Raw genomic sequence first — 286,747 nt, 5'->3', positions numbered from 1 at the left:
ACTGAGTCCAATCCATTTTAAATCCGTAGATGACCAAGAAAAATCCCACGGTTTCAGCAAGACACGCCAGTCACACACAGGTTGTATACGAGCATGGGTTGGCACATGGGAAAATGTTTAAACTGCAATCCCTCCCCTAATATCCCTATTTGTGCAGTCACTCTCCCACCTGCTTTGGCTACTTTTTTTTGTTAAATGGTACTTAAGTGCTTACGAACTGCCGGGCACTGTTCTAAGCGGTGGGGTAGATACAAGGTAATCTTAACTCCTATTTTACTCAGATGAGGTGACTGAGGCATAGAGAAGTTAAGCTACATGCCCGAGGTCACACAGCAGACAAGTGGCGAGGCTGCGATTAAAGCCCAGGTCCTTCTGACTCCAAGGCTCGTGCTCTAACCATTAATAATAATAATAATAATGGCATTTATTAAGCGCTTACTATGTGCAAAGCACTGTTCTAAGCGCTGGGGGGATACAAGGTGATCAGGTTGTCCCACGGGGGGCTCACAGTCTTCATCCCCATTTTACAGATGAGGTAACTGAGGTGCAGAGAAGTGAAGTGACTTTTTTTTTTTTAATGGCATTTATTAAGCGCTTACTATGTGCAAAGCACTGTTCTAAGCGCTGGGGGGATACAAAGTGATCAGGTTGTCCCACGGGGGGCTCACAGTCTCAATCCCCATTTTACAGATGAGGGAACTGAGGCCCAGAGAAGTGAAGTGACTTGCCCAACGTCACCCAGCTGACAATTAGAGGAGCCGGGATTTGAACCCGTGAGCTCTGACTCCAAAGCCCGGGCTCTTTCCACTGAGCCACGCTGCTTCCCACCAGTGGTACTAAAAAGTCTGGGCAGAAGTGACAGCAATGGGTTCTAGCGGCACCAGACCAGCGAGGTATGGCCGGAACTTTAGCTGGACACTAACGGCCTACAACAAGTACCAGAAATCCCTGAAACTTGCTAGGCCAGTCTGCCTGGTAAGCCAGCCCCCAGGACGGTTGACGGTTGCCACTTGGGCTTGTGTCAGCAGGGCTCATATGATTTCTAGGACCTCTTGTGTGGCCGCTACTAATCAATCACATCTATTCCTCTATTCTACTCCTCAAAAATCTCCAGTGGCTACCAATCAACCTACGCATCAGGCAGAAACTCCTCACCCTGGGCTTCCAGGCTGTCCATCCCCTCGCCCCCTCCTACCTCACCTCCTTTCTTTCCTTCTCCAGCCCAGCCCGCACCCTCCGCTCTTCTGCCGCTCACCTCCTCACCGTGCCTCATTCTCGCCTGTCCCGCCGTCGACCCCCGGCCCACGTCCTCCCCCTAGCCTGGAATGCCCTTCCTCCACACATCTGCCAAGCTAGCTCTCTTCCTCACTTCAAGGCCCTACTGAGAGTTCACCTCCTCCAGGAGGCCTTCCCACACTCAGCTCCCTCCTCCCCCTCTCCATCCCCCGCCGCCTTACCTCCTTCCCTTCCCCACAGCACCTGTATATATGTTTGTACATATTTATTACTCTATTTATTTATTTTACTTGTACATATTTATTCTACGTATTTTATTCTGTTAATATGTTTTGTTTTGTTGTCTGTCTCCCCCTTCTAGACTGTGAACCCACTGTTGGGTAGGGACCGTCTCTATATGTTGCCAACTTGTACTTCCCAAGTGCTTAGTACAGTGCTCTGCATACAGTAAGCGTTCAATAAATACAACTGAATGAATCTATAATAATAATAATAATGGCATTTGTTAAGCGCTTACTATGTGCAAAGCACTGTTCTAAGCGCTTGGGGGGGGTGGATACAAGGTGATCAGGTTGTCCCGCATGGGGCTCACAGTCATAATCCCCATTTTACAGATGAGGTAACTGAGGTTCAGAGAAGTTAAGTGACTTGCCCAAGGTCACACAGCAGACATGTGGCGGAGCGTTATTCGAACCCATGACCTCTGACTCCAAAGCCCGGGCTCTTTCCACTGAGCCACGCTGTTTCTCTATGAGCACTTACTATGTGCAGAGCACTGTACTGCGTGCTTGGGAGAGTACGACTTAACAGATTTGGTAGACATGTTCCCTGCTCACAAGTACCTTACAGTCTAGAGGAAGCAGCGTGGCTCAGTGGAAAGAGCCTGGGCTTTGGAGTCAGAGTTCATGGGTTCGAATCCCGGCTCCACCGACTGTCAGCTGTGTGACTTTGGGCAAGTCACTTCACTTCTCTGGGCCTCAGTTACCTCATCTGTAAAATGGGGATTAAGATTGTGAGCCCCTCCCGTGGGACAACCTGATCACCTTGTAACCTCCCCAGGGCTTAGAACAGTGCTTTGCACATTGTAAGTGCTTAATAGATGCCATTATCATCATCATTATTATTATTAGAGGGTCTTCACCATCCAAGTTCTCTGATCCCATCTTCAATTCTCTCCCCATTTCTTCCAAATTCTCTCCTCATTTTCCCCTGGTCAGGAGAGACATCCAATAAAGCTAGTCACCTTTAACTTCCCTTTGCCATTAAATCTCTTGTTCCTTGGAGCGGCCGCCTTCGACATTTCTAACACTTAGTCTCTCTGACATAAAGCTTCGTTATCACCGCTATATGTCCACTCTGTGCAATGTGCTCTGAAGTCACTCCTTCCCCTAGAAATGGCCTAGTGAAAATAGTGCAGAACTGGGAGTTGGAGGCTGTAGGTTCCAATCCTGGCTCTGCCGCTTGCCTGCTGTGTGACTTTGGGCAAGTCTCCTAACTTCTCTGGGCCTCATTTGTAAAATGGAGATTAGCCAACTGTACTCCCTCCCCGTTATGCTGTGAGTCCCCTGTGGAACAGGGACTGCGTCTGACCAGATTATCTTGTAGTAATAATAATAATTATGGTATTTAAGCGCTTACTGTGTGCCAAGCACTGTTCTAAGCGCTATGGCAGATACAAGGTAATCAGATTGTCCCACATGGGGCTCACGGTCTTAATCCCCATTTTACAGATGAGGGAATTGAGGCACAGAGAAGCTAAGTGGCTGCCCAAGGTCACACAGCAGACAAGTGGCGGGACCGGGATTAGAACTCACGTCCTCTCAAGCCCATGCTCCTTCAACTAAGCCATGCTTGTACCTAGCCCAGTGCTTAGCACCTAGTAGACACTTTACATGTGAAACAATTATAATTATGTTGGCAACATTCTCTCTCCAACACATTTCAACTGATAATAGCGCCATTTATTCAGCATCCCCTTTCCAGAAATAAAAATGTTTTACCACTATGTATGGAGGTGGTAATGGTATCTAAGGATTATTTACCTCATTTTACAGGGGGAAAAACTGCAAAATCACTTGCCCATTGTCAGGCAGAGGAACTCAAGCTTCCTGGTCTCCCAACAGTCCACAGCCTTTTCCGATGCCTTAAACACTGCAATTCCAAACTCCCTCATCTATATTTTCCTATTCTGAATTGTTAATCCCGGCTCCGCCACTTATCAGCTGTGTGATTTGGGGCAAGTCACTTAACTTCTCCGTGCCTCCATTGCCTCATCTGTAAAATGGGGATTAAGACTGTGAGCCCCACGTGGGACAACCTGATTACCTTATATCTCCCCCAGTGCTTAGAACAGTGCTTGGCACATAGTAAGCACTTAACAAATACCATCATAATTATTATTATCACCCCATGGGTGGCATTTATTGAGCACCTCTGGTGTTTAGAGCACTGAATTATGTGCTTGAGAACAAAAGCGAAAGAGACATGATCCCTGTCCTGGAGTAACTAATATACTTAACTTCTTTCCTCTGATGAGCAGGCCAGATTTTATGCCTTTGTCTTCCCTCTGAGAAGAGGCTTAAACTCAGAATTTTTTTCCTGAAGATTAGGTACCTTTTTCCCTCACTGTGGGCAGGGAATGTGTCTGTTTATTGTTATATTATCTTGTAATTATCTTATTATAATAATTATTATATTATTAATCATTGTAGTGTTATAATTTATTATTAAAATATTATTATTATATTACTACAATTATTGATAATTGATAATCAATTATTATAATAATGATAGCATTTGTTAAGCGCTTACTACGTGCAAGGCACTGTTCTAAGCACTGGGGGGATACAAGGTGATCAGGCTGTCCCACGTGGGGCTCACCGTCTTAATCCTCATTTTACAGATGATGTAACTGAGGCTCAGAGAAGTTAGGTGACTTGCCCAAGGTCACACAGCAGACATGTGGCGGAGCCAGGATTCAAACCCATGACCTCTAACTTCAAAGCCCGGGGTCTTTCCAGTCTTTTAGACTGTGAGCCCACTGTTGGGTAGGGACTGTCTCTATATGTTGCCAATTTGTACTTCCCAAGCGCTTAGTACAGTGCTCTGCACATAGTAAGCGCTCAATAAATACGATTGATTGATTGATTGATTTTCACTGAGCCATGGTGCTGTCCCACGTGATTAGCACATTACTCTGCACACAGTAAGAGCTCAATAAATACAATGGACTGACTGTAAACTCACTGTGAACAGGGGTTAGTCTACCAAATCTACTGTACTATACCCTCCTGAGCACTTAGTAAAGTACTCTGATGATGGTATTTGTTAAGCACTTACTACGCGCCAAGCACTGTTCTAAGTGTTGGGGTAAACAAAAGATAATCATGTTGGACGTGGTCCCTGTCTCCTCAACCCCCTCCAGTCTGGCTTCCGTCCCCTTCCGTCCCCTTCATTCCACGGAAACTGCCCTCTCAAAGGTCACCAATGACCTCCTGCTTGCCAAATCCAACGGCTCATACTCTGTCCTAATCCTCCTCGACCTCTCAGCTGCCTTTGACACTGTGGACCACCCCCTTCTCCTCAACACGCTATCTGACCTTGGCTTCACAGACTCCGTCCTCTCCTGGTTCTCCTCTTATCTCTCCGGTCGTTCTTTCTCAGTCTCTTTTGCAGGCTCCTCCTCCCCCTCCCATCCTCTTACTGTGGGGGTACCCCAAGGTTCAGTGCTTGGTGCCCTTCTGTTCTCGATCTACACGCACTCCCTTGGTGACCTCATTCGCTCCCACGGCTTCAACTATCATCTCTACGCTGATGACACCCAGATCTCCATCTCTGCCCCTGCTCTCTCCCCCTCCCTCCAGGCTCGCATCTCCTCCTGCCTTCAGGACATCTCCATCTGGATGTCCGCCCGCCACCTAAAGCTCAACATGTCGAAGACTGAGCTCCTTGTCTTCCCTCCCAAACCTTGTCCTCTCCCTGACTTTCCCATCTCTGTTGACGGCACTACCATCCTTCCCGTCTCACAAGCCCGCAACCTTGGTGTCATCCTCGACTCCGCTCTCTCATTCACCCCTCACATCCAAGCCGTAACCAAAACCTGCCGGTCTCAGCTCCGCAACATTGCCAAGATCCGCCCTTTCCTCTCCATCCAAACCGCTACCCTGCTAATCTGGACTACTGCACTAGCCTTCTCTCTGATCTCCCATCCTCGTGTCTCTCTCCACTTCAATCCATACTTCATGCTGCTGCCCGGATTATCTTTGTCCAGAAACGCTCTGGACATATTACTCCCCTCCTCAAAAACCTCCAATGGCTACCGATCAATCTGCGCATCAAGCAGAAACTCCTCACCCTGGGCTTCAAGGCTGTCCATCCCCTCGCCCCCTCCTACCTCACCTCCCTTCTCTCCTTCTACTGCCCAGCCCGCACCCTCCGCTCCTCCACCGCTAATCTCCTCACTGTACCTCGCTGTCTCCTGTCCCGCCATCGACCCCCGGCCCACGTCATCCCCCGGGCCTGGAATGCCCTCCCTCTGCCCATGCGCCAAGCTAGCTCTCTTCCTCCCTTCAAGGCCCTGCTGAGAGCTCACCTCCTCCAGGAGGCCTTCCCAGACTGAGCCCCATCTTTCCTCTCCCCCTCGTCCCCCTCTCCATCCCCCCGTCTTACCTCCTTCCCTTCCCCACAGCACCTGTATATATGTATATATGGTTGTACATATTTATTACTCTATTTATTTATTTATTTATTTATTTATTTTACTTGTACATTTCTATCCTACTTATTTTATTTTGTTGGTATGTTTGGTTCTGTTCTCTGTCTCCCCCTTTTAGACTGTGAGCCCACTGTTGGGTAGGGACTGTCTCTATGTGATGCCAATTTGTACTTCCCAAGCGCTTAGTACAGTGCTCTGCACATAGTAAGCGCTCAATAAATACGATTGATTGATTGATTGATTGATTGGGCCTCACTGTTCAAAAAGCCGGGAGGCCTGGTACTGAATCCCCATTTTACAGAAAACAAAACTGAGGCTGAATTTTTTTGTTTTTTTTTCCAATGGTATTTTGTTAATAATAATAATAATAATGATGATGGTATTTAAGCGCTTACTAGGTGCAAAGCACTGTTCTAAACGCTGGGGGATACAAGGTGATCAGGCTGTCCCACGTGGGGTTCACAATCTTAATCCCCATTTTACAGATGAGGGAACCGAGGCACAGAGAAGTTAAGTGACTTGCCCAAAGTCACACAGCCGATAGATGGCAGGGTCAGGATTAGAACCCATGACCTCCGACTCCCAAGCCTATGCTCTTTCCACTGAGCCACGCTCCTTCTCTAAGCTAAGTGTTTACTATGTGCCGGGCACTGTACTAAGTGCTGGACATAGGATAATCAGGTTGGAGACAGTCCCTGTCCCACATGGGGCTCACAATCTAAACGGGATTTAATCCCCAAAACTGAGGCACAGAGAAGCTGAGTGACTTGCCCATGGTCACACAGCAGACAAATGGCGGGGACGGGATTAGAACCCAGGCCCTCTGGCTCGCAGGCCGGTGCTCTTTCCACAGAGTCACAGTGAAATTAAGGGACTCACCCAAGGTCAAAGAGCATGCTAGTGTAGATTTGAGACCCCCACACAATGAGTGCTCAATAAATTCCTTTGATTCACTCAAGAAGCATCGTGGCTTAGTGGAAAGATCCCGGGCTCGGGAGTCAGAAGGTCATGGGCTCTAATCCCGGCTCCCCCACAGCTGCTATGTGACCTTGGGCAACTCACTTCACGTCTCTGGGCCTCAGTTACCTCATCTGTAAAAGGGGGATTAATGACTGTGAGCCCCACGTGGGGCAACCTGATTACCTTGTATCAACACCAGTGCTTGGCACATAGTAAGAGCTTAACAAGTACCATCATTATTATTCAACCGTATTAACTGAGTGCTTACTGTGTGCAAAGCACTGTGCTAAGAGAAGCAGCGAAGCAGAGAAGCAGCGTGGCTTAATGGAAAGAGCCCGGGTTTGGGAGTCAGAGGTCGTGGGTTCTAATCCCGGCTTCGTCACTTGTCAGCTGTGTGATTTTGGGCAAGTCACTTCACTCCTTTGGGCCTCAGTTCCCTCACCTGGAAAATGGGGATGAAGACTGTGAGCCCCACATGGGACAACCCGATTACCTTGCATCTCCCCCAGCGCTTAGAACAGTGCTTGGCACATACTTAGCGCTTATCAAATGCCATCATCACCATCAACCCCTTCCTCTACGGCCCGGCCTCAGCCCTCGCCCTCCTTTCATTCATTCAATCGTATTTATTGAGCGCTTACTGTGTGCACAGCACTGGGCTAAGTGCTTGGGAAGTACAAATCGGCAACATATAGAGGTAGATACAAGGTAATCAGGTTGTCCCATGTGGGGCTCACAGTCTTAATCCCCATATCCAACCTGATTATTTTGTATCTACCCCCAGTGCTTAGTACAGTGCCTGGGTCGTAGTAAGGGCTTAACAAATATTCATTCATTCATTCAAGTCGTATTTATTGAGCACTTACAGCTTGCAGAGCACTGTACTAAGCACTTGGGAAGTAAAAGTCGGCAACATATAGAAACGGTCCCTACCCTACAACGGGCTCACAGTCTAGAAGTGGGGAGACAGACAACAAAACAAGTAGACGGGCGTCAGTACCATCAGAATAAATAGTCCAGTGGTCTGCACACAGCAAGCGCTCAATAAATACGATTGAATGAAACAGAATTATTGCTATTGACATTCAATCCTATTTATTGAGTGCTTACTGTTTTCAGAGAACTGGACTAAGCGCTTGGGAAGTTCAAGTCGGCAACATCTAGAGATGGTCCCTACCCAACAACGGGCTCACAGCCTAGAAGGGGGAGACGGACAACAAAACAAGTAGGCAGGTGTCAATACATCAGAGTAGATACATACAATTTTAGATATATACTCATCGTTAATAGAGTGATAAATATGTACAAATATACACAAGTGCTGTGGGGAGAGGAGGGGGTAGGGCGGGGGGGGATGGGGAGGAGGAGAGGAAAAGGGGGGGGCTCAGTCTTGGAAGGCCTCCTGGAAGAGGTGAGCTCTCATTCATTCATTCAATTATATTTATTGAGAACTTACTGTGTGCAGAGCACTGTACTAAGCGCTTGGGAAGGACAAGTTGGCAACGTGGAGAGACGGTCCCTACCCAACAACAGGCTTGTGAGGTTAATGGTGGCAGAGGAGCGGAGGGTGCGGGCTGGGCTGGAGATGGACAGAAGGGAGGGGAGGGAGGAGGGGGCGAGGGGATGTACAGCCTGGAAGCAGCGTGGCTCAGTGGAAAGAGCCCGGGCTCTGGAGTCAGAGGTTGTGGGTTCAAATCCGGACTCTGCCACTTGTCAGCTGTGTGACTTTGGGCATGTCACTTCACTTCTCTGAGCTCAGTGACCTCATCTGTAAAATGGGGATGAAGACTGTGAGCCCCCCGTGGGACAACCTGATCACCTTATAACCTCCCCAGCGCTTAGAACAGTGCTTTGCACTTAGTAAGCGCTTAACAAATACCATCATCATTACTATTATTGTTATTGGGGCAAGTCACTTCATTCATATTTATTGAGCGCTTACTGTGTGCAAAGCACTGTACTGAGCGCTTGGGAAGTACAAGTTGGCAACATAGAGAGACGGTCCCTACCCAACAGTGGGCTCACAGTCTAGAAGGGGGAGACAGACAAACAAAACATATTAACAAAATAAAATAAATGGAATAAATATGTACAAGTAAATAGAATAATAAATATGTACAAACATATACACATATATACGGGTGCTGTGGGGAGGGGAAGGAAGTAAGGCGGGGGGAGGGGGAGGAGGCGGAGAGGAAGGAGGGGGCTCAGTCTGGGAAGGCCTCCTGAAGGAGGTGAATTTCACTTCTCTGGGCCTCAGTTCCCTTATCAGGAAAATGGGGAATAACAATAACAATGATAACATTTATTAAGCGCTTACTATGTGCAAAGCACTGTTCTAAGCACTGGGGAGATACAGGGTGATCAGGTTGTCCCATGTGGGGCTCACAGTCAATCAATCAATCGTATTTATTGAGTGCTTACTATGTGCAGAGCACTGTACTAAGCGCTTGGGAAGTACAAATTGGCATCACATAGAGACAGTCCCTACCCAACAGTGGGCTCACAGTCTAAAAGGGGGAGACAGAGAACAGAACCAAACATACCAACAAAATAAAATAAATTATTTTATTTATTAAAATAAATCTTTTAATAAATAAAAAGAAAGTCTTAATCCCCATTTTCCAGATGAGGGAACTAAGGCCCAGAGAAGTGAAGTGACTTGCCCAAAGTCACACAGCTGACAAGTGGCAGAGCTGGAATTTGAACCCATGACCTCTGACTCCAAAGCCCGGGCTCTTAGAAGAGAGCGCTCTTATAGAGAAGCAGCGTGGCTCAGTGGAAAGAGCCCGGGCTTGGGGGCCAGAGGTCGTGGATTCTAATCCCGGCCCCGCCACTTGTCAGCTTTGTGACCTCGGGCAAGTCACTTCACTTCTCTGGGCCTCAGTTACCTCATCTGAAAAATGGGGATTCAGACTGTGAGCCCCATGTGGGACAACTTGATCACGTTGTATCCCCCCCCACCAGAGCTTAGAACAGTGCTCTGCACATAGTAAGCGCTTAACAAATGCCATCATCATTATTATTATTATTAAGTCTGTGTGCCCCCCGTGGGACAATTTGATTACGCTATATCCACCCCAGCGCTTAGAACAGTGCTTTGCAGGTGGTAAGCGCTAAATAAATGTCATTCTTATTCTAAGAGAAGCAGCATGGCTCAGTGGAAAGAGCACGGGCTTTGGAGTCAGAGGTCATGGGTTCAAATCCCAGCTCCGCAAACTGTCAGCTGTGTGATTTTGGGCAAGTCACTTCACTTCTCTGGGCCTCAGTTACCTCATCTGTAAAATGGGGATTAAGACTGTGAGCCCCACATGGGACAACTTGATCACCTTGTAACCTCCCCCACCCCCAGGCGCTTAGAACAGTGCTCTGCACATAGTAAGCGCTTAACAAATGCCATCATTATTATTCATTCATCAATCTTATTTATTCATTCATTCAATCGTATTTATTGAGCACTTACTGTGTGCAGAGCACTGTACTAAGCACTTGGGAAGTACAAATTGGCAACATTCATTCATTCAATAGTATTTATTGAGCGCTTACTATGTGCAGAGCACTGTACTAAGCGCTTGGGAAGTACAAGTTGGCAACATATAGAGACGGTCCCTACCCAACAGTGGGCTCACAGTCTAGATGTCTATAGGCTTCTATAGTCTATAATAATAATTATTATTAAGTCTGTGTGCCCCCCATGGGACAACTTGATTACCCTGTATCTAGCCCAGAGCTTAGAAAAGTGCTTTGCACATGGTAAGCGCTTATAGTCTATAGTCAGTCTATAATCATAATAATTATTGTTATTATTATATAATTATATTGTATAATTATTATTGTTATTATTATAAGTCTGTGCTTTGCACATGGTAAGCTCTTATAGTCTACAGTCACAGTTTATAATAATACTAATTATTGTTATCATATTATATAATAATAATTATTATTATTATCATTATAAGTCTGTGCTTTGCACATGGTAAGTGCTTATAGTCTAGTCACAGCCCACCATAATTATTGTTAATATTATAAGTCTGTGTGCCCCCCATGGGACAACTTGATTACCCTGTATCTACCCCAGCACTTAGAACAATGCTTTGCACATGATAAGTGCTTATAGTCTGTAGTCACAGGCTATAATAATAATTACTGTTATTGTTATAAGTCTGTGCTTTGCACATTGTAAGCGCTTACAGTCTATAGTCACAGTCTATAATAATAATTATTATTGTTATTATAAGTCTGTGCTTTGCGCATGGTAAGCACTTATAGTCTATAGTCACAGTTTATAATAATAATTATTATTGTTATTTTTATATTATATATATAATAATCATTGTTATTATTATAAGTCTGTGCTTTGCACATGGTAAGCGCTTATAGTCTACAGTCACAGTCTATCATAATTATTGTTATTATTACAAGTCTGTGTGCCCCCCGTGGGACAACTTGATTACCCTGTATCCACCCCAGCACTTAGAACAGTGCTTTGCACATAGTAAGCGCATATAGTCTAGTCACAGTCTATAATAATAATTATTGTTATTATTATATAATCATATCATATATTTATAATAATAATTATTGTTGTTATTATATAATCATCTTATATAATTATAATTATTATTATTATTATAAGTCTGTGCTTTGCACATGGTAAGCGCTTATAGTCTGTAGTCACAGTTTATAATAATAATTATTGTTATTATTATATAATTATATTATATAATTATAATAATAATTTATATTATTATAAGTCTGTGCTTTGCATATGGTAAGCGCTTATAGTCTACAGTCACAGTCTATCATAATTATTGTTATTATTATAAGTCTGTGTGCCCCCGTGGGACAAGTTGATTACCCTGTATCCACCCCAGCGCTTAGAACAGTGCTTTGCACATGGTAAGCCTGTATAGTCTATAGCCACAGTCTATAATAATAATAATTATTATTGTTATAGGTCTGTGCTTTGCACATGGTAAGCGCTTATAGTCTATAGTTACAGTCTATAATAATAATTATTGTTATTATTATATAATCATATATAATTATAATAATTATTATTGTTATTATTATAAGTCTGTGCTTTGCACATGGTAAGCGGTTATAGTGTATAGTCACAGTCTATAATAATTATTATTGTTATTATTATATAATCACATAAAATTATTATAATTACTATTGTTATTATAATAATTGTTATTATTATAACTGTGCTTTGCACATGTTGAGTGCTTATAGTCTATAGTTACAGCTTATAATAATGATTGTTATTGTTATTATTATGTAATTATATTATATAATAATTATTATTGTTATTATTAAATAATTATATTATTTGATAATTATTGTTATTATTATAAGTATGTGCTTTGCACATGATAAGCGCTCATAGTCTAGTCACAGCCTATCATAATTATTGTTATTATCGTGGGACAACTTGATTACCCTGTATCCACCCCAGCGCTTAGAACAGTGCTTTGCACATGGTAAGCGCTTATAGTGTATAGTCACAGTCTCTAATAATGATAATTATTGTTATTATTATAAGTCTGTGCGCCCCCCGTGGGACAACTTGATTACCCTGTATCCACCCTAGCGCTTAGAACAGTGCTTTGCACATGGTAACAGCTTAAAGTCTATAGCCACAGTCTATACTAATAATTATTATTGTTATTGTTATAAGTCTGTGCTTTGCACATGGCAAGCGCTTACAGCCTATAGCCACAGTCCATAGTAATAATAATTGTTGTTATTATATTATTATATTGTACAATTATAATAATTATTACCGTTATTATTATAAGCCTGTGCTTTGCACATGGTAAGCGCTTATAGTCTATAGTCACAGTTTATAATAATAATTATTATTGTTATTATTATAAGTCTGTGTGCCTCCCGTGAGACAACTTGATTACCCTGTATCCACCCTAGCACTTAGAACAGTGCTTTGCACATGGTAACAGCTTAAAGTCTATAGCCACAGTCTATACTAATAATCATTATTGTTATTGCTATAAGTCTGTGCTTTGCACATGGCAAGCGCTTAGTCTATAGCCACAGTCCATAGTAATAATAATTGTTGTTATTATCATATAATTATATTGTACAACTATAACAATTATTACTGTTATTATTATAAGTCTGTGCTTTGCACATGGTAAGCACTTATAGTCTATAGTCACAGTTTATAATAATAATTATTATTGTTATTATTATATGTCTGGGTGCCCCCCGTGGGACAACTTGATTACCCTGTATCCACCCCAGCGCTTAGAACAGTGCTTTGCACATGGTAACAGCTTAAAGTCTATAGCCACAGTCTCTACTAATAATTATTATTGTTATTGTTATAAGTCTGTGCTTTGCACATGGCAAGCGCTTATAGTCTCAGTCTATAATAATAATTCGTATTACTATATAATTATAATTATGTTGTATAATAACAATTATTATTGTTATTACTACAAGTCTGCTTTGCACATGGTAAGCGTTTACAGTCTATATTCACAGTTTATAATAATTATTATTGTTATTATATAACCATATTATATAATAACTGCTATTATTATAAGTCTGTGCGTTTATAGTCTATATTCACAGTTTATAATAATTATTATTGTTATTATTGTATAATCATATTATATAATAACTGCTGTTATTATAAGTCTGTGCTTTGCACATGGTAAGCGCTTATAGTCTATAGTCACAGTCTTTCATAATTATTGTTATTATTGTAAGTCTGCGCGCCCCCCGTGGGACAACTTGATTACCCTGTATCCACCCCAGCGCTTAGAACAGTGCCCCGCACATGGTAACAGCTTAAAGTCTACAGCCACAGTCTCTACTAATAATTATTATTATTGTTATTGTTATAAGTCTGTGCTTTGCACATGGCAGCGCTTATAGTCTATAGTCACAGTCTATAATAATAATAATTGGTATTACTATATAATTATAATTATGTTGTATAATAATGATTATTGTTATTACTACAAGTCTGCTTTGCACATGGTAAGCATTTATAGTCTATATTCACAGTTTATAATAATTATTATTGTTATTGTATAACCATATTATATAATAATAACTGCTATTATTATAAGTCTGTGCGTTTATAGTCTATATTCACAGTTTATAATTATTATTGTTATTATATAATCACATTATATAATAATAACTGCTGTTATTATAAGTCTGTGCTTTGCACATGGTAAGCACTTATAGTCTATAGTCAGTCTTTCATAATTATTGTTATTATTATAAGTCTGCGTGGCCCCCGTGGGACAACTTGAATACCCTGTATCCACCCCAGCGCTTAGAACAGTGCTTTGCACATGGTAACAGCTTAAAGTCTATAGCCACAGTCTATACTAATAATTATTACTGTTATTGTTATAAGTCTGTGCTTTGCACATGGCAAGCGCTTACAGTCTATGGTCACAGTCTATAATAATAATTGGTATTACTATACAATTATAATTATGTTGTATAATAATGATTATTATTGTTATTACTACAAGTCTGCTTTGCACATGGTAAGCGTTTATAGTCTATATTCACAGTTTATAATAATTATTATTGTTATTGTTATAAGTCTGTGCTTTGCACATGGCAAGCACTTATAGTCTATAGTCACAGTCTATAATAATAATAATTGGTATTACTATATAATTAGAATTATGTTGTATAATAATAATTATTATTGTTATTACTACAAGTCTGCTTTGCACATGGTAAGCGTTTACAGTCTATATTCACAGTTTATAATTATTATTGCTATTATGTAACCATATTATATAATAACTGCTATTATTATAAGTCTGTGCGTTTATAGTCTATATTCACAGTTTATAATAATTATTGTTATTATTATATAATCATATTATATCATAATAACTGCTATTATTATAAGTCTGTGCGTTTATAGTCTATATTCAGTTCATAATAATTATTATTGTTATTATTATATAATCATATTATATAATAACTGCTGTTATTATAAGTCTGTGCGTTTATAGTCTATATTCACAGTTTATAATAATTATTGTTATTATTATATAATCATATTATATCATAATAACTGCTATTATTATAAGTCTGTGCGTTTATAGTCTATATTCAGTTCATAATAATTATTATTGTTATTATTATATAATCATATTATATAATAACCGCTGTTATTATAAGTCTGTGCTTTGCACATGATAAGCGCTTATAATCTATAGTCACAGCCTTTCATAATTATTGTTATTATTATAAGTCTGTGTGCCCCCCGTGAGACAACTTGATTACCCTGTATCCACCCCAGCGCTTAGAACAGTGCCCCGCACATGGTAACAGCTTAAAGTCTATAGCCACAGTCTATACTAATAATTATCATTGTTATTGTTATAAGTCTGTGCTTTGCACATGGCAAGCGCTTATAGTCTATAGTCACAGTCTATAATAATAATGATTGGTATTACTATATAATTATAATTATGTTGTATAATAATTATTATTACTGTTATTACTACAAGTCTGCTTTGCACATGGTAAGCGTTTATAGTCTATATTCACAGTTTATAACTATTATTGTTATTATATAACCATATTATATAATAACTGCTATTATTATAAGCCTGTGCGTTTATAGTCTATATTCACAGTTTATAATAATTATTGTTATTATTATATAATCATAATATATAATAATAACTGCTGTTATTATAAGTCTGTGCGTTTATAGTCTATATTCAGTTTATAATAATTATTATTGTTATTATTATATAATCATATTATATAATAACTGCTGTTATTATAAGTCTGTGCGTTTATAGTCTATATTCACAGTTTATAATAATTATTGCTGCTATTATTATATAATCATATTCTATAATAATAACTGCTGTTATTATAAGTCTGTGCGTTTAGTCTATATTCACAGTTTATAATTATTATTGTTATTATTATATAATCATGTTATATAATAATAACTGCTGTTATTATAAGCCTGTGCGTTTATAGTCTATATTCACAGTTTATAATAATTATTATTGTTATTATTATATAATCATATAATAATAACCGCTGTTATTATAAGTCTGTGCGTTTACAGTCTATATTCAGTTTATAATTATTATTGTTATTATTATACAATCATATTATATAATAATAACCGCTGTTATTATAAGTCTGTGCGTTTATAGTCTATATTCACAGTTTATAATAATTATTGTTATTATTATATAATCATATTATATAATAATAACCGCTGTTATAAGTCTGTGCGTTTATAGTCTATATTCACAGTTTATAATAATTATTGCTGCTATTATTATAGAATCATATTCTATAATAATAACTGCTGTTATTATAAGTCTGTGCGTTTAGTCTATATTCACAGTTTATAATTATTATTGTTATTATTATATAATCATATTATATAATAATAACTGCTGTTATTATAAGCCTGTGCGTTTATAGTCTATATTCACAGTTTATAATAATTATTATTGTTATTATTATATAATCATATAATAATAACCGCTGTTATTATAAGTCTGTGCGTTTACAGTCTATATTCAGTTTATAATTATTATTGTTATTATTATACAATCATATTATATAATAATAACCGCTGTTATTATAAGTCTGTGCGTTTATAGTCTATATTCACAGTTTATAATAATTATTGTTATTATTATATAATCATATTATATAATAATAACCGCTGTTATTATAAGTCTGTGCGTTTATAGTCTATATTCACAGTTTATAATAATTATTGTTATTATTATATAATCATATTATATAATAATAACCGCTGTTATAAGTCTGTGCGTTTATAGTCTATATTCACAGTTTATAATAATAATTATTATATAATCATATTATATAATAATAACTGCTATTATTATAAGTCTGTGCTTTGCACATGGTAAGCGCTTATAGTCTCTAGTCACAGTCTTTCATAATTACTGCTATTATTATAAGTCTGCGTGCCCCCCGTGGGACAATTTGATTACCCTGTATCCACCCCAGCGCTTAGAACAGTGCACCGCACATGGTAAGCGCTTAATAAATGTCATTATTCTTATTATCATTGAAGCTGGGCTCCTCACCCTGGCCACGAGGGAGGCCGCCATGTCCTCCCGCCCGCCCTCGGGGAGGCCACTTCCGGCTTTCTGAGGCGAAGGGGGCGGGACCGGAAGCGGCGCCCCCGCCGTGCGTGCACCGGAAGTCGCCGTGCGCGTGACGTCACCCCGCCGCGAGGGGAAGGGCGGGGCTCTTTTGGCGAGAGCGGTTCGCGCGCTCGGGGCCTAGTGGGGACGCGCCGTCGCCGCCATATTCCCGGTAACGGGGCCTCGCGGGTGTTGGGGGGGTCCCGGCGGGTCGGGGGGGGCATCCGGGGGGTGCCGACCCCTCCTGGGCGCGGGGGAAGTCGGGCGGGGGGGGCCGAGGTGGGCCACGGTTGGCCAAGGTTGGTCAGGGTTGGCCAAAATCGGGGGGGGCTTGGGCGGAAGTTAGGCCGCAGCCCTGAGGCCTCGCATCCCTCCACCTCAGCCGGCCCCGATGGGTGCGGGGTGATGGGGGAGACACCCCCCCCTCCATCCTATCTATTTATTTTGTTAGTATGTTTGGTTTTGTTCCCTGTCTCCCCCTTCTAGACCGTGAGCCCACTGTTGGCTAGGGGCCGTCCCTCGATGTTGCCCATTTGTACCTCCCAAGCGCTCAGTACAGCGCTCTGCACACAGTAAGCGCTCAGTAAATACGATTGATGATGATGAGGGGGACGGCACCAACGAGGCCTAGCCGGACGTGGAAGCCCAACCGCCCGGGGCCATGGCGGAGGACGCCCTTTTCTCCCAGCCCGTCATCCATCCGTCCAATCGTATTTACTGAGCGCTTAACGTGTGCACGGCGCTGTACTAAGCGCGTGGGGACAAGTCGGCAACAATATAGAAACGGGCCCACAATCGGTGCCCCCCCCCCCACCCTTTCTTTCCTTCTTATTTTTCAATCTCCACCGGCATCCGAATTGGGATAGCCCCGAAACTGGTTGAGGCCCATCCTCTATTTAGTGAGCGCTTTTAAACTGCAGAGCACTGTACTAACTACTTGGGAAGGACAAGTCGGCAACAGTATAGAGACAGGCCCACAATCGGTGCCCCCCCCCCCCCTTTCTCTCTTTCTTTCTTATTTTTCAATCTTTTAAAAATTTCTACCGGCATCCGAACCGGGGCAGCCCCGAAACAGGTTGGGGCCCAATCTCTATTTATTGAGCGCTTTTTTTTTTCCTCCAGAACACTGTACTAACCACTTGGAAAGGACAAGTCGGCAACAGTATAGAGACGGGCCCACAATCGGTGCCCCCCCCCCCCTTTCTTTCTTTCTTATCTTTTAATCTTTTAAAAATTTCCACTGGCATCCGAATTGGGGTAGCCCCGAAACAGGTTGGGACCCATCCTCTATTTATTGAGCGCTTTTTATCTGCAGAGCACTGTACTAACTACTTGGAAAGGACAAGTCGGCAACAGTATAGAGACGGGCCCACAATCGGTGCCCCCTCACACACACTTTTCTTTCTTCCTTATTTTCCAATCTTTTAAAAATCTCTACCGGCGTCCGAACCGGGGCAGCCCCGAAACAGGTTGGGGCCCAACCTCTATTTATTGAGCGCTTTTTATCTGTAGAGTACTGTACTAACTACTTGGAAAGGACAAGCCGGCAACAGTATAGAGTCGGGCCCACAATCGGGGCCCCCCCCCCCCCCCCATTCTTTCCTTCTTACTTTTCAATCTTTTAAAAATCTCCACCGGCATCCGAATCGGGGCAGCCCCGAAACAGGTTGGGGCCCAACCTCTATTTATTGAGCGCTTTTTATCTGCAGAGCACTGTACTAACTACTTGGGAAGGACAAGTCGGCAACAGTATAGAGACAGGCCCACAATCGGTGCCCCCCCCGCCCCCAACCACCTTTCTTTCCTTCTTATTTTTCAATCTTTTAAAAATCTCCACCGGCGTCCGAACCGGGGCAGCCCCGAAACAGGTTGGGGCCCAATCTCTATTTATTGAGCGCTTTTTTTCCTCCAGAGCACTGTACTAACTACTTGGGAAGGACAAGTCGGCAACAGTATAGAGACGGGCCCACAATCGGTGCCCCCCCCCCCCCCCAACCACCTTTCCTTCTTATTTTTCAATCTTTTAAAAATCTCCACCGGCATCCGAACCGGGGCAGCCCCGAAACAGGTTGGGACCCAATCTCTATTTATTGAGCGCTTTTTTTCCTCCAGAGCACTGTACTAACCACTTGGAAAGGACAAGTCGGCAACAGTATAGAGACGGGCCCACAATCGGTGCCCCCCCACCCCCCCATATTCTTTCCTTCTTATTTTTCAATCTTTTAAAAATCTCCACCGGCGTCCGAACCGGGGCAGCCCCGAAACAGGTTGGGGCCCAACCTCTATTTATTGAGCGCTTTTTATCTGTAGAGTACTGTACTAACTACTTGGAAAGGACAAGCCGGCAACAGTATAGAGTCGGGCCCACAATCGGTGCCCCCCCCCCCCCCCATTCTTTCCTTCTTACTTTTCAATCTTTTAAAAATCTCCACCGGCATCCGAACCGGGGCAGCCCCGAAACAGGTTGGGGCCCAACCTCTATTTATTGAGCGCTTTTTATCTGCAGAGCACTGTACTAACTACTTGGAAAGGACAAGCCGGCAACAGTATAGAGATGGCCCCTACCCAACGGGCCCACAATCGGTGCCCCCCCCCCCCCTTTACTTATTAGTTTTCAATTTTTAAAAAATCTCCACCGGCATCCGAACCGAAACAGGTTGGGGCCCAACTTCCGTTCATTCAGTCGTATTTATTGAGCGCTTACTGTGTGTGCAGAGCACTGGACTAAGCGCTTGGGAAGGACAAGTCGACAACATCTAGAGACGGTTCGTACCCAACGGCGGGCTCACAGTAGGTGCCCGCGTGGCCCCCCTCCCCCCCCCCCCCAACTTCTTTTCTTCTTATTATTTTTCAATTTTTTAAAAATCTCCACCGGCATCCGAACCGGGGCAGCCCCGAAACAGGTTGGGGCCCAACTTGCATTCATTCAGTCGTATTTATTGAGCGCTTACAGTGTTCGCAGCGCTGGACTAAGCGCTTGGGAAGGACAGGTCGGCAACATCTAGAGACGGTTCCTACCCAACAACGGGCCCACAGTCGATGCCCGCGTGGCCCCCCCTCCCCCCACCCCACCCCCCACTTTTCTTCTTTTTTTTCAATTTTTAAAAAATTTCCACCGGCATCCGAACCGGGACAACCCCGGAACAGGTTGGGGCCCAACTTCCATTCATTCAGTCGTATTTATTGAGCGCTTACTGTGTGTGCAGAGCACTGGACTGAGCGCTTGGGAAGGACAAGTCGGCAACTTCTAGAGACGGTCCCTACCCAACAGTGGGTTCACCGTCATTCATTCATTCAGTCGTATTTATTGAGCGCTTACAGTGTGCACGGCACTGTACTAAGCGCTTGGGAAGGACAAGTCGGCAACATCTAGAGACGGTTCCTACCCAACAACGGGCCCACAGTCGAAGCCCACGTGGCCTTCCCCTCCCTCCCCCACTTCTTTTCTTTTTATTTTTCAATTTTTTAAAAATCTCCACCGGCATCCAGTCGAAGCCCACGTGGCCTTCCCCTCCCCCCCCCCCCCCCCCCCCCCCCCCCCCCCCACTTCTTTTCTTTTTGTTTTTCAATTTTTTAAAAATCTCCACCGGCATCCGAACCGGGGCAGCCCCGAAACAGGTTGGGGCCCAACCTCCATTCATTCATTCAGTCGTATTTATTGAGCGCCTACTGTGTGTGCAGAGCACGGTACTAAGCGCTTGGGAAGTACAAGTCGGCGACAATATAGAGACGGTCCCTGCCCAACAACGGGCTCACAGTCGGTGCCCGCGGGGCCTCCCCACCTCCCGCTCCTTCTTTCATTCTTATTTTTCAATTTTTTTTAAATCTCCACAGTCATCTGAACCGGGCAGCCCCGGAACAGGTTGGGGCCCAACTTCCATTCATTCAGTCGTATTTATTGAGCGCTTACAGTGTGCAGAGCACTGTACTAAGCGCTTGGGAAGGGCAAGTCGGCAACAATATAGAGACGGTCCCTACCCAATAACCGGCTCACAGTTGGTGCCCGCAGGGCCTCCTCCTCCCCCCCCCAACCCCCCCATTTTCTTACCTTCCCCTCCTTATTTTTCAATTTTTAAAAAATCTCCACCGGGGCAGCCCCGAAACAGGTTGGGGCCCAACCTCCATTCATTTACTGAGCGCTTACAGTGTGCAGAGCACTGTACTAAGCGCTTGGGAAGTACAAGTAGGCAACAATATAAAGACAACCCCTACCCAACTCTCTCCCTCCCACCTTCTTACCTTCTCCTTATTTTTCAATTTTTTAAAAATCTCCACCGGCATCTGAATCGGGGCAGCCCCGAAACAGGTAGGGGCCCAACCTCCGTTCATTCAGTTGTATTTATTGATCGATTACAGTGTGCAGAGCACTGTACTAAGCGCTTGGGAAGTACAAGTTGGCAACATCTAGAGACGGTCCCTACCCAACAACGGGCTCACAGTTGGTGCCCCCGGGGCCTCCTCCTCTCCCCACCCCACCTTCTTACCTTATCCTTATTTTTCAATTTTTTTAAGATCTCCAGCGGCGTCCGAACCGGGGCAGCCCCGAAAAAGGTTGGGGCCCAACCTTCATTCATCCATTCATTCATTCAGTCGTATTTATTGAGCGCTTACCGTGTGCAGAGCACTGGACTAAGCGCTTGGGAAGGACATGTCGGCAACATCTAGAGACGGTCCCTACCCAACGACGGGCTCACAGGCTAGAAGGGGGAGACAGACAACTAAACAAAACATATTAACAAAATAAAATAAGTAGAATAGTAAATTTGTATAATATGTCCATTCCTCCCCATTGCTTAGAACAGTGCTTTGCCCATTCATTCATTCGATTGAATGATGTATTCACATTCATTTAGTCATTCGTTCATCTAATCGTATGTATTGATCACATTCATCTGATCGTATTCATTCATCCAATCATATTGATCGAGCCCGCTGTTGGGTAGGCACATTCATTTAGTCATTCACTCATCTAGTCATATGTATTGATCACATTCATCCAGTAGTATTGATTGAGTGAGCCCACTGTTGGGTAGGGACCGTCTCTAGATGTTTGCCAACTTGTACTTCCCAAGCGCTTAGTACAGAACTCTGCACACAGTAAGCGCTCAATAAATACGATGGAATGAATGAATGAATTGAGCACTTACTGTGTGCAGAGCACTGGACTAAGCACTTGGGAAGTACAAATCGGCAGCATACTCATTCATATTTATTGAGCACTTACCGTGTGCTGAGCACTGGACTAAGCACTTGGGAAGTCCAAATCGGCAACAGAGATGGTCCCTACCCAACAGTGCTTTGCACATTCATTCATTCGATTGAATGATTTATTCACATTCATTCATTCAACCAAATTTATTCATTCATCCAATCATGTTTATTGAGCACTTAACTGTGTGCAGAGCATTGGATTATTCATTCATTCACTCAATCGTATTTATTGAGCGCTTGGATTAAGCACTTGGGAAGTACAAGTCGGCAACATATTCAGTGTCGTATTTATTGAGCGCTTTCTGTGTGCAGAGTACTGGTTTAAGCACTTGGGAAGTACAAACGACAACGTATCGATTCAGTCGTATTTATTGAGCACTTACCATGTGCAGAGCACTGGACTAAGTGCTTGGGAAGTACAAGTTGACAACAGATAGAGACGGTCCCTACCCAACATTCATTCAACTGAATGTTTTATTCACATTCATCCATCCAGTCGTTATTTATTGAGCACCTACTGTGTGCACAACACTGGACCAAGCGCTTGGGAAGAACAAATTGCCAACATATTTATTGAGCACTTACTGTGCAGAGTAATATGTTTTGTTGCCGATTTGTACTTCCCAAGCGCTCAGTCCAGTGCTCTGCACACAGTGAGCACTCAATAAATACGATTGAATGAATTAATATAATAATGATGATGGTATTTGGTAAGCGCTCACTATGTGCCAAGCGCCATTCTAAACTTTTTTGTCAGGCAGAGGCGCCTCAGCCTCCACAGGGGAGGTCGGGCACCCCGGAATGAGGGATAATCCACCCTCGTTGCAGCATTTCTTCTAACTTCTGCCCCATTTTTGAACCACAGGACCACCTTCTCTCTTCCCGCTCTCATTCCTCGGGGTCGTCATCCCGCGCCCGGAGTCATGTCAGAGGGAGTGGATTTGATCGATATTTACGCCGACGAGGAGTTCAACCAGGTGAGGAATGAGAAACACCGCGTACCCTTTCCCAGCAGATGAGCAGAACCTCCTTCCCCGTTATTTTTTTTCATTTTTATCCCTCCCCGAGGTTAAGATTCTCTTAGTCGGGTGAGAATCTCGCGGCCCGCAGTGGCTTTGCCAAGTTTACGCACCATTCAGCCGAACGTTAACGGGGCCACCGTTTGAAATTAAAAGGCGGTAGATTTAAGAGCAAATAAAACGGGGTTTTATGTAACAGCTAACCGAGTTGTGGGACTTGCTGCCGCGGGAGGCCGAGCTGGGCGAGATTTTCCCCCAAAGGATTGACCGCACCTATAAATCTGAACTGCGTCTGCAGCGACGGTCACAAGAGTATTAAACGCCTTACGGTCACCAGGGTATTAAATACCCTACATTTCAGGCCCCAGTGCTTACGGTGACCCCCAACCGGAGATGACCGCTTTTCCCCTTCGGGCAGAGGGATTAATTAGGGTCTCCCTGTGTAACCCCCGTGAGCAGTTAAGATGAATTGTTTTGTAATTTCATTTCAAGGAAATTTTGTTTTCCTTGATTTTTCAGCCCAGGGCTGAGAAGATGAAGGAAGATGCCCCAGAATGCCCCAGACCTTCTGAATCAAAGTTGGAAAAGGGATGGGGAGCAAATGTGCAAGTGGGTACTAGTCCTAAATTGTAGGCTTATTTCCTCCCTCTTTTTTTTCCTCTCTCTCTTTCCTCGTTTTCCTTGATTTTTCAGCCCAGGGCTGAGAATAATAATAGTAAATAATAATAATAATGATGGTATTTGTTAAGTGCTTACTGTGTGCCAAGCACTTTTCTAAGCGCCGGGGTAGGTACAGGGTAATCAGGGTACGTGGGCTCATGCTTTTAATCCCCGTTTTACAGGTGAGGTAAGTGAGGCACAGAAAAGTTAAGTGACTTGCTGGAGATGCCCCCAGAATGTCCCAGACCTTCTGAATCAAAGTTGGAAAAGGGATGGGGAACAAGTTTGCAAATGGGTACTAGTTCTAAATTGTAGGCTTGATTCGTCCCTCTTCCCCCCTCTTTCTCCTCCCCGCTTTCGCGCCCCCTGACCCCGAAGCATTGCTTGGAACTATGGGGTTTTGCCGTTCTTTAAATCAGCCCTTTTCCTCTGCAGTCATAATAATAATGCTGGTATTTGTTGAGTGCTTACTATGTGCAAATCACTGTTCTAAGCCCTGGGGGGATACAAGGTGATCAGGTTGTCCCATGTGGGGTTTGCAATTCTTAATCCCCCTTTTACAGATGAGGTAACCGAGGCCCAGAGAAGTGAAGTGACTTGCTCAAAGTCACACAGCCGATAAGTGGGGGGGCCAGGATTAGAACCCACGACCTCCCCAGCCCGTGCTCTTTCCACTGAGCCTTGATCTCTTAGGTCTTGAGATTCCCCAGATTTGAAGTTCATAACCTGATGTACCGTGGAATCCCAACCACGGTCAGGGATTTGGACGATGGGAATTTTTCTTCTCGTTGCCCTCTGCCAAACTCTAGCCTGGAGTTAGTGCAAGGTGGGGAGTCAGATCGACCCGACCTTGGTCCGTGTTGGGTGCTGAAAGATCTTTGAGTAAAGTGAGATAGCCCCTCAGTGACACCTCAGTGGGCGGAGATGGGGTAAATATTAGTCCAAATGATTTGGGATCCGCGTTTGCATTCAAAAGCCATGTTTTGGGGTTTTTTCTCCCCATCATGGGTGTGCTTTGTGAGCTGAAGAGTAACTGGAGCTAGTTCCATATTACTATATTTTAGGGGTTTTTTTTCCAAAATAAATGAAAACAACCATTTCTCTTCCTTGTTAATGCCTCAGACAGTTAAGCAACTCAACATAATTATTTTTAAAAAAAATACAAGGATGGAGGGGAAAAAGGGAAAGAGCAATGGAGATTCTAAAGTAAAATGCATTTTAGAAGGAAAGCATCCCAGAGTCCTGGCAAGCTATAACTTCTAAGTGTCCCTCACGTACCTAATTGTGTTTCTTTTGTCTCCATCCTCATAAAGTAGGATTTCTTAGGGTAGAAGAAAAGGACCAGGATTCTGTAAATTTTTGGAAATTGTATTCAATTTCCAGTGCTCGGTGCCAGGATCCTTTTGATTCGAGGGACTCGTGGGGATGTTATAAGCACAGGAGGCAGAGGCCTCGACAAATCTGACTCCATACGTTGTTCAGAAACGAGACGTTACAATGGCCTGCCCTCCAAGCAGTTTTGAATTGAGAATACAAACTTCTAATCCGAGTGTGCGCCATGAACCAAATCTTTTCTGTTTGAAATGGCGTTATCTCATCTTGGGGTTAAAATGTGTGATGAATCCTTGTGAATAAGGGAGCAAAAAAAAACCATATTTCACTCTACTATAACTCCAGTATTTTGCCTGAGGAGTGGGTGGAATACTACAGTAAATATGTGAACATGTGGAGTGACATGTTTTGCCTGAGGGATTATTTATTTTCCCAGCCGATTGAAATTTAGGACTTTATGAAAGGGATCCAGAAGTGTCCACCTTATCAGGTGAGGAAATTGGTTTATTCCCATTACAGCTTCTGTGAGCGGGAAAATCGTGTAGCTCCCCTACCTCCCACCCCAGGACTCTAGTTAAAAAGTGTGAGGCATATAAAGGAGGGGTCATATTGCAGGGCATCTATTGGGGTGCTTTAATCAATCAATCATATTTATTGAGCGCTTACTGTGTGCAGAGCACTGTACTAAGCGCTTGAGAAGTACAAGTTGGCAACATATAGAGACGGTCCCTACCCAACAGTGGGCTGGGATTTGGCAAAGGAGAGAGCTCCGATTGCTTACATCTAACTCTAGGTCCCAGGGTTACTTGGAGATCACTTACTTGGCCAAGTTTTTTGATCCTGCTTCTGAGAAGAACAAAATTTGTCAATCTTAGGCCTCAGAAAAACCATGGGGCTGACTTTGGTGCCTTCAACAGGACAGTGGCCTGTTAGAGCCCTGTCACCAGTCAGCTCGAGCCCCAAAAGACCATCGTCGTCTGAAGAGATTTTTTTTTTAAATCAGAAATTTCTTCATATTCGATCTGTTGTATTTTCCGATGAGACCTGGACTCAGCAACCTCCAGCTGGCTTTCATCGGTGCTTGGGAGTCCCCTACTTTTATCAATGTAGGAATTTCCTGTTTTACCATGGCTTCAGTCGCCATATAGTTGAATCCACTTTCTTTGGGCCGAAATATGGACTAAAGCTGTCACCAACTCATCTCCCTGATAGTGGTAATTGAGCACTTACTGTATGCAAAGCACTATAAAGTTCACTTCCTTGGTTTTTCAAATCTCTGTGAGTTGCAGAGGGGTCACTGGTCTGGAAATTAAAAGAACTGGGGTCAGATCGGTCTTCTACCAGTGATGACTCTGTAACTTTACAGCCTGTTAATTTCCAGGAGCCAGGCTGGTTTGGGATTAAACCAAGCTCAAACTGGTGTAGGTATCCTGCAGTCCTTCTGAGTCAGACAAGGGGAAGAGTGGTGGCTGTAACAAACGGGGAGGTGCCCGGGAACTCATCTGGGCTATTTTCTATTTGGCCCCAAGCACTTAATGATCCATACTGCAACAGTTGGGTCTATACCCAGAATTGACAGGAGCTGGGGCAGACGGTGCCTTGAGTTTTTCCCCCATTCCAGGCTCTATCCCAACTTTTGGGATCGAATAACACTTACCTCTTAATTCTTAGGTGGGCTAGGAGGGTTAGGGACATTAGGCAGCCGAAGTTCTTGAAGGAGGACTTAACTACAGGATATAACTGCCAACCCTAGCCAACTTCACAGGCCTCGTTTCTCCTTTCATTAACCTTGTTCTCTCCAGCGTCAGCTTCTCCCCAATTCCTTTATACGTATCCTCGTTGGTGCGAGATCTTTATCCACAGAGCTGCCGCTTCCCATTCTTGTCGGCCTTATTGTCATTTTGTCTGGTCGCAAGCCTCTGCTGGAAACCCATCCCCGTGCGTCTTTCTCTTTGGTTTTTCTCTCCCTCATCTGCTGGCCCCACCTGAACTCTTTCTGATAAGTATTTTGGTGTCCCGGGAATGAAGCAGTTAGTCGTTGTAGGGTTTAGGAGAAGCCGCATGGCCTAGTGGAAAGAGCACGGCTCTGAAAAGTCCAAAGGACCTGGATCCTAATCCCGCCCCCGCCATTTGTCTGCTGTGTGACCTTGGGCAAGTCACTTAACTTCTGTGCCTCAGTTACCTTATCTGTAAAATTCATTCATTCGATCATATTTATTGTGCGCTTACTGTGTGCGGAGCACTGTACTAAGCGCTTGGAAAGTACAATTCAGTAACAGACAATCCCTGCCCACAATGGGTTCACAGTCTAGAAGGGGAGAGGCAGACGTCAAAACAAGTAAACGGGCATCAATATAAATAAATAGAATTATAGATCTATACACATCATTAAAATAAATAGAATTATAAATATGTGCATATATACAAGTGCTGTGGGGCGGGGAGGGGAAGCAGAGGAAAGATGGGGGTCAAGACTGTGAGCCTCATGTGGGCCCTATGTCCAATCTGATTAGCTTGTATCTACCCCAGCAGTTAATTCAGTTGCCTGGCACATAGTAAAGGTTTAACCAATTTAAAAAAAAGATGCTTTTACCCAGCCACATGAAAGCATGTAAAGATGTGTTTATATAATGTACAGAACGCCAAGGAACCTGAGAGCTTTGTGCTCGCTCGAACCGAAGTACAAGCGTCCACCACCCTGGAACGTTGTTTTACAGTTTGGTCCCATCATATTCTTGTTGTATATTTAAAGAAACATAGTGGCTGCAAGGGATCTCCAGAGGGTTGGTAATGGAAGTGGGGAAATGAAATTGTGGGCTGGGATCTCAGTAAAGTCGACCTCCACCCAGAGCCACTGTGAGCGGTACTGAAGTTGGAGGTAGGAGGTCCTAGAAGATGTCTTCTCTCTCTTTGTTCTTGACTCTCCTGCTCCCGACCCAGAGTTACCCCCTTTCCTGTTGCCTGGAATCTCCTCCCTCTTCCAGTCTGATCACAGTGGCCTTCCCCACCTTCAGTGATAATAATAGTAATAATTTTGGTGTAAGCACTCACTATGTGCCAAGCACCGTTTTAAGAACTGGGGGAGATATAAGGTAATCAGGTGTCCCACGTGGGGCTCCGTCTTAATCCCCACTTTACAGAGGAGGGAACCGAGGCACAGAGACATGAAGTGGTTTGCCCAAGGTCACACAGCAGACAAGTGGTGGAGCTGGGATTAGAACCCACGTCCTCTGATTCCCAAGCCCGGGCTCTTTCCACTAAGCCTCGCTGCTGCTCATGAGAAGTTGAGGCACCGCTGAGATTCGAAACCCGGGATCTCCTGGTTATTAGGCGCTTTAACCAATTTAGCCAAAGCGCCAAACCCTCCTGAAACCTCACCTCCTCAAAGGAGCATATTCCCTGATGAATCCCCACAACCCCAGGTCCTGCTCCCCACTAAGCACCCTTAGCTCTTATCAACTGACCTTTCCACCTTCTTGCTATTCTCTTCCCTTGTTGTTATTGCATTTCGGTTCTTCCTGCCGTCGGTTTTTGTCAATAATCTGCCTGATTTCCCACTAGATTATAAGTTCCTGAGGAGGTAAGATCTGAGTCTTTGACTTCCCTTGTATTCTCGTGGGTGTTTAGTTCAGTGCTTTACATAGAGTGTAGGTACTCAGTAAAATACTGTGGGTTGAATACTCAGACTGGGGGAATTGACCGTTCAGAAGTCAGTCAGTCAGTCGTATTTATTGAGCGCTTATTGTGTGCAGAGCATTGTACTAAGTACTTGGAAAGAACAGTTCAACATCAGAGACAGTCCCTACCCAACAACAGGCTCACAGTCTAGAAGGGGGAGACAACAAAAGAGAATAAGTGGACAGGCATCAGTCTCTTCAAAATAGATAAATACGATTATAGATACATACACGTCTTTAATAAAATTAATAGAGTAGCAAATATATAATGTGAGCTTCAACTGTAAAATAGAAATATGATGAACAGGACATGCCTGAAACACTTTGAGCGTCTTAGGCCGGGTGACCGAAGTGCCGTTCACAGCCTCGGCCAAATTGGCAAGGCTTTTCTTTCCACTGGGCAGCGTCCAATTATTTTTGTAGGATTTCGTGTCTCTCTGACCCTGAACAGAAACCAGAAATTGACCTCCCTCTAACTGCCTAAGAGAACGGTGTTGCAAAACTGGGAATTTTTATTATGCCATTTTTGGTGGTTAATGTAATGGTCTCCTCAGAAGTATCTGTAGAAATTAATGGAAGGAGCCAATTTTGTTGATGGTCTGAAGAGAGGAGCTGAGTGGGGATACTTGGTAGAAGTCTTCAGGCCCACCCCCAATACCCATTCTTCTTAAACTGCCTGGTCCATCTGACCTTGGCTCAGAGCACTTACACCAGAAGTTCAAAACATTCTCATTATTAGAGGATTATTAGAGTAGCCCCCAACTCTCCCCCTCCCCACCACCCCAAATTCAAATTTCTTAGTCCATTTCAGAAAGATAGGAGAGCATTGTGGCTTCCCAAGCCTTCCCTGCAGTTCCTCCACCCCACTGACTTTTCCTGACTAAAGTCAAAGGGACCTTGTGGTGGGGAGGTAAGGACAGTCACAGAGCAAGTCCAGGGCGATTGATGTACCTTTAGAAGAGGCCCCTCTTTCTCCTTGTGCCCAGGGCAGGGGGCAGATCTCTTGGGCCTGCATCCAAGTGAGTGGAAATGTGTTTTAACTGTGTGTGCCCCCCCCGCTTCCGAGCGGAGGTGGGAGCAGCCAACCATCGCTTGGCCTCTGCTGGCCCAGGGTCTCTGGTCACCCTCCCCTTGAGGGCTTAGGTCGCCCTGGGGGGTGGGGGTGGGGTCGAGCTTATGGCAGTCCCCTCCCATTTGTCAGGACTCGGAGTTCAGCAATGCAGATCAGATCGACCTATATGATGATGTGCTGGCGGCCAGCGCCCAGCCTTCTGATGATCAGAGTGCCAGCGCTGAGCCGCCGCCTCCCATTCGTCAGGAGCAGTCTCCCAAGCCCAACAGCAAGTCTCCTGCCATCCTGTACACCTACAGCGGACTGCGCAATAAGCGGGCGGCCGTCTACGTGGGCAGCTTCTCCTGGGTAAGTGAGTGGCCGAGTGAGGCCCGGGCTGGGGTGGGGCCGACCCTTGGGAACGGGTCAGGGATGGTGGGGTTTCAGAGTCTCCGATTATGTAGTTTCTACGCGTCCACTCAGCAAGGTCAGACCACATCTAGGCAACTTCCCCAGCCCAGGAGGCTGTGACTTATGGGGGCGGGACTTTTCTTCTGTGTTGACACCAAGATGCCCGTGAATTCCACGAAACTTTCGGGGGTCACCAGATGCTCTGCCGTCTGGGTTTATGTGGGGTCTTTAGTGCTCTAGTTTGGGTCGGGGCTCTCCCGAGGACTGGAAATGCTGAGCTCCGACAGAAGGCATCTTTACAACTAATATCATCATCATCAATCGTATTTATTGAGCGCTTACTGTGTGCAGAGCACTGTACTCAGCGCTTGGGAAGTACAAATTGGCAACATATGGAGACAGTCCCTACCCAGCAGTGGGCTCACAGTCTAAAAGGGGGAGACAGAGAACAAAACCAAACATACTAACAAAATAAAATAAATAGAATAGATATGTACAAGTAAAATAAATAGAGTAATAAATGTGTACATATATACAGGTGCTGTGGGAAAGGGAAGGAGGTAAGATGGGGGGGATGGAGGGGGGACGAGGGAGGGGCTTAGTCTGGGAAGGCCTCCTGGAGGAGGTGAGCTCTCAGTAGGGCCTTGAAGGGAGGAAGAGAGCTAGCTTGGCAGACGGTCCACCTCCCTTTGGATGCTAAAGACACCGAAGGGGGAAAGTATCCCTCACCTACCAGAGGCAAGCCGGGAGACCATGGACAGTGACGGGGTATCCCCGTCCTCGTGGGTCTCCCAGAACTGGTCTTCAGGGTGACTGGAGGTGTGGGATTGGGATGGCGGGCTGTTGGAGAATTCTTTTCGGAGGCTTCCAATAGTTGATGTTTCTCTCTCCTTCTTGGGCCTCAGTGGACCACCGACCAGCAGCTGATCCAGATTATTCGCTCTGTGGGAGTCTACGACGTGGTGGAGCTGAAGTTCGCCGAGAACCGAGCCAACGGGCAGTCAAAAGGGTAAGGGCCGGATGGGGAGGGACCTGTAAAGCTTAACGAGGAACCAGCCTTGTAGAGATTCCCTCCAATCCTCGGTTCATCTGGGGCTTTTAGGTGTTGGGGCAGTAAGCTCCCCTTGTCCCGAGCGTTTGTCCCATTGTTGGTTCGGAGGCCGCTGCTCCCGAGGGAGACACGAGATCATTCGTTCATTCAGTCGTATTTATTGAGCGCTCACTGTGTGCAGAGCACTGTACTAAGCGCTTGGGAAGTCCAAGTTGGCAACGTATAGAGACGGTCCCAACCCAACAGTGGGCTCACAGTCTAGACCCTTTAGCTCCCGGGAAGCCTGGGCTCCCGGTCAGTTCTTTCAGAGGAAGTTACTAATGTGTTCCAGACCGGATAAGGCCCTTCCCCAGATCCGGCGCTTAATGAACGCCGTCATTATCCTCCTTCCTCAGTGTCGTTTTCCAGCTTCCCCGGGTGTGCCTGCGGCTCCCTCACTTGGCTCTCCCTCTCTCCCCAGGTACGCTGAGGTGGTGGTGGCCTCTGAGAATTCCGTCCACAAACTCCTGGAGCTCTTGCCTGGCAAGATCCTCAATGGGGAGAAAGTGGACGTGAGGCTGGCCACCCGGCAGAACCTGTCACAGTTTGAGGCGCAGGCTCGGAAACGTGAGTGCGTCCGAGTTCCAAGAGGGGGTAAATAGACATTTGTATGGAGGGGGGGGAGGAAGGAGGGGTCTTTTGCCATGTAGGACTAGCCTGCAGGGTCTGGGGATGTTCGGGGGGGAGGGGGAGGGGATGCCCAAGCGCAGTCTGTGGTCTAGTGGAGCAGCATGGGGCTGGGTGCTCATCCCAGCTCTGCCACTGGCCTGTCGTATAACCATGGGCAAGTTGTTTAACTTCTTTGTGCTTTAGTTTCATCGTTCTGTATAACGGGGATCATAATACCTGCCTCTCCCTACCTCACAGGGATGTTGTGAGGATAAAATGAGATCATTGTTGTGAAAGCGCTTTGGACGAATAAAAGCGCTATACAAATACAAGGTATTATTAATATGTGTTTCCTATCACTGCTTAGGTCCTCCTTGCAAAATCCCGCCCTGCTTTGGGCCTCAGCTGCCAGGTAAAATTCCTGGCCCCCTCACTTACACAGAAAACATTTTCTCACTCCTCCTCCTCCTCCTCCGGTCAGTCTTAGAGCCCCAGGTGGGCTAGGCTGGGATTCCCGTTGGCCCCGGGGCACAGTTGCACCCTCCTCTTCTCCAGTTCTGGCCCCCGAATCCCTTCGATTAGCTGCGTCTTTTCTGTGGTTTCATCATCTGGTTGTTATTTCCATTTTTACCGTTTAAAACATCCCCCTCGTGACCTGCCTAAGACGGATTACATTGTGGCCCCATGGGGGGAAAAAGAGCTGCTCCGGGGTGGGAGGGGGCCGGGGGGAGGTGGGGGTGACTGCTTAGACGTTCGGGGTCACCGAGTGGTGTTTTCTGTTCTGCTGCCTCCGCGGGGTTGGGCTCAAGTCTCTGTTTCTCAGCACGGGTCGGTGGGGTCCACACGGAATAAGACTCGGTCGCTGCTTTTGGAACTTAGGGTTTGAACACCAAATGAGTCGAGAGCGCGGAAGGAATGCTAGCCGCGAGTGCGATTTAACCCCAGAGGGGGTGGTTACCGAATTTCCTTTCCTTTGGTACTAGGGGGGAGGGAGGGAGAGGGTGGGGAGGATTTCCTCGACCTGGAAAAGGAAGTCTTAGAGGGGTTGAGGTGAGTGAAAGTACCTGCCCTCCCCCCCCCCGAGTCAGTGGCAGTGGGCCAGGAAGCAAGAGGAACCAAGAGAGGCGCGTCAGCTGGGAAGCGGGGGACGATCGACAACACAGATGAGAAAAAAGTCCGACTGTAATCCAGTTTATTCCCCAGGAGTACTCTTCCCTCTACCTCCATTCCCATCTTCCTTGCTAGGGACCGCTCTCCCACCGTCCTCCCACCGGTCGGGTGGTTCCGCTGAGTCCCGGTCCCAAACTGGCGAGCGAGCCGTATGGGAAGGGGGGCGGGGGGCGGGGTGGGGGCGGGGGGCGGAGATGGGGGGGGGGGCGTTCCGTGGTACCGCCGCAAAATCGGGAAGGAGCTCACGGCGGAAACTCGGATCCTAGCCCCCGGCCCCAGCCGACAAGCATCTTAGTCTCTTTGCTCCTCGGTTTCGTCGTTTGTGAGATGGAGATGATAATGCCGGCCCCCGCGCGCCCGGCAGAGCCGCTGCCGGGAGGCTTAGTGAGTGAGCTGCACGCGGCGCCCCCGGAACGGTTCAGGAGACGGGTCCCGGGCGAATCCGAGGTCGCGGCGTTCCAGTCTCTCGGGGGAGCGTTTGCCTTGCGCCGGCCCCGGGGCGACGCCGCGGGCCGGGGGTCCGCTCTCTCCCCGGAGGCGGGGGCCGCCGGCGGTCCGCCCGGCCTCCCCGCCGGCGGGGGCCGTTGAGGCCTGTGCCCCGCGCAAGCCGGTTCTCCCTCCCCCTCGAGGAAGGAGGTGTGAGGGTGAGGTGTAGCCCCTAGGGTATGCCCTGTACTTTTACACTAGTTCCATTTTGTTTCACAGGAGTGCCGCCGCGGGCCCATTCCCGAGATTCCAGCGACTGCGCTGATGGACGGGCCACACCCACTGAGAGCCTTGTGCCCCCACCTCCCCGTGTGCTGCCCTACTTCAACCGCCCCCCTTCAGCTCTCCCCCTAATGGGGCTGCCCCCACCCCCCATCCCCCCCCCCGCCGCCTCTCTCCTCGGGCTTTGGGGTCCCGCCTCCCCCTCCTGGAATCCACTACCAGCATCTCCTGCCCCCTCCCCCCCGACTGCCTCCCCACCTGGCCGTGCCTCCCCCCGGGGCCATCCCCCCTGCTCTCCACCTCAACCCGGCCTTCTTCCCCCCACCGAACGCCGCACTGGGTCCCCCGCCGGATGCTTATATCAAGGCGTCCGCGCCCTATAACCACCACGGCAGGTAAGGACCTTCCCATTCCTCTCAGGGAGAGCCGGGTTGGGTGTCGGAGTAGCCGCGAGAGAACCCGGATCCTCCCCGACGCTCCGCTCCCGGGACAGGTCGCGGTCGAGTCTCGCCGCTCACTCCGTCGACGAGCCTGCGGGCCCGCGTGGGAGCGCCGAGCTCCAGGGACCCGACCTTAGCTAGGTGCCCCCCCGGCCGTCGAGCCGCCTCGGGCTCTGTCCCGGCCCCCCGCCCCGGTCCGGGCTCAGTGGGTTGTGGTTGTCTCCATGTAGCCGAGAGCTGGGCCCTCCGCCCTCTACTGTGAGTGAAGCTGAGTTTGAGGAGATCATGAACCGAAACAGAGCCATCTCCAGCAGCGCCATTTCCAAAGCGGTGTCTGGAGCCAGTGCAGGTAACCAGTCCTCCTTCCCTCATCTTTTTGTCTCTCTCTCTCTCTCTTTCTTCCTCTCTTCTCTCTCTCTCTCTCTCCATCCCTCCATCTCATTCTCCGCTCTGCCTATTAGCACTGCCTCTGCCAGGTAGATTGAGTACCGCTTGGGATCAGAAGCGATGAAGCTCTGAAACACACCTTCCTCAGCACCAGAAAGAATGTCCTCGCTGAAGAGGCCTCCCCAACCGCAGAAGAGGATTCTTCTGAATTCTCTGGTTGCTCTGGTCGCCGACAGCTCTTGTCTCCAGTTAGGCAGCCGGGGCGGGGCGGGTAGCGTCCTTCCTTCGGAGCATCTCCTTGAGAATCCTTGGTTTAGAGAGTTTTCTTGACCCCGGCGACCGGCGGTTCCCCGTCTTGCCCCACACTTCCCGGTATCGTGGTAACGCGGATGATAAATACCTGCTTCACCTTATCGCATCTCACCTGCAAGAGTCTTCTGAATTAACGGCCGTGAAGGCGCTTTGAGCTCTTAGGAGGAAAAGCGTTCTCTAGCTACGAGGTAGAACCAGAAAATATCCTATCAGTGATAGTCGTGTTTTCCATTTTTATTAAAATTCTTACTTGCCCGCAGTCTGATTTCTTTTAGCTTGTGCACTTACCTGACTGGACTGGACGGTTGCGGCGTGCGTGTGCGCGTGCGTGTGCGTGTGTGTGGGGGGGACCACACTCCGAGGCGAGGAGGGGGTAAGCCCCGGCTACCCGCCCCACAGAGCACATCAGCGGGACCGCCGTCTCGGTTGCCGGCCCTGATTTTAAAGTTAAAATCTAGGCGCCCCGGCCAGCTCCCGCGATCAACTACCGAAACTTGAGGGGCGGCGGGCGGGAGAACTCCGGCCCCCGGGAGGGATGCGGAGCCCAAGCGGATGACACTCCGGGACCTACGGCCGGAGGTCAGGAGACCCGACTCCTATTCCCGGAGTCGTGTTAGAGCCCGGTTGTGGCTCCGCCGTGGGTGGTGGCTAAGGACGATGGCATTTATCGAGCGCTTACTGTGCGCAAAGTGCTGTTCTAAGCGCTGATTGGTCCCGATGAGTCCCACCCTCCTGTCAGCTTGAAATCGAAAATGGGTCGTGAGAGAGTTAAAACCTAGGGACGTTCTTGTGCTTTGTGGGGGAGCAGCTTCGGCGTGGACCGCGGCCTGGGTTTCTCAGGGCGGCTCAGTTTCCCACCTGAAAAACAAAGGCGGTGACTTGGCTGCCGGGGACGTTTTCAAAAATCTGTAAGCTGGTGGCTGGAAGGTGTGGTGTGAATGCTGGAGAAGAAAGTAAATCAAATACACTCATGCATCGCCTTCCTCCCGAGCCTTCCCTTCACATCAGAGGGACTGGGGATTGCGTGACTGCCCAACAGTGGACATTTTAGCGGTAACTAGCTGGCAGGGCGAGAGAGATCCGAGGGCAGATACTCCTTTTAGTGACTAGGCCGTTTCCACCACCCCATTAGGCATCTAGCTAGAAGAATCGTTAGCCCCTCGCAGTCTCTTTCCCAGTTGGTTCCCCATCATTTCTTTGCCCTCCTACTAAGTTCAGGCGGCCCCCCCACCCACCCCCTTTCCCCTTTCCCCCCCAAGGTGCAGCAGACCTTGCCGTTTTCCCCGCAGGACATCCTCCCTAGCCCTTAATGTCTCTGCAGTCCCGTTCCCGGCACCAGCGCGACCCCTCTATAACAAAGCAAACAAATGGCGTCCACTGAGTGGAGACCAGCAGCCTGCCAAGCTCGGGTCCGTTCTCTGAACGGCCGAGGGAGGAGCGGATGACGGGACGGCGAGGGGGTCGCCTGCCCCTGACCCGTGGCAAGCCCTAAACCCTCCAGTTGTCTTCATAGGTAGGGCTGCAGTGAAGTCGCATCCTCCATTTCGGTCATTCCCGGCCGACGCCGAGATCCCCGGGGCCTCCTGCGTCCCTCCCTTCTAGCCCAGTTGGCCCGAACATCCCTACTCATCCTCGGCCTTTCCTGCTTCTCGCACCTCTCCCCCTCACCCCAACCCAGGGGATTACAGCGACGCCATTGAGACTCTGCTCACAGCCATCGCCGTCATCAAACAGTCCCGTGTCGCCAATGACGAGCGCTGTCGGGTCCTCGTCTCCTCCCTCAAGGACTGTCTTCATGGCATCGAAGCCAAGTCCTACAGCGTGGGCGCCGGGGGGAGTTCTTCCAGGTGAGTGGGGTCCCCCCCGTCCCGGCCCTGCGCCCGCTTCGGTGGGTGTGGTCCGCCTTATCGCCGTCCTTGATGATGGTATTTATTGAGCGCTTATTGTGTGTGGAGCACTGTACTGAGCTCCTGGGAGAGCCTTCCTGGGCCGGCTTCCACCTCCCATACGGGACCTGTGGGACCACTGACCCGTTGGACAGGAAGGGGCAGCCCTCGCGGGTTCTCCTTAGTGGTCATTAGAGTCGTCATCACATTAATGGACGTCCTGGGGTATCCAGTGTGGCCTGACTCTAGAAAAGGCACTGGTCGCTTCCTTCATGGAGCCCGCGTTTTCGTCAAGCGCCGGAATAGACGATTACGAAAGAAGGGTTTGGGTGGGAAAAGCGGTTAATCCCTTAAGGGGGAGACCTTGAAGGCGGAACCTTTCCCAACAGGAAGAGACACCGGTCTCGCGAGCGGTCACCCAGTCGGTCCCGTGAGAGCAGCCGGAGGCACCGGGACCTGCTCCACAATGAGGATCGGCACGAGGATTATTTCCAAGAAAGGAACCGGGAGCACGAGAGGCACCGGGACAGAGAAAGGGACCGGCACCACTGAGGAAGGTGAGGGGGTCGGGGTGGGGGCGGCGGTGGCGCAGGGACAGCCTCGCTCGTCACCTCGGAGCTGCCCCTCGTCGGCCGGCTCCGGCCTCCTCTTTGCCCGACTTTCCGTCCGGACATTTTCACGGTTGAGAGAGAGTCGAGGGAAACCCGCGTACGCGTTCTCGGGGTAGCCGTCCCCTCGCTTAAGGTGGACCAGCGGAGAGCTTCGATGACTGGGGGGTTGGTGAATAGGGCCTGGAAGAAAAGGTGAGAGAAATTGGTGTTAGGAGAATGGAGAAAAGAAGGCTGGGGGCCGACCGCTTTAGCGATGGATATCGCGTGGAGGGGAAATATATATATACACACATATGTGTGTGTGTGTGTGTATATATGTGTGTGTGTGTGTGTGTATATGTGTATATATATGTGTGTGTATATATATATATGTGTGTGTGTGTATATATATGTGTGTGTATATATATATGTGTGTGTATATATGTGTATATATGTTTGTACATATTTATTACTCTATTTATTTTACTTGTACATATCTATTGTATTTATTTTACTTGGTATGTTTGGTTTTGTCCTCCGTCTCCCCCTTTTAGACTGTGAGCCCACTGTTGGGTAGGGACTGTGTCTCTATGTTGCCAATTTGTACTTCCCAAGCGCTCAGTCCAGTGCTCTGCCCATAGTAAGCGCTCAATAAATACGATCGATGATGATGAGACTGGAAGAAGGGAGGTGGTCACTCACCGTTTTGCCGACGAAGAAGAAAAACGTGTCCTGAAATTTCAGTCGATGGCGACTGTGCCGGACTGGCCATCTAGGAGGGCGACCAGGGCCTCTGGTTGTGCCTGTCGGTTGCCGGGCCTTGCTGACGTTCTTATGATAGCGGGGGAAGGTGTGGGGTGACCGAACTAACCTGCAGGTCGTCTCCCGGTTGCACGGTAGCACCCCGTAAAGGGGTGATGCTTATGGTTGTACATATTTATTATGGTTGTACATATTTATTACTCTATTTATTTTGCTTGTACATTTCTATCCTATTTATTTTATTTTGTTGGTATGTTTGGTTTTGTTCTCTGTCTCCCCCTTTTAGACTGTGAGCCCACTGTTGGATAGGGACTGTCTCTATGTGTTGCCAATTTGTACTTCCCAAGCGCTTAGTACAGTGCTCTGCACATAGTAAGCGCTCAATAAATATGATTGATTGATTTGGACCGGGAGAGACGCCCCCCCTGAGTCCTGGGTCACGTGACACAGCCCCCCCGTCCCCTCGGCGGCTCCGCTCCCGGGCCCGCACGCCGTGCGCTTCGGCGCTCTGATCGGCGAGACGTTTAAGTGGGTTTTTGGAGGGAGAGATGAGGAAAGACTCATCCTCCCTGGGGGGTCGGAGATCGAATTCTGGCCCCGTGAGGCACTTTCTTTCCGTCCTTAGGCGCTTGCCAGAGGTGGTCTTCGGTAGTGGTCCCTGGCTCCTCTGGCGCGCAAGGTGCTATACGCGTGGGAAAGGACTTGGGAGGAGTTCATACTTTCTGGCTCCTGGCCCAGTCGCTGCCTTGTGAGAAGCAGCGTGGCTCAGTGGAAAAGAGCATGGGCTTTGGAGTCAGAGGTCATGGGTTCAAATCCCGGCTCCGCCAATTGTCCGCCAATTTACAAGGCCCTGCTGAGAGCTCACCTCCTCCAGGAGGCCTTCCCAGACTGAGCCCCTTCCTTCCTCTCCCTCTCGTCCCCCTCTCCATCCCCCCATCTTACCTCCTTCCCTTCCCCACAGCACCTGTATATATGTATATATGGTTGTACGTATTTATTACTTTATTTATTTATTTTACTTGTACATTTCTATCCTATTTATTTTATTTTGTTGGTATGTTTGGCTCTGTTCTCCGTCTCCCCCTTTTAGACTGTGAGCCCACTGTTGGGTAGGGACTGTCTCTATGTGTTGCCAATTTGTACTTCCCAAGCGCTGAGTACAGTGCTCTGCACATAGTAAGTGCTCAATAAATACGATTGATTGATTGATTGATTGATTGTCAGCTGGGTGACTTTGGGCAAGTCACTTAACTTCTCTGCACCTCAGTTACCTCATCTGTAAAATGGGGGTTAAGACTGTGAGCCCCCCGTGGGACAGCTCGATCACCTTGTAACCCCCCCAGCGCTTAGAACAGTGCTTTGCACATAGTAAGCGCTTAATAAATGCCATTATTGCTATTATTATTATTCTGAAAACTGCTTCCTTCTGAAGCCCCACTTGGGATTGCCACCTTGTTCATTCATTCATTCATTCAATCGTATTTATCGAGCACTTACTGTGTGCAGAGCACTGGACTAAGCGCTTGGGAAGGACAAGCTGGCAACAGATAGAGACGATCCCTGCCCAACAGCGGGAACGGGCAGCTCTCCCACATATTCGCTGCCACTTTCTGAGCTTGGGGAGACAAGATATTTTAAACCTGTTGGGGCTGGTGGGTGTCTAATCTGTATCTCTGGGCTGGATGAGACACAATTTTTTCAGGCCCAGCTTCGTTCTGTAAGAAAAAAACGGGATCCAAATCACGTTAATAAACCTCCGTCCCCGAGGGCAAACGGGCCGTGAGCACATTTTGTATTTCAGCGGGTTCAGCGGCCTCCGACCGGCCCGGAAAGGTTTTTCACCCCTTCTCTACTCTGCGTTTCCCTTGAATAACCTGTACCTTTGCCCCCTTCTTAACCCTTGCTGGCGGCTACAAAGCTTTTCGCTGAGGCGTGGAGCGGGGTTCGCGCGTGGCTTCAGGGATCTGGGAATCGGAACTCCTTCCTTGGCTCCTTCTTTTCTGCCTCCTTGGCAAAGCTTCACCTGGCAGAACGGTCCTGGTCCGGGCCCAGGTGGAGAGGGGGAATCGGGGGACTGGGGCTTCCACGGTTTGGGCCCGTTCCCCGCTTCACTTTGCCTTCATCGGAGGCGGGTCCCCTGACCAGTGGGTGCCCAGCCTTCCCATCTGGGGAGGGGAGACTAGAGGTTTCACCGCCTCCTAACATTTGTCTTTGAGGAGTGCCCTTTTGGCTTTGTTTTTGGAGGAAAACGCCCACCGCCCCTGCCGTGGGCACCGTTAGAGCCCATCCACAAATAGCTAACGAAGACAGAGCTTGACGAGGCCTGCTAGCCGTGTCTCACGGCGACCCACCCCGAGTGTGGACGTCTCCGCCCATCCGATCCCCGCATTGCCAAAACAAACGGCGTGGCAGGATGCCATCCCTTTTCCTTTCCTCTTCCCAACAAAAACCCACCCGTAAAGCCCCGGCTAGACTCTACGGCAGATGGGTGTCGACCTCTTATGTATTAAAAAGACCGCAGTGCCCTTCGGAGCCAACCAGGGTCCGAATGGGTAGGGCGTGCTTGTTTTCACGAGCATGCTGTGGAAGTAACTGCCTTCCCACGACACTCACACATGGCGAGAATACAGCCAGCGTCTTTGAACTGAAAAGGTAGCTACAGTATCATCCTGTGGCTTTGAGCAGCTTGCCCCAGTCACCTCTTCCTAGTTGGCGGCTCTGTGCTCTCCGGCATTTGCTGTACGGCGGGGGCCCGGGTAGGTGCCATTCTTAGCCGTGGCCCAATTAGTCCGTGGTATTTTTGAGCGCTTACTGTGCGCAGAGCACTGGACTACGTGCCACTTGGAGGAAGGGTTTCGAATCTTCCGGCATTATAACCGTAAAATGTCTCAGCAGAGCCTGTTGGGGGGGGAGAAGTCACAGTCTGATTCGTGCCACTCGTGGTCCATTTTGCGTGTTTTGAATTTTTTTAGCGGGGGGATGGTTGGGAGACTTTCCCTGGAAAATCCCCGTTCATCCGTAGGCCCAGGTCCACACTTGTTGCCTTACTAATACTCCTCCCTCCCACCCCCACTTCTTTCTCCGTCTCCATTCCTTTCTGGAAAGACAAGCCTGCTCAGGAAGCCGTGTTTCAGCTGTCCGGATCTGACTGGCTCCCTTCACCCCGAGAGCTGCCACGGAGCTGTTCCCGTTATTATTTTCAGACCGCACGTTTTCCTCGGTTAGGCTGTTTAGCCGAGGGAGTCTGGTTGTCCCATTCTTCCCCCGCCCAGCTCTGTAGCCATTTTTTTTAATCTTCCCATTTTAAGGCTTGTTCCCCGTTGTCTCCAAACCGTTCCTATTCCTTTCTGCTTTCCTTAATTCCCGACACAAGCTCCCGTCCATCCTCCACAGCGGCATCTACCAGCTCCCAGGATATACGGGGTTCCTCGCGCCGAGAGAACTCTTCAGCGATCAAATCGAAACCCCTAACTTGCGTTTTCCCCTCTGCTGTTCTCATTGCAGGAGTCCGATTGGAAGGAAATTTTTTTTTAACGGACTTGCATCTCCTCACCTCGATCAGGACTAAAGGACGGAGGCCGCCCCACCCTCTCCCCCTTCCCCAAGCCCCCGACTCCCTCCAGCCACCCCGGGAATGAACGCCCGCTGCCCTCCGAGACCGAAGAGGGCCCGGCTGCCCTCCTTAACCCGTCCGGGGCCCCGGCGCTGCCCCCGCTTGCCTGAGGGAAGACCAATAGACAGGGTGGAGCTGGCAGGAACGGGGAAGCAGCAGGTTGGGAACGTCTGGGCCCCGACGAGAAATGGTGCTCTGTCCACAGAAGTCTGTGGGTCTCTGACTCTCCCGGGCGGCCGAGAGAAAGCCGATGTTCCTAGGGAGGGGTCCGGAGAGGGGCACCAGACTCGCGGGGGCCAACAATGTGTGTGTGAGTGATTGTGTGGGTGAGTGTGCGCGTGTCCCAACTCTCCCCTTACTGCACTTCTCTGACCAAGCCTTCGGCCTCCCATCCCTCCGCGGAGGGGCCGTGCAAGAGCCTGCTTCCTTCCAGCTGCTCCCGCCCCACTGTCCCGCGTCGACGGTTCATTTCCCCAGATCTTCCCGAGTGACTCGTGACCCCCGCCTGCCCCCGTTGCCCTGGCGCTGCCCAGCCCCCTGCGTGCGCGTCTCCCCCCCGGCCCCCGAAGAGCCTGTCTGGCCTCGGCGAGCTTGCCGCCGTCCCCCTCCAAAACCCCGCAACACATTAAAGGTTCAGGAGGGCTCAGCAAAGTACCGCTTCCCCCGATCGTTCCAATGCTTTGGCTGCTTGTCAATCAGTGCCCCCGCGCAAATGGACATTCCCTTTCTCCCAAGCTTCCGCCCGGCACCCCCCCGAGTCCTTTCCCCAACAGGGACCGCTTCCTTGTCGGGCGGGCCAAGGTTCCTCGGCCTCGGCAGTGGCGGCGAACGGTTTGACGTCCCGCCAGCGGGAAAGGCGCTTGGGATGCGGGCGGGAAGTGGAGTGGACGGGGGCCGGAGGGAGAGGATGGAGAGGAGACAGCGACTTTTCTCAGAGGTGTGAGGGAGCATGTGCCTCCCTCTTCCTTTCCCAAAGCGTCACCCTTTTCAGAGTCCATCAGACTTCCCGCCCTTGGAGCGTGAGCCCTCTAAGGCCGGGGATCCTCTCAGATCGGCACATTCTTACCCCGGCGAAAGGGTGAGGGAGAAACCGGGCCCCAACCTCTTATCTCCGCCGCAACTCGGAACGGCGGAGAGGCCCGCTCGGCACGTGGGCATCTGAATTGGCACGCGGGTGTTGCCAAGTAGAGAGGCTTTGGCCGACACATTGGGTTTCGTTAGGAGAGAGAAGGCGGGACGCTGGGTCTCGGCAGCGGGGGCCCAGAGAGCCAAAGGGAACGAGGGAGGCCGGATTAGATCGCGCCATCCTCCACCACACGTAAATATATTTCCGAAACCGGCCTTGGCTTGGCACTGAATGAATTTTCCTCCCGGGTCAGGGAGACACATTCCCTTGGGGCAGAGGGGAAGGGATGGCGGCTTTCCCCCCTCACCCTCCTCCCATTCCCACCCCAACCTCCATTTCCGGCCGAGTGTTAAGTGGCGTGTTTATCCGGGAGAGCAGCTCCGGGTGTCTTTTTAAAATGTACAGAAAAACCAAGTGAGGTGACAGTTATTCGAGGAAAAAAAAAAAATGTAAAATAACCAGAAACCTGTTGGCCCGGAGAAAGTCTGTGTTTTCTTTATCCGTCTGTTTTGTTTTTTACTTGATGACACTTTTTTTAGTTTTATTTCCAGATAGTGGAAGAAGAAAAAATTTAAAAAAGCCCTAAAAAAAAAAAGCAGAAGGCCAAGGCCCCGTCCCCCTGTTGTCGGTGATTTGATTTGTTTGTCTCTTTCTGATAGGTTGGAAATTGTGTAATAAACTTGATGACGCTGTCAATCTTTTATACCGCATTGTATGTTTTTTTTTTCTTTTGTAACAAAATATTTTAAATAATAAACGGGGTGCGAGCTGTTTTACGGAATGCGCATGGACAGATTTGTATCGGAGTGGCGGGAGGGAAGGAAGAGGGGTCACCCTGGGGCCAGGAGGCTCCTGAGAATGCGGCCTTTGAGATGACCGGAAGAAATCGGGCCAGAGGCTGCCGTCTTGGCGGGGATTTGGGCCTTTTAGTCGGCACCTTAAGCTTCGGTCGCGGTAAGTGTCAGGCCCGGAACCCACCGCCCTTGCTCAATATGGTGTTCCTAGGAGAAAACTGCAGTTCCCTTCTGAAGCAACCAAGACCGGAGAGAGAAAAGGACCCTCTCTTAGCGGAATCGGATTGTCCGCTTCCCCTGCAAGCGCCGTAGCTCCGGGCTCCGCGGTTGGAAGGTGAGGAGGTGGACGGCAATCAAAAGCCCCTTGGTTGAGGAGAGGTTCCCCAAGGCCAGAGCCAGGGAAGAGGTGCATTTATCGGATGACATCCGAGCACATCTCAGTACAGTGCTCTGCACACGGTAAGCGCTCAATAAATACGATTGAACGAACATCAGTCCCAACAAATTACTCTCTACTGTTCAGCTGGCCCAGCTGGAGTGGGAAAAATGGTCTCTTCAGGCTGAGTGAGCACTGATGTCTCAGATTGGGTCCACGTGCCCAACATCACATCCCTGCCACCCCACACCTTCTCCCCAGAACGCGTGGTGTCGATAGAAGGGCTTAGTACAGTGCTCTGCACGGGAAATGCTCAACAAATACCTTGGATGATGAAGGGAAGGTAGAGCGAGGCTATCAAAAGTAAAGGGCTTCTCTCCGGGTGCAGTTCTAGAAGGTTGCCGAAGGTGAAAAACCTTTAAGAGGCTTTTTTATCTTCCGCCACCCCCTCGTCTCAAGCTTTCTGGGAGCTGAGATTTGGGACGTGGCCTTCGTACTTGGCGTGTTGGACGCTGCGAGGGGAACCCGTTCGCCCCACCTAAACGTCGGTTTCTTGTCAACCACGGATTTTTAAATTTGCCAGTTCTAACCCCGGGTGAAGGGAAAAGCATGCCAGAGACGGGGTACTCACCCGTCCTGAGGCTGGGCAGGCGCAGGCCTGTGCGCAGACCGTTCCTTCCGACACGGAGGCGGGGGAAGTGGGGGGAAGGTGGCACATCCAAATGGGCTGGTGGGGTGGATCGGTGGGCCTTAATTCTCTACTGGTGTTCCAGTCAAAACGGGGAGTGAAAACACACATTAGGGCTAAACTGAGTGTCCTCAGGGTTTCCGGGTCACCTTCACTGGAAGCGGTATTCCCAAGTTGGCCTCAGTCTTCTTCTCACCCATCCTCGGCCACGATACGGCAACCGTTTCCCCGTTTTTCCTTCGTGCGCGCTAGCCAAATCGCGTAATGAAAACGCCCGTTCTGGCAGACGTGACTCCTGGACTTGCCTGAACAGAGGTAGGCCAAAATCCGCCTCTCTGACCAGCCCAATCCATCTTCTAGACTGAGCCTTCTAGACTGTGAGCCCACTGTTGGGTAGGGACCGTCTCTATATGTTGCCAACTTGTACTTCCCAAGCGCTTAGTCCAGTGCTCTGCACACGGTAAGCGCTCAATAAATACGATTGAATGAATGAATGAATTTGGAAAGTGGCCGGCTCCGCTCAGAAGACCATCTTCCCACCCTCCTGCTCTCTCTCAGCCCTGTGGAGGCTTGCTCCGGGGAAAGTAGCCAAAGAGAGGGCCTCTGTGGTGGAGACGGCTTTGCTGACGGCAAGCCCCGGGGCCTCGGCTGCTGTTTATGGACAGAGACGGCGGCAGAAATAATAATAATAATGGCATTTGTTAAGCGCTTACTATGTGCAAAGCACTGTTCTAAGCGCTGGGGGGGATACAAGTTGATCAGGATGTCCCATGTAGGGCTCACAATCTTAATCCCCATTTTACAGATGAGGGAACTGAGGCTCGGAGAATTTAAGTGATGGCTGACGGTGGGTGGCCTGGGGTCGGCGGCCTTTTAGCTAGATGGACCTACTGGACCGTCGTGGCTTCTGGTACGACCAGACCGTCCCGGCGCACCCTAAATGGAAAACCCTTTTAGACTGCGAGCCCACTGTTGGGTAGGGACTGTCTCTATATGTTGCCAACTTGTACTTCCCAAGCGCTTAGTACAGTGCTCTGCACACAGTAAGCGCTCAATAAATACGTTTGATGATGATGAAAACGGAAATCCCGACAGCCGTTTGCCAGGAGGGGATGAAGGCGACCTCTCTGCTGGTTTAGCTATTTCTCGGGCCTCCAGTAAACAAGGCTATTTACGGTAACGTTTGTTTACTTCCTCAAGAGCTGTTTTTCATTCTCTGGTCCAGGGTCTCTCAGCCCTCCTCTCCCCCACCCTCAGATTACACCCCATGGCACACGTCCTCCTCCGAAATAAAAAAAAAAATCCCGGTATTCCCAGCAGGATGAGAGGGGACGTGCCAAGCAAGAAGCGGAGAGGCCGGTGAACCCTGGCCAAACGGCTCCCAGGCTGCTGCCAGGAGGGGCAGGGCCCGGGACTGACCGCGGAGCCCCCGGGCTGGGCTCGGTGAGCACCGAGCCGTTCCCGGTTGGTTTAGACCCAGTTGACTCCCCCAGAAACCCCCTTCCCCCAAGCCCCCCCTTGCCATTTCCCCCCACCTCCTCCCCAAAGCCGCACAAGCGTGTAGTAGTGACCACGGAGGAGAAACTAGCTCGAATTCCAATTTGACCCAGCCCCGTGTTTGATTTGGTTTTCTTCCCCCATCCCTCCACCCTCCCAACCCCCCTCCAGCTATGGCCCCATCTTCCTGCCACCATTCGTATCCAACTTGTACTTCCCAAGCGCTTAGTACAGTGCTCTGCACACAGTAAGCGCTCAATAAACACGATTGAATGGATGAACGGGAAGCCGGAGTCCGTGGCCGGGGGAGAGATGGGGGCTGGAACTGGGTCGGTTTGACCCTTCTGGCCACTTTTCCCTGCTGACCAGAGTCCGGCAGCTAGGGCCTCTGGGGCTCTTGAGCCTTCACGGAGGAGGCCGTCTCCTGGCCTCCTCCTCCTCCTGACTCAGTTTCCCCTCTACGATTGAACTGGCTTACCTTTGTGAATAAACTGGCTAGTTCAGGAGTGTCACCATTGGCGCCATCGGCCATACTCTCCCTTACCCCTGGGGATAATAATAATAATAATAATAATAATAATAATGGTATTTATTCCCCCTTTTAGACTGTAAGCCCACTGTTGGGTAGGGACTGTCTCCATATGTTGCCATCTTGTACGTCCCAAGTGCTTAGTACAGTGCTCTTCACACAGTAAGCTCTCAATAAATATGATTGATTGATTGATTCAGCGCTTACTATGTGCCAAGCACTGTTCTAAGTGCTGGAGAGGTTACAAGGTGATCAGGTTGGCCCACGGGGGGGCTCACAGTTTTAATCCCCATTTTCCAGATGAGGTCACTGAGGCCCAGAGAAGTGAAGTGACTTACCCAAAGTCACACAGCTGACAGTTGGCGGAGCCGGGACTTGAACCCATGACCTCTGACTCCAAAGCCCGGGCTCTTTCCACTGAGCCACGCTGCTTCTCCAGGATCCTGGCCCTTAATCGAAAAAGACTTTGGACCGTAGTGTGGGAGGGATGCTGGGCTTTCCAATCAATCAATCAATCAATCGTATTTATTGAGCGCTTACTGTGTGCAGAGCACTGTACTAAGCGCTGTGAAAGGCCCTGGCTGCTTTCTCCGTCGCTGAAAGCGCCCTTCACGGAGGAGGCCGTCTTCGTTGGCTCCTGGCCTCCTCCTCCTCCGCCTCCTGACTCAGTTTCCCCTCTGCGATTGAACTGGCTTACCTTTGTGAATAAACTGGCTAGTTCAGGAGTGTCACCATTGGCGCCATCCTCAGTTAATTCTGATTGAGCAGCCAGAGAGGGAACGGCACCGCACTAGTCCTCAGCTCTGGTGGAAAGAAAACAAGAGGAACATGCCCTGTTCCTAATCAGCCTGTTATTGTGCAGCAGCGGCAGCACAGCACTTGCTGAGCACCTCCTGCGGGCGGGAACACTGTACTAGGCGCTCGGGAACACACAGCGCAAGTAATAGCAGGGGTCTCTGCCCTCAACCAACTCACAATCTGAGCACTTAAAGTACCCACCACCTTCGGTGGCGCTTACTGACGTCTTTTTTTTAATCTTCCATTATTTCCTCCTCTCTGAGTGTCTGCCTGCGGTCCCCCACCAAATAAGCACACACAAATACACACACATACACACAAACTCACATCCCCCTGACTCTCCCTAGATTGTAAACTCCTTCGGGTAAGGATCAGGTCTTCTAATTTTACTGTAGATTCCCAAGCCCTTAGTCCGGGGCCCTACACAGAAGGCACTCAATAAATACTTAAAATCGACAGTCAAATCGGCATAGAGCCAAATGACAAAAAGAAAAGTGAGCAATTAGATGAAAAAAATACACAGATCTTATATGCGTGCTAAGATAGCAGACGGGGGGGAGGAATCAGGGAATGCCTCACGGAAGAGGTGCTGTTTTGGGAGGGAATTCCATGCAAGGGGCAAGGCCTGAGCAGTGGGTTAGAGACAGGAGGGTTGCGAGAAGCGACAGAAAATGGAAGCAAAGCGTGTGAGCTCGGTGTAGCCTGAGAGGAGAGTGGATCGGTGAGAGGGAAACAGCTGGCCAATAGTTATGAGTTTTTATTTATAATAATAATAACGATGGCATTTGTTAAGCGCTTACTATGTGCACTGTTCTAAGCGCTGGGGAGGATACAAGGTGATCAGGTTGTCCCACATGGGGCTCACAGTCTTAATCCCCATTTTCCAGATGAGGGCACTGAGGCCCAGAGAAGTGAAGTGACTTGCCCGAGGTCACACAGCTGACAATTGGCAGGGGCGGGATTTGAACCCATGCCCTCTGACTCCCAAGCCCTTGCTCTTTCCGTTGAGCCACGCTGCTTCTCCGCTTTATGTGATGAGAAATGCGTAGCAACTAGAGGTTTTAGAGGTGAGCGATGAGTTCCCAATAGTTGAAGTTAGGAGGGAGGGACAGACAGAGAGAGACAGACAGACTGGAGGAAAGGAGGTCAATAAAAATATAATAATAATAATAATGGCATTTATTAAGCGCTTACTATGTGCAAAGCACCGTTCTAATAATAATAATAATGGCATTTATTAAGCGCTTACTATGTGCAAACCACTGTTCTAAGCGCTGGGGAGGTTACAAGGTGGTCAGGTTGTCCCACAGGGGGCTCACAGTCTTCATCCCCATTTTACAGATGAGGGAACGGAGGCCCAGAGAAGTGACTTGCCCAAAGTCACACAGCTGACAATTGGGGGAGCCGGGATTTGAACCCATGACCTCTGACTCCAAAGCCCATGCTCTTTCCACTCAGCCACGCTGCTTCTCCAGCGGTACTCTAGCTGGGAGGTTGAGAGGGAGAGGAAAGACGAAGGACTTCAAGGTCAAAGAGGAAAAGGGGAGTCAAAGATGATATCAGCGTTGGGGCCTCTAGGTCAGAGAGGATGGTGGGGTGGCTGACAATGATGGGAAAAGTAAGAGGAGCATGTTTGAGGGAAAAGATAAAGGGTTCTTTTTTTTCATTGAAGAAATTTAAGGTGTTGGTGGCTAACCCGGTTGCGGGGCGGCACGGAGGTCTGGGGGCAGGAAGAGATAATAATAATAATAATAATAATAATAATAGCATTTATTAAGCACTTACTATGTGCAAAGCACTATTCTAAGTGCTGGGGAGGTTACAAGGTGATCAGGTTGTCCCACGGGGGGGCTCACAGTCTTCATCCCCATTTACAGATGAGGGAACTGAGGCCCAGAGAAGTGAAGCGACTTGCCCAAAGTCCCACAGCTGACAATTGGCGGAGCCGGAATTTGAACCCATGACCTCTGACTCCAAAGCCCGGGCTCTTTCCACTGAGCCACGCTGCTTCTCTATAATCAATCAATCAATGGTATTGAGCGCTATCCGGGGCAGAGCGCTCTACTAAGCACTCGGGAAAGCACAACAGCAGCAGAGCTGATAGATGCAACAGATACGGGATTGTAAAAAGAGCAGAGGAGAGGGCGGGATTGGTGAGAGAAATCTGCATAGAGGTGATAACTGAAATCATGTGAATGGACGGGCTTCCCAGAAAATCAATCACTCGTGTGGACTTCTTGGCTGATTTAGACTGACATCCATCTTCTAGACTGTGAGCCCACTGTTGGGTAGGGACCATCTCTATATGTTGCCAACTTGTACTCCCCAAGCACTTAGTACAGTGCTCTGCACACAGTAAGCGCTCAATAAATACCATTGAAGGAATGAATCCATCCACCCTGATAAACGCGTATCTGCACCAACGCTTGCCACAAAGTAAGCACTGAGTACTGACTCTCTGCTCCTGCAAAGACACCGGCAAAAACTGAGAAGTAGAGAGGCATTAAGAGACCTAAGAGAGTAGGTGGTCAGTAAAGCCCAGGCCGGAAGGTTTCTAAATCACGAAAGTTGTGATATTTGTTGAACACTTTATGTCTACCCCAGGGTAGACGTAAGGTTATCAGGTTGGAAAGAGTCCCTCTCCCACATAAGGGTCTCCCCCTTTTAGACTGTGAGCCCACTGTTGGGTAGGGACTGTCTCTATATGTTGCCAATTTGTACTTCCCAAGCGCTTAGTACAGTGCTCTGCACATAGTAAGCGCTCAATAAATACGATTGATGATGATGATGATGGTAAGGGTCACAATAGAACAGGTTCCGAATCACCATTTTCATAGGAGGAAATCGAGGCACAGGGAAGTTGTGATAGCAGGCAGGTGGCAGAGCCAGCACTAGAACCCAGGCCCCCTGATTCCCAGTCCCGTGCTCTCTCCGCTAGGCCTCACTGCTTTTTAAGAGGAGGAAATAATAATAATAATAATAATAATGGCATTTATTAAGCGCTTACTATGTGCAAAGCACTGTTCTAAGCGCTGGGGAGGTGACAAGGTGATCAGGTTGTCCCACGGGGGGCTCACAGTCTTAATCCCCATTTACAGATGAGGGAACTGAGGCACAGAGAAGTTAAGTGACACGGGGCGCTCACAGTCTTAATCCCCATTTTCCAGATGAGGGAACTGAGGCCCAGAGAAGTGAAGTGACTTGCCCAAAGTCACACAGCTGACAATTGGCAGAGCTGGGATTTGAACCCATAACCTCTGACTCCAAAGCCCGGGCTCTTTCCACTGAGCCACACTGTTTCTCCATGGTCAAATGGTCAACTGCTTTGGGGCTTGGGGGTTAAGAGAATTAGGGAAACATAGAGCCCGCTAGATTTAGCCAGTTGGGAGCATCACTCTAAGTGTAACCTATTAATCAATCAATCAATCGTATTTATTGAGCGCTTACTGTGTGCAGAGCACTGTACTAAGCGCTTGGGAAGTACAAGTTGGCAACTTATAGAGACGGTCCCTACCCAACAGTAGGCTCACAGTCTATTAAATGAAAGTTAGTTAGTGAAGAGGGCAGGGAGCGTTTGTGTGTACGTGTGGATCTAGTTCTCCCGCTCTATGAGGGGAATACACCCATTCTCTGAGGGGGAGGTTGTGAACTGTTAAGGAAAAGTTGTGCTGCAGCTGGACACGGACTCCCCTCACACGCACCGCATTTGTGACTGCGGCCTGCTGAGCCCAAACGAGCTCGAGCTCTTTCCAATACACGCTGGAAAACACACACGAGAGTGTGTGTGAACGTGCGTAGTTGTCGATAATACTTGGAAAAGCCGCGACCGTCGGTGAGGTTCACCTGAGGGCGGAGAGGTCCGACTTGTTATTGTGTTGGAGTGAAAAAGGCCCGGGATTTCCGGGAAGGGGGCCGGACGGCAACCGGACGAGCGAGCAACACCGAAGCCACCATTTTGGGTGATTTTTAGACTGTGAGCCCACTGTTGGGTAGGGACCGTCTCTATATGTTGCCAACTTGGACTTCCCAAGCGCTTAGTACAGTGCTCTGCACACAGTAAGCGCTCAATAAATACGATTGATTGATTGATTTCAGCCCCGAGGTCCTGTAGGAAAGCCGGGGTGTGCGAGGTCGTTCATCCGCGGCCCTCAGGGGGAGGACTCTGTGCCACAGGCACTCGTGGGGTCGAAGAGGCTAACGCCACGGCACACGCCATTATTATTTTATTTTATATTATTTTGTTAATATGTTTTGTTTTGTTCTCTGTCTAGACTGTGAGCCCGCTGTTGGGTAGGGACCATCTCTAGATGTTGCCAACTTGTACTCCCCAAGTGCTTAGTACAGTGCTCTGCACACAGTAAGCGCTCAATAAATACGACTGAACGAACGAACACGGCCGAGGACCGTCCTCCGTCCCCCTGCCACGTCGTGTTTGTGCTTCCCAGAGGCCGGTGCTGTTTTCGCTTTAGCCTCCCGGTCTCACGATCCGGCCCGTGGAAGGACTCCAGTTAGGAATGAATATAATAATGATGGCATTTATTAAGCGCTTACTATGTGCAAAGCACTGTTCTAAGCGCTGGGGAGATCAGATTGTCCCACTGGGGGGGCTCACCGTCTTAATCCCCATTTTACAGATGAGGGAACTGAGGCACAGAGAAGTGATTTGCCCAAAGTCACACAGCTGACAATTGGCGGAGCTGGGATTTGAACCTCATCATCATCATCAATCATATTTATTGAGCGCTTACTGTGTGCAGAGCACTGTACTAAGCGCTTGGGAAGTACAAGTTGGCAACATATACAGTCCCTACCCAACAGTGGGCTCACAGTCTAAAAGCCCGGGCTCTTTCCACTGAGCCACGCTGCTTCACCATAAATTCGTTCAATCGTATTTATTGAGCGCTTACTGTGTGCAGAGCACTGTACTAAGCGCTTGGGAAGTACAAGTTGGATATGAATGGTGGCAGGAAGATGGGGCCATAGCCGGAGGGGGGTGGGAGGGTGGAGGGATGGGGGACATTTGACTGGTTCAGTGGAAAGAGCCCGGGCTTTGGAGTCAGAGGTCATGGGTTCAAATCCCAGCTCCGCCACTTGTCAGCTGTGTGGCTTCGGGCAAGTCACTTAACTTCTCTGTGCCTCAGTTCCCTCATCTGTAAAATGGGGATGAAGACTGTGAGCCCCATGTGGGACAACCTGATCACCTTGTAACCTCCCCAGCGCTTAGAACAGTGCTTTGCACATAGTAAGCGCTTAATAAATGCCATCATCATCATCATCATCATCATTAAAGGCCTGGAGGAGACCGAGAGGTTAAAGACAGTGGTCAGAGAGGGGAGGAGGGCAGCAGCAAGTTGGGCAGGTGACTTCCCCCACCACCAGGCTTCAGAGTTCTCTCCTTACGCGTACACATTCATTCATTCAATCGTATTTATTGAGCGCTTACTGTGTGCAGAGCACTGTACTAAGCGCTTGGGAAGTACAAGTCGGCAACATCTAGAGACGGTCCCTACCCGACAACAGGCTCACAGTCTAGAAGGGGGAGACAGACAACCAGAGAAAACAAGTGGACAGGTGTTGTCAGAACAAATAGAATTAAAGCTAAAGGCACATATCATCATCATCATCAATCGTATTTATGGAGCGCTTACTAAGTGCAGAGCACTGTACTAAGCACTTGGGAAGTACAAGTTGGCAACATATAGAGACAGTCCGTACCCAACAGTGGGCTCACATATGAAAGGATGACTGAAAAGTTGGATTCAACTCAACACTTCTCTCCCCGTTTTCCAGCCCGGACCAGGGCCAGGTTGGAGGAGAACCTGTGTATATATATATATATATATATGTATATGTGTATATATGTCTGTATATATGTATATATGTCTGTACATATTTAGTACTCTATTTATTTATTTTACTTGTACATATCTATTCTATTTATTTTACTTTGTTAGTATGTTTGGTTTTGTTCTCTGTCTCCCCCTTTTAGACTGTGAGCCCACTGTTGGGTAGGGACTGTCTCTATATGTTGCCATCTTGTACTTCCCAAGCGCTTAGTACAGTGCTCTGCACACAGTAAGTGCTCAATAAATACGATTGATTGATTGATTGATTGATTGAGAAGCCCCCGGGATGGGAGTTCCCTGCTGGGGTTCGACTTTCTTTGGGTGTTTGCAGTCCATCTCCAGAAACCTTTGCCAGGCATACAGTCTTCTAGACTGTGAGCCCGCTGTTGGGTAGGGACCGTCTCTATATGTTGCCAACTTGGACTTCCCAAGCGCTTAGTACAGTGCTCTGCACACAGTAAGCGCTCAATAAATACAATTGAATGAATGAATGAGGGGAGCCAGAAGAGGCGGAGGCATGGGACCAGGGCACACGGAGTTCCCCTCAGAGAAAACAGGCATCAGTCCCAGCGCTTAGCACAATGCTGAACCCAGAGTAAGCGCTTCACGTAGGATAGTTATGAAGGGAGAGTCAAGCAGGCCTGGTGTGATGGCCGCTGGGAAGCTTTGTCTTGGAATAAATTCCTTGCTGACACTGGATCTTTTTTGCTTGTGCAGTGTTGGGTTTTGGGTTTTTTTTTTTTCACTTTGATTTGGGGAACTTGAGGGTGAAAGGCACTGAGGAGATGTGGATGGAAGGACGGGAGCCTCGAGAACCGAAACCGCCCTGAGGTGCTCTTGTTACTTAGCCTCTGGGCCTTTTCCCCGCCCCGGATAACCTGAGGTTGATGCTACTGCCAACACGCCTGGGCAGAGGCCCGACAAAAACCCACGGTGGGTCACGAAGCTTCCGAACACTGGGCAGGAGAAGCGGAAAGGAGCGGATGGGCTCGATCAGAGGGTTTTCTATCCCCCCCTTCCCAAAGCCCCCAATGTGGTGGCGACAGCAGCAGCAGCAGCAGCAGAGAGGATTTGCTTGAAGGGTCCCAAGCCAAAGAGGGGAGACCTCCCCGCTCCGCCCCCCACCTCACTCACACATACACGCAAAAACACACGTGCACGCACACGCACGCAGAACACACGCGAGGGCAGCGGGCCTCAAAGCGGGGAATTCTCACCACCTGTCCCAGCGGACGGCTTCGCCCGAGGCGGGAGAACCCAGGGACCCCAACCCTCTCCCCACCATCCCGACGGTCTGCTGCAAAACTAATTCCCCATCTGGGGAGAGGGTAAAGACCCAGGGAGGTGGTGGGGGTTCAGGCTGGGGAGAAGACGGGGGATCGTGAGCCTCGGTGACTCACGCTGGGATCTGACAGTCGATCGTATTTACTGAGCGCTTTCCGGGGGCAGAGCTCTGTAATACGCGCTTGGGAGAGTGCCATATAGCAGACATGGAGGAGGTCCTCGGAAGAGGCGGGCTGGGGGTGGGGAGAGGAGAGGCTCTCTTCAGGACGAGGAGCCGAGAGTGGAGGAACAGCGAAGGAAAAGAAGCACAGGATGTGGGATGGAAGAGGAGGGAAGCCCTTTGGGACGAACGCTGAAATACGTGATGCTTGGCAGGCAGGAACTTCCCCTTTTAGAGGAACCCAGGCCCCACTGCCAAGCCGGGCTCATTTCCCAGGTCGGACACCTTCGCGAGGCTCTGATTCCTGGGCCCTGCAGCCCACCCTGGGCTCCACTCATTCATTCGATCGTATTTATTGAGCGCTCACGGGGGCGGGGGGGGTCAAAGCACCGTACTAAGCGCCACAGTTACCAACAGGCTGCAGGACCTCGTCTACGTTTTTGGTAGGGCCCCCCGCCTTCCGGGGAGGAGGTGGGGGAAGGGGTGTTAGTGCCACGAGGAAAAAAGTTACAGCCCCAATAGCGGAAAATAAATATTTATTGTAAAATAGTGCTTGTTGCGAGACAGAGTAGAAAAATAACACCGTGAGCTAGTGATCAAGGGAAGGAGGAGTTGGGTCTCTTCTCGCTCCCACCCTTTGGGAGGCCAGGGAGCTGGCGGGGCGGGGGGTGAACGTACCCAACTGTGGGGGGCTATGTGTGTGTTTGTGTGTAAGAGAAGCTGCTCACGGTGAGCCCACGTGTGGTACTTCACCCCGTCTGCATCACGGGAGCTCTGGGGAGGAAAGGAGGCTGAGCAATGCTGCAGCCGGGATCCAGAGGGGGGGTTTAGGGTCCCCTAGCCCTGCCCGAGGCTCGGCTCCCCTAGGGCGAGGGGCGGCGTGCCCCCCTGCCCCTAAACACGCTAGTCTAGAAGAACGGAGCACGGCGGCCCTGTCCTCAGGCTGCAGCCCAAAGGCCATGGCTGGCAGAGACGGCGGAGGCGGGCCTGGCCCGCCCCACCCCGAGAGGCTGGGGCTGATCTTTCAGTCCCTCAATGAAGCCGGCTCCTCCTCTGGTACTTCAATATATATTCACACTACAGACGTGAAGAGACCCAAAGGCTTCGTTAAAGAGCGGCCACCGGTCTCGGCCGTCCGCCTCGGAAACCCGCCTGACCCCAGAGAGGCCAAGCGCCTCGACCCCCGGGCTTCCGCCTTCCAGCCGCCCCTTCTCCTTTCCCCCCGCCGCCCTCTAGGCCCGCCGCCGGCCCCGGGAGAGGCCAGGGAGGAGGATCGGCCCCCGGGTGGGTGGGGGGGCGGCGATACCTGGAGAAGGTGACCAGGGTGAGCACTTGGAGGAGCATCTCGGAGCCATAGAAGAGCAGCTGGATGGCGTTCGTGACGGCCTCGAGGCGCAGCACGTAGGTCTGCAGCAGCAGGTAATACGAGGCCATCATGGCCGCTGGGAAGGTCAGGGCCAAGCTGATGCCCAGCGGCAGCATCCTCTGGCAGAGGTTCCCCTTCGACCCTGTCACACACGGGCCCCGGAATCACCTCCGAGTGGGGCCCCGAATCCCGGCCCCCCGGCGCTCCCTGCCTGGCTGGGAATGGGGGTGGGGGGGTAGGGGGTGCAGCCGGAGGCACCCGCGAGCCCCGGGGCCTGCGACTGAGAAACTGAAATTTGGAGCCTTCGACTCGGGTAATGGAGTCGTTAGCCACCGGTCAATAATAATGATAACAGGGGTATTTGTTAAGCGGTTAGGGCCAGGCACCGTACTAAGCGCTGGGGTGGCTACAAGCCAATCGGATTGGACACAGCCCCCGTTCCATGTGGGGCTCACCGTCTCAATCCCCATTTTCCAGATGAGGTAACTGAGGCCCAGGGAAGTGAAGTGACATGTCCAAGGTCACACGGCAGACAAGCGGTGGAGCTGGGATTAGAACTCCAGACTTTCTGATTCCCAGGCCACTGCTCTATCCGCTATGCCATGCGGCTTCGAGCAATCAAAGGTATTTATTGAGCACTTACTCTGTGTGGAGCCCACTGTATAAGGCTTACCCTGTGCACAGCGTCGGACTGAGCGCTACCAACAGGGTTGGGGCTTACTCTGCGCACAGCACTGTTCTAAGCGCTTGGGAAAATCCACTCCAAATAGGGTTGGGAGGCATGATCCCTGCCCCCAAGGAGCTTCCGCTCTAACCTCCAATCTAAGAGAAAGTCAGGCGGTAGGAGTGGATTTAGGGCCCACTGCTCGTGGGAATTGGAGAGGGCCCGGGGTCAACGGGGGAGGGAGTCCTCAGCCCTGGTCCTGATGGGTGAAGGTTGATGGCAACTCCGTTTGCAGAACTGAGCCTGTATTCGGCATCTAAATCCAAGAATTTGAAATGTTTCTTGCCCCCTGTGTGGGCTGGGAGGACAGTCCTGATGTCTCCCCTCTATCTAGTGGCTCCTGTTGGGCAGCAGAGAGTGGTTGCAGGTTGGAGGGAACTTTGAACCTGGGGGAGCGTGGAGAGGAGAAGGCAAGAGAAGCAGCTGGATGCATTGCCCGATGCAGAATGAGAAGGACCAGATTTTACACCACGCCTGATCCCACTGACTCTGGAATCGACCTGCCTCGTACGGTACGTCCCGTGAATATCTCACTCACCAAAAAAAATCCTGATGACTTCGATTCCGAGATACAGGAAGAGCATCATCACATCCAGGATGAGGTTGGCCACGGGGTAAGGTAACAAGAGACCTGTCACGACCAAAGGTTTCAGGAAACTAAAGCAATTCAGAAAGTCCCCAGGCCCTTCTTATTACCGCCCAGTTGAAAATCATTAATGATACGGTCACAACAGCTGCCGAACCACTTCAGAGAAATACCACCGGGTAATAATAACTGTGGTATTTGTTAAGCGCTTACTTTGTACTAAACACTGAGGGGGAGGGGAATACGAGCAAATAGTGTTGTCCCATGTGGGCCCACAGTCTCAAACCCCCTTCTATAGATGGGGCCCAGAGAATAATAATAATAATAATGTTGGCATTTGTTAAGCGCTTACTATGTGCAAAGCACTGTTCTAAGCGCTGGGGGGATACAAAGTGATCAGGTTGTCCCACTTGGAGCTCACAGTCTTAATCCCCATTTTACAGATGAGGTAACTGAGGCTCAGAGAAGTGAAATGCCTTGCCCAAGGTCACGCAGGAGACAAGTGGCAGGGCTGGGATTCGAACCTGTGACCTGGTGGTGGGATCTGTTGGGAAAAAGAGATAGAGAAGCAGCGTGGCTCAGTGGAAAAGAGCCCGGGCTTGGGAGTCAGAGGTCATGGGTTCTAATCCCAGCTCCGCCACATGTCTGCTGTGTGACCCTGGGCAAGTCACTTAACTTCTCTGAACCTGTTACCTCATCTGTAAAATGGGGATTAAGACCATGAACCCTATGTGGGACAACGTGTTCACCTTGTATCCCCCCCAGCGCTTAGAACAGTGCTTTGCACATAGTAAGCGCTTAACAAATGCCATCATTATTATCATTATTATTATAAGGAAAGAAAAGGGGACTGGTGGTGGGATCTGTTGGGAAAAAGAGATAAGGAAAGACAAGGGGAGAGAGAGAGAGAGCTCTCCATCTTCCCGAATGGAACGAAAGGTGGCCAAGAGGATGCTCTCCATCCAAACGAACAGGCCCCTGAGCGGAAGGACGATGCAGAGGAGGTGGGCGGATAATTCGGCTCCCTGGCCTTCATTCCCGGGGCCCCTTCGGGTTCCCCTGGGCTGGCTGAGGCGGGCCCAAACCACTGGACTCACCTTTATACAGAAATACGAAGAGCTCGAGCAGGAAATAGGTGGCGGAGTACCATCCATGGAGAAAGAGCAAGATCTCCAGGGGGGTGGAGGCCAGTCGTTGACCTGGGGGGAGGACAAAACAGATCAACTGTAGGTAGGGGAAGGGGTCGAGGGTGGGGGGGCAACACCACCTAAGGACTGGGTGTCCTTCGGGTCCCATCACACACACACCCAGAGGCAGCCCTCTGTTGCCTTCCACTGAGCAGCGTGGCTCAGTGGAAAAGAGCCCGGGCTTTGGAGTCAGAGGTCATGGGTTCAAATCCCGGCTCCGCCACTTGTCAGCTGTGTGACTTTGGGCAAGTCACTTCACTTCTTTGTGCCTCAGTTCCCTCACCTGCAAAATGGGGATGAAGACTGTGAGCCCCACGTGGGACAACCTCATGACCTTGTATCCCCCCAGCGCTTAGAACAGTGCTTTGCACATAGTAAGCGCTTAACAAATGCCAATTATTATTATTATTACCTTAGGTGAGAAAGAAGGCCCTGGCCCAAGGCAAGTGGGGGTTGCTACTGTCTCCAGCTCCTTCCCCCCCTCCATCCCCCCAATTTGGCTCGGGGGCCACACTTCCCAGGATGCCTTTCGGCCAGCATTGTTGGCATGAGGCTTGGGAGTGGTTAGGCCCTGTTGGCTCTAAAGGGGGCGAGGGGGAGTCTGAGGTGACAAAGATACCCATGGGCGACGACGGAAAGTTGGGCAGCACTTGGGGGGGTCCCCAGGACTGGCTCTCTTAGAGGGGCGGCCCAGGCGGAAGGATCCGTCAGCAGGGGGAGGCGCCGCGTCCAACAGCCACAGGCGGAGGGATCCGCGGAGGGATCCCCCCCGCCCCTCCCTCGGGGAGCTCACCTCGCGCCGGCGCCATCTTTGGTTTCCATGGAAACGGAAAACCACCGTCGTTGCGGGCGACGGGGAGGCCGGAAGTGCGCCTCTCTACCCGCCGCCGGCCGCGACTCTATGATCCCCCGCCTTCTCCGGCGGCCATGACGTGAGGCGTCGTCGTGGCCTCAGGCCGCCATTAAGTGAAGGCTGAGGGGACGGGAATCCTGGCACCGTCGTCCCTTCCACATTCCCAATAATAATACCACTAATAATAATAATAATAATGGTATTTGTTAAGTACTTATTCCTGGTTAAATCCCGGCCCCGCTGGGTGACTTTGGGCAAGTCACTTCACTGGGCCTCAGTTTCCTCATCTGTCAGATGAAGTAACTGAGGAAGCAGCGTGGCTCAGTGGAAAGAGCATGGGCTTGAGAGTCAGAGGTCGTGGGTTCGAATCCCAGCTCTGCCACTTGTCAGCTGGGTGGCCTTGGGCAAGTCACTTCACTGGGCCTCAGTTCCCTCATCTGGAAAATGGGGATGAAGACTGTGAGCCCCTCATCATCATCAATCGTATTTATTGAGCGCTTACTGTGTGCAGAGCACTGTACTAAGCGCTTGGGAAGTACAAGTTGGCAACATAGAGAGACGGTCCCGACCCAACAGTGGGCTCGTGGGACAACCTGATTACTTTGTATCTAGGACAGTGCTTGGCACATTTTATTTTGAGAAGCAGCGTGGCTCAGTGGAAGAGAGCCCGGGCTTGGGAGTCAGAGGTCATGGGTTCAAATCCCAGCTCTGCCAACTGTCAGCTGTGTGACTTTGGGCAAGTCACTTCACTTCTCTGGGCCTCGGTTCCCTCATCTGTAAAATGGGGATTGACTGTGAGCCCCCTGTGGGACAACCTGGTCACCTTGGATCCCCCCAGCGCTTAGAACGGTGCTTTGCACATAGTAAGCGCTTAATAAATGCCATCATTATTATTATTAAATTATTATTATTAAATTAAATTATTATTAAATGGGGATTAAGCCCCACGTGGGACAACCTGATCACCTTGTAACCTCCCCAGCGCTTAAAACAGTGCTTTGCACATAGTAAGTGTTTAATAAATGCCGTTATTGTTATTATTCTCTGGGCCTCAGTTACCTCATCTGTCAAATGGGGCTGAAGACTGTGAGCCCCCCGTGGGACAACCTGATCACCTTGGAATCTCCCCAGCACTTAGAACAATGCCTTGCACATAGTAAGCACTTAATAAATGCCATTATTATTATTATTATTATTATTCTCTGGGCCTCAGTTACCTCATCTGTCAAATGGGGATGAAGACCGTGAGCCCCAAGTGGGACAACCTGACCACCTTGGAATCTCCCCAGCGCTTAGAACAGTGCTCTGCACATAGTAAGTACTTAATAAATGCCATTATTATTATTATTCTCTGGGCCTCAGTTACCTCATCTGTCAAATGGGGGTGAAGACTGTGAGCCCCCCGTGGGACAACCTGATCACCTTGGAATCTCCCCAGCACTTAGAACAGTGCTTTGCACATAGTAAATGCTTAATAAATGCCATTATTATTATTATTCTCTGGGCCTCAGTTACCTCATCTGTCAAATGGGGATGAAGACTGAGCCCCAAGTTGGACAACCTGATAATAATAATAATGATGGCATTTGTAAAGTGCTTACTATGTGCAAAGCACTGTTCTAAGCGCTGGGGAGGTTACAAGGTGTTCAGGGTTGTCCCGCGTGGGGCTCACCATCTTAATCCCCATTTTACAGGTGAGGGAACTGAGGCACAGAGAAGTTAAGTGACTCGCCCAAAGTCACACAGCTAAGTGGAGGAGCCGGGATTAGAACCCATGACCTCTGACTCCCAAGCCCGGGCTCTTTCCACTGAGCCACGCTGTTCTACCCACTATGCAGGCTGCTTCTCTAAACGTGGCAGCAAGTGGCATTGGTCAGCTAACTTGTACTTCCCAAGCGCTTAGTACAGTGCTCTGCACACAGTAAGTGCTCAATAAATACGATTGATTGATTGATTGATCAGGCCCCGTGAACAGTCGATCGATGACATCTCTCCCTGCGTGGCACCTACCTTCTTAACACTGATGCTTTTACAACTTGGGCGGCTGCTTTTGGCATCCCCAAATTTCATTTAGAACACATCCCTTCCCTCATCGGAAAGCTCCAGCAGCAACCCACTATTTTCCTCACATCGATCGTATTTGAGCTCTTATTCTGTGCGGAGCACTGCACTAAGTACTTGGGAAAGTGCAATGGAGTTAACCGAGCTGATCCCTGCCCTCGAGGAGCTTATTATGATCTATGATCTCTATTTATTTTACTTGTACTACATATTTACTATTCTATTTATTTTGTTAATGATGTGCCTGTAGCTTTAATTCTATTTGTTCTGACAATTTTGACCCCTGTCTCCATGTTTTGTTTTGTTGTCCGTCTCCCCCTTCTATTCCGTTGTTGGGTAGGGACCGTCTCTAGATGTTGCCGACTTGCGCTTCCCAAGCGCTTAGTACAGTGCTCTGCACACAGTAAGCGCTCAATACGACTGGATGAATGAATAATGGACAAAAACTCCCCATCCGTTGCCTTCGAAGACCTCCACTAGCTGTCTCCGTCTTACCTGTCCAGCCTCTTCTCCCACGACACCCCAGGTCACTCTCTTCTCTCAATTCAACTTCCAAATGTATCTTGCTCGCAATCCTCCCTTTAGAGAAGCAGCGTGGCTCAGTGGAAAGAGCCCGGGCTTTGGAGTCAGAGGTCACGGGTTCAAATCCCAGCCCTGCCACTTGTCAGCTGGGTGACTTTGGGGCAAGTCGCTTCACTTCTCTGGGCCTCAGTGATCTCATCTGCCAAATGGGGATGAAGACTGTGAGCCGACCGTGGGACAACCTGATCACCTTGTAACCTCCCCAGTGCTTAGAACAGTGCTTTGCATGTAGTAAGTGCTCAATAAATGCCATTATTATTATTATTCTCCAACTCATTGCTTCCACCTCTCCCCCTGCTCCTCTCCTCAAATCTGCTAAACCTCATCACGGCCCACTCTCCCAGCCCTTCTAATTAGACATTTCCGCGAGGCATTCTCTGAAACTATAATACCTCCTTGTTCATGTCTCTCCACCAACCACTACAGCACTCACTCGTGTTGATAGCTATTCCCTAACAGTTCATTTCGTCCCTGCTCTTACTCTTTGACATAGCGTATATTTAGTCATTTGCCCTCCTAAAATCACATCTTCTCCAAGAGACCTATGCAGACGAAGCCCTCTATTTCCCCTAGCCACCCTCCTTTCTGCATTGGTTGTGAACTTGGCTGTGTACCCCCTGAACACTTTGATATTCGCCCCAGCCCTACAATACTTTTGAAAATACGTTTACACTCTTACTATTTCCCCTCTCTGAAATCTATTTTAATGTCTGTCTCCCCGCTGTAGACCGTGGGCAGGGATCGTGTCTACCAACTCTGGTGTATTGTTCTGTCCCAAGCACTTATAACAGTGGTCTGCATAGAGTAAGCTGCTCAATAAATACCATCGATGGGTTCACTATGTTCACCTGTGGTGTGGTGAACAGATCCCTCTGCGTGGACTCATAGAAAGAGCACACACCTGGAAGTCAAGAGGATCTGGGTTACAATTTTGGCTGCTCACCTGCTTTGAGACTCACAAAAGTCTTTTAATTTATCTGTGCCCATTTCCTTATTTGTAAAATGGGGAATTCAGTGCCTGTTTTCTCTCCGTCGTCGACTGTGAGCTCCCTATGGGGCAAATACTGTGTCCGATCTGCTGATACTGTATCTACCCCGGCGCTTAGTATGGTGCTTGTGGCGTATACTAAGCGCATAACAAATACAACAATTATTATTACCCGTTTCCCTCAATCCTCGATAGTAGACCTTTACCTTCTGTTATATATTCTAAGTCTCTGGTATGCTCTGCCACAGAAATCATGATAACAATAATAATAATCATTATGGTATTCTGTGCTTAATACGTGTTGCAAAGCACTGTACTAGAAGCTAGGGAAGATATGAAATGATCAGGTCACGGCCTATATAGGAGGGAGAACGGGTACTGGATCTCCATTTTACAGATGAGGAAGCTGAGGAACAGAGAAATTAAACAACTTGCCCCAAGTCATGCAGCACTGAAGTGGCAAACGGTAGGTAACGGCACCACTGATGATTATTAAAATCCAAGGACAGATTCAATTATGGCCTTCGCTTCCCCTCTTCAGTTTACCCATCTCTAAGGAGGGGATCATTTATGCTATAAAAGCCACAAACCTGTGAGCCAGATCAACTTCTTGCTGCCTTTTCCCAGCGTTTCCTTCCCAAACAGCGCTAAAGTCCCAGGTTCGGATTAAAAAGCCCCAGTTTTGCAACGACAAGGGACCTTGAAAATCCACCCTGCCCGGCCTTCCACTGCCTGCCCTATAAACAAGTTAGAGCAACACCACAGAGATGCAGGCTGCTTAGCAATCAATCAATCAATCAATCGTATTTATTGAGCGCTTACTATGTGCAGAGCACTGTACTAAGCGCTTGGGAAGTACAAATTGGCAACACATAGAGACAGTCCCTACCCAACAGTGGGCTCACAGTCTAAAAGGGGGAAATCCCAGCACACCGATAACGTGTTTCTGACCCCCAATTACTGCCCTGTGTGGCTGTCCCAAAGGAGGCGGCCCAGGGGTGAAGGGGGCTGGAAATGGAGACCTGGGTCCCTCTTGGGGACGCAGTCTGGGGCAGAACTAGCCCCTCCAGTGAGGAGCGGCTTCATGGAGAGAGCCAGTCCAAGGGAACTTTGGGATGGAGAAGCAGTGGACCAGAGGAAACTGGTCAGGGAACCTGGCTCTGCCACTTGCCTCCCCTGTGACCTTGGGCAAATATGACTAATTGTGGTATTTGTTAAGCGCTTACTATGTGCCAGGCACTGGACTAAACTCTGGAGAGGGGACAGACAAATCACTCCATTTCTCCGGGCCTCAGTTTCCTCATCTAACGGGGATTCAATCGCCGTTCTCCCTCCGTCTTAGACGGTAAGTGCCGTGTGGGGCGCGGCGTCTTGGGGTGGAGAGGCAGGAGGACCAGTACGAGAGCTGATTGGGGACCTCATTGGTGCTGGGGTTCACTCCCCGCGGCTGGCTTTCCTTCCCCCTGTCCGCCTCCCCCGCCTCACCTCAGGCCACCGGGGAAATCCAGTTATCCTTCTAGATTCCTTAAGCTCATTAAGGCGGGGAACGTGTCCGCTAATTCTGTTGTACTGTACCCTCCCAGGAGCTTCGTACAGAGCTCCGCCCGGGGTAAGCGCTCGATAAATATCACTGATTGATCCATTTGGAGAGCGTCCCTGTATCCCCAGAAATTCTCCTGCTCCAACGGACCGCCAGAGCTGGCCTCCGCTTCTCCGTACTCCAGCGCCTCACAGCTAGGGAAGCGTTTCCTGCCAGGGGGTGTGGGTCGGAGGATGAAGAACGAGATAGCATCCCAAAGGACACGAGACTGACAGATTAGGTACCTTTTTGGAACCCGAATGGCTTGGTTCTTTAAAACTTTTCGCTCTGCGAGCGGCTATCTGGTTTCCTCCTGAGGTTGATAAGGCTTCTTGCTGAGAGCCAACACCCCAGGCGGACACAAAGGAGGGTCCCGAGTTCCTCTGATTACCTTTCGCAAGCAGGTTAAGCTGTCGAAAGTCAGGTCGGGCTACCGTCCTCTCACTTGCCGGGGATCCTACTCACTGTGGCCGGCCCTCTTCCGGGAGCGGCTGGAGGGATTCCGAGCCACAGTTCGGTGCTGCGTTTTGCCCACCTAATTCTGGGGGACTCTTTCGGGTGGACCCAGATCGTTCACCTCGGTCTAGAAGGAAAGGGGGAAACGGCTGAGAGATTCAGAAGGGAGAACTGAAACAACGCGCTTGAGGACTTGGCCAGCTTTAGCGGCAAAAAGTCTCTTTAAAGCACGGAGGCCCAAGAGTTCCCTGAAGTAGATTATCCTCCTCCCACCTTCTTAAGCCAACAGTTCAGCGGGGGGAGGCGTTTGGCGAGCCTTGGGCCGAGTGTCACCTACACGTGCTGTGAAACACTGCAGATGGAAAAGTGCTGAAACAGTGAAGGCAAGTGTTTAGAGGAAGAGTTCAGGGTTTGGATTACTTCCACTGGCTCTTTCCAGGCTTCTAAGGAAAAGCAACCGATCCCTAAGGCCCCCAACAGCGAGTTTGTTGTGGGCCGGGAACGTGTCTGTTTACTCTTATAGTGTACTCTCCCAAGTGCTTAGTACAGTGCTTTGCACACAGTAAGCGCTCAATAAATCAGATTGAATGAATGAATGACACAGACCCCAAGACAGATTTCTGCAAAAAAGGAATACAGTTTATTGTCTATTATAAAAAAATATATATATATATATATATATATATATATAAAAAAGGTGTGAAACACAAGAATCACCTAAGTCCCCAGATAAGGGTGGGTGGGGGCTTGGGGTCACTGTCTGCACCCACATAACCCAAATGTGAGAGACAGGATCTGTTTGGGAGAAGCTGGGATCGCTCCCCAGGCCCTCGCCTCTGGGAAAAGGACATCAGTAAAGGGAGGAGCAGAATGGAAGTAATGGTGGGGAGTGGGGAGAGCAAAGAGGAAGATGGGAGGGAGAAAAGTTGGCGAGTGAGTGTGTGTTAGAAGGGAAGCCAAAGAAGATGGTGGAGTAGAGGGGTGATCTTATTTTTCCCACAGTCTCCTCTCTTGAACTCCAATTCCACAACTGGCCGGAGTCCTGGGTACAGACTCCCTGGTCTGCCTTTAGAGTCAGCCTCTAATTAATAATAATAATAATGATGGCATTTATTAAGCGCTTACTATGTGCCGAGCACTGTTCTAAGCACTGGGGAGGTTACAAGGTGATCGGGTTGTCCCACAGGGGGCTCAATGTCTTAATCCCCATTTTACAGATGAGGGAACTGAGGCCCAGAGAAGTGACTTGCTCAAAGTCACACAGCTGACAATTGGCAGAGCCGGGATTCAAACGCATGACCTCCGACTCCCAAGCCCGTGCTCTTTCCCCTGAGCCACGCTGCTTCTCTAATTATAACCACTGTGGTGTTAATTAAGCGCTTACTGTATGCCAAGCACTCAAGTGGCGGGGTAGGTGTGGCACTATGAGAGCGGACACCGTCCCAGCTCCCCGAGGGGCTCGCAGTCGAAGGGGAGGGAGGACAAGGACTGAGTCCCCACTTTACAGATGAGGAAACCGAGGCCCAGAGAAGTGAAGCGACTTGCCCCCAGTCACCCAGCAGGGAAGTGGCGGAGTCGGGATTAGAAGCCAGGTCTCCCGTGCTCTTTTGGCTAGGCCACGCTTCTTCCCTAGGGTAGGGCGAGGGGCCCGAGGGAGGAGGAAAGAGGGGAGGCTCCTACGTTAAGGTCCAGGCCGGCCGATCGCTCTTGGGAGGCTGTGGCTGGGCAGGAAGTCCACCTGTCCGGAGGGAGAGGGCTCAGCCGCGGACCTGTGTGAACTCCTTGCGTAGCCACAGAGAGTCCTGGTAGAAGCGGGGGTCGCCCAGGCGCACAGCTGTCCTTTTGTAGAAGTAGTAGTACAGTACAGCTGCTGGGGACGACAAGGGACAGAAGAGGCGCAGAGTTTCAGTCAGTTTGGGGGAGGACCGCTCCGTCTCTTCCTCTCGTATTCCTTTCCTCTTCACATTCACTTCCTCTGCGGGAAATCCCTGTTTCTGGGGCAGGCCGGGGTCCCCGTGACCCCCGAAGCGGGAGGAAGAACGACTGAACTCCCGTGGCTCGGGTCCGTCTCCCAGGGACGCGGGGGACTCTTCTCATCAGACTAGGTGGGAGGTAAGTGAGACTCTAATGTCGAGCTCGCCGCTCATGCCCACGTCCTACGTCTGGCCTGAAACTCATTCCTGACAGACCACCACTCTTGCCCGCCTTCGAAGCCCTCCCAAAATCACATCTCCAAGAGGCCTTTCCTGCCTAAACCCTCGTTTCCCCGACTCCCTCTGCCTTCTGTCACTCTGCCGGCTCCGCCACTTGTCAGCTGGGTGACTTTGGGCAGGTCATTTAACTTCTCTGTGCCTCAGTTCCCTCATCTGTAAGACGGGGATGAGGACTGTGAGCCCCCCTTGGGACAACCTGATCTCCTTGTAACCTCCCCAGCGCTTAGAACAGTCCTTTGCACATAATAAGCGCTTAATAAATGCCATCATTATTATTATGCGTCGCCTGTGTGCTTGGATCAGTGACCCTTTTAAAAGCACCTGGTATTCACTCCACCCGCATCCCTGTAGCGCTGACAGGCAGAGCCGCAATTTATTTTAATGTCTGTCTCCCCCTCTAGACTACAAGCTCCTTGTGGGCAGGGAATGTGTCTATTAACTCTGCTGTATTGTAATAATAATGGCATTTATTAAGCGCTTACTATGTGCAAAGCACCGTTCTAAGCGCTGGGGGGGTTACAAGGTGCTCAGGTTATCCCATGTAATAATAATAATAATAATAATGGCATTTATTAAGCACTTACTATGTGCAAAGCACTATTCTAAGCGCTGGGGGGGGGGTTACAAGCTGCTCAGGTTATCCCACGTGGGGCTCACGGTCTTAATCCCCATTTTACAGATGAGGTAACTGAGGCACAGAGAAGTGAAGTGACTTGCCCAAGTCACACAGCTGACAAGTGGCGGAGCCGGAATTTGAACCCATGACGTCTGACTCCAAAGCCCGGGCTCTTTCCACAGAGCCACGCCGCTTCTCTGTACTGTACTTTCCCAAGCGCTTAAGCCAGTGTTCTGTGCGTAGTAAGTGCTCAATAAATATCTCTGATTGATTGATGGAGAAGAGTCACTTCCAGGCTTCATTCATTCATTCAATCGTATTTATTGAGCGCTTACTGTGTGCAGAGCACTGTACTAAGCGCTTGGGAAGTACAAGATTGCAACATATAGAGATGGTCCCTACCCAACAGCGGGCTCACATTCATTCAATCGTATTTATTGAGCGCTTACTGTGTGCAGAGCACTGGACTAAGCGCTTGGGAAGTACAAGTTGGCACCATTCATTCATTCATTCAGTCGTATTTATTGAGGGCTTAGTGTGTGCAGAGCACTGGACTAAGCGCTCGGGAAGTACAAGTTGGCAACATTCATTCATTCAGTCGTATTTATTGAGCGCTTCCTGTGTGCAGAGCACTGGGCTAAGCGCTTGGGAAGTACAAGTTGGCACCATTCATTCATTCATTCAATTGTATTTATTGAGCGCTTAGTGTGTGCAGAGCACTGGACTAAGCGCTAGGGAAGTACAAGTTGGCAACATTCATTCATTCAGTCGTATTTATTGAGCGCATCCTGTGTGCAGAGCACTGGACTAAGCGCCTGGGAAGTCCAAGTCTAGAACAGTCTAGAAGGGAAGGCTTCACGGCCTCATGTTACAAAGCAGGGAGCTCAGGGACTTTCTGGCTAACAGGCTGGTCCCAAAGATCAGTCCCTTTTTATTTTATTTTACATTTTTATAGCACTGACGAGGCTGCTCTGTTCTAAGCGCCGTGGTGGGTCCAAGGTAATCAGGTTGGACGCAATCCCTGTCCCACGTGGGGCTCCCAGTCCATTTTACAGAGGAGGCAACCGAGGCCCAGAGAAGTGAAGTGCCTTGCCCAAGGTCACACAGCAGACAAGTGGCAGAGGCAGGACTAGAACCCAGGTCCTTCTGAATCCGAGGACCCCGCTCGATCCAGTAGGCCACGGCGCTGCTTCTTACCCAGTCTCTGGAACACAAACAGGGCTTGGAGTCCATCGGTCCAAATGAAACGATTGGAGTTTTTCCAGCGCAAATTCTGCAGGAGACACAGGGGGTCGGAGAAAAGTCAAACAATCCCGTTCCCGGTCCTGCCACAGCCCTGGTCTTCCTGTGCCCCTGGTCTCTGGGGGTGGTGCCCGTATATCCCCCAACTTGTACTTCCCAAGCGCTTAGTCCAGTGCTCAGCACACAGTAAGCGCTCAATAAATACGATTGAATGAATTAATGAATCCCCCGCCTAGGTGAAGAACTGTGGCAGCTATCTGAGTCTCTCTCACTTCTCACCGAGCTTCTCACTCATTCGTTCATTCCATCGTTATTTATGATTATTATTATTAATAATAATAGCATTTATTAAGCGCCTACTGTGTGCAAAGCACTGTTCTAAGCGCTGGGGAGGTTCCAAGGTGATCAGGTGGTCCCATGGGAGGCTCACAGTCTTCATCCCCATTTTACAGATGAGGGAACTAAGGCCCAGAGAAGTGAAGTGACTGGCCCAAAGTCACACAGCTGGCAATTGGCGGAGCCGGGATTTGAACCCCTGACCTCGGACTCCAAAGCCCGGGCTCTTTCCACTGAGCCACACTGAGCGCTTACTGTATGCACAGCACTGTACTAAGCGCTTGGAAAGGACAAATCGGCAACATATAGAGACGGTCCCTACCCAACAACGGGCTCACAGTCTAGAAGGGGGAGATAAACAACAAAACAAGTAGACGGGTGTCAACACCATCAGAATAGATAAATAGAATTATAGCTTCATACACATCATTAATAAAATGGAATGCTAGAGAAGCAGCGTGGCTCAGTGGGAAAGAGCCTGGGCTTGAGAGTCAGAGGTCATGGGTTCGAATCCCAGCTCTGCCACATGTCTGCTGTGTGACCTCAGGCAAGTCACTTCGCTGAGCCTGTTACCTCATCTGTAAAATGGGGATTAGGATTGTGAGCCCCACGTGGGACAACCTGATCACCTTGTAACCCCCCCAGCGCTTAAAACAGTGCTTTGCACATAGTAAGCGCTTAACAAATGCCATCATTATTATTATTATTATAAATGTGTACAAATATAAACAAGTGCTGTGGGGAGGAGGAGGTGGCAGGGCAGAAGGAGGGAATGGGGGCAATGGGGAGGAAAGAGTCTCGCCTGGGACTTCCTTTTCTGCGAAGGCCTTCCTACTGCAGTCTTTTAGACTGTGAGCCCACTGTTGGGTAGGGACTGTCTCTATATGTTGCCAATTTCTTCCCAAGCACTTAGTACAGTGCTCTGCACACAGTAAGCGCTCAATAAATACGATTGATGATACTGCAGGTGTCCATCCCTCCTCCCCCCCCCCCCCCGCCCCTTCTTTCTTAAACCCTTTTTTTCCTGCCCCTGGCAGGGAGAGGGTCTCAGGTGCACGTAGAGGTTAATGTGCTCAACGGCTTAACATGGAAAGCCGGGGCCTATTCCGGTTTCAGGACTCAGATCCCGGAAAAATCTTCTTACACGTCCAGCGGGCAGCGGGAGCCCGGCTCAGGACCTTGCTTCTCAAAAAGGACCCTGTCCTGGCCGCTCCTCCTCCTCCTGTGGGCTCCATCTCCTCCTGCTAAAAGGGAGGGGGCTGCTCCCTTTCCAAGCCCAGAGAAGCTTAGGGCTTGGAAGGCTCCAAATTCATTCATTCAATCATATTTATTGAGCGCTTACTGTGTGCAGAGTACTGTACTAAGCCCTTGGGAGGGGCATATTACTCCCCTCCTCAAAAATCTCCAGTGGCTACCAATCAATCTGTGCATCAGGCAGAAACTCCTCACCCTGGGCTTCAAGGCTCTCCATCCCCTCGCCCCCTCCTACCTCACCTCCCTTCTGTCCTTCTCCAGCCCAGCCCGCACCCTCCACCGCTAATCTCCTCACCGTACCTCGTTCTCGCCTGTCCCGCCATCGACCCCCGGCCCACGTCATCCCCCTGGCCCGGAATTCCCTCCCTCCGCCCATCCGCCAAGGTAGCTCTCTTCCTCCCTTCAAGGCCCTACTGAGAGCTCACCTCCTCCAGGAGGCCTTCCCAGACTGAGCCCCTTCCTTCCTCTCCGCCTCATCCCCCTCTCCATCCCCCGCATCTTACCTCCTTCCCTTCCCCACAGCACCTGTATATATGTATATATGTTTGTACATATTTATTACTCTATTTATTTATTTATTTTACTTGTACATATCTATTCTATTTATTTTATTTTGTTAATATGTTTGGTTTTGTTCTTTGTCTCCCCCTTTTAGACTGTGAGCCCACTGTTGGGTAGGGACTGTCTCTATATGTTGCCAATTTGTACTTCCCAAGCGCTTAGTACAGTGCTCTGCACATAGTAAGCGCTCAATAAATACGATTGATGATGATGATGATATAGAGATGGTTCCTACCCAGCAATGGGCTTACAGTCCAAATCAGACCAGCCAGAGCCGGTGAGGGGAAAAAAAGGGACGGAGAAGAGCAAGCAGAAGAAAGATCCGCACTTTGGGCTCCTAACTTATCTTCAGTTTGGATCGGAGGTCCAAGGAGACAGCTTGGAGGGGACCCTTCACAAACGTGGGTGATAAGGACTAGAATCCAGATCGGGAGGAGGGTGGCAGGCACTGAGCTGAAGTCTGGCCTTTGCTCTCCATAACATCACCATCAATCGTATTTATTGAGCGCTTACTGTGTGCAGAGCACTGTACTAAGCGCTTGGGAAGTACAAGTTGGCAACATACAGAGACAGTCCCTACCCAACAGTGGGCTCACAGTCTAAAAGGGGAAAACATCAATAGTTTTGGTTGTCTGGGTGTTTGCTATTAAGCATTCATCTCAAGGAGTGTCCCGTGTCATTAGTAATAACAATAATGATGGTATTTGTAAGAGCCAGCAGAAGAAAGATCCGCACTTTGGGCTCCTAACTTATCTTCAGTTTGGATCGGAGGTCCAAGGAGACAGCTTGGAGGGGATCCTTCACCAACGTGGGTGATAAGGACTAGAATCCACATCGGGAGGAGGGTGGCGGGCACTGAGCTGAAGTCTGGCCTTTTCTCTCCACAACATCATCATCAATCGTATTTATTGAGCGCTTACTGTGTGCAGAGCACTGTACTAAGCGCTTGGGAAGTACAAGTTGGCAACATATAGAGACGGTTCCTACCCAGCAATGCGCTTACAGTCCAAATCAGATCAGCCAGAGCCGGTGAGGGGGAAAAAAAGGGACGGAGAAGAGCAAGCAGAAGAAAGATCCGCACTTTGGGCTCCTAACTTATCTTCAGTTTGGATCGGCGGTCCAAGGAGACAGCTTGGAGGGGACCCTTCACAAACGTGGGTGATAAGGACTAGAATCCACATCGGGAGGAGGGTGGTGGGCACTGAGCTGAAGTCTGGCCTTTTCTCTCCATAACATCATCATCAATCATATTTATTGAGCGCTTACTGTGTGCAGAGCACTGTACTAAGCGCTTGGGAAGTAAAAGTTGGCAACATATAGAGACGGTCCCTACCCAACAGTGGGCTCACCGTCTAAAAGGGGAAAACATCAATAGTTTTGGTTGTCTGGGTGTTTGCTATTAAGCATTCATCTCAAGGAATGTCCCGTGTCATTAGTAGAATAACAATAATGATGGTATTCGTAAGAGCAAGCCGAAGAAAGATCCACACTTTGGGCTCCTAACTTATCTTCAGTTTGGATCGGAAGTCCAAGGAGACAGCTTGGAGGGGACCCTTCACAAACGTGGGTGATAAGGACTACAATCCACATCGGGAGGAGGGTGGCGGGCACTGAGCTGAAGTCTGGCCTCTTCTCTCCATCACATCAATAGCTTTGGTTGTCTGGGTGTTTGCTATTAAGCATTCATCTCAAGGAGTGTCCCGTGTCATTAGTAATAACAATAATGATGGTACTTGTAAGAGCAAGCAGAAGAAAGATCCGCACTTTGGGCTCCTAACTTATCTTCAGTTTGGATCGGAGGTCCAAGGAGACAGCTTGGAGGGGACCCTTCACCAACGTGGGTGATAAGGACTACAATCCACATCGGGAGGAGGGTGGCGGGCACTGAGCTGAAGTCTGGCCTCTTCTCTCCGTCACATCAATAGTTTTGGTTGTCTGGGTGTTTGCTATTAAGCATTCATCTCAAGGAATGTCCCATGTCATTAGTAATAACAATAATGATGGTATTTGTCAAGCGCTTATTACGTGCCGAGCACTGTTCTAAGCGCTGGGGGACACACAAGGTGATCGGGTTGTCCCAGGTGGGGCTCATAGTCTTCATCCCCATTTTACAGATAAGGTCACTGAGGCCCAGAGAAATTAAGTGACCCGCCCAAAGTCACCCAGCTGACAAGTGGGGCAGCCGGGATTAGAACCCACGACCTCTGGCTCCCAAGCCCGGGCTCTCTATTATTGTATTGGTTAATACAGTAACAATAACGAGAAGCAGTGTGGCTCAGTGGAAAGAGCCCGGGCTTGGGAGTCAGAGGTCATGGGTTCAAATCCCGGCTCTGCCAATTGCCAGCTGGGTGACTTTGGGCAAGTCACTTCACTTCTCTGGGCCTCAGTGACCTCATCTGTAAAATGGGGATGAAGACTATGAGCCCCACGTGGGACAACCTGATCACCCTGTAACCTCCCCAGTGCTTAGAACAGTGCTTTGCACATAGTAAGCGCTTAATAAGTGCCATTATTATTATTATTATTATTTTGGGCCTGGGAGTCAGAAGGACCTGGGTTCTAATCGCGGCTCCGCCGCTTGCTTGCTGTGTGACCCCGGGCAAGTCACTTCGCTTCTCTGTGCCTCAGTGACCTCATCTGTAAAACAGGGACTAAGAGTGTGAGCCCCATGGGGGACAGGGATTGCGTCCAACCTGAGTCGCTTATACCTCCCCCAATGCTTAGAACAGTGCCTGCCACATAGTAAGCACTTAAGAAATACTACAAAAAATAAATATCAAATTAGTAATCCTATAAACACCCAGTTATTCCATTTGGGGGGGAAGACGAGTCCCGGAAGAAACCGGATCAGGGCCCCAAATGACCAAAATTGCCTTTTTGGTCAGTCCTAGAAGCACGGGCTAGGAGACAGACTCGAAATGTGACCCAAGTGGTGGTTGGGAACCTGACATAAGGAGGTGAGATCAGTTCAGGGCAGAGCGCTTACTACGTGCCAGGCACTGTACTAAGCGCTGGGGTGGATACAAGATAATCAGGTAGGACCCAGTCCATGTCCCTCCTACGGCTCCCAGTCTTAATCCCCATTTTAAAGATGAGGGAACTGAGGCGCAGAGAAGGGAAGACACTTGCCCGAGGTCATACTGCTGGAGAAGCAGCGTGGCTCAGTGGAAACAGTACGGGCTTTGGAGTCAGAGATCATGGGTTCGAATCCCAACTCCGCCACATATCTGCTGTGTGACCTTGGGCAAGTCAACTTCTCTGAGCCTCAGTTACCTCACCTGTAAAATGGGGATTAAGATTGTGAGCCCCACATGGGACAACTTGATCACCTTGTATCTCTTCCCCTCGTTACCCCCTCCATCTTACCTCCTTCCCTTCCCCACAGCACCTGTATATATGTACATATGTTTGTACATATTTATCACTCTATTTATTTTACTTGTACATATCTCTTCTATTTATTTTATTTTGTTAATATGTTTGGTTTTGTTCTCCGTCTCCCCCTTCTAGACCGTGAGCCCACCGTTGGGTAGGGACTGTCTCTATAAGTTGCCAACTTGTACTTCCCAAGCGCTTAGTCCAGTGCTCTGCACACAGTAAGCGCTCAATAAATGATTGATTGATTGATTGTATCCCCCCCAGGGCTTAGAACAGTGCTCTGCACATAGTAAGCGCTTAACAAATGCCATCATTATTATTATTTTATTATTAGGTGGCAGGGCAGGTCCTTTTGATGCCCAGACCCGGGCTCTTTCCACTGCTTCTCTAATCTAATCTCAAATTCGCCCTTCAGAAGCACCCCTCCACCACTGTCTGCATGACTTCCTCCCAGCTAGGTCGTGGTGGCTGCTATCATTTCAGCTTTTCAGCTGTCCTCTCAGGGAAAAGGAGAGGAAGACGTCTTTGGGTTCAGCCGAAACCCTGAAAACCCTGAAACGCGCTCTAGACGGTAAGCTTGTTGTGAACAGGGAACGCGTCAACCCGCTCTGTTCCCCCGTCACCTCCCAAGCACTTAGTCCAGTGCTCCGCACACAATAAGAGGTCAATAACTACCGCTGATTGATTGCTTCAGGCCCCCTCCCGGGTTCGGGTCCTTACCATGACCCAGACGTGGAAGGAGATGCTCAGAGCTAGGTATGTGGCCGCCAAGACGATGGTCCCCTTGAATTTACGAAAGAGGAGACTGACCAGGCCGGCCTGGAAGACGAAGGTATTGAAGAACATGAGGAAAAGGATGATGACGTTGAAGAGGGTGGCGATATCTTGGATGCTGCGGGGACACAAATCAGATTGGGGCTTGGATGCAAATCTCACAGCCGCACTGAGAAGCCCCCCACCTTTGCCTCTAAACCCCAGACCATTCTCACAGCTCGGTGGGTGACCTGAATCCTACTCCATGGTGAGAATAATAATGACAATTATTATGGTGATGATGGTTTTCGTTACGCACTTACTCTGTGTCAAGCGCTGTTCTAAGCACTGGGGTAGATACGAGTTAATCAGTTTGGACCCCAACCCCGTCCAACGTGGGGCTCGCTGTCTAAGCAGAAGGGAGAACGCATTTTTTTTATGGTACTTCCCAAGAGCTTAGTACAGTGCTCTGCACACAGTAAGCGTGCAATAAATATGACTGAATGGATGAATGGTATTCGTTAAGCGCTTTTTATATATGTCAGGCACTGTACTAGATACAAACTAATCAGGCTGGACGCAGTCCTTGTCCCACATAATAATAATAATGGCATTTATTAAGCGCTTACTATGTGCAAAGCACTGTTCTAAGCGCTGGGGAGGTTACAAGGACATGGGACTCTCAGTCTTAATCCCCATCCTGCAGATGAGAGAACTAAGATGCAGTGACTTGCCCAAGGTCACACGGCAGACAAGTGGCACAGCCGGGATTAGAATCCAAGTCCCCTGACTTCCAGACTCGTGTTCTATAATAATAATAATGATGGTATTTGTTAAGCGCTTACTATGTGCCAAGCATTGTTCTAAGTACTGGAGGAATAATAATAATGACGGTATTTGTTAAGCGCTTACCATGTGCCGAGCCCTGTTCTAAGCGCTGGGGTAGATACGAGGTGATCACGTTGTCCCACATGGGGCTCACAGTCTTAGTCCCCATTTTACAGATGAGGTAACTGAGGCACCGAGAAGTGAAGTGACTTGCCTAAAGTCACACAGCTGACAAGTGTCAGAGTCAGGATTCAAACCCACGACCCCTGACTGCCGAGCCCATGGTCTTTCCACTAAGCCCCGCTGCTTTCATCCACCAGCCTCGGTGCCGCAACCACTCGGGAAACATTCATTCAATCGTATTTATTGAGCGCTCACTGTGTGCAGAACACTGTACTAAGCGCTTGGGAAGTACAAGTTGGCAACATATAGAGACGGTCCCTACCCGACAACACAGTCTAGAAGGGGGAGACAGACAACAAAACACGTGGACAGGTGTCAGGTCCTCAGAGCAAATAGAAATAAAGCGAATCATTAACAAAATAAATGGAATAGCAAATTTGTACAAGTAAAATAAATAGAGCTGAGGGAATACAAAAGATGAGCAGATAAGCAGCGTGGCTCAGTGGAAAGAGCCCGGGCTTGGGAGTGGGAGGTCGTGGGTTCTAATCCCCGCTCTGTCACTTAGCTACGTGATTTTGGGCAAGTCATTTAACTTCTCGGGTCTTTCCATGCTGGTGTCACAGAGCTGACGGGTAAAAACCCGCGCTGCCTTCAAAAACGCAGCGGCTCTCAGACCGTTGGCACCTCGCACCCAGCAGGACCAGCCAAGGCGGGCAGGTGACTCCCGTGGCCCGGTGAACAGACCACGGGCCTGGGATTCAAAATAATAATAATAATAATGGCATTTGTTAAGCGCTTACTATGTGCAAAGCACTGTTCTAAGCGCTGGGGAGGATTACAAGGTGATCAGGTTGTCCCACTGGGGGCTCCCAGTCTCCATCCCCGTTTTACAGATGAGGGAACTGAGGCCCAGAGAAGTGAAGTGACTTGTCCAAGGCCACACAGCTAAGTGGCAGAGCTGGGATTCGAACCCACGACCTCTGACTCCCAAGCCCGGGCTCTTTCCACTGAGCCACGCTGCTTCTCTAAAAGGACCTGGGTTCTAATCCCAGCTCCATCACTTGTCTGCTGTGGTCAAGTCACTTCTCTATGCCTCAAGTTACGCCACTGTAAAATTAGGACTGTGAGTCCCGTGTGGGACTGTGAGCCCACTGTTGGGTAGGGACTGTCTCTATATGTTGCCAACTTGTACTTCCCAAGCGCTTAGTACAGTGCTCTGCACACAATAAGCGCTCAATAAATACGAATGATTGATTGATTGACAATTACCTCATCTGTAAAATCTGGATTAATACCGCGCGCCCCATGTGGGTCATGAACTGGAGCCAACCTGATTATCTTGTATCTGCCCCAGCACTCAGTACAGTGCCTGGCACAGAATAAGCCAATAAGAAATACCACCCACAAGTTTTGCTCTACACTCGGGAAGTGCTTACTGATTGCAATTATTAGTACAGCGATGATACTTAGCGCTTAGTACAGTGCTCTGCACACAGTAAGCGCTCAATAAATACGATTGAATGAATGATGATAAATAGGTTTCTAGACTGTGAGCCCATTGTTGGGTAGGGACTGTCTCTATGTGTTGCCGAATAATAATAACGGTATTTGTTAAGCGCTTACTATGTGCCGAGCACTGTTCTAAGCGCTGGGGGGATACAAGGTAATCAGGTTGTCCCACGCGGGGCTCACAGTCAGCAGCGTGGCTCAGTGGAAAGAGCCCGGGCTTTGGAGTCAGAGGTCGTGGGTTCAAATCCCAACTCCTCCAACTGTCAGCTGTGTGACCTTGGGCAAGTCACTCCACTTCTCTGGGCCTCAGTTACCTCAACTGTAAAATGGGGACTAATACTGTGAGCCCCCCCTGATCACCTTGTAACCTCCCCAGCGCTTAGAAAGGTGCTTTGCACGTAGTAAGCGCTTAATAAATGCCATCATTATTCATCATCATCATTATTATTATTTTTGTTAATCCCCGTTTTAAAGATGAGGGAACCGAGGCACAGAGAAGTTAAGCGGCTCGCCCAAAGTCACACAGCTGACAATGGGCGGAGCGGAACTGTACTTCCCAAGCGCCCAGTCCAGTGCTCCGCACACAGTAAGCGCTCACTAAATACGACTGAACGAATGAATCTATTTCTGAGGGGTAGGAATCAGGAGTCCGGATTTCAGTTTCAGAGTTTAAGGATTCGCCCTGCTGAACTCACATGAAGAGCACCAGCTGGACGACGGGAGCCACGCGCAGTAGCTCGGAGAAGGAGTTGACGAACAGGTCGTAGAAGAGGAGCAGGAACTGCAGGGACAGCACCAGGCTGTAATTACTCGTCTGGAGCATCTCCTTCTCCAACGCTGGGCGTCAGCGGGAGCATCCCCCGCGGAAACGGGACCGCGGCCCCTCCGCAGCGCGGAGGGAGAGGCCCGGATTTCCCTCCGGTGCCGGGACTTCTCCTGCAGCCTGTCGGGAGGGAAGACGGCAGGAGTTAAGGTATCTGGAAACTCCTCACATTGGAGAAATAATCATATAAACCCACCTTCTGCGGGGCAGAGGCACCTCTAGAATTCTGCCTTCGCCAGCCGGTCATTCATTCATTCAATCGTATTTATTGGGCGCTTGCTGTGTGCTGTACAGAGCACTTGGGAATAATAATAATAATGATGGCATTTGTTAAGCACTTACTATGTGCGCTGTTCTAAGCGCTGGGGGGGATACAGTGTGATCAAGTTGTCCCACGTGGGGCTCCCAGTCTTAATCCCTATTTTTACAGATGAGGTGACTGAGGCTCAGAGAAGTTAAGTGACCCGCCCAAGGTCACACAGCAGACTTGTGGTGGAGCCGGGATTCGAACCCATGACCTCTGACTCCAAAGCCCGGGCTCTTTCCACTGAGCCACGGGGAAATACAATTCAGCCACAAACAGAGACAATCCGTGCCCACAACGGGCTCATTGTCTAGAGAAGCAGCGTGGCTCGGTGGAAAGAGTCCGGGCTTGGGTGTCAGAGGTCGTGGGTTCTAATCCCGGCTCCCCCCCATGTCTGCTGTGTGACCTTGGGCAAGTCACGGAACTTCTGTGAGCCTCAGTTACCTCATCTGGAAAATGGGGATTAAGACTGTGAGCCACATGTGGGACAATGTGATCACCTTGTATCTAGAGAAGCAGCGTGGCTCAGTGGAAAGTGTGCGGGCTTGGGTGTCAGAGGTCATGGGTTCTAATCCCGGCTCCCCCACATGTCTGCTGTGTGACCTTGAGCAAGTCACGTAACTTCTGTGAGCCTCAGTTACCTCATCTGGAAAATGGGGATTAAGACTGTGAGCCAAACGTGGGACAACATGATCACCTTGTATCCCCCCAGCTCTTGGAACAGTGCTTTGCACATAGTAAGTGCTTAACAAATGCCATTATTATTATTATTATGAGACAGACATCAAAACAAGTAAACAGACATCAGTAGCATCACCACAAATAAATAGAATTATAGATATATACACATCACTCACAAAAATAAATAGGATTATAATTTTAAATATGTGCTTATATACCCAGGTGCTATGGGGTGGGGAAGCAGTGTGGCTTAGTGAAGAGCATGGGTTGCGGAGTCAGAGGTTGTGGGTTCTAATCCTGGCTCTGTCACTTGTCAGCTGTGTGACTTTGGGCAAGTCACTCAACTTCTCTGTGCCTCAGTTCCCTCATCTGGAAAATGGGGATTAAGACTGTGAGCCCCACGTGGGACAACCTGATTACCTTGTATCCCCCCCAGCACTTAGAACAGTGCTTGGCACATAGTAAGGGCTTAACAAATACATCATTATTATTATTATTATTAGTGCAAAGGAAGCGAGTCGGGGCTATGGGGAGGGCAGGGGGAGCAGAGGAACTGCCACACTTTTTTTTAAATGATATTTGTTAAGCGCATACTATGCACCATTCATTCATTCATTCATTCATTCAATCACACAGTACTATGTATAGAAGCAGCTTGGCTTAGTGGAAAGAGCCCGGATATGGGTGTCAGAGGATGTGGGTTCTAATCCCAGCTCCATCCCTGGTCAGCTGTGTGACCTTGGGCAAGTCACTTCACTTCTCTGTGCCTCAGTTATCTCATCTGTAAAACGGGGATGAAGACTGTGAGCCCCACGTGGGACAACCTGATCACCTTGTGATAATGATGGTATTTGTTCATTCATGCATTCATTCAATCGTATTTATTGAGCGCTTACTATGTGGGAAGCACTGTACTAAGCGCTTGGGAAGTACAAGTTAAGCGCTTACTATGTGCGAAGCACTGTTCTAACCTTGTATCTACCCCAGCGCTTAGAACAGTGCTTGGCGCATAGTATACATGTTTAACAAATACCCTTATGATGATTACCAGACACTGTGCTAAGCGCTGTTCCCTGCCTGCCCAGAACTGGGGCCCCTCCGGTCCTGGGGCTCCTCCCTGTCCAGGTGCGGAGGACTTGGGGGTCCATTCATTCATTCAATCGTATTTATTGAGCGCCTACAGTGTGCAGAGCACTGTACTAAGCGCTTGGGAAGTACAATTCAGCAACAGATACAGACAATCCCTACCCAACAACGGGCTCACAGTCTAGAACAGTGCTTTGCACATAGCATGCGCTTAATAAATGCCATCATTATTATTATTAGTACTAGAAGGGGGAGACGGACAACACAACAAAACATGGAGATGGGGGTCAAAACCGTTAGAATAAATAGAATTATAGCTATCTACACATGACTAATAAAATAGGGTAATAAATATGTACAAATAAAATAAAGTAATAAATATGTGCAAATAAAATAGAGTAATAAACGTGCACAAATAAAATAAAGCAGCGTGGCTCAGTGGAAAGAGCCCGGGCTTAGGAGTCAGAGGTCATGGGTTCAAACCCCGGCTCCGCCAGTTGTCACCTGTGTGACTTTGGGCAAGTCACTTAACTCCTCTGGGCCTCAGTTACCTCATCTGCAAAATGGGGATGAAGACTGTGAGCCCCTCATGCGACAACCTGATCACCTTGTAAATCCTCAGCGCTTAGAACAGTGCTTTGCACATAGTAAGTGCTTAATAAATGCCATCAGCATGGCTCAATGGAAAGAGCCCGGGCTTTGGAGTCAGAGGTCATTCATTCATTCAATTGTATTTATTGAGCACTTTGTGCAGAGCACTGTACTAAGCGCTTGGGAAGTACAAGTTGGCAACATATAGAGACGGTCCCTACCCAACAGTGGCTTCACAGTCTAAAAGGGGGAGACAGACAACAAAACAAAACATAAGAACCAAATAAAATAAATAGAATAAATATGTACAAGTAAAATAAATAAAGAAATATGTACAAACATATATACATATATACAGGTGCTGTGGGGAGGGGAAGGAGGTAAGGCAGGGGGGATGGAGAGGGGGTATAGGGGAAGTGGAAGAAGGGGGCTGAGTGTGGGAAGGCCTCCTGGAGGAGGTGAGCTCTCAGTAAGGCTTTGAAGGGAGGAAGAGAGCTAGTTTGGCAGATGTGCGGAGGGAGGGCATTCCAGGTCATGGGTTCGAATCCCGACTCCACTACGTCTGCTGTGTGACCTCGGGCGAGTCACTTAACTTCTCTGAGCCTCAGTTCCCTCCTCTGTAAAATGGGGATTAAGACTGTGAGCCCCAAGTGGGACAACTTGATCACCTTGTATCCCCCCCTAGCGCTTAGAACAGTGCTCTGCACATAGTAAGCGCTTAACAAATGCCATCACTGTTATTATTATTATCATTGTTCTCCAGCGCTTAGAAAAGTGCTTTGCACATAGTAAGCGCTTACCAAATGCCATCATTATTATTATTATTAAAGTAATAAATATGTACAAATCTACACAAGTGCTTTGGGGGAGGTAAGGCAGAGGGAGGGAGAGGGGAGAGGGGGATCCAGGAGAGGAGGGCGTCCACTCCAGCCACACTTACCTCAGGGGGCCATTTCCTGTTGCCATGGAAACGCCGATACTGGCTTCCTTCTCTTTCCCCGGATACGATGCTGAAGCCGGAAGTGCTCCGAGCGGGCCGCTCTATCCTCCCGCGCCCTCGCCTCTATGGTGGGGCGGCGGCCTCTTTTGGCGTCTTGGCCTTAATGGCGGCGAGCAGGCCAATCAATCAATCATATTTATTGAGCGCTTACTATGTGCAGAGCACTGTACTAAGCGCTTGGGAAGTACAAATTGGCAATATATAGAGACGGTCCCTACCCAACATTGGGCTCACAGTCTAAAAGGGGGAGACAGAGAAAAAAAAGAAAACCAAACATACTAACAAAATAAAATAGATAGAATAGATATGTACAAGTAAAATAAATAAATAAATAGAGTAATAAATATGTACAAACATATATACATATATACAGGCGCTGTGGGGAAGGGAAGGAGGTAAGATGGGATGGAGAGGGGGGCGAGGGGGAGAGGAAGGAAGGGGCTCAGTCTGGGAAGGCCTCCTGGAGGAGGTGAGCTCTCAGCAGGGCCGCTCCTTGGGGGCCTTTGTTTTCGCCCTCGCTTGGCTCCACGCTCGCCATGGTGGTCCCAGGCCTCCGTGGTGGCGAAGGGCTCCCGGGGACAGGACCGGAGAATCAGGGCGGCCTAGGGAGGCGGGGGCTGAGGGGAAGTCCGTCGTTGGGCAGTCCCTGGCTCTATTCCTGTGTTGTACTTAACAAGCGCTTACTTCAGTGCTCTGCATACACAGTAACGGCCCTGCCTCTCTTTATTCCTGTATTGTACTTTCCAAGCGCTTACTTCAGTGCTCTGCATACACAGTAGGCCCTGTTATCGACAAGTAGGGTGCAAAATAGGTTAATCGGTGTAAATCGGCCGCAGGGTTCTTGTACCCAGGGTGGTGACGCAGATAGGAAAAATGACTCGGAGACATGAGTTCAGATAGAGCAGTAAAGAAGGAAAGTGGCTACCTGCCGGTTCACCTCCCGGGAGAGGTACGAGTGACAAGCGGCCCCGATCCCATTCCCACTGTGTCTTTTATTGAGTTACAGCAACATGGGAGCAGAGCATTTAGGAATTTCAGGAATCCAATTAGGACCGACAGGATGCTATAAATTCTCTGTTTTCAGTGTTTTTACTGCCTTGTGCCAGTTGTTGTTATCTGCCCTATGGCCTTGCATAAATAGGTGTGTAAATTCTCGTTATCTTCTGTTGTCACTGTCTTGTGCAGGATGTCATCTGCCCTACGACCTTACGTAGATAGGTGTTACTTGTTAATGGCCTTGAAGGCATCTGTTGCAGACAATACAAAAAGGAGTTGTTCTCTCAGCCTGCACAAAATGGAGGGTTCCTGTCAGCATACACAAAATGGAGTCAGTCATGTCAAGTCCGCTAGTGGTCAACAGCCCTGTCTCTCTTTATTCCTGTATTGTACTTCCCAAGCGCTTACTTCAGTGCTCTGCATACACAGTAAGGGCCCTGTCTCTCTTTATTCCTGTATTGTACTTCCCAAGCGCTTACTTCAGTGCTCTGCATACACAGTAACGGCCCTGCCTCTTTTTATTCCTGTATTGTACTTTCCAAGCTCTTACTTCAGTGCTCTGCTCTTCTAGACTGTGGGCCCACTGTTGGGTAGGGACTGTCTCTCGATGTTGCCAACTTGGACTTCCCAAGCGCTTAGTACAGTGCTCTGCACACAGTAAGCGCTCAATAAATACGATTGATTATTCCTGTATTGTACTTTCCAATCGCTTACTTCAGTGCTCTGCATACACAGTAACGGCCCTGTCTCTCCTTATTTCTGTATTGTACTTCCCAAGTGCTTACTTCAGTGCTCTGCATACACAGTACCGGCCCTGTCTCTCTTAATTCCTGTATTGTACTTCCCAAGCACTTCAGTGCTCTGCATACACAGGAACGGCCCTGCCTCTCTTTATTCCTTTATTTTACTTTCCAAGGGCTTACTTCAGTGCTCTGCATACACAGTAGGCCCTGTCTCTCTTAATTCCTGTATTGTACTTCCCAAGCGCTTACTTCAGTGCTCTGCATACACAGGAACGGCCCTGCCTCTCTTTATTCCTGTATTGTACTTTCCAAGCTCTTACTTCAGTGCTCTGCATACACAGTAAGGGCCCTGCCTCTTTTTATTACTGTATTGTACTTTCCAAGCTCTTACTTCAGTGCTCTGCATACACAGTAAGGGCCCTGTCTCTCTTTATTCCTGTATTGTACTTCCCAAGCACTTACTTCAGTGCCCTGCATACACAGTAACGACAATTGAATCAATAATCATGATGGCATTTGTTAAGAGCTTACTATGTCAGCTGTGTGACTTTGGGCCAGTCACTTCACTTCTCTGGGCCTCAGTTTCCTCATCTGTAAAATGGGGATTAAGACTGTGAGCCCCCCATGGGACAACCTTGATTACCTTGTATCTCCCCCCACCCAGTGCTTAGAACAGTGGTTGGCACATAGCGCTTAACAAATACCAACATTATTATTATCTGCCAAGCATTGTTCTAAGCACTGGGGAGGATACAAGGTGATCAGGTTGTCCCACATGGGGCTCCCAGTCTTCATCCCCATTTTACAGATGTTGTAACTGAAGCACAGAGAAGTGTCAACGAAAAGTAGGGTGCAAAATAGGTTAACCGGTGTAAATTAGCCGCACGGTTCGAGAACCCAAGGTGGTGACGCAGATAGGAAAAATGACTTGGAAACGTGAGTTCAGATAGAGCAGTAAAGGAGGAAAGTTGACTACCTGCCTATTCACCTCCCGAGAGAGGTACGAATGGCCAACAGCCGCGATCCCATTCCCACTATGTCTTTTATTGAGTTACAGCAATGTGGGAGCGAGCAATGGGAACTTCAGGGAACCAGTGAGGATCGACAGGATGTTGTAAATTCTCATTAGTCTCTGTTCTCACAGCCTTGTACAGATGTACAGCCTTGTTATCATCAAGTTACATTAACGACAACCTCATTCGCACCTACTCAGCCTTCCTGTCCCGCCATAGACCCCCGGCCCACGTCCTCCCCCGGGCCTGGAATGGCCTCCCTCAGCCCATCCGCCAAGCTAGCTCTCTTCCTCCCTTCAAGGCCCTACTGAGAGCTCACCTCCTCCAGGAGGCCTTCCCACACTGAGCCCCTTCCTTCCTCTCCCCCTCATCCCCCACTCCATCCCCCGCATCTTACCTCCTTCCCTTTCCCACAGCACCTGTATATATGTATATATGTTTGTACAGATTTATTACTCTATTTATTTATTTATTTTACTTGTACCTATCTATTCTATTTATTTTATTTTGTTAGTATGTTTGGTTTTGTTCTCTGTCTGCCCCTTCTAGACTGTGAGCCCACTGTTGGGTAGGGGCTGTCTCTATATGTTGCCAGCTTGTACTTCCCAAGCGCTTAGTACAGTGCTCTGCACACAGTAAGTGCTCAATAAATACGATTGATTGATTGATGGGAGTTACTTGTTATCTGCCCTACGACCTTGCATAGACAGGTGTTACTTGTTACTGGCCTTGAAGACATTCTGCTGTTTAGCCTTGCATAAAATACAAAAAGGAGTTGCTCTCGGCCTGCACAAAATGGAGGGCTACTGTCGGTATGCACAAGATGGAGTCAGTCAGGCCAAAGTCCTCTGGCGGACAACATTAAGTGACTGGCCCAAAGTCACCCAGCTGACAAGGGGCGGAGTCAGGATTTGAACCCATAACCTCTGACTCCCAAGCCCGTGCTCTTTCCACTGAGCCACCCTATTTCTCAGTGTGAATGAAAGGGAAGCAGCGTGGCTCGGTGGCAAGAGCCCTGGCTTGGGAGCCAGAGGTCGTGGGTTCTAATCCCAACTCCACCACTTAATAATAATAATAATGATGGCATTTGTTAAGCGCTTACTATGTGCAAGGCACTGTTCTATGCACTGGGGGATACAAGGTGATCAGGTTGTCCCACGTGGGGCTCACAGTCTTCATCCCCATTTTACAGATGAGGTAGCTGAGGCTCAGACAAGTTAACCTCGCACAACAGACATGTGGGGGAGCCAGGATTCGAACCCATGACCTCTGAGTCCAAAGCCCATGCTCTTTCCACTTGTCAGCTGCGTGACTTTGGGCCAGTCACTTCACTTCTCTGGGCCTCAGTTCCCTCATCTATAAAATGGGGATGAAGACTGTGAGCCCCATGTGGGACAACCTCATCACCTTGTATCCCCCCAGCGCTTAGAACAGTGCTTTGCACATAGTAAGCGCTTAACAAATGCCATTATTATTATTATTAAGCGGTTAGCAAATGCAATTATTATTGTTATGACCGCGGGGAGCAGGAGGGGAAAGGCGGGAGGGGGCTGAAGACTGCATTTCCCAGAGTGCCTCGCGCGCGGCCGCTGAGGACTACATTTCCCAGAGTGCCTCGCGAGGCCCCTGAGGACTACATTTCCCAGAGTGCCTCGCGCGCGGCCGCCGAAGACTGCATTTCCCAGAGTGCCTGGCGCGCGGCCGATGAGGACTACATTTCCCAGAGTGCATCGCGCGCGGTTGCTGAAGACTACATTTCCCAGGGTGCCTGGCGCGCGGCCGGAAGTGCGCCACCGATTCAGGGCTCGTAGCGCCAGGTGCGTGCTCGGGGCGGGGGAGGGGCCGGGACTGCGTCTCCCAGAAGCCTTTGGGAGTGTGGCCAAGTGGCAAGGGCACTGCTGGTAATCATAATAAATAATAATGGTATTTATTAAGCTATTACTATGTGAAAAGCACTGTTCTAAGCGCTGGGTGATGTGCATCTAGCTCTACTTCTGTTTATTCTGATGACTTGACACCTGTCCAGTCATCTAGATTTCTAGACATCTAGACTGTGAGCCCACTGTTGGGTAGGGACTGTCTCTATATGTTGCCAGCTTGTACTTCCCAAGCGCTTAGTACAGTGCTCTGCACACAGTAAGCACTCAATAAATACGATTGATTGATTGATTGTCCACATGGTTTGCTGTGCTGTCTGTCTCCCCCTTCTAGACTGTGAGCCCGTTGTTGGGTAGGGACCGGCTCTACAGGTTGCCAACTTGTACTTCCCAAGCGTTCAGTACAGTGCTCTGCACACAGTAAGCACTCAGTAAGTACGATTGAATGAATGAATGAATGGGAGGTAGGGGTCGTGGGTTCTAATTCCGCCCCCACCACTTGTCTGCTGCGTGACCTTGGGCAACCCACTTGACTTCTCTGTCCCGCCGTTGACCCCCCGGCTCACGACCTTCCCTTGGCCTGGAATGCCTTCCCTCCACAGATCCGCCAATCTAGCTCTCTTCCTCCCTTCAAAGTCCTACTGAGAGCTCACCTCCTCCAGGAGGCCTTCCCAGACTGAGCCCCCATCTTCCTCTCCCCCTTCTCCCCCTCCCCATCCCCCCGGCCTTACCTCCTTCCCCTCCCCACAGCACCTGTATATATGTATATATGTTTGTACAGACTTATTACTCTATGTATTTCTTTTATTTGTACATATTTATTCTATTTATTTTATTTTGTTTTGTATTGTTTTCTGTCTACCCCTTCTAGACTGTGAGCCCGTTGTTGGATAGGGACCGTCTCTATATGTTGTCAACGTGTACTTTCCAAGCGCTTAGTACAGTACTCTGCACACAGTAAGCGCTCAATAAATACGATTGAATGAATAGTAGTAATTAGTAATAATAATTATGATGGCATTTATTAAGCGCTTACTATGTGCAAAGCACTGTTCTAAGCGCTGGGGAGGTTACAGGGTGATTGGGTTGTCCCACGGGGGGCTCACAGTCTTCACCCCTGTTTTACAGATGAGGGAACTGAGGCCCAGAGAAGTGAAGTGACTTGCTCCAGGTCACACAGCTGACAAGTGGCGGAGTAGGGATTTGAACCCATGACCTCTGACTCCAAAGCCCGGGCTCTTTCCACCGAGCCACGCCGCTTCTAGTAGTAGTTCATTCATACCTAGATACCTAATGGTTTCCTCCTTCCCCCTCAGCGCTGCAAGGATCCAAGACTAAAGGGAAGGGGAGAAAGGGGAGGAGGCAACCCTGGGTCCTTGGGGGTGTGAAGGGAGGAGGAGGAGGAGAATCAATCAATCAATCAATCGTATTTATTGAGCGCTTACTGTGTGCAGAGCACTGTACTAAGCGCTTGGGAAGTACAAGTTGGCAACATATAGAGACAGTCCCTACCCAACAGTGGGCTCACAGTCTAAAAGAAGAAGAAGAGGAGCCTGGAGCCCTGGGGGCATTGGAGCCCAGCATAAATATTTATTCTATTTATTTTATTTTGTTAATATGTTTTATTTTGTTCTCTGTCTCCCCCTTCTAGACTGTGAGCCCGCCGTTGGGTAGGGACCGTCTCTATACGTTGCCAACTTGTCCTTCCCAAGTGCTTAGTACAGTGCTGTGCACACAGTAAATGCTCAATAAATACGATTGAATGAATGAACATAAATTCATCTGGGGGGTTTTGGAGGCCGCTCTGCTCCACCAGTTGTCAGCTGTGTGACTTTGGGCAAGTCACTTCACTTCTCTGGGCCTCAGTTCCCTCGTCTGGAAAATGGGGATGAAGACTGTGAGCCCCCCGTGGGGCAACCTGATCACCTTGTAACCTCCCCAGCGCTTAGAACAGTGCTTGGCACATAGTAAGGGCTTAATAAGTGCCATCATTATTATTATTATTATTATTATTTTTCCATCCTGTAGGCTGGGCCCAGTTCATGCTGGTCTGTGTATACCCTGGGGACGTTCTTCTCTCTCTGGACCGTGATTCTTCACTTCCCCTTTCCATCCCTTGTTGTAAAAATGGATTTGAGAAAGCAGAAGTTGGAAAGCTTCATGGGGGGAGAGTGATGTCCACAGGTGCTGGTGGAGGGTGTGAAAGTCAAGGGAGGGGATGCCAGAGCGAAGAGGAAGCACAGCGAGGGCAAATTTGCCTAGCGTTTTTTCCGGAGAGGGGACCAGCGACTCGGACTGCCAAGAGAAGGGATTTCTAGCAGACGTTGGGGTCGCAGCCTCCATCCTCCCTCGCCTCCTGGGCCTCCCCATTCCCATTCAGTGCAGGCCAGGGCCCTGGAGCTAACATAAGGGGATCAAGCTTGGAATTCAGGTAATAATAATAATAATGGTATTTAGGTGCTTACTAATTAGTGATGGCATCCCGCCATCGACCCCCGGCCCACGTCCTCCCCCGGGCCTGGAATGGCCTCCCTCTGCCCATCCGCCAAGCCAGCTCTCTTCCTCCCTTCGAGGCCCTACTGAGAGCTCACCTCCTCCAGGAGGCCTTCCCGGACTGAGCCCCTTCCCTCCTCTCCCCCTCATCCCCCTCTCCATCATCATCAATCGTATTTATTGAACGCTTACTATGTGCAGAGCACTGTACTAAGCGCTTGGGAAGTACAAATTGGCAACATCCCCCTCATCTTACCTCCTTCCCTTCCCCACAGCACCTATATATGGGTATATATGTTTTGTACATATTTATTACTCTATTTTACTTGTACATATCTATTCTATTTATTTTATTTTGTTAGTTTGGTTGTTCTCTGTCTCCCCCTTTTAGACTGTGAGCCCACTGTTGGGTAGGGACCGTCTCTATATGTTGCCAACTTGTACTTCCCAAGCTCTTAGTACAGTGCTCTGCACACAGTAAGCGCTCAATAAATATGATTGATGATGATGATGATATTTATTACTCTATTTTACTTGTACATATCTATTCTATTTATTTTATTTTGTTAGTATGTTTGGTTTTGTTCTCTGTCTCCCCCTTTTAGACTGTGAGCCCACTGTTGGGCAGGGACTGTCTCTATATGTTGCCAACTTGTACTTCCCAAGCGCTTAGTACAGTACTCTGCACACAGTAAGCGCTCAATAAATACGATTGATGATGATGATGATATTTATTACTCTATTTTACTTGTACATATCTATTCTATTTATTTTATTTTGTTAGTATGTTTGGTTTTGTTCTCTGTCTCCCCCTTTTAGACTGTGAGCCCACTGTTGGGCAGGGACCGTCTCTATATGTTGCCAACTTGTACTTCCCAAGCGCTTAGTACAGTACTCTGCACACAGTAAGCGCTCAATAAATACGATTGATGATGATGATGGTATTTATTACTCTATTTTACTTGTACATATCTATTCTATTTATTTTATTTTGTTAGTATGTTTGGTTTTGTTCTCTGTCTCCCCCTTTTAGACTGTGAGCCCACTACTGGGTAGGGACTGTCTCTATATGTTGCCAACTTGTACTTCCCAAGCGCTTAGTACAGTGCTCTGCACACAGTAAGCGCTCAATAAATACGATTGATGATGATGATATTTATTACTCTATTTATTTTACTTGTACATATCTATTCTATTTATTTTATTTTGTTAGTATGTTTGGTTTTGTTCTCTGCCTCCCCCTTTTAGACTGTGAGCCCACTGTTGGGTAGGGACTGTCTCTATATGTTGCCAACTTGTACTTCCCAAGCGCTTAGTGCAGTGCTCTGCACACAGTAAGCGCTCAATAAATACGATTGATTGATTGATTGATTAAGCGCTTACTATGTGCGAAGCACCGTTCTAAGCACTGGGGAGGTTTCAAGGTGATCAGGTTGTCCCACAGGGGGCTCACAGTCTTCATCCCCGTTTTACAGATGAGGGAACCGAGGCCCAGAGAAGTGAAGCGACCTGCCCAAAGTCACACAGCTGACAGTTGGCGGAGCCGGGATGTGAACCCGTGACCTCCGACTCCAAAGCCCGGGCTCTTTGCCACTGAGCCACGCTGCTTCTCATGTGCAGCTTTCTATGGGCAAAGTACTGTACTAAGCAGGTTGTTCCCCGTGGGGCTCACAGTCTTAATTTCCATTTTACAGATGAGGTCGCTGAGGCCCAGAGAATAATAACGATGGTATTTAGAGAAGCAGCGTGGCTCAGTGGAAAGAGCCCGGGCTTTGGAGTCAGAGGTCATGGGTTCGAATCCTGGCTCCGCCACAAGTCTGCTGTGTGACCTTGGGCAGGTCACTTAACTTCTCTGAGCCTGAGTTACCTCATCTGTAAAAATGGGGATTAAGACTGGGAGCCCCACATGGGACAGCTTGACCACATTGTATCCCCCCCAGCGCTTAGAACAGTGCTTTGCATATAGTAAGCGCTTAACAAATGCCATTATTATTGTTATTATTATTTGTGAAGCGCTTACTATGTGCACAGCACTGTTCTAAGCGCTGGATTTGCCCGAGGTCACACAGCGGACAAGCGGCGGAGCTGGGATTAGAACCTGTGATGTCTGACTCCCAAACCCTGGCTCTTTCCACTGAGCCACGCTGCTTCTCCCTCCTCTGACCCAGAATCCAATCAATCAATCAATCAGTTGTATTTATTGAGTGATTACTGTGTGCAGAGCACTGTACTAAGCGCTTGGGAAGTACAAGTTGGCAACAGCTCCCCAGCCTAGTGGGGAGCAACGACGGACTGGGGGCCGACTCTGCTCCTGCCATCCCCGTAAAATAATCCACGGCCCTCGCTTTGGTACCCGATGGGCTCGGCGGAGCGGCCAGCATTGAGGGAAGCTGGGGGACGGGGAGGTCCTGCCCGTTCTACTTTAATAAGCAGAAAATCATTCATTCAATCGTATTTATTGAGCGCTTACTGTGTGCAGAGCACTGGACTAAGCGCTTGGGAAGTACAAGTCGGCAGCATCTAGAGACGGTCCCTACCCAACAGTGGGCTCACAGCCTAGAAGGGGGAGACAGGCAACAAAACCAAACATATTAACAAGGTAAAATAAATAGAATAAATATGTACAAATAAAATAGAGTAATAAATACGTACAAACATATATGCAGGTGCTGTGGGGAGGGGAAGGAGGTAAGGCAGGGGGGATGGGGAAGGGGAGGAGGGGGTTCAGTGTGGGAAGGCCTCCTGGAGGAGGTGAGCTCTCAGTAGGGCTTTGAAGGGAGGAAGAGAGCTAGCTTGGCGGATGTGCGGAGGGAGGGCATTCCGGGCCAGGGGAATCAATCAGTCAATCAATCAATCAATCGTATTTATTGAGCACTTACTGTGTGCACAGCACTGTACTAAGCACTTGGGAAGTACAGGTTGGCAACATCTAGAGACGGTCCCTACCCAACAGTGGGCTCACAGTCTAGAAGAGGGAGACAGAGAACAAAACCAAACATATTAACAAAATAAAATAAATAGAATAGATATGTACAAGTAAAATAAATAGAGTAATAAATATGTACAAACATATATACATATTTTCAGGTGCTGTGGGGAAGGGAAGGAGGTAAGGTGGGGGGAATGGAGAAGGGGAGGAGGGGGAGAGGAAGGAGGGGGCTGAGTGTGGGAAGGCCTCCTGGAGGAGGTGAGCTCTCAGTAGGGCCTTGAAGGGAGGAAGAGGGCTAGCTTGGCAGATGTGCGGAGGGAGGGCATTCCGGGCCCGGAGGAGGACGTGGGCCGGGGGTCGACGGCGGGACAGGCGAGAGCGAGGCCCGGTGAGGAGATTAGCGGCGGAGGAGTGGAGGGTGCGGGCTGGGCTGGAGAAGGAAAGAAAGGAGGTGAGGTAGGAGGGGGTGAGGGGATGGACAGCCTGGAAGCCCAGGGTGAGGAGTTTTTGCCTGATGCGTAGGTTGATTGGTAGCCACTGGAGATTTTTGAGTCCCCCGGCCAACAGACGGTGGAGATGTGATTCCCCGTCTGATCCCTGCAGGCCGGGGCGGGAGCGGTGGAGAGGGCAGAGGCTAGAAGGCAGCACGGGGCCAGGGCAGCAATCAATCAATCAATCAATCAATCGTATTTATTGAGCACTTACTGTGTGCAGAGCACTGTACTAAGCGCTTGGGAAGTCCAAGTTGGCAACATATAGAGCCAGTCCCTACCCAACAGTGGGCTCACAGTCTAAAAGGGGCAGACAGAGAACAAAACCAAACATACTAACAGAATAAAATAAGTAGAATAGATATGTACAAGTAAAATAAATAAATAAATAACTAGAGTAATAAATATATACCAACATATATACAGGTGCTGTGGGGAAGGGAAGGAGGTAAGACTGGGGGGATGGAGAGGGGGACGAGGGGGAGAGGATTCTGGTAGCAGAGAGATTCGGGTCTTCTCAGGCAGCAAGAGTCCAGGCGGGCCGAAGGGGAGTGTTTGACCCGTCACGTTTCCCTCCTCCGCAGGAGTGAGATGGCCGCGGGCCGCTTTCTCTTCTTCTCCCTGGCCCTGGGCGCCCTGGGCTCCCTCTGCGTGCTCTTGACCGTCTATTGGGTGCAACACTGGCGTGGCGGCTTCGGCTGGGTCGACTCCGATGGCATATTCAACTGGCATCCCGTGCTGATGGTAGCAGGGATGGTGGTGCTCTACGGGGCGGGTGAGTAAGGAGCCGCCAAAAGAGGTGCTGGCTCCGCCACTCGTCTCCTACTGAGAGCTCACCTCCTCCAGGAGGCCTTCCCAGACTGAGCCCCCTCCTTCCTCTCCCCCTCCCCCCCCCCCCCCCCCACCCTACCTCCTTCCCCTCCCTACAGCACCTGTATATATGTTTGGACAGATTTATTACTCTATTTTACTTGTACATATTTACTATTCTATTTATTTTATTTTGTTAATATATTTTGTTTTGTTGTCTGTCTCCCCCTTCTAGACTGTGAGCCCATTGTTGGGTAGGGACCGTCTCTAGATGTTGACAGCTTGTACTTCCCAAGCGCTTAGTCCAGTGCTCTGCACACAGTAAGCGCTCAGTAAATACGATTGAATGAATGAATGCTGCATGACCTCGAGTGAGTCACTTCCCTTTGCCTCAGTTTCATAATAATAATAATAATGATGGTATTTGTTAAGCGCTTACTATGTGCAAAGCACTGTTCTAAGCTCTGGGGAGGTTACAAGGTGATCAGGTTGTCCCACGGGGGGCTCACAGTGTTCATCCCCATTTTCCAGATGAGGGAACTGAGGCCCAGAGAAGTGAAGCGACTTGCCCAAAGTCACACAGCTGGCAATTGGCGGAGTTGGGATTTGAACCCATGACCTCTGACTCCAGATAATAATAATGATGGCATTTATTAAGCACTTACTATGTGCAAAGCACTGTTCTAAGCTCTGGGGGGATACAAGGTAATCAGGTTGTCCCATGGGGGGGGCTCACAGGCTTCATCCCCATTTTACAGATGAGGGCACTGAGGCCCGGAGAAGTGAAGTGACTTGCCCAAAGTCACACAGCTGACAACTGGCGGAGCTGGGATTTGAACCCATGACCTCTGACTCCAAAGCCCGGGCTCTTTCCACTGAGCCACGCTGCTTCTCCAAAGCCCGGGCTCTTTCCACTGAGCCACGCTGCTTGGTATTCGTTCAGCGCTTACTATCAATCAATCAATCAATCAATCAATCGTATTTATTGAGCGCTTACTATGTGCAGAGCACTGTACCAAGCGCTTGGGAAGTACAAATTGGCAACATATAGAGACAGTCCCTACCCAACAGTGGGCTCACAGCCTATGTGCCAGGCACTGTACTGAGCACAGGAGTTCATATAAACAAATCAAGTCGGACACAGTCCCTGTCACTCATTCATTCATTCATTCATTCGTATTTATTGAGCGCTTACTGTGTGCAGAGCACTGGACTAAGCGCTTGGGAAGTACAAGTTAGCAACATATAGAGACGGTCCCTACCCAACAGCGGGCTCACAGGCTAGAAGAATGGGGGCAGAAAAGGGGGAAAGGTATGGGTGAGCCAGGGGGCTCACAGTATTAACCCCCATTTTGTCGATGAGGCAACGGAGGCGCAGAGAAGTAAAATGACTTGCCCAAGGTCACACAGCAGACAAGTGGCGGAGCCTTCTGACTCCCGGCCCGTGTCTATCCGCTAGGCCACACTGCTTCTCGTCGGTAAAATGGGGATTGAGACAGTGAACCCCACGTGGGACGTGGGCTGTTTCCAAACTGATTAGTCCTACCTACCCTGGCGTTTAGAACAGTGCCTGGCACATAGTAAGCGCTTAACAAATACCATGGAAAAGAAAAGGGCATGGAGGCTTGGGGTTGGGTGACTTGGATGATAATTATGGTACTTAATAATAACGATGGCATTTGTTAAGCGCTTACTATGTTCAAAACACTGTTCTAAGCGCTTGGGGAGGTTACAAGGCCATCAGGTTGTCCCGCATGGGGCTCACAGTCTTCATCCCCATTTTCCAGATGAGGGAACTGAGGCCCAGAGAAGTGAAGTGACTCGCCCAAAGTCACACAGCTGACAAGTGGCGGAGCCGGGATTTGAACCCACGACCTCTGACTCCAAAGCCCGGGCTCTTTCCATATTTATTTATTTATTTATTACATATTTATCACTCTATTTATTTATTTATTTTACTCGTACATTTCTATCCTATTTATTTTATTTTGTTGGTATGTTTGGTTCTGTTCTCTGTCTCCCCCTTTTAGACTGTGAGCCCACTGTTGGGTAGGGACTGTCTCTATCTGTTGCCAATTTGTACTTCCCAAGCGCTTAGTCCAGTGCTCTGCACATAGTAAGCGCTCAATGAATACGATTGATTGATTGATTGATTGATTGATTTCCACTGAGCCATGCTGTAGCACAGCAACCATCCCCTCAGGGGAGGGGGTTGCCCTTCTTCCCTTTAGGCCCCTACACCTTCCCCCAACCCAAACAGCCCCCCACCCCGCCACTGAAGATTGCCGGATGAGCCGGAGGCTTGGCACAGCCGTCGTCCCCGTCCCCCCCGCGCTTTAGCGGACAGAACACGGGCCTGGGAATCAGAAGGACCTGGGTTCGAATCCCAGCTCCGCCACTTGTTTGCTGGGTGACCATGGCCTTAACTTCTGTGCCTCAGTTACCTCATCTGTAAAATGGGGATGAAGACTGTGAGCCCCACGTGAGACCACGTGATCGCCTTGTATCTACCCCAGAGCTTAGAACAGTGCTTGACATAAACTAAGCACTTACCAAGTACTATTATTATTATTATTTTCAACCCCTCGTCTCCCCCAGGCAGCCGAAAGAACCGTATCTGGGGAATGCTTTAATCAATCAATTGTATTTATTGAGCGCTTACTGTGTGCAGAGCACTGGACTAAGCGCTTGGGAAGTACAAGTTGGCAACATATAGAGACAGTCCTTACCCAACAGTGGGCTTACAGTCTAGAAGTCTTTAAGCTCCTCGACTGAGGGGGCAAGGAGCAGGACGATGCGGTTCAAATCCCAGCTCCGCCAGTTGGCAGCTGTGTGACTTTGGGCAAGTCGCTTCAATCAATCAATCAATCGTATTTATTGAGCGCTTACTGTGTGCAGAGCACTGTACTAAGCGCTTGGGAAGTCCAAGTTGGCAACATAGAGAGACGGTCCCTACCCAACAGTGGGCTCACAGTCTAGAAGCTTCACTTCCCTGCGCCTCAGTTCCCTCATCTGTCAAACGGGGATGAAGACTGTGAGCCCCCCATGGGACAACCTGATCACCTTGTAGCCTCCCCGGAGCGTAGAATCAATCAATCAATCAATCAATCGTATTTATTGAGCGCTTACTGTGTGCAGAGCACTGGACTAAGCGCTTGGGAAGGACAAGTCAGCAACGTATAGAGACGGTCCCTACCCAACAGTGAGCTCACAGTCTAGAAGCTTCACTTCTCTGCGCCTCGGTTCCCTCATCTGTAAAACGGGGATGAAGACTGTGAGCCCCCCGTGGGACAACCTGATCACCTTGTAGCCTCCCCGGCACGTAGAATCAATCAATCAATCAGTCAATCGTATTTATTGAGCGCTTACTGTGTGCAGAGCACTGGACTAAGCTCTTGGGAAGGACAAGTCGGCAACGTATAGAGACGGTCCCTACCCAACAGTGGGCTCACAGTTTAGAAGCTTCACTTCCCTGCACCTCGGTTCCCTTAATCTGTAAAACGGGGATGAAGACTGTGAGCCCCCCATGGGACAACATGATCACCTGGTAGCCTCCCCGGCGCGTAGAACGGGCGCTTAATAAGTAATATTATTATTATTATATTATTATAATTATTATTGCACATAGTAAGCGCTTAATAAATGCCATTGTTACTATTATTATTACTGAGCGCTTAGTCCAGTGAGCTCTCAATAGATTAGAGAAGCAGCGTGGCTCAGTGGAGAAGAGCCCGGGCTTTGGAGTCAGAGGTCATGGGTTCAAACCCCGGCTCCGCCAATTGTCAGCTGGGTGACTTTGGGCAAGTCGCTTCACTTCTCTGGGCCTCAGTGACCTCATCTGTAAGATGGGGATTGAAACTGTGAGCCCCACGTGGGACAACCTGATCACCTTGTAACCTCCCCAGCGCTTGGAACAGTGCTTTGCACATAGTAAGTGCTTAATAAATGCCGTTATTATTATTATTATTGGTGGTCAGCACGACCGTTCTCCCCGCAGCATCACTGGTGTACCGGCTGCCCCAGTCCTGGGTGGGCTCCAAAGTGCCCTGGAAACTGCTCCACTCGGCCCTGCACCTGGCCGCCTTCGTCCTGGCGGTCCTGGCCCTGTTCGCCGTCTTCAGGTTTCACAGCCAGAAGAAGATCGCCAACCTCTACTCACTGCACAGCTGGCTGGGGATCACCACCGTTTTCCTCTACGCCTGTCAGGTGGGTGCCCTCTGCCCTCCCTTCATTCATCCAGTCCTATTTATGGAGCGCTCACTACGTGAGCCCATAGTTGGGTAGGGACCGTCTCTAGATGTTGCCAACTTGTCCTTCCCAAGCGCTCAGTATGGTGCTCTGCACGCAGTAAGTGCTCAATAAATACGATTGATTGATTGTGTGCAGAGCCCTGGACTAAGCGCTTGGGAATTCAGCAATAGAGAGACCATTCCTGCCCACGCCCGCTCTCCCCCCCCCTTCTAGACTGTGAGCCTGCTGTTTTGTAGGGACCATCTCTAGATGTTGCCAACTTGTCCTTCCCAAGCGCTTAGTACAGTGCTCTGCACACAGTAAGCGCTCAATAAATACGATTGATTGATTGATTGATAATTCAGCAATAAAGAGAGACCATTCCTGCCCACGCCCGCTCTCCCCTCCCCCTTCTAGACTGTGAGCCCGCTGTTGGGAAGGGACCGTCTCTGTATGTTGCCAGCTTGTACTTCCCAAGCGCTTAGTACAGTGCTCTGCACACAGTAAGTGCTCAATAAATACGATTGATTGATTGATTGATAATTCAGCAATAAAGAGAGACCATTCCTGCCCACGCCGGCTCTCTCCCCCTTCTAGACTGGGAGCCCGCTGTTGGGTAGGGACTGTCTCTATATGTTGCCAACTTGTCCTTCCCAAGCGCTCAGTACAGTGCTCTGCACACAGTAAGTGCTCAATAAATATGACTGACTGATTGATTGATTGTGTGCAGAGCCCTGGACTAAGCGCTTGGTAATTCAGCAATAAAGAGAGACCATTCCTGCCCACGCCGGCTCTCTCTCCTTTCTAGACTGTGAGCCCGCTGTTGGGTAGGGACTGTCTCTAGATGTTGCCAACTTGTACTTCCCAATCGCTTAGTCCAGTGCTCTGCACACAGTAAGCGCTCAATAAATACGATTGAATGAATGAAGTGACTTGCCCAAAGTCACCCAGCTGACAAGCGGCAGAGCCGGGATTTGAACCCACAACCTCCGACTCCCAAGCCCGGGCTCTTTCCACTGAGCCACGCTGCTTCTCTATGTCCTCCAAGGAAGGCTTCGAGGCAGAGGGAGTGTTGAGCAGCGTGGAATAAATAATAGCGATGGCATTTATTAAGCGCTTACTATGTGCAAAGCACTGTTCTAAGCGCTGGATGACATGTGGGTTGTTGAAAGGAAGCAGGGACAGCGTCCAGTTCAGGAAACGTGGGGATGTAGAGGAGGAATGATGTGCATCTAGCTTTATTTCTATTTATTCTGATGACTTGACACCCGTCCACATGTTTTGTCTTGTTGTCTGTCTCCCCCGTCTAGGCTGTGAGCCCGTTGGTGGGTAGGGACCATCTCTAGATGTTGCCAACTTGGACTTCCCAAGAGCTTAGTACAGTGCTCTGCACACAGTAAGCGCACAATAAATACGATTGAATGAATGAATGAATCTCTATATGTTGCCAACTTGTCCTTCCCAAGCCCTTAGTACAGTGCTCTCCACACAGTAAGCGCTCAATAATTACGATTGAATGAATGAATGAATCTCTATATGTTGCCAACTTGTCCTTCCCAAGCGCTTAGTCCAGTGCTCTGCACACAGTAAGCGCTCAAGAAATACGATTGAATGAATGAATGAATCTCCATATGTTGCCAACTTGTCCTTCCCAAGTGCTTAGTACAGTGCTCTGCACACAGTAAGTGCTCAATAAATATGATTGAATGAATGAATCTCTATATGTTGCCAACTTGTACTTCCCAAGCGCTTAATACAGGGCTCTGCACACAGTAAGTGCTTAGTACAGTGCTCTGCACAGTAAGTGCTCAATAAATACGATTGAATGAGTGAATGAATGAATGAATGAATGAGTGAATAAATAGGGACCGTCCCTAGCTGTTGCCAACTTGTACTTCATTCATTCATTCATTCAATCGTATTTATTGAGCGCTTACTGTGTGCAGAGCACTGGAAGTACATGTTGGCAACATAAGCGCTTAGTCCAGTGCTCTGCACACAGTAAGCGCTCAATTCACTCATTCAGTCGTATTTATTGAGCGCTTACTGTGTGCAGAGCACTGGACTAAGCGCTTGGGAAGTACACGTTGGCAACATAAGCGCTTGGTCCAATGCTCTGCACACGGGAAGCGCTCAATTCATTCATTCATTCAATTATATTTATTGAGCACTTCCTGTGTGCAGAGCACTGGACTAAGACCTTGGGAAGTACAAGTTGGCAACATAAGCGCTTAGTCCAGTGCTCTGCACACAGTAAGCACTCCATTCATTCAATCGTTTTTATTGAGCGCTTCCTGTGTGCAGAGCACTCGACTAAGTGCTCGGGAAGTACAAGTTGGCAACATCAACGCTTAGTCCAGTGCTCTGCACACAGGAAGCGCTCCATTCATTCACTCAATCATTTTTATTGAGCGCTTACTGTGTGCAGAGCACTGGACTAAGCGCTTGGGAAGTACAAGTTGATAAATACGATTGAATGAATAAGGAGGTGGCCGGAGTGGGAGAAGTGTGGGCGAGGCAGTGAGGAGGGACCCCCAAGGTGTGTCCTTGGTCCTTACCCGAATGCGCTGGGGTAGATACAGGGGAATCAAGTTGTCCCACGGGGGGCACACAGACTTTTTCCCCATTTTCCAGATGAGGGAACTGAGGCCCGGCGAAGTGAAGTTCACCTCACACTGAGCCCCCTTTTTCCTCTCCTCCTCCCCATCCCCCCCCGCCTTCCCTCCTTCCCCTCCCCACAGCCCCTGTATAGATGTTTGTACAGATTTATTACTCTGTTTATTTCACTTGTACATATTTTCATTCATTCATTCAATCGTATTTATTGAACGCTTACTGTGTGCAGAGCACTGGACTAAGCGCTTGGGAAGTACAAGTTGGCAACATATAGAGACGGTCCCTACCCAACAGCGGGCTCACAGTTTAGAAGGGGGAGACGGAGAACAAAACAAAACATATTAACAAAATAAAATAAATAGAATAGAATAGAATATTCATTCAATCGTATTTATTGAGCGCTTACTGTGTGCAGAGCACTGCACTAAGCACTTGGGAAGTACAAGTTGGCAACATATAGAGACGGTCCCTACCCAACAACGGGCTTATAGTCTAGAAGGGGGAGACAGACAACAAAACAAAACATATTAACAAAATAAAATAGAATAGAATAGAATATTCATTCAGTCGTATTTATTGAGCGCTTACCGTGTGCACAGCACTGTACTAAGCGCTTGGGAAGTACAAGTTGGCAACATATAGAGACGGTCCCTACCCAACAGTGGGCTCACAGTCTAGAAGGGGGAGACAGACAACAAAACAAAACATATTAGCAAAATAAAATAAATAGAATAGAATAGAATAATCATTCAGTCGTATTTATTGAGCGCTTACTGTGTGCAGAGCACTGGACTAAGCGCTTGGGAAGTACAAGTTGGAAACATCTAGAGATGGTCCCTACCCAACAGTGGGCTCACAGTCTAAAAGACTGTATGTTTTGTTTATTTTATTAATATGTTTTGTCTTGTCGCCTGTCTCCCCCTTCTAGACTGTGAGCCCGCTGCTGGGTAGGGGCTGCCTCTCTACGTTGCCGACTTGTCCTTCCCAAGCGCTTAGTCCAGCGCCCTGCATGCAGTAAGCGCTCAATAAATACAATTGATTGATTGATTCTAGACTGTGAGCCCACTGTTGGGTAGGGACCGTCTCTAGATGTTGCCGACTTGTCCTTCCCAAGCGCTTAGTCCAGCGCTCTGCACACAGTAAGCGCTCAATAAATACGATTGAATGAATGAATGATGAATGAATCCCTGTCTTTCCCGCCAGTGGTTGTCCGGTTTTGCCGTCTTCCTGCTGCCTTGGGCGCCCTTGGAGATGCGCAGCCTACACAAACCCATCCACGTGTTCTTCGGGGCCTCCATTCTCTCCCTGACCGTAGCCTCCGTCCTCTCCGGCATCAACGAGAAGCTCTTCATCAGCCTGTGAGTCCTGGGCCCGGGGGCGGGTTCTCCTCCTGGGCAAGCAGGGCGGCCATCTGGAGGAGGAGGACGAGGAGGAGAGTGCTAGCGAGACGAGAGGGGACCCCGCTGAAAGACCGAATCGGGGCCAGGACCACGGTCCCGGAGGGGAGAAGGGTGGAATTAATAATAACAATAATAATCATCAATCAATCCATCGTATTTAGTGAGCACTTACGGTGTGCAGAGCACTGGACTAAGCGCTTGGGAAGTCCAAGTTGGCAACATAGAGAGACGGTCCCTACCCAACAGTGGGCTCACAGTCTAAAAATCAATCAATCAATCAATCGTATTTATTGAGCACTTGCTGTGTGCAGAGCACTGGACTAAGCGCTTGGGAAGTCCAAGTTGGCAACATAGAGAGACGGTCCCTACCCAACAGTGGGCTCACAGTCTAAAAATCAATCAATCAGTCAATCGTATTTATTGAGCGCTTGCTGTGTGCAGAGCACTGGACTAAGCGCTTGGGAAGTCCAAGTTGGCAACATAGAGAGACGGTCCCTACCCAACAGTGGGCTCACAGTCTAAAAATCAATCAATCAATCAGTCGTATTGAGCGCTTGCTGTGTGCAGAGCACTGGACTAAGCACTTGCGAAGTCCAAGTTGGCAACATAGACAGTCCCTAGCCAACAGTGGGCTCACAGTCTAAAAATCAATCAGTCAATCAATCGTATTTATTGAGCGCTTACTGTGTGCAGAGCACTGGACTAAGCGCTTGCGAAGTCCAAGTTGGCAACATAGAGAGATGGTCCCTACCCAACAGTGGGCTCACAGTCTGGCATTTATTAAGCGCTTACTATGTGCAAAGCACTGTTCTAAGCGCTGGGGAGGTTACAAGGTGATCAGGTTGTCCCACAGGGGGCTCACAGTCTTCATCCCCACTTTACAGATGAGGGAACTGAGGCCCAGAGAAGTGAAGTGACTGGCCCCAAGTCACACAGCTGACAAGTGAGCCCACTGTTGGGTAGGGACCGTCTCTATATGTTGCCAACTTGTACTTCCCAAGTGCTTAGTACAGTGCTCTGCACACAGTAAGCGCTCAATAAATACGATTGATGATGATGATGATGAAGTGGCGGAGCTGGGATTTAATCCCATCACCTCTGACTCCAAAGCCCGGGCTCTTTTCACTGAGCCGCGCTGAATTGACAAGCATTCATTCATTCATTCATTCAATCATATTTATTGAGCGCTTACTGTGTGCAGAGCAGTGTACTAAGCACTTGCGAAGTACAAGTTGGCAACATATAGAGACAGTCCCTACCCAACAGTGGGCTCACAGTCTGGCATTTATTAAGCGCTTACTAAGTGCAAAGCACTGCTCTAAGCACTGGGGAGGGTACAAGCTGATCAGGTTGTCCCACGGGGGGCTCACGGTCTTCATCCCCACTTTACAGATGAGGGAACTGAGGCCCAGAGAAGTGAAGTGACTGGCCCCAAGTCACACAGCTGACAAGTGGCGGAGGCGGGATTTGAACCCATCACCTCTGACTCCAAAGCCCGGGCTCTTTCCACTGAGCCGCGCTGAATTGACAAGCATTCATTCATTCATTCAATCGTATTTATTGAGCGCTTACTGTGTGCAGAGCACTGGACTAAGCGCTTGGGAAGTCCAAGTTGGCGACATATAGAGACGGTCCCTACCCAACAGCGGGCTCACAGTCTAGTCTAGCAGCGTGGCCTGTTGGCTAGAACACAGGCCGGAAAGTCAGAAGGACCCGGGTTCTGATCCTGCCTCTGCCGCTTGTCTGCTGTGTGACCTTGGAGAAGTCATTTCACCTCTCTGGGACTCAGTTACCTCATCTGTAAAACGGAGACTAAGACTGCGAGCCATATGTGGAACTGGGATTGTGTCCAACCCCACTACCTTGTATCAGTCCCAGCGCTTAGTACAGTGCTTGGCACAAAGTAAGTGCTTAACAACGACCATAATAGCAATAACAATAATAATAATAATTGGTCCTGAGAAGCAGTGTGGCTCAGTGGAAAGAGCACGGGCTTTGGAGTCAGAGGTCATGGGTTCGAATCCAGGCTCCGCCACTCGTCAGCGATGTGACTTTGGGCAAGTCACTTCACTTCTCCGGGCCTCAGGTCCCTCATCTGTAAAATGAGGACTAAGACTGTGAGCCCCCCGTGGGACAACCTTGATCACCTTGTATCCCCCCCAGCGCTTAGAACAGTGCTTTGCACATAGTAAGCACTTATTTATTTATTTTACTTGTACATATCTATCCTATTTATTTTATTTTGTTGTTATGTTTGGTTTTGTTCTCTGTCTCCCCCTTTTAGACTGTGAGCCCGCTGTTGGGTAGGGACTGTCTCTATGTGTTGCCAATTTGTACTTCCCAAGCGCTTAGTACAGTGCTCTGCACATAGTAAGCGCTCAATAAATACGATTGATGATGATGATGAACAAATAACACCATTATCATTATTATTATTATGGAGAGGCCCAGACGGTCCCACCCATCGATTTTGGTGGTAGTACGACTGTCCTCCAGTCAGTCAGTCATAGTTACTGAGCGCTTACTGTGTGCAGAGCACTGTACTAAGCGCTTGGTCGGCAACATACAGAGACGGTCCCCACCCAACAACGGGCTCACAGTCTAGAAGGGGGAGACAGACAACAAAACAAAATTTCCTGAGTGCTGCCTGTGTGCAGAGCACTGTACTAAGCGCTCAAGAGAGTATAATATAACAAGCGCTGACTGTGTGTAGAGCACTGTACTAAGCACTCGAGAGAGTATAATAAAACAATTAACAGACACACTCCCTGCCCACATGATGATGGTATTGTTAATACTTTTAGACTGTGAGCCCACTGTTGGGTAGGGACTGTCTCTATATGTTGCCAACGTGTACTTCCCAAGCGCTTAGTACAGTGCTCTGCACACAGTAAGCGCTCAATAAATACGATTGATTGATTGTTAAGCGCTTACTGTGTGCAAAGCACTATTCTAAGCGCCGGGGAGGTTACAAGGGGATCGGGTTGTCCCTCGGGGGGCTCACAGTCTTCACCCCCGTTTTCCAGATGAGGGAACTGAGGCCCAGAGAAGTGAAGTGACTTGCCCAAAGTCACCCAGCTGACAAGTGGCGGAGCCGGGATTTGAACCCAGGACCTCCGACTCCAAAGCCCGGGCTCTTTCCCCTGAGCCACGCTGCACATGGAGCCTACAGCCTAGAGGTCCCCTCCAGGGAGGGGTGGGGGGAGGGAAAGGAGCCCCCTCCTCGTCCCCATCCCCCCCACCTTACCTCCTTCCCCTCCCCACAGCACCTGTATATATTTTTGTACATATTTATTACTCTATTTTATTTGTACATATTTACTCTATTTATTTTATTTTGTTACTACGTTTTGTTTTGTCGCCTGTCTCCCCCTTCTAGACTGTGAGCCCGCCGTTGGGTAGGGACCGTCTCTAGATGTTGCCAACTTATTCTATTTATTTTATTTTGTTAATATGTTTGGTTTTGTTGTCCGTCTCCCCCTCCTAGACTGTGAGCCCGCTGTTGGGTAGGGACCGTCTCTAGATGTTGCCAACTTATTCTATTTATTTTATTTTGTTAATATGTTTGGTTTTGTTGTCCGTCTCCCCCTCCTAGACTGTGAGCCCGCTGTTGGGTAGGGACCGTCTCTATATGTTGCCAACTTATTCTACTTATTTTATTTTGTTAATACGTTTTGTTTTGTCGTCCGGCTCCCCCTTCTAGACTGTGAGCCCGCTGTTGGGTAGGGACCGTCTCTAGATGTCGCCGACTTGGACTTCCCAAGAGCTTAGTCCAGTGCTCTGCACACAGTAAGCGCTCAATAAATACGATTGAATGAATGAATGAATGAATGAATGAATGAGCCCGGGGAGAGCCAACCGGCCCCTCTGACCCCACAGGAGAAACCAGACGGCCTCTTACCCCAGCCTGCCCGTGGAGGCCCGCTTTGCCAACACGATTGGGATGCTAGTGGTGGTCTTCGGGCTTCTGGTGCTCTATGTCCTCTTGGCGTCGTCCTGGAAACGACCGGAGCCCGGGGCGCTGACGGACAGACAGGTACGGGCGGGCCGGACCGGAGAGGGAGGCCGGGGGAGGATGTCCGGGGGGCCTTCTAACCCGTGAGCCCACTGTTGGGTAGGGACCGTCTCCATATGTTGCCAACTTGTACTTCCCAAGCGCTTAGTCCAGTGCTCTGCACACAGTAAGCGCTCAATAAATACGATTGACTGATTGATTGATTGACTCCAGACCATCGTCCGGGGACTCCGCGCCTATTATCAGCCATATTTATTGAGCACTTAGTGTGTGCAGAGCACTGTACTAAGAGTTTGGAAGAGTACTGTGTTTGGTTTTGCTCTCTGTCTCCCCCTTTTAGACCGTGAGCCCACTGTTGGGTAGGGACCGTCTCTATATGTTGCCAATTTGTACTTCCCAAGCGCTTAGTCCAGTGCTCTGCACACAGTAAGCGCTCAATAAATACGAATTAAAAAAAAAATACAACAGACACAATTCCTGCCCACAGAAAGCTTCTGGCCTGCAAAATTGGGCTGCCCCCTTCTAGCCTGTGAGCCCGCTGTTGGGTAGGGACCGTCTCTCGATGTCGCCAACTTGGACTTCCCAAGCGCTCAGTCCAGTGCTGTGCACACAGTAAGCGCTCAATAAATGCGAATGAATGGATGAATGAATACGATTGACTGATTGATTGGTTGATTGCTGAAGGCGGTGGGTACTTTCTAGGAGAATTGGGAGTTGCCCGTGTCTCATCGTTAACTCACACCCCCCCCGACTGTCTTTCCAGCCCCTGTTGCTCGAAAGGGAGTGAAGCCCGATGGGCCCCCAAAGGAGGTGGAACCTGCGACCCCCCGCGCACACAGACGGCGTTCTTTCCTCCGCCGGAGACTCTCTTCTCAATCAATCAATCGATCGATCGTATTTATTGAGCGCTTCCTGTGTGCAGGGCACTGGACTAAGCGCTTGGGAAGTACAAATTGGCAACATCTAGAGACAGTCCCTACCCAACAGTGGGCTCACAGTCTAGAAGGGGGAGAGAGAGAACAAAACCAAACATATCAACAGAATAAAATAAATAGAATAGATATGTACAAGTAAAATAAAATAAATAGAGTAATAAATCCGTACAAACATATATACATAGATACGGGTGCTTTGGGGAAGGGAAGGAGGTAAGGCGGGGGGGATGGAGAGGGGGAGGAGGGGGATTCAATATGATTGAATTGGGTGTGGATTAGGAGAAGCAGTGTGACTCAGTGGAAAGAGCCCGGGCTTTGGAGTCAGAGGTCGTGGGTTCAAATCCCGGCTCCGCCAATTGTCCGCTGTGTGACTTCTCTGGGCCTCAGTTCCCTCATCTGGAAAATGGGGATTAAGACTAGGAGGCCCCCGTGGGACAACCTGATCACCTTATAAACTCCCCAGCACTTAAACGATGCTTAGTATGTTTTATTTTGTTTGTCTCCACCCTCTAGACTGTGAGCCCGTTGTTGGGTAGGGACCGTCTATGTTGCCGACTTGTACTTCCCAAGCGCTTAGTACAGTGCTGTGCACACAGTAAGCGCTCAATAAATACGATTGAATGCATGAATGCTTTGCACATAGTAAGCGCTTAATAAATGCCATCATTATTATTATTATGAATTATTATTTGGGGTGTTAGTGGGACGAAAGGGACGCTAGATCTGTCTTGGAACAGGCCAGCAGGGGAAAGGATAGAAACAAAGAAGTGGCTGCGACCACAGAGAGTGGTGTTCGTGGTGTGACCCCCCCAACGCCCTCACTTTTTGCTCCCGCTGCAGCCGGGGCCCGGATCCGAATCCGGATCCCGGCCGGTCGAGCCCAGGGATCCGCTTTGCCGGCTCTGGGAAGGAGGAAGCGACCGCTTGGCAGGCGGTGGCCGCCCACGGTAACAGAGGAGTCGGGTACCGATTCTTGCCGAAACATGTTGGGCCTAGGGGAAGGAGTGCAGGAGCAGCGTGGCTCAGTGGAAAGAGCCCGGGCTTTGGAATCAGAGGTCATGGGTTCAAATCCCGGCTCCGCCAATTCATCATCATCATCAATCGTATCTATTGAGCGCTTACTATGTGCAGAGCACTGTACTAAGCGCTTGGGAAGTACAAATTGGCAACATCTAGAGACGGTCCCTACCCAACAGTGGGCTCACGGTCTAAAAGGGGGGAGACAGAGAACAAAAACAAACATACTAACAAAATAAAATAAATAGAATAGATATGTACAAATAAAATAAATAGAGTAATAAATCTGTACAAACATATATACAGGTGCTGTGGGGAAGGGAAGGAGGTAAGATGGGGGGGATGGAGAGGGGGACGAGGGGGAGAGGAAGGAAGGGGCTCAGTCTGGGAAGGCCTCCTTTGGGCAAGTCACTTCACTTCTCTGGGCCTCAGTTCCCTCATCTGTAAAATGGGAATTGAGTGTGAGCCCTCCGTGGGACAACCTGATTACCCTGTATCCCCCCAGCGCTTAGAACAGTGCTTTGCACATAGTAAGCATATTTATATGTATATATGTTTGTACATATTTTTTACTCTATTTATTTGTACATATCTATTTATTTTATTTTGTTAGTATGTTTGGTTTTGTTCTCTGTCTCCCCCTTTTAGACTGTGAGCCCACTGTTGGGTAGGGACCGTCTCTATATGTTGCCAATTTGTACTTCCCAAATGCTTAGTACAGTGCTCTGCACATAGTAAGCGCTCAATAAATACGATTGATGATGATGATGATAGTAAGCGCTTAACAAATGCTATTATTATTATTATTATTATTATTCTCCACAGGCGATGTCAGGCCTGTCGGACCTTTTCATCCAGCCAGTTTCATCCCTCGCCACCTCCCCGCCCAGAGGCAGAGGGCTGGTGGAGGGAATGCAGCCAGGAATCCCAACCTCCAGACGGAAATCTGGCCCGTTCCTTTCGCGCTAGCCCTGGCCGTCCAGTTTCTACAGCTTTGAGCCAGCCGGCCGCCTGGCCCGCCTGGCCAACCGTCGCCAAAGAGGAGAAGCAGCGTGGCTCAGTGGAAAGAGCCCGGGCTTTGGAGTCAGAAGTCATGGGTTCAAATCCCGGCTCCGCCACTTGTCAGCTGTGTGACTTGGGGCAAGTCGCTTCACTTCTCTGTGTCTCATCTATAAATGGGGATTAAAACTGGGAGCCCCCCGTGGGACAACCTGATCACCTTGGAACCTCCCCAGCGCTTAGAACAGTGCTTTGCACATAGCGCTTAACAAATACCATCGTTATTATTATTATTAAGTCACTTAACTTCTCTGGGCCTCAGTGACCTCATCTGTAAATGGGGATTAAAACTGTGAGCCCCCTATGGAACAACCTGATCACCTTGTAACCTCCCCAGCGCTTAGAACAGTGCTTTGCACATAGTAAGCGCTTAACAAATGCCATCATTATTATTATTATTAAGTCACAACTTCTCTGGGCCTCAGTTACCTCATCTGTAAAATGGGGATTAAGACTGTGAGCCCCCCGTGGGACAACCTGATCACCTTGTAACCTCCCTAGCGCTTAGAACAGTGCTTTGCACATAGTAAGCGCTTAACAAATACCATCATTATTATTATTATTGTCACAACTTCTCTGGGCCTCAGTGACCTCATCTGTAAAATGGGGGATTAAAACTGTGAGCCCCCTGTGGAACAACCTGATCACCTTGTAACCTCCCCAGCGCTTAGAACAGTGCTTTGCACATGGTAAGCGCTTAACAAATACCATTATTATTATTATTAAGTCACTTAACTTCTCTGGGCCTCAGTGACCTCATCTGTAAAATGGGGATTAAAACCGTGAGCCCCCCCGTGGGATCACCTTGGAAACTCCCCAGCGCTTAGAACAGTGCTTTGCACATGGTAAGCGCTTAATAAATACCATTATTATTATTATTATTATTAAATACCAGGTCCCTGCCCTGGGGACCAGTGCCAAGTGGAAGTGGGGGTGGGGGAGATCAATCAATCAGTCAATCAATCGTATTTATTGAGCGCTTACTGTGTGCAGAGCACTGTACTAAGTGCTTGGGAAGTCCAAGTTGGCAACATCTAGAGACGGTCCCTACCCAACAGTGGGCTCACAGTCTAGAAGGGGGAGACAGACAACAAAACAAAACATATTAACAAAATAAAATAGAATAGATATGTATCAGTAAAATAAATAGAGTAATAAATATGTACAAACATATATTGGGCACAGTCCCTGTCCCATGTGGAGCTGATCGTCACAATCCCCATTTTACAGAGGAGGGAACTGAGGCCCAGAGAAGTGACTTTCCCAAGGTCACACAGCAGACAGCTGGCAGAGCCGGGATTGGAACCCATGACCTTCTGACTCCCCCACTAGATTGGAAGCACTAGATGAAGAGAAGCAGCGTGGCTTAGTGGAAAGAGCCCGGGCTTGGGAGTCAGAGGATGTGGGTTCGAATCCCAGCTCCACCACCTGTCTGCTGTATGACCTTGGGCAAGCCACTGACCTTCTCTGGGCCTCAGTGACCTCATCTGTAAAATGGGGATTAGGACTGTGAGCCCCGCGTGGGACAACCTGATCACCTTGTATCTCCCCTAGCGCTTAGAACAGTGCTTGGCATATAGTAAGCGCTTAACGAATACCATCATTGCTATTATTACTGGGAAGAGGGGTGGGTTGGCGTGGGGAGGAGAGAAGGGCCGGACCTTCCTGAGCTCCAGATTTCATCCCAACAGTTCCCAAACGAGGGACGGGGCGCTCTGGCCTGAACTTTCTCTGACACTCATCGGTGGTAGTTAGCACCTCACAATCAATCAATCGTATTTATTGAGCGCTTACTGTGTGCAGAGCACTGGACTAAGCGCTTATAATAATGGCATTTATTAGGCGCTTACTATATGGAAAGCCCTGTTCCAAGCACTGGGGAGGTTACGAGGTGATCAGGTTGTCCCACGGAGGGGCTCACAGTCTTCATCCCCATTTGACAGGTGAGGTAACTGCGGCACAGAGAAGTGAAGTGACTTGCCCAAAGTCACACAGCTGACAACTGGCGGAGCTGGGATTCGAACCCATGCCCTCTGACTCCAAAGCCTGGGCTCTTTCCACTGATTTTGAACCAACAGAGAACCAACCTGCAGCAATTTAAAGTCAGTTTCCAGTAAAGAGTGAATTTTGTGAATCCCCTCAAAGCCCTACTGAGAGCTCACCTCCTCCAGGAGGCCTTCCCAGACTGAGCCCCCTCATTCCTCACCGTCCCCATCCCCCCCCGCCTTACCTCCTTCCCCTCCCCACAGCACCTGGATATATGTATTTATTACTCTATTTTACTTGTACGTATTTATTTATTTTATTTTGTTCATGTTTTGTTTTGTTGTCCGTCTCCCCCTTCTAGACTGTGAGCCCGCTGTTGAGTAGGGACCATCTCTAGATGTTGCCGACTTGTACTTCCCAAGCGCTTAGTCCAGTGCTGTGCACACAGTAAGCGCTCAATAAATACGATTGAATGAATGAATGGTCTGCAGCCTAGCTCTAGGCTTGGGGTGGGCGCTTCCCTCTCTCGCCCAAACATCTGGGCTTGGCGGCTTGTGCAGGCTCTTTGAAAAGCGAAAATTTGGGGAAGGAAGCAGACATATCATACTCTATTTGTGCTTCTCTTAGGTGATTTATTGGCTGCTACTTTACGGGAAACGAACAAAAACAGGACAAAATAAACCATGACCCCCTCCACCCCCATGTCTGATAAGGCATTTAAAAAAAAAACCCAACAAATTAGCCTTGTTGGCTAGAGAATGAGTGGGTGCCAGTAGAGAAAGTACCCCTTTAATGAAGCTCAGGGCTGGTGAGGTGGGGCGGGGGGAGATAAAAATGTGAAGGAGGCCAAGATCAGAGCTGGGCCTGTGGTCAAAGGTTTATCAAGAAGGAGAGGCTCTTTCGGAGGGAAAGTTTGGCAAGGAACGAAAGCCAAGGTGATAAAGAAGCCAACAGCACCAGGTGCTGTAAGCGTTCAACATTATGCAACGGACAGGCTCTTTTGGTGCCCGCTGTGGCCGGGACCGTGGGCTCAGCATTGTCTTTTCCAGCCACATGCGTCCTGCTGGGTGGATTTCGCCTTCAGATGTGTCGCCTTTGACCGTGAAGGACAACCCCGAGGGAGAGGGCTGGACGAGGGGAGGATCGGAGTCAGTGGGTCGGCTGGTGTTGGGAATCTGGCGGGGCCAGGCTGCTTCTTGGGGCCACCTCTGGGGAAGTGGGATGCAATCCTTGCCTCTCGGTAATCGGAGTCTTCGATGTCTTGAAAGGAGACCGTGTGGCTTAGTGGAAAGAGCCCGGGCTTGGGAGTCAGAGGTTCCAATCCCAGCTCTGCCACATGTCTGTTGTGTGACAGTGCTCTGCACACAGTAAGCGCTCAATAAATGCGATTGATTGACCTTGGGCAAGTCATTTAACTTCTTTGAGCCTCAGTTCCCTCATCTGTCAAATGGGGATGAAGACTGTGAGCCCTATACGTGGGACAACCTGATCACCTTGTATCCCCCCCCAGCGCTTTGCACATGGTAAGCGCTTAACAAATGCCAGCATTAATTATTATTACTACGTGGGCTGGAGAGTCCTGGCTACCTTCAAGGGGAGGGGAGGAGGGAGAAGAGGGGTGCTGCACTCTTATAAAACAAGATGGAGTTAGAAGGTCCAAATGGTGCTTAGAAAAGGAGGAGCACCGGGACCGTGAGCCGGAATGGTGAGAAGCCCTGGGTTTCGGAGAGGGAGGGGAGGATGGGTGGGTGATGGGCAGAGGGACACAAGAGGAGGAGGAGGAGGAAGAAGAGGATCACGCACTTGGTCAAAGGTTTATCAAGAAGGAGAGGCTCTTTCGGAGGGAAAGTTCGGCAAGGAACGAAAGCCAAGGTGATAAAGAAGCCAACAGCACCAGGTGCTGTAAACATTCAACATTACGCAACGGACAGCCTCTTTCGGTGCCCACTGTGGCCGGGGCTGTGGGTTCAGCATTGTCTTTTCCAGCCACACGCGTCCTGCTGGGTGAATTTCACTGTAAGGCCTCCAGAATGGCTCTAAGGATGGCTGCCGCTGCTACTGCCCCCGGATCCGGCTGATCCAGGCGGGAGGAGCCGACGTAACTGGCCCGGCCCGCTCCGGCTTCCATATGTCTGGTGGCGTCCGCGGCGGCTTCGGCTCTCTGAGAAGAAAGGCGAAGGAGCGGGGTTCAGGGCCCGGTGTGGGCTTCACCCTTTCTTTCTCCGTCGCTCTGCCCCAGGGTCCTTCCCGAGCGGCCCATCAACCCCGTGGAGGCCAGCCTGGGGAAAGTGTGCGGAGCAGCCTTTGGCTGGTCGGCCAGCAGATTCCTTCATGGGAGTGCAGTCACTCCCACTCGGAGGTATCGGAATACAGTCGGAAACGGTCGGAAACCCCGAACGCCGCTGCTCTCGGAGCACGCGCTTCTGCGATGGCAAACCGAACATCACGGCTACCTCGAAGATGGGATGGACCCGCTGCAGGTCAGGGAAGTTGCCTCGCTGTGCCCTGAGGCGCAGACCGAAGGCCTCCCGAGCCAGGATCTGGGCTTCCTTTCTGGGGAAAGGCTCGCCTCGGCTGCCCTTGCTAGATATCCCAATCGGGGATATCCTATGCAGAAGCTGGGAAGCAGCACTAGATATTCCAATCGGGGATATCCTAGGCAGAAGCTGGGAAGCAGGACCGCTCACGGACCTTACGTGACGATGAGGTCCTGTTGGAGGTGAGCATCATTTTAAATTTCACCAAGCAGGCTCATTTATGAAGCACTGAAATCAAAGATTTCTGCACTTTTAGATTGTGAGCCCGCTGGTGGGTAGGGACTGTCTCTATATGTTGCCAACTTGTACTTCCCAAGCGCTTAGTACAGTGCTCTGCACACTGTAAGCGGTCAATAAATACGATTGATGATGATGATGATGCACTCTCAAATTTCCAGGGATCACCAGAGATTCCCAGTGACACCACAGTGTCACGGCCCTCGGAATGAAAGCTTCCGTCCTACCTCGGTCTTAAAGGAACAGTGGGGGGCTCAGAAAACTCTTCCTTCTTTCTAGGGAAAGGCTCTCCTCGGCTATCTTTGCTGGACATCCCATCGGGGATATCCTAGGCAGAAGCTGGGAAGCAGGACCGCTCACGGACCTCACGTGACGATTAGGTCCTGTTGGAGGTGAGCATCATTTTAAATTTCACCGAACAGGCTCGTTTATGAAGCCCTGAAATCAAAGATTTCTGCACTCTCAAATTTCCAGGGATCACCAGAGATTCCCAGCAACACCGGAGTGTCACGGCCCTCGGAATGAAAACTCCCGTCCTACCTCGGTCTTAAAGGAACAGTGGGGGGGTTCACAAAACCCTTCCTTCTTTCTGGGGAAAGGCTCTCCTCGGCTATCTTTGCTAGACATCCCATCGGGGAAATCCTAGGCAGAAGCTGGGAAGCAGGACCGCTCACGGACCTCACGTGACGATTAGGTCCTGTTGGAGGTGAGCATCATTTTAAATTTCACCAAGCAGGCTCATTTATGAAGCACTGAAATCAAAGATTTCTGCACTCTCAAATTTCCAGGGATCACCAGAGATTCCCAGCGACACCGGAGTGTCACGGCCCTCGGAATGAAAACTCCCGTCCTTCCTCGGTCCTAAAGGTACAGTGGGGGGGCTCAGAAAACCCTTCCTTCGGCAGGATTAAGAGGGACCAGCAGTCTGCAACGATTCCGTATGGTGTCCGAATCCGAAACGGGAACGGGGTCCCGAGGGGATGCGTTTGTCCCAAAGGCAAACAGTTCCAGCAGTCTAAGGGCAGTCACCTGGGGAACTCGTTACCAGTGTGGTTCAAACGCTGCTCTGCCTCTTCTTCAGTGTGGATCCCAAATCGAGGGACGGGGGCAGTGGGGTGAGGTCGGGCGTCCGTGGGCAACCTTATAGTAACTTGGTTCAAAGATGGCCCTTCATACAGTACCCCGGGACTGGGGGAACCGACCCCGCTGCTCGGCCCCGACTGGAGTTTCCACTCGCCTGAGAAGGCGTTTCCTCTCGAGGGGCCGGGACCGCTTACCTCGACTCCCTTGGCCAACACTTGTAGCAAGTCGGCCCCCGGGCTCTTTAAGGCTTGGAGTTCCCGGCCTGCGGCCCACAGGGAGTCCAGCTGGTCGAGAAAAGAGCGCAAGGCTGAGCCCGCATATACCCCCCATCCCACCCCATTTCATTCACCTGTATATACGTATATACGTTTGTATGTATCTATTACTCTATTTTACTTGTACATATTTATTCTATTTCATTTTGTTAATATGTTTTGTTCGGTTCTCTGTCTCCCCCTTCTAGACTGTGAGCCCACTGTGGGGTAGGGACCGTCTCTAGATGTTGCCAACTTGTACTTCCAAAGCGCTTAGTACAGTGCTCTGCACACAGTAAGCGCTCAATAAATACGATTGAATGAATGAATGAATTCACTCAATCGTACTTGAGTTGAATTCACTCAACCTGTATATATGTATATATGTTTGTACATATTTATTACTCTATTTATTTATTTTACTTGTACATATCTATTCTATTTCATTTTGTTAATATGTTTTGTTTTGTTCTCTGTCTCCCCCTTCTAGACTGTGAGCCCACTGTTGGGTAGGGACCGTCTCTAGATGTTGCCAACTTGTACTTCCAAAGCGCTTAGTACAGTGCTCTGCACACAGTAAGCGCTCAATAAATACGATTGAATGAATGAATGAATTCACTCAATTGTACTTGAGTTGAATTCACTCAACCTGTATATATGTATATATGTTTGTACATATTTATTACTCTATTATTTATTTATTTTACTTGTACATATCTCTTCTATTTATTTTATTTTGTTAGTATGTTTGGTTTTGTTCTCTGTCTCCCCCTTTTAGACTGTGAGCCCACTGTGGGATAGGGACTGGCTCTAGATGTTGCCAATTTGTACTTCCCAAGCACTTAGTACAGTGCTCTGCACATAGTAAGCGCTCAATAAATACGATTGACGATGATGATCGTACTTACTGAGCGCCTACTGTGCGCAGAGCGCTGTACTAAGTGCTAGGGAGAGTACAACACGCCAATAAACAGACACATTCCCTGCCCGCAGCGAGTTTACAGTCTTCTGCTCCCACCCCTCCCTGGGAGAGACGAGGATAACCTGAGGCCCGACTGATGGATGAGGCCTGAGGATGACACGCAAATTCGTGAAGCGTTCCATATTTTTCGCCCATCCGCCAAGCTAGCTCTCTTCCTCCCTTCAAAGCCCTACTGAGAGCTCACCTCCTCCAGGAGGCCTTCCCACACTCAGCCCCATCCTTCCTCTCCCCCTCTTCCCCCTCCCCATCCCTCCCGCCTTACCTCCTTCCCCTCCCCACAGCACCTGTATATACGTATATATGTTTGTACGTATTTATTACTCTATTCTACTTGTACATATTTATTCTATTTATTTTATTTTGTTAACATGCCTTGTTTTGTTGTCTGTCTCCCCCTTCTAGACTGTGAGCCCGCTGTCGGGTAGGGACCGTCTCTCTACGTTGCCGACTTGTACTTCCCAAGCGCTTAGTCCAGTGCTCTGCACACAGTCAGCGCTCAATAAATACGACTGAATGAATGTATGAATGAATGAGCATTGGGGTCAGGGGCCGAGGGGAGGGAGGGGAGACACGCACCATAGTCCTGTCCCCGGGAGCGGCTTTCCCGTACCTGTCGGGGAAATCGGAGGATGATTAGAGCAGGAGCAGGTCCCACCGGGAGCTTCTGAACCCCGGTCCCCGTTAGGAGGGAAGAAAGCTCCCCGCTCTCCCGTCGGGAGCGATCCGGGGGATGAGGTGACCCGAGGCCCTCTTCCTCCGACGCACTCACCGCTGCATGGCGTCCAGCCCGGCGTCCATGGCGGTGGCCCAAGCCGGGAGGTCAGCCCGGGCCTTCAGGGGTCGCGCAGCCGCCGTCAGGAACAGGCCGTAGAGCTGGGAACCACAACGGGCGGAGTCTGAGCCGGACCACCTCACCCCAGCTCCCATCCCACGTGTGGTTCGTTGGAACGGCTCCGTTCCCGCCGGGCCCCTGCCGATCGGGGTCCCCGGGGCCCCGGCTTCGTACTCACGGCTCCCGACGAGCCCCCCATCTTCTCCAGCAGCAGCCGGGCCAAGCCGGAGAGCAGTTGGGAAGGGCGGGAGGGGACGGGCCCTTCCTGAAGCCACTCTTGGATCGCTGGAGAGAGAGAGAAGGACGCAGGACCCCGTGAGGAGGGGAAGATCAATCAATCAATCAATCAATCGTATTTATTGAGCGCTTACTATGTGCAGAGCACTGGACTAAGCGCTTGGGAAGTACAAATTGGCAACACATAGAGACGGTCCCTACCCAACAGTGGGCTCACAGTCTAAAAGGGGGAGACAGAGAACAGAACCAAACACACCAACAAAATAAAATAAATAGGGTAGAAATGCACAAGTAAAATAAATAAATAAATAGAGTAATAAATATGTACAACCATATATACATATATACAGGTGCTGTGGGGAAGGGAAGGAGGTAAGATCCTTCCCCTGTGACCGAGGGGTGGGGGAGAGAGCCCGGGGGACTCTCTACCTTTCATTCAACCGCATTTATCGAGCGCCTACTGTGTGCAGAGCACTGGACTAAGCGCTTGGGAAGTCCAAGTCGGCAACGTCTAGAGACGGGCCCTACCTGCCGACGGGCTCACAGTCTAGAAGGGGGAAGACGGACAACGAAACAAAACGTGCAGACGGGTGGCAGGACCATCAGAATAAACTGAATTACAGCGACGGGCACATCATTAACAAAATGGAGTAGTAAATATGTAGTAGTGATGTGTAGCAGTAGTAGTAGTGTTAAATCTGTAAATCTGTAAATAGTAGTAGTGGCAGCAGTGTGGCTCAGTGGAAAGAGCCCGGGCTTTGGAGTCAGAGGTCACGGGTTCGAAACCCAGCTCCGCCACTTGTCAGCTGTGTGACTTTGGGCAAGTCACTTCACTTCTCTGAGCCTCAGTTGCCTCATCTGTAAAATAGGGATTAAGACTGTGAGCCCCCCGTGGGACAACCTCATCACCTTGTAACCTCCCCAGTGCTTAGAACAGTGCTTGGCACATAGTAAGTGCTTAATAAATGTCATCATTAATATGTAGCAGTAGTAGTAGTATTAAATCTGTAAATATATAAGTAGTAGTAAATATGTAGTAGTAGCAGCAGCGTGGCTCAGTGGAAAGAGCCTGGGCTTTGGAGTCAGGGGTCACGGGTTCAAATCCCAGCTCTGCCACTTGTCAGCTGCGTGACTTTGGGCAGGTCACTTCACTTCTCTGGGCCTCAGTTCCCTCATCGGGAAAACGGGGATTAAGACCGCGAGTCCCCTGTGGGACAACCTGATCACCTTGTAACCTCCCCAGCGCTTAGAACAGTGCTTGGCACATAGTAGGTGCTTAATAAATGCCATCATCATTATTATTAGTAGCAGTAGTAAATATGCACAAGTGCCTGCCTAGATTCTACCCGGCCGTCTCTCGCCCTTTGGCCGTTCCCAAGCTGGGGCTGAGGAGGAAGCGCCAGGAAGGAACCCAAGGAGATGCCCCCTTTCCCACCTCTGATGAGAAGCGACTGGGGGAATGTGTGGCTCAGTGGAAAGAGCCCGGGCTTGGGAGTCAGAGGTCACGGGTTCTAATCCCGGCTCCGCCATGTCTGCTGTGTGACCTTGGGCAAGTCATTTCACTTCTCTGAGCCTCAGTGACCTCATCTGGAAAATGGGGATGAAGACTGTGAGCCCCCCGTGGGACAGCCCGATCACCTTGTAACCTCCCCAGCGCATAGAACAGTGCTTTGCACATAGTAAGTGCTTAATAAATGCTATCATCATCATCACCTTGTATTCCCCCGGCACTTAGAACAGTGCTTTGCACATAGTAAGTGCTTAATAAATGCTATCAATCAATCAATCGTATTTATTGAGCGCTTACTGTGTGCAGAGCACTGTACTAAGCACTTAGGAAGTCCAAGTTGGCAACATATAGAGACGGTCCCTACGCAACAGTGGGCTCACAGTCTAGAAGGGGGAGACAGAGAACAAAACCAAACAAATTAACAAAATAAAATAGAATAGATATGTACAAGTAAAATAAATATCTATCTTCATCATCATCACCTTGTGTTCCCTCCAGCACTTAGAACAGTGCTTTGCACATAGTAAGTGCTTAATAAATGCTATCATCATCATCACCTTGTATTCCCCTCAGCACTTAGAAGTGCTTTGCACATAGTAAGTGCTTAATAAATGCTATCATCATCATCACCTTGTACTCCCCTCAGCACTTAGAAGTGCTTTGCACATAGTAAGTGCTTAATAAATGCTATCATCATCATCACCTTGTATTCCCCCCAGCACTTAGAACAGTGCTTTGCACATAGTAAGTGCTAATACATGCTATCACATCATCACCTTGTATTCCCCCCAGCACTAAGAACAGTGCTTTGCACATAGTAAGTGCTTAATAAATGCTATCACCTTGTATTCTCCCAGCACTTAGAACAGTGCTTTGCACATAGTAAGTGCTTAATAAATGCTATCATCACCTTGTATTCCCCCCAGCACTTAGAACAGTGCTGTGCACATAGTAAGTGCTTAATAAATGCTATCATCATCACCTTGTATTTCCCCCAGCACTTAGAACAGTGCTTTGCACATAGCAAGTGCTTAATAAATGCTATCATCACCACCTTGTATTCCCCCCAGCACGTAGAACAGTGCTTTGCACATAGCAAGTGCTTAATAAATGCTATCATCACCACCTTGTATTCCCCCCAGCACTTAGAACAGTGCTCTGCACATAGCAAGTGCTTAATAAATGCTATCATCATCACCTTGTATTCCCCCAGCACTTAGAACAGTGCTTTGCACATAGCAAGCGCTTAATAAATGCTATCATCACCTTGTATTCCCCCCAGCACTTAGAACAGTGCTTTGCACATAGCAAGCACTTAATAAATGCTATCATCACCACCTTGTATTCCCCCCAGCACTTAGAACAGTGCCTTGCACATAGTAAGTGCTTAATACGTGCTATCATCACCTTGTATTCCCCCCAGCACTTAGAACAGTGCTTTGCACATAGCAAGTGCTTATTAAACGCTATCATCATCACCTTGTATTCCCCCCAGCACTTAGAACAGTGCTTTGCACATAGCAAGTGCTTAATAAATGCTATCATCATCATCACCTTGTATTCCCCCCAGCACTTAGAACAGTGCCTTGCACATAGTAAGTGCGTAATAAATGCTATCATCATCATCACCTTGTATTCCCCCCCAGCACTTAGAACAGTAAGCGCTCAACAAATACCAGCGATATTATTATTATTTTCATTATCAGAGGGAGGCGGGAAGCGGGCACGGACCGACCTCTGGCAGCTCTGCTGTGGGTGGTCCCGCAGTCCCCATCGCCGGCGGCCCGGTCCAGGGCGTTCAGCTGTTCCTCCATGTCCAGAAGGGTGGTACACACCCGCTCCAGGATTTTGGCTGCCTGCCGGCCGGCCGGGCCTCAACGAGAGTGAAGTGGGGGCGGGAAAAAGGGGAAGAGTCATCGGGAGAAGGAGAGGTCCAGGCCGGTCTGGCTCTGGCTCTTCTCCCACCCCCCTGAGCTAAGCACGACGGGACCCCCCTTCTCCTAAGAAACACGGCGGTGGTCTTAAGCGCTTACTATGTGCCAAGCGCTAACTGCTAAGGTGAGAGGCCGGGGGCCCTTCCCTTTCCCCAGCGTCCGTTCTGACCGCGGCCTCAGACGAGAGAAGCAGCGTGGCTCAGTGGAAAGAGCCCGGGCTTTGGGGTCAGGGGTCATGGGTTCGAATCCCAGCTCTGCCAACTGTCAGCTGTGTGACTTTGAGCAAGTCACCTCTCTGGGCCTCAGTTCCCTCATCTATAAAATGGGGATGAAGACTGTGAGCCCCCCGTGGGACAACCTGATCTCCTTGTAATCTCCCCAGTGCTTTGCACATAAATGCCATCATTATCATTATTACTATCATCATCAAGCCCCCTCGTGGGGTTGTCAGGGCTCCGTGGTACCTTCCGAGGCGGCCGGCTCCTCGGCCCTGGGGCTCTCAGTGGGGGCCGCCCTGCTCCGCTGGCGTCCCGACACGGGGACCTTGGCCACGTTGGGCCAGGCGGCCGCGGTCGTGTCGGCATCTAGGAAGGAGCAACGTCAGGGTCGTCGAGGGGCAGGCCATGGTTGGAGCCATCATCTCCCACCTCACCTCATCATCAATCGTATTTATTATCAATCACCTGGCTACTTTCCTACAACCCAGCCCGCGGGCTTCGCTCCTCCGGTGCCAACTTCCTCACCGTAACAGAGTGACGAGGGTGATGTGGGCGACCCCTCGCCCACATCCCGCCTCTGGCCTGGAACGCCCTCCCTCCTCAAATCCGACAGACAACGGCTCTCTCCCCTTTCAGAGCCTTATTGAAGGCCCATCTCCTCCAAGAGGCCTTCCCTGCTAAGCCCTCCTTTCCTCTCCTCCCGCTCCCTTCTGCGTCACCCCGGCCTGCTCCCTTTAGAGCAGCAGCGTGGCTCGGTGGAAAAGGCGCGGGCTTGGGACTCGGAGGTCATGGGTTCTAATCCCACCTCTGCCGCCTAAGCAGCGTGGCTTAGTGGATAGGACATGGGGCTGGGAGTCGGGAGGACCTGGGTTCTAATTTGACTTGGGGCAAATCACTTCACTTCTCTGTGCCTCAGTTCCCTCATCTGGAAAATGGGGATTAATCAATCAATCAATCATATTTATTGAGCGCTTACTATGTGCAGAGCACTGTACTAAGCGCTTGGGAAGTACAAATTGGCAACATAAGATTAAGACTGTGAGCCCCACGTGGGACAACCTGATTACGTGCATCTCCCCCAGCGCTTGGAACAGTGCTTGGCACGTAGTAAGCGCTTAACAAATACCAAAATTGTTGAGAAGCAGCATGGCTCAGTGGAAAGAGCCCGGGCTTTGGAGTCAGAGGTCACGGGTTCAAATCCCGGCTCCACCAATTGTCAGCTGTGTGACTCTGGGCAAGTCACTTCACTTCTCTGGGCCTCAGTTACCTCATCTGTAAAATGGGGATTAAGACTGAGCCCCCCAAGGGACAACCTGATCACCTTGTAACCACCCCAGTGCTTAGAACAGTGCTTTGCACATAGTAAGCACTTAATAAATGCCATCATTATTATTATTCACTCCGCCTCCCCCAGCCCCACAGCTCTTACCTACATATCTGTCATTGATTTATTTGCATTAATATCCGTCTACCCCTCTAAAGTGAAGTCTGGGGACTGAGCGGCACGGCGGGCGCTCACCGATCAGCTTCAGGAGGGGGTCGTCCACCAGCAGGAGGGTGAGGGAGACCCCCGCCATCTCCAGGGCTGACATGAAGGTGCCCACCAAGGCGCGGGCGATCTTCACCCCTCGGGCCTCTGCATCACAAGAGCGGGAGGGACGTTTCGTGAGTTCCTCGTCCGCTGTGGGACCTCGGGCAAGTCACTTCACAAATGGGGAGGAAGACGGTCAGCCCCCCGTGGGACAACCTAACCATTCATTCATTCATTCAGTCGTATTTATTGAGTGCTTACTGTGTGCAGAGCACTGGACTAAGCGCTTGGGAGGTACAATCAATCAATCAATCAATCAATCGTATTTATTGAGTGCTTACTGTGGGCAGAGCACTTGACTAATTTTATTTTGTTAGTACGTTTGGTTTTGTTCTCTGTCTCCCCCTTTGAGACTGTGAGCCCAATGTTGGGTAGGGACTGTCTCTATATGTTGCCAATTTGTACTTCCCAAGCGCTTAGTACAGTGCTCTGCACATAGTAAGCGCTCAATAAATACGATTGATGATGATGATGATGATGACTAAGCGCTTGGGAAGTACACGTGGGCAACATATAGAGACGGTCCCTACCCAGCAGCGGGCTCACAGTCTAGAAGGGGGAGACAGACAACAAAACAAAACATGTTAACAAAATAAAATAAATAGAATAAATATGTACAAGTAAAACAGTAATAAATCTGTACAAACATATGTACATATATCCAGGTGCTCTGGGGAGGGGAAGGAGGTAAGGCGGAGGGATGGGGAAGGGGAGGAAAATTGGAAATCTGTAGTCGGCAGGATTCGAACCTGCGTGGGGAAACCCCAGTGGATTTCTAGTCCATCGCCTTAACCACTCGGCCACGACTACTACATTCATTCATTCATTCATTCAATCGTATTTCTTGAGCGCTTACTGTGTGCAGAGCACTGTACTAAGCGCTTGGGAAGTCCAAGTTGGCAACATATAGAGACAGTCCCTACCCAACGGTAGGCTCACAGTCTAAAAGGGGGAGACAGAGAACGAAACCAAACATACTAACAAAATAAAATAGAGTAGATATGTACAAGTAAAATAAATAGAGTAATAAATACGTACAAACATATACACATATATACAGGTCATCTGAGTTCTCTGGGTCTCGGTTGCCGCATCTGGAAAATAGGACTGTAAGCCCCATGTGGGATAGGGATGGTGTCTAAGCTGATTAACTTGTATCTACCCCAGTGCTTAGAGCGGTGCTTGGCCCATAGTAACCACTTAACAAGTACCATAATTATTATTACGCGCTATAATTATACTAAGCGCTTAGTACAGTGCTCTGCACACAGTAAGCGCTCAATAAATACGATTGATTGATTATTACGATTAGGTTTCTGATACGGGCCAACGCCGCACAGCAGCCCCTAGCAACGGGCGAGGCGGCTCTCACCTGCCAAGTTCTCCGATCCCCTTCCAGGTCATCCCCCGGGCCCGGAATGCCCTCCCTCTGCCCACCCGCCAAGCTAGCTCTCTTCTTCCCTTCAAGGCCCTGCTGAGAGCTCACCTCCTCCAGGAGGCCTTCCCAGACTGAGCCCCTTCCTTCCTCTCCCCCTCGTCCCCCTCTCCTTCCCCCCATCTTACCTCCTTCCCTTCCCCACAGCACCTGTATATATGTATATATGGTTGTACATATTTATTACTCTATTTATTTATTTATTTTACTTGTACATTTCTATCCTATTTATTTTATTTTGTTGGTATGTTTGGTTCTGTTCTCTGTCTCCCCCTTTTAGACTGTGAGCCCACTGTTGGGTAGGGACTGTCTCTATGTGTTGCCAATTTGTACTTCCCAAGCGCTCAGTACAGTGCTCTGCACATAGTAAGCGCTCAATAAATAGGATTGATTGATTGATTGATTGATGGGGACGGAGGGGGAAGCGGCCCCCTCGATTTCCGACTCACCCAGGCAGCGGACGGCGGAATCGGCCACGACGCCCAGCTCCAGGTAGGACAGGCCACCCAGGTTGTTCACCACCAACACCACAGAGGAGCCTGGCGGGGACGAAGACGATGCCGCCACGTTAGCAACCCCGAGGAAACTCTTGCTCGGCGGGTGGGAGGCCGGGGGGGCTGCAGCCCGGGGGACTCACCGGGCTCCACTGGGACACGGGAAGCGTTGGCGGGGCTGCTCATGTGATCGATCACCGTCTTCACGACCTCATCCGCCGTCGCCATCTGCGTGAGGGAGAATGGGACTGAACCGGCGGGGTCTCGGAAGAAACCTGCCTGCCCAGGTTACAGTTTAGACTTGTGAGCCCGCTGTTGGGTAGGGACTGTCTCTATATCATCATCATCAATCGTATTTATTGAGCGCTTACTGTGTGCAGAGCACTGGACTAAGCGCTTGGGAAGTACAGATCGGCAACATACAGAGACAGTCCCTACCCAACAGTGGGCTCCTCACAGTCTAAAAGGGGGAGACAGAGAACAAAACCAAACATGCTAACAAAATAAAATAAATAGATATGTACATAGTTATTACTCTATTTTATTTGTACATATCTATTCTATTTATTTTATTTTGTTAGTATGTTTGGTTTTGTTCTCTGTCTCCCCCTTTTAGACTGTGAGCCCACTGTGGGATAGGGACTGGCTCTAGATGTTGCCAATTTGTACTTCCCAAGCGCTTAGTACAGTGCTCTGCACATAGTAAGCGCTCAATAAGTACGATTGATTGATTGATTGATATGTACGAATAAAATGAATAATTAGAGTAATAAATATGTACAAACATATATACATATATACAGGTGCTGTAGGGAAGGGAAGGAGGTAAGATGGGGGGATGGAGGGGGGGACGAGGGGGAGAGGAAGGAAGGAATATGGAATATGTTGCCAATTTGTACTTCCCAAGCGCTTAGTACAGTGCTCTGCACATAGTAAGCGCTCAATAAATACGACTGATGATGATGATGATGCCCAGGCCCTTGGGAGGAGAGCGAGTCCCGCCTACCTTTATCCTCTGCACCCCAGCCTCCCCGTGGATCCCTACGGAGAGAAGACGCACCAACATCAACAGCGGCCACGGCGATGGAGGGCTACATGATGATGATGGTGCTGATGGCATTTGTTAAGCGCTTACTATGTGCAAAGCACTGATCTAAGCGCTGGGGAGGATACAAGGTGATCAGGGTGCCCCACGTGAGGCTCACAGTAATCCCCATTTTCCAGATGGGGTAACTGAGGCCCAGAGAAGTGAAGTGACTTGCCCAAAGTCACACAGCTGACAATTGGCGGAGCTGGGATTTGAACCCATGACCTCGGACTCCCAAGCCCGTGCTCTTTCCATTGAGCCACGCTGCTTCTCACGTGGGCCCGGCCCTGCCGTTTCCCCTGGGCCGGGGACACGGAGTCCACCCGATGGATCGGCAGTCCCCAGAAGGGCGCCGCTCGGAGAGATCCACGTGGACAAACATCCCGGGGGCTAGATCCGTCCGCCGGACGGGGGGCGGATTCCGGTAATTGGGAAGCCAGGCTTACCCAGGCCCAACTCCATCTCCTCGGGGCCAAGCTGGAAGGTGGGCCTGGAGCCGGGCACGCTGCAGGAAGACAGGCTCACACCCAAGGTTCCTGGGAGGAGTAATCAATCAATCAATCAATCAATCAATCAATCGTATTTATTGAGCGCTTACTGTGTGCAGAGCACTGGACTAAGCGCTTAGTTCAATCGATGAATGAATCCCCTCCCTCCCTCATTCATTCATCCCCCCGCCTTACCTCCTTCCCCTCCCCACAGCACCTGTATATATGCTTGTACATACTTATCACTCTATAAATTTATTTATTTTACTTGTACGTATTTATTCTATTTATTTTATTTGGTTTATGTGTGTTGTCTGTCTCCCCCTTCTAGACCGTGAGCCCGCCGTTGGGTAGGGACCGTCTCTAGATGTTGCAAACTTGGACTTCCCACGCGCTTAGTCCAGTGCTCTGCACACAGTAAGCGCTCAATAAATACGACTGAATGAAAGTATTGATGGAGATCAATAGTGCTTGATACTAAGTGCTTGGGAGAGCATGATAGACAGAATTAGCGGATGCTTTCCCTGCCCATAACCAGTTTAATAATAATAATAATAATAATAATGATGGCATTTATTAAGCGCTTACTATGGGCAAAGCACTGTTCTAAGCACCGGGGGGCTACAAGGTGATCAGGTTGTCCCACGTGGGGCTCACAGTCTTCATCCTCATTTTACAGATGAGGGAACTGAGGCCCAGAGAAGTGAAGTGACTTGCCCAAAGTCACCCAGCTGACGATTGGAGGGGCCGGGATTTGAACCCATGACCTCTGACTCCAAAGCCCGGGCTCTTTCCACTGAGCCACGCTGCTTCTCTTGACTCTAGTTTAGAGTCTAGATAGGGAGACAGACGTTAATATGAGAGGAGAGGGGGCAGGAGAGCGTTAAAACCTCTCTAGTCCATGGCACTGAAGCCACCCAGACAAGCTCATCTGCAGTGTGTGACCTTGGGCAAGTCACTTCACGTCCCTGTGCCTGTTTCCTCGTCTGTAAAATGGGGATTAAGACGGTGAGCTCCATGTGGGACACGGACTGTGTCCAAACTGATTAGCTTGTATCGACTTGTATCTGCTTGCATAAGAAGCAGTGTGGCTCAGCGGAAAGAGCCCGGGCTTTGGAGTCAAAGGTCATGGGTTCAAATCCCAGCTCCGCTGCTTGTCAGCTGTGTGACTTTGGGCAAGTCGCTTCACTTCTTTGGGCCTCAGTTCCCTCATCTGTAAAATGGGGATTAAGACTGTGAGCCCCCCGTGGGACAACCTGATCATCTTGTAACCTCCCCTGCGCTTAGAACAGTGCTTTGCACATAGTAAGCGCTTAAGCAATGCCATTATTATTATTATCTACTTGTATCTGCTTGCATGAGAAGCAGCGTGGCTCAGTGGAAAGAGCAGGGGCTTGGGAGTCAAAGGTCATGGGTTCAGATCCCGGCTCTGCCAATTGTCAGCTGTGTGACTTTGGGCAAGTGCCTCAGTTACCTCATCTGTCAAAAGGGGATGAAGACAGCGAGCCCCCCATGGGACAACCTGATCACCTTGTAACTTCCCCAGCGCTTAGAACAGTGCTTTGCACATAGTAAGCGCTTAAAAAACACCCTTATTATTACCCCAGTGCTTAGAACAGTGCTTGACACACAGTAAGCACTTGACAAATACCATTATTATTATTATTAGATGTCTGGGTCCCTCGGTGGAATTACAGGTTCATTCATTCAATCATATTTATTGAGCGCTTACTGTGTGCACAGCACTGTACTAAGCGCTTGGGAAATACAAGTTGGCAACATATAGAGACAGTCCCTACCCAACAGCGGGCTCACAGTCTAGAACAGCAGAAGCTGTTTTCTGGGATCCTGGCCTTCTTAAGGCCGTCAGAGGATCTCAGCTTCCTTTCTTCAGGCAACGGGGCAACCGAGGCAGACCGGGACAGACTTTCTGGGGCCGCCATGGGTGAGAGCTTCCAAAAAGGAGCCGGACTCTCTCCAGGCTGAAACGCGCTTCCCACCCCGACCTCTGGCATCTGTCAGGGAGTCGTAGAAGATACCCAGGAGAGTCCGACCTAGCTAGAGCCCAGCTTGGGGGGTGGAGTGGGGATGTTCCCTCCCATTACGGGGCGATTCCCCCATTCACGAACCCCCGGACACTCACCCATGGCACTCGCGGCTGCCCTCGCTTGCCTTGCAATCTCTTCCAGCCCCACGCCGGCCTCGGCTAGAGCCCCGGCCACCTGCGGCGTCGTAACGATAATAATAATTGCGGTGTTGGTTAAGCGCTTACTATGCGCCAGGCTGGGGTAGCTACACGGTAATTGGGCCGGACACAGTCCCTGCCCCACGTAAGGCTCACGGTCTTAATCCCCATTTTCCAGACGAGGCCCCTGAGGTCCGGAGAAGTGAAAGTGACATGTGGGGGAGCCGGGATTCAACTCGGGTCCTCCTCCACCCAAGGGCACGCCTAGTCGGTTCCGCCTCGGTGGAGGCCGGGCGCGCCATCGCACGTCACCCCACGCCCCGCTCGGAGGGGACAGGCCACCCCGCATCTCCCTCTGTCCCCGCCGTTCGTCCATCACGGTGGGGCGAGGCGAACCGGCCCGGTGACTCGCAGCCCGAGGACGACGGAAACGTTGGACCCGAGCTTTGTGGGGGGACTAGTTGTGAAGAGCCCCCCCGGAAGCCCCCCGTCCGGCCGGGCCGGGAGGGAGGACTCACCTTGTGGATGAGCACTGTCCCGCACAGACCCCTCCGGCCCGCTTTCTTCTGGACGGCGAAGGCGCTGTCGTCCCCGACAACGACCATCTCCACGGCGATGCCTTCGGACCGGGCCTGCTCCAGGGCCAGCCCGAAGTTGAGCCGGTCTCCGGTGTAGTTCTTCACGATGAGGAGAGTCCCCGCTGCGGACGCCAAGCAAAATCAAGGGGCGTCCGCCCGCCGGGCTCTTCTCTCTCCGCCTCCCGCTCGCCGCCCTCTCCCCTACCCGTGCCGGCCTGGGCCACTGCCCGGATCGCCGCCAAGATGCTGCCCACGGCCGGGGAGGTGAACACGGCTCCAGCGACGACGCCGGTCAGCATCCCCTTCCCTACGAAGCCTGCGAAGAAGAGGAAGGGGCGTTCCGGGGTGGGATGGACGGGTGGCTTAAGCTCCGCTTCCACTCCAGCTTGGCTGATGGGAACCTCTCCTTGTCCGGCTGGGCCAGGAGTCCCGTCTCTTGTTCCCGGCTGGGCTGAAATCTGTTCTGACGGCGGGTCATCATCGTCAATCGTATTTATTGAGCGCTTACTGTGCGCAGAGCACTGGACTAAGCGCTTGGGAAGTACAAGTTGGCAACGTATAGAGAAAGTCCCTACCCAACAGTGGGCTCACAGTCTAAAAGGGTTGTGGAGAAGCCGGCTGCCCGGTGAGACCGCTCCTACTCCTGGGATCCCTGAGTGCCACTGTACTTCCCAGGCGCTTAGTGCAGTGCTCTGCACACAGTAAGCGCTCAATAAATATGATTGAATGAATGAATGTGGATGCGTAAGGAGAGAACTCTGAAGCCTGGTGGCGGGGGAAGTCACCTGCCCAACTTGCTGCTGCCCTCCTCCCCTCTCTGACCACTGTCTTTAACCTCTCGGTCTTCTCCAGGCCTTTAATGATGATGATGATGACGGCGTTTATTAAGCGCTTACTATGTGCAAAGCACTGTTCTAAGCGCTGGGGAGGTTACAAGGTGATCAGGTTGTTCCACGTGGGGCTCACAGTCTTCATCCCCATTTTACAGATGAGGGAACTGAGGCCCAGAGAAGTTAAGCGACTCGCCCGAAGCTGCACAGCTAAGTGGCGGAGCTGGGATTTGAACCCATGACCTCTGACTCCAAAGCCCGGGCTCTTTCCATCATCATCATCATCCATCGTATTTATTGAGCGCTTACTATGTGCAGAGCACTGTACTAAGCGCTTGGGAAGTACAAATTGGCAACATCTAGAGACAGTCCCTACCCAACAGTGGGCTCACAGTCTAAAAGGGGGAGACAGAGAACAAAACCAAACATACTAACAAAATAAAATAAATAGAATAGATATGTACAAGTAAAATAGAGTAATAAATATGTACAAACATATATACATATATACAGGTGCTGTGGGGAAGGGAAGGAGGTAAGATGGGGGGGATGGAGAGGGGGACGAGGGGGAGAGGAAGGAAGGGGCTGAGTGTGGGAAGGCCTCCTGGAGGAGGTGAGCTCTCAGCAGGGCCTTGAAGGGAGGAGGAGAGCTAGCTTGGCGGATGGGCAGAGGGAGGGCATTCCAGGCCCGGGGGTCGATGGCGGGACAGGTGAGAACGAGGTACGGTGAGGAGATTAGCGGCGGAGGAGTGGAGCTTTCCACTGAGCCAGTCAAATGTCCCCCATCCCTCCACCCTCCCACCCCCCTCCGGCTACGGCCCCATCTTCCTGCCACCGTTCATATCCAACTTGTACTTCCCAAGCGCTTAGTCCAGTGCTCTGCACCCAGTAAGCGCTCAATAAATACGATTGAATGAATGACTCATCCACCCCCTTCCACCCAGAAATAAATCATCCCCCTTTCTCCGGCCCTCCCTGAGGCCGCCCCCGGGGCCCCGAGCCCTTCACCTGCATGGGCGGGTTCGTGTCCCGACCCTCCTCCGGACAGCAGAGCCACGCGGCCCTTCAGACTCTCCAGGTCGGAGCGCAAGGCCACCCTGTGTCCGGGAAGGATCTGGAGGTCGGGATTACAGGCCACCAGCCCGGCCAGGGCATCATCAGCGCAGCCAAGCACCGAATTCACCAGCTTCTTGGAAGCCTGAAGGAAAGACCAGGAGAGGCAGTCGGTTCCAAGTCTTAATCGAATCCCATCTCCTCCAAGAGATTTCCTCTTCTCCCACTCCCTTCTGCATCCTTCTTTACGCTCGGATCCGCACCCTTCGTTTACCCCACAGCGCTTACGTCCACATCCATGGATTCACTCGTGGCTCGGTGGAAAGAGCCCGAGCTTGGGAGTCAGAGGTTATGGGTTCAAATCCTGGCTCCGCCACTTGTCAGCTGGGTGACTTTGGGCAAGTCACCGAGCTTCTCTGTGCTTCAGTGACCTCGCCTGTAAAATGGTGATTAAGGCTGGGAGCCCCACGTGGGACAACCCGATCACCTTGTATCCTCCCCAGCGCTTAGAACAGTGCTTTGCATATAGTAAGCGCTTAACAAATGCCATCATTATTATTATTAGCATTATTCATCCATTCAATAGTACTTAGTGAGGGCATACTGTGTGCAGAGCACTGGACTAAGCACTTGGAAAGCACCATTCATATTAATCAATCAATCAATCAATCAATCGTATTTATTGAGCGCTTACTGTGTGCAGAGCACTGTACTAAGCGCTTGGGAAGTACAAGTTGGCAACAAAACTTAATGTCTGTTTCCCCCTCCAGACTGTAAGTTCCTTGCAGGCAGGGAACGTCTGTCAATTCTATTATGGTGTACACTCCCAAGCGCTTAGAACAGTGCTCTGCACATTCATTCATTCACTCAATCGTATTTATTGAGCGCTTACTATGTGCAGAGCACTGGACTAAGCGCTTGGGAAGGACAAGTTGGCAACATATAGAGACGGTCCCTACCCAACAGTGGGCTCACAGTCTAGAAAGGGGAGACAGAGAACAAAACAAAACATATTAACAAAATAAAATAATTAGAATATGCACAAATAAAATAAATAAATATGATTGATTGGTTGATTGATTGGTCAAGGGGCCCCAAATCTGCCCAACTGAAGCATTTTCCTTGGGGGCATCGGTGGCCACGTGACCCTGTCTCCGTTGGCCTTAGCGGATAGAGCACGGGCCTGGGAATCGGATAGCGGATAGAGCACGGGCCTGGGAATCGGACGGACCTGGATTCTAATTCCCGCTCCACCACTTGTCTGCTGCGTACCTCACCTGTAAAATGGGGATGAAGACTGTGAGCCCTAACTCGAGTCCAACTTAATTACCTTGTATCTCCCCCAGCGCTTAGAACAGTACTTGACCCATAGTAAGTGCTTAACAAATACCAGCACCATCCTCATTATTATCATTATTTCAAAACTGTCACAATTTGGCTACCGGCTGGGGATGGCCCTGATGAGGGTCTATCTCGCCGACAACCTCTTGCCCACATCCTACCTCTGGCCTGGAATGCTTTTTCCCTCCTCATATCAACCCCAGCGCTTAGAACAGTGTTTCGCACAGAGTAAGAGCTTAACAAATACCATCATTATTATATCAGACCGATGATTGCTCTCCCCCACTTCAAAGCCTTACTGAAGATACATCTCCTCCAAGAAGCCTTCCCTGACTAAGCCCTCCTCTCTTCTTCTCCCACCCCCTTCTGCGTCACCTTGACTTGTTCCTTTCGTTCATTCTCCCTCCTGGCCCCCATTTTCCTCTCGTCCTCCCCATTGCCCTCCAGCCCTACCTCCTTCCCCTCCCCACAGCATCTGTATATATTTGTACAGATTTTTTACTTGTATATATTTACTATTATTCTATTTATTTTGTTAATGATGTGCATATAGCTTTAATTCTATTTGTTCTGGCGGTTTTGACACCTGTCTACATGTTTTATTTCGTGTCTGTCTCCCCCTTCTAGACTGTGAGCCTGTTGTTGGGTACGGACATATATACAGACATATATATATATATATATATGTGTGTGTATGTATATCTATATATATATTGACTCTCCTTGAGTGACACCATTCAGTCGTATTTATTGAGCACTTACTCTGTGCATGTATATATATATATATATGTATATATATATATATATATATATACGTATATATATATATATATACACATGTAATTTATTCACGTCTATTAATGTCTGTCTCCCCCCCAGACTGTGAGCCCACCGTGAGCAGAGAATGCATCTGCTGTACTCTCCCAAGCGCCTAGTACAGTGCTTTGCACAGAGTAAGTGCTCGATAAATACGACTGAATGGTCTCACTCAAAGAGAGTGAAGGGTGTCATCAGCTACGGAAAACGTGCAGTGACAGGCATAGAGAAGCAGCGTGGCTCAGTGGAAAGAGCCCGGGCTTTGGAGTCAGAGGTCATGGGTTCAAATCCTGGCTCTGCCAATTGTCAGCTGTGCGACTCTGGGCAAGTCACTTCACTTCTCTGGGCCTCAGTTCCCTCATCTGTAAAATGGGGATTAAGACTGTGAGGCCCCCCGTGGGACAACCTGATCACCCTGTAACCTCCCCAGCGCTTAGAACAGTGATTTGCACATAGTAAGCGCTTAATAAATGCTATTATTATTATTATTATTATCTCCCCCTCCCCTTGAATTGGCTGCTGGGAGGAAGCCCCCTAGCCAGGCAGAGAGAAAGGTCATTTGAGGAAGATAACTGGTTAATAATAATAATAATGGCATTTATTAAGCACTTACTATGTGCCAAGCACTCTTCTAAGCGCTGGGGAAGATACAAGGTGATTGGGTTGTCCCACGTGGGGCTCACGGTCTTCATCCCCATTTTCCAGATGAGGGAACTGAGGCACAGAGAAGTGACTTGCCCAAAGTCACCCAGCTGACAATTGGTGGAGCCGGGATTTGAACCCATGACCTCTGCCTCCCAAGCCTGGGCTCCTTCCATTGAGCCACCCCGCTTCTCTGTAGTAGCCAGTGGAATCCCAATGACTGCAGCTTTCTAAGCCCCGTTCAATCGCATTTATTGAGCGCTTACTGTGTGTGCACAGTGCCGTACTAAGCGCTCCGATCAATCAATCAATCAATCATACTGAGCGCTTACTGTGTGCACAGCACTGTACTAAGCACTTGGGAAGTACAAGTTGGCAACACACAGAGACGGTCCCTACCCAATAGCGGGCTCACAGTCTAGAAGGGGGAGACAGAACAAATCCAAACATATTAACAAAATAAAATAAATAGAATAGATATGTACAAGTAAAATAGAGTAATAAATATGTACAAACATATATACATATATGTACATATATACATATGCCGAAAGGGGAAATCGGGACCCATTCTTCCAGCCCGCTGCATCTCTTAGCTGCAGCGGGGAGACCGTCATGGGATTTGGCTGGGATTTCAACAGATTTCCAACAGCCACATTCTCCCCGGGTCAACCATATCATTCATTCATTCATTCAATCGTATTTATTGAATGCTTACTGTGTGCAGAGCACTGTACTAAGCGCTTGGGAAGTCCAAGTTGGCAACACATAGAGACGGTCCCTACCCAACAGCGGGCTCACAGTCTAGAAGGGGGAGACATCAAACATATTAACAAAATAAAATAAATAGAATAGATATGTACAAGTAAAATAGAGTAATAAATATGTACATAGATACATATATACACATATATACATATGTCTATACATGTATACACATGCATATATACATATGCCGAAAGGGGAAATCGGGACCCATTCTTCCAGCCCGCTGCATCTCTTAGCCGCAGCGGGGAGACTGTCGTGTTGCCTACTTGTACTTCCCAAGCGCTTAGCACAGTGCTCTGCACACAGTAAGCGCTCAATAAATACGATTGATGATGATGATGATGATGGGGTTTGGCTGGGATTTCAACAGATTTCCAACGGCCACATTCTCCCCGGGTCAACCACATCATTCATTCAATCGTATTTATTGAGCGCTTACTGTGTGCAGAGCACCATACTAAGCTCTTGGGTAGTACAAGTTGGCAACACATAGAGACGGTCCCTACCCAACAGTGGGCTCCCAGTCTAGAAGGTATCGAGGTGAGCCAACCCCCCAGAGTGCCGAGGAGGGCCAGATGGGACTCACCTCCATGGGGACGACGGCAGGAAGGCAGGATTCGCAAGGATTCCCCTCGGAGGAGTCCGGTCACGTAGCCGATCCGAGGCTGAAGACCCGGAGGCCGAATGGAGGGGACGGGGCCTTCCCGGCACGGGACAGTCCTCCTGAGAAGTACGGCCTGGTGAGGTTTTGGGATGGACGTGAGAAGAGGAGGCAGCAGAGGAGGGCTGAAGAGAGGAGCTAAATAATAATAATGATCCAATCAATCAATCAATCGTATTTACTGAGCGCTTACTGTGTGCAGAGCACTGATCCAAGCCTAAAACTCAGGGGCAGAGGCACAACTCTGCAGCCCGAATGCCTCTGTCTCTATCGGAGACTTTGCTCCGAGTCCAAACTCCCCATCCCCGGCTAGGGGGATTGGGAGGGGGGAAAGAGAGTTTGTCCAAGGTTCACGCGGGCTTTATCGAGTTATTCCCTGCAGGAAAATCAATCACGAGAGAGATACTTTTAGACTGTGAGCCCCCTTTTAGACTGTGAGCCCCCTTTTAGACTGTGAGCCCACTGTTGGGTAGGGACTGTCTCTATATGTTGCCAATTTGTACTTCCCAAGCGCTTAGTACAGTGCTCTGCACATAGTAAGCGCTCAATAAATACGATTGATGATGATGAGATACTTAGCAGACCAGCAGTCTAGATGATAATAATAATAATAATAATAATGGCATTTATTAAGCACTTACTATGTGCAAAGCACTGTTCTAAGTGCTAGGGAGGTTACAAGGTGATCAGGTTGTCCCTCGTGGGACTCACAGTCTTAATCCCCATTTTCCAGATGAGGGAACTGAGGCCCAGAGAAGTGAAGTGACTTGCCCAAAGTCACCCAGCTGACAACTGGCGGAGCCGGGATTTGAACCCCTGACCCCTGACTCCAAAGCCCAGGCTCTTTCCGCCGAGCCACGCTGCTTCTCAGATCCGGGCCCTGGAGCCGAGTGAGTCCATGGGACCGGACAAACATTCCCAAACATTCCCAAATGTTTTAGACTGTGAGCCCACTGTTTTAGACTGTGAGCCCACTGTTGGGTAGGGACTGTCTCTATATGTTGCCAATTTGTACTTCCCAAGCGCTTAGTACAGTGCTCTGCACATAGTAAGTGCTCAATAAATACGATTGATTGATTGATTGATTGATTGCCAAATCGTCTTCTTAACAGTGGACATTCAGAGAGACTATACCGTCCCGTCCCCTCCCAGCTCCTGTCTTCCTATTGTCCGTCGCTCTGCCCATCAGCGCCCGGCCATCGGTGTCTCGCCCCGCTTTGTACCACCCTCACAAGTCATGGGTCAACGGCCCCCGTCCCACACGGGGCTCACGGTCTCAATCCCCATTTTACAGATGAAGGAACTGAGGCCCAGTGAAGTGACTTACCCAAGGTCACACAGCAGACAAGTGGCACCAGGCCGGTGCTGTAGCCGCGGCCACGGTAGTTCCCCTGACACGACTGATCCAGCCAGAGAAGCAGCGTGGCCTAGTACAGTGCTCTGCACGCAGTAAGCGCTCAATAAATACGATTGGATGAATGAATAGAGCACGGGCCTGGAAATCAGAAGGATGACAGTGCTTTGCACATAGTAAGCGCTTAAGAAATACCATCATTATTATCTCCAACTGCGTTTCACTGGTCAGGTTTTTGGGCTCTTGTGCCCATCTCTGCTTTGACCAGAGTGCGTGCGCAGAGGTGCTGTCTTTTCCTGTTGAGCAAGATGACCAAAAGGGGTCACTGAGGCAAGAAGCAGGGTGGCTCAGTGGAAAGAGCCCGGGCTTTGGAGTCGGAGGTCGTGGGTTCAAATCCCGGCTCTGCCACTTGTCAGCTGGGTGACTTTGGGCAAGTCACTTCACTTCTCTGGGCCTCAGTTACAAAGTGGGGATGAAGACTGTGGGCCCCCTGTGGGACAACCCGATCACCTTGTAACCTCCCCAGCGCTTAGAACAGTGCTTTGCACATAGTAAGCGCTTAATAAATGCCATTATTATTATTGTTATTCTCTGGGCCTCTGTTACCTCATCTGTAAAATGGGCATGAAGACTGTGAGCCCCCTGTGGGACAACCTGATCACCTTGTAACCTCCCCAGCGCTTAGAACAATGCTTTGCACTAAGTAAGCGCTTAATAAATGGCATTATTATTATACTCTGGGCCTCTGTTACCTCATCTGTAAAATGGGGATGAAGACTGTGAGCCCCTTGTGGGACAACCTGATCACCTTGTAAACTCCCCAGCGCTTAGAACAGTGCTTTGCACATAGTGAGCGCTTAAAAAACGCCATTATTATTATTATTATTCTCTGGGCCTCTGTTACCTCATCTGTAAAATGGGCATGAAGACTGTGAGCCCCCTGTGGGACCACCTGATCACCTTGTAACCTCCCCAGCGCTTAGAACAGTGCTTTGCACATAGTGAGCGCTTAAAAAACGCCATTATTATTATTATTATTCTCTGGGCCTCTGTTCCCTCATCTGTAAAATGGGGATGAAGACTGTGAGCCCCCTGTGGGACAACCTGATCACCTTGTAAACTCCCCAGCGCTTAGAACAGTGCTTTGAACATAGTGAGCGCTTAATAAATGCCATTATTATTATTATTATTCTCTGGGCCTCTGTGCCCTCATCTGTAAAATGGGGATGAAGACTGTGAGCCCCCTGTGGGACAGCCTGATTACCCTGTAACCTCCCCAGCGCTTAGAACAGTGCCTTGCACATAGTAAGCGCTTAATAAATGCCATCATTATTATTACAAGTTGGAAACATCTACAGACGGTCCCTACCCAACAACGGGCTCACAGCCTAGAAGGGGAAGACAGACAACAAAACAAAACATATTAACAAAATAAATGAGACAGAATAGCCAATATGTCCAAGGAAAATAAACAGAGTAATAAATCTGTACAAACATATATAGAGGTGCTGGGCGGGCCGGGTGTCTGTCCATCCGGGTCCCTGGCGCGGGGCGGAGCCAATCGCCTGGCGCGCCTCCTGCCGGCGGCCAATGGGAGGGCTGGGTGTCTTTCCATCCGGGTCCCTGGCGCGGGGCGGAGCCAATCGCCTGGCGCGCCTCCTGCCGGCGGCCAATGGGAGGGCCGGGTGTCTTTCCATCCGGGTCTCTGGGGCGGGGCGGAGCCAATCGCCTGGCGCCCCTCCCGCCGGGGGCCAATGGGAGGGCTGGGTGTCTTTCCATCCGGGGCCTTGGGGAGGGACGGGGCCAACGGCCTGGCGCACTTCTCGGCGGCGGTGGCCAGTTTCTTTCTTTCCTTCTTTTTTTTTTTTCCTTTCTTTCTCTTCCGTCCCCTACATTCCCCGGAAACCGCCCTCTCAAAGGTCACCAATGACCTCCTGCTAGCCAAAGCCAACGGCTCCTACTCTGTCCTAATCCTCCTCGACCTCTCAGCTGCCTTTGACACTGTGGACCACCCCCTTCTCCTCAACACGTTATCTGACCTTGGCTTCACAGACTCCGTCCTCTCCTGGTTCTCCTCTTACCTCTCCGGTCGTTCTTTCTCAGTCTCTTTTGCGGGCTCCTCCTCCCCCTCCCATCCCCTCACTGTGGGGGCTCCCCAAGGTTCAGTGCTTGGTCCCCTTCTGTTCTCGATCTACACTCACTCCCTGGGTGACCTCATTCGCTCCCACGGCTTCAACTATCATCTCTACGCTGATGACACCCAGATCTCCATCTCTGCCCCTGCTCTCTCCCCCTCCCTCCAGGCTCGCATCTCCTCCTGCCTTCAGGACATCTCCATCTGGATGTCCGCCCGCCACCTAAAGCTCAACATGTCGAAGACTGAGCTCCTTGTCTTCCCTCCCAAACCTTGTCCTCTCCCTGACTTTCCCATCTCTGTTGACGGCACTACCATCCTTCCCGTCTCCCAAGCCCGCAACCTTGGTGTCATCCTCGACTCCGCTCTCTCATTCACCCCTCACATCCAAGCCGTCACCAAAACCTGCCGGTCTCAGCTCCGCAACATTGCCAAGATCCGCCCTTTCCTCTCCATCCCAACCGCTACCCTGCTCGGTCAAGCTCTCATCCTATCCCGTCTGGACTACTGCATCAGCCTTCTCTCTGATCTCCCATCCTCCTGTCTCTCTCCACTTCAATCCATACTTCATGCTGCTGCCCGGATTATCATTGTCCAGAAACGCTCTGGGCATGTTACTCCCCTCAAAAATCTCCAGTGGCTACCAATCAATCTGCACGTCAGGCAGAAACTCCTCACCCTGGGCTTCAAGGCTGTCCATCCCCTCGCCCCCTCCTACCTCCCCTCCCTTCTCTCCTTCTCCAGCCCAGCCCGCAACCTCCGCTCCTCCACCGCTAATCTCCTCACCGTACCTCGTTCTTGCCTGTCCCGCCGTCGACCCCCGGCCCACGTCATCCCCCGGGCCTGGAATGCCCTCCCTCTGACCCTCCGCCAAGCTAGCTCTCTTCCTCCCTTCAAGGCCCTACTGAGAGCTCACCTCCTCCAGGAGGCCTTCCCAGGCTGAGCCCCTTCCTTCCTCTCCCCCTCGTCCCCCTCTCCATCCCCCCATCTTACCTCCTTCCCTTCCCACAGCACCTGTATATATGTATATATGTTTGTACATATTTATTTATTTATTTTACTTGTACATATCTATTCTATTTATTTTATTTTGTTAGTATGTTTTGGTTTTGTTCTCTGTGTCCCCCTTTTAGACTGTGAGCTCACTGTTGGGTAGGGACTGTTTCTATATGTTGCCAACTTGTACTTCCCAAGCGCTTAGGACAGTGCTCTGCACACAGCAAGCGCTCAATAAATACGATTGATGATGGGCAGTGTCTGTCCATCCGGGTCCCTGGAGGAGGGCGGAGCCAACGGTTTGGCGCCCCTCCGGGCGGCGGCCAATGAGCGGGCCGGGTGTCTTTGCATCCGGGTCCTCGGAGGGCTTGGCGCCCCTCCCGGCGGCGGCCGCCAGTGGGCGGGCTGAGTCTCTCTCATCCGGGTCCTGGGGGGGCGGAGCCAATCGCCTGGCGCCCTTCCCAGTGGCCGCCAAAGTGTCTCTCTCCCCCCCACCCCCAGCCACATCCGGGTCCTTGGGGAGGGGCGGGGCCAACCCCTTGGCTCCCCTCCCGGCGGCGGCCAATGGGCGGGCCGGGTGTCTGTCCATCCGGGTCCTCGGGGCGCTTGGCGGCCAATGGGCGGGCAAGGTATCTGTGCATCCGGGTCTTTGGGGCGGGGCGGAGCCAATCGGCAAGCGCTCCTCCCGCGGCGGCCAATGGGCGGGCCGAATGTCTGTCCATCCGGGTCCTTGGGGCGCTTGGCGCCCGCCCTCTGTGAATCCGGGTCTTTGGGGCGGGGCGGAGCCAATCGGCAAGCGCTCCTCCCGCGGCGGCCAATGGGCGGGCCGGGTGTCTGTCCATCCGGGTCCTTGGGGCGCTTGGCGCCCGCCCTCTGTGAATCCGGGTCTTTGGGGCGGGGCGGAGCCAATCGGCAAGCGCCCCTCCCGCCGCGGCCAATGGGCGGGCCGGGTGCCTGTCCATCCGGGTCCTTGGGGGCGGGGCGGAGCCAATCGTCAGGCGCCCAATGGGCGTGCGGCGCCTGTGTGTGCATCCGGCTCCATCCGGGTCCCCGGGGTTGGCGTCGGTCCCGTGATGCCCCGCGGCGCGTGTGGGAGTTGAGGGCGGCCTCCTCCTCCTCTTTCTCCTCAGCGTCCTCCTTCTCCTCGTCGTCGTCGTCCTCGTCGTCCTCCTCACCGTCGTCCCCGTCCCCCCGCCCCCGGCGGGACCGAGCGGCCTGGCCATGTCCTACAACTACGTGGTGACGGCGCAGAAGCCCACCGCCGTCAACAGCTGCGTCACCGGTGGGTCCCCCCCGGCCGGGACGCGCGACAGTCACCGCCTCACTCACTCACTCAGCCTGTCAGCCATTCCGTCCTATTTACTGAGCGCCAACCGCTCCAGTCAGCCCGTCACTCATTCAGTCATTCCATCCTATTTATTGAACGCTAACCGCTTCAGTCAGTCAGGCATTCAGTCATTCCATCCTATTTACTGAGCGCTCCCTGTGCGCACGGCCCTGCGATAACCGCTTCAGTCAGTCATTCCAACCTATTTACTGAGCGCTCCCTGTGTGCGCGGCCCTGCGCCAACCCCTTCAGTCAGCCATTCATTCCAACCTATTTACTGAACGCCTCTCCTGCGTGCACGGCGCTGCGATAACTGCTTCGGTCAGTCAGTCATTCCATCCTATTTACTGAGCGCTCCCTGTGCGCACGGCCCTGCGATAACCGCTTCAGTCAGTCATGCCATCCTATTTACTGAGCGCTCCCTGTGTGCGCGGCCCTGCGCTAACCCCTTCAGTCAGCCATTCATTCCAACCTATTTACTGAGCGCCTTTCTTGTGTGCACGGCGCTGCGATAACCGCTTTAGTCAGTCATTCTAACCTATTTACTGAGCGCTCCCTGTGTGCACGGCGCTGCGTCAACCGCTTCAGTCAGTCCGCCATTCAGTCATGCCCTCCTATTTACTGAGCGCCTTTGCTGTGCGCACAGCACTGCGCTAACCGCTTCAGTCAGCCATTCATTCCAACCTATTTACTGAACGCCTTTCCTGTGTGCACGGCGCTGCAATAACCGCTTCAGTCAGTCAGTCATTCCATCCTATTTACTGAGCGCTCCCTGTGTGCACGGCCCTGCGCCAACCGCTTCAGTCAGCCATTCTTTCCAACCTATTTACTGAACGCCTTTCCTCTGTGCACGGCGCTGCGATAACCGCTTCAGTCCTTCAGTCATTCCATCCTATTTACTGAGCGCCTTTACTGTGTGTACGGCCCTGCGCCAACCGCTTCAGTCAGCCATTCATTCCAACCTATTTACTGAACGCCTTTACTGTGTGCACAGCGCTGCAATAACCGCTTCAGTCAGTCATTCCATCCTATTTACTGAGCGCTCCCTGTGTGCACGGCCCTGCGCCAACCGCTTCAGTCAGCCATTCTTTCCAACCTATTTACTGAACGCCTTTCCTCTGTGCACGGCGCTGCGATAACCGCTTCAGTCCTTCAGTCATTCCATCCTATTTACTGAGCGCCTTTACTGTGTGTACGGCCCTGCGCCAACCGCTTCAGTCAGCCATTCATTCCAACCTATTTACTGAACGCCTTCACTGTGTGCACGGCGCTGCAATAACCGCTTCAGTCAGTCATTCCATCCTATTTACTGAGCGCTCCCTGTGTGCACGGCCCTGCGCCAACCGCTTCAGTCAGCCATGCAGTCCAACCTACTTATTGAGCGCTTACTGTGTGCGCGGCGCTGCGCTAACCGCTTGTCAGTCAGTCCGCCATTCAGTCATTCCGTCCTATTTACTGAGCGCCTTTACTGTGTGCGCGGCCCTGCGCTAACCGCTTCAGTCAGTCAGCCCGTCCGTCAGTGGTTCCATCCTATTTACTGAGCGCTTTCACTATGTGCACGGCCCTGCGCTAACCGCTTCAGTTCATCAGTCCTTCAGGCATTCCATCCTATTTACTGAGCGCTCACTGTGTGCACGGCGCTGCGCTAACCGCTTCAGTCAGTCCGCCGTTCAGTCATGTCGTCCTATTTACTGAGCGCTCCCTGTGTGCGCGGCCCTGCGCCAACCGCTTCAGTCAGCCATTCATTCCAACCTACTTACTGAACGCCTTTACTGTGTGCACGGCGCTGCGCTAACCGCTTCAGTCCGCCATTCAGTCATGCCACCCTATTTACTGAGCGCTCACTGTGTGCACAGCACCTCGCTAACCCCTTCAGTCAGCCATTCCTTCCAACCTATTTACTGAACGCCTTCACTGTGTGCACGGTGCTGCGATAACCGCTTCAGTCAGTCAGTCATTCCATCCTATTTACTGAACGCCTTTACCGTGTGCACGGCCCTGCGCTAACCCCTTCAGTCAGCCATTCCTTCCAACCTATTTACTGAACGCCTTCCCTGTGTGCACGGCGCTGCGATAACCGCTTCAGTCAGTCATTCCATCCTATTTACTGAACGCCTTTACTGCGTGCAGGGCCCTGCGCTAACCCCTTCAGTCAGCCATTCCTTCCAACCTATTTACTGGACGCCTTCACTGTGTGCACGGCGCTGCGATAACCGCTTCAGTCAGTCAGTCATTCCATCCTATTTACTGAACGCCTTTACTGCGTGCAGGGCCCTGCGCCAACCCCTTCAGTCAGCCATTCCTTCCAACCTATTTACTGGACGCCTTCACTGTGTGCACGGCGCTGCGATAACCGCTTCAGTCAGTCATTCCATCCTATTTACTGAACGCCTTCACTGTGTGCACGGCGCTGCGATAACCGCTTCAGTCAGTCAGTCATTCCATCCTATTTACTGAACACCTTTACTGTGTGCACGGCCCTGCGCTAACCCCTTCAGTCAGCCATTCATTCCAACCTATTTACTGAACGCCTTTACTGCGTGCAGGGCCCTGCGCCAACCCCTTCAGTCAGCCAGGCATTCCAACCTATTTACTGAACGCCTTCACTGTGTGCACGGCGCTGCGATAACCGCTTCAGTCAGTCATTCCATCCTATTTACTGAGCGCCTTTACTGTGTGCACGGCCCTGCGCCAACCCCTTCAGTCAGCCATTCCTTCCAACCTATTTACTGGACGCCTTCACTGTGTGCACGGCGCTGCGATAACCGCTTCAGTCAGTCAGTCATTCCATCCTATTTACTGAACGCCTTTACTGTGTGCACGGCCCTGCGCTAACCCCTTCAGTCAGCCATTCATTCCAACCTATTTACTGAACGCCTTTACTGCGTGCAGGGCCCTGTGCCAACCCCTTCAGTCAGCCATTCCTTCCAACCTATTTACTGGACGCCTTCACTGTGTGCACGGCGCTGCGATAACCGCTTCAGTCAGTCAGTCATTCCATCCTATTTACTGAACGCCTTTACTGCGTGCAGGGCCCTGCGCTAACCCCTTCAGTCAGCCATTCATTCCAACCTATTTACTGAACGCCTTTCCTGGGTGCGCAGCGCTGCGCTAACCGCTTCAATCAGTCATTCCATCCTATTTACTGAGCGCCTTTACTGTGTGCACGGCCCTGCGATAACCGCTTCAGTCAGTCATTCCATCCTATTTACTGAACGCCTTTACTGCGTGCAGGGCCCTGCGCCAACCCCTTCAGTCAGCCATTCCTTCCAACCTATTTACTGAACGCCTTCACTGTGTGCACGGCGCTGCGATAACCGCTTCAGTCAGTCAGTCATTCCATCCTATTTACTGAACGCCTTTACTGTGTGCACGGCCCTGCGCTAACCCCTTCAGTCAGTCATTCATTCCAACCTATTTACTGAACGCCTTTACTGCGTGCAGGGCCCTGCGCCAACCCCTTCAGTCAGCCATTCCTTCCAACCTATTTACTGAACGCCTTCACTGTGTGCACGGCGCTGCGATAACCGCTTCAGTCAGTCAGTCATTCCATCCTATTTACTGAACGCCTTTACTGTGTGCACGGCCCTGCGCTAACCCCTTCAGTCAGCCATTCATTCCAACCTATTTACTGGACCCCTTCACTGGGTGCACGGCGCTGCGATAACCGCTTCAGTCAGTCATTCCATCCTATTTACTGAGCGCCTTTACTGCGTGCAGGGCCCTGCGCCAACCCCTTCAGTCAGCCATTCCTTCCAACCTATTTACTGGACGCCTTCACTGTGTGCACGGCGCTGCGATAACCGCTTCAGTCAGTCAGTCATTCCATCCTATTTACTGAACGCCTTTACTGCGTGCAGGGCCCTGCGCTAACCCCTTCAGTCAGCCATTCATTCCAACCTATTTGCTGAACGCCTTTCCTGCGTGCACGGGCACTGCGCTAACCGCTTCAGTCAGCCAGGCATTCCAACCTATTTATTGAGCGCTTACTGTGTGCACGGCACCGCGCTAACCGCTTCAGACAGTCCGCCGTTCAGTCATGCCCTCCTATTTACCGAGCGCCTTTGCTGTGCGCACAGCACTGCGCTAACCGCTTCAGTCAGCCATTCATTCCAACCTATTTACTGAGTGCTTACTGTGTGCACGGCGCTGCACTAACCGCTTCAGTCAGTCAGCCCGTCAGTCAGTCATTCCATCCTATTTACTGAGCGCTTTCACTGTGTGCGTGGCCCTGCGATAACCGCTTCAGTCAGTCAGCCATGCCATCCTATTTACTGAGTGCTCTCTGTGCGCACGGCGCTGTGCCAACCGCTCCAGTCAGCCCGTCATCCTAACCTATTTATTGAGCACTTACTGTGTGCACGTCGCTGCGCTAACTGCTTCAGTTAGTCCGCTATTCAGTCATGCCCTCCTATTTACTGAGCGCCTTTACTGTGTGCGCGGCCCTGCGCTAACCGCTTCAGTCAACCAGCCCGTCCGTCAGTCATTCCATCCTATTTACTGAGCGCTTTCACTATGTGCACGGCGCTGCACTAACCGCTTCAGTCCATCAGTCATTCAGTCATTCCATCCTATTTACTGAGCGCCTTTACTGTGTGCACGGCCCTGCGCTAACTGCTTCAGTCAGTCAGCCCGTCCGTCAGTCATTCCATCCTATTTACTAAGCGCTTTCACTATGTGCACGGCGCTGCGCTAACTGCTTCAGTCCACTCATTCAGTCATTCCATCCTATTTACTGAGCGCTTTTACTGTGTGCACGGCCCTGCACTAACCGCTTCAGTCAGTCAGCCCGTCCGTCAGTCGTTCCATCCTATTTACTGAACGCTTTCACTATGTGCACGGCCCTACACTAACCGCTTCAGTCCATCAGTCATTCAGTTATTCCATCCTATTTACTGAACGCTCCCTGTGTGCACGGCACTGTGCTAACCGCTTCGGTCAGCCCGTCAGTCAGTCATTCCATCCTATTTACTGAGCGCTTTCACTGTGTGCACGGTGCTGCACTAACCGCTTCAGTCAGTCAGTCCGCCATTCAGTCATGCCATCCTATTTACTGAGCGCCTTTACTGTGTGCACGGCCCTGCGCTAACCGCTTCAGTCAGTCAGCCCGTCCGTCAGTCGTTCCATCCTATTTACTGAGCGCTTTCACTATGTGCACGGCCCTGCGCTAACCGCTTCAGTCCACCAGTCATTCAGTCATTCCATCCTATTTACTGAGCGCTTTCACTGTGTGCACTGCGCTGCGCTACCCGCTTCAGTCAGTCCTTCAGTCATTCCATCCTATTTACTGAGCGCTCACTGTGTGCACGGCCCTGCGCTAACCGCTTCAGTGAGTCAGTCATTCCATCCTATTTACTGAGCACTCACTGTGTGCACGGCAATGCGCTAACCGCTTCAGCCAGTCAGGCAGTCATGCAGTCGTATTTATTGAGCGCTTATTGTGTGCACAGCAGTGGACTAAGCGCTTCAGTCAGTCGTCAGCCGTTCATTCATTCCATCGTATTTACTGAGCGCTTACCGTGTGCACAGCACTGGACTAACCGCTTAAGGCAGTCAGCCGTTCATTCATTCCATCCTATTTATTGAGCGCCTACTGTGTGCACAGCACTGGACTAAGCGCTTAAGTCAATCAGCCATTCATTCATTCCATCCTATTTACTGAGCGCTTACCGTGTGCACAGCACTGGACTAACCGCTTAAGGCAGTCAGCCGTTCATTCATTCCATCCTGTTTATTGAGCGCCTACTGTGTGCACAGCACTGGACTAAGCGCTTAAGGCAGTCAGCCATTCATTCATTCCATCCTATTTACTGAGCACTTACTATGTGCACAGCACTGAACTAAGTGCTTAAGTCATTTATTCACTTATCCCTTCCACCGTAGTGAGCGCCTACTGTGTGTACAGCACTGGGCTAAGCGCTTAAGTCAGGCAGTCAGTCATTCCATCGTATTTAATGAGCAACTACTGTGTGCACAGCACTGGACTTAACGCTTAAGTCAGTCATTCATTCCATCGTATTTATTGAGCGCTTACTGTGTGCACAGCACTGGACTAAGCGCTTAAGTCATTCATTCATTCTATTGTATTTATTGAGCGCTTACTGTGTGCACAGCACTGGACTAACCACTTAAGTCAGTCGGTCATACCATCATATTTATTGAGCACTTACTGTGTGCACAGCACTGGACTAACCACTTAAGTCAGTCAGTTGGTCATACCATCATATTTATTGAGCTCTTTCTGTGTGCACAACACTTTACTAAGCACTTAAGTCAGTCAGTCATTCATTCCATCGTATGTAGCGAGCGCTTACTGTGTGCACAGCACTGAACTAAGCAATTGTCAGCCATTCATTCATTCATTCCATCCTATTTATTGAGCGCTTACTGTGTGCAGAGCACTGGACTAAGCGCTTAGGTCAGTCATTCATTCCATCATATTTATTGAGCACTTGTATATGTATATATGTATACATGTATACATATGTATATATGTTTGTACATATTTATTACTCTATTTTACTTGTACATAGCTTTTCTATTTATTTTATTTTGTTAGTATGTTTGGTTTTGTTCTCTGTCTCCCCCTTCTAGACTGTGAGCCCACTGTAGGGTAGGGACCGTCTCTAGATGTTGCCAACTTGGACTTCCCAAGCGCTTAGCACATTGCTCGGCACACAGTAAGTGCTCAATAAATACGATTGATTGATTGATAAATCTCTGAAAATATATGCAAGTGCTGTGGGGAGGGGAAGGAGGTAGGGTGGGGGGAGATGGGGAGGAGGAGAGGAAAGGGAGGGCTCAGTGTGGGAAGGCCTCCTGGAGGAGGTGAGCTCTCAGTAGGGCTTTGAAGGGAGGAAGAGAGCTAGCTTGGCGGGTGGGCGGAGGGAGGGCATTCCGGGCCAGGGGAGGACGTCGGCCAGGGGTCATTTCATCGTATTTATTGAACGCTTACTGTGTGCAGAGCACTGTACTAAGCGCTTGGGAAGTACAAGTTGGCAACATATAGAGACGGTCCCTATCCAACAAACGGGCTCTCAGTCTAGAAGGAGGAGAAAGAGGACAAAACAAAACATTTGAACAGCTGTCAAGTTGTCAGAGCAAATAGAATTAAAGCTCAATCCACATCATTAACACAATAGAATAGTAAATATGTACAAGTAAACCCAAATCTCACCCTATTTACTCACAGGCAATTGTTATAAACTTAAAAAAGAAAAACTAAGACCGTATATTCCCATCACCGTTATTTGGGCCCTGTTCTTACATCTTTGCAATCTTCTTTTGTGCAACTGGTCTCGACGCGGGTGTCGAACCGCCTAACGGTCCCATCTTCGCCGCAGGAGAGAAAAGCGTAGGGATCATTTGGAGCGGTCGTGATCTCATAGTTAGTTCTCATAGGGTCGACGGCGGGACAGGCGAGAACGAGGCCTAACGGTGAGGATTTTAGCGGCAGAGGAGCGGAGGGTGCGGGCCGGGCTGGAGAAGGACAGAAGGGAGGGGAGGGAGGAGGGGGCGAGGGCATGGACAGCCTGGAAGCCCAGGGGGAGGAGTCCATACCATCCTCCCTTCCCACCCCGCCACGACGAGGCGGGACAGGGCGGGAACTGCCCCGGGGCAGCCCGGGAATTCAGTCAGTAATAATAATTATAATCGTAATAGTATTTGGTAACCGCTTACTATGTGCCAAGCACTGTTAGGATATTCATTAAGCACTAATGATGGCATTTGTTAAGCGCTTGCTATATGCAAAGCGCCGTTCTAAACGCTGGGGAAGATACAAGGTGATCAGGTTGTCATCATCATCAATCGTATTTATTGAGCGCTTACTATGTGCAGAGCACTGTACTAAGCGCTTGGGAAGTACAAGTTGGCAACATATAGAGACAGTCCCTACCCAACAGTGGGCTCACAGTCTAAAAGGGGAAGACAGAGAACAAAACCAAACATACTAACAAAATAAAACAAATAGAATAGATATGTACAAGTAAAATAAATAAATAAATAGAGTAATAAATATGTGCAAACATATATACATATATACAGGTGCTGTGGGGAAGGGAAGGAGGTAAGAAGGGGGGGATGGAGAGGGGGACGAGGGGGAGAGGAAGGAAGGGGCTTAGTCTGGGAAGGCCTCCTGGAGGAGGTGAGCGCTCAGTAGGGCCTTGAAGGGAGGAAGAGAGCTAGCTTGGCGGATGGGCAGAGGGAGGGCATTCCAGGCCCCGGGGGATGACGTGGGCCGGGGGTCGATGGCGGGACAGGCGAGAGCGAGGTACGGTGAGGAGGTTAGCGGCGGAGGAGCAGAGGGTGCGGGCTGGGCTGGAGAAAGAGAGAAGGCAGGTGAGGTAGGAGAGGGCAAGGGGATGGATGGCCAGCCTTGAAGCCCAGGGTGAGGAGTGTCCCGCGAGGGGCTCCCAGTCTTCATCCCCCTTTTACAGGTGAGGGAACTGAGGCCCAGAGAAGTGAAGTGACTTGCCCAAAGTCGCCTAGCTGACAGGTGATGGAGCTAGGATTAGAACCCATGATCTCCGACTCCCAAGCCCGGGCTCTTTCCACTAAGCTACACTGGGGAAGAGAGGGCGTCAGGGTCCCCCGCACGTGAGAACCATTCATTCATTCAGTCGTCTTTATTGAGCACTTACTGTGTGCAGAGCACTGTAGTAAGCGCTTGGGAAGGTACAGTACAGCAATTGAGAGACAATTCCTGCCCATGATGAACTCACAGCATGGGTGGCGGGGGGAGAGACAGACATTAATGCAAATAAAGCATCAATATAAATACATAAAATGACGTATATGTGTGTGTGTGTATATATATATACATATATGTATATACATATGTGCTATGGGGTGGAGAGCAAAGGGAGCAAGTCAGGGAGATGCAGAAGCGAGGGAAAGATGAAGAAAAGTGGGGCTTAGTCTGGGAAGGCCTCTTGGAGGAGATGGTCCTCGGTTAGGCTTTTAAGTGGGGGAGAACCAGGGGAGGAGATCAATCAATCAATCAATCGTATTGAGCGCTTACTGTGTGCAGAGCACTGTACTAAGCGCTTGGGAAGTACAAGCTGGCAACATATAGAGACAGCCCCTACCCAACAGTGGGCTCACAGTCTAGAAGGGGGAGACAGAGAACAAAACCAAATGTACTAACAAAATAAAATAAATAGAATAGATAGGTACAAGTAAAATGCCGAAAGGTGCCAAACTTGGGTCTGGGGTCGTGAGGTTGGAGCAGGCTTGGAGAAGAGAAGCAAAATTTAGGGTTCGTTCCCCAAACAGGTAGCTATTCTGATAGTGGACTCTCCCAAGCGCTTAGTACAGTGCTCCGCGCACAGTAAGCATTCCATAAATACGATGGAATGAATAGCTCCCCTGGCCGTGTGTGGGATGGTTAACTTGGGGATTGTTGTGGAGTTATTGTTTATCAACTCTGAGAGCCAGCGATGTAATAATGATAATAATAACTATGGTATTTAAGTGCTTACCATGTGCCAGGCACCGTACTAAGCGCTGGGGTAGATGCAGGCAAATCAGGTTGGACACGTGGGGCTCACAGTCTCAATCCCCATTTTGCAGATGAGGTCGCTGGGGCACAGAGACGTAAACTGACTTACCCAAGGTCCCACAGCAGACAGGTGGCGGAGCCAGGATTAGAACCCACGACCTCCTGACTCCCTCGGCCTTGCTCCGTTCACTCCGCCCTGCTGCTTCTGCTGATGTACAAGACCTAAAAACAGAGCAAGCAATCAAGGGGATTTATTGAGTGCTTACTACGTGCAGATGAATTAAGCACTTGAGCGACTGCCACAGAGCTGGCAGTCACGCTCCCCGCATCTGAGGATTTTTCCGTCTACCGGGAGAAGCACAGAGGAAAATAAATTGCAGGCGGAGGGAGCAGCGGAGTATAAGAATATTTTCATAAATGCCATGGGGGTGGGGGGAGTGCTTAGATTGGGGGACCCCTCAGGGGACAGGGACTGTGTCTCATTTCTGCTCGCGTGTTCACTCCCACATTTAATATTTTGCTTGCACACAGTTGACGTTTAATACTTTCACCACTTCGTCTGTCCAATCAATCAATCAATCGTATTTATTGAGCGCTTACTATGTGCAGAGCAAGGGCTTAGAGGATACAGATCTGAGTGCCTAGGCGACCCCGAAGGCAGGACCCCTTCTATCAATCAGTCAATCAGTCGTATTTATTGAGCGCTTACTGTGTGCAGAGCACTGTACTAAGCGCTTGGGAAGTACAAGTTGGCAGTAGACTGTGAGACTTCTAGACCGTGAGCCCACTGTTGGGTAGGGACCGTCTCTATATGTTTCCAGCTTGTACTTCCCAAGCGCTTAGCCCAGTGCTCTGCACACAGTAAGCGCTCAATAAATACGATCGATGATGATGATGTTGCCAGCTTGTACTTCCCAAGCGCTTAGCCCAGTGCTCTGCACACAGTAAGCGCTCAATAAATACGATTGATGATGATGACATAGGATCGTAGTAGGGCTTTGATTTAAGTCTCTCCTCGTTGGGGCGAACGGTTGCGGTTAATGAGACCGTGATGTGGGTTGTGAACCTAAACCTATCCGACCTATATTGTGTCTACTTCAGTTCTTAGGGCAATGCTTGGCAATCAATCATGTGGAAAGAGCCCGGGCTTTGGAGATAGAGGTCATGGGTTCAAATCCCAGCTCCGCCAACTGTCAGCTGTGTGACTTCGGGCGAGTCACTTCTCTGGGCCTCAGTTACCTCATCTGGAAAATGGGGATTAAAGCTGTGAGCCTCCCTTGGGACAACCTGTTCACCTTGTAACCTCCCCAGTGCTTAGAGCAGTGCTTTGCACATAGTAAGCGCTTAACAAATGCCATCATTATTAATCATATTTATTGAGCGCTTACTGTATGCAGAGCACTGTACTAAACGCTTGGAAGAGTATACTGTAACAGAGTTGGGAGACCTGTTTCCTGCTCATAATGAGCTTAAAGTTTAGTAAGCACTTAATAAATGCCATAATTATTAATTACCATTATCCCAAACATCCATGGAGCCAAAGACCTGACGAGTGTGCTATTCTAGCAAGGATAAGCGCTTAGTACAGTGCTCTGCACACAGCGCTCAATAAATACGATTGAATGAATGAATGCGCACAGTAAATGCTCTATAAATACGATTGAACGAATGAATGAATAAGCCTAAACAGGAGGAAGATGAACTATTGATAATCAGTGGTATTTACGATTGATGATGATTGAGGATGATGCACACAGTAAGTGCTCAATAAATACGATTGAATGAATGAATGCACACAGTAAGGGCTCAATAAATACGATTGATTGAATGAATGAATGAATAAGCCTAAAACAGGAGGAAGATGAACTATTGATAATCAATGGTATTTATAGAGCGATTACTGTGCAGCACACTGTACTAAGCGCTTGGGAGAGTACAATACACAGAGGTTATTAGGTTGCTATCTACTTGAGGACAGTGACTTTTCCTTCCTTGGTAACCCTTCACCCTCTTCCTATCTTTAGCCCCAGGACAGTAGTCTGTATTTAGCGGGTGCTCAGTAGATTCCTTTGTCTTGAATGCCAGAAAGTGTGAAAGAGAAGACCGTAAAGAAGCCTTGAATTAGTGGACTTGGGTTCAACGGTTTACCTTCTGTCAGCAGAAGAGTCTGTAGTGAAAAGAATATTAGAAGGAAGGAGAGATTTTCTAGCACAGTCCGTATTAAAGTGACCTGTTCTCCACCCATGTCCACTTTTCACAGTCTCATTTCAGTGTCGCGTTGCTTGCTCAGTCGGCGCGAGAGCCATGCAGATATCTCGGGGGCTGGGGCATGTTCAAGGTGTTAGCAGTGGTGGGGGAAGAGAGGGAAAGGGAGAACTGGAGACTTGGACCAGTGGGCACACACCAGGGCACTGCCAGGTTGCAGGTTCCATCGCAGGCTGTCGTCGGGCATTTCTTTCAGGGCATTTCACTTCTGCCGAAGACCTGAACTTGCTGATTGCCAAAAACACCCGACTGGAGATCTACGTGGTGACGCCGGAGGGGCTGCGGCCCGTCAAGGAGGTGGGCATGTACGGCAAGATCGCCGTCATGGAACTCTTCCGTCCCAAGGTACGTGCCGCCAACTCGGCTCGCTGCGTGGTGTGGTCTTTGGTTGTGCTGAGGAGAAGCCCCCGGACTGAGCTCTGAATAGGCCAGATTTTTGGCGTCCGGCCCAGTCCCGTACAGACCTGTTGGGCGTCTAACTTTCAGGGTCTAACCCGACCCAACTCCTGACATTTAAAAAGATTTGCTGGCTGCCACTGTCGGTGTGGTTTTTCTGGGGAAGATGAACTCAAAACCCAGGAGAAATCTAGCCTCTTCCCGCTTAGCCCCTCGTAACCTCCCCAGCGCTTAGAACAGTGCTTTGCACATAGTAAGCGCTTAATAAATGCCATCATTATTATTATTATTATTAGCCAGGCAGCGGGAGGCGGGAGAAAGAAGGGGACAGGGTCTGTCTAAGTACAGTCTAATATGGCTCCGTAGGTTTGGGCCTCCTGAGCTCTCTGGGCCAGGTCCAGCAATGGCAAGACTAATCTGGGGCAACGTTTAATCGCAGGAAAAATGGTAGTAATTCCTAAGCTCTGAAAACCATTCTCTTTCCCATCGCCACCTTCCCTCGCTCCCCGATTCACTTGCCTGTCAACACCCCCTCTTTGAAAAAAGCTCCACCTACCCCCCTCTTTTATCTTGGTAAGAGGGGCATAGGTGAGAAGGGCTTCACACTCCTCATCATCATCAACAATCGTATTTATTGAGCGCTTACTGTGTGCGGAGCACTGGACTAAGCGCTTGGGAAGTACAAGTTGGCAACATATAGAGACAGTCCCTACCCAGCAGTGGGCTCACAGTCTAAAAGGGGGAGACAGAGAACAAAACCAAACATACTAACAAAATAAATAGAATAGATAGGTACAAGTAAAATAAATAAATAGAGTAACAAGTATGTACAAATATATACATATATACAGGTGCTGTGGGGAAGGGAAGGAGGTAAGATTGGGGGGGGATGGAGAGGGGGACGAGGGGGACTCACTTCCTTTGGTGATTTGATCAAACTCAGATCTCTCTCTGCAGCTAGAGGTTAGGGAGAGGGAAATGCTCCGGGCCTGGAGTCCCAGTAGCCAAGCAGGAGGGTGCCCAGCACGGCGCTTTGGTCAGCAGGAGAGGGTCTTGAACCCACCCAGAGAGCTGGAGTTTAAGGCGGAGGACCCCCCCCCCTACTCTGTGCATGTGCTGAGCGTGGGTTGACCAGCTGAGAAAATGAACTCCTAGCTTCCTCGGGCCCCTGGGTGGGAAGTATCCAGCGCTTAGAACAGTGCTTTGCACATAGTAAGCGCTTAACCAATGCCATCATTATTAAGTACCCAAACCTTCCGGCCTTCCTTATCAGTCCCCAGGATGAACTACACGGTAAGCGCCTGCACTTTATCATGCCTGAAACACATTCAGGCACCTTCCACTCAAAGTTTTCAGTAGAAAAGGTGAAGCTTGAAATGGGACTTTTCCAACCGCTCTCTTCTAGGGAACCATAGTGATGGAGCGACTTGTAAACCGCACGACTACTAACCATTTATTGAGCACCAACGAGGCGGTAATTGCCGTGCGGAACACAGAAGATAGGCCCGGTCCTCAGCTAGAGGGTTTTTCAATGGGAAAACCCAATCACTACCTAGCGATGGGACGGAGATACGTGCGGGCGTAGGGAGGATGAGAACAGTGAGAGGTAAAATGAACTAAGCGCCGTTTGGAAGTATTATCGTAGTGAGTATTGGGGTTGGAAGGATTAGAAGGCGGCCAGTTGCCAGATAGATTGGGAAGAAGGGAAGTAAAAGTGGAGTTTTGGGGAGGAAGTAGGAGTCAAGAGGAAGAAAGTCTACTGAGCTGAAGTGGAGAAAGTCACAGAGTCACGGGGGAAGTGTATGTGGAGCAGATTGCTGGAGAGCCGAAAAGTGAGGCAAGAACTTCCTTTCTGTATCCTTGCGAATGCCCCTGTTGGATAAAAATAAATAAATAAATGATGGCATTTGTTAAGCGCTTACTATGTGCGAAGCACTGTTCTAAGCGCTGAAAGATTTTTCATCTCACCCCTCTTTGGTGATTTATTTTAAACACTCCCGTGTATTTACAATTTTTTTTAGTTTTCAGAGCAGAGAGGGGATTAGAACCCAGGTCTCCAGCCTTTCCAGGCTGTTACCTTCCCTCTTGGTTTTGCCTCATGTTCATATGTGGGTATTTGAGATTCACTGACATCATTTCCAGCGGTATTTAGAGGGAGAAGCTGAAAGTCAGCTCCTGGTGGGGAAGACTCTCTCCTAAGAGCGTTGGGTCGGTTGTCCATCCACAGGGGGAGAACAAAGACCTCCTGTTCATCTTGACGGCAAAATACAACGCCTGCATCCTGGAGTACAAGCAGAGCGGCGAGAGCATCGACATCATCACCCGAGCCCACGGAAACGTCCAGGTGAGCGGTCCACCCGGCCCGAAGGAGAGGTCTTTGGGCCTCAGACACCCATGGAGGAGGATTCTAGCTTCCCAGACGGTATCTCTGACCAGAGGAGCAGAATGGGGAACAAAACATTCCACGACCGCGTTTTTGACTAGTCCTGGTGTTAGTTAAATTCCAAGTGATGAGGAGAACTTGACAGATGAAATCCAAGTATTTTGGATTTCACCCTCCTACGCTCCTTGGATGCTGGTGTTTTAGGAAGCAGGCATCTCAACTTGTACTTCCCAAGCACTTAGTACAGTGCCCTGCACACAATAAGCGCTCAATAAATACGATTGATTGATCTACAGGTTTTATGGAGCCGGGACTCATCCTGGGTTTCACCCTACCTCTCGGCTTGTTCTTTCTTAACTTTCAAACTTCCTTTCTGGGTTTGTCTTCCTCTCCTCACCTGTTCGTTCGTTCAGCCGTATTGATTGAGCGCTTATTGTGTGCAGAGCACTGTACTGAGCACTTGGACAAGTGCAATTCAACAACAGAAAGAGACAATCCCTGCCCACAGTGGGCTCCCAGTCTAGACGGGGGGACACAGACATCAAAACAAGTAAACAGGTATCAATAGCATCAATAGAATTCGAGATATACATACACATCAAACAAGTAAACAGGCATTAATATAAATAAAAAGAATTAGAGGTAGGTGCATGTATACACAAGTGCGGTGGGGCAAGGGGGTTAGAGCCAAGGGAGCGATATGGAGCGCTCATTTTGTTTTTTTTTTTTTTAATGGCATTTATTAAGGGCTCACTGTGTGTCAGGCACTTTTGTGAGTGCTGGGATAAATAGAAATCAGGCTGGACGCCGTCCCTGTCGCGCATGGGGGTCACAGTTATAGCTGAAGGGAGAACAAATATTGAATCCCCATTTTTTTTTTTTTTAACAGTTGAAACTGGGGCACAGAGAAGTTGACGTGCCTATGGTCTCACTAAGCAAGCAAGTAGCAGAGCTGGCGTTGGAACTCAGGTCTTCTGACTTGGAGGCCTGTGCGCTCTCCACTAGGCCACACTGCTTTTACTTTGCTCACTTCTCTGTGCCTCAGAAGCAGCACGGTGTAGTGGGTAGAGCGTGGCCCTGGGAGACAGACGGCCATGGGTTCTAATCCTGGCTCCACCACGTGTCTGCTGTGTGACCTTGGGAAGTCACTTCACTTCTCTGGGCCTCTGTTACCTCATCTGTAAAATGGGGATGAAGACTGGGAGCCCCCTGTGGGACAGGGACTGTGTCCAACTTGATTAGCTTGTATCTACCCCAGCTCTTAGTACAGTACTTGGTGCATAGTAAGTGCTTAAGAAATACCATTGTCATTATTATTATTATTATTATTCTTAGACTGAGGGGTCCTATGTGGAACAGAGACTGAACCATCTGTATATCTTTCCCCCAGAACTTCGGGCAGTGCTTGGCATATAGTAAATAAATAAATAAATTTATTTATTAAATTTATTTATTTTATTTTTACATATTTATTCTATTTCATTTTGTTAATATGTTCTGTCTTGTTGTCAGTCTCCCCGTTCTAGACCGTGAGCCCGCTGTTGGGTCGGGATCGTCTCTATATGTTGCCAACTTGTACTTCCCAAGCACTTAGTACAGTGCCCTGCACACAGTAAGCGCTCAATAAGTATGATTGAATGAATGAATGAATAGTAAGCGGTTAACGATTACCTTAGATTGATGATGGTCGTTTTTATCATTACACTCATTTGGGAAGTCCAGCCACTCACATGGTTTCTTTCATTCAGTCATATTTATTGAGCACTTACTGTGTGCAGAGCACTGTACTAAGCGCTTGGGAAGTACAAGTCGGCAACATTTAGAGCCGGTCCCTACCCAACAACGGGCTCACGGACTAGAAGCGGGAGACAGACAACAAAACAAAACATGGAGACGGGTCAAAATCGTCAGAACAAATACAGTTAAAGCTAGATGCACATCATTAACAAAATAAATGGAATATTAAATATGTACAAGTAAAATAAATAGAGTAATAAATCTGTACAAAGATAGGGCTTCCCATACCAACCTCTTTTCAGCTTCCACCCGAATGTGTACTTTGCATTTCTTTCTATTCAGGATACCTCAGTTGGAATGATCCGCCGTTCCTTTAGCTTCTTATGTCCTAAACTGAATTCATCCTCTCTCCCTAAAACGTCCTTCCTGTCTCAAAAGCTTTCAGCCATGGGGTCATCTTTGAGGCCTTTCTCTCATTTCTCTCTCTCTCTCATTTCTCTCATTTCTCACCGGCAATCACCCAGTCTCTAAATCCCGCAGGTTAGGTAGTTTCTGGGTTTGTCTTCCTCTCCTCACTTGCGTGGATGGTAATATTTCACCCGTCCTCCCCTTCCACTCTACTGTGACTATGACACATCTCTATATGTTGCTGACTTGTGCTTCCCAAGCGCTTAGTCCAGTGCTCTGCACACAGTAAGCGCTCAATAAATACAATTGAATGAATGACCTCTCCCGCCCACCTCGGTTCAAGCCTTCATTTCCTTCATGCTGCAGCAGCCTCTCACTGGCCTCCCAGCATGAATCCTTTCAAAAAAAGTGCCATTTTAAGCTCATCATTCTTTTCAGAAATCTTCAGTGGCTTCCCATTGCTTCTGTAAAGTAAAAATGAATGACCTTTAGTTTCAGTCGATCCATCAATGCCGTGTATTGGTAGAGGCTTACAGTCTCCAGACCGTAAGCTCATCGTGGGCAGGGAATGTGAATGTGTCTGTTTATTGTTGTAGTCTCCCAAGCGCTTAGTACAGAGCTCTGCACACAGTAAGCGCTCAGTAGATACAGTAGAATGAATGAATGTATTGAGTGCTTACTGTGTGCAGAGCAGTGTGCTAAGCAGTCGGTCAGGGCTTACTGTGTGGAGAGCCCTGTACTGAGTGCCTGGGAGAGTACAGTATAACAATAAACGGACACATTCCCTGCCCACAGTGAGTTTACAGTCTAGCACTTTGGAGAGTATGATGCAGCAGAGTTGGTAGTAATAATAATAATATTAACGATAATAATAATGGCATTTATTGAGCACTATGTGCAAAGCACTGTTCTAAGCCCTGGGGTAATAATAATAATAATAATGATGGCATTTGTTCAGCGCTTACAAAGTGCCAAGCACTGTTCTAAGCCCTGGAATAATGATGTATTTGTTAAGCGCCTACTCTGTGCCAAGCACTGTTCTAAGTGCCGGGGGGGATACAAGGTGATGAGGTTGTCCCACATGGGGCTCCCAGTCTTCATCCTCATTTTCCAGATGAGGGAACCCAGGCCCAGAGAAGTGAAGTGACTTGCCCAAAGTCACCCAGCTGACAAAGGGTGGAGCGGGATTAGAACCCATGACCTCTGACTCCCAAGCCCGGGCTCGTTCCACTGAGCCATGCTGCTTCTCGGTACTTGATGGTACTTGATAGTAGATAGTTCTTGGCCCCCAAGGAGCCCATTGCATCCCAACTTGCACTGTTTGCTCCTCCCAATAGGCCCCCTAACCGTCCCTGACTCTTGACTCAGTGCTCTCAACCCTTCTCCCCTCTTCCCCACTGTGTGGAGCATCATTTCCCCCCCCAGCTTTTCCAGACCACATCCATCCCCCTCAAAACCCCCTTAAAAAGTCAGCTCCTCCAGGAGGTCTTCCCTGATGATCTCCCCACCTTCTTGTCAGTCGCTTCAGTACTCCTAAGCACTTAGCTGTAATTGCCTTACTTGTCTACGTATGTTAATTATTTCTGTCAGCTTTTTACTCTCAATTATTTGCCAATACCTGTGGTGGGCCGAAGGACACCCCTCGGGAAGGCCGAGTACAGCTAATAATAGACCTCTAGGATCACAGTTCTAGTCTGATCGCTAGATAAGAACCGCAATACCTTAAATTTGTGTAGCCCCCGTATTTTCCAAAGCGCTTTTGTGTCACGTCTGAATTTTATTGTACCGTACTTTCCCAAGTGCTTAGTGTCGTGCTGTGCACACAGTCAGTAAATACCACTGATCATTTGATTGCTTTGTGGCCACAACATTCCTGTAGGGAGAGCGCAGGCGTGATTGTCCCCATTCGTTCTGTAGGTGAGGAAACTGAGGCCCACAGTCGGAAAGTAGCTTGCTTAGGGTCTTACAACAGAGAAGCGGTAGAGCCCGGACCCGATCCGGGTCTCCTGACCGCTGTGTCCCGCTATCCGATCGTCTCCCTGCCCCTCCTTACCCGGGATAGGGTCTTCACTGTCCAGGTGACATGGGAACTGTGGACCCGACCGAGTGACTTACCTACCGGGGTCCCGTCGGGGTGCTTGGCCGCTTTTCCGATTCCCCGCTCCCCTCCCAGGACCGGATCGGCCGTCCCTCCGAGACGGGCATCATCGGCATCATCGACCCCGAGTGCCGAATGATCGGGCTGCGCCTCTACGACGGCCTCTTCAAGGTCATCCCCCTCGACAGAGACAACAAAGAGCTCAAAGCCTTCAACATCCGTCTGGAAGAGCTGCAGGTCATCGATGTGAAGTTCCTGCATGGCTGCCAGGCTCCCACCATCTGCTTCGTCTATCAGGTACTGCTTGGGGTGGGCGGTGGGGGGGAGGAGGGATGAGGGATGAGGGGAGCACTGTGCCGTCTGCTCCCAAGGGAAGAGGGGATCACCACCTGCTTGAGGAACCGGAGTGGCAGCCGCCTGGATTGGACGTCCCGTAGTGAGTTAGGGTGGGATTCCTTGGGGGCTCCTCTGATGCTTGTCTTGTCTGCCCGTTACGCAGGTGGGCGGCTTTTATGTGAAGAAAGGCCTCCGGGGATGATCTGGGTCAGCAGACCTTGATTGATTGTTTGGTGTGAGGTATTGGAGGGGAGATAATAATTATTTTGGTATGTGTTAAGCGCTATGTGCAAAGCATTGTTCGAAGTGCAGGGGAGGATGCAAGGTGATCGGGTTGTCCCATGTGGGGCTCACAATCTTAATCCCCATTTTGCAGATGAGGTAACTGAGGCCCAGAGAAGCGAAGTGACTTGCCCATAGTCACACAGCTGACGGATTTGAACCCATGACCTCTGACTCCCGAGCCCGGGCCCTTTCCACTGAGCCACGCTGCTTCTCTGCGGATCCTGGGAATTGCTTTCTTTTCCGTGTGGCGCTCATTTCCCTTCGATTTGAACCCCGAAGGAGTGGTCTGGAAACTGCCTCGGAAAACAAGCGTACCCAAGGAGCAGTGCTTGGTTTTAGGAGTTCACTTTTGGCTCCCATTCCACCCTGACTAGCCTGGCTACTTGCCTAAAGCTTCAGGAGCAGGACACCTCCCAGAACCACGGAAGAAGGAGCCCCAAGCTCGAGAAGCGGCCTGGCCTAGTGGAAAGATTTTGGGCTAGGGAGTCAGAGGGCCGAGGTTTTAATCCCGGCTCTCCCGCTCTGTGACCTTGGGCAAGTCGCTTCACCCCTTTGTGCCTCGGTGACCTCATCTGTAAAATGGGGATCAAGACTGTGAGCCCCATGAGGGACAGGGACTGTGTCCAACCTGACAGACTTGTGTCTACACCAGTGGTTATCGGGGTGCTTGGCACAAAGGAAGTACTGAACAGATACCTTTAAAAATAAAAAAAGCCTGGATCTCACCAGCTCATTGGAATCAGAAATCAGCGTAGATGGCCTGATTTCTCACTATCCTAGGCAGGGCTCCATTTCAAGCAGAAGTTAAGGATTACAGTACCAAGACAAGGCAGTGTGAAGACTCTTCAGAAGCGTCTCGTCAATCTACAGCTCAGTCCAGTGATAGTCTGATTTGGCATATCAACCAGACTGGTACCACGCTTCTGGAGGCACTGAAGAATACATGCTTTTTGATGCTAATGGGATTAGAACCACTAGTTAACCCTATCTATCAATCAGTCAGTGATATTTATGGAGCGTTACTGTGTGCAGAGCACTGTACTAAGTGCTTGGGAGAGTACAGTGCTCTGCACACAGTAAGCGCTCAATAAATATGATTGAATGAGTGAATGAGAGTATAATATCCTGGTTCCGAAAGAGCTTCTCTCTTTCCCACTGGCAGCCTGTAAAGCTAACATATCATCATCATCATCATCAATCGTATTTATTGAGCGCTTACTATGTGCAGAGCACTGTACTAAGCGCTTGGGAAGTACAAATTGGCAACACATAGAGGCAGTCCCTACCCAACAGTGGGCTCACAGTCTAAAAGGGGGAGACAGAGAACAAAACCGAACATACCAACAAAATAAAATAAATAGGATAGATATGCACAAGCAAAATAAATAAATAAATAAACAGAGTAATAAATATGCAATAAACAAATAATAAATAAATAAATAATAAATATTAATAAATATTAAATAAATTAAATAATAATAATAATACATTTATTATAAATAATAAATAAATAACATATGTGTTGCCGGCTTGTACTTCCCAAGCGCTTAGTACAGTGCTCTGCACACAGTAAGCACTCAATAAATACGATTGATTGATCTAACAACTCTACCATAGTGTACTTTCCCAGGCTCTGCACACAGTAAGTGCTCAGTAAATACCACTGATTTAACACATCCACAGATCTTTAAGGTTTCTAGAGCTGAATGGAGTAGAGTGGGAGGTGATGGGGGGAGATTGCACTTGAGCGGCTTGGGTCTGCTGAAGAACGTTAACTCTCAGAAGTTACTGTTATTATTAAGTAATCCTGTCAGTTTGCTGTGCCCCCTTCCCCCGAGTTAACTGCACACATCTCCCGTGCCCAGGACCCTCAAGGACGCCACGTGAAGACCTACGAGGTTTCCTTGAGAGAGAAGGAATTCAACAAGGGCCCCTGGAAGCAGGAGAACGTGGAGGCCGAAGCGTCCATGGTGATCGCAGGTTGGTTGGGTTTTCCGGAAGGCCTGCCTTCGCCAGCTCTAACAATCGATCAATCGTATTTATTGAGCGCTTACTGTGTGCAGAGCACTGTACTAAGCGCTTGGGAAATACAAGTCGGCAACATATAGAGACAGTCCCTACCCAACAGCGGGCTCACAGTCTAGAAGTCCAGCTGGCTGTTGGGATTTTCCCACTCATCTCCAGCTTCTGTTGATTCATTTCAGCCTGCAACTCAGCTCCGACCCTGCTCGTATGATTTTTCCCTGTTCTCCCAATTCCTGGGACTGCCTTTCTTTTGGCCTACCTGTTAGTCCACCGTGGAGTGTTTTTCCCCACTTCCTCGCTTGTAACCACAGCCCGGTTTTTCTAGGAGATCCCCTTTAATAATTCACTGAGGCGTTACTCTCCCTAATCCCGATTTTGAGGTGGGCTAAGGAGGCATGGGGATTTAGAAACAAGGGAAGGACAGCAGCAGAGGAGATGGTTGAAGCCTCGGAAGTGGAAAGTACCGAACGCATTCGGGAAGGTGTGGGTCTCTGGACTGCATTGCCTTCCTGCACGGGGATTGGGGTGGGAAATCACGGGATGTACCCATGCCTCTCTATGTGAAATTGTTGAAGGCATCTTCAAGAGACGGGTGAGTATTGTAATGCTGCTCTCCATGCTCCTTAATCTAGTCTGTTGCTCTCCCACAGTCCCAGAGCCCTTTGGAGGTGCCATCATCATCGGGCAGGAATCCATCACCTACCACAACGGGGATAAGTACCTGGCTATCGCCCCTCCCATTATCAAGGTGAGCTAATAATAATAATAATAATAATGGCATTTGTTTAAGCACTTACTATGTGCCAAGCACTGTTCTAAGCGCTGCAGGGGTTCAAGGTAGGTTGTCCCACGTGAGGCTCACACTTTTAATCGCCATTTTACAGATGAGGTAACTGAGGCCCAGAGAAGTGAAATGACTTGCCCAAAGTCACACAGCTGACAAGTGGTGGAGCCGGGATTAGAAACCACGACCTCTGACTCCCAAGCCCGGGCTTGTCCCACTGAGCCACGCTGCTTCTCTAAGATGCCAAGTCTTTCTTTCCCCCAACCTTCCCTTTGGCACTGCAGCAGCTGATCCATCTCCAAGCTCCGGAAGATTCATTCAGTTGTATTTACTGAGTGCGTATTGCGTGCGGAGCACTGTACTGAGCGCTTGGGAGACGACGATGCAACAATAAACAGATACATTCCCTGCCCACAGTGGGAGGAGATAGAGCGGATGGATGAGAACTGGAGACTGGGTAACCAAGGCTCCTTTCTCTTGCACTTTGTAGGGAACGGTAGTAGCAGCGTGGCTTAGTGGAAAAGAGCACGGACTTTGGAGTCAGAGGTCATGGGTTCAAATCCTAGCTCCGCCAACTGTCAGCTGTGTGACTTTGGGCAAGTCACTTCTCTGGGCCTCAGTTATCTCATCTGTAAAATGGGGCTTCAGACTGTGAGCCCTCCGTGGGACAACCAATCACCTTGTAACCTACCCAGCACTTAGAACAGTGCTTTGCACGTAGTAAATGCTTAATAAAATGCCGTCATTATTATTATTATTATATATCCAGCATCCACTTGGGGTTGGGCACTGTAATACGTCCTTGGGAAGTATTCAGTATTATAGTGACGTCTTCTCTGCCCGCCAGGAGCTTTCACTTGTATTATTATTATTATCATCATCAAATGCCTTCGAGTTGTTTCCGATCCATGGCGACCCTGTGGATATATTTTCTCTAGAGCGTCCTATCTTCTACCATAATCCGTAACCTTGCTAACAATTCTACAGTTGTCGCTGTTATGGTTTCTATCCATCTAGCTGCCAGTCTGCCTCTTCCATGTTTTCCCTGGAGATTTTCCAGCATTAGCGCTCTTCAGAGAATCAGTCCACCTGATGATGCATCCAGAATGTGCTAATGTGTTGAGTCATTTGGCCTTCCAAAGACCACCTTGAATTAATTTGCTCCCAAACCCATTTATTTGTTTTTATTTATTTGCGAAAGCCTTCTCCAACACCACATTTCAAAAGAATCGATGCTCTTTCTATCCCATTTTTCACCGTCCAGCTTTCCGATCCATAAACTGTCACTGGAAACACCGTAGAATCGTGTTTTTGTCGCAGTTGCTACATCAGCACATTTCATGATTTTTTTCCAGCCTCTTATCAATAATAATGATTAATAATAATAATAATAATAATAGTAATGATATCTGTGGTATTTGTTAAGCACTCTCTGTGTACCAGCCACTGTATTAAGTGCTGGGGCAGAGACAAGCAAATAGGGTTTGGACAAAGTCCCTGGCCCACGTGGGACTCACAGTCTCAATCCCCATTTTCCAGATGAGGGAACTGAGGCCCAGAGAAGTGAAGTGATTTGCCCAAGGCCACACAGCAGACAAGTGGCGGAGCCAGGATTGGAACCCATAACCTTCGGACCCCAAGGCCCGTTCTGTATCTGCTACGTCATGCTGCTTCCAATAATAATACCTTAGTTTGCTATACTGTTTTTATCTCCAAAGTGCTCTCACATTAATTAGATCATTTCAACCATTACAAAAACCCTGTGAGTAGGGAGAGAAGGCAGATCTTATAAGAAATGAGGCGTACTTCTTGACTACTAGTTCCTTTATTATTGATTATCGATCCCAGGAAAGAAGAATTGTCAGCACTCTTAATCATATTTATTGAGAGTTTACTGTGTACGGAGCACTGTACTAAGCGTTGGGGAAAGTACAATCTAATCATCATCATCATCAATCGTATTTATTGAGCGCTTACTATGTGCAGAGCACTGTACTAAACGCTTGGGAAGTACAAATTGGCAACATATAGAGACAGTCCCTACCCAACAGTGGGCTCACAGTCTAAAAGGGGGAGACAGAGAACAAAACCAAACATACTAACAAAATAAAATAAATAGAATAGATATGTACAAATTAAATAAATAAATAAATTGAGTAAAAAAATATGTACAAACATATATACATATATACAGGTGCTGTGGGGAAGGGAGGGAGGTAAGATGGGGGGATGGAGAGGGGGACGAGGGGGAGAGGAAGGAAGGGGCTTAGTCTGGGAAGGCCTCCTGGAGGAGGTGAGCTCTCAGCAGGGCCAGAACATAATAATGGAACAGACACAGTCCCTGCCCACAGTGAGCTTCCAGTCTACAGGGCGGAGACCAATAGAAAAGTATTTACAACTAGAGGGAGCAGAATAAATTGAAAAGACATAAGTGCCCAAGAGGGTGTAGTATTCCCTATCTCTTTTCTGCACAGTTAGAGCCCTGAAAGTGGAACAGTCTCCCCGCTCCAGAGTTGAAACTCCCTGTGGGCAGGGAATGTGTCTACCAACTCCGTTATATTGTACTCCCCCCAGCACTTAATACAGAGCTCTGCACACAACTCCGTTATATTGTACTCCCCCCAGCACTTAATACAGAGCTCTGCACACAGTAAGTGCTCAATAAATAATAATAATAATCATAGTGATGGTGTTTGTTAAACGCTTACTTTGTGCAAAGTACTGTTCTAAGCTCTGGGGGGATACAGGGTGATCAGGTTGTCCCATGGGGGGCTCACATCTTAGTCCCCATTTTACAGATGAGGGAACTGAGGCCCAGAGAAGTGAAGTGACTTGCCCAAAGTCACACAGCTGATAAGTGGCGGAGCCGGGATTAGAACCCATGACCTCTGACTCCCAAGCCTGTGCTCTTTCCACTGAGCCATGCTGCTTCTCATGATCATCATCATCATCATCATCAATCGTATTTATTGAGCGCTTACTATGTGCAGAGCACTGTACTAAGCGCTTGGGAAGTACAAATTGGCAACATACAGAGACAGTCCCTACCCAACAGTGGGCTTACAGTCTAAAAGGGGGAGACAGAGAACAAAACCAAACATACTAACAAAATAAAATAAATAGAATAGATATGTACAAATAAAATAAATAAATAAATGATTGAATGGGGGTCTGTAAAGAGTGTTGTGTTCCACAGGGAATGTCAAAGTACATGTGTTTTTACTTTGAAAGTCGTATGAACTTGACTCAATTTCGGGTACTTATGTGTTCCTTGCCAACCGAGGGCATCTCTGAACTGCTTTTTTTAGATTTCCTTGTTTTACTTTCTCCTGGCACGTTGGTTTGTGCTTGGTAAAGGGGCCAAAGGGTTAGGCCGGGGCCTCATCTCCCATTCCTCCTCTTCCCCGGTGGCAGCAAAGCACCATTGTGTGCCACAACCGTGTGGATCCCAACGGCTCCCGCTATCTGCTCGGAGACATGGAAGGTCGCCTTTTCATGCTGCTTCTGGAGAAGGAGGAGCAGATGGATGGCACCGTCACCCTCAAAGATTTGCGAGTGGAACTCCTCGGAGAGGTAGGGTTTGTCCCTTCAGGCCTAGCGCCACTACTGCCCTGCCACCAGACGTCTTCACCACCCTCGTCGGTCTTCACCGCCCTGTCCTCTTTGGTGCTCTCGGGTGGACCCGGCCTTTGACTCAGTCCAGGATGGGGTGTGGGGAGCCAAAATGTTGGGCCTGAGGGTCACCCTCGCTCTGCTCCTGTAGAGGTGGGACTTGGGCAAGGGTATCCGGCCGGGAAAACCAACCCTTTGAAGCCCCCGGGTAGCTCAGGGTCGGGGTGAACTCCCTCTTCCCCCACCTTCAACTCCTGCGGTGAGCCAGCCCTAGACAGTGCAGGGTGGGAGGAAGAGAGAGAGAGAGAGAGAGTAAGAAAGAGAGAGGGAAGGAGACAGGCCTTGACCATAGAAAATGGAGGAAGGAAACAAGGTGAAAAAAGTCACCTGGGATGGAGAGGCAAAAGAGAGGAGACGTCAGTGGTCGTATGTTTTGCAGGGAGGCCCCCCGGACGTATCGGGGCTAGAAAGAAATAGAGATGCGAAGCGTGGAAGCAAGCAGCTTTCCGGGTGAACCCCTGAATTATAGTCTCCGTCTCGGTTCTGGATTGCTCGCACTCCAGGAGGCTGCCATCTCTACCCCACAGGGGTCGTCTCCCTTGTGGAGTCTCCTACCTTAATAACGGCATTTATTAAGCGCTTACTATAACAATGATGGTGTTTTTTTAAGCGCTTACTATGTGCAAAGCACTGTTCTAAGGGCTGGGGAGGTTACAAGGTGATCGTGTTGTCCCACGGGGGGCTCACAGTTTTAATCCCCATTTTACAGGTCACCGAGGCACAGAGAAGTTAAATGACGTGCCCAAAGTCACACAGCTAACAGTTGGTGGAGCCGGGATTTGAACCCATGACCTCTGACTCCAAAGCCCATGCTCTTTCCATCATCATCGTCATCATCAATCATATTTATTGAGCGCTTACTGTGTGCAGAGCACTGTACTAAGCGCTTGGGAAGTACAAGTTGGCAACATATAGAGACAGTCCCTACCCAGTAGTGGGCTCACAGTCTAAAAGGGGGAGACAGAGAACAAAACCAAACATACTAACAAAATAAAATAAATAGATATGTACAAGTAAAATAAATAGAGTAATAAATATGTACGAACATATATACATATATACAGGTGCTGTGGGGAAGGGAAGGAGGTAAGATGGGGGGGATGGAGAGGGGGACGAGGAGGAGAGGAAGGAAGGGGCTCAGTGTGGGAAGGCCTCCTGGAGCAGGTGAGCTCTCAGTAGGGCCTTGAAGGGAGGAAGAGAGATAGCTTGGCGGAGGGTCAGAGGGAGGGCATTCCACTGAGCCACGCTGCTCGTCAATGTGCAAAGCACTGTTCTAAGCGCTGTCTTCTTCTGTCTGTCACAGACCTCCATCGCTGAGTGCTTGACGTACCTCGACAACGGCGTAGTGTTTGTCGGCTCTCGCCTCGGGGACTCCCAGCTTGTGAAGGTGAGGGCCCCTCCCGACGCCCTGTCTCCTGGCCTCCTCCGCTCTCCGTGAGTCTCGTTTGGAGGGTTAAGTTTCTCCTCCTCTGTTTTGGCCGTTTCTCAGAACCCGCAACGGTCAGATCGCCATCTGGCCCAGCCTCGGCTCAGCCTGGCCCCTCGCCATTCACAGTACCGCTGACATCTTCCATCTGTCCTGCCCCCTCTGCCCCACGGATCACTGAGTCGAGGGGTCCTTTGTCAAACGGTTCTGTCTGGTTGCCAGTCCGTTTTAGGAGGAGGGGAGGTTCCCGTAAACGGCAACCTCCGGGCGGGTTGAAGAAAACCCACTCCATTCGGAGTCCTTCTGGATGACGAAGGCCACGTTTCTGGGCTCCCCTGAAGAGTAACGTCTCGGTTTGTTCCTAGCTTAACGTGGACAGCAACGAGCAAGGGTCCTATGTGGTGGCCATGGAAACCTTTACCAACCTGGGACCCATCGTGGACATGTGCGTGGTGGACCTGGAGAGGCAGGGACAGGGGCAGGTAAGGTTGCCGCTCCTTGGAAGACGCGGAAAATCCACCTCTCCGCAAAGAGGGAAGGGGGCTCGTCCTTCCCAGCTCTCCTAGTGAACATGGTGGGAGGTTTGGCTGTTGAGGTGCGAGAGAAAGCCTTTCCCTTGCTTTGCCCCAGTGGGTTGGCTTATTCAGTCAGTCAGTCGTATTTATTGAGCGCTTACTGTGTGTAGAACAGTATCCTAAGCGCTTGGGAAAGTACGATATAACAATATAACAGACACACATTCCCTGCCCACAGTGAGCTTACAGTCTAGAGGCTTAGGACCCCTAGATGACTGGATTTTTTTTTTTTCCTTAACGCTATCTGTTAAGTGTTCACTATGTGCCAGACACTGAATGACGCGCCGGGGCAGATAGAAAATAATCAGGTCGGACACAGTTCACGTCCCACATGGAGCTCACAGTCTTAATCCCCATTTTACGGATGAGGTAACGGAGGCCCGGAGGAAATAGAGTGACCTGCCCAGGATCACACAACAGAAAAGTGGCAGAGCCGGGATTAGAACCCAGGTCCTTCTGAATCCCAGGCCTGTACTCTATTATAATAATAATAATGGCATTTATTAAGTGCTTACTATGTGCAAAGCACTGTTCTAAGCACTGGGATCAAGATCAGGTTGTCCCACGGGGGGCTCACAGTCCTAATCCCCATTTTCCAGATGAGGGAACTGAGGCCCAGAGAAGTGAAGTGACTTGCCCAGAGTCACACAGCTGACAATTGGCGGAGCCGGGATTTGAACCCATGACGTCCGACTCCAAAGCCCGGGCTCTTTCCACTGAGCCACGCTGCTTCTCTAGTTCAGCAGCCTCCACCTCCGCCCCAGGCACGCTGGCCCGGCGTGGGGGTAGGGTTAGTGTCAGAGAAAGACGCCCATCTCCCGGGTCTTATGAGGCCTTTGCTCTGTCCGCAGCTGGTCACCTGCTCTGGTGCCTTCAAAGAGGGCTCCCTGCGGATCATCCGCAACGGAATCGGAATCCACGAACACGCCAGCATTGACTTGCCGGGCATCAAAGGTTCATAACTCGGGCCCGGGGTTGGGGGGTCCCCAGGGAGGGGAGGGGAGCGGAATTGGGGGTCGGGGGGAGCCAAGGGGTCAGTCTGGCCCTTGGGTTTGGAGAGGGAGGGCAGACCCACCTCCGTCTCATCTGGAGGATGGGTCTCCAGGTCAAAGAGAACCACCACTTCCACTCTTGAACAGTAATAACTGTGGTATTTGTTGAGCTCTTCCTACATGCCAGACGCTGTTCTAAGCGCTGGTGTAGATAGAAGATAAGCTGGACACAGTCCCCGTCCAGCATGGGGCTCACAGTCTTAATCCCCATTTTGCAGGTGAGGGAACTGAGGCACAGAGAAGTTAAGCGACTTGGCCCAAGATCACACAGCAGACACGTGGCGGAGCCGGGAGTGGAGCCTGGGTCCTTCTGACTGTTAGGCCCGAGCTCTATCCACTAGGCTATACCGCTTCTGCTTTCACAGAGAAATTGGTTGTGGAGGAGAACCGCGGGAGGGCGAGGTAGCCTCCAATGGCCTGAGGGGTTTCTTCAAGAACCGGGTTCTGGGCCCGGTCCCCGGGATTGAAATTTAGTACTTTCCGTCTTCTTTTCCAGGTCTGTGGCCCCTGAGGTCCAACTCCAGCCGGGAAACCGATGACACCTTGGTTCTGTCATTTGTGGGCCAGACTAGGTGAGCTAGCGAAAACCCTTCGGTGGTTGAAGACTAAAGCACTCGCTCTCTCTTCTGCATCACCTGTGTCCTGGGATCTGGACTCTCGATAGTCACCCCACTCAGCCCCACAGCACTTACGTACAGATCTGAAATTAATTTTAACGTCTGTCTCTCCCTGAAGAGTCAGGCAGGGTACTCTCGATAGTCACCCCACTCAGCCCCACAGCACTTACGTACAGATCTGAAATTAATTTTAACGTCTGTCTCTCCCTAAAGAGTCAGGCAGGGTACTCTCGATTGTCACCCCACTCAGCCCCACAGCACTTAGGTACAGATCTGAAATTAATTTTAACGTCTGTCTCTCCCTAAAGAGTCAGGCAGGGATCCTGATTACCAACTGTGTTGTACATCGTCCTCACCCAAATGCTTAGTACGACACGCGGCACACAGTAAGCGCTCAGTCGGTACCGCCCAGTGGGTCGCGGAGGAGGAGGCTGCTCTCGGCCTGACCCTAATTTTCTGTTCCATTCACAGAGTTCTGATGCTGAACGGGGAGGAGGTGGAGGAAACAGAGTTGACGGGATTTGTGGATAATCAGCAAACCTTCTTCTGTGGAAATGTGGCCCATCAGCAGCTGATCCAGGTAACCGCCTGAAGCTAACCGCATCTTTCCGCTTTCTCGGTGTACACGTTCGCACCCTAGGGCTGTGGGTAGAGAGAGCTCCTCAGTCACTCAGCCTTCGCAGGACAGGGTTCTGCTTGCTGTCTTCTCACCTTATTTTTAAAACTCTAAATAATAACAGTAATAATTACGGTGTGTGGTAAGCGCTTGCTATGCGCCAGGCAATGTTCTAAGTGTTGGGGTAGATGGAAGATTATAAGGTTGGACACAGTCCCTGTCCCACGTGGGGCTTACCTACAGTCACAATCCCCATTTTATAGATGAGGAAACTCTTAAGACACAGAGAATTTCAATGATTTGTTCCGGAGCCGGGATTAGAACCCATGGCCTTTTGATTCCCGGGCCCGTGCTCTAGCCACGGTGCCGTGCTGCTTCTCAGCAGGGAGAGGGGGAATTTGTGGCAGCTTGGAAGGGGATTGAGAACGACTGGAAGACGGGAGGCTAAGGGGCTCCTCAGATCATTCATTCATTCATTCAATCGTATTTATTGAGCGCTTACTGTGTGCAGAGCACTGGACTAAGCGCTTGGGAAGTAGAAGTTGGCAACATATAGAGACGGGTCCCTACCCAACAGTGGGCTCACAGTCTAGAAGGGGGAGACAGACAACAAAACAAAATATATTAACAGAATAAAATAGAATAAATATGTACAAGTAAAATAGAGTAATAAATACATACAAACATATATACATATATATACACAGGTGCTGTGGGGAAGGGAATCAATCAATCGTATTTACTGAGCGCTTACTGTGTGCAGAGCACTGTACTAAGTGCTTGGGAAGTACAAGTTGGCAACATATAGAGACGGTCCCTACCCAACAGTGGGCTCACAGTCTAGAAGGGGGAGACAGACAACAAAACAAAACATATTAACAGAATAAAATAAATAGAATAAATATGTACGAATAAAATAGAGTAATAAGATCACAGTCTCAGGGGCCTTCAGAGAGAAGCAGGGTGGCTCAGTGGAAAGAGCCCGGACTTTGGAGTCAGACGTCATGGGTTCAAATCCCAGCTCCGCCAAGTGTCAGTTGTGTGACTTTGGGCAAGTCACTTAACTTCTCTGTGCCTCAGTTACCTCATCTGGAAAATGGGAATTAAGACTGTGAGCCCCCGGTGGGACAACCTGATCACCTTGTAACCTCCCCAGCGCTAAGAACAGTGCTTTGCACATAGTAAGTGCTTAATAAATGCCATCATCATCATAATCATTGAGAGAGAGGAGGGCTCTTTCCAGCCCCTGCCCTCACTGATAGAAGGCAGGAGCCAGCAATTCTCAGCATGCCAGTTCTGTCTGGTGGATATACTGCTCAATCAATCAATCAATCAATCGTATTTATTGAGCGCTTACTATGTGCAGATCACTGTACTAAGCGCTTGGGAAGTACAAATTGGCAACACATAGAGACAGTCCCTACCCAACAGTGGGCTCACAGTCTAAAAGGGGGAGACAGAGAACAAAACCAAACATACCAACAAAATAAAATAAATAGGATAGAAATGTACAAGTAAAATAAATAAATACATAAATAGAGTAATAAATATGTACAAACATATATACAGGTGCTGTGGGTAAGGGAAGGAGGTAAGACGGGGGGATGGAGAGGGGGACGAGGGGGAGAGGAAGGAAGGGGCTCAGTCTGGGAAGGCCTCCTGGAGGAGGTGAGCTCTCAGCAGGGCCTTAGCTCTGCTCCTGCCGAGCATCGCAGTGCGCTGTTTTTCAGGGCTTTGGAGTGGAGCCTGTAGCCGGTCTTTGCCCGTGCTTGCCACCCTGGCAATGTCGGGGGCTCCTCGGGTGTTTCAAGCCCTTCCCACTGGGTCTGTTAGCCGGTTACCCGCTTAATCCACCTCCCTCTCGCTGACCCTCGGCTCTTTCATTCATTCGTTGTCGTATTTATTGAGCTCTTACTGTGTGCGGAACACCGTTCTAAGCGCTTGGGAGAGTATAATATAACAATAAACGGACACATTCCCTGCCCACAACGAGCTTTCAGTCTGGAGTCTTTGAGTCTCCGCTTTTCTAAGACCAAACCCAAATCTCCTGACTACTTTCAAAATCTTTATAACTCAATCCATTTGAAGAGCCCACCCTGCAACTCTCAGGCCTCTAGACCGTAAGCTGATTGTGGGCAGAGAACGTGTCTGCCAACTCTCCCACGCTTTTAGTAGAAGCGGCGTGGCTTAGTGGAAAGAGCCCGGACTTTGGAGTCAGAGGTCATGGGTTCAAATCCCGGCTCCACCAATTGTCAGCTGTGTGACTTTGGGCGAGTCACTTAACTTTCTGGGCCTCAGTGACCTCATGTGTAAAATGGGGATGAAGACAGCCCCCTGTGAGACAACCTGATCACCTTGTAACCTCTCCAGCGCTTAGAACAGTGCTTTGCACATAGTAAGCGCTTAACAAATGCCATCATTATTATTATTAGTACAGTGCTCTGCACACAGTAAGTGCTCAGTAAATACCGTTGATGATGATCACAGAGTCTCTGCGTATTCTAAGGTAGAAATAGATGCGGGGAAAGAAAAATGGTGAGGTCCCTTCTCGGGCTCCTGTGCGGCAGAGTTCTCAGGGTCCTCTCGGCCTGTGGCTGGGCCACCGCCACCACCCACGACGGTCCTCTGCGGCTTCCCTCCCGTCTAGATCACGTCAGCCTCGGTTCGACTGGTCACTCAAGAGCCCAAAGCCCTGGTGAGCGAATGGAAGGAGCCTCAGGGAAAGAACATCAGCGTGGCCTCGTGCAACAGCAGTCAGGTGGTGGTGGCTGTGGGGCGGGCCCTCTACTACCTGCAGATCCATCCCCGGGAACTGCGGCAGATAAGGTGAGCGGGGGACCTCCCGACCCGCCCCCCCTAGAAGCCAGCTCCTCCTTCCCCGTCCTTTCCCTCCCGGCTGAGCGCCGCTTCCCCCTTCCTTAGCCACACGGAGATGGAGCACGAAGTGGCCTGCCTGGACATCACGCCGCTGGGGGACAGCCACGGGATGTCGCCGCTCTGTGCCATCGGCCTCTGGACGGACATCTCGGCCCGCATCCTGAAGCTCCCCTCCTTCGAGCTGCTGCACAAGGAAATGCTCGGGGGAGGTAAGAGCGGCCCCGCCGGGAGGGCCGGGTGGCCGGGGCGGGGCCGGGAGGGAACCTAACTCGACTCGGTGTCCCTGGCAGAGATCATCCCTCGCTCCATCCTGATGACAACTTTTGAGAGCAGCCATTACCTCCTGTGCGCCCTGGGAGACGGAGCCCTTTTCTACTTCGGGCTCAGCATCGAGACGGGTGAGGGCCGGGGCTGGAAAGGGCCCGCCTCTCTCTGAAGGCCCCCCAGACTGTGAGCCGTGGAACCCCTTAGCCACCTGTCTTTCCGTCGTTCTTCCCTTCCCCTTAGCCGCCCATCTTCCCGTCCTTCTTCTCAATCCCCTTCCAAGTTGCTACGGGTTCCCGCGCTCCCTATAGAGAGGCAGCGTGGCTCAGTGGAAAGAGCCCGGGCTTGGGAATCGGAGGTCATGGGTTCCCATCCCGGCTCCGCCACTTGTCAGCTGTGTGACTTTGGATGAGTCACTTCACTCCCCTGTGCCTCAGTTCCCTCATCTATAAGATGGGGATTAAGACTGTGAACTCCCTGTGGAATGACCTGATTACCTTGTACCTTCCCCAGTGCTTAGAACAGTGCTTTGCACATAGTAAGTGCTTGGCAAGGGCCATCATTATTATAGTGGATAGAGCACGGGCCTGGGAATCAGAAGGTCATGGGGTCTAATCCCGGCTCTGCCACTTGTCTGCTGTTTGACCCTGGGCAAGTCACTTCATCAGTCGTATTTATTGAGCGCTTACTATGTGCAGAGCACTGTACTTCACTTCTCTGTGCCTCAGTGACCTCATCTCTAAAATGGGGATTAAGACTGTGAGCCCCCTGTGGGACGATCCAATCACTTTGTAACCTCCCCAGCTCCTAGAACAGTGCTTTGCACATAGTAAGCGCTTAATAAATGCCATTATTATTGGTAGTTTCCTCATCTGTAAAATGGAGATTAAGACCGTGAGCCCCACGAGGGACAGGGACTGTGTCCATCCCTATGATCGGGTATCTACCCCAGCGCTTAGAACAGCGCCTGGCACATAGTAAACGCTTAACACATACCTTAATTGTCATTGCTGTTGTTATTTATTGCTCCCTGTCTCCCGATGACCGCAGCAGGGGTATTGGGCGCCCACGACGGCCCTTTTGCTCTCTGTCCCGCAGGCCTGCTGAGCGACCGTAAGAAGGTGACCCTGGGCACCCAGCCCACGGTGTTGAGGACTTTCCGCTCCCTCTCCACCACCAACGTCTTCGCCTGCTCTGACCGCCCCACCGTCATCTACAGCAGCAACCATAAGTTGGTCTTCTCCAACGTCAACCTCAAGGAAGTCAATTACATGTGTCCTCTCAACTCAGATGGCTACCCTGACAGGTGAGCCCCAACTCCCGCTCCGTGGAGGAGGGGCAAAGGCCGGTTGCCCGGGCCCAGGGCATCGCTCCTTTTTCAAACCCGCGCGCCCAGGGAGATGGGCTGCCAGAGAGGGATCGGGGAAGAGCTGGTAGTGTTGCGGCCGAGGAAGAGGCGTGGGGGTGGCGTTTTCGCGGCCTCCTCCGGGAGCTCCTCGTTCTAAACCCAGCTAGCAGCGTGGCTCAGTGGAAAGAGCCCGGGCTTTGGAGTCGGAGGTCATCGGTTCAAGTCCCGGCTCCACCACTTGTCAGCTGTGTGACTTTAGGCAAGTCACTTCACTTCTCTGGGCCTCAGTTACCTCATCTGTAAAATGGGGATTAAGACTGGGAGCCCCACGTGGGACAACCTGATCACCTTTCCATCCCCCCCCGCCTTACTTCCTTCCCTTCCCCACAGCACCTGTATATATGTTTGTACGTATTTATTACTCTATTTTACTTGTACATATCTATTCTACTTATTTTATTTTGTTGATATGTTTTGTTTTGTTCTCTGTCTCTCCCTTCTAGACTGTGTGTGCCCACTGTTCGGTAGGGACCGTCTCTGTGTGTTGCCAACTTGTACTTCCCAAGCGCTTAGTACAGTGCTCTGCACACAGTAATCAATCAATCGTATTTATTGAGCGCTTACTGTGTGCAGAGCACTGTACTAAGCGCTTAAGCGCTCAGTAAATACTATTGATTGATTTATCACCTTGTGAATTCCCCAGTGCTTTGCACATAGTAAGCGCTTAATAAATGCCATCATTATTATTATTATTATTCCCCGCCCAGCTTGGCGCTGGCCAACAACAGCACCCTCACCATCGGCACCATCGACGAGATCCAGAAGCTGCATATCCGCACCGTCCCGCTTTACGAGTCTCCCAGGTGAGCCCGGTTGGGAGCGTCGAGGGGCGGCGGCCCCGCCGAGGGGTGACCCGAGGCCACCCTGCCATTTCCAGACTGTGAGCCCGCTGTCGGGTAGGGACCCTCTCTATCTGTTGCCGACTTGTCCTTCCCAAGCGCTTAGCCCAGTGCTCTGCACACAGTAAGCGCTCAATAAATACGATTGAATGAACGAATGAATGACCCTCTGCTTGCCTCTCACAGGAAGATCTGTTACCAGGAGGGGTCACAGTGTTTTGGGGTACTCTCCAGCCGCATCGAGGTGCAGGATGCCAGTGGAGGGACCACTGCCCTCAGGCCCAGCGCTAGCACGCAGGTCAGTTGCAGTTACTCCGGGAGAGCAGGTCATTAACGGGGCAGAGGCAATGTGGATTTGGGGGTCGCCTTTTGGCGGGAGCCCCCGTTGACTGGTTAATTAATTAATGATGGCATTTATTAAGCGCTTACTATGTGCAAAGCACCGTTCTAAGCGCTGGGGGGGTACAAGGTGATCAGGTTGTCCCACGGGGGGCTCACAATCTTAATCCCCATTTTACAGATGAGGTAACTGAGGCACAGAGAAGTGAAGTGACTTGCCCAAAGTCACACAGCCGATAAGTGGCGGAGCCGGGATTCGAACCCAGCCCGGGCTCTTTCCACTGAGCCACGCTGCTTCTTGGTTGAAAAAGGACTTGCCGGTTTCCCTCCGCCACGGCTGGGTGGCTTCCCAGACTGCCCTCTCTCCTCTTCCTCCACGCCCATCTCCCAAATCTCAGGAACCACAATTTCGGGGGTGGGTGGGAGCTTCTTCGATCTAGGGTTCTCACCTGCTTCGAGGGCTTTTTATTCATCCTTCTGCTCTCCCAGCATTCCTGGTATTTCTGGAATGTTTCTCTCCCCCCCCCCCCCCCCGGAACGTTGATGCTTTTGTTCCCTTGCCCTGTCGGAGGGCTGGGTCCGAGCATCACCCTCAGAATAGAAGCAGCGTGGCTCAGTGGAAAGAGCCCGGGCTTTGGAGTCAGAGGCATGGGTTCAAATCCCGGCTCCGCCAATTGTCAGCTCTGACTTTGGGCAAGTCATTTAGCGCCTCTGGGCCTCAGTTATCTCATCTGTAAAATGGGGATGAAGACCGTGAGCCCCCCGTGGGACACCCTGATCACCTTGTAACCTCCCCAGCGCTTAGAACAGTGCTTTGCACACAGTAAGCGCTTAATAAATGCCGTAAAAAAAATGCTACAGAGGCTGCAGTCTCCATTAATCCTTCTCCCGCCTAGCGGGAGCCACAGCTGTAGCTGTTCTCTTCCATCGATCTTGATTCCCGCCGAGGTCCCGAGCTGCTCGGGTCTGGGTGTCAGTTCTCCCAAGTCTACGGGACTCTGGGGGCTTTAAATTTGGTCTCCCTAGAGAACCGTCCGTTGGGTGCCTCCGTTTCATTCACCTACCGAGCCGCAGCTGTTTTCTCAACCGATTCTCTCTCTTTTTTTCTTATTTCTGGTTGGGTCTCTAGCCCTCATTCACCAGTGATTCTCCCTTCTTCCTCCATTTCCTCCTCCTCCTCCCTTGCTCCTGGGGGTGGGGAGGCCGAGGGAGTGACCTCGGCCCTCTCTGTTCCCAGGCTTTATCTAGCAGCGTCAGCTCCAGCAAGTTATTCTCCAGCAGCACGGCCCCACACGAGACCTCCTTTGGAGAGGAGGTTGAGGTGCACAACCTTCTCATCATCGATCAGCACACCTTTGAAGGTACCCCGTGCCCTTGTCTCCTAATCCATTTCACACCGCTGAAATCAGGAGGGATCAGCCACGGAAAGTCGCCCGGGGAAGGGGTGATGGAGGAAGAGGTGGGAGCCTGGAGTGCAGGTAGCGTGGAGCAGGGAAAGCCACAAGGACAATGGCAGACAGGCCAACGTCTCCGCTTCCGAGCCCCTCTCCCATCAATCCAGACTCACCACCGGTATTCCTGGGGCCCCCTCCCCGCTCATCCCTCCAGACTCCTCTTCCTTTTTCATGGTAGACTTTGGCTGCCGTATCGGCTCTGGTAACCTGTGAACGAATAAGCGGGCAGGAGGGGGAATATATTCCCCAGTTTGCTGCTCAGACGGGAGGCAGGTTGTTCTTGTGAACAGGGCATCGAGGGAGATATTGTGTAGCTGAAGCAGTAGATATGCCGGGAAAGGAGAGTTGGGAGGTCTGCACGGGTGAGTGGGGAAGCTGTGTGGAAAGAGCACAGACTTGGAAGTTAGAGGACCTGGGTTTTAATCCTTGGCCCTGCCACTTGTCTGCTGTGTGACTTTGGGCAAGTCCGTTATGTATCAGTGCCTCAGTCACCTTGTCTGTGAAATGGTGATTAAGACCGAGAGCACTGTCCTAAACCCAATTATCTGGTATCTACCCCAGTGCTTACTAGAGTGCCCGGCACATGATGATAATAATAACGTTGGTATTTGTTGTTAATAATAATAATAATGATGTCATTTATTAGCGCTTACTATGTGCAAAGCACTGTAGGCACTTACTATGTGCCAAGCACTGGTCTAAGCGCTGGGGTAGATACAAGGTCTTGAGGTTGTCCCACGTGGGGCTCACAGTCTTCATCCCCATTTTCCAGATGAGGTAACTGAGGCCCAGAGAAGTGAAGTGACTTGCCCAAAGTCACACAGCTGACAAGTGGCGGAGCCGGGACTAGAACCCATGACCTCTGACTCCAAAGCCCGGGCTCTTTCCACTGAGCCACTCATTCATTCATTCATTCAATTGTATTTATTCATTCATTCATTCATTCGTATTTATTGAGCGCTTACTGTGTGCAGAGCACTGGACTAAGTGCTTGGGAAGTACAAGTTGGCAACATAGAGAGACGGTCCCTACCCAACAGCAGGCTCACAGTCTAGAAAGGGGAGACAGAGAACAAAACAAAACATATTAACAAAACATAAATAGAATAAGTATGTACAAGTAAAAGAAATAGAGTAATAAATATGTACGTACATATATACATATTTACAGGTGCTGTGGGGAGGGGAAGGAGGTAAGGTGGGGTGATGGGGAAGGGGAGGAGGGGGAGAGGAAGGAGGGGGCTCAGTCTGGGAAGGGCTCCTGGAGGAGGTGAGCTCTAAGTAGGGCTCTGAAGGGAGGAAGCATAGGAAGCGCTCAACAAATACCATGAAAAAGAAGCCATCAGATGGGATTTTCTTTCTCCTCCTCTCCAGTACTCCATGCCCACCAATTCCTGCAGAATGAGTATGCTCTCAGCCTGGTCTCCTGCAAGCTGGGCAAAGATGCCAACACCTACTTCATCGTGGGCACTGCCATGGTGTACCCCGAGGAAGCCGAACCCAAGCAGGGCCGCATTGTCGTCTTCCAGTACTCAGATGGTAAGTGCAGGGGGGCCTGGCTTTTCCAGGGGAAGTAGAAGCCTTAAATCCCTTCTCCGCCTGAGGTCTGCGGCCCCCGAGGACCTTCCGTTTATTTCCCTTCTCCTCACTCCCTGGCGGAGTCCCAGGAAGTCTCCCTCAGTCCTGCCCAGCTTCTGAAAAATGGTAAAATCTGGGGCCCGGAAAGGTGGATTGAGCATTGACATCTGACATCTATTCCCTTCAGACCCAGCTCTCGGGGTTCTTTTCTGAGGTTCAGCACTACCTCGTGCATTGGGAAGACAGACACTTCCCTCATTTTCCCCCTTTCATTTGGAAGTTAGGGGACCTGGATTTTAATCCTTGGCCCTGCCACTTGTCTGCTGTGTGACTTTGGGCAAGTCTGTTATATATCAGTGTCTGTTTCCTTAGTGACATGGCAGGAGTCACGCCATCTTGTCCGCGAAGGATTTTGAATTGTCACCGTGTTACTTGGCTAGCCGGAGTTATTCTAGTTTTCAGCTCTGATCCCGCTACAGGTCTTTGTCAGCTGAATAATTCCTTTTTGTTAGGTGATTTAGGGTTACTAAGTAGATGCCAGTTGCCCGTAATAATAATAATAATAATGATGGCGTTTATTAAGCGCTTACAATGTGCAAAGCACTGTTCTAAGCGCTGGGGAAGTTACAAGGTGATCAGGTTGTCCCACGTGGGGCTCACAGTCTTAATGCCCAGTGTACAGATGGGGGAACTGAGGCACAGAGAAGTGAAGTGACTTGCCCAAAGTCACACAGCTGACAAGTGGTGGAGCCGGGGTTTGAACCCATGACCTCTGACTCCAAAGCCCGGGCTCTTTCCACTGAGCCACGCTGCTTCTCTAGCTAAATATGGTTTGTCCTAGAACTGGAGAGTCACCACACTCCATTTTCGGTTTGCCATTTTGCCCACCCAACTGGTCCTGGCATTACGCAAGGAAGAGAATTGTGATTGATTAAATTCCCTGTTACCGTCCCTGAACAATAAATTCGAAGTGCTTACGATTAAGTTCCCCCTGAATTGCAAACGGACTACTGGTAACGGGCGTGTTTCATGGGAGGGGATCCCCTGTTTGAAATGCTTTTTTGGTTCGTTTTTCACCAAAATACGGGAATTTCCGTCGGAGCGACAGCCCTGTATCCCATAGCCTTTGGTTTTTGCCTGTTGCGGTTCTGCTGACCCTGGATACTCTCAGGAAGGAATAGACGGTGGCAGGGGAAAACTGCAGTATTAAAAAGAGCTCTGTTTTCTGTAGGCCTATTAGCCAAACTGCCCGGTCCCACTGGGGAGATTTTGGTGCCCCGTAATCTCGGGAATAATAATAATAATAATGGCATTTGTTAAGCGCTTACTATGTGCAAAGCACTGTTCTAAGCACTGGGGGGTTACAAGGTGATCAGGTTGTCCCACACAGGGCTCACAGTCTTTATCCCCGTTTTACAGATGAGGGAACTGAGGCCCAGAGAAGTTAAGTGGCTTGCCCAAAGGGAATGGATATGGGCTACCCGTTTGTTGCCCTTGGAGGATTTTATTAGCCGCTTGCCAGGGGAGTGGAAGAACGGGCCAGTAACGGCTTGGGACAAAGGAGACGAGTGGAATAATCGTCAACGGAAGATGAGTACATGAGGCCATTTTGGCGGCTCACGGGAGATCTTGTTTTTCCTCAGGGAAGCTGCAGACTGTGGCTGAGAAGGAAGTGAAAGGGGCAGTGTACTCCATGGTGGAATTCAACGGGAAGTTATTAGCCAGCATCAACAGCACGGTGAGATTTCCCTGTCCTCCTCCGTCACCACCGCCCTTGCCCAAGCTGGTCATTAGCAGCATTGTTGAATACTTCCTGGTAAAGCCCCTTGCCAGTGACGGGTAACTCAAATCAGACAAGGCCTGAGAGGGAAAGCACTCAATTAGGGGTGAGACCGCCTCAATTGCAGCGTATTCCTTGGCCGTGCAGACTTATTCATATTTCGGCCTCTGTTCCCCCCGGTTAGGTAAGTCAGAAGGGATTATGGGGAATGCCGTGACAAAGGGTAAGTATGAAATCGCCTTGAAGCCAAGGAATAGCAAAGGAGGAGGGGATAAAAAAATCAAGGCAGGAGGCAGCGGGGGCACAGTGAACGTTTGTCTTAGCTCCCTCAGATCCCGCTTACTCAGTCCAAACCAGGTTTTTTTCGGTCCATCTTGACAAAGGAAAGAGACCCCAGGAGGTTGCAAAGAACGTGTCCACCAACTCTGTTGTAGTGCAGTCTCCCAAGTGCTCTGACGCAGTAAGCGCTCAATAAATACGGTCGATTAATTAAATTGGAGAAGGGGGAAAGATCCGGCCTGTTTCCGGGGAGACCCCAGAGCAGTGGAGCCGGCCCGTTTGCCCTGCTTGGGGCTCTACGGGTGCTCCCTGGGTCGCCCCCTCTCAGTTTCTGGCCACTCCTCTCCCTCCCCAAGGTGCGACTGTACGAATGGACGGCAGAGAAAGAGCTGCGGACGGAGTGCAATCACTATAACAACATCATGGCCCTCTACCTGAAGACCAAGGGGGACTTCATCCTGGTCGGCGACCTGATGCGCTCAGTGTTGCTGCTTGCTTACAAGCCCATGGAAGGCAACTTTGAGGAGGTAATGGGGAGACTTCTCTAGCAGATCACTGAGGGCTTGAAAAGGCGTGGGGGTTGACCGGATCGTCCACTGTCACCGCAGGCTTCCGGGCCTGGTTATTACTCCCCTTACAGCTTCCCATCTGAATTTAGCCTCTTTTCTTTCTGACTGCTCCTTGGGACCTTCCTTTTCGTGGTTCCTTGAACCATGTCTAGTCCAGTCCATTGCCAGTCCTATGTGGGGACCGCTTTTAAGCGATCCCCTGCCCTTTCCTCCAAAGGGAGCTCGTATTTTTTTTTTCCTTACGGTATTCAAGTACTTACTGTGTGCCAGGCACCGTACTATTTACTATTCTATTTTATTTTGTTAATATGTTTTGTCGTCTGTCTCCCCCTTCTAGACGGTGAGCCCGCTGTTGGGTAGGGACCGTCTCTATATGTTGCCAACTTGTACTTCCCAAGCGCTTAGTACAGTGCTCTGCACACAGTAAGCGCTTAATAAATGATTGAATGAATGAATGAATGTACTAAGCGTCAGGGTAGATACAAGGTAATCAGGTTGGATACAACCCAAGTCCCACCTGGGGCTCACAGTCTTAATCCCCATTTTCCAGAGAAGCAGCGTGGCTTAGCGGAAGGAGCCCGGGCTTGGGAGTCAGAGGTTGTGGGTTCTAATCCCACTCCGCCGCTTGTCAGCTGGGTGACTTTGGACATGTCCCTTCGCTTCTCTGTGCCTCAGTGACCTCATCTGTAAAATGGGGATTCAAACTGTGAGCCACGTGGGACAACCGGATTGCCTTGTATCTACCCCAGTGCTTAGAACAGTGCTTGGCACATACTTCTGAAGCACTTAGTACAGTGCTGTGCACTCAGCAAGCACTCAATAAATACGATTGAATGAATAGTAAGCACTTAATAAATGCCATTATTATAACAGGTGGGGTAACTGAGGCTCAATGTGGGCAGGGAACATTTCTCCCACCTCTGTTGTAGCGCTTGGTAAATGCCATTGATGATGATGGAGAAAGCGTGATGTTTGTCCAGGCTGAAGACAGAGAATCACACACCATTCTTGGGGTGGATATGTAAGAAAGCTAGGGAAGAAGTGAAAATGAGGCTGTGACCTTTCATAAAGTGGGGACAAGGGTGTAGGGTCAAAGCAGAGCTTAGTCCAGTGCTCTGCACACAGTAAGCGCTCAATAAATACGATTGAATGAATGAATACTAAAGATGTCAAATTTTCTGGATACGAGTTCCCGAAAATTGGGTCTCTGAGCCCCGTAATGGGGAAAGTGCCCAGACTGCTGAAGAGACACAGCACGGCCTAGTGGATAGAGCCTGGGCCTGGTAGAGGACCTGAGTTCTAATCCTGGCTCCGCCCCATACCTGCTGGGTGACCTTGGGCAAGTGAGTTCCCTTCTCTGTGCTTCAGTTACCTCAGCTCTAAAATGGGAAGGAAGACTGGGATTAAGTGCTTAGTGCAGTGCTCTGCACACAGTAAGCGCTCAAAAAATAAAATCGAATGAATGAAGGAATGTGGGACGTGGATTGGGTCCAGCCTGATTAGCTTGTTTCTACCCCAGCGCTTAGTACAGTGTCTGGCCTGTAGTAAGCTCTTCACAAAGGCCATTTTAAAGAAGACTGGGGTCCTCTTAACTGTCTTCTTCTTGGTCTCGTTGTCCTGATAAAGATTGCCCGGGATTTCAACCCCAACTGGATGAGCGCTGTGGAGATCTTGGACGACGACAATTTCTTGGGGGCCGAGAATGCCTTTAACTTGTTCGTGTGTCAGAAGGATAGGTGAGTGACCTCCGGTGAGGGTAAAAGCAGCCCTTACGTGGTGCGGGCCTTTCCAGATCTGCTGCAAAAGGCTCTGAGGAACCAACTAAACTTCCCTTTTCGACGTCTGTGGAGAAATGTCCGCCTGACCAAGACACATTCTTCCTTGGAACCATTGACGAGACTCTGAAAAGTCTCAACAGAAAGTACAGACTTGATTTAAGATGAGGCAGGGGACATCAGTCTGGGAAATCTGGGAGTCAGGCCCGCGTCTGCCTATGGCTCTCACGCTGCCCTGTTGGGAAAAGGAAGCCGGCCCGAACGGGGACTTAAATCCGGGTTGTTCCATGACGGTTTCCCCTAAATTGACTTGGGGAACTAGGATTTATTATGGGGTCCTTAATAGGCCTGCCAGTCAGTCGCGAGAATTTCCGGACACCCAGGAGATGCCCGGCAGGTGAAGAAAGCAAATGGGGGTTGGCCAAAATAGCCACTCTTCACACCAGTTGGAAGGTGGCCAAAGTCCCAAGCCCCGTTCACCCCAAGGCGTTGTTTGGACCATTTACTCAATCAATCAATCGTATTTATTGAGCGCTTACTGTGTGCAGAGCACTGTACTAAGCGCTTGGGAAGTACAAGCGCGGGGCTGGGTAACGTTCATCCCCGTAGTCATATTTGGCAATTCGAGGGAGAACTTGCCCACGCTGTCCCCCGACTCCCTCCGTTTGTCTTCAGAGATGCAGAGACGTCTGGCAGGGTCCTTCCGACCAAGCTGTGATAGGAAAGGGAGGAGCGTGGCCCAGTGGAAAGAGCCCGAGCTTTGGAGTCAGAGGTCATGGGTTCAAATCCTGGCTCCGCCACCCATCAGCTGGGTGTCTTTGGGCAAGTCACTTCCCTTCTCTGGGCCTCAGTTCCCTCATCTGGAAAATGGGGATTAAAACTGTGAGCCCACCGTGGGACAACCTGATCGCCTTGTAACCTCCCCAGTGCTTAGAACGTAGTAAGCGCTTAACAAGTACCATCATCATTATTATTATTATTAGGAAGCCCCCAGGTGCTGCTGTGCTTTTCCGTTGCATGTGAAATAGCAAAGCAGGGTATCAGTGGGACCCCCAAACCCTTCTTGTTTCGGTTGGTGCCGGGATCCGGGAGCGGCAGGGGGCTTCCCAGCGGCGGCGGTAGTTAGGCTCCCCACTCTGCCTTTCAGCGCGGCCACCACAGACGAAGAGCGGCAACACCTGCAAGAGGTGGGACTGTTCCACTTGGGCGAGTTTGTCAACGTCTTCTGCCACGGCTCCCTGGTCATGCAGAACCTGGGCGAGACCTCCACGCCCACCCAAGGCTCGGTGCTCTTCGGCACAGTCAATGGCATGATCGGTAAGGTCAGAGCCTTCAGGGGCGTCACCCTTGGCTCACGGATCTGGGGGCACCCCCCACCCCCCTCGTTTCAGGGCACGGGAGAGAAACTCTGGTGGTCCTGAAGAGAACCATAAGCGATATTCGGCCTCCGAGTCGTTTGGTACTCGCCCGGGGTCCCCCCGACACTCTGAGAACTTACTCTGCCTTCCCCTTACCAGGACTGGTGACGTCTCTGTCCGAAAGCTGGTACAACCTGCTGTTGGATATGCAGAACCGACTCAACAAAGTCATCAAGAGCGTCGGCAAGATCGAGCACTCCTTATATCCTTCCTCTCCCAATCAGTCAGTCGTATTTATTGAGCGCTTACTGTGTGCAGAGCACTGCACTAAGCGCTTGGGAAGTACAAGTTGGCAACATATGGAGACAGTCCCTACCCAACGGTGGGCTCACAGTCTAGAAGTCCCAGAAAGTGCAGAGAGGGTGGAAGCTACAACTGGCAGGGACCCCCCAAGGGAAAGGAGGTGGTTTCAATGGCAAAATGCAGCTCCCTGTGGCTCTCTCCGGGTGACCCGTCACGTAGAGCCGTAGCGGGGTGGGACTGGTACGGCGGAGGGGTAAGTTTGGGGGGCGTTTAGGAGGGTCTTGACGAGGCTGCAGGTCCCAAAGGCCTGAGAGAATCGGGAAGCTGAAAACTCCGATGCACCCGGGACAGGAGATCAGTTTACCCCGGCAGGTTGGCAGCTGGCCGGGTTGGGAGAGGGGAGGCCGACGTTCAGATCACTTTCCCAGCTGGGGTGAGCAAAACCTGAGGAGCGTGCGATGATCTGGAGCCCCGAGCCCGAAGAACCCCAAAGAAAATGCCCCATTCATTCCAAGTGGCGATGGAGCCTCCTGAGAAGTGCTGGGAGGGAGCTCCTTGGCTCCCTGATTCTGGGAGAGAAACATCGGAGCGGGAATAATCGATTTATAAACCGAAGCGCCACCCCCGTACTCAGAGGCTCACGTGGATTGTCTTGTCCACGGCAGCGCGGAGATGGGGAGCAATTCATCCAATTATACATGCAATCGTATTTATTGAGCACTTACCGTGCGCAGAGCACTGTACGAAGCGCTTGGAAAGTACCATTCAGCAACAGGTTCAGCCCACAACGGGTTCAGAGGTCTAGAAGGGGGAAGACAGACATCAAAACAAGGAAACGGGAGCTGCCCGGTTCAGTTAGTGAAGCAGTGGTATTTATTGAGCTCTTATCATGTGCAGAGCACTGTACTAAGCGCTGGGGAAGGTACAGTGCAATCGAGTGGGAAGCCAGGATCCCGGCCCCCAAGGAAATAGAAGCCCTTGTTCCTTAACTGGGCCCTTGCACCTGGAGGTCTTTCCACACCGAACGCAAAACGGAACCTGCCACGGGCTTCATCGACGGAGATCTCATCGAAAGCTTCCTGGATATCAGCCGACCCAAGATGCAGGAGGTGGTGGCCAACTTACAGGCGAGTTGTCGGAATCGGAGGCTGTGGGGGTACCGCGGGGGAACAAGCCCAAAAGTCAATCAAACCAATGAATCAATTGTATTTGTTGAGCGCTTACTGTGTGCAGAGCACTGTACTAAGCGCTTAAGTCAGCGGCAAGGTGAAAGGTACCCGGGACTTGGCCCGAGAACAAAACCATCTGCGAGCGCTTGTACCCCCGCCTCCTTCACCTACCTGGTTGCCTTCGGCTCCTGTCGTGGGCAAGGAGGAGGGTAGCTTAGGCAACTTGGGTGAGAGCTCAACCACATAAATCCGGGAAGCACGGACAGGCGGGGCCGGGGATTGAGAAGCGGCGTGGCTCAGTGGAAAGAGCCCGGGCTTGGGAGTCAGAGGTCACGGGTTCAAATCCCGGCTCCGCCAGTTGTCAGCTGGGTGACTCTGGGCAAGTCACTTCACTTCTCTGGGCCTCAGTTCCCTCATCTTTTAAATGGGGATGAAGACTGTGAGCCCCCCGTGGGACAACCTGATCACCTTGTAACCTCCCCAGCGTTTAGAACAGTGCTTTGCACATAGCACTTAATAAATGCCATCATTATTATTATTATTATTATCTGGGGTGAGCTAGTAACTTCCTTGAATCTGCGCTGTAGGCAGGGTCACTTCCACTCCGCCCTACACCCCCATTTGGTACACAGAGTTTGGCATTCTGTCCTTGTTTTAATAATCTTAAAAAATTAGGCAGCGGTTTAATAATAATGATTGTCGTATTTAAGTGCTTACAACGTGCCAAGCACTGTTCTAAGCGCCAGGGGAGATACAGGGTAATCAGGTTGCTCACATTTTTAGTCCCCATTTTTACAGATGAGGTGACTGAGACCCAGAGAAGTAAAGTGACTGGCCCAAGGTCACACAGCAGACAAGTGGCAGAGGCGGGATTAGAACCCATGACCTCTGACTCCCAAGCCCGGTCTCTTTCCACTAAACCACGGGTTTAAAGGGCGATGTTCTGATTAGGCTGTGCTTCTTGGTTTTTTCCCCCGTGGCATTGGTTAAGCACTTACTGTGTATCAAGCGCTGATGTAGATACGAATTAATCAGGTTAGACGCAGTCCCCGGACCACGTGGGGCTCACGGTCTAGGAGGGAGAACAGGAATCGAGTCCTTTATTTTACAGTCGAGGAAACTGAGGCACAGAGAAGTTGGGCCTCGCTCAAGTTCACGCAGCGGGCAAGTGACGGAGCCAGGATTAGAACTCAAGGCCTCTTGACTCCCAGGACCGTGATCTTCCTACCGGCCCACACAGCTCCCCTCGCTTCAAAAATATTGCTCCTCGGGTGCCAATTCCCCAACGAGATTTCCTCACCTCCAGCATAGGTGGGAAGTTGTGTTTTCCTGGAGATTGAAGAGCACGGTTCTCTTCCTCCTCCTCAATCCCGCTGTGTGCCAGTCAGTTGTATGTACTGAGCGCCTACTGTGTCCAGAGCACTGTACTAAGTGCTCGGGAGAGTACTCTATGACAATGAGCAGACACATTTCCTGCCCACAATGAGCTTACAGTTTAGAGGACAGGCAAAATGTGCTGTCCTCTGTCATTCATTCATTGTCGTATTTATTGAGCGCTTACTGTGTGCAGAGCATTGAACTAAGCGCTTGGGAAGTACAAGTTGGCAACATATAGAGACGGTCCCTACCCAACAGCGGGCTCACAGTCTAACATTTCCTGCCAACAATGAGCTTACAGTCCAGAGGACAGGCAAAATGTGCTGTCCTCTGTCCATGCGAAGGGAAGTCAGGGTCCTCGTACTGTCTCTTTGGCCACTAATTCATTCATTCATTCAGTTGTATTTATTGAGCGCTTACTGTATGCAGAGCACTGTACTAAGCGCTTGGGAAGTCCAAGTTGGCAACATACAGAGACGGTCCCTACCCAACAGCGGGCTCACAATCTAGAAGGGGGAGACAGGCAACAAAACAAAACATATTAACAAAATAAAATAAATAGAATAGTAAATTCATTCAATCGAATTCATTGAGCGCTTACTGTGTGCAGAGCACTGTACTAAGCGCTTGGGAAGTCCAAGTTGGCAACATAGAGAGACAGTCCCTACCCAACAGCGGGCTCACAGTCTAGAAGTGGGAGACAGGCAACAAAACAAATTAACAAAATAAAATAAATAGAATAGTAAATTCATTCATTCAGTCGTATTTACTGAGCGCTTAGTGTGTGCAGAGCAGTGTACTAAGCGTTTGGGAAGTCCAAGTTGGCAACGTAGAGAGACGGTCCCTACCCAACAGCGGGCTCACAGTGTAGAAGGGGGAGACAGGCAACCAAACAAACCATATTAACACGGCCTCCTCCTCGCCACAGATCGACGACGGCAGCGGCATGAAACGGGAGGCCACCGTGGACGACCTGATCAAGATCGTGGAGGAGCTCACCCGGATCCATTAGTCGGGGGAGGTGGCCGAGATCCCCGTTCCTAGCACCTTCCTCTGGGTTTCGTACCCGGAGTCTTCCCTGTCCCCCTGTAGCCGAAGGGGGCCCGATGCCCAGCCAACTGCCCCGTATCCCCCCAAAAGCCACAGCCGTCCACCCTGTGTGGAAGCGGGGAGGGTCTTGAAACTCAAGCCCGCTCACTAAGGTCGTTGAAGGGACCCGGAGGGCCGACATTTCCGGCCGCCACCCCGGGAACACCAGGCCCGACGAGTCTCGGCCGTTGGGGCCTCCTCTCCCTTCCCCTTTCCCCTCCCAAGAAAGGAATTGGTAGCTCGTCCCGAGCCCCCCACCCACTCGGATACCCCGCACTGAGGTTTGCTGGGGGAGGTGGGCGGGTTCCCTGTCGGATGAGGGAAGGGGCCCCGCTCTACCTTCCCACCGCTGTCTCGGAGAGCTTCGGAAGCTCATCCTCGGCCCTCTGGGCAGCCGGGGCGACCTGAGCCAAGAGGCTGGGGAATCCCGGATCGGGTCCGGCCACAGACCCGCCCTCTGGGGGATTGCCAGCCTCAGGGAGGGAGCGTGGGGCAAAGGGAATTCATTCTGTTGTTGCTTTCTGAGTTTTACCAAATAAAATAGAGTCCAAGAGGAAGATACAGTTGCCCTCTGATTGCTTTTTTTCCCCCCCCAGCCGCTGCTCCCCATTCCCATCTCAGGAGGGGGAACGGTTTGCCGGGGAATCGTCCAACTTGTAGGGCAACCGTTTTGAACGCTATGGAAGTGCTTACCCACCCTGATTTTTCCAGCTCTTCTTTTTTGCAGTGAGGTTTCCAGGGAAGCGTTTAATGTCCGGTATTAAACTTCTTCTGTCTGTTTGGGTCCCGTTGCCTTCATCTCCGTTGCCCTCCCGGACCTTCGCTGGCCCACCGGGTTCCCGGGAAGCCACCTGGTTGCGGATTGACAGCCAGTCGCTTCCTCAACGGGTCGGTTCAACGAACTCTGTCCGTTCCTCATTCGTTCATTCAGTCAATCAATCGTATTTATTGAGCGCTTACTGTGTGCAGAGCACTGGACTAAGCGCTTGGGAAGTACAAGTTGGCAACCTCACTGCGGTCTCACAGTTAAATGGTTCGTCCGACTTCCTCTGAGGGGGTCAAACTGCTGGAGCCCTTCCCCCCGCCCCGGTAGCCAGCAGGTACCCTGGACCATCCCTGGGTGTCTCCCCCATCCTCTCTCCGTGCCAGCGTGGCTCAGTGGAAAGAGCCCGGGCTTTGGAGTCAGAGGTCATGGGTTCGAATCCTGGCTCTGCCACTTGTCAGCTGTGTGACCTTGGGCAAGTCACTTCACTAAGCCTCAGTTACCTCATCTGTAAAGTGGGGATTGACTGTGAGCCCTCCGTGGGACAACCTGATCACCTTGTATCCCCCCAGCGCTTAGAACAGTGCTTTGCACATAGTAAGCGCTTAATAAATGCCATTATTATTATTATTATTATTATTACCTGTGGTTGGAGAAAGGCCACGAGACGAATTCATTCAGTCATATTTATTGAGCGCTTTCTGTGTGCAGAGCACTGTACTAAGCGCTTGGAAAGTACAATTCGGCAACAGAGAGAGACAATCCCTTCCCAACGACGGGCTCACAGATGCACTGAGGCTTGGAATTCAGTCAATCGGTGGTATTTATTGAGCACCTACTGTGCAGATCCAGTGCTTGGGAGAGTACGATAGAGTTGGTAGACACGATCCCTGCCCACAAATTTACCATCTAATAATAATTGTATTTATTAAGCTGTTATTATATGCTAGGCATTGTGCTGACTGCTGCAGGGGATACAGACAAGTCGGGTTGGACACAGTCCCTGTCCCGCGTCGGGCTCACGGTCTTAATCCCCATTTACAGATGAGAGAACAGGCAGAGAGAAGTGCAATAACTTGGCCGAGGTCACACAGCAGACAAGCAGCAGAGCTGGGATTAGAACCCGTGACTTTTTGACTCCCAGCCCCATCTTCTGGGAAGAGAAGCAGCGTGGTTCAATGGGAAGAGCACGAGCTTTGGAGTCAGAGGTCATGGGTTCTAATCCTGGCTCCCCCACATGTCAGCTGTGTGACCTTGGGCAAGTCACTTAACTTCTCTGAGCCTCAGTTCCCTCATCTGTAAAATGGGGATTAAGACTGTGAGCCCCACGTGGGGCAAACTGATCACCCCTTGTATCCCTCCAGCGCTTAGAACAGTGCTTTGCACATAGTAAGCACTTAACAAATGCCAATATTATTATTATTATTATTATTATTATCTTCTATCCACTAGGCCATGCTGCTTCTCTTCACTTTTAGGATCACCTCCTCAACTCCCAGCTCCTTCTGCCACCTTCTTTTGAGTTTCTCTTTTCATCCTGGGCAAAATTAAGGTGGCAAACGGAGTTCTGAACTTGGTAGCTTGGGTTGGTGAGAACTTATGAATTGGCTGGACCTTTCAGACAAAACCTGATTCATCTCTCTGCCTGGCTGAGCGAATGGAGGATGACCAGTAAACTCCTCGTGGACAGGGACCATGTCTATCAACTCCTGTTGTATTATCCTAAGTTTTTAGTACGGCGCTCTGCCCACAGTAAGCATCCTATGGTCCAGAAGGAGAGTAAAACTCGGCGTCCGGGCCCGGAAAAGTGGCCCTGCCCTTTTGGAGACCACAGTCTGACCTGAGCCCAGTCCGATTGTGGTTTCTGAGTGAAAACCCTGATTTTAAACCCCGGGCGGGCGACTACGAGAGAATGTGCTTCGGGGATCGTTAAGACTGGATCCGCATTTCCTGCTGTTTTCCCCTGCGCTCTTTTTACCCTTCCAGGTCCTCCCTTTGAGAGTTTGAGTCTTGGACGAGCAAACCTCAGAATCTCCTAAAATCGCGGCTCGAATTTGAAACCGAGGTTTACTCGTCCCTCAGCTCTAAAGGTCCCGCCTCGAAGACCTAACTTTAAAGCCGGTGTCGGGCTTGCGACTGCTCCACTGAACTCTGGACTGGAGAATAATAATAATGACGATGACGATGGCATTTGTTAAGCGCTTACTATGTGCGAAGCACTGTTCTAAGCACCGGGGAGTATCCATCTAATTTACCATCTAATAATAATAATTGTATTTATTAAGCTGTTATTATATGCTAGGTGCTATATGCTATTATATGCAAGGTGATCGGGTTGTCCCACGTGAATGGAGTGTGGGCAAATGTGGCCAGACGTGGCTGGGCTGTGCCTATCGTCTCTTAATCTAGGTGGATCTGGAGGAGTCTTCCGCAAGGAAAATCAAGGTGGGCCGGAAAGAATCGCCCGTTAGCCGCTTCTGGAGAGACGGAATTCGAAGATCGCTGCCGTTACGTCGTCTGGATCCCGAGTTCACGGGTAAAGCCTTCGGGGTCGAAGCTCATCGAGTGGTGGCATTTGGAAAGTAGCCCCCCGTACTTTTAAAAACGAGAAAGGAAAGAGGCACTGATCGCCTCCCAAGGTGAAGGGTTGTCTTTGCGAACTTGGCTGCAGCCGGCTGGGCGGATGGCTCCCTTCCAGGCAAGGCTCCAATGAGCTAACCTTCCTCCGGGCCTCCGAGTGAGCGACCGACCTTTGGGAAAAGAATAGAAACGCACTGACTCATCGTGATTGCCGGAGTGGGTCGAGAGCCAGGCTCTCTCTGGCCGTCCAGCGAGAACGCAGCTTCCCTTGCCCGCGGCCGAGGGTCTCGAAGGCCTCGTGTTCCAGTTCGGCCGCGAGTCCCGGACCGGGGGAGGAAATGAAGGACGGCGTGCGGGGGGGACGGGCTGGATCCCAGGCCACGGGCCACCCAGGAGGAGCCCCCGGGAGCACCCGCGTTCCCCGCGACAATTAGGAGGGAGGGACTTGGAGGAGAGAGCCGCAAATATCCGAAAGGGAGAGACTGAATTGGCGGTAGGTGTTTGCGCCGCTAGCACGTAACCCAGGGCCTTGCGGAATGGGGGATGGACATTGGCTGACTCTTGTTTCCCCCCCCTCAGAGCTCAAGGCTTTGCACTTTCGAATTGCTTAGCACGTTTTCCTCATCCTGCGTTGCCTGATTTGAGGACGGCCCGAGTGCCGTGGGACCGTGGAAACTTCTTGCAGTGGAAAATGGGAGGAGTCCCGTTGTCCGGGGACTCTCCAGAAATGATAATGATGGCATCTGTTAAGCGCTTACTATAGAGGTCATGGGTTCAAATCCCGGCTCCGCCACTTGTCAGACTTTTAGACTGTGAGCCCACTGTTGGGTAGGGACTGTCTCTATATGTTGCCAATTTGTACTTCCCAAGCGCTTAGTACAGTGCTCTGCACACAGGAAGCGCTCAATAAACACGATTGATTGATTGATTGATTGTCAGCTGTGTGACTTTGGGCAAGTCACTTCGCTTCTCTGGGCCGCAGTTCCCTCATCTGTAAAATGAGGATTAAGACTGTGAGCCCCCGCCGTGGGACAACCTGATCACCTTGTAACCTCTCCGGCGCTTAGAACAGTGCTTGGCACATAGTAAGCGCTTAACAAATACCAACGTTATGATTATTATGGGCCAAGCACTGTTCTTAAGCACTGGGGTAGATAGAAGGTAATCAGGTCATCCCCATTTTACAGATGAGGGAACTGAGGCACAGAGAAGCGAAGTGGCACTGTTCTAAAACACCGGGGTAGATACGAGGTAATCAGATTGTCCCACGTGGGGCTCACGGGCTTCATCCCCATTTGACAGATGAGGGAGCTGAGGCACAGAGAAGTGAAGTGACTGGCGTAAGGTCACACAGTTAAGTGGGAGAGGTGGGATTAGAACCCACAACCTCTGACTCGTGCTCTTCCCATCAAGCCATGCAGAATCTAAAATGTCTCTCTAGAAGCTGATTAGGGATGAACCGGTTGGGCCACGCGACGCTTTACTTGTCTAGACTTCGAACTGCGAGCCCGTTGTTGGGTAGGGACCGTCTCTAGATGTTGCCGACTTGTACTTCCCAAGCGCTTGGTACAGTGCTCTGCACACAGTAAGCGCTCAATAAATATGATTGAATGAATGAATGAATGAATGAGACGATGAGCCAGGGGCCACGCTGGAGGAGAGGACTGATCCTAGAGCCGTCCCGAGGTCGACATTTCCCGTTTGGGTGGAACCACCGCGAGCCATCCCGGAGGGAAGCCGGAAGGTCGGGGGTCAGGGGTGGGATCCGGTCGCTTTGACTTGGTCTTTCCACTGGGCCTCGCCGCGGGGGCCGAGGAGAAGACGCCGGCACGTGAGGGTCCCTGTATGGGGTGGAGACAGTCAGCCCCTAAGAATAAACTTTATAAATTTAGAAACAAAAGATTGAAACCCAGCTCCGGCGTCCGGGATCTGCCGCTGACGGGGGCAGGATGCTGTTCCTTGGGCAACGATGGGTCTGGAATCCTGCTGAGGCTATGGGGCAGTTGGAGCCGGGTGGGATATGTTTGGTTTTTTTTTTATGGTATTTGATAAGCGCTTGCTATACGCCAGGCACTGTGCTAAGCACTGGGGTAGATCAATCAATCAATTGTATTTATTGAGCGCTTACTGTGTGCAGAGCACTGTACTAAGTGCTTGGGAAGTACAAGTTGGCAACATATAGAGACAGTCCCTACCCAACAGTGGGCTCACTAATATAATAATAATGGCATTTATTAGTATTATTAATGATAATGACATTTATTAAGCGCTTACTATGTGCAGAGCACCATTCTAAGCGCTGGGGAGGTTACAAGGTGATCAGGTTGTCCCACGGGGGTGCTCACAATCTTAATCCCCATTTTACAGATGAGGTAACCAAGGCACAGAGAATTTAAGTGACTTGCCCAAAGTCCCACAGCTGACAATTGGCGGAGCCGGGATTTGAGCCTATGACCTCTGACTCCAAAGTCCGGGCTCTTTCCAGTGAGCCACGCTGCTTTGCGCTTATTAAGCGCTTACTATGTGCAAAGCACTGCTCTGAGTGCTGGGGAGGTTACAAGGTGATCGGGTTGTCCCACGGGGGCCTCACAGTCTTCATCCCCATTTGACAGATGAGGTCACTGAGGCCCAGAGAAGTGAAGTGACTCGCTCAAAGTCACACAGCTGACAAGTGGTGGAGCCAGTATTTTTTTTTTCAATCGTATTTATTGAGCGCTTACTGTGTGCAGAGCACTGTACTAAGCGCTTGGGAAGTACACGTTGGCAACACATAGAGACGGTCCCTACCCAACAGTGGGCTCACAGTCTAGAAGGGATTTGAACCCATAACCTCTGACTCCAAAGCCCGGGCTCTTTCCACTGAGCCACGCTGCTTCTCCTGATACAAGCTAATCAGTTTGGACGTAGTCCCCCGCCCCACGTGGGACTCGGTCTTAATCCTCATTCATTCATTCATTCATTCAGTCAATCGTATTTATTGAGCACTTACTGTGTGCAGAGCACTGGACTAAGCGCTTGAGAAGTACAAGTTGGCAACATCTAGAGACAACAGTGGGCTCACAGTCTAGAAGGGGGAGACAGAGAACAAAACAAAACATTAACATTCCACCGATGAGGTTACTGAGGGAAGTCAAGTGAATTCCCCAAGGTCTCGCAGCAGACAAGCGGCAGGATTAGAACCCAGAGCCTTCTGACTCCGAGGCCCGTGCTCCGTCCATTAGACCAATCTGCTCCTAGATGAAACTTTGAGGGTGGTGGCAGGAGGAATCTAAGTGCAGAGAGAGCAGGATTTGGAGGTTGAGTCATCCCCATTCCCTTCACGCGGGAAGAAGGGGACTAGGTTTGCTGTTTCTCATTTCATTCATTTCATTTACTCATTCAATCGTATTTACTGAGCGCTTACTGTGTGCAGAGCACCGTACTGAGCGCTTGAGAAGTACAAGTCGGCAACATCTACCCACTAACGGGCTCACAGTCTAGAAGGGGGAGACAGACAACGAAACCAAACATGGAGACAGGTGTCAAAATCGTCAGAACAAATAGAATTAAAGCTCGACGCACATCATTAACAAAATAAATAGAATAGTAACTGTTGTGGGTGGGAAGCAGAAGAATGGAGAGCATTAGAGACCCCAATACTGAACCCGCTCCCTCCCCCCATCAGACCAGAGATCTATCTCCCCCTAAACTAATGATAATAATAATAATAATGGTATTTGTTAAGTGCTTACTATGTGTCAACCGTTTGTTAGCACTGGGGTAGATCCAAGATCATCAGGTCAGACACAGTCCCGGTCCCACATGGGGCTCACAGTCTAACAGGGAGGGAGAACAGGGATTGAATCCCCATTGTGCAGATGAGGAAACTGAGGCACTTAGTCCTCTAAACAGTACTTCTTAGCACACTACACTGTAAACGCGTTGTAGGCAAGGAATGGGTCTGTTTATTGTTATATTGTACCTCCCAAGTGCTTAGTACAGTGCTTTGCACACAGTAAGCGCTCAATAAATACAGTTAATTAAATGAATGAATGAACAGTAAGCTCGTAGTGTACTCTCCCAAGTGATTAGTACCGGGCTTTGCACACGGTAAGCGCTCAATAAATACGGTTGAATAATGAATGAATTTCCGTCCGTTGATTTCTCGCTGCTCATCGGTCCCGTTTGCTCTTGATTTCTGCCTGTTTCACCCCTTCTCTGCGCTTGTCTGGGTTTGTGTGGCAGTAACGATTACCACTGAGCAATCGGTCAATCAAAGAATTGTGTTTATTGGGCACTTACCGCATGCAGAGCGCTGTACTAAGCGCTTGGGAGAGTACAATAATATATTTGGTAGACGCATTTCCTGCGAAAAGGAGTTTATAATCTAGAGGGGGAGACAGACATTAAATTAAATTTTCAGATATAGGTACATAAGTGCCGTGGGGCTGAGGACAATAATATATTTGGTAGACACATTTCCTGCGTAAAGGAGTTTACAATCTAGAGGGGGAGACAGACATTAAATTAAATTTTCAGATATAGGTACATAAGTGTTGTGGGGCTGAGAGTCAAATAAAGAGAACAAAATCCAAATGCAAGGGCCACACAAAAGGGAGAGGGCATAGAGGAAATGACGGTTTAGTTGGAGAAAAATCCTAAGATGGAGATGGGATTTTTAGTAAGGCTTTGAAGGTGGGGAGAGTGGCGATCTGGCATAGATGAAAGGGGATTTCATTCATTCAATCATTTATTGAGCGCTTAGTGTGTGCAGAGCACCGTACTAAGCGCTTGGGAAGTACAAGTAGGTAACATCAAGAGACGGTCCCTACCCAACAATGGGCTCACAGGCTACAATGGGGAGACAGACAACAAAACAAAACATGGAGATGGGTGACAAAGGGCAGCACGTGGGCAAGGGATCGGTGGCAAGATAGATGAGGTACAGAGAAGCAGCATGGCTCAGTGGAAAGGAGCCCGGGCTTTGGAGTCAAAGGTCATGGGTTCAAATTCCGACTCCTCCAATTGTCAGCTACGTGACTGTGGGCAAGTCACTTCACTTTTCTGTGCCTCAGTTCCCTCATCTGTAAAATGGGGATGAAGCCTGTGAGCCCCCCGTGGGACAACCTGATCACCTTGTAACCTCCCCAGTGCTTAGAACAGTGCTTTGCACGTAGTAAGCGCTTAATAAATGCCATTATTATTATTATTATTATTATTATTATTATTATTATTATTATTATTATGAGATGAAGGTATGGTAAGTAGGCTGGCATTAGAGCCAGCCAGCCCCGTGTACGACAGTGGTCTAGGCTGGAATAGGAAATCAGCAAGGTAGTAATAATTATGGTACTTGTTCAGCACTTACTATGTGCCAGGCACGGTTCTAAGCACTGGTGTAGATAATAAGGTTGGACACAGTCCCTGCCCCACCTAGGGCTCACAGTCTTAATCCTAATTTTACAGATGAGGAAACTGAGGCACAGAGAAGTGACCAGGGTCCCAGAGCAGACGATGACGATGATGATGATGATGGTATTTGTTAAGCGCTTACTATGTGCCAAGTACTGTTCTAAGCCCTGGGGTAGATACAAGGAAATCAGGTTGTCCCACGTTGGGCTTACAGTCTTCATCCCCATTCTACAGATGAGGGAACTGAGGCATAGAGAAGTTGAGTGACTTGCCCAAGGTCACACAGCTGATAAGTCCTCACTCCTCACACCTCACTCTCGGCTTCCAGGCTGTCCATCCCCTGCCCCCGTCCTACCTCCCCTCCCTCCTTTCCTTCTCCAGCCCAGCCTGCGGCCTCTGCTCCTCTGCCGCTAACCTCTTCACTGTGCCTCGTTCTCGCCTGTGCTGCCGTCGACCCCCGGCCCACGTCCTCCCCCCTGGCCTGGAATGCCCTCCCCCCGCACATCCGCCAAACTAGCTCTCTTCCTCCCTTCAAAGCCCAACTGAGAGCTCACCTCCTCCAGGAGGCCTTCCCACACTGAGCTCCCTTTTTCCTCTCCTCCTCCGCTCTCCATCGTCCCCCGGCCCTAGGCACTTGTGCATATTTGTACACATTTATTACTCTATTTATTTTACTTTGTTGCTGCCTTGTACGTCCCAAGCTCTTAGTCCAGTGCTTTCACTGTGCCTCATTCTCGCCTGTCCCACCGTCGACCCCCGGCCCACGTCCTCCCCCTGGCCCGGAATGCCCTCCCTCCGCACACCTGCCAAGCTAGCTCTCTTCCTCCCTTCAAAGCCCTTCTGAGAGCTCACCTCCTCCAGGAAGCCTTCCCACACTGAGCCTCCTCCTTCCTCTCCCTTTCCCCATCTCCCCCACCCTACCTCCTTCCCCTTCCCACAGCACCTGTATATATGTATATATGTTTGTACGTATTTATTACTCTATTTATTTTACTTGTACATATTTATTCTATTTATTTTACTTGGTTTGTATGTTTTGTTTTATTGTCTGTCTCCCCCTTCTAGACTGTGAGCCCGCTGTTGGGTGTGGACCGTCTCTATATGTTGCCGACTTGTACTTCCCAAGCGCTTAGCCCAGTGCTCTGCACACAGTAAGCGCTCAATAAATTCATTCAATTGTATTGATTGAGCACTTACTGTGTGCAGAGCACTGTACAATTGAATGAATTTTATTCAATTGAATGTATTTTATTAATGATATGCATATAGCTATAATTCTATTTATTCTGGCGGTTTTGACACCTGTCTACTCGTTTTGTTTCATTGTCCATCTCCCCCCTTCTAGACTGTGAGCCCGTTGTTGGGTAGGGACCGTCTCTAGATGTTGCCAACTTGTACTTCCCAAGCGCTTAGTCCAGTGCCCTGCACAGGGTAAGCGCTCAATAAATACGATTGAACGAATGAATGAAAGTGGTGGAGCGGGAATTAGAACCCACGACCTCTGACTCCCAAGTCCACGGTCTTTCCACTGAGCCACGCTGCTTCTGCATCCCTTGAGGGATATCTCAAGGGGCAAGGTAAGGAAGAGCTTTAAAGCCAGGGGTGAGGAGTTTGCTTCATTTCACTTCTCTGGGCCTCAGTTCCCTCATCTGTCAAATGGGGATTAAGACTGAGCCCCCCGTGGGACAACCTGATCACCTTGTAACCTCCCCAGCGCCTAGGACAGTGCTTTGCACTTAGTAAGCGCTTAATAAATGCCATTACTATTATTATTATTAGTACAGTGCGCTGCACACAGTAAGCTCTCAATAAATATGAATGACTGATTGGTAACAGTCTAAAGTGATCATCTCTACTGCCCCATTCTTGCTATATCTAGTTTGTCAGCCTTTTCCTAACTCACTATCCTATATCCTTTGTAGACTGTGAGCCCACTGTTGGGTAGGGACCGTCTCTATATGTGGCCAACTTGGACTTCCCAAGCGCTTAGTACAGTGCTCTGCACACAGTAAGCGCTCAATAAATACGGTGGAATGAGTTCCGGTTTGATGTGGAGATGTTCGATGAACGGGACTGGGAAGGAGTTTCAAGCTTCCGTTATACTTCCCGAGGGCTTAGCGCAGTGCAGTTGGTGCCGGAGAAGCAGCGTGGCTCAGTGGAAAGAGCCCGGGCTTTGGAGTCAGTGGTCATGGGTTCAAATCCTGGCTCCGCCAATTGTCAGCTGGGTGATTTTGGGCAAGTCACTTCACTTCTCTGGGCCTCAGTGACCTCATCTGGAAAATGCGGATTGACTGTGAGCCCTCCGTGGGACAACCTGATCACCTTGTAACCTCCCCAGCACTTAGAACAGTGCTTTGCACATAGTAAGCGCCTAATAAATGCCATCGTTATGATTATCATGTGTATCTGTCATCACAGCCTGGGCAGCCGACACAGCCTGGTGTAGTGGCTGGAACACAGGCCTGGGAATCAGAAGGTCGTGGGTTCTAATCCCGGCTCCGCCACCTGCTTGCTGCGTGACCTTGGGCAAGTCACTTAACTTCTCTGTGCCTCAGTTACCTCATCTGGAAAATTCATTCATTCATTCAATCGTATTTATTGAGCGCTTACATTGTGCAGAACACTGTACTAAGCGCTTGGGAAGTACAAGTTGGCAACATATAGAGACGGTCCCCACCCAACAGTGGGCTAACAGTCTAGAAGGGGGAGATAGAGAACAAAACAAAACATATTAACAGAATAAAATAAATAGAATAAATATGTACAAGTAAAATAAATAGAGTAATAAATGTGTACAAACATATATACATATATACAGACTGTGAGCTCCACGTGGTACAGGGACAGTGTCCAACCCAATCTGTTTGTATCCACCCCAGCTCTTAGTACAGTGCCTGGCACAAAGTTAAGCTCTTAACAAATGCCATTATTATTATTATTATTATTATTATTATTATTATTATTACCTCTTACTTCCCATTTCTCCCCCGCAACCTAGGGGTAGGCATTTAGTTCCTACCAGAAGCCGGGGCCCAGTGGTTTCTCCAGAAATTAGCTCTTAAGTCATCCACATTTCTGGCATGGTCCAGACTTGGCCCAGGGAGCCCGGGTTTTCCTAATAATAATGTTGGTTATAATGATAATATTTAAGTCCTTACTATGTATAATAATTATGATTATTTGCGGGCAGAGGATGTGGTTTTTATGGTGTTGTGTTGTACTCTCATCATCATCATCATCATCAATCGTATATTGAGCGCTTACTGTGTGCAGAGCACTGTACTAAGCGCTTGGGAAGTACAAGTTGGCAACATATAGAGACAGTCCCTACCCAACAGTGGGCTCACAGTAATAATAATAATAATGATGGCATTTGTTAAGCGCTTACTATGTGCAAAACACTGTTCTAAGCGCTGGGCACACAGTACGTGCTCAATAAATATGATCGACTGACCGATATTTGCTAAGCACTTACTATGTGGGAAGCACTGTTTAAGTGTTGGGGGTAGATACAATATAATAATAATAATGGCATTTGTTAAGTGCCTACGTGGCTCAGTGGAAAGAACACGGACTTTGGAGTCAGAGGTCACGGGTTCAAATCCCGGCTCCGCCAACTGTCAGCTTTGTGACTTTGGGCAAATCACTTAATCAATCAATCAATCGTATTTATTGAGCACTTACTGTGTGCAGAGTACTGTACTAAGCGCTTGGGAAGTACAAGTTGGCAACATAAAGAGACGGTCCCTACCCAACAGTGGGCTCACAGTCTAAAAGGGGGAGACAGAGAACAAAACCAAACATACTAACAAAATCAAATAAATAGAATAGATATGTACAAGTAAAATAAATAAATAAATAGAGTAATAAATATGTACAAACATATATACATATATACAGGTGCTGTGGGGAAGGGAAGGAGGTAAGATGAGGGGGGATGGAGAGGGGGACGAGGGGGAAACAACTTCTCTGGGCCTCAGTTACCTCATCTGTAAAATGGGGATTAAAACTGTGACCCCCCACCGTGGGACAACCTGATCACCTCGTAACCTCCCCAGTGCTTAGAACAGTGCTTTGCACATAGTAAGCGCTTAACAAATACCATTATTATTATTATTATTATTATTACCAAGCACTGTTCTAAGCGCTGGGGGGATACAAGGTGATCAGCTTGTCCCACGTGGTGCTCACAGTCTTCACCCCCATTTTCCAGATGAGGTAACTGAGGCTCAGAGAAGTGAAGTGACTTGCCCAAGGTCACACAGCAGACATGTGGCGGAGCTGGGATTAGAATCCGTGACCTCTGACTCCCATGCCCGGGCTCTTTCCACTGAGCCACGCAAATTGTTTCACGTGGGGCTCGCTGTCTGAAGGGGAGGGAGGACAGTTATCATCTTATCTCCCTTTATAAAGATGAGGAATCTGAGGCCCAGAGAAGTGCAGTGACTTGCGAAAGGTCACCCAGCACTGGCCGGGTTGGGATTAGAACCCGGGTCTGTGGACTTGGCATTTTGGAATGACTCTTACGATGGGTCAGAGCCCACTGTTGGGTAGGGACCGTCTCTATATGTTGCCAACTTGTACTTCCCAAGCGCTTAGTACAGTGCTCTGCACACAGTAAGCACTCAATAAATACGATTGATTGATTGATTGATTGATTGATTGATTTCTCTGGTGGCCATCCTGGGTGGAGATCCATCCATTATTTTTAGACTGTGAGCCCACTGTTGGGTAGGGACTGTCTCTATATGTTGCCAATTTGTACTTCCCAAGCGCTTAGTACAGTGCTCTGCACATAGCAAGCGCTCAATAAATACGATTGATGATGATGATGATGATGATGATCCATCCCGGCAGGGTGGGTGGGAGGCAGAGGGATGGCTCAGAGATGGATTCCCTGAGAAGCAGCGCGGCTCAGTGGAAAGAGCCCGGGCTTTGGAGTCAGAGATCATGGGTTCAAATCCCGGCTCCGCCACTTGTCAGCTGTGTGACTTTGGGCAAGTCACTTCACTTCTCTGTGCCTCAGTGACCTCATCTGTAAAATGGGGATGAAGACTGTGAGCCCCCCGTGGGACAACCTGATCACCTTGTAACCTCCCCAGCGCTTAGAACGGTGCTTTGCACATAGTAAGCGCTTAATAAATGCCGTCATTATTATTATTATTATTATTCTCTCTCCTATTCTTTCCCCTGTAGGAGTCCCTGACTCTGTTTCCCCTTGATTTTCAGGCTTTTGGGGAGCTAGAGGAAGCTTCGCCCAAACATGCAGCCACCTCTGGGGACGATTGGTAAAGGGGGGAGATGGTCTCCCAACTGGACCCCCTTGGGGGGCTGTTGTCCCCAGGAAGCAGCGGAATTTCACTCATTCAGTGGTATTTATTGAGCGCTTACTGTGTGCAGAGCACTGGACTAATCACCCCCCCCAAACACACTTTCCTCGGACCCCCAGGGGGGCAGAAAGACCAAGTGAAGCAGTATGGTCTGAGCGGAAAGAGCCCGGATTTGGGAGTCAGAGGTGGTGGGTTCTAATCCCGACTCTGCCCCATAGAAGCAGCGTGGCTCAGTGGAAAGAGCCCGGGCTTGGGAGTCAGAAGGTCGTGGGTTCTAATCTCGGCTCCGCCACTTGTCTGCTGTGTGACCTTGGGCAAGTCACTTCTTCACTTCTTTGGGCCTCAGTGACCTCATCTGTCAAATGGGGATGAAGACTGTGAGCCCCACGTGGGACAACCCGATCACCTTGTATCCCCCCCAGCGCTTAGAACAGTGCTTGACACACAGTAAGCGCTTAACAAGTGCCATTATTATTATTATTATTATTGTTATTCTCTGGGCCTCAGTTCCCTCATCTGTAAAATGGGGATGAAGACTGGGAGCCCCACGTGGAACAACCCGATCACCTTGTATCCCCCCCAGCGCTTAGAACAGTGCTTGGCACATAGTAAGCGTTTAACAGATGCCATTATTATTGTTATTATTCCCTGGGTCTCAGTTCCCTCATCTGTCAAATGGGGATGAAGACTGGGAGCCCCACGTGGGACAACCTGATCACCTTGTATCCCCCCCCCCCCCCATTCATTCATTCAATCGCATTTATTGAGCGCTTACTGTGTGCACAGCACTGGACTAAGCGCTTGGGAAGTCCAAGTTGGCAACATCTAGGGATGGTCCCTACCCAACAGCGGGCTCACCCAGCGCTTAGAACAGCGCTTGACACCTAGTAAGCGCTTAACAAATGCCATCGTCATTATTATTATTATTATTATTATTATTGTCATTGCCACCGTGATGATGCTGATTACAGGGGTGAAGGGGGCGGGGGGGCTCTTTGTGGGCCTGGGCAGTGGAGACCCGCCCCCCATGGCTGCCCCTTCGGGAGCCCCTGGATCCTCCCCCTCGCCCCTATTCCTCCTCCTCCTCCTCCTCCTCCTCCTCCTCCTGGTCCTCCTGGTCCTCCTGGTCCTGTGGTCCTCTGGTCCTCTGGTCCTGTGGCCCAGCGGGGGGGTCGCGGGGGGGGGGCGGAGGAGGGGGAGGAGGGGGAGGAGGATGGGGAGGAGGAGGATGGGGAGGAGGGTCACAGGGCCCGGGCCGGGTCCCGCCTCAGAGTGGCCGGTCATGGTGGCCGGGTGGCTGTCCGGCCGAGCCGCTCGCCGCCTCCTGCACCTCCTCCTCGTCCTCCTCCTCCTCCTCGTCCTGCTCCTCCTGGTCCCGGGGGCCCGGGCCCGGGGCTCCATGGCCAGGGAGAAGCCGGCCAGCTTCGGCCCCGAGAGGTACCCGCCGCCGCCGGGGGGCCGGATTTCGGGGGGAAGGGGGGAAGGGGGGAAGGGAGGGGACACTGGGGGGAGGCGGGGGGAGAGGGGGGCAGGGGGCGAGGAGGCAAGGAGAAGGGGGGGTTATTGGCGGGAGGGGGCGGAGGGGGAGATGAGAGAGGGAGGGGAAAAAGAGGGGAAGGGGCGCGGGGGAGGGGGAGAAGGGAGGGATTATTGGGGGGGAGGGGGCAGAGGGGGAGAGAGAGGGAGGGGGAAGAGGGGAAGGGGCGCAGGGGAGGGGGAGAAGGGAGGGAGGGGGCACAGGGGAAGGGGTGCAGGGGAGGGGGAGAAGGGGGGGATATTGGGGGAGGGGGCAGAGGGGGAGAGAGAGGGAAGGGGCACAGGGGGAGTAGAAGGGAACGGATATTGGGGAGGGGGCAGAGGGGAGATGGAGGGAGGGGGCAGAGGGGAAGGGGCGCAGGAGAGGGGGAGAAGGGAGGGGATATTGGGGGAGGGGGCAGAGGGGGAGAGAGAGGGAGGGGGCAGAGGGGAAGGGGCGCAGGAGAGGGGGAGAAGGGAGGGATTATTGGGGGGAGGGGGCAGAGGGGGAGATAGAGGGAGGGGGCAGAGGGGAAGGGGCGCAGGAGAGGGGGAGAAGGGAGGGATTATTGGGGGGAGGGGACAGAGAGGGAGATAGAGGGAAGGGGCACAGGGGGAGTAGAAGGGAACGGATATTGGGGAGGGGGCAGAGGGGAAGGGGTGCAGGAGGGAGGAGAAGGGAGGGGATAGGGGGAGGAGGGGGCAGAGGGGGAGATAGAGGGGGGAAGAGGGGAAGGGGCGCAGGAGGGGGGGAGAAGGGGGGGATATTGGGGGAGGGGGCAGAGGGGAAGGGGCGCAGGAGAGGGGGAGAAGGGAGGGGTTATTGGGGGGAGGGGGCAGAGGGGGAAAAGGGGAAGGGGCGCAGGAGGGGGGAGAAGGGGGGGATATTGGGGGAGGGGGCAGAGGGGAAGGGGCACAGGGGGAGTAGAAGGGAACGGTTATTGGGGAGGGGGCAGAGGGGAGATGGAGGGAGGGAGGAACGGAGGGGATTATTGGGGGAGGGGGCAGAGGGGGAGAGGCGCAGGAGAGGGGGAGAAGGCAGGGGATATTGGGGGGAGGGGGCAGAGGGGGAGATAGAGGGGCAGAGGGGAAGAGGCACAGGGGGAGTAGAAGTGAATGGATATTGGGGAGGGGGCAGAGGAGAAAGGGGCACAGGGGATAGAATGATGATGATGATGATGATGATGATGATGATGATGGCATTTATTAAGTACTTACCATTTGCAAAGCACTGTTCTAAGCGCTGGGAAGGTTACAAGGTGATCAGGTTGTCCCACGGGGGGCTCACAGTCTTCATCCCCATTTTACGGATGAGGTCACTGAGGCCCAGAGAAGTGAAGCGACTTGCCCAGAGTCACCCAGCTGACAATTGGCAGAGCAGGGATTTGAACCCATGACCTCTGACTCCAAAGCCCGGGCTCTTAGAAGGGAGGGGATATTGGGGGGAGGGTCAGAGGGGAAGGGACACGGGAGGGTAGAAGGGAGGGGATATGGCGGGGGGGGGAGAGTGCGGCCCCTCCGAAGGACCAGCCGGGACCCCTTGAAGCCCTGTCGCCGTCTGGCTCGGGGAGGGGGAGAGAGGAGGGGGTCCCACAGGGTGGGTCTCATCCAAGGGGAAGTGGGGTGCCCCTCTCGCCCCCCGGCCCCTGTCCCCCGCCTGGTCTGCACCATCTGGGGGTCTGGGCCCTCTGCCACTTGGATGGTGGGCATCTTTGGGATTGTCCTCTCTGCTTCGCCCCCTGACCCCCTGACTCATCCCTCCCTGCCCCCTGCCCCCTCCACCCCCCCAGCCAGGGCAGGGGGGCAGGACCCGGGCGAGGGGGCATCTGCTAAGCGCCTAGTACAGTCCTTTGCACGCTGTAAGCGCCCAGTGAGTACGACTCAAGCCCACTGGGGGCAGGGATCACCTCTCTTTCTGGCTGCATTGTACTTTACAAGCGCATAGTACGGTGCTCTGCACACAGTAGGCGCTCAATAAATAGGATGGACTGAATTGAACGAACGATTCGTAATGATAATCTGGGAGTCTGGGAGGAAGGCTCACCCCAACCCTCCAGGGAGCCTTTCTCTCCACCTCCAGGGCGCTGCTCCAGTCCGGCCTGGGGCCTCCTCCGGCCGCCTTGGCCCTTCTGGGCGACGGGGACCACCCCCCGAACCCAGAGCTCGGCCCTCCATCCATCTGTCCATCCTTCCGTCCGTCCAGCCATCCGTCCTGGCCGGGACACCCAAACCTGGGATTTTCTCGGTGGGTTTCTCCCTGTGTGAGCTCGCGTGATGTGGACGGAGCGCAGGCCTGCGAATCAGATCATTGCGGGTTCTGATCCTGGCTCTGCCACTTGTCTGCTGTGTGACCCGGGGCAAGTCACTTCACTTCTCTGGGCCTCGGTTACCTCATCGGTAAAATGGGGATTGAGAGATTGGGACTGTGTCCAATCTTGAGTAGGTTGCATCCACCCCAGTGCGGAGTAGTAAGCGCTTAACAAATTCCCCTACTGAGAGCTCACCTCCTCCAATCAATCAATCAATCATATTTATTGAGCACTTACTGTGTGCAGAGCACTGTACTAAGCACTTGGGAAGTACAAGTTGGCAACATATAGAGACGGTCCCTACCCAACAGTGGGCTCACAGTCTGGGCTCACAGTCTAGAAGTGGGCTCATTCATTCATTCATTCAATCATATTTATTGAGCGCTTACTGTGTGCAGAGCACTGTACTAAGCGCTTGGGAAGTACAAGTTGGCAACATATAGAGACGGTCCCTACCCAACAACGGGCTCACAGTCTAGAAGGGGGAGACAGACAATAAAACAAAACATGTGGACCCTCTCCATCACCCCAACTTCCTCCCTCTGCTCTACCCCCTTCTCCGCCCCACAGCACTGGTGTATATTTGTACATATTAATTATTCTATTTATTTTATTAATGATGTGCATATATCTAGAATTGCTTAGAACAGTGCCAGCGCTTAGAACGGTGCTTCGCACATAGTAAGCGCTTAACAAACACCAAAATTATTATTAGAGAAGCAGCGTGGCTCAGTGAAAAGAGCCCCGGCTTTGGAGCCAGAGGTCGTGGGTTCAAATCCCAGCTCCTCCACGTGTCTGCTGTGTGACCTTGGGCAAGTCACTTCACTTCTCTGTGCCTCAGTTACCTCATCTGTAAAATGGGGATTAAGACTGTGAGCCCCACGTGGGACAACCTGATCACCTTGCATCCCCCCCAGCGCTTAGAACAGTGCTTTGCACATAGTAAGCGCTTAACAAACACCAAAATTATTATTATTATTATTTATCCATTTTGATGCTGTTGATGCCTGTCTACTTGTTTTGTTGCCCGTCTCCCCTTCCTAGACTGTGAACCCGTTGTTGGCTAGGGATTGTCTCTATCCGTTGCCGAGCTGTACTTTCCAAGCTTAGTACAGTGCTCTGCGCACAGTAAGCGCTCAATCAATACGACTGAACGAATCATTATTACGACTATTACCGACTCATTCATTCATTCATTCATTCAATCGTATTGATTGAGCGCTTACTGTGTGCAGAGCACTGTACTAAGCGCTTGGGAAGTCAAAAGTCTTCAGAGACTTTTTAAAATCACATCTCCTCCAAAAGGCCTTTCTCGACTAAGCCCTCATTTTCACTTCTTCCTCTGCATTCTGCCTTGCCCTTACATTTGTATTTGCACCCTTTATTCTCACCACCCTCATCCCCTCAACACCTATGTACATATTTGGGTCCCTACCCGATAGTGGGCTCAATCGTATTTAATGAGCGCTTACTGTGTGCAGAGCACTGTACTAAGCGCTTGGGAAGTACAAGTTGGCAACATATAGAGACGGTCCCTACCCAGCAGTGGGCTCAATCATATTTATTGAGCGCTTACTGTGTGCAGAGCACTGTACTAAGCGCTTGGGAAGTACAAGTTGGCAACATATAGAGACGGTCCCTACCCAACAGTGGGCTCACAGCCTATCCCTCGTGTATGTCTCTTTCCTGGTGCCTGGCCTTCCCGAGGGTATCCTTCGCCCCCGCGCTTTCTGTCTTTTGACTTTCCCTCCGCCGGCTGTCTCTCGGTGTCTTTCGCCTGCCCCTGGATCTGTTTTTAGTTCCTCTCTAAGGGGAAACGGCTGCTCGCTCTTTGTGTGTCCTGCTTCCTCGGCGCGTGGGATTCCGCGAACCACGTGCGAGGCCGTGTTCGTGAGAGAGAACACTGTGTGTCAGGCTGCGACTTTCCGGCACGCGTCTCCCGGCTCTTCCTCCTTGGGAATTCTCGTAGTCCTCCCCCTCTCCGGGCCGGGCGGCAACCCGTGCGGTTGTAGCGGTGCCACCGATTGGCAGGACGGATACCCTCGTCTCTTTTTGCGAGCTTCTGGGGATTCCTGTTCAGCGGAATTCCGTTCCTCCCGCCGTCCTGCACTCAATCCTGCTCCCTGCTCGCGTCAGCTTTCTTTTTTGTGTGTGTTTCCCTGCTTTTCCTCGGTGTGTCTGTTTGCCTCCCTTTGCCCGACTGCCTTTGCCAGATAAGAGCGAAGGCCCCTTTCAGGGCTGAAGGGAGGAAATTTATGCTGGCCGTTCGAAGGTTTGAACCAGTCTTGCCGATGACCAGCGCTTAGAACGGTGCCTGGCACGTAGTAAGCGCTTAATAATAATAATAATGGCATTTGTTAAGCGCTTACTATGTGCAAAGCACTGTTCTAAGCGCTGGGGAGCTTACAAGGTGATCACGTTGCCCCACAATCAATCCCCATTTTAAAGATGAGGCAACTGAGGCCCAGAGAAGTTAAGTGACTTGCCCAAAGTCACACAACTGACAACTGGCAGAGCCGGGATTTGAACCCGTGACCTCCGACTCCAAAGCCCGGGCTCTTTCCGCTGAGCCATGCTGCTTCTCTAACAAACACCATGCTTAACAAATACCATCATCATTAGTATTATTAAATCAGGAATACCGGTCATTACAGACCTCACGCAGTTCCCCCACATAATCAATCAATCGTATTTATTGAGCGCTTACTGTGTGCAGAGCACTGTACTAAGCGCTTGGGAAGTACAAGTTGGCAACATATGGAGACAGTCCCTACCCAACAGTGGGCTCACAGTCTGAAAGATAACATAATGATAACATAATGATAAAGATAACATAATGATAACAATAATAATAATAATGGTATTTGTTAAGTGCTTACTATGTGCCAAGCACTGTTCTAAGCGCCGAGGTAGCTACATGGTAATCGGGTTGTCCCATGGGGGGCTCACGGTCTTCACCCCCATTTTACAGATGAGGTAAGTGAGGCACAGAGAAGCTAAGCGACTGGCCCAAAGGCACACAGCTGGCAAGTGGAAAAGCAATGATTCGCACCCATGACCTCGGACTCCCCAGCCCGTGCTCTTTCCACTAAGCCACGCTGCTTCTCAAGCTGTGTGTGCCACCCTGGTACCCAGGTTCGTTTTGGGAAACTCCTGATCTCGCTGTTTTCCTTTATTATTATGTAGAGAGAAGCAGCATGGTCAAGCAGAAAGGGTGAGGGATCGGGAAGCAGCGTGGCTCAGTGGAAAGAGCCCGGGCTTTGGAGTCAGAAGTCATGGGTTCAAATCCCGGCTCCACCAATTGTCAGCTGTGGGACTTGGGGCAAGTCACGTCACTTCTCCGAGCCTCAGTTCCCTCATCTGTAAAATGGGGATGAAGCCTGAGAGCCCCCAGTGGGACAAACTGATCACCTTGTACCCCCTCCAGCGCTTAGAACAGTGCTTTGCACATAGTAAGCACTTCATAAATGTCATCATTATTGTTATTATTAAAAACGATTGGCTGAATGATTGACTAATTGACGAGGAGTTTGGACTCCTCCCGGACCTTATTGGCCGCCGTCAGCGCGGAGATTATAATCCTTTCTCTCTCTCTCTTTCCCCCCTCTCTTTCGGAGACGTCGCCTGGGACCTCATGTTTGCTTCTCAGGGTTTGGAAGAGGTTGCTGCCCTGGATGGATGCCCTCCCTGGGCAGTGGGCAGTGCACCCTTCGTGAGTATCCCACTGCCTTCCTTCCCGTGGGGCATCCGCGGTCGCCCTCTCGGCAGCCGTTCTGTCCAGCTCGGTGGGGCGGGCCCGGCAGCCTCCCTGATTTGCGGGTCTTTCGACCCTCTCTTGCAGCCCTCTGCTCCTTCGGCTGCGGCAGCGGCCTCTGTGTCGCTCCCAACGTCTGCTCCTGCCGGGATGGAGAGCAAGGCCTCACTTGTCCAGGTGACTGGAGACCCCCTGCGGAACAGCCCCTTTATGGGATAGTAAGGAAAACGAGGGCTGCGGGTGGGGGGAGACGATGGGAGTGAGAGGAGAGGATGGGAAAGTGGGAAGCGGGGGGTCGGCTGAGGTACCGGTAGTTCGGATTGAACTTTGGCCGTGACTGTTGTTTTCAGAACCGCCCGGGCCTTGTGGGGAATATGGCTGTGACCTCACCTGTAACCACGGCGGTTGCCGGGAAGTGGCCCGAGTCTGCCCAGTGGGGTTCTCCATGACGGAGACAGCCATCGGCATCAGATGTACGGGTGAGAGACTCATTTATTCATTCATTCAATCATATTTATTGAGCGCTTACTGTGTGCGGAGCACCGGACTAAGCGCTTGGGAAGTACGAGTCGGCATCATCTAGAGACGGTCCCTACCCGACAACGGGCTCACAGTCTAGAAGGGAGAGGCGGACAACACGACAAAACACGGAGACAGGCGTCAAAATCGTCAGAACAAATAAAATTAAAGCTATATTCATTCATTCAATCATGTTTATTGAGCGCTTACTGTGTGCGGAGCACTGTACTGAGCGCTTGAGAAGTACAAGTTGGCAACATCTAGAGACGGTCCCTACCCGACAACGGGCTCACCGTCTAGAAGGGGGAGACGGACAGCGCAACAAAACACGGAGACAAGCGTCAAAATCGTCAGAACAAATAAAATTAAAGCTATATTCATTCATTCATTCAATCATATTTATTGAGCACTTACTGTGTGCAGAGCACTGTACTGAGCGCTTGAGAAGTACAAGTTGGCAACATCTGGAGACGGTTCCTACCCGACAACGAGCTCACAGTCTAGAAGGGGGAGGCAGACAACACAACAAAACACGGAGACAGGCGTCAAAATCGTCAGAACAAATAAAATTAAAGCTATATTCATTCATTCATTCAATCATATTTATTGAGCGCTTACTGTGCGCAGAGCACTGTTCTGAGTGCTTGGGAAGTACAAGTTGGCAACATCTGGAGACGGTTCCTACCCGACAACGGGCTCACAGTCTAGAAGGGGGAGGCAGACAGCACAACAAAACACGGAGACAGGCGTCAAAATCGTCAGAACAAATAAAATTAAAGCTATATTCATTCATTCATTCAATCATATTGAGCGCTTACTGTGTGCAGAGCACTGTTCTGAGCGCTTGGGAAGTACAAGTCGGCAACATCTGGAGACGGTCCCTACCCGACAACGGGCTCACAGTCTAGAAGGGGGAAACAGACAACGAAACAAAACATGTAGACAGGTGTCAAGTCATCAGAGTAAACAGAGATAAAGCTAGATGCACATTATTAACACAATAAATAGAATGGTAAATATGTACAAGTAAAATAAATAGAATAATAAATCTGTACAAACATATATACAGGTGCTGTGGGGAGGGGAAGGAGGTAGGGCTGGGGGGATGGGGAGGAGGAGAGGGAAAAGGGGGCTCAGTGTGGGAAGGCCTCCTGGAGGAGGTGAGCTCTCAGTAGGGCTTTGAAGGGAGGAAGAGAGCTAGCTTGGTGGATGTGCGGAGGGAGGGCATTCCGGGCCAGGGGGAGGATGTGGGCTGGGGGCCGACGGCGGCACAGGCGAGAACAACAGTGGCTCAGTGGAAAGAGCCCGGGCTTTGGAGTCAGAGGTCATGGGTTCAAATCCCAGCTCTGCCAATTGTCAGCTGTGTGACTCTGGGCAGGTCACTTCACTTCTCTGTGCCTCAGTGACCTCATCTGTAAAATGGGGATTAATACTGTGAATCCCCCATGGGACAACCTGATCACCTTGTAACCTCCCCAGCGCTTAGAACAGTGCTTTGCACATGGTAAGCGCTTAACAAATGCCATCATTATTATTATTATAACAAGGCCCAGTGAGGAGGTTAGCAGTGGCAAAGGAGCGGAGGGAGCGGGCTGGGCTGGAGAAGGAGAGAAGGGAGGGGAGGTAGGAGGGGGCGAGGGGATGGACAGCCTGGAAGCCGAGAGTGAGGACTCCCGGGCCCAAGCTCTCTCAGAAGTCCTGACTTGGGAGTCTTATCTCTGAAGAATGCCCTAGAAAACTGTGGGATGGTGTGTATATCTTGAGATATCTCAGAGGCTCTTGGCTTTTCCTTCCCCTTCCCAATCGTGAACTGGCCGGCAACGGTGTAATAGGAAATTCTCAGATCTGTCAGCCCACAGGGCTTCTCTGCCTTCTAATAATAATGATGATGATGGCATTTGTTAAGCGCTAACTTTGTGCAAAGCACCGTTCTAAGCGCTGGGGAGGTTACAAGGTGATCAGGTTGTCCCATGGGGGGCTCACAGTTTCAATCCCCATTTTACAGATGAGGTAACTGAGGCACAGAGAAGTTAAGTGACTTGCTCAAAGTCACACAGCTGACAGTTGGCGGAGCCGGAATTTGAACCCATGACCTCTGACTCCAAAGCCCGTGCTCTTTCCACTGAGCCATGCTGCTTAGTTCTCTGGGCTTCACTTTCGGGATCTATAAAATGGGGAATTTGTGCTTGTTTTTCTCCTCGTGGAACAGGGACTGGGCTGACCTGATTATCTTGTATCTCCCCCAGTGCTTACTCTAGTGTTTGTAAGCACTTAACAAATTCCATTATTATCATCATCATCAATCGTATTTATTGAGCGCTTACTATGTGCAGAGCACTGTACTAAGCGCTTGGGAAGTACAAATTGGCAACACATAGAGACAGTCCCTACCCAGCAGTGGACTCACAGTCTAAAAGGGGGAGACAGAGAACAAAACCAGACATCCCAACAAAATAAAATAAATAGGATAGATATGTACAAGTAAAATAAATAAATAAATAAATAGAGTAATAAATAGTACAACCATATATACATATATACCATATATACATATAATAATAGTATATATAATAAGGTATATATACATATATACCTGTATATATGTATATATACCTTATTATATATACTATTATTATATTATATTATATATTATATTATAATATATTATGTTATTATATGTACTAATATACATTATTAGTATTATTGTTCCACCTTCACCGCTTCTTTTTTTTAATTGAGCGCTTACTGTGTGCAGAGCACTGTACTAAGTGATTGGAAAGTACAATTCAGCAACAAGGAGAGACAGTCCCTGCCCACAACAGGCTCACAGTCTAGAAGAGGGGAGGAGACAGACATCAAAACAAGTGAACAGGCATCAATATAAATAAATAGAATTATAGCTATATATACACATGAAAACAAGTAAACAGGCACTTAATACAAATAAATAGAATTATAGATATGTTCATTTATACACAAGTGCTGTGGGGCGGGGAGTGGAGTAGAGCAAAGGGAGCGAGTCGGGGCGATGTGGGGGGCTTCACTTCCAATTGGAGCATCTCCCTTCCCTCTTTTCCTGAGAAGCAGCGTGGCTTAGTGGAAAGAGCCCGGGCTTGGGAGTCAGAGGTCATGGGTTCTAATCCCGGCTCCGCCGCTTATCAGCTGGGTGACCCTGGGCAAGTCACTTAACTTCTTTGGGCCTCAGCGACCTCATCTGTAAAATCGGGATTAAGACCGTGAGCCCCACGGGGGACAACCTGATTACCCTGTATCACCCCCAGCGCTTAGAACAGTGCTAAGTAAGCACTTAACAAATAGCATCGTTATTATTATTAGTTAGTTCATCGTCAGGGGTTGTGGATATGCCAGCGCGAACCCTGGGGGCGTCTGTGTTTTCTTCCAGACATCGATGAGTGTTTAACTTCCTCCTGCGAGGGCCTCTGTGTGAACACGGAAGGCGGATTTGTCTGTGAATGTGGGCCGGGCATGCAGCTGTCTGCCAACCGACACAGCTGCCAAGGTGAGTGCCCACCGGGGAAGGGCTGCAAGGAGGAGAAATCTCTCCGAGAACTTCCGTTCTAAGGGATGAGGAAGAGATGAAACACAAGCAGATGGTGAGAGTAGGTTGAAAAGAAAGCAGGAAGGAGGCCAAAAACAACAACAGCATGGCTTAGTGGATAGAGCCTGGTCCTGGGAATCAGAAGAACCTGGGTATTAATGCTGGCTCCGCCATTCTTTCATTCATTCAATCATATTTATTGAGCGCTTACTGTGTGTAGAGCACTGGACTAAGCGCTTGGGAAGTACAAGTCGGCAACATATAGAGACGGTCCCTACCCGACAACGGGCTCACAGTCTAGAAGGGGGAGACAGACAACAAAAGAAAACATGGAGACAGGTGTCAAAACCGTCAGAATAAATAGAATTATAGCTATTCGTTCAATCATATTTATTGAGCGCTTACTGTGTGCAGAGCACTGTACTAAGCGCTCGGGAAGTACAAGTTGGCAACATATAGAGACGGTCCCTACCCAACAGTGGGCTCATAGTCTAGCTATATGCACATCGTTAATAAAATTAATAGAGTAGTAAATATGTACACGGAAAATAGAGTAATAAATCTGTTCAAATATATACAAGTGCTGTGGGGAGAGGAAGGAGGTAGGGTGGGGGGATGGGGAGGAGGAGAGGGAAAAGGGGGATCAGTGTGGGAAGGCCTCCTGGAGGAGGTGAGCTCTCGCAAGGCTTTGAAGGGAGGAAGAGAGCTAGCTTGGCGGATGTGTGGAGGGAGGGCATTCCGGGCCAGGGGAAGGATGTGGGCTGGGGGTCAATGGTGGGATAGGCGAGAACGAGGCCCAGTGAGGAGGTGAGCGGCGGCAGAGGAGCAGAGGGTGTGGGCAGGGCTGGAGAAGGAGAGAAGGGAGAAGAGGTAGGAGGTAGGAGAAGGGGGCGAGGGGATGGAGAGCCTTGAAGCTCCATCGGCTGCTTGACCTTGGGCAAGTCACTTCACTTCTCTGGGCCTCAGTTCCCTCATCTGTAAAATGGGGATTAAGACTGTGAGCCCCATGTGAGACAGGGACTGTGTCCAATCTGATTAACTTGTGTCTGTCCTAGAGCTTAGAACAGTGCTTAGCACATAATAAGCGCTAAACAAGTATCTATCTGACCGCTGACCCCTCACCCACATCCTACCTCTGGACTGAATGCCCTCCCTCCTCACATCTGATAGACAATTACTCTCCTCTCTTCAGAGCCTTATTGAAGGCAAACCTCCTCCAAGAGACTTTCCCTGACTAAGCCCCCCTTTCCTTTTCTCCCACTCCCTTCTGCATCACCCTGACTTGCTCCCTTTGTTCATCCCCCGTCCCATCCCCACAGAACTTATGTACCCAGCGCTTAGAACAGTGCTTTGTACAGAGTAAGTGCTTAACAAATGCCATTATTATTATTACATATCTGTTATTTACTTCTTAAATTAATTTATTTATATTAATGCCTGTCTCCCCCCAGATCTAGACTGTGAGCTCGTTGTGGGCAGGGAATGGTCTGTTTATAATAATAATAACGATGGCATTGGTAAAGCGCTTACGATGTGCCAAGCACTGTTCTAAGTGCTGGGGAGTATACAAGGTGATCAGGTTGTCCCACGCGGGGCTCACAGTCCTAATTCCCATTTTACAGATGAGGGAACTGAGGCCCAGAGAAGTTAAGTGACCTGCCCAAAGTCACACAGCTGACAAATGAAGCCCACTGTTGGGTAGGGACCGTCTCTATATGTGGCCAACTTGTACTTCCCAAGCGCTTAGTCCAGTGCTCTGCACACAGTAAGCGCTCAATAAATACGATTGAACTGGCAGAGCTGGGATTTGAACCTATGACCTCTGAGTCCCAAGCCCGGGCTCTTGCCACTGAACCGCACTGCTTCTCCAGTTGTTTATCATTGTATGGCAATCTCCCAAGCACTTAGTACAGTGGTCTGCACATAGTAAGTGCTCAAGAAATACAATTGAATGAATGAATGAAGTACCATAATACTAATTATTATTATTATTATTATTAATAATAATAACAATAAAAAACCAAAAACAACCAAGATATGTTGCAGGAAGGAAGGAAGGTGGGTAACTGGAAATAGCTGGTCAAGTTCTACTCTAGCGACGGCGGGGAAAGGGCTGCCAGAAACCTTTCATTTCAGACACAGATGAATGCTTGGGGACGCCTTGCCAACAGAGATGCAAGAACAGCATTGGCAGCTATAGATGTTCGTGTAAAACTGGCTTTCACCTCCACGGAAACCGGCACTCCTGTGTAGGTAAGGCCCACCTGAATAAGTAAGGCCCACAAAGGTCAACAAGAGAAACGCCAGGGACAGGGAAATGCCAATAGCCTGGCAGCCCGAGGCCACCCAAATGCCCCTTCTTCCTTCCCGGGCCTGACCTGGTTGGGGTGTCACAGAAACCTCCAATCAATCAATCAATCAGTCATATTTATTGAGCGCTTACTGTGTGCAGAGTACTGTGTGCAGAGCAGAGCACTCCAGGTTTTCAGTAGATGGCTTTCACCATGTCCTTTTAGACTGTGAGCCCACTGTTGGGTAGGGACTGTCTCTATATGTTGCCAATTTGTACTTCCCAAGCGCTTAGTACAGTGCTCTGCACATAGTAAGCGCTCAATAAATACGATTGATGATGATGATGATGTCCTGTTTCTCCTCAGGAAATTAATTCCATCTCTCATTTTCCCAGGAACACCCCAGTTCACCCACATTCTGTACTTTGGTGATAATGTATCTTAGGGAGATAAAGGCTTTGCGCTGAGATTTCAACCCATCAGCAGCGTCAGGCTCTGAGATTTCAACCCATCAGCAGCGTCAGGAAACACACGGAGGAGATAATTTAGGAATCTGAATAGTTGGGCTTGAAGTCAAAGTAGTAATGGCATCTATCAAATGCCCCTTTGGGGCCAAACACTGTACTAGGTGCCTGGAAAGTGACCCATTCCCTGACCAGAAGGTGCTTGCCCTCAAACTGGGGAGATAAACAGAGAAGTATTTACAACACTGTCGGAAAAAGTAAACTGAACAGACACCAGTGCTATGCTAGGGTGTAGATAAGGGCTAAACTGAAGGGATGACGTGGTTTAGGGTCTGGGAAATTAACCCGGGGGTCTGGGAAATTAACTCGGGAAAGCCTGTTGGAGGAGGTGGGATTTTAGAAGTGATTTAAAAGTAGCATTTGGTTCCTCATGGAGATTTGCTAGGGCGGCTCCAACCGGGGTAGTCATGGAGGAAACAGTGAACGTTACAGTTGAACATTGTATTGAAAATACAGTCCCCCTGTAGATTCCTCCCTGTGAGCAGGAATCGTGTCTACCAACTCTATCATATTCTATTTTCCCAAGTGTTTAGTACAGTGCTGTGCCCTCAGAGAGTGCTCAATTAATACCATCGATTCACTGATTGAATGGAGCCGCTTTTCGTGGGAAGCACCACGGCCCAGTGGAAAGAGATTGGGCCTGGGAATCAGAAGACCTGGGTTGTACTTCCCAAGCGCTTAGTACAGTGCTCTGCACACAGTAAGCGCTCAATAAATATGATTGATGATGATGATGATGATAATCCCACCCCCGCCGCTTGTCTGTTGGGCAAGCCGCTTAACTTATCTATGCCTCAGTGTCTTCACCTGAAAAATGGGGATTCAATACCTGTTCTCCCTCCTACTTAGACTACGAGCCCCACGTAGGACTGGGACTGTTTCCAACCCAATTACCTTGCATCAATCCTAGTGCTTAGTACAGTGCTTGATGCATAATAGTAAGTGCTTAACAACTACCGCAGTTATTATTATTATTGTTGTTGTTGTTATTATTGGGGGGGGGGGGAAGCTGTGATAGCAGCTTTGGAGAGTAGCTGGCGCTGCTCACTTGCTGATCCCTCCTGCAGATGTTAATGAATGTCGGCGGCCCAGTGAGAAGCGCGTCTGCCAACACTCTTGTTACAACACCTTGGGGAGTTTTCGGTGTGCCTGCCGTCCTGGGTTTCGACTCAGCGCAGACAGGGTGTCTTGTGAAGGTGAGTGGTCTTTCCATTGCCCTCTCTTGCCTCTCTTTCTCCCTCCTCTCTCCCTCTCCCTCTCTATCCCTCCCTGTCTTTGTCTCTCTCACTCCCTTCCTCTCTCTCTCTCTCCTTTCCTCTCTCCCCCCTCTCTTTCCCTCACCTATTTTTTCTTTTTATCTCAATCACCCACCCTTTTCTCCATCGTTCTTTCTCTAATGCTACTACTACTACTACTAATACTAATAATAATAATGACATTTATTAAGCGCTTACTATGTGCAAAGCACTGTTCTAAGCACTGGGGAGGTTACAAGGTGATCAGGTTGTCCCACGGGGGGCTCACAGTCAATCCCCATTTTACAGATGAGGGAACTGAGGCACCGAGATGTTAAGTGATTTTGCCCAAGGTCACACAGCTGACAATTGGCGAAGCTGGGATTTGAACCCATGACCTCTGACTCCAAAACCCGGGCTCTTTCCACTGAGCCACGCTGCTACTCTACTTCTCTCTCATCCACTCATTCCACTGGAGAAAGCTGATTATCCAATTAGCTTGGATAATTAAAAAAAAATCCTTGCCATGTGATGACTTGACACCTGTCCACATGTTTTATCTTGTTCTCTGTCTCCCCCTTCTAGACTGTGAGCCTGTTGTTGGGTAGGGATCATCTCCATATGTTGTCAACTTGTACTTCCCAAGCGCTTAGCACAGTGCTCTGCACACAGTAAGCGTTCAATAAATACGATTGAATGAATGAATGAATGAAAACCATCCTTCTAAACCTCTCTTCTTTTTTCCTCTCCCCTGTCCTCCTTGACTTTCTTTCTCCACTCCCTCTTTATTCACTCCTCCTGCATTTCCCTTCACTGACAGCATCTGGGAGCCTATCTGACAACGCCGAGCACAACTGGGAGTCAGGAGACTTGCCACTGGCCTGCTATGTGACTTTGGACAGGTCACTTAAACTCACCGATCCTCAGTTTCCCCATCTGTAAAATGGGGATTGTAGCGCCTGCCTCTCCCTATTTTGCACGGCTGCTGTGAGGATGGAATAAAATAATTCATCTGAAGATTTTTTCAGTGGTATTTGTTAAGCGATCACTATGTGCCAGACACTGAACTAAGTGCTGGGGTAGCTACAAGCTAGCTAGGTTGGATACAGACCATGTCCTAAATGGGGCTCACAGTCTTAATCCCCATTTTACAGTTGAGGAAACAGAGGCACAAAGAAGTTAAGTGACTTTTCCAAGGTCACACAGCAGCCGAGTGGCGGAGCTGAAATTGGAACCCGGGTCTTCTGATTCCCAGGCCCGTGCTCTAGCCACTAGGCCATGCTGCTTCCCCATGAAGGTACATGGGGAAAAAATCAAGGAGCCATTCAATTTCAAGGCATTCATTTTCTAATCTCTTCCCTCACCATCTATCTCCTCTGTTTCCCCTCTCCGCCTTGTGCTGAGTCCTTCACCCCAACCTCTACCGGCATTTCCCGTTTTCATTTCTGCCTCACGGTCGTTACTCCACCGTGAAAGCGAGAGACTTGTTTCTGGTTCCGGAAAGCCACTGCGGGTTTGGTCAGTGGGACCCCTGTGCTTCCTTTTCAGGGTTTCCTAAAGTTGGCCCGGCTCCGCCTGCTCTCCTCCAATCCCTGCAACAACCTCCGAAGCTGCTGTTACTCATTCCGGGTTCAGGGCTGCCCGCCTTGCCCTCTCCTCCTTCCCGGGCCCCCGGGCCCCCACCGATAACTGGATCCAGGGTCCGTCCCTTACCGACCTCAGCGTTGCCTGCGTTTTCTACCTCGTCCTTCCCTCGCGGGCCCTCTGCCCCTTCGGCCGCGGCCTCTCCGAGCGTTTCCCCGCAGACGGAAATAGGGTCGACGTCGCCGCTGGCAAATCTGCCACCCCCTTCGCTCCTCCAAGCCGAGGCAACGGTGACCCCCGCCCCGTCCCCTCCCTCGGTCACTCGACTTTCTCCGACGCCTTCTCGCTGCTGGTACCAGGGAGCATCCCGTGAACCCGGCAGTCACTGGCTAGAGCCTGGGTGTTCGCAGTGCGTCTGCCAGGTGAGTGGGTACCGGCGTTCTGTCTTTCTCCCAAACCGGTGCCTCTTGTTATTGGTTTAGTGATAGAACTGGTCTTTCCTGTTTCAGGATGGGGAGGTGGTGTGTGAAGTGATGAAATGTGAAATTGCTTGTTCCCACCCGCTTCCCCTCACAGATGGGGGCTGCTGCCCAACCTGTTCAGGTGAGAACTGACTCAAGAGGGGGTTACCTTTCGATGATCGAGACATTCTCCTTTCTCCCCGTTTCTCTCCCCTCCAAACTCACGCTCCCCAGTAGACGATAGACCCCTGTCAGTACTTGGGGAGGGTTTTCGGCCCATTCCGAAAGGTTGAGGAGGTGAGATGTGTTATCTGAGGTCGTGGGTTCAAATTCCAGCTCCGCCAGTTGTCCGCTGTGTGACTTTGGGCAAGTCACTTAATTTCTCTGTGCCTCAGTTCCCTCATCTGTAAAATGGGGATTAAGACTGTGAGCCCCACGTGGGACAACCTGATCACCCTGTATCCCCCCAGCGCTTAGAACAGTGCTTTGCACATAGTAAGCGCTTAACAAATACCATTATTATTATTATCTGGGCGCTTAGTACAGTGCTCCGCCAACGGTAACCGTTCAATACCCTAAATGATCAAAGCCTCCGCCTTCTGAGTCCTTTGTGAACTGGCGTTCATTGTGGTCATTCTGAGTCCTCCGTGAATTCACCGTGGGTCTCTTTGATCCTTAAGGATCCTATTCCAAATCCTAGTTTCCCCATAATAATAATAATAGCAGTAATAATAATAATGGCATTTATTAAGCGCTTACTATGTGCAAAGCACTGTTCTAAGCGCTGGGGAGGTTACAAGGTGATCAGGTTGTTCCACGGGGAGCTCACAGTCTTAATCCCCATTTTACAGATGAGGTAACTGAGGCACAGAGAAGTTAAGTGACTTGTCCAAAGTCACACAACTGACAATTGGCAGAGCCCGGATTTGAACCCATGACCTCTGACTCCAAAACCCATGATCTTTCCATTGAGCCATGCTGCTTCTCAAGAGACCCCTGCCTCATATGGCCACAGTCCCAGAAATCCCCAGTCTGGGGAGATGATCTCTTCCAGGGCTTGAAACATTTCCCTTGAAGGGTCGGATTTCCACGAGCATCAGTGCTGATTCACCCTCCCAGACCACAGGAAAAAGGAAGGGTACATGCCACTTCCTGTCACTTGGAAACAGGGAAGCAGCATGGATAGTGAATAATAATAATAATAATAATAATGATAGCATTTATTAAGCACTTACTATGTGGAAAGCACTGTTCTAAGCACTGGGGAGGTTACAAGGTGATCAGGTTGTCCCCCATGGGGGCTCACTGTCTTCATCCCCATTTTACAGATGAGGGAACTGAGGCCCAGAGAATAAGTGACTTGCCCAAAGTCACACAGCTGACAATCGACGGAGCCAGCATTTGAACCCACGATCTCTGACTCCAAAGCCCGGGCTCTTTCCACTGAGCCACGCTGCTTCTCAAATAGGGCCCGGGCCTGGGGTCAGAAGGACCTGGGTTCTAATCCCGGCTCCGCCACTTGTCAGCTGTGTGACTTTGGGCAAGTCACTTCACTTCTCTGGGCCTCAGTTACCTCATCTGTAAAACGGGGCGTAAGAGCGTGAGCCCTATGTGGGACAGGGACTGCGTCCCACCTGATTAGGTTGTGTCTACCCCCGCTCTTAGAACAGTGCTTGACATATAGTAAGTGTTTAATGAATGCCATCGTTGTTATTATTGGCTGTTTCTCCCACAGCTCAGAACTTACTGGCCACCCCCTGTGCCACTCTGCCACGAGGAAACCAGTGCTCCCGGGTCCTAGGTCCTCGCCTCTTCAGCAGGGGAATGGACACACGAGGGAGAGTGGGGTGGGCGTGAGAAGGTGGCCGACTCCCGGAGGCTGCAGGGCTCCAGCCGATCAACTGTACAAGTTGCCAACTTGTACTTCCCAAGCGCTGAGTCCAGTGCTCTGCACACAGTAAGCGCTCGATAAATACGATTGAATGAATGAATGAATGAATAACCCGGCTTGGAGAGAAAAGCAGCTATCTTGTGCACGTGTCCCGGGAATTGCCCAGGCCTGGGTTATGAGGTAATAGGAATATTGAGGGCTGAAGTTTTCCGTGACAGTTGGTCTGACCCTCAGCAGCCTGGGGGAGGGGAAGGCCCGGGGCCTTACCTCCTTTTCTAGAGGCAGCTGAAGGGGAAGAATTGGCCCTCCAATTTGGGGAAAAGGGATCCAGTGATGTGGGAAAGTAAGCTGAGAAAATGGAGGAGGAATACAGGGCTCCGGTTAGGGAGCCTGGAGGAGGAGACCCTCCCAAGCAGAGGGCTTTGCTTTCTTTTGCCTTCCCACACCCTTTCCTTAGAGATTTACCTTTTCCTTCTAATGGGCTGGGGATAAAGGATAGGTGGGACAACCTACCCTTTGTGGAGTGGTGAACTGGGTCCTGTCTGTGCTCATCGAGGCTAATCACTAAAGGATATTACAGTCACTTCCCAGGGTCTTTAAGCCTATCTAATCCATGTCCCCAAAAACTGTCTCTTCCTGACTCTGGACCACGCCGCCCATCTGCTTAGATGAGTAGGCCCCAAGTTTCCCGTTCCCCCCCCTAAGGGGAGCCGAATTTCTTTTTTGTTTCTCGTAGGCTGTTTTCACGAAGGCGTGACCAGAGCCGAGGGAGACGTCTTTTCACCTCCCAGTGAGAACTGCACGATCTGTGTCTGTCTTGTAAGTTTTGGGGCTTCCCAGGTAGCCAGTAGGGTTTTCGGTTCATCCTCCGGGAGTTTTAGGAAAGGGACGGGGAAATGTTGAAAGGCCACGAGCAGAAGATGAACCAAAAGTAACTAAGATGCCTGTCATAGGGAGAGCTGGTGAGTTCTGGCTCTAGACCGAACACTGGAGCACTTAGAAAAACCTCAGCGGAGGAAATATCAGAGCTGCTAGAAGAATCGTTTGAAGGTCCCGGGGTCAGAGGATCCTGATGGAAGCAAAAGAGCAAACAAGACAACAGGCTCCGTCTGTTTATAAAAGGAGAAGTGGAGGAATAAGGTCAGGGAAGCCTCAGGAAATTGCTAATTAACAGGCTGAAGGTCTCTCCCGGAATAGTATCTGCTGATCTAATAAGGAATTCAGTGTGTAAACATCTGGGACTCCCATGGTACAAAACTCAAAAGTCAGCTTATTTTATTTATTTTTTTACGGTATTTGTTAAGTGCTTACTCTAAGCTGGGCAATGTTCTAAGCTCCAGGGGAAGATACAAAGTAATCCGGTTGGACACAGTCCATGTCCCACGTGGGGCTCACAGTCTTAATCCTCATTTTACAAATTAGGTCACTGAGGCACAGAGAAGTGAAGTGACTTGCCCGAGGTCACACAGCAGAAAAGTGGCAGAGCCGGGATTAGTACCCAGGTCCTTCTGGTTCCCAGGTCCGTGCTCTGTCCACTGGGCCACACTGCTTCTCTGAAAGCTTCCATATTAAAGAACTGAACTGTTGTATAATAATAATGGCATTTGTTAAGTGCTTACTAAGTGCCAAGCACTGCTCTGAGCACTGGGGGAGATACAAGGTAATCAGGTTGTCCCACGGGGGGCTCACATTCTTAATCCCCTTTTTACAGATGAGGTAACTGAGGCCCAGAGAAGTGAAGTGACTTGCCCAAAGTCACACAGCAGACAAGTGGTGGAGCCGGGATTAGAACCCATGACCTCTGACTCCCAAGCCCGGGCTCTTTCCACTGAGCCATGCTGCTTGTCTTGTCTTATACTCTTCCGAGCGCTTAGTACAGAGTTCTGTGCACAGTACGTGCTCAACAAATATCATTGATTGGTCACTTCTTAAATGTTGTTTTTGGTCCAGGAGATATGACTGGAGATCTACAGGGATTGGAGTGGATTAAGAGAAGCAGTGTGGCTCAGTGGAAAGAACCCAGGCTTTGGAATCAGAGGTCATGGGTTCAAATCCCGGCTCCACCAATTGTCACCTGTGTGACTTTGGGCAAGTCACTTGACTTCTCTGTGCCTCAGTTACCTCATCTGTAAAATGGGGATTAATACTGTGAGCCTCCGTGGGACAACCTGATCACCTTGTAACTCCCCAGCGCTTAGAACAGTGCTATGCACATAGTAAGCGCTTAACAAATGTCATCATCATTATTATTATTATCATTATTATTTGGGGCATTTTGTGTACTAAAATATCATTACCATTAACTCTATTTATTGATCAACTTCAGTGTGTAGGGTACTGTATTAGGTTCCTGGAAATATACAATAGAAATAAAAAGCAGACTCTGCCCTGGAGGATCTTGAAATCGAAACAAACAACTTACATTTCCTCATATAGTAATAGTGGTGATAGTAACGATAGTGATCATGCTATTTATTGAGCATCTCCCGAGTGCAATGCACTATATTGAGCATTTGGAAAAGTACAACAGAAACCCAGGGTGTGTGTCATTCATTCATTCAATTATATTTATTGAGCGCTTACTGTGTGCAGAGCACTGTACTAAGCGCTTGGAAAGTACAATTCAGCAATGAAGAGAGACAATCCCTGCCCACAACAGGCTTACAGTCTAGAAAGGGGGAGACAGACATCTAAACAAGTAAACTGGCATTACTGTAAATGAATAGAATTATAGATATGTACATATATACACAGGTGCTGTGGGGCGGGAAGGGGGGTACAGAAGGGGAGAGAGTCGGGGTGATGGGGAGGGGAGGTGGAGCTGGGGAAAAGTGGGGGTTTTCCTCTTCTGTGTATTGTTTATTGTATTCTGTCCTACTCACAATAAAATTCAAAATCCAACAAGGGAGGAAGGCATAAAAACTCCTTACAAATAGTAGGCTCCAGGTGATAATAATAATAGTAATCATTGAGCACTTACTATGTGTCAAGCACTGATCTTAGCTCTGGGGTAGATACAAGATAATCAGGTTAAACACAGTCCCTGTCCCACCCGGGGCTCACAGTCTAAGCAGGAGGATGGGTATTTAATCCCCATTTTGCAGAGGAGAAAACTGCGGCCCCCAAAAGGAAACCGACTTGCCCAAAGTTACACAGCAGGCTAGCTTCCATCCCCTACACTCCATGGAAACTGCCCTCTTAAAGGTCACCAATGACCTCCTGCTTGCCAAATCCAACGGCTCCTACTCTATCCTAATCCTCCTCGACCTCTCAGCTGCTTTCGACACTGTGGACCACCCCCTTCTCCTCAACACGCTATCCAACCTTGGCTTCACAGACTCCGTCCTCTCCCGGTTCTCCTCTTATCTCTCTGGTCGTTCATTCTCAGTCTCTTTTGTGGGCTCCTCCTCCCCCTCCCATCCCCTTACTGTAGGGGTTCCTCAAGGGTCAGTTCTTGGTCCCCTTCTGTTCTTGATCTACACTCACTCCCTTGGCGAACTCATTCGCTCCCACGGCTTCAACTATCATCTCTACGCTGATGACACCCAAATCTACATCTCTGCCCCAGCTCTCTCCCCCTCCCTCCAGGCTCGTGCTTCCTCCTGCCTTCAGGACATCTCCATCTGGATGTCTGCCTGCCATCTAAAACTCAATATGTCCAAGACTGAACTCCTTATCTTCCCTCCCAGACCCTGCCCTCTTCTTGACTTTCCCATCACTTTAGATGGCACTACCACCCATCCCGTCTCACAAGCCCGCAACCTTGGTATCATCCGCGACTCCGCTCTGTCATTCACCCCACATATCCGATCCGTCACCAAAACCTGCCGGTCTCACCTCCACAACATCGCCAAGATCCGTCCTTTCCTCTCCATCCAAACCAATACCTTGCTGGTTCAATCTCTCATCCTATTCCGACTGGATTACTGAATCAGCCTCTTCTCTGATCTCCCATTCTCCTGTCTCTCCCCACTTCAGTCTATACTTCATGCTGCTGCCCGGATCATCTTTGTACAGAAACGCTTTGGGCTTGTTACTCCCCTCCTCAAAAATCTCCAGTGGCTGCATGTCAACCTACGCTTCAAGCAAAAACTCCTCACTCACGGCTTCAAGGCCGTCCATCCCCTCGCCCCCTCCTCCCTCCCCTCCTTTCTCTCCTTCTCCAGCCCAGCCCGCACCCTCCGCTCCTCTGCCACCACTAACCTCCTCACTGGGCCTCATTCTCGCCCGTCCCGCCATCGACCCCCAGCCCACGTCCTCCCCCTGACCCGAAATGCCCTCCCTCCACATATCCGCCAAGCTAGCTCTCTTCCTCCCTTCAAAGCCCTACTGAGAGCTCACCTCCTCCAAGAGGCCTTCCCACACTGAGCCCCCTTTTTCCTCTCCTCCTCCCCATCCCCCCACCCTACCTCCTTCCGCTCCCCACAGCACTTGTATATATATTTGTACAGATTTATTACTCTATTTATTTTACTTGTCCATATTTACTATTCTATTTATTTTGTTAATGATGTGCATATAGCTTTAATTCTACTTGTTCTGATGACTTTGACACCTGTCTACATGTTTTGTTTTGTTGTCTGTCTCCCCATTCTAGACTGTGAGCCCGTGGTGGATAGGGACTGTCTCTGTATGTTGCCGACCTGTACTTCCCAAGTGCTTAGTACAGTGCTCTGCACACATTAAGTGCTCAATAAATACGATTGAATGAATGAATAGGGATTCAAACTCAGGGCCTTGGACTCCCGGGCTCATGCTCTTTCACGCCCTGGTTCACGTTGCTTCTCGATGTGCCGGTCAATATACCTACACACAAAGGAGCAGGGGGTGGGTATAAATGAATCCATCAGGAGGACAAGAGGTGGCCTTTAGGTTGCTCCAATTTGGGGTGGTTGGAATTAATCAGGGAAGGCTTGCAGGAGGAGGACACCCTGGGGATATCATCAGAAACTCACTTTGAGTGAGATTCTGGGGGGGGGGGGGACTTCAAAAAAAAAAACATGTGACCCCTGCATTTACATGGATTAATGGAAAAAGGACAGGATTGGAAGTCAGGAGGCCTGGCTTCTAATTCAGGCAAGTCACTTGACCTCAGTTTCCTCATTCATAGGATGGATATTAAATGCCTGTTCTTCCTCTCCTCAAGAGATAGGACTGTTGTCCGATCTGATTGTATTGCATCTCCCCCAGCACTCTTTAGCAAGATGCTTAGGACATACGTGGTTCAGTGGAAAGAGCCCGGGCTTTGGAGTCAGAGGTCATGGGTTCAAATCCCAGCTCCGCCAACTGTCAGCTGTGTGACTTTGGGCAAGTCACTTAACTTCTCTGTGCCTCAGTTCCCTCATCTGTAAAATGGGGATGAAGACTGTGAGTCCCACATGGGACAACCTGATCACCTTGTATCCTCCCAGCGCTTAGAACAGTGCTTTGCAAATAGTAAGTGCTTAATAAATACCATTATTATTATTATTATGTGCTTGACAAGTAGTGGGAAGCATGCAGTTCAATGGAAGAGAAAAGAAAAGAGAAGAAAGGCAACCATATTATTATTATTATTATGTGCTTGACAAGTAGTGGGAAGCATGCAGTTCAGTGGAAGAGAAAAGACAAGAGAAGAAAGGCAACCATATTATTATTATTATTAGGTGCTTGACAAGTAGTGGGAAGCATGCAGTTCAATGGAAGAGAAAAGACAAGAGAAGAAAGGCAACCACACCCTTAAATTAAAAGTTCAAATGCCAGGACATAAAATCTAAGCACCACAAATCATGTAAATTTAGACCCCCGGGTGGGGATTGTGTTTACCTACTTTCCTGTATTGTACTCTCCCAAGAGCTTAGTACAGTGCTCACAGTAATAAAAACTACTGATTGATAGATGATTGATTATGAAGACATAAATAAGTGCTGGAGTGGGGTGGAGTGGATTGTGTGAACAGGGTTTATTGGGGGAGCGACAGTTAAATACGAAGACCAAGCAGAAGGTGAGGTTTTCGAGTTTGAAAGGAGAGGAAAAGATAGTGTTTAGAAAAGCAGAGGAGATGAGGTAATAAATGTCAAGAAACCTGACACACACTAGCCCTCACTCAAGAGGCTGAGTCTGAAAGATTCCAGGCCCCCTTCTCTGGTAGGAAATGTGTGTGGTAAAAGCTGAGGCCTGCAGAAGAAATGAAGTCGCAGGAGGGAATACGAATTAAGACCCCTGCTCAGAGCCTCAGAAGATTCTCTGGTACATGAGTGGGGCTTCCTTCTTCATTTGTAATCCATTTCCTTCTCTTCCTCCGCTCTCCAGTCAGGAAATGTGTCGTGCATCACCCCCGAATGTCCCCCTGGTCCTTGCCTGGCCCCTCCACAGTCGGATTGCTGCTCCTGTGTTCCGGGTGAGTCTTTGGTTTGTTTCAGATTTGCTGGGTTTGGGGTAAAGGAGGTGGGCAAGGAAAGGACGGTCGGTGAAGGAGGGCAGGGCCCCCCTTGGGATGATCTGATCACCTCATAACCTCCCCAGCACTTGGAACAGTGTTTTGCACATAATAAGTGCATAATAAATGCCATCATCATCATCATCATCATCATCATCATTTCTAGCTTACTGTAACTAGGTCTGTATGGCCCAGAAACCCAGAATGGGGGGGCTGTGTCTCTGAATCCTACTGCTACATTTTTTCCCCAGAGGGTGACTCTGGCAGCTTTAATAATAATAATAATAATAATAATAATAATAATAATAATAATAATAATAATAATAATAATAATGGTATTTGTTAAGCTCTCACTATGTGCCAAGCACTGTTCTAAGCACTGGGCAAGGTAATCAGGTTGTCCCACATGAGGCTCACAGTCTTAACTTCACTTAAAGTCACTTAACTTCTCCGAGCCTCAGTGACCTCATCTGCAAAATGGGGATTAAGACTGTGAGCCCCACGTGGGACAACTTGATCACCTTGTATCCCCCCCCAGCGCTTAGAACAGTGCTCTGCACATAGTAAGCACTTACCAAATGCCATCATTATTTATTATTATTATTGTGGGCAGGGAATGGCACTGTTTATTGTTGTATTGCACTTTCCCAAGTGTCTAGAACAATGCTCTGCACACAGTAAGCGCTCAATAAATAGGATCGAATGAATCCCTTAACTTCTCTGTGCCTCAGTTCTGCTGTTCCCCTTCTTCTCTGGACTGTGAGCCCCATGCGGGACAGGGACTGTGTCCAACCTAATTCACTTGTATCTAGCCCAGTGCTTAGAACAGTGTTTGGCACATAGTAAGTGCTTAACAAATACAGGGCCCCATTCCAATGAAGTGGTTGCATTCCCAGCACGGGCAAGAAAGTCCGAGGACCCGAGTTCTAATCCCAGCTCTGCCACTTGTCTGCTGTGTGACCCTGGGCAAGCCACTTGAATTCTCTATTCATTCATTCAATCGTATTTATTGAGCGCTTACTGTGTGCAGAGCACTGTACTAAGCACTTGGGAAGTACAAGTTGGCAACATATAGAAACGGTCCCTACCTCATTTGAAAAATGAGGGTAAAGACTGTGAGCCCTCTGTGGGACAGAGATGGTGTCCAACCCGATTAGCTCGTATCTAACCCAGTGCCTGACGCATAGTCGGTGCTTAGCAACTATCATTCATTCATTCATTCAATCATATTTATTGAGCGCTTACTGTGTGCAGAGCACTGGACTAAGCACTTGGGAAGGACAAGTCGGCAACATCTAGAGACGGTCCCTACCCAACAACGGGCTCACAGTCTAGAAGGGGGACAACAAAACGAAACATGTGGACAGGTGTCAAGTTGACAGAACAAATATGATTAAAGCTAGATGCACATCATTAATAAAATAAATAGAATAGTAAATATGTACAAGTAAAATAAACAGAGTAATAAATCTGTACAAACAGGGTTCAAATCCTGGCTCCGCCAATTGTCAGCTGAGTGACTTTGGGCAAGTCACTTAACTTCTCTGGGCTTCAGTTCCCTCATCTGTAAAATGGGGATTAAGACTGTGAGCCCCCCGTGGGACATCCTGATCATTTTGTAACCTCCCCAGTGCTTAGAATAGTGCTTTGCACAGAGTAAGCGCTTAATAAATGCCATCATTATTATTGTTATATGTACAGGTGATGTGGGGAGGGGAAGGAGGTAGGGCGGGGGGGATGAGGAGGAGGAGAGGAAAAAGGGGGCTCAGTGTGGGAAGGCCTCTTGGAGGAGGTGAGCTCTCAGTAGGGCTTTGAAGGGAGGAAGAGAGCTAGCTTGGCGGATGTGCGGAGGGAGGGCATTCCGGGCCAGGGGGAGGAAAGGACCCCCCAAAGACCTCCCTAAAAACTGCTTGAATTGCGCTTGATTTGGCCGTGTCTTGATCTGATCTCTGCCATTATTTCAGCAGCAATAGGGACAATAACGCCTTGGGCTAGAGAGGCTTGGGATGTTTACATTTTAGGCAAGATAGGACTTGTGCCATCATTGGGTGACATTTTCCAGGGAAAGGGGGAGTAATCACTCTTGTTGGGCTGTTTGTGTCCAGACTTCTTTCTCGAGATCCTTTCCAGCTCCGTCATTCCATAATGTTTTAATTAGTGGCCGGTTCAGCGGTTGGGCCAGAGGAGAGGGCTCTGCTCTGGGAACCACGAGACCCTGCTTCACAGCAGGCTGCACCCCTGCCTTCAATCAATCAATCAATCATATTTATTGAGCGCTTACTGTGTGCAGAGCACTGTACTAAGCGCTTGGGAAGTACAAGTTGGCAACATATAGAGATGGTCCCTACCCAACAGTGGGCTCACAGTCTAGAAGGGGGCTCACAGTCTACTTATCTGTCTCACCCCGTGACCCAGCGGGAACACGACGGGCAGGGATGGGGGAGCACAAGTGATGTGACCCCCCTTCCCTCCCCTACAGCACTTGCGTACATCTGTACATATTTATAATTCATTCATTCATTCATTCAATCGTATTTATTGAGCGCTTACTGTGCGCAGAGCACTGGACTAAGCGCTTGGGAAGGACAAGTTGGCAACATCTAGAAACAGTCCCTACCCTACAACGGGCTCACAGTCTAGAAGGGGGAGACAGACAACAAGACAAAACATGTGGACCGGTGTCAAGTCATCAGAATAAATAGAAATAAAGTTAGATGCACATCATTAACACGGTAAATAGAATAGTAAATAGGTACAATTAAAATAGAGTAATAAATCTGTACAAACATATATACAGGTGTATTTATTTAAATTAATGATATGTATATGTCTATAATTCTATTTATTGATATTGATGCTATTGATGTCTGCTTATTTATTTTGATGCCTGTCTGCCCCCTTCTAGACTCTGAGCCTGTTGTGGACAGGGATTGTCTCTAGGCTGATTTGTACTTTCCAGTGCTCTGCACACAGTAAGCGCTCAATAAATACGATTGAATGAATGAACAAATGTAAGCACCAAAACTCCGATCGTTTCCTCTGCCCAGGTCCTCAGGCCCTGAGTCTCAGGACCACTTCCCATGGAAGACTCTAGAATCTAAACTATAAGCTAATTGTGGGTAGGGAGCGTGTCAGTTATTTTCTTATACTGTACCCTCCCAAGTGCTTAGCACAGTGCTCTGCACACAGTAAGTGTTCAATAAATGTTCAAAACATGTTTTGTTTTGTTGCCTGCCTCCCCCTTCTAGACTGTGAGCCCATTGTTGGGTAGGGGCCGTGTCTATAGGTTGCCAACTTGTACTTCCCAAGCGCTTAGTACAGTGCTCTGCACACAGTTAGCGCTCAATAAATATGATTGAATGAATGAATGAATAAATATGACTGACTGACTGATTGACAGACTGACTCCAGTAGACGCCCTCTAGATTGTCAGCTCACTGTGGGCAGGGAATGTGTCTACCAACTCTATTGGACTGGGCTCTTCCAACCATGTAGTACAGTGCTCCGCATGCAGTAAATGCTCAATAGATAACATTGATTAATTGATTGGCTGATCCGTCAGCAATCAGGGCCACTGGAAATGATACAGGATCACACTGGTGTTGGATGGACAGAAATAAATTATGTGACTGAGTCTGGATTTTAGGGTTCTCCTTGGATTCATCCAGTAATCCCACCAAAGGTTTTAATGCCCCAAACACCCTTAAACATCTAAATAGTGCCCTCTTGAACGTTTGACCTGAGTTTCCTCTCTTCTTACAGCATAATAATTTTATTTTATTTACTTGTATTTGTTAAGTGCTTACTATGTGCCAGGCACTGTATTAAGCGCTGTTGTAGATACAAGATATCAGGTTGGACACAGTCCCTGTCCCACAGGGAGCTTACTGTCTTAGTCCCAATTTTACAGGCAAGGAAACTGAGGTGCAGAGAAGTTAAGTGACTTGACCAGGGTCATATAACAACCAAGTGGCGGAGCCGGGACTAGAACCCAGGTCCTCTGGCTCCCAGGCTTGTGTTCTTGACGTTATCACCTTGTAACCTCCCCAGCGCTTAGAACAGTGTTTTGCACATAGTGCTTAATAAATGCCATTATTATTATTATTATTAGGCCACACTGAAGGTAATAAGTGGGAGGTGAAATTTGCAGGAGAGCAAATCAAATGAGCAAGCTATGAAAAGAAGAAAGGGAGAAAAATCTCACAGCTGAATGACAAATGATTTGATATTTGATTTTCCCTGATCTAGGTGGTGCCCTTTATTCATTCATTCAATCGTATTTATTGAGCGCTTACTGTGTGCAGAGCACTGTACTAAGCGCTTGGGAAGTACAAGTTGGCAACATATAGAGACTGTCCCTACCCAACAGCGGGCTCACAGTCTAGAAGGGGCTCACAGTCCAGAAGGGGCTCACAATCTAGAAGAGAGAGCTGAATCTAGGGAGAAATATTGCTTTAGGGCTTCATGAAACAGGGTATTATTTGAGTGAGGTCTGAAGGAAACAAGGGAGTGGGCCAGGAAGACTTTTCTTGCAATGACAGGGGTGACGTGGTATTTATCGAGTGCTTACTTTGTGCAGAGCACTGTACTAAGTGTTTGGAAGAGTACAGAACAACAGAATTAGCAGTCACGTTCCCTGCCCATAATGAAATTAGAGTCTAGAGGGCAAGACAGACATCAATATATATGAACTTACAGTCTAGAGGGCGAGACAGACATCAATCTATATCTATCTATCTATCTATCTATCTATCTACCTATATCTATCTATCTATCTATCTATCTAGATGTCTGTCTCGTCCTCTAGACTGTAAGTTTATTATGGGCAGGGAACGTGCCTGCTAATTCTGTTGTTCTGTACATATATATATATATATATATATATATATATATATATATGTATATACATAAATTACTGTTATGTACATAAGTGTGGTGGGGCTGGGGACAGGGGCGGTGAATAAAGGGAGCAAGTCAGGGAGATGCAGAAGGGAGTGAGAAACGAGGGAATTAGGGCTTAGTTAGGGAAGGCCTCTTGGAGGAGATGTTCCTTCGATAAGGCTTTGAAGGTGGGGAGAGCCACTGTCTGCCAACTATGAAGGGGGAAGGGTCTGGTGTCCCGGGCCAGAGATAGAATGTGGGTTAGAAGTTGATTGTGAGATAGGTGAGATCAAGATAGAGTGAGTAGACTGCCATTAGAGGAGCGAAGTATGCGGGCTGGGTTGGAATAGGAGAGTAGAGAGGTGAGGTAGGAGGGGACAAGGTGATAGAGTGCTTTAAAGCCGATGGTGAGGAGTGTCTATTTGATGGAGAGGTGGATGGGAAACCACTGGAGGTTTTTGAGGAGTGGGGAAACATGGACCGAACATTTCTATAGAAAAATGATCCGAGCAGCAGAGTGTAGTGTGGACTGGAGTGGGGAGAAACAGAAGTTAGGGGGGTCAGCAAGGTGGCCGATTCAGTAATCAAAGGCTAGGGTAAGCATTTGGATTAGCGTAGTAGCTGTTTGGATGGAGAGGAAAGGGCACATTTTAGTGATGATGTGAAGGTTGAACCGTGAGGATTTATTGACAGATTGAATATGTGGGTTGAATGAGAGGGATAGAAGGTAATGCCAAGGGTACGGGGCCGTGAGACAGGAAGGAAGGTGGTGCTGTCTACAATGATGGGATAATCACAGGGAGGACAGGGTTTAGGTGGGAAGACAAGTTCTGTTCTTGTTTTTCTTCTTGTTCTAATTCTTCTTTTCTTCTTTCTCCTTTTTCTTCTCCTTTCTTCTCCATTTTTCTTCTTTCTTCTTTCTATTTTCTCCTCCTCCTCCTCCTCCTCCTCCTTCTTCTTCTTCTTCGCAGTGGCACATCTACAGGTTAATTCAGTTGGACAAAGTCCCTGCCCAACATGGGGTTCATGGCTCACAGTTTAAATAGGAGGGAGGACAGGTTCTCCTGGTCTGCCAATTGCTTTCTGTGTGACCTTGGGCAAGTCACTTAACTTCTCTGTGCCTCCTTTCTCCCTCCTACTTAGACTCTGAGCCCCATGTGGGATGGAGACTGTGTCCAACCTAATTAACTTCTATCGACCCCGGTGCTTAGAGCAGTGCTTGACATATAGTAAGTACTTAACAAATAGCATAAAAAAGACAAAACAAAACTAAAAAACATGAATTGACATGGAAGAATATACGGTTTAGTGGCTGTCTGGTCTATCCCAAGCACTTAGTACTTCCCAAGCGTTTAGTACAGTGCTCTGCACAAAGTAAGTAGAGTGCTCTGCACAAAGTAAGCACTCAATAAATACGATTGATTGATTGATTGATTGATTATCCCAGATACGTCTATCTTCATTTTAGTGCTGCAACTTTTCAAACTGCATCTAATTTATCCTTTGCCGTACCCAGGCTTAGGACAGGGCTTTGCACACAGAAGCCACTCACAGAATAATAATAATAATGATGGTATTTGTTAAGCGCTCACTATGTGCAAAGCCCTGTTCTAAACGCTGGAGGACACACACAAGATGATCAGGTTGTCATTCATTCAGTCATTCAATCGTATTTATTGAGCACTTACTGTGTGCATAGCACTGTACTAAGCGCTTGGGAAGTACAAGTTGGCAACATATAGAGATGGTCCCTACCCAACAGTGGGCTCACAGTCTAGAAGGGGGAGACAGAGAACAAAACAAAACATATTAACAAAATAAAATAAATAAAATAAATATGTACAAATAAAATAAATAAATAAATAGAGTAATAAATACGTACAAACATATATACATATATACGTGTGCTGTTGGGAGGGGAAGGAGGTAAGGCAGAGGGGATGGGGAGAGGAAGGAGGGGGCTCAGTCAGGGAAGGCCTCCTGGAGGAGGTGAGCTCTCAGTAGGGCTTTGAAGGGAGGAAGAGAGCTAGCTTGGCGGATGTGCGGAGGGAGGGCATTCCAGGCCAGGGGGATGACGTGGGCCAGGGGTCGACAGTCTTAATCCCCATTTTCCAGATGAGGGAACTGAGGCACAGAGAAGTAAAGTGACTTGCCCAAAGTCACACAGCTGACAAGTGGTGGAGCCGGGATTAGAACCCATGACCTCTGACTCCCAAACCCGGGCTCTTTCCACTGAGCCACGCTGCACTGGATGAATGAATGAGTGAACGGGAAGGCCTCTGGGACCCTTCTGAACAAAAGGAGATAGAAATAGAATAGAAGAAATAGGAATAGAAACGGAGATAATTCCTAGGCACCGTCACTGGCTGGCTGATATTAGCTCACCTCTCTTTTGTTCCAGTCGAGGGCTGAACCTGGATTCTCTCTTCATGTTTTGCAGCAAAATGCTACTTTCACGGCCAGACCTACGCCCACGGAGCTAAATTCACCGGAGATGGAGATGGATGTACCACCTGCACGTGTCGGGTAGCGGATACATTTACCCTGCACCCCCTTTTCCGGGGAACCGGGTTTTCCTAAAGATGGGGTCGGGAACTCAGTCACCGCATTAACATTGAAAGGACCCTGGCCAGCAAAAGAGTAGCGTTAGTTGGGCGACCAGAGAGACCAAGATGATTTAGTCACAAAGGCGAGCTCCCCGTTCACTCAGACCTTCACACCCTCCATTTTATAGTTCTTAAATTGGGGTATCAGAATCTATTCCTGAAACTTAACTGATAATAATCATGATTATTATAATATTATAGTAACCGGGCTATTTGTAATGCACTTACCTACGTGCCAAACATCGTACCAAGTGATGAGGTAGATTCAGTCAAAACAGATGCAAGTATATGTTTGTACATATTTATTACTCTATTTTACTTGTACGTATTTATTCTATTTATTTTATTTTGTTAATATGTTTTGTTTTGTTGTCTGTCTCCCCCTTCTAGACCATGAGCCCGCTGTTGGGTAGGGACCGTCTCTCTATGTTGCCAACTTGTACTTCCCAAGCGCTTAGTACAGGGCTCTGCACACAGTAAGCACTCAATAAATACGATTGAATGAATGAATGAGTACAGTCCCTGTTCCGCGTGGGGCTCAAGGTCTAAGGGGGAGGGAGAACAGGAATTTAAACCCCCTTTTTACCAGTGAGGAAACTGAGGCAGCAGGCAAGCGGCAGAGCTGGGATTTGAACGCAGGTCTCCTGATTCCCAGCCCTGTGCTCTTTCCACTAGTGGTCTTTTAGTGAGAGTTTCTGGGAGTAATAATTATGGTACTTTTAAGTGCTTACTATGTGTCAAGTAACGATAATAATAATGATGATGGTATTTGTGCCAAGCCCTACTCGAAGCACTGTTCTAAGTTCTGGGGTAAATGCAAGTTAATCAGGTTGGACACAATCCCTGTCCCATATGGAGCTCACACTCTTATCAGTTTGAAGCAGCGTGGCTCAGTGGAAAGAGCATGAGCTTTGGAGTCAGAGGTCATGGGTTCAAATCCCAGATCCCCCACTTGTCAGCTGTGTGACTTTGGGTAAGTCACTTAACTTCTCTGTGCCTCAGTTCCCTCACCTGTAAAATGGGGATGAAGACTGGGAGCCCCATGTGGGACAACCTGATCACCTTGTAACCTCCCCAGCGCTTAGAACAGTGCTTTGCACATAGTAAGCACTCAATAAATGCCATTATTATTATTATCCCCATTTTACACATGAGGTAAATGAGGCCCAGACAAGTTAAGTGACCTGCCCAAGGTCACCCAGCAGACATGTGGCAGAGCCTGGATTAGAACCCAGGTCCTTCTGACTCCCATTCATTCATTCATTCAGTCGTGTTTATTGAGCACTTACTGTGTGCAGAGCACTGTACTAAGTGCTTGGGAAGTACAAGTCGGCAACATATAGAGACAGTCCCTACCCAACAGTGGGCTCACAGTCTAGAAGGGGGAGACAGAGAACAAAACAAAACATATTAACAAAATAAATAGAATAAATATGTACAAGTAAAATAAATAGAGTAATAAATACATAAAAACATATATACATATATACAGGTGCTGTGGGGAGGGGAAGGAGGTAAGGCCGGGGGGATGGGGAGGGGGAGGAGGGGGCTCAGTGTGGGAAGGCCTCCTGGAGGAGGTGAGCTCTCAGTAGGACTTTGAAGGGAGGAAGAGAGCTAGCTTGGCGGATGGGAGGAGGGAGGGCAGGCCTGGGCTCTAGCCACTAAGCCATGTCGCTTCTTATGGCTTCTATGGGTCTTTGTGGAGTGGCTAAGGGTCCTTTTCTGAGCACTGGCTCCTGGATTTGGCTCCCAGACCGACTGATCTAAGAGCGATTGAAGTGTCTCTCGTCCCTTTCCTCACCTCATAGTAATGGCCTCGGTTGAAGAAGAGGAATGGGAGGGAGATAGGGTTCTTGGATAACTTCTCCATCTTCCCCCACATAGCCGTCTGCGTGGCTGCCGGGATGGGTCCATCTAACCCTGCTCTCGTTTTTTGGCCCCTTCCAGAATGGCGAGGTGGAATGTTCCTTCACTCCCTGCCCGGAGCTGGAATGTCCCCGGGAGCAGTGGGTGTTGGGCCCTGGCCAGTGTTGCTTCACCTGTCGAGAACCTCCGTCCGTGACAGGTGAGAACAATGGCGGAGGAGACGGTGCTCTGCACATAGTAAGCGCTCAATAAATACGATTGATGATGATGGTGTGCGGATCCCTGTTGAATCGGGGCGCAGAGACCACCTCCAGCTGCCCGGCAGAAAGTCCCCAAGTCCTCTGCTCTGTGGAGGGACGTGAGAGCTTGAGTTCAGTAGCGTTTACCGGGCTATAATCAATCAATCGTATTTATTGAGCGCTTACTGTGTGCAGAGCACTGGACTAAGCGCTTGGGAAGTACAAGTCGGCAACACATAGCGACGGTCCCTACCCACCAGTGGGCTCACAGTCTAGAAGGTGCTATAAATTATTATATTATTACCATGTATTATGTTATTATTTAAGAAGATGTTATTAGCAGCATGGTTCAGTGGAAAGAGCCCGGGTTTGGGAGTCAGAGGTCATGGGTTCTAATCCCGGCTCCGCCACTTGTCAGCTGGGTGACTTTGGGCAGGTCACTGCACTTCTCTGGGCCTCAGTTCCCTCATCTGGAAAATGGGGATTAAGACCGTGAGCCCCATGTGGGACAACCTGATCACCTTGTATCCCCCCCCCCACACAGCACTTAGAACAGTGCTCTGCACATAGTAAGCGCTTAATAAATGCCATCATCATCAAAGGTACTGGCTAGCCCAGAATAACATGAACTGGCTAGCCCAGAAGCAGCGTGGCTCAGCGGAAAGAGCCCGGGCTTTGGAGTCCGAGGTCAGGGGTTCAAATCCCGGCTCCGCCAACTGTCAGCTATGTGACTTTGGGCAAGTCACTTCACTCCTCTGGGCCTCAGTTCCCTCATCTCTAAAATGGGGATGAAGACCGTGAGTCCCCCGTGGGACAACCTGATCACCTTGTAACCTCCCCAGCGCTTAGAACAGTGCTTTGCACATAGGAAGCAAAGCACTTTTAGACTGTGAGCCCACTGTTGGGTAGGGACTGTCTCTATATGTTGCCAACTTGTACTTCCCAAGCGCTTAGTACAGTGCTCTGCACACAGTAAGCGCTCAATAAATACGATTGATGGTGATGATGATGACGATGGCATTTATTAAGCGCTTTTATTTATTATTTTTTATATTTTATTATTTATTATAAATAAAATTATTTATTTATTAAGGCATTTATTAAATGCCATCATCATCATCATCACCATCATCAATAACAGGAGCCAACCAAAATCATTCACAGGACTCCAAAGGTCACCTGCAAGGCCAGATGGAAAAGATTCAAAGGTCATCCTTCCCACTCTCCCCAGAGATCGGAATGGCCTCCATCTCCCCGTGCTTCCAGGGCTCTTTTTCAGCCTAACGGCAAGATCAATCAATCGTATTTATTGAGCGCTTACTGTGTGCAGAGCACTGTACTAAGCGCTTGGGAAGTACAAGATGCGACAGAACTAAGATTGAGGACAGGTTGGGTGTGTGCTATCGACATGGGCCTGTGGAGAATCTCTTCACAATAACTCCCTCTCTGAGAGTGACAAGTTGAAAAAAAAAGCTGTCCCTTTTTCCCATTGGTTTAATAATAATAATAATAATGGCATTTATTAAGCGCTTACTATGTACAAAGCACTGTTGTAAGCGCCGGGGAGGTTACAAGGTGACCAGGTGGTCCCATGGGGGGGGCTCACTGTCTCCATTTTACAGATGAGGTAACTGAGGCCCAGAGAAGTGAAGTGACTTGCCCAAAGTCACACAGCTGACAATTGGCAGAGCCGGGATTTGAACCCATGACCTCCGACTCCAAAGACCGTGCTCTTTCCACTGAGCCATGCTGCTTCTCTTAAGTGACCTGCTATCAACATTGAGTGCTTGCTGTGTGCAGAGCACTGTCCCAAGAGCTATGGGTTGATAGACATGTTTCCTGCCCACGAGGAGCTTACAGTCTAGAGGGAAGACAGACATTAAAATGAATTAAAGAGATTTTAAAAAGTGCTGTGGGGGTGTGTAGCGTGTGTAGTCCATGGAAGCCAGCTGGTTCAATCAATCAATGGTAATTATTGAGCACTTCCTATGTGCAGAGTGCTAATAATAATAATGATAATAATAATAATAATGGCACTTGTTAAACGCTTACTATGTGTGAAGCACTGTTCTAAGTGCTTGGGTGGGAGGGGAATACAAGGTGATCGGGTTGCCCCACACGGGGCTCACAGTCTTCATCCCCATTTTACAGATGAGGTCACTGAGGCTTAGAGAAGTGAAGTGACTTGCCCAAAGTCACACAGCAGACAAGTGGCGGAGCCAGGATTAGAACCCATGACCTCTGGCTCCAAAGCCCGGGCTCTTTCCACTGAGCCATGCTGCTTCTGTACTGTACTAAATACTTGGGGGTGTACAATACAGCGTGGCTCAGTGGAAAGAGCCCGGGCTTTGGAGTCAGAGGTCATGGGTTCAAATCCCAGCTCTGCCTATTGTCAGCTGTGTGACTTTGGGCAAGCCACTTAACTTCTCTGTGCCTCAGTTACCTCATCTGTAAAATGGGGATGAAAACTGTGAGCCCCCTCTGGGACAACCTGATCACCTTATAACCTCCCTAGTGCTTAGAACAGTGCTTTGCACATAGTAAGCGATTAATAAATGCCATTATTATTATTATTATTATTAATACAACAGAATTCGTGGGCACCTCCCCTGCCCTAATGAGCTTACAGTCTGAAAGGGGAGACATATTAATGTGAATAAATAAGTAATTTATAATCTATAATTTAAAGGTATGTACATAAATGCTGTGGGGTTGAGGGTGGGGTGAATATCAAATGCCCAGAGGCCACAGATCCAAGAGCATGGGCGACACAGAAGGGAGAGCGAGCAGGGGGGAAAAGAGGGCTTAATTGGGGAAGTCCTCTTGGAGGAAATCAATCAATCAATCAATCAATTGTATTTATTGAGCGCTTACTGTGTGCAGAGCACTGTACTAAGCACTTGGGAAGTACAAGCTGGCAACATATAGAGACAGTCCCTACCCGACAGTGGGCTCACAGTCTAGAAGGGGGAGACAGAGAACAAAACCAAACATACTAACAAAATCAAATAAATAGAATAGATATGTACAAGTAAAATAAATAAATAAATAGAGTAATAAATATGTACAAACATATATACATATATGCAGGTGCTGTGGGGAAGGGAAAGAGGTAAGATGGGGGGATGGAGAGGGGGACGAGGGGGAGAGGAAGGAAGGGGCTGAGTGTGGGAAGGCCTCCTGGAGGAGGTGAGCTCTCAGTAGGGCCTTGAAGGGAGGAAGAGAGCAAGCTTGGCGGATGGGCAATGTCTGCTGTGTCTGCCCCTTGTCTGCTGGGTGACCTTGGGCAAGTCACTTCTGTGTGTCTCAGTTCCCTCATCTGCAAAATGGGGATTCAATCTCTGTTCTCCCTCCCACTTAGGCTGTGAGCCCCAAGTGGGACCTGATTATCTTGTGCCTGAGAAGCAGCGTGGCTCCGTGGAAAGAGCCCGGGCTTTGGAGTCAGAGGTCACAGGTTCATCTCCCGGCTCCACCAATTGTCAGCTGTGTGACTTTGGGCAAGTCACTTCACTTTACTGTGCCTCAGTTCCCTCATCTGTAAAATGGGGATTAAGACTGTGAGCCTCACGTGGGACAACCTGATCACCTTGTAACCTCCCTAGCACTTAGAACAGTGCTTTGCACATAGTAAGCACTTAATAAATACCAAAATTATCATATCATATTATATTATATTATTATATTATATAATATTATATAATATAATACATCATATTAATAATATTATATTATATTATATATTATGTCATACTATATTATATTATTACATTATATTATACCATATATTATATTATATTATATTATTATATTATATTATATTATACTATATTATATTATGTTATTTATATTATATTATATTGTTATATTACATTATATTATTTTATATTCTATATTATAGTATATTACATTATATTGTATTATATTATAATATAATATTATATTATATTAATTATATTATATTATATTATATTATATTATTATTATATTATTAGTACAGTGCTTGACACATAGGGAGCACTTAACAGATAATACAATCATAATAATAATGATAGTAATGCAAGCCCCACGTGGGGCAGGATCTATGTCCAACCTGATTATCTTCTATCTACCCCCAGCACTTAGTTCAGTGGCTGGGACATAGTGAGTGCTTACCAAATTCCACTGATAAAAACAAAAAGGTATTGAATTCCCATTTTACAGAGGAGGAAATGGAGGCTCAGAGAAGGCCCAAGGTCACACAGCAGAGCCAGGATTAGAGCCCTGGTCCTCTGACAGCGTGACTCAGTGGAAAAAGCCCGGGCTTTGGAGACAGAGGTCATGGGTTCAAATCCCAGCTCCGCCACTTGTCAGCTGTGTGACTTTGGACAAGTCACTTCACTTCTCTGGGCCTCAGTTACCTCATCTGTAAAATGGATATTGGGACTGTGAGCCCCATGTGGGACAACCTGATCACCTTGTAACCTCCCAAGCGCTTATAACAGTGCTCGGCGCATAGTAACCACTTAATACATGCCATTCTTATTATTATAAATACCATTGATTAATTGATTGATTTTGGGCAACTACTGCTCTGAAAAAAGGAAAGTCCCCATGCTTAGATACCTAGCATATGCATGTCCAGAAAACTGGGTTACCAAATTTTTGGTTGTGAGAAACATTTAGAGGGGTGTGCTATCTATATTCAAGTCACTATGTATATATGTTTGTACATATTTATTACTCTATTTATTTTACTTGTACATATTTATTCTATTTATTTTATTTTGTTAATATGTTTTGCTTTGTTGTCTGTCACCCCCTTCTAGACTGTGAGCCCGCTGTTGGGTAGGGACCGTCTCTATATGTTGCCAACTTGTACTTCCCAAGCGCTTAGTCCAGTGCTCTGCACACAGTAAGCGCTCAAAAAATACGATTGAATGAATGAATGAATGACTCCCAAGCTTGTGGTCTTTCCACAGAATCTTGTCGTTTTTTCTCTTAGAGAAAAAGTTTTTTCTCTTTAAGTCTTAGAGAAAAGTTTTTTCTCTCCAGAGCCCACTCTCGGGCTCTAAAGTACCTCGCCCCGTGGGGCCTTTCATTTTTTTATTTTTTCTGCCGGTTTAGGTTGCTCCCTTGACGACAATGGGATTGAGTTTCCAATCGGACAGATCTGGTCCCCCGGTGATCCCTGTGAGTTATGCATCTGCCAGGTGAATGACAACCTGCTCTACCTCACTGCCTTTACCTGCTCTTCTTCCGGCGATGTAGAGTTGGAAAGGATGCCCTACAGCGTGGCACTTTTGGCTTAGTGACGGACAAATGCATGATGCTTTTTCCCACCCTGTCGCCCCCATCCCCTCTCTCCATCCTCCTCCTCTCCCCACAGACCTTGGAAGTGATTCCCCTTCCCCCCGACTCTGGCCCTGTAGGCCCCTCTGCTTTCCTACCACCCTGGGCCAGCCTTGGGTGGGTCACTGACCCTACTCTGGTGGCTCAGTGGAAAGAGCACGGGCTTTGGAGTCAGAGGTCATGGGTTCAAGTCCTGGCTTCGCCAACTGTCAGCTGGGTGACTTTGGGCAAGTCACTTAACTTCTCTGTGCCTCAGTTCCCTCATCTGTAAAATGAGGATTGACTGTGAGCCCCCCGTGGAACCACCTGATCATCTTGTAATCATAGTAAGCGCTTAATAAATGCTATTATTATTGTAACCTCCACAGCATTTAGAACAGCGCTTTGCACATAGTAAGTGCTTAATAAATGCCATTATTATTATTATTTTTCCCTTGGCCTAAATTTGCCTCAGTCCTGCCAGGAGGTTCCTTGTCAGCCCTGGCTGCTTGGGACCCCCTTTCATTCATTCATTCATAATGATGGTATTTGTTAAGCACTTACTATGTGCAAAGCACTGTTCTAAGCACTGGGGGGATACAAGGTGATCAGGTTGTCCCACATGGGGCTCACAGTCTTCATCCCCATTTTACAGATGAGGGAACTGGGGCACAGAGAAGTGAACTGACTTGCTCAAAGTCACACAGCTGACAGTTGGCAGAGACGGGATTTGAACCCATGACCCCTGACTCCAAAGCCCGGGCTCTTTCCACTGAGCCACGCTGCTTCCCTGCATTCAATCGTATTTATTGAGCACTCACTGTGTGCAGAGCACTGTGCTAAGCGCTTGGGAGAGTACAACAGACAATAAACAGACGCATTCCCTGCCCTCAACGGGCTCCCAGTCTCGATACAAAGCCAGGGAGGGCTGGGACCTGGTGAAGGAGGAGACCTAGGAAGGGAGCGGACCCCTGGTTCTCATCTCCTGAGAAGCAGCGTGGCTTAGTGACAAGAGCATGGATTTGGGAGAGAGAGGATGCGGGTTCTAATCCCAGCTCCGCCTCTTGTCTGCTGTGTGACCTCGGTCAAGCCACTGAACTTCTCTGTGCCTCAGTTGCCTTATCTGGAAAATGGGGATTAAGACTATGAACCCCAAACTGATTACCTAGTATCTTCCCCAGTGCTTAGTAAGCGCTTAACAAATACCATTATTATTGTTATTATTATCAGTATGTCCATTGCGCTGTGGCGGGTGAGGACTGAAAGGGAACTGTGTGTCCGAGAAGGATCAGGGCAACCGGGGTGAAATGGGGCTAAACAAGAAAAAAGTGCGGGAGGGAGGTGGGGGGAAGGTGGAGCCAAGGGGACTCCCCAGCCAGGACGGGGTGTGGATGACCGGGTGGGAGGACATGAGCGGGAGGACATGAGGACACGAGAAGCAGCGTGGCTCAATGGAAAGAGCCTGGGCTTTGGAGTCCGAGGTCATGGGTTCAAATCCCGGCTCTGCCACTTGTCAGCTGCGTGACTTTGGGCAAGTCACTTAACTCCTCTGTGCCTCAGCTACCTCATCTGTAAAATGGGGATTAAGGCTGTGAGCCCTGCATGGGACAACCTGATCACCTTGTACCTTCCCCAGCATTTAGAACAGCGCTTTGCACGTAGTAAGCGCTTAACAAATACCATCATTATTATTATTATTATGAGTGAGACGCCGCATGGGCACCGGGGCCGAGGGGAAGGTGTCACATGGCCATGGAAGTGCACAGAGGAGGCTGGACAGACTCCCTGGGCCTCCCATGGTTTTCTGGGAAGTGCCTCTCTCTTTCAGGCAGATGCCTCAGTGAGCTGCAAGAGGACCGACTGTGTGGAGACGTGCCCTCATCCAATTCGGATTCCGGGACAGTGCTGCCCAGACTGCTCTGCAGGTAGTCATCCGGGGGGTTCAGCACGGACCATTCTAGGACCCCTCCTTCCCCCCCAGAACCCCCCAACCCCTCCCAATCAGTGTAGCAGTGGGGAGGTAGTGCGAGATTGTGTCTTCACCTTGCCAAACGAGGAATACCCTGGCTCACGTACCATTTGAGCGGCCAGATGGTCTCTCTATCCGGTGCTCAATAAATGCTCTCAGTAATGTGGAGGGAGAAGAGGAACCTCTGGGGGCCATTTAGGCATCGGCCTGGTGGTTTGGGAAAAGCACTGAGGCAGCCAGCTCCTGAGCTTCAGTGCTGCCCTCATCCTAATCAGTCAATCAATCATCATCATCATCATCAATCGCATTTATTGAGCGCTTACTATGTGCAGAGCACTGTACTAAGCGCTTGGGAAGTACAAATTGGCAACATATAGAGACAGTCCCTACCCAACAGTGGGCTTACAGTCTAAAAGGGGGAGACAGAGAACAAAACCAAACATACCTCTTAGATTGTGAACACCATATCATCATCATCAATCGTATTTATTGAGCGCTTACTATGTGCAGAGCACTGTACCAAGCGCTTAGCATAGTTATTGAGTACTCACTGTGTGCAGACCACTGTACTAAGTGCTTGGGTGAGTACACTATTCAGTCAGTGGTATGAATTTCATTCATTCATTCATTCAATCGTATTTACTGAGCGCTTACTGTGTGCAGAGCACTGTACTAAGCACTTGGGAAGTACAAGTTGGCAACATAGAGAGACGGTCCCTACCCAACAGTCTAGAAGGGGAAGACAGAGAACAAAACAAAATATATTAAAATAAAATAAATAGAATGAACATGTACAAATAAAATAAATAAATAAATACGCAGGGTGTGTAGACGCTATACTGATTGGGAAAGGATAATACAGTTGGTAGACACAGATCGAACAATCAATCAGTGCTATTTACTAAGTACTTATTAAGGGCAGAGCCCTGTACTGAATGTCTGCGGAGAACATAGCACAGTGGAATTGGTAGACAGGGTCCCAGGCCTCAGGGGTTTATAATCTGAGGCATAGCCCACTGTTGGGTAGGGACTGTCTCTATATGTTGCCAATTTGTACTTCCCAAGTGCTTAGTACAGTGCTCTGCACATAGTAAGCGCTCAATAAATATGATTGATGATGATGATGCATGGAAATTTCACAGGTTGCTGGGCAAAGGTAATCAAAAACTGCTTCTCTCGAGCTAGCTTCCTCTCCGGCGTCAGCTGCTTTAGGAGGGAAGAAGATAGCTTTTATCTAACGATGGGGAGGTGGAGGACTGGAGCGGGAAACTATTTCACTGGATTTTTCTTTTCTTTTTATGGTATTTCTCCAGTGTTTACTATGTGCCAGGCACTGTACTAAGCACTGGGGACGATACAAGCAGCGTGGCTCAGTGGAGAAGAGCCCGGGCTTTGGATTCAGAGGTCATGGGTTCAAACCCCGGCTCCGCCAATTGTCAGCTGTGTGACTTTGGGCAAGTCACTTCACTTCTCTGTGCCTCAGTTCCCTCATCCGTAAAATGGGGATTGAGACTGTGAGCCCCACGTGGGACAACCTGATCACCTTGTAACCTTCCCAGCGCCTTAGAACAGTGCTTTGCACCTAGTAAGCGCTCAATAAATGCCATCATTATTATTATTATTATTACAAGCCAATCAGGTCAGACACAGTCTGTGTCCTGCAGAAGACTCACAGTCTTATTCCCCGTTTTGCAGATGAGGTGACTGAGGCACAGAGAAGTTAAGCTACTTGCGCAAGGTTACACAGCAATCTTCCCCCTTCAGGCTGTAAGCTCATTGTGGGCAGAGGATGTGTCTGTTTTTTGTTGCATTGTACTCTCCTAAGTGCTCAGTACAGTGCTCTGCACACAGAAGCACTCAATATCTACGAATGAATGAACGAATGAATGAGTGACAAGAAGCAGAGTCAGAATTAGAATTTAGGTCCTTCTGATTCCCAGGCCTGGGCTCTAACCATTAGGCCATGCTGCTTTTCTTTTCTACACTTCATTGACCTGCTCCATCATAACAAGACATATGAGCAGCATGGTCTAGTGGTTAGACCATGGGCTTGGGAGTCAGAGGATCTCCGTTCTAATCCCAACTATGTCAATTGCCTACTTGCTGTGTGACTTTGGGCAGGTCACAACTTCTCTGCTCCTCAGTTTCCTCATCTGTAAAATGGGGATTAAGACTGTGTCTTCTGCGGGACACGGACTGTGTCCGACCTGAGTCTCTTGTATCAATCAAGGTGCTTAGCACATCGCTCGACACATAGTAAGTGCTCGACAAAATACCATGTCGAATGTGAAATCAGAATCTCCATCCGATTACCAGTAACACTTTTACTGTCTTTCTCAAAGACTTGAGGGCATATAATAATAATAATAATGATGGTATTTATTAAGCGCTTACTATGTGCAAAGCACTGTTCTAAGTGCTGGGGAGGTTACAAGGTGATCAGGTTGTCCCACGGGGGGGGGCTCACATTTTTAATCCCTATTTTACAGATGAGGTAACTGAGGCCCAGAGAAGTCAAGTGACTTGCCCAAAGTCACACAGCTGACAATCAGCAGAGCCGGGATTTGACTCCAAAGCCCGGGTTCTTTCCACTGAGCCACGCTGTTTATGTGTTTGGAAGCAAATTTGGTCCTTGACCTCAAAGGATTTTATTTGGAAACCCAGAAGGTTATGCAAGAGAATCAGAACTGTTGTGAAACCTTTCTCTCCCTCCTGGTAGGATGCACGTACACGGGGAGAATCTTCTACAACAATGAAACCTTCCCATCAGTGATGGACCCCTGTCTAAGCTGTATCTGCCTGGTATGTCCCCCGTGGGGCTCACAGTCTTAATCCCCATTTTACAGATGAGGTGACTAAGGCACAGAGAAGTGAAGTGATTTGCCCACGGTCCCACAGCAGACGAGTGGTGGAACCAGGATTAGAACCCAGGTCCTTCTGACTCTCAGGCTTGTGCTCTATCCACAAGAGTGTTTGGCACATAGTAAGTGCTTAACAAATACCATCATTATTATTATCAAGGGATGAGTTATGGGACAAGCAAGCTGGTTCCCAGTGGCTGGAGGTGGGAACCAGCCACTCTCCCCCTTTTAGACTGTGAGCCCACTGTTGGGTAGGGACTGTCTCTATATGTTGCCAATTTGTACTTCCCAAGCGCTTAGCACAGTACTCTGCACATAGTAAGCGCTCAATAAATACGATTGATGATGATGATGATGATGATGGAGGTGGTGGGTTTTTCCCTGGTGTGAATTTCCTTTCTAATCCTGTGCCCCGACCTGCCTTGGCTTGGGTCTGAGAGCCGAGGAGACAGGATGCTGCCTGCCCTCCGTATTCAATCCTATTTATTGAGCGCTTACTGTGTGCAGAGCACTGGACTAAGCGCTTGGGAAGTCCAAGTAGGCAACATCTAGAGATGGTCCCTACCCATCAACGGGCTCGCAGTCTAGAAGGGGGAGACGGACGACAAAACAAAACATGGAGACAGGTGCCAAAACCCGTATCCACCAGCATCTTAGGAAGTCCCCATGTGTTTCCTGTGATCCGCAGTTGGGCTCGGTGGCCTGCTCGCCGGTGGACTGCCCTATCACTTGTACCTATCCATTCCATCCTGAGGGAGAATGCTGTCCGATATGCAGAGGTGAGACTTGTCATAGGCAGAACTGGGGTGGGAGGGCCCTTTTGAAGTGACTGTCGGGCTTTTATAATAATAATAATAATAATAATAATAATAATAATAATAATAATAATAATAATAATGGCATTTGTTAAGCGCTTACCATGTGCAAAGCTCCCCTGGTTTATCTCCCTTCTACAGACTGCAACTATGAAGGAAGGAAGGTGATGAATGGGCAGACGTTCGTTTTGGAGGATAACCCTTGTACTCACTGCACTTGTCAGGTGGGCTGGACCGGGGACAGAAGAGACAGCTACTTCTTGCCCTCTAATGTAGCTAGGAGGATAACCCATTTCTCCCTCTGAGAGGGACAGGTCCTTATTCCCCACCTAGCCTTTTCCCGCCTCCATCATCTTACCGACTATCACCTTCATTCATTCAATCAATCGTATTTATTGTGCCCTTACTGTGCGCAGAGCACCGTACTAAGCACTTGGAAAACACAATTCAGCAACAAATAGAGACAATCCCTGCCCAACAACGGGCTCACAGTCTTCCCAATTCCACCTATACACACTTCTTTCCTCCTCTGTCCCTCTTGGTGTAATTGCCACACCGCCCGCCCCCAATCCAGGTTTATTTATCAGTTATTACTTATCATTCTATTTATTTATCAGGTATTACTTATCATTCTATTTATAAATGATAATAATACGTATTTATTAATTTAGACCTTAAAGTGACACCGCCTCTCTGCTATTTTTACCTTTAAGAGAGGCGGTGGGAAAATATCTGACTTCCAATCCAACTCGGACTGGGCTAATCTCTGGAGGTGGGAGGGGGTTCTCTGGGCAAAAGAATCATTTTCAGGGTCTTGCAAAGTCCTTTCTGCCCTTCCCCAGCTCGGGGAAGTAAGCTGTAGAAAGATCACCTGCCAGCAGGCCTGCACTGACTCCTTGCTGCCCGCTGGAGACTGCTGCTTCACGTGCCAAGGTACAAACCTCTCGTTCTTCCGCCTCACTTTCCCTTCCGCTCTCCCCTTCTTTCCTAATAATAACAATGATGCTGATGAAAGTTATGACGACGATGATGGCGTTGGTATTTATGGAGGTCTCCAGATCTTAGTACAGTGCTCTGCGCATGATAAACATTCGATAAATACCATTGATTGATTGGCTGGTTGATTTATGCCAAGCACCGTGCTCGGCCCCCGGGTGGATACGGGATAATTATACGGGACCCTGTCCCTGTTCAACATGGAGCTCAAAGTTTAAGTGGGTGGGAGAACAGGTATTGAATCCTGATTTTGCTGATGAGAGAACAGGCTCAGAGAAGTAAAGTAACTTGCCTGAGCTCACACAGCAGGCAAATTGGTGGCCTTTCAACCTTCACATGAAGCAAAAACTCCTCACTCTTGGCTTCAAGGCTGTCCACCCCCTCGCCCCCTCCTACCTCACCTCCCTTCTATCCTTCTCCAGTCCAGCCCGCACCCTCCGCTCCTCTGCCACCACTAACCTCCTCACTGGGCCTCGTTCTCGCCCGTCCCGCCATCGACCCCTGGCCCACGTCCTCCCCCTGGCCCGGAATGCCCTCCCTCCACATATTTGCCAAACTAGCTCTCTTCCTCCCTTCAAAGCTCTACTGAGAACTCACCTCCTCCAGGAGGCCTTCCCAAACTGAGCCCCCCTTTTTCCTCTCCTCCTCCTCCTCCCCTCTCCATCGTCCCCCCCACCCTACCCCCTTCCCCTCCCCACAGCACTTGTGTCTATTTATGCATATTTATTACTCTATTTATTTTACTAATGATGTGCATATAGCTATAATTCTATTTATTCTGATGCTGTTGACACCTGTTTACTTGTTTTGTTTTGTTATCTGTCTCCCCCTTCTAGACTGTGAGCCCATTGTTGGGTAGGGACTGTCTCTATATGTTGCCGATTTGTGCCTCCAAGCACTTAATACAGTGCTCTGCACACAGTAAGCGCTCAATAAATACGATTGAATGAATGAATGAAATGGCTAGGCCGAGACCAGAGCCCGAGACCTCGGGTTCTAGTAGCAGAGTTTCTCTCTGTGGCCCAGTTGAGCTAAAGTTGTTAGTGATGATGCCGTCTCTGTTCTTTCTTCCCGAACGGAAGATTTCCTGGTCGCCGTGGAAAGAGTCCCCGATCCCTCTCCCGTGAAAGGTGCGGCATTAGGAGGAGCAGCACAGAGCTCACGAGAGACGTCTGGGTCCCCGTTAGGCTTCGGCAATTGTAGCCTCAGAGCACACCCAACCACCAGGCCTGGCCCAGGGCTTCCGCTGCTCCAGCTCCTGTTGAGAAGGAACCTGTCCAACCTGGCGACTTTTCTCCCTGCCATGTCGGCCGATTCGCTCCCGCCTCCGCTGGCGCCAGGCGGTCCGCAGACGCCTCCCTTGGTGTCAGAGACCGTTCATTTACCTAGCCGGGTTTGCGGGGCCTCCCAACCCCCGCCGGCCTCTCCGGAGGTTTCTTCGACTCCCTCAGGACCAGGGGCTTCCTTTCTACCTCCCTCTTCTCCAGAGGCTCCTCAGGCACTGCCCGGTGTATCGGGGACTTCCCTTCCGCCTTCCACAACGCCAGGACCCTTGGAAGCCCATCCAGCCCCCAAGGGTCGTTCTCCGCCCAACGCCGTGACGACAGAATCCTCCACGCTCTCCAAAGTCATCCGTAGCCCTTCGAAGCCTCCAGCCACCAGCCCCAGGCCCGTTGGACTCTCTCAGACTCTCTCCAGACTCCTCGGGCCTCCGGCTGCCAGACCGAGTTCAGCCCCCCAGAAGCCTACTAGGAGTCCTTCGAGACAAGAGGAGTCCGGAGTGTAACTTGGCCACCGTAGGAAGGTTTCGATAGGCAGAAATGCGGAGATTGCCCTGCCGATGGCCCAGTGAGTCTGTAGGGAGACTCTGCAGTAGGAGCCCAGATGAAGGGAAGAGGTTCCCTTTCTTCTCACATTCCATCTGGTCCCCATGGAGCAAGACGGAAGACTTGGAGTGGAAACCACAGTGAGCTAGACCAGACCTTCCCAACCAAACAATCACGGAGCATCTGGGCAGAGGCCTTCAAAGCCAGAAGCAAGCAATGGCATCCTTCCTGGTATTCTCAGGCTGCCCTCCTTTCCCTTCCTCATCTCTTCATGAAGAGCAAGAAATCCGAAAGGACTAGAGGTGGCCAGGCCCTCTTGAAGTGGAGGGAAAGAGGTGAACTATGCTCAGGGCAGCTTCAGGGACTCCAACTGGATCTGCAATTCACTGTGAGCCTGTCTTTCCCAAAGAACTGACCAAATAAAGATTCTTCTATTACCTAATGCCCTGTCTGGCTCATTTGCCTCCCTCACATGTAAGCCGAAAAGAGGAGATTGAATCCAGGCCCAATACCTCAATTCAGGCCCAAAGGAAGTTGCCGAGAAAGTGAGCATCCCATCCCAGCTTGGAGACGAGCCTCTTCCCTTAACTTGGCCCAACAAATCCTTTGACTGTCACTCTCTGATAAGGTGGTGGGTGAAATATCTCTTGAATTCTTCCAGGAGGTTCTGAAGGTGAGGTATCAGTAACGGTAGTTTCCCTTGGGTGGGTGAAATAGCGGCCCTCCGTCGCTCACCAGAGCGGCTTGGAAGATAGATGGTTTTGGGGGTGGAGGTGAAGAGTGAATGATGGTGGATGAATGATTTTGTTCTCTCTTATCTAGTAAGCCTAAAGCCTTGTTGGAATCTATTCCAGGAGAAGGGGATTTCATTTTGCAGGAGGAGACACACACCCAGACACACTCCCACACACGTTTCAGTTTCTCTTTAGCAAATCATTCTTTTTGAAAGTGATTCCATCAGGCCCGTAATTCCTCTGGTAATCTCATTTTAGGATACCCAGAATTCTCCCCTCCATCGTCAGGTGAGGAATGATGTCAACATATCCTCCTATATCATAAGAGGAGAGCTTATCCCTAGTCTTTAGGCGCCTATTGTGTCTGGTCTCTCTTGCAGCCATTTTCAGCCACTCCCTTAGAGCAGGAAGGAAAATATGAAGGTTTCTCTTTGGCTGCCTGAACTGGTGAGGATGAGCATGCAGAAGGAAAACAAGATTTGGTGCCTGTAACAACGAATTTCGTCCACAGGACCTGACCCCGCCTCAACTTTTTAGTGATCTTCCAGTTATCCGGCTCCCAAACCAGCATATATTAAATTGGACAGGATGTCCTGTTTTGATTCTTTGCTCTCTTGGTAGGGAAATCTATATCCAGGTTTATGGGAAGGAGCAAGAGGCAAGGAAAACTCTGGAGGTCTGTGTTGGAAATGAATTCCACTGCGTTTGGGAAGGTGAAAAAGAACAGAAAACCAGGTCATTTCAGAAGGGCTGCTTTAACCATCTTTGTTTTGTTTTGGTTTTTTGTTTAGTTTTTCAGTGGTATTTGTTAAGCACTTACTATGTGCCTGGCTCTTTACTAAGTCCTAGGGCAGGCACAAAGATGATGAGGTTGGATACAGTCTCTGTCCCACATGGGGCTCACAGTCTTAATTCCCATTTTACAGATAAGGTCACTGAGTCATGGAGAAGTTAGTGACTTGTCTAAGGTCACACAGCAGATGTGTGGCGGAGCCCGTGCCCGTGCTCTTCCATTAGGTCACACTGCTTCTCACGCTGCTTGTGTAGCCTAGGATGCCAAAATAAAAATGCCTACTTCTTGGTAGTTAACTTTGGGGTAGTTAACTCTGGGACCAGATTTCTCTGCTGTGCTTTCAAAGAGGAGAATCAGTAGTGAGGACCTTTGGTATCTTTAGGTGATTATTACCAGTAATAATTATGGTATTCATTAAGCACTTCCTACATGCCGACCGCTGTTTTAAGTTGCTGGGGTAGATACAATAAAAGCAGGTCAGACAGAGTCCCTGCCCCTCAAAGCCCTCACAAACTGCGGAGGAGGGAGAGCAGGAACTGAATCTCCATTTTCAAATGAGAGGACTGAGGCACAGAGAAGTAATAATAATAATAATAATAATAATAATAGTATTTGTTAAGCACTTGCGAAGCACTGCTCTTAACGCTGCAGGGGATACAAGGTGATCAGGTTGTCCCACATGGGGCTCACAGACTTAATCCCCATTTTATAGATGAGGTAAATGAGGCACAGAGGAGTTAAATGACTTCGCCAAGGTCACACAGCCTGCAAGTGGCACCCAGGATTAGAACTCAAGTCCTTCTGATGCCCAGGCCTGTGTTCTTTCCACAAGGCCCCTCTGCTTCTTTTCCTTTTCCTATTTCTCTTATTGGTATTTCTAGGGCACAGTTACTGTTTCCAAGAAACTACTCAAGGTTAATGTTTAGTTATTCCTCACGATCTTGCCCAAAGGAGGTGGCAGCTAAGTGTCTTGGCCTACAATGAGACAATAACAATAATGATGATATTTGTGAAGCACTTACTATGTGCTAAGCACTGTTCTAAGCGCCAGGCTGGCACTGGGATCCATGCCTAATCACTGGTTAGGAGGGAAGCACAATGACTTTACTTCTTTCATCTGTAAAATGGGGATTAAAACTGTGAGCCCCTTGGGGGACAACCTGATCACCTTGTCACCTCCCCAGTGCTTAGAACGGTGCTTTGCACATAGTAAGCACTTAATAAATGCCATTATTATTATTATTATTTACTGCATTTGAGATCTTGGGATCCAATCAGAAAGACTTCTAGTATGTTGCACTGTTACCCAAGAACTCTGAATTTCATCTCTCCTGGGAGGAGGAGGGGAAAGAGGACTCAATGTTTCACTTTTAATAACCTTTTTAAATTTAGCCTTATTAATGCGAAAAGGCACGGGCCAAGGATTAAATTCCATAACCAGTTTCTCTGGTAAAATGATTCACCAAAATTGGAAATTTCTAGCATGAGAATAATATTGGCATTGGGCTTCCCTGGAAAGGGACATATTTATGCCATGGGGGCCAGGGCAATCATGTTGTTCCCTCTGTCAAAAATGATGAAATATTGATGAATGAAGACATCGCCCAGGATCCAGAGTTCTCCAGAAGAAGTTGGAATATTCATTGCTTGGAAGCCACTGGAGCAGCCCTGATGTCCTCAGAGAGGAGATATGGCGATAAAGGCTAAAATGCCACTGATATTAGAACAATCAGCTGCTTTTTTTCCCCAACGGTAGTTGCTAAACCCTTACAATGTGCTAGGCACTGTACTATGTGCTGTGGTAATAAAAGGTTGTCAGGCTGAATACAGTCACTGTCCTGCATGGGGCTCACAGTCTTTTACAGATTTTACAGATGAGGTAACTGAAGTACAGTTAGAAGCAGAGTGGCTTGGTGGAAAGAGCCCGGGCTTTGGAGTCAGAGGCCATGGGTTCAAATCCCAGCTCCGCCGCTTGTCAGCTGTGTGACTTTGGGCAAGTCACTTAATTTCTCTGGGCCTCAGTTACCTCATCTGTAAAATAGGGATGACGACTGTGAGCCCCCCATGGGACAACCTGATCACCTTGTAAACTCCCCAGCGCTTAGAACAGTGCTTTGCACATAGCAAGCACTTAATAAATGCCATTATTATTATTATTATTACAGAGAAGTTAAGTGACTTGCTTAAGGTCACACAGCAGACACGTGGCAAATCTGGGAAGAGAACCCAGGTCTTTTTGACTTCTTTGAGTGGAGTTTTCCATGATTTTGAACTCCTCTGGACTCTTTCATCAGGGAATGTCCTAACCCCCAGCTAGAGCTGGGCTCCTGGGTCAATGTCCAGTGTCCTCAGGTCATTGGGTTATGCTATTGGTGCCGTCCTGTGTAATGATTCTCAGTTGGGGTTAGAGAAAGGGAAAAGGTAGGTTTAGCAGGCAGCGGTCTCTGCTCTTCATCATCAATCGTATTTATTGAGTGCTTACTGTCTTCTCACCCCAAAGGAAATTCAGACTCTCAACGACTGAGCGAGTGCCAGAAAGCCAGCGAGTACCACTGAGGCTTCTGCTTCGTTTAAACCCATATGGAGTTTAGGAGAATTGGAAGAATCCCACTGAGTTTTTTTAATGGTATCTGTTAAGTGTTTACTATGTGCCAGACACTGTTCTAAGTGCTGGGAAAGGTACATGCTAATTGCATTGCACACAGCCCATCACCCACAGGGGCCTCACAGTCTTAATCCCCCTTTCACAGATGAGGTAACTGAGGCACAGAGAAGTTTTCAGTTGACAAGTGGCGGAGCCGGGATTAGAATAAAGGTTCTTCTACTTCCAGGCCCCTGCTCTAGTCTACTAGGTCATGATGCTTCTCATGACAGGAGGAAAATCTGGGCCTATAATTTATCATATTACACTTTGAAGCAGCATAATAATAACAGTGGTATTTGTTAAGAATTTACAGCGTGCCAAGTTCTGGATTAAGCGTTGGAGTAGAGAGGAGATAATCAGGTTGGACTCAGTCCCTGTACACCATGGGGCTCACAGTCTAAGTAGAAAGGAGAAGGGGTGTTGAATCCCCATTTTACAGATGAGGAAACAGAGACACAGAGAAGTTAAGTGACTCGTCCAAGGTCAAAAAGCAGACAACTGGCAGAAAACCCAGGCCCTCTGGCTCCCGGGCCCCTGGTCTTTCCACTAAGCCATACTGCCACATTCTTGCTGACACATCAATCTTCTTTATCACACACATATCCCCTTAGGAACTACATCAAGAATTATTATTATGGTGATTAGCAATAATAGTAATAATAATTACGGTATTTATAGAGCTGTTACTACGTGCCCAGAATTGTACACATGTATCCCCTTAGGAACTACATCAAGAATTATTATTATGATGATTAGCAATAATAGTAATAATAATTACAGTATTTATAGAGCTCTTACTATGGGCCCAGAATTGTACTAAATGCTGAGGTACAAACAAGTTAATCAGGTTGGACACAGTCCTTGTTCCACATAGGGCTCAGAGAGGGCGAACAGGTACTGAATCCCCATTTTGCAGAGGAAGAAACCGAGGCACGGAGGAGTTAAGTGATTTGCCCAAGGTTACCCAACAAACAATTGGCAAAGCTAGGATTAGAACCCAGGCCCTCTGACTCCAAGGCCTGTGTTCTTTTCCACTAGAAAAGAACTTCTTTCCTCAAATCGATTTCCTCTTCATCCAGCAGAAAGTTCCCCTTCATTCATATTCCCTTTGAAGAATGATCCCAACGGGATCCTGTGCCCCCATCGATAGATCCTCAGCTGCTTAATAGGAGCCGACGGATTGCAATCACGTCTGGGAGAGGAAATGGCTAAAACGTCTAAATGGACGGGAGCCCGTGGAGGTTCTTGAACTACCGCCCCAAGTTGTGTTTATTCTGAGCCTTCTTACCTGGAGGATATAAGCACTAGCAGGCAGAGTGTACTCGACGCCGTTGATGTGGAAGATGATCGCGGTGAAGGCTGTCGAGCGCAGCGCAGTTGTCGTCCTTTTAAACGAAGGAAAGGACACGGGGGAAGAGGTAAGAGGATTGGAGTCACGCTAGAGGCCGAGGGTTTTTAATCAAGTGGGAGAGCCAGAGTCGCAGTTCAGAAAAAGGCTGCCAAACTGTGTTCATTTATTCATTCATTCAACCGTATTTATTGAGCGCTTACTGTGTGCAGAGCACTGTACTAAACGCTTGGGAAGTACAAGTTGGCAACATATAGAGACGGTCCCTACCCAACAGTGGGCTCACTGTCTAGAAGGGGGAGACAGGCAACAAAACAAAACATATTAACAAAATAAAATAAATAGAATAAACATGTACAAATAAAATAAATAAGTAAATAGAGTAATAAATACGTACAAACATATATACATATATACAGGTGCTGTATACATATATACAGGTGTTGTAGAAATGCCACCCTCTGTCTTACCTGGCGAGCTCCGATGTAGGAATACAAATCAATCAATCAATCGTATTTATTGAGCGCTTACTATGTGCAGAGCACTGTACTAAGCGCTTGGGAAGTACAAATTGGCAACATATAGAGACAGTCCCTACCCAACAGTGGGCTCACAGTCTAAAAATAAAATAAATAAATAAAATAAAATAAATAAGTAAGCAGAGTAATAAATACGTACAAACATATATATATATATGTGCTGTATACATATATACAGGTGTTGTAGAAATGCCACCCTCTGCCTTACCTGGGGAGCTCCGATGTAGGAATGGATGTTGGCAATGGCTTTGGATGGGTCGGACAGCAGAGAGGTGCCAGTGTCCACCTGTATATATGTATATATGTTTGTTTGTATTTATTACTCTATTTATTTTATTTGTACATATTTATTCTATTTATTTTATTTTGTTAATATGTTTTGTTTTGTGGTCTGCCTCCCCCTTCTAGACTGTGAGCCCGCTGTTGGGTAGGGACTGTCTCTATATGTTGCCAACTTGTACGTCCCAAGCGATTAGTACAGTGCTCTGCACAGAGTAAGCGCTCAATAAATACGATTGAATGAATGAATGAGTGAATAGCCTGGCAGCTGCCACTGCAGGCCATGATGACCTGTCCATTCATGGTGATGCTGAGGGAAGAGATGCATATGGGTGAGAACCTCAAACTATTCCCGGGTACCTCTACACTCTAAGCGTGTTGTGGGCTGGGAACATGTCTACTAATTCGGTTATAGTGCACTCTCCCAAGCGCTTAGTACAGTGCTCTGAGCACAGTAAGTGCTCAATAAATATGATTGATTAATGCAGCCAGGCTATCTAAGTTGTCTGGAAGGCTTCCTGCTATTGGTGAAATAGAACCACTTTCTAGTCTACTCCTACTAAGTAACGCTCAGCTCTCTACAGTACCAGGTTCTCAAGCAGCATGGCTTAGTGGTTAGAGCTTGGGCTTGGGAGTCAGTAGGTCCTGGGTTCTAATTCCAGCTCTGCTAAACATCTGCTGTGTGACCTTGGGCAATTTGCTTAACTTCTCTGTGTCTCAGTGCCACCATCTTAGCTTAGCACACAGTAAGCGCTCAATAAATATGATTGAATTGACTGAATGAACAAATCATCTGTAAAATGGGGGTGAGTATGAGTCCCATGTGAGACAAGGATTGTGTTCAACCTGATTAACTTGTAATTCATTCATTCATTCATTCAATCGTATTTATTGAGCGCTTACTGTGTGCAGAGCACTGTACTAAGCGCTTGGGAAGTACAAGTTAGCAACCTATAGAGATGGTCCCTACTCAACAATGGGCTCACAGTCTAGAAGGGGGAGACAGACAACAAAACTAAACATGTGGTCAGGTGTCAAGTCGTCAGAATAAATAGAAGTAAAGCTAGATGCACGTCATTGACAAAATAAATAGAATAGTAAATATGTACAAGTAGAATAAATAGAGTAAAAAATCTGTACAAACATATATACAGGTGCTGTGGGGAGGGGAAGGAGGTAGGGTGGAGGGGTGGGGAGGGGGAGAGGAAAAAGGGGGCTAAGTAGATTAGAACCCAGCTCTGGACCCAGCTACCAGGGAATGTGTCTGTTTATTTTTCCATTGTACTCTCCCAAGAGCTTAGTACAGTGCTCTGCACCCAGTAGGTGCTCAATAAATTCGATTGAATGAATGAATGGGTACTAGCCCTACTGGCATGTGTGGCTGCAGTGTATTCGGAAGACGACTTACAGCAGGCCGGGCTGTGGCAGTAAACGGAGGGGACCCAGAGGTTGGAAGAGCCTGTGTCGTACACCACAGTGAACTCCTGTGGGGTGGTCCTGATGCTGATGGTGCCAAAGTATTCCACTTGCCAGACCGCGGAAAGTACAGTCACCAACCCAGAATTGCATCGCCCAAACCGGGGGTCCCCGCCCCACCACCTGCATGTGACTCTGCGCTTCCTCAGGGCTAGAAATCCCACCAGAGATTTTCTTTTTCCCAAAGGCATCTATTTGATTTCAAGACTATTCATCTCGCTTTTAGTTTCCAACGACCTTTTCCTCCCTATATGCAGACGTCCGCTCTCCCCACCTTCAAAGCGTTATTGAAGTCACATCTCCTCCAAGAGCCCTTCCCTGACTAAGCCCTCTTTTCCCCGAATCCCTCTCTCTTCTGTGTCCTCTCTGTACTTGGATCTATTTGCTCTGCACACAGTAAGCGCTCAATAAATACGATTGATGATTTGGTATTCACTCCACACTCAGCACTTCCTCCTCAGGACTTGCGTACTTGTGTACAGCACATGAGAAGCAGCGTGGCTTAGTGGAAAGAGCACGGTCTTGGGATTCAGAGGTCATGGGTTCTAATCCTGACTCTGCTGCTTATCGGCTGTGTGACAGGGCAAGTCTGTGAGCCCTGTCTGTGTAGACTGTGAGCCCACTGTTGGGTAGGGACCGTCTCTATATGTTACCAACTTGTACTTCCCAAGTGCTTAGTGCAGTGCTCTGCACACAGTAAGCGCTCAATAAATACGATTGAATGAAGTCACTACCCCCTTCCTCCATCTCCCCATCTCCTCCACACCTCCCTCTGCCTCTTTCCTCCACCTCCTTCTCCTCCATCTCCTTCCTCCTCTACACTTAGCCCCTTCCTCCCACTTCCTCCTTGCCCCACCTCTGCCTCCCCATCTCCTTTCCATCCATGGAGAAGCAGCATGGCTCAGTGGAAAGAGCATGGGCTCTGGAGTCAGAGGTCATGGGTTCAAGTCCCAGCTCCACCAATTGTCAGCTGTGTGATTTTGGGCAAGTTACTTAACTTCTCTGTGCCTCAGTTACCTCATCTAAAAAATGGGGATTAAGACTGTGAGTCCCCCATGGGACAACCTGATCACCTTGTAACCTCCCCAGAGCTTAGAACAGTGCTTTGTGCATAGTAAAAGTGCTTAATAAATGCTATTATTATTATTATTATTGTTACCTCATCCATTAAATGGTCATTAAGACTGTGAGCCCTACATGGGACAACTTGATTACCTTGTATCTTCCCCAGGGCTTAGACCAGTGCTTGGCACATAGTAAGTGCTTAACAAATGCCATTATTATTATTATTATTATTACACACACAGTAAGCACTCAATAAATATGATGATTGAATGAATGAATGAATGAACCCTCAGTAGCCCCAGTTCCTCTCTCATTCTCCCCAATTTTGGGGTGCTTTATTGCTCATAGCATTTCAACCAGGGGGGAGAAATGAGGTGATAGTCCCCCTAGTTTATTATGCTACCTGTAAGGAAGAAAATGGAAACTATGGGCTGAAATTATTTGGGGAATATCTGTGGACTTTAATTAAGCTTGTCCCCTTGTCTTCTAACTGTAGATGATTGAGAAGTCTGGTATAACGCAACTTGGTACTTGGAAAAAGTTGTGGACTTGGTTAAGGTAGGATTTAGGCAAGGATCCCCCCCACCGTCCTACTCCTCTGGCAGGAGGCTTGCTTGGATCCTTAAAGAAGAAAGGGAAAAGGCACTGGAAAAGGGAAAGAGCATTTTTGGGGGGTATTTGTTAAGCGCTTACTATGTGCCAGTAGATGCAAGTTAAACAGTTTGGATACAGTCCATGTCCCACATGGAGCTCACAGTCTTCTTTCCTCTCCTCTTCCTCCTCCTCCTCCCCTCCCCGTCGCCCCCCACCTCTCTCTACCCTACCCCCTTCCCCTCCCCACAGCACCTGTATATATTTGTACATATTTATTACTCTATTTTATTTGTACATATACTCTATTTTATTAATGATTCTGATGACTTGACACCTGTCCACATGTTTTGATTTGTTGTCTGTCTCCCCCTTCTAGACTGTGAGCCCGTTGTTGGGTAGGGACCGTCTCTATATGTTACCGACTTGTACTTCCCAAGCTCTTAGTACAGTGCTCTGCACACAGTAAGCGCTCAATAAATGCGATTGAATGGATGAATGAATGAATATAGCTATAGCTATTTATTCTGACGGTATTGACACCTGTCTTGTTTTGTTTTGTTGTCTGACTCCCCCTTCTAGACTGTGAGCCTGTTGTTGGGTAGGGACCGTCTCTATATGTTACTGACTTGTGCTTCCCAAGCACTTAGTACAGTGCTCTGCACACAGTAAGTGCTCAATAAATATGATTGAATTGAATCTCTATTTTACAGGTGAAGGAATTGAGGCCCAGAGAAGTGAAGCGACTTGACCAAGGTCACACAGCTAAGTGGCGCAGCAGGGATTAAAACAGTTACTTCCAACTCTCAGGTCCATGCTTTTATCCACTAGGCCACACATTCAACCTGGCCCTAAAAGGTCATGACTTACTAAATTCACACCTTCCCCTCTAGACTGTAAGCTCCCTGTGGGCAAGGAATGGGTCTGAACTCTCCCAAGCGCTTAGTACAGTGCTCTGCACACAGTTAGCACTCAGTAAATATGACTGACTGACTCTAGGAGGCCGTCCTTGACTAAACCCTCACTTCTTCTACTCTCTCTTCCTTCTGCATCACCCTGGCACTTGGATTTTCATCCTTTTTTCACCCCAGCCTCAGCTCCACAGCCCTCATGTATGTATCCGTAATTTATTTGTTTATATTAATGTCTGTCTCCCCTTCTAGACAGTATGCTCCTTGTGGGCAGGGAACGACCTACTGGAGTACAGTATAACACGTTATATTATACTCTTCCAAGTGCTTACTACAGTGCTGTGCATGTAGTAAGTGCTGAATAAATACAATTGACTGATGGATTGATTGATTGAATTTGTCATCAGCCTAAATCTGACACGCCAACTACCCTCAAGGAAGGAGGAAAGCTGCTTCCTCTCACGATCAGAACCGACGGGAGATTAGAGAACAATATTTACCATGCCATTAGTTTCCTTTGGATCTGAGTCCCTGAAGGGAGGGCAACTTTTCAAATGCAAGTGACATCCCTTGCCAGGAGTACCTGGTGTTCGGAGGCATTTTGGGTTCGTCTCAAAGCAAACAATATCTGGGAACGAAAAGGAATTCAAATGGATCCAGTCAAAACAAGATTATGATTGAACACTTCATAGGGTAGTATTATTTGAGCAAACCTGATATGACTCACCTATTTCAGAATCCAGAACTATTTCAAACAAGATTTCTCACCTCCGAGGGGAACAAACATTGTGTAATGTGAAGGACACATTTTCCATTGGCTCACTCAACTCTTCTGTTCTTTCTGCAAAGAGATAAACCGTTTGGTTCCTTTCAAAGACACTCCCCACCACGGCTCTCCTTCCTGTGTTTTTCCCACTGGGGAACTTGTGATCCTGACCAATGTCGACATGGCTGTGCTGCCTTTTTCAACATCACTGGTTGTCCTATCCTGCCTTTTCTTGATCAAAGTAGTGACCAAAGAGTAATTCGTCTCTTATCCTCTGAAGAGCAAGGTACTGAAAGGCCAACTACGGAAGACGGAGACCCTCGAGTAGCAGCAGATAATTTGAAAGAAGATATCCATCTATCAATCAATCAATCGTATTTATTGAGTGCTTACTGTGTGCAGAGCACTGTACTAAGCGCTTGGGAAGTACAAGTTGGCAACATATAGAGACAGTCCCCATTTTAGACTATGAACCCCCTGTGGGATGGGGTCTGTATATCGTGTGCCTATCCCTGCATTTGGTACAGTGCTTTGTGCTTAGTAAGTGCTTAACAATTGTTTTTGCAATCATTAAAATTATTATTATTATTACTATTTACCACCAGGTAGAGACCCAGGCTGAACACAGGCCCCCAAATAAGCAATAGAGTACTCAACCAAACACCTGTTCTGCCTGGAATAGGTGATAATTCAGCAGAATATGGCTAGAAGTGAAGGAAATAATAATAATAATAATAATAACAACAACAACAACAATAATAATAATAATAATAATAATAATAATAATAATAATAATGGCATTTGTTAAGCTCCTACTAGGTGCCAGGCACTGCACTAAATGCTGGACTAAGACCTCTTGCTCTACAGATCTCCAATCTTCTATGGCATGAAATTTGAAATTCAAAAGTGTACCTGGAAGGTAGCCTGGAGAGAAGTTAAGAGCATTTAGTCAATCTTATTTATTGAGTGCTTTCCGAGTGCAGATCACAGTGTTAATGACTTGGGGGAGTACAATAGAGCAGAGTTGGTAGTCATGTTCCCTGTCTACAATACCGGTAACGTATCTCTTGAGAGTCTCCTTCAGATGAAGCCCTGTGAGTCTTCTCCCTTTTCAGGTTTGCTTAGGTTCACCAGGGGAGCTTAAATAAGGAGGGAAGAAGAGAAGATGACAGTGAAAATATTCTCCTGATTTAAAAAAATGACAGTGAGCCAGAAAATGTCTCACCTATTTTCCAATCCCAAGTGCGTGTCAGAGAAGCAGCAACCACGAACATTCTGAGTTCAGCTTTCCATTTTGGTTCTTTAACATGCCCCCACTCATCTCCACTTGAAAGCCCCCAATTTTTTTTTTAACTAGCCAACAGCTTAGTTTCAAAGTTCTCTTGTAAATTACCCTGGAAGACCTCACTGACTCCCCAGTCTCCTCAGAGATTGAGGTACAGAGAGAAGGTTGGTACAACCTAACTGCAACAAGGAGCGCAAGAAAATCTCTGAGGTGAGAGTAGGGAAAATGTAACCTGGGGAAAAGAGAATGAGAGAAAAGAGAAAAAAATAGAGGGGAGAGATCAGTCTGTAAAAGAGGCTGGAGGGAAAGCCAGAGATAGACATCAGATGAGGGAAAGGCAGACTGACACAGAGGCACAAGGAAAAAAACAAACGTGGCAAGGCACGATAGTTCTTTTTCCTAGCCCACCCCAATGTTTCCTCCTCCTTTTCTGAGCTGCTTTTGGTCACAGGGGAGAGAGCTGGGAAGACTGTGGGGAATGGGATGGAGAGGAGTGATCTGACCTGCTGTTGGGGAAGGGGTCGATCCCAGCCCTCATGAAAAAGCAGGCAAACTGAGACCCAAACCTGAGCTCCGTCATACCTGCTTCCCAGCCTCCTTCCACTATTTGTTTCAGTCAAGAAGGGGAGGAAGGCAGACCTCCTGTCCAGCAGCAAAGGGTAATGTTGCTGGCTCAGAGAAAATTCTTAGCAGGTAAAAACAACACCCATGTCACCTTCATAGCTCTCTCACCCCTCAGAGGTGGCACATAAGACCTGATTGATCCCCCTAACTATCGTGGAGCTGGCTATAATCTCTAAGAGTTGGCTAGAATAGGACTCACAAATTATTGAGTACTCTCAGGGCTCAAGGAAAAAAGATCAAACTGAGGAACAAGCCATCTGAGCTCAACTCTCTGACAGCCACAGACATATTCTATAATCTAAGGGGGAGAAACTGGCCCTTTCAGGGGCTCAGCATCCTTGTTGGAATTCGGGAAACATATCCTGGTGCACTGCTCCTTTGCCACAATATTGGGAGAGGGACTTGAGCAGCTTGGAGAAGGGTCCCGTGAGTAACTTATCTAGGAAGTATAAAACTAGGTAAAGGACGACATTATCGTGGTTGGTTTTTGCTTGGAGTTGAGGCCCAGAATATCCCATCACCAACTCTCGGAGGTCGGTTCTGTTCCGACTCAGTTCCTACTTCATACTCTGGTGGAAAAAGCCTGGACCCTTGGAGTCAGGGGATCTGTATTCTAATCCCCACTCTGCCATTTGTTTGTGGTGTGACCTTGGAGAAGTCATTTCACTTCCTCTGTGGTTCAGTTCCCTAATCTGTAAATTGGGTATAATCCATGTTCTCCTTCTTACTTAGACTAGGAGTCCCAGGAGGGACAGAGATTGTGTCTGAGATGATTATCTTGTTATCTAGCCCAGTGCTTAGTCCGTGTGCTTGGTACATAGTAAGTGCTTAACAATGATCACAATTATTATTATTTTCTGGTTTCTAATGATGGGCTGAATTGAGTGTGAGTGGATCCCCAGTGGTCTTGAGTAGCACCAAGAGGTTTGACCTGTCTCATGGTTATTCCTTTCTGGAGGCTCCTGAAACAACAGGATGCTTCCAAAACTATCCTGAGGGTTCAGTCCACACTAAAAAAGGTGCTAATTTGGCCAATCAATCAATAGTACTTATTGAGCGCTTACTGTGTGCCAAGTACTATACTAAACACAAAACATTCCCTCATCCAGACTGTATGCTCGCTGAGGGCAGGAAACATGCCTAAAACCTTTGTTATGTTGTATTTTCCCAAGCACTTGAGAGCACTCAATAAATACAATTGGTTGATTGATTGATACAATAGAGCTGGTAGACATTCATTCATTCATTCAATTGTATTTATTGAGCGCTTACTGTGTGCAGAGCACTGTACTAAGCACTTGGGAAGTACAAGTTGGCCACATATAGGGACGGTCCCTACCCAACAGTGGGCTTACAGTCTAGAAGGGGGAGAGTGTTCCCTGCCCACAAGAAGCTCACATTATAGAAGGGGAGACAGACATAAAAATAAATAAATTACAGATATGTACATAAGTGCTGTAGGGATGAGGATGGGGTGAAATATCAAGTGCTTATAAGAAACAGATAATAAGAATAATAATGGCATTTATTGAGCACTTACTATGTGCAAAGCACTGTTCTATGCCCCGGGGAGGTTAGAAGGAGATCAGGTTGTACCATGGGGGGCTCACAGTCTTAATCCCCATTTTGCAGATGAGTTAACTGAGGCACAGAGAAATGAAGTGACTTGCCCAAAGTCACACAGCTGACAACAGATCCAGGTGCACAGGAGATGCAGAAGGGTGAAAGAATTGGGGAAAAGAGGGCTGAATCGGAGAAGGCCTCTTGGAGGAGATGTGATTTTAATAGGGCTTGAAGGTGGGGAAACCGGTGGTCTGGTGTATATAAAGGGGGATGGAGTTCCAGCTTTAAAGCTGACGGGAAGGAGTTTCTGCTTGATACAGAGGTGGATGGGCAACCAGTGGAGATTCTTGAGGAATGGGAAAATATGGACTGTGTGTTTTTTTAGCAAAGTGATATGGACAGCAAAGTGAAGTATGGACCGGAGTGGGAAGAGACAGGAAGCAGGGAGTTCAGTGAGGAGGCACATGCGGTAGTCAAGGAGAAATAGGATAAGTGTTTGGATCAGTGTAGTAGCAGTTTGGTTGGAGAGGAAAGGGCAGATTTTAGCAGTGTTGTGAACGTCGAACAGACAGGAATTTGGGGACAGATTGAATATGTAGGTTGAATTTCAATCGTATTTATTGAGCTCTTACTGTGTGCAGAGCACTGTACTGAGCACTTGGGAAGTACAAGTCGGCAACATATAGAGACGGTCCCTACTCAACAATGGGCTCACAGTCTAGAAGGGGGAGACAGACAACAAAACAAAACATGTGGACAGGTGAATGAGAGATGAGTCGAAAATGTAGATCTAGAATGTCCTTTGGTAATTTCTCCGGCATTGCGTTGGTCGGGGTCGGAGACATGAGGCAGAAAGTGACCTTTCTGATGCTGCCGACCCCTCACGCACGTCCCGCCTCTGGTCTGGAACTCTGTTCTATCCCCTTCCCCTCCCCACAGCATTTGCGCTTATTTTTACATATTTATTTCTCTATTTATTTTATTAATGATGTGTACATAGCTATAATTCTATTCATCTATTATGTTGGTATTGATGCCTGTCTACTTGTTTTGTTTTGTTGTCTGTCTCCCCCTTCTCGACTCTGAGCCCGATGTTGGGTAGGGATTGTCTTTGTTGCCGAATTGTACTTTCCAAGCGCTTAGTGCAGTGCTCTGCACACGGTAAGCGCTCAATAAACACGATTGAATGAATGAATGAATGAATGAATGGAACACCTTCCCTCTTCATATCTGACAGATAATCACTCTCCCCACTTTCAAAACCTTATGATAATGATGGTTTTTGTTAAGCGCTTGCTATATGCCAAGCACTGCTCTAAAAACACATCTCCTCCTCCATACTAAACCCTCATTTCCTCTTTTCCCACTCCTTTCTACATCACTCTTGCACTTGGATTCGTACCCTATATTCACCTCTCCCTCAGCCCCATAGCAATTTTGTCCGTATCCATAACTTATTTATTTATATTAATGTCTGTCTCCTCCTCCAGACTGCAAGCTCATTGTGGGTAGGGAATGTGTCTACCGACTCTGTCAATGTGCTCTTTCCCAAGCACTTAGTGCAGTGTGCTCTGCATCCAATAAGTGCTCAATAAATATCACTGGTTGACCGCTGCGGTTGAAGCGCACCCCTCCGTATCTGTATCCTGGGGTTGGCGAGGAACCATATCAACTTCCAGAAGGAGAGAAAACCAGGTGAATGCCTCCTTGTCTCTGGGAATCCTGCTCCATGTTAATTCACACCCCAAACGACATCGGAGATTCAACCTGGGACTCTAGCCCAGGTTGGGTTCCTTAAAATCTTTGGGAAAGGAGTGGAATGGAAAAATTAATGAGTGCAACTAGGCAAAGAGTTAAACTTAACAAGAGGGCTGTTTGTGAATGTGTTGGAGGAAAGTGGGACTGGCTAGAGGGAGGGCAGAGTGTTCATAAAGTCTCTTAAGTGTCAGGAAATTGAGAAGTCCAAAGTGGCAGAGATCTTTGAAAGCAGGTTTGGTGAGAAAAATAGTCTATAGAAATTGGGATCATTAGAATGTAATGAAGAAAGCAGGTTTGGTGAGAAAAATAGTCTGTAGAAATTGGGATCAGAATGTAATGAAGAGATGGGGAAAAAAAGCAACAAGGAAAAAAATAAGTGAGAAAGTCTTTGGAAAATGCGAACGGATGTGGGTCTGAATTTAGGGAATTACTTAGTGGAATTACTGACACTTTTAATTTGGAAGAATCCCAGAGAACTGGAGAGATATCGAGCCATTCGCACAAAATCCCTGAAAGAGGAGAGGGGATTGTAGAATCAATAAATCAATCAGTGGTATTTATTGAGTGCTTACTATGCGCAGAGCACTATACACCGTAGACAGAATGGACCAGACTTCATCATCTGGCCCTTCTTCCTGAGCTAAAGCTACTTAAAACCCATTAGTCAACCCCATTAAGGCTTCTCAGTCTTGTTCTGATGGCCCCCTTGAGGGTTTGGTGAGCTTGAAGGGATCAAAGAGACGGAAGTTCTGGAGCCTCAGATAGCTGTTAGATGGAAAAGAATAAGTGTTTACTCCTCCTCTGGGAGTCCTTCCCTTCGGCCCCGAAGCAGGTGGTTGCACTGAGACTCGCTTTGAGCTCAGTAACCTTTCTCCATTAATGTGCCAGTCACCTCATCCTCCCCCTTCCCGCCTTCAGACTCGGCTGGATTAAATAAAGAGGAGCAGCATGGCCTTGTAGAAAGAGCAGGGGCCTGGGGGTCCAAAGGACCCGCATTCTAATCCCATCTCCGCCGCTTGTCTGCTGTGGGACCTCGGACAAGTCGCTTCACTTCTCTGTGCCTCAGTTACCTCATCTGTAGAATGGGGATAAGGACTCTGAGCCCCATGTGGGAAACGGACTATGTCCAACCTGATTAGCTTGTAGCTACACCAGGGCTTAGTACAGCGCCTGACACATAGTAAGCGCTTAGCAAATACCAGTGTTATGGTTATGATCATTATTATTAATAATATCAATAATAATAACAACAATAATAATAATGATAAAAGGTGTTAGTAACATCTTCCCCAGGGCAGCAACATTCTGGCTCTGGAGAACTGAGGGAGTCCACGACTCAAGCATGAATCCTCATTCAGATGTGATTTGCGGTAATTGTACTATGGCTAGGTTCATTCATTCATTCATTCATTCATTCAGTCGTATTTATTGAGCACTTACTGTGTGCAGAGCACTCTACTAAGTGCTTGGGAAGTCCTTTTGAATGTTTCCTCTGTCTCTTTTTCTCTTCCATCTTACACCTCTCTTCCCTCTCCATCTCCTACTTCTAGAATAATCTTGATAAGAAGGTGGCATGTGAAGCAGTCTCTTCATATTAAGCGCTTAGCCCAGTGCGCTGCACACAGTAAGCGCTCAATAAATACGATTGAATGAATGAATGACTGTAAAGGAGAGTGGCTGTGAATTCTACCGGGTGATACGCTGTCCTTTTCTTGCTGAGAAAAACTTTTCCAAGATCCTCTAGACTGTAAGCTCAATGCGGGCAGGGAGCATGTGTACAAACTCTGTCATACTGTACTCTCCCAAACGCTTAGTGCAGTGCTCTGCTCACAGTAAGCGCTCAGTAAATACCTTGGATTGATTGATTACCAGGCATAGTTACCTGGGAAAATTGGCAGGCATAGTGGTATCAGTGGTATTATTAATTGAACACCCACTTAGTAATAATGATAATAATAATAATAAAGATAGTGCTTAGTGTGGCCACTGTACTAGGCGTGGAAAGTGTAGAATAAAGAAGCAACAAATTCCTGCCCACAAAGAGCTTATGCTCTAATGGAAGAGACAGGCATAATCAATCAATGGTATTTATCATAATAATAATGATGGCATTTATTAAGTGCTTACTATGTGCAAAGCACTGTTCTAAGTGCTGGGGAGGTTACAAGGTGATCAGGTTGTCCCACGGGGGGCTCACGGTCTTAATCCCCATTTTACAGATGAGGTAACTGAGGCACAGAGAAGTGAAGTGATTTTCCCAAAGTCACACAGCTGACAGTTGGCGGAGCAGGGATTTGAACCCATGACCTCTGACTCCAAAACCCGGGCTCTTTCCACTGAGCCACGCTGCTTCCCTAAGCAACGTATTTACTATGTGCTTACTGGTCACAGAGCACTGTACTAAGTGCTTGGGAGAGCATATTATAACAGAGTTGGTAGACACATTCCCTGCCCACAACGAGCCTACAGTCTAGATGGGGAAACAGACTGTAATCTCACTGTGGGCACGGAATGCGTCTGCTTATTGTCGTACTCTCCCAAGCGCTTAGTACAGTGCGTCCACAGTGAGCGCTCAATAAATATGATTGAATGAATAATATGAATAAATGAGTGAATAATATAAATGAATAAATTAAAGCTCGTTATGAACATCAGTGCTGCAGAGCTGAGGGTAGGGTGTATACCAACTGTCCAAAGGTCACAGATCCAAGGGCATAGGTGATGTGGATGGGTCAAATGCTTAGTACAGTGCTCTCACACAGTAAGCGCTCAATAAATACGATTGAATGAATGAGAGAGAGTAGAGGAAAGAAGCCTTTATCAGTGAAGGCCTTTTCTAGGAGATGTGACCTTAATAAGGCCTTGAATGAGGGAAGAGTGGTGGTCTGGCATATATGGAGGGGGAAGGAGTCTCAGACCAGGGGGGAGACGGGAGAAAGGGGTTGTCGGTGAGATAGACTTCCAGACTGTGAGCCCGTTGTTGGGCAGGGACCGTCTCTATATGTTGCTGATTTGTAGTTCCCAAGCGCTTAGTACGGTGTTCTGCACGCAGTAAGTTCTCAATAAATACGATGGAATGAATAGATGAGATCGGGGCCCAGCAAGTCAGCTGTCGCTAGAGCAGCAGAGTCTGACAGCAGGGCTGTAGTAGGAGATTAGTGAGGTGAGGTAGGAGTGGGCAAGCTGATTGAGTGCTTTAAAGCCGACAGTAAGGAATAAATAGAAGTATTTGCAACTATAAATTGGTAGGATTAGAGATGAAGTTTGGAGAATTATTTTCTAGCCCACTTGCCCTACGCGGCGAACACGGCAATTCTCACGGCAACGTTCCCTGCCTATAGCAAGTTTACATTCTGGAGGAAGAAATAGTGGAATATACAAATAAAAAGGAAGAGATTTGGAATCAATTATATTTATTGAGCACTTACTACATGCAGAGCACTGTACTAAGCATTTGGGAGAGTACACTACAACAGAATTAGCAGACTCAGTTCCTTGCCCAAAATGAAATATAGATGTGCTAAGGAAGTGTGGCCGGGGGCTTGTTTTGTTTTTTTTTTATTGTATTTGTGATATTTGTTGAGTGCTTTCTGTGTAAGTGGAGAGCACTGTACTATAGGACTTGGGAGTGTTCAATATAATAAGCTGGCAAACAGTATTCCAACCCTCAAGGATTATGTTTAGGAAGGTCCGCTCAGCCGCCCACCGGGTACTGAGCGACTGACCCCTGGGACTGTCGAGCCGTAAAGGACTTTTGGACGATATTGCCAGTGGTGGATGTCACCCTTGAAATGTTTAGAATCAGCTCGGCCTAGTGGAAAGAGCACAGGCTTGGGAGTCAGGGGACCTGAGTTCTAATACTGACACCACCACATGTCTGCTGTGTGACCTTAGGTAAATCACTTAACTTTTCTGGGCCTCAGTCACCTCAGCTGTAAAATGGAGATTAAGATTGTGAGCCCCATGTTGGGACATGGACTGTGTCCAATCTGATTAGCTTGTTTCTACCCCAGTGCTTAGTACAGTGCCTGCCCTATAGTAAGCACTAACAAATACCATTAAAAAAAAGTTTTTCTACTGTGGTGATGGGCTACACTGAGGCATCCAGACTTTCTTGTTCCCTCTGTTTTGCCAGTAGGAAACCCTAGAGTCAGTCAGCTGCAGTTAATAGTACAACTGATTCCCCTCCCAAGCAGAGATTTTCGGGATTCACGCTTCAGCAGTGAATAGTAGCAGTGGCTTCATGTGTTGGGGTCTTTCTGGTGAAACTTGTACTTCCCAAGCGCTTAGTACAGTGCTCTGCACACAGTAAGCGCTCAATCAATACGATTGATTGATTGATTGGTGAGTGAGATCTTCTTGTTCTCAGTCCATTTTGTTGACCAGAATAATAAGGCTCTGGAAATGGGACTTCCTTCTTATAACCAGGATTTCACCCCATCTGTGATGTTGGCTCTTGCCACAAGATGTCAACCCACGATCAGGAGTTTTAAAAAACCATCGCTTCTCACTGCTACAAGCGTGTTTCATAGATGAGGTGAAAGAGATAGAATTGAATGACTGATCAGGCGTTTGAAAGAACCAATCTTTCTCACTAAAACAAGCTCGTTTCATAGATGAGGTAGAAAGAGATAGAATTGACTGACCGATCAGGAGTTTGAAAGAGCCATTTTTTCCTACTGCTACAAGCTGGCTTCATAGATGAGGTGAAAGAGATAGAATTGAATGACTGATCGGGCATTTGAAAGAGCCAATCTTTCTCACTAAAGCAAGCTGGTTTCACAGATGAGGTAGAAAGAGAATTGAATGAATGATCAGGAGTTTGAAAGAACCATCCTTTCCTACTGCTACAAGCTGGCTTCATAGATTAGGTGAAAGAGATAGAAATGAATGAATGATCAGGCATTTGAAAGAACCAATCTTTCTCACGAAAACAAGCCTGTTTCATAGACGAGGTAGAAAGAGATAGAATTGACTGAATGATTAGGAGTTTGAAAGAACCATCCTTTCCTACTGCTACAAGCTGGCTTCATAGATGAGGTGAAAGAGATAGAATTGAATGAATGATCAGGCATTTGAAAGAACCAATCTTTCTCACTAAAACAAGCCCGTTTCATAGATGAGGTAGAAAGAGATAGAATTGACTGAATGATTAGGAGTTTGAAAGAACCATCCTTTCCTACTGCTACAAGCTGGCTTCATAGATGAGGTGAAAGAGATAGAATTGAATGACTGATCAGGAGTTTGAAAGAACCAATCTTTCTCACTAAAACAAGCTCATTTCATAGATGAGGTAGAAAGAAAATTGAATGAATGATCAGGAGTTTGAAAGAACAATCCTTTCCTACTGCTACAAGCTGGCTTCATAGATGAGGTGAAAGAGATAGAATTGAATGAATGATCAGGCATTTGAAAGAACCAATCTTTCTCACTAAAACAAGCCCGTTTCATAGATGAGGTAGAAAGAGATAGAATTGACTGAATGATTAGGAGTTTGAAAGAACCATCCTTTCCTACTGCTACAAGCTGGTTTCATAGATGAGGTGAAAGAAATCGAATTGAATGACTGATCAGGCGTTTGAAAGAACCAATCTTTCTCACTAAAACAAGCTTGTTTCATAGATGAGGTAGAAAGAGATAGAATTGACTGAATGATTAGGAGTTTGAAAGAACCATCCTTTCCTACTACTACAAGCTGGCTTCATAGATGAGGTGAAAGAGATAGAATTGAATGAATGATCAGACGTTTGAAAGAACCAGTCTTTCTCACTAAAGCAAGCTGGTTTCACAGATGAGGTAGAAAGAGAATTGAATGAATGATCAGGAGTTTGAAAGAACAATGCTTTCCTACTGCTACAAGCTGGCTTCATAGATGAGGTGAAAGAGATAGAAATGAATGAATAATCAGGCATTTGAAAGAACCAATCTTTCTCACTAAAACAAGCCCGTTTCATAGATGAGGTAGAAAGAGATAGAATTGACTGAATGATCAGGAGTTTGAAAGAGCCATTTTTTTCCTACTGCTACAAGCTGGCTTCATAGATGAGGTGAAAGAGATAGAATTGAATGAATGATCAAACGTTTGAAAGAACCAATCTTTCTCACTAAAGCAAGCTGGTTTCACAGATGAGGTAGAAAGAGAATTGACTGAATGATCAGGAGTTCGAAAGAACCATCCTTTCCTACTGCTACAAGCTGGCTTCATAGATGAGGTGAAAGAGATCGAATTGAATGACTGATCGGGCGTTTGAAAGAACCAATCTTTCTCACTAAAACAAGCTCGTTTCATAGATGAGGTAGAAAGAGATAGAATTGACTGAATGATCAGGAGTTTGAAAGAACAATCCTTTCCTACTGCTACAAGCTGGTTTCATAGATGAGGTGAAAGAGATAGAATTGAATGAATGATCAGACGTTTGAAAGAACCAGTCTTTCTCACTAAAACAAGCTGGTTTCATAGATGAGGTAGAAAGAAGTGAATGAATGATCAGGAGTTTGAAAGAACAATCCTTTCCTACCGCTACAAGCTGGTTTCATAGATGAGGTGAAAGAGATAGAATTGAATGAATGATCAGGAGTTTGAAAGAACCATCCTTTCCCACTGATACAAGCTGACTTCATAGATGAGGTGAAAGAGATAGAATTGAATAAACGATCAGGAGTTTGAAAGAACTATCCTTTCACACTGCAGCAAAGTGGTTTCATAGATGGAGTTAATGAGATTGAGTTGAATGAATTCCTAATGTAGGCTCTTTGACCTCAAAAAAGCCTTTTGTCAAAAGCCCTGTTAATTTTCTCTATCTTAATCAACTCTCTCTTTTTGGAGCTAACTCAGATTCCCTTCTCCTTTGCCACGTTACATACAAACCTCTAAGAGGTGCTCAATTTTACTATGAGCTAGAGTTCTAATTCCCCAAACTTAACCAGGATGCTTAACTAAAGCTCCTAGTATCTAAGGTACTAAACCCTCTAGGCTGTAAACTTGTTACGGGCAAGGAACTTTCTTGCTAATTCTGTTGTTTTATAATCACTCAAGTGCCTAGCATAGCATAGTGGTTAGAGCCCTGGCTTGAGAGTCAGAAGGTCATTCGTTCTACTCCTGGCTTGCCCTCTTGTCCGCTGTGTGACCTTGGGCAAGTCACTTCAATTCTCTGGGCCTCAGTTACCTCATCCATAAAATGGGGATTGAGACTACCCCAGTGCTTAGTACAGTGCCTGGCGTATAGCACGTGCATAACAAATACCATAAAAAAAATACCAAACATATTCCACCCAGCTCCAACTGCCCCATAGTCTCAGCAATGGAAGCTTGAAACTCCTTCCCTGTCCTGTTCATCGAAGATCTCCACATCCAACAGGAACTCCTCACCCCTGGCTTTAAAGCACTTTCTTACCTTGCCCCTTGAGATATCCCTCAAGGGATGCAGAAGCAGCGTGGCTCAGTGGAAAGAGCGTGGACTTGGGAGACAGAGGTCGTGGGTTCTAATTCTGGCTCCACCATTTTCATTCATTCATTCAATCGTTTTTTATTGAGCGCTTACTGTGTGCAGAGCACTGGACTAAGTGCTTGGGAAGTACAAGTTGGCAACAGGTAGAGACGGTCCCTACCCAACAATGGGCTCACATTCTGGAAAGGGGGAGACAGTCAGCAAAACAAGACAAGTAGACAGATGTCAAAACTGTCAGAATAAATAGAATTATAGCTATATGCACAACATTAATAAAATAGAGTAGTAAATATGTACAAGTAAAATAAATTGAGTAATAAATAAGTACAAATATATACAAGTGCTGTAGGGCCCGGGGGCGATGGTGAGGGGAGGAGGAGAGGAAAAAGGGGGCTCAGTATTTATTGAGTGCTTACTATATGCAGAATAATAATCATAATAATAATGATGGTATTTCTTAAGTGTTTAACTTTGTGCCAGGCACTGTACTAAGCGCTGGAGTTGATACAAGCAAATCGGGTTGGACACAGTCCCTGTCCAATGGGGGGCTCACAGTCTTAATCCCCATTTTGTAGATGAGGTAACTGAGGCCCAGAGAAGTGAAGTGACTTGCCCAGGCTGCTTTTCAAGGTAGATGGTGGTTGAAAATTTGAAGGCCCTCAGCCTGTCTCCGCCCATGTTGGAAGGGGTGGCTTTGCCAATCAATCAGGGGTATTTATTGAACACTTACTGTGTGCAGAGCACTGTACTAAGCACTTGGGTATAACAGAGTTGGTAGACACATTCCCTGCCCAATAATAATAATAGTAATAGTATTTGTTAAACTGTGTGCCAAACACTATACATAGTGCTGGGACATATACAAGTTAATAATAATCATGATGGCATTTGTTAAGCACTTACTATGTGCAAAGCACTGTTCTAAGTACTGGAGGGGGGATACAAGGTGATCAGATTGTCCCACGTGGGGCTGATAGTCTTAATCCCCATTTTCCTGATGAGGTAGGTAAGGTTCAGAGAAGTTAAGTGACTTGCCCAAGGCTACACAGCAGACATATGGCAGAGCCGGGATTAGAACTCACGACCTCTGACTCCCAAGCCCGGGCTCCTTACTGGACTCCCCACCTAAGTGGGACACTTCAGGTCAGAGACAGTCTGGATTGCCACTCAGCACATAGCAAGTCCTCAATAAATGTCATTTAACTAAGTAGAAAAACTGAAAAAATCCCAAGGTCAGAATGGCCCCTCCAGAATGGGATTTGGTTACATAAAAGGAGAGTAGATTGTTAAACATGGGGATGGGTTGTTAAGGGAGATTTTTTATTTTAATGGCATTTATTAAGCGCTTACTATGTTTAAAGCACTGTTCTAAGCATTTTACAGACGAGGTAACTGAGGCACAGAGAAGTGAAGTGACTTGCCCAAAGTCACACAGCTGACAATTGGTGGAGCCGGGATTCGAATCCATGAACTCTGACTCCAAAGCCCGGGCTCTTTCCACTGAGCCACGCTGCTTCCCCTTATGCACATATCTTTAAATACTACATTATAAATGATTTATATTAATGCCTGTCTCCCCCTCCAGACTGTAAGCTCATTAGAGGCAGGGAACGTGTCTGGTAATTCTGTTGTACCCTCCCAAGTGCTTAGTACAGTGCTCTGCACATAGGAAGCGTTCAATAAATACCATTGATTGATTGATTCATTCAGGGGTTTTCTTTGGCTTCCTGCCCAAGGCTGACTGGTATTGCTTCAGGGAAGTGGGCTAACAAATGACTATCTGGGATAGATAGCTTGTACTTCCCAAGTGCTTAGTACAGTGCTCTGCACACAGTAAGCACTCAATAAATAACGATTGAATGAATGAATAGCTCTCGGGGACTCCCTTTGTGGAGAAAATAGGAAGCAGGAGTGGAGAGTAACAAGGTTCATTTAAATCAAACACTTTAATTTAACATTGGAACAGAGCTCTTCACTGGGGCAAGTACTCTTCACTAAAAATCTTCCCTGGAATGTTTTTCCCCCAAATTTTAGATTTCACTCTAATAATAATAATGGCATTTATTAAGTGCTTACTATGTGCAAAGCACTTTTCTAAGCGCCAGGGAGGTTACAAGGTGATCAGGTTGTCCCATGGGGGACTCACAGTCTTAACCCCCATTTTACAGATGAGGGAACTGAGGCGCAGAGAAGTGAAGTGACTTGCCCAAAGTCACACAGCTGACAGTTGGCGGAGCCGGGATTTGAACCCATGACCTCTGACTCCAAAGCCCGGGCTCTTTCCACTGAGCCACGCTGCTCTAGACTGCAAACTCGTTCATTCAGTCGTATTTATTGAGCACTTACTGTGTGCGGAGCACTGTACTAAGCGCTTGGGAAGTACGAGCCGGCAACATACAGAGACGGTCCCTACCCACCAACGGGCTCGCAGTCTAGAAGGGGGAGACAGACGACAAAACAAAACATGGAGACAGGTGTCAAAATCATCAGAACAAATAGAATTAAAGCTCTATGTACATCATTAACAAAATAAATAGAGTAGTAAATATGTACAAGTAAAATAAAAAGAGTAATAAATCTGTACAAATATATATACAAGTGCTGTGGGGAGGGGTAAGAGGTCAGCTGTGTGACTTTGGGCAAGTCACTTCCTTGTACATGCCTGAGAGCTCACCCAACCAACGGAGCCGGCAGAATAGCAGTAGTGGTATTTACTGAGCTCCTGCCTTAGCACTGTACTAAGCGCTAGAGGAAGACAAAGAGGCACAACACACTCCCTGGACACAAGGCTGTCACACACGCTCTTCACGTGGCTTTTGCGTGTGCTCACGGTGGGCAGGGAACTTGTTGTGGGCAGGGAATGTGTCTGTTTATGGTTGTATTGTACCCTCCCAAGCCCTTAGTAGTGCTTACAGCACGGGCCTGGGAGCCATAAAGTCACGGGTTCTAATCCCGGCTCCGCCACCTGTCTGCTGGGTGACCTTGGGCAAGTCACTTCACTTCTCTGGGCCCCAGTTACCTCATCTGTTAAATGGGGATAAAGACTGTGAGCCCCATGTGGGACAGGGACTGTGTCCAACCTGATTAGCTTGTATCCACCCCAGCGCTTAATAGAGGGCCTGACACATAGTGAGCGCTTAACAAATACCATCGTCATTACTATTATTATTATTACAGTGCTCTGCATACAGTATGACCTTGGGCAAGTCGCTTCACTTCTCTGGGCCCCAGTTACCTCATCTGTTAAATGGGGATAAAGACTGTGAGCCCCATGTGGGACAGGGACTGTGTCCAACCTGATTAGCTTGTATCCACCCCGGCGCTTAGTAGAGGGCCTGACACATAGTGAGCGCTTAACAAATACCATCATCATTACTATTATTATTATTACAGTGCTCTGCATACAGTATGACCTTGGGCCAGTCACTTCACTTCTCTGGGCCCCAGTTACCTCATCTGTTAAATGGGGATAAAGACTGTGAGCCCCATGTGGGACAGGGACTGTGTCCAACCTGATTAGCTTGTATCCACTCCAGCGCTTAGTAGAGGGCCTGACACATAGTGAGCGCTTAACAAATACCATCATCATTACTACTATTATTATTATTATTACAGTGCTCTGCATACAGTCCCCCTCGTCCCTCTCTCCATCCCCCATCTTACCTCCTTCCCTTCCCCACAGCACCTGTATATATGTATATATGTTTGTACATATTTATTACTCTATTTATTTATTTATTTATTTATTTATTTTACTTGTACATATCTATTTTATTTTGTTAATATGTTTGGTTTTGTTCTCTGTCTCCCCCTTTTAGACTGTGAGCCCGCTGTTGGGTAGGGACTGTCTCTATATGTTGCCAACTTGTACTTCCCAAGCGCTTAGTACAGTGCTCTGCACACAGTAAGCGCTCAATAAATACAATTGATTGATTGACTGAGTAAGCGCTAAATAAATACGACTGACTGACATCTGTAGATTTGGAGGGGATTTTAACCAGTCAATCACATGCTTCATTTTCTATACATTGTCCTAGACTAAGGAATAATTGATTACTATTCTATTTATTTTATTTTGTTAATATGTTTTGTTTTGCTGTCTGTCTTCCCCTTCTAGACTGTGAGCCCGCTGTTGGGTAGGGACCGTCTCTATATGTTGCCAACTTGTACTTCCCAAGCGCTTAGTACAGTGCTGTGCACACAGTAAGCGCTCAATAAATATGACTGACTGACTGACTGAACGAATGAATATTTGGGTTGGCATAGTCTGGCCAACCAGAGTATTGGGCTAATTCACTCAGACCAAGCTGACTATACAAATATAAGATGGTAAGTGAAGTGCCGATAAAAGGGAGCGGAGAAAGAAAGAGAGAGAAAAAAGTGGGGAAAATGAAAATGAGAAAAGGAAATGACCAGAATAAAAATAAGAGAGGAACTGAGAGGGAGTGAGGGCAAAGAGGCTGAGGGGAAATGAGGGGGATGGGAGGTCCAGAGTCATCACGTTTTCAGAATATTTTGGTTTTGCCACTCGGCAAAGAAAGTTCAGATAATTTCAGAATGAGAAAGTCAGGGTTCCCATCCCCACCCTTGTATAGGAGTGAGAACTGGAGAGTGAAGGAAGTGAAAAACACAGTTCTTGTCCCACATGGGACTCACAGTCTAAGTAGAAAGGAGAACAGATATTGAATCCTCAATTTTGCAGATGCACAGAAGAATTAAAAGTGATTTGCTTAAGGTCACACAGAAGACAAGTGTCAGAATGGATTAGAATCCAGATCTTCTGGGTTCTGAGAAGCAGCGTGGCTCAGTGGAAAAGCCCGGGCTTTGGAGTCAGAGGTCATGGGTTCCAATCCCGGCTCTGCCAATTGTCAGCTGTGTGCCTTTGGGCAAGTCACTTAACTTCTCTGTGCCTCAGTTTAATTTAATGATGGCATTTGTTAAGCTCTTACTATGTGCAAAGGACTGTTCTAAGCGCTGGAGGGGATACAAGATGATCAGGTTGTACCACGTGGGGCTCACAATCAATCCCTATTTTACAGATGAGGTAACTGAGGCTTGGAGACGTTAAGTGACTTGCCCAAGGTCACACAGCAGCCATGTGGCGGAGCCGGGATTCAAACCCATGACCTCTGACTCCAAAGTCCGTGCTCTTTCCACTGAGCCACGCTGCTTCTCTCATCTATAAAGTGGGGATTAAGACTGTGAGCCCCACATGGGACAACCTGATCACCTTGTATCCCCTCAGTGCTTAGAACAGTGCTTTACACATAAGTGCTTAACAAATACCAAAATAATAATAATAATAATAATAATAGTAATTATTATAATTATTATTATTCTGATTCCTAGGCCTGTGCTCTGAAAATACCTTGAACAAGCATCACCTCAGTGCCTCTATGGTAGAGTGTCAATTGCTTAAGACACTAGGGAGAGGTAACTCTTTTCTTTAGCTCCCAAGCAGCTCTAGAACTGTTCAGCCCAAGGTTGAGTTCTTGGAAGCAGCGTGGATAAAGCATGGGCCTGGAAACTAGAGGACCTGGGTTCTAATTCTGATTCCTCCACTTGCCCGCGGTGTGATCTTGGCCAAAGCACTTAACTTCTCTAGGCCTCAGTTTCTTCAACTGTAAAATGGGAGTTCAGTATCTGTTCTCCCTCCTACTTGACTTTCAGTCCCATTTGGGACAGAGATTATGTCCAACTTGATTATCTCGTATTTACTCATTCATTCAATCGTATTTATTGAGCGCTTACTGTGTGCAAAGCACTGGACTAAGTGCTCGGGAAGTACAAGTTGGCAACATATAGAGATGGTCCCTACCCAACAACTGGCTCACAGTCTAGAAGGGGGAGACAGACAACAAAACAAAACATATTCACAAAATTAAATAAATAGAATAAATATGTACAAGTAAAATAAATAAAGAGTAATAAATATGTACAAATATATACAGGTGCTGTGGGGGGGATGGGGAGGGGGAGGAGGGGGAAAGGAAGGAGGGGGCTCAGTCTGGGAAGGCCTCCTGGAGGAGGTGAGCTCTCAGTAGGGCTTTGAAGGGAGGAAGAGAGCTACCCCAATGCTTAGAACAGTGCTTAACACATAACAAGCAGCATAGTCTAGTGGACAGACTATGGAGTCTTGGAGTCGGGAGGACCTGGGTTCTAATCCCAGCTCAGCTACTTGTCTGCTGTGTGACTTTGGACAAGTCACTTAACTTCTCTGTGCCCCACTGACCTCATCTGTTAAACGGGGACTACCACTGTGAGCTTCATGTTGGGACATAGACCGTGTCCAACCCGATTAGCTTGTATCTGTCCCGGCGCTTAGTACAGTGCCTGGCACATAATAAGCCCTCTGCTGCAGGAGCAGCCATTGGGGAGTTTCAATTAATGGGGAAGTTTGAGTCTGATCTACCAACCCCCTGCCCCTCCCGCTGGAGTGTTTTTTTTTTTTTTTACACTGGTATGGACAATTCATAGGATATTTGTTACTCATTGACTAGGTAGAGGTTATCTGTTTACAAGACTTTCTCCAAACAATGAAATTCTCCAATGCCCAGCTATGGGACAAGGAGGATTCAGATGCGGGTGGTATCAAATATTTCTTTCTGCGTCAGATATTTAAGAGACATCATCATCATCAATCGTATTTATTGAGCGCTTACTATGTGCAGAGCACTGTACTAAGCGCTTGGGAAGTACAAATTGGCAACATATAGAGACAGTCCCTACTCAACAGTGGGCTCACAGTCTAAAATTTATAAGACTGTGTTGAGAATACAACTGAGACTTTTTCCTCTTGGCTGGGTCGTCACAACACTGTGTTAGGAAATATTTGGACAGTGTTAACAGCCACTGGAAAACGTTTAGTACATATTTGCTATTCTTTTTATTTTGTTAATGATGTGCATATAGCTTTAATTCTATTTGTTCTGACGATTTTGACACCTGTCTACATGTTTTGTTTTGTTGTCTGTCTCCCCCTTCTAGACTGTGAGCCCGTTGTTGGGTAGGGACCGTCTCTATATGTTGCCGACTTTTACTTCCCAAGCGCTTAGTACAGTGCTCTGCGCACAGTAAGCACTCAATAAATACGATTGAATGAATGAATGAATGAAGCCCTTAACAAATACCATTAAAAAAAAATCTAACAGGAACCGCGACTCTGACAAAGCAGATTGTGATTAGAATTGCTCCAAGTTCTCCAAGTAGAAAAGGACTTACAGTAACCTCAGAAAGCCAAACTGCGGCCAGGCATGTTAGAGTAGCTTAGCTCAGCTGACCAGATAGCTGGCAAAGATTCGGGCCACAAAAACGATTTATTTGAGTTCCTGGTTCTGTATCACAGCCAGTATAAGGCTTTTCCCATCACTTGGGAATATAGATTCCTAAGAGATTTCCAAATCAAGAAATGCTGGGATCAAAGCTCTCAGCTCCCACAACGATGGCTGGAAAATTTCGGTTCATAGAGAAATCTGGGAGGTCCCTATTTTTAAAGGCATTATTCTCCATCTGTCCTGGTTGAGAGTCAATAGTTTTTCATAAATGACAAAATATCTCTGCACCATGTTTAATTGATGAAGTGGAACCAAATACAGAATCCATGAACTTTGGCAGCTGTGTAGTCTGCTATGAAGTCCTCTGAGACTGTGAAGCTTTCTGCTCAGGATCACAAGTAATGAATGATCCCCCTGATCAATCAATCAATCAATCAATCAATCAATCAATTGTATTTATTGAGCACTTACTGTGTGCAGAGCACTGTACTAAGCGCTTGGGAAGTACAAGTTGGCAACATATAGAGACAGTCCCTACCCAACAGTGGGCTCACAGTCTAAAAGGGGAAAACAGAGAACAAAACCGAACATACTAATAAAATAAAATCAATAGAATAGATATGTACAAGTAAAATAAATAAATAAGTAAGTAAGTAAGTAAGTAAATAAATAAATAAATAAATAGATAGAGTAATAAATATGATCCGGACTAGGGCTAGAAAATGGTGATTTGTCCACATGTACCCTCCGAGGCTGGCCAAGCAGGACGCTGCAGGGAATCTACATCACCCAAATCTAGTTTATCTCACCGCCAACTCTTTTTTAAATTTTATTTTATGGTATTTGTTTAGTGCTTACTATATGCCAGGCACTGAACTAAGCGTTGGGGCAGATACAAGCTAGTCCATTGGACGCAGTCCATGTCCCGCATGGGGCTCACGTATTAATCCCCTTTTTACTGATGAGGTAAGTGAGGCACAGAGAAGTGACGTGACTTGCCCGGGGTCACACAGCAGACAATTGGGGGAGGCAGGATTAGAACTTAGGTCCTTGTGATTCTCAGGTGGATTTCCCTTTCCACAAGACTGCGTTACTTCTTCAAGACCGTGATTCCTCGCCCACATCCTCCCTCTGACCTGGAAACTCCCTGCCCCTTCACATGTGACAGATCGCCACTCTTCCCATCTTCCAAGACTCACTCAAATCACATCTCCTCTGAAAGGCCTTGCCCAATTAATTTCTCATTTCTCTTACTCCCTCTCTCTTCTGCGTCATTCATTCTTTCAATCTTATTTCTCAAGCGCTTACTGTTCTGCAGAGCAGTGTACCGAACACCTGGGAGAGTAGAATACAACAATAAACAGACACATTCCCTGCTTACAGTCTAGATGGGGGGAGACAGGCATCAATACAAATAAATTATAAGTGCCGTGAGGCTGGGAGGGGGAAAGAGCATTGGGAGAAAAGGAAAGGAGGGGCTTTGTCTGGGAAGGCCTCTTCACTTATATATAATAATAATAATAATGGTGTTTTTTAAGTGCTTACTATGTGCAAAGCACTGTTCTAAGCGCTGGGGGGATACAAGGCGATCAGGTTGTCCCACGTGGGACTCACAATCTTCATCCCCATTCTACAGATGAGGTAACTGAGGCACAGAGAAGTGAAGTGACTTGCCCAAAGTCACACAGCTGACGAGTGGCGGAGTTGGGATTTGAACCCATGACCTCTGACTCCAAAGCCCGGGCTCTTTCCACTGAGCCATGCTGCTTCTCTATACGTCCCCTCTACGTCCTTGATATTCATCCCACCCTCAGCCCCACAGTACTTATGTACGTATGCGTAATTAATTTTAATGTCTGCCTCCCCCTCTAGACTGTAAGCTCCTTGTGGGCAGGAATCTTGTCTACCAATTCTGTTGTATTGTACTCTCTAAATCCTTTAGTACACTGCTCCTCAGTGCTCTACAATCAAGCGCTAAATACCACTGACTGATGGATCCACATCTTACCTTTTATGAGATAATAGGAGTAATCTTTAATCGCCGTGACTTGGCGCTTGGGAGAGTACAACAGAATTAGCAGACACGTTCCCTGCCCATGAAGAGCTCAAAGAAGCCACAGAGATGGCAGGCAGGTGGAGGAAAGACAGCTCTAAGCACTGGGGAAGACATAGCATAAGCCGAGAAGATGGAGTTACTGTTCCATATGGGGCTCACGGCCTAGAGGGGAGGGAAAACAGGTATTGAAACGCTATTTTACAGATGAGGAAACTGAGGCAGAGAACCCGGGTTCTAATCCCAGCTCCGCCACTTGTCTGCTGGGTGACTTTGAGCAAGTCACTTAACTCCTCCGTGCCTCACTTACCTCATCTGTAAAATGGGGATTAAGACTGAGGGACAGGGACTGTGTCCAACCCGATTATCTTCTATTTATCCCAGCACTTAGTACAGGCCTAGCGCATACTAAGTGCCTACCAAATACCATTTTTCTTTTTTAAGAAATGGGGGAACATTGGCAGCATTGGCAGGAAGCA

At 48.9% G+C, this 286,747-nt stretch overlaps 6 protein-coding genes and 1 non-coding gene across 18 annotated transcripts; 4 read left to right on the top strand and 3 right to left on the bottom strand.

The window, feature by feature from the left end:
• Nucleotides 1-17,150: 17,150 nt before the first annotated feature.
• On the top strand, nucleotides 17,151-43,830 carry CPSF7 (cleavage and polyadenylation specific factor 7). Its single transcript, XM_038764234.1, is given in 13 exon segments — nucleotides 17,151-17,245; nucleotides 23,150-23,261; nucleotides 23,823-23,912; nucleotides 30,174-30,392; nucleotides 31,340-31,443; nucleotides 31,946-32,091; nucleotides 32,501-32,545; nucleotides 34,009-34,166; nucleotides 34,168-34,406; nucleotides 34,682-34,800; nucleotides 36,829-36,997; nucleotides 37,426-37,593; nucleotides 41,893-43,830. Coding segments are annotated over 11 exon segments (1,506 nt in total). The 5' UTR covers nucleotides 17,151-17,245; nucleotides 23,150-23,207; the 3' UTR covers nucleotides 37,589-37,593; nucleotides 41,893-43,830.
• Nucleotides 43,831-47,618: 3,788 nt separating this feature from the next.
• Nucleotides 47,619-79,229, bottom strand: TMEM138 (transmembrane protein 138). Of its 10 annotated transcripts, none has more exons than XM_038764228.1 (7): nucleotides 78,990-79,229; nucleotides 75,802-75,973; nucleotides 69,508-69,583; nucleotides 58,873-58,974; nucleotides 57,728-57,820; nucleotides 56,406-56,607; nucleotides 47,619-47,814 (listed from the first exon to the last, which is right to left on the bottom strand). In XM_038764228.1, the coding sequence occupies exons 1-7, from the start codon at nucleotides 79,115-79,117 to the stop codon at nucleotides 47,802-47,804; spliced, it is 786 nt and encodes a 261-aa protein (XP_038620156.1). In that variant the 5' UTR covers nucleotides 79,118-79,229; the 3' UTR covers nucleotides 47,619-47,801. The 10 variants fall into 10 exon arrangements, 7 of the variants coding, with proteins under 7 accessions (XP_038620156.1, XP_038620154.1, XP_038620158.1 ...); XM_038764226.1 differs by lacking the exon at nucleotides 47,619-47,814 and adding an exon at nucleotides 55,619-56,176; XM_038764230.1 differs by lacking the exons at nucleotides 47,619-47,814; nucleotides 69,508-69,583; nucleotides 75,802-75,973; nucleotides 78,990-79,229 and adding exons at nucleotides 55,619-56,176; nucleotides 59,756-59,789.
• Nucleotides 79,230-87,318: 8,089 nt separating this feature from the next.
• LOC119943425 (cytochrome b ascorbate-dependent protein 3) lies at nucleotides 87,319-107,387 on the top strand. The gene is made up of 6 exons (XM_038764398.1): nucleotides 87,319-87,348; nucleotides 93,906-94,096; nucleotides 98,129-98,337; nucleotides 102,181-102,335; nucleotides 106,257-106,413; nucleotides 107,156-107,387. Exons 2-6 carry the CDS (start codon nucleotides 93,913-93,915, stop codon nucleotides 107,177-107,179), a joined length of 729 nt encoding a protein of 242 aa, XP_038620326.1. The 5' UTR covers nucleotides 87,319-87,348; nucleotides 93,906-93,912; the 3' UTR covers nucleotides 107,180-107,387.
• A 5,494-nt stretch (nucleotides 107,388-112,881) lies between these two features.
• TKFC (triokinase and FMN cyclase) lies at nucleotides 112,882-138,119 on the bottom strand. Of its 3 annotated transcripts, none has more exons than XM_038764395.1 (18): nucleotides 138,032-138,119; nucleotides 135,108-135,320; nucleotides 130,910-131,099; nucleotides 129,277-129,387; nucleotides 129,012-129,193; nucleotides 128,452-128,530; nucleotides 126,267-126,356; nucleotides 125,740-125,774; nucleotides 124,877-124,961; nucleotides 124,689-124,778; nucleotides 122,733-122,849; nucleotides 121,460-121,579; nucleotides 120,797-120,934; nucleotides 117,493-117,599; nucleotides 117,252-117,355; nucleotides 117,059-117,092; nucleotides 115,441-115,530; nucleotides 113,401-113,550 (listed from the first exon to the last, which is right to left on the bottom strand). In XM_038764395.1, exons 2-18 carry the CDS (start codon nucleotides 135,111-135,113, stop codon nucleotides 113,401-113,403), a joined length of 1,728 nt encoding a protein of 575 aa, XP_038620323.1. In that variant the 5' UTR covers nucleotides 135,114-135,320; nucleotides 138,032-138,119. The 3 variants fall into 3 exon arrangements, with proteins under 3 accessions (XP_038620325.1, XP_038620323.1, XP_038620324.1); XM_038764396.1 differs by lacking the exon at nucleotides 138,032-138,119 and adding an exon at nucleotides 136,510-136,601; XM_038764397.1 differs by lacking the exon at nucleotides 138,032-138,119 and having other exon boundaries at nucleotides 112,882-113,550; nucleotides 135,108-135,412.
• Nucleotides 123,533-123,614, bottom strand: TRNAS-AGA. The gene has a single exon. It is a non-coding gene; the product is annotated as a tRNA-Ser (tRNA).
• A 2,719-nt stretch (nucleotides 138,120-140,838) lies between the features above and the next one.
• On the top strand, nucleotides 140,839-190,188 carry DDB1 (damage specific DNA binding protein 1). Its single transcript, XM_038764359.1, has 27 exons — nucleotides 140,839-140,948; nucleotides 152,957-153,105; nucleotides 155,384-155,500; nucleotides 159,858-160,079; nucleotides 162,269-162,383; nucleotides 163,079-163,176; nucleotides 166,627-166,785; nucleotides 168,188-168,271; nucleotides 168,676-168,792; nucleotides 169,737-169,839; nucleotides 170,434-170,509; nucleotides 171,026-171,134; nucleotides 173,818-173,996; nucleotides 174,093-174,256; nucleotides 174,338-174,445; nucleotides 175,410-175,617; nucleotides 176,427-176,522; nucleotides 176,745-176,856; nucleotides 178,135-178,258; nucleotides 179,725-179,889; nucleotides 181,572-181,666; nucleotides 182,344-182,514; nucleotides 184,183-184,292; nucleotides 185,479-185,648; nucleotides 185,849-185,951; nucleotides 186,996-187,119; nucleotides 189,467-190,188. Exons 1-27 carry the CDS (start codon nucleotides 140,888-140,890, stop codon nucleotides 189,548-189,550), a joined length of 3,423 nt encoding a protein of 1,140 aa, XP_038620287.1. The 5' UTR covers nucleotides 140,839-140,887; the 3' UTR covers nucleotides 189,551-190,188.
• Nucleotides 190,189-205,063: 14,875 nt separating this feature from the next.
• VWCE (von Willebrand factor C and EGF domains) lies at nucleotides 205,064-253,559 on the top strand (the record flags this gene model as incomplete). Its single annotated transcript, XM_038764389.1, has 20 exons — nucleotides 205,064-205,128; nucleotides 211,133-211,227; nucleotides 211,357-211,446; nucleotides 211,620-211,748; nucleotides 215,192-215,308; nucleotides 217,484-217,600; nucleotides 219,230-219,358; nucleotides 220,946-221,403; nucleotides 221,491-221,584; nucleotides 224,070-224,152; nucleotides 229,625-229,712; nucleotides 237,073-237,158; nucleotides 239,186-239,303; nucleotides 244,447-244,532; nucleotides 246,479-246,575; nucleotides 249,339-249,421; nucleotides 250,169-250,259; nucleotides 250,437-250,519; nucleotides 251,138-251,228; nucleotides 252,374-253,559. Coding segments are annotated over 20 exons (2,904 nt in total), but the record flags the coding sequence as incomplete, so codon positions are not given.
• Between the last annotated feature and the right edge of the window lie 33,188 nt (nucleotides 253,560-286,747).

This window comes from Tachyglossus aculeatus, chromosome 22 (genome assembly GCF_015852505.1).
Source record: "Tachyglossus aculeatus isolate mTacAcu1 chromosome 22, mTacAcu1.pri, whole genome shotgun sequence".
Lineage (NCBI taxonomy): Eukaryota > Metazoa > Chordata > Mammalia > Monotremata > Tachyglossidae > Tachyglossus > Tachyglossus aculeatus.
The sequence above is the reverse complement of the archived record's forward strand: the minus strand, read 5'-3'. Positions and strand labels throughout refer to the sequence as shown.

Coding starts and splice junctions, on each gene's coding strand:
- TMEM138 (XM_038764226.1), bottom strand. CDS start 79,117: ATGCTCCAGACGAGTAATTACAGCCTGGTGCTGTCCCTGCAGTTCCTG. Junction 75,974..78,989: donor GTCCAGCTGGTGCTCTTCAT/GTGAGTTCAGCA, acceptor GTGTCCCCGCAG/CATCCAAGATATCGCCACCC. Junction 58,975..69,507: donor GTTTGTGTTCCAGAGACTGG/GTAAGAAGCAGC, acceptor TCCTCCCCCCAG/GTCAACGACTGGCCTCCACC.
- LOC119943425 (XM_038764398.1), top strand. CDS start 93,913: ATGGCCGCGGGCCGCTTTCTCTTCTTCTCCCTGGCCCTGGGCGCCCTG. Junction 98,338..102,180: donor TTTTCCTCTACGCCTGTCAG/GTGGGTGCCCTC, acceptor CTTTCCCGCCAG/TGGTTGTCCGGTTTTGCCGT. Junction 102,336..106,256: donor GAGAAGCTCTTCATCAGCCT/GTGAGTCCTGGG, acceptor CTGACCCCACAG/GAGAAACCAGACGGCCTCTT.
- TKFC (XM_038764395.1), bottom strand. Junction 121,580..122,732: donor CCCCCTCCTGAAGCTGATCG/GTGAGCGCCCGC, acceptor GCTCCTTCCTAG/ATGCCGACACGACCGCGGCC. Junction 117,356..117,492: donor TGGGGGGCTCGTCGGGAGCC/GTGAGTACGAAG, acceptor TGTGGTTCCCAG/CTCTACGGCCTGTTCCTGAC.
- DDB1 (XM_038764359.1), top strand. CDS start 140,888: ATGTCCTACAACTACGTGGTGACGGCGCAGAAGCCCACCGCCGTCAAC. Junction 168,793..169,736: donor AGAGGCAGGGACAGGGGCAG/GTAAGGTTGCCG, acceptor CTCTGTCCGCAG/CTGGTCACCTGCTCTGGTGC. Junction 173,997..174,092: donor CGGGAACTGCGGCAGATAAG/GTGAGCGGGGGA, acceptor CCCCTTCCTTAG/CCACACGGAGATGGAGCACG.